At 39.7% G+C, this 274,680-nt stretch overlaps 7 protein-coding genes across 14 annotated transcripts in view; 4 read left to right on the top strand and 3 right to left on the bottom strand.

Moving 5' to 3' along the window:
- The first annotated feature begins 9,591 nt into the window (after positions 1-9,591).
- Positions 9,592-30,217, top strand: ARL6 (ADP ribosylation factor like GTPase 6). Of its 2 annotated transcripts, XM_065741880.1 has the most exons (9): positions 9,610-9,649; positions 10,692-10,723; positions 11,164-11,314; positions 15,315-15,376; positions 18,676-18,744; positions 21,012-21,106; positions 24,560-24,689; positions 25,868-25,923; positions 28,437-30,217. In XM_065741880.1, the coding sequence occupies exons 3-9, from the start codon at positions 11,192-11,194 to the stop codon at positions 28,460-28,462; spliced, it is 561 nt and encodes a 186-aa protein (XP_065597952.1). In that variant the 5' UTR covers positions 9,610-9,649; positions 10,692-10,723; positions 11,164-11,191; the 3' UTR covers positions 28,463-30,217. The 2 variants fall into 2 exon arrangements, with proteins under 2 accessions (XP_065597951.1, XP_065597952.1); XM_065741879.1 differs by lacking the exon at positions 10,692-10,723 and having other exon boundaries at positions 9,592-9,647.
- A 9,167-nt stretch (positions 30,218-39,384) lies between these two features.
- LOC136052855 (very large A-kinase anchor protein-like) lies at positions 39,385-80,359 on the top strand. The gene is made up of 5 exons (XM_065743282.1): positions 39,385-39,523; positions 53,197-53,275; positions 64,381-64,817; positions 78,287-80,213; positions 80,345-80,359. Exons 1-5 carry the CDS (start codon positions 39,399-39,401, stop codon positions 80,357-80,359), a joined length of 2,583 nt encoding a protein of 860 aa, XP_065599354.1. The 5' UTR covers positions 39,385-39,398.
- Positions 80,123-131,570, top strand: CRYBG3 (crystallin beta-gamma domain containing 3). The gene is made up of 19 exons (XM_065741881.1): positions 80,123-83,219; positions 83,965-84,012; positions 84,343-84,458; positions 85,530-85,677; positions 92,116-92,252; positions 93,377-93,491; positions 94,581-94,616; positions 95,702-95,835; positions 97,239-97,365; positions 101,939-102,081; positions 103,866-103,992; positions 104,970-105,002; positions 109,871-109,980; positions 110,484-110,610; positions 118,744-118,883; positions 126,244-126,367; positions 128,405-128,563; positions 128,937-129,096; positions 129,814-131,570. The coding sequence occupies exons 1-19, from the start codon at positions 80,367-80,369 to the stop codon at positions 129,900-129,902; spliced, it is 4,926 nt and encodes a 1,641-aa protein (XP_065597953.1). The 5' UTR covers positions 80,123-80,366; the 3' UTR covers positions 129,903-131,570.
- Positions 131,571-132,139: 569 nt separating this feature from the next.
- RIOX2 (ribosomal oxygenase 2) lies at positions 132,140-142,537 on the bottom strand. Of its 2 annotated transcripts, none has more exons than XM_065741914.1 (10): positions 142,506-142,537; positions 139,776-140,211; positions 138,229-138,348; positions 137,220-137,348; positions 136,466-136,569; positions 134,368-134,470; positions 133,664-133,829; positions 133,321-133,409; positions 132,899-133,012; positions 132,140-132,337 (listed from the first exon to the last, which is right to left on the bottom strand). In XM_065741914.1, exons 2-10 carry the CDS (start codon positions 140,205-140,207, stop codon positions 132,173-132,175), a joined length of 1,422 nt encoding a protein of 473 aa, XP_065597986.1. In that variant the 5' UTR covers positions 140,208-140,211; positions 142,506-142,537; the 3' UTR covers positions 132,140-132,172. The 2 variants fall into 2 exon arrangements, with proteins under 2 accessions (XP_065597986.1, XP_065597987.1); XM_065741915.1 differs by lacking the exon at positions 142,506-142,537 and adding an exon at positions 142,437-142,454.
- Positions 142,538-145,802: 3,265 nt separating this feature from the next.
- On the bottom strand, positions 145,803-172,826 carry GABRR3 (gamma-aminobutyric acid type A receptor subunit rho3). Its single transcript, XM_065744118.1, has 9 exons — positions 172,696-172,826; positions 166,597-166,709; positions 156,990-157,057; positions 155,565-155,788; positions 152,923-153,005; positions 152,008-152,148; positions 149,596-149,748; positions 147,133-147,329; positions 145,803-146,141 (listed from the first exon to the last, which is right to left on the bottom strand). The coding sequence occupies exons 1-9, from the start codon at positions 172,821-172,823 to the stop codon at positions 145,839-145,841; spliced, it is 1,410 nt and encodes a 469-aa protein (XP_065600190.1). The 5' UTR covers positions 172,824-172,826; the 3' UTR covers positions 145,803-145,838.
- Positions 172,827-201,722: 28,896 nt separating this feature from the next.
- On the bottom strand, positions 201,723-271,265 carry DCAF6 (DDB1 and CUL4 associated factor 6). 6 transcript variants are annotated; one of them, XM_065741889.1, is made up of 22 exons: positions 271,036-271,265; positions 255,265-255,326; positions 251,012-251,104; positions 248,160-248,345; positions 243,826-243,939; positions 242,632-242,767; positions 241,677-241,891; positions 239,126-239,219; positions 238,512-238,631; positions 238,031-238,276; positions 233,354-233,518; positions 228,122-228,181; positions 223,556-223,661; positions 222,871-223,013; positions 221,964-222,047; positions 221,483-221,807; positions 216,763-216,804; positions 210,751-210,889; positions 207,548-207,704; positions 206,467-206,555; positions 204,506-204,611; positions 201,723-202,164 (listed from the first exon to the last, which is right to left on the bottom strand). In XM_065741889.1, the coding sequence occupies exons 1-22, from the start codon at positions 271,127-271,129 to the stop codon at positions 202,100-202,102; spliced, it is 2,841 nt and encodes a 946-aa protein (XP_065597961.1). In that variant the 5' UTR covers positions 271,130-271,265; the 3' UTR covers positions 201,723-202,099. The 6 variants fall into 6 exon arrangements, with proteins under 6 accessions (XP_065597961.1, XP_065597963.1, XP_065597965.1 ...); XM_065741891.1 differs by having other exon boundaries at positions 222,898-223,013; XM_065741893.1 differs by lacking the exon at positions 233,354-233,518.
- A 469-nt stretch (positions 271,266-271,734) lies between these two features.
- The window catches only part of MPC2 (mitochondrial pyruvate carrier 2), a 6,518-nt gene continuing 3,572 nt past the window's right edge, over positions 271,735-274,680 (top strand). The window contains exon 1 of the mRNA XM_065741931.1: positions 271,735-271,946. Within this exon, the coding sequence (XP_065598003.1) occupies positions 271,841-271,946 (106 nt within the window). The 5' untranslated portion in view covers positions 271,735-271,840. The remainder of the gene's footprint in view (positions 271,947-274,680) is intronic.

Here is a 274,680-nt window from a genome sequence, read left to right as displayed (position 1 = left end):
ATATTTCATGGAAATTAATTTCCAAATGTATCACGCTACTGGAAATATATTTTCAAATAATATATAATAACAATATAAAAACATTTATTAATCAATCTATTTTTTATATGAATAAGAATTTGGGTAACCAGAATGAAAAGAAGAAGGGATTTAAGTGAGAATATTTATTAAAAACATTGTAAATCCAGAATTTTTGGGGGTTTATATGGTTTGCATTTTTGTTTTGGTGATGCAATATGATACTTTTATAATAGTTGTTCTGATCAAATTTACATTTACCCATTTTGGAAACATTTTATTTGCTCCTCTTATGTTTCCAAGTCTACTCTTCCGTTTTATTCAGCAGAAAGAAAAGCACTGTTATTATGGATGTTTATCTTTTTGTTCATTTAAAAACAAGAACAAACAATCGTGGTATTTTTCAAATGTGAGCTCAATTCTGTGCAGGTCACAAGTATATATGTGGAATTCAAGTATCTTTCTTTATTGCAGGAAATACTTTCTTCAGGTGAAAATTACTTTATTTAGATAACCTGCATATTGTAGTCTGCAGATACTGATTAAATTTAACAAATTTAAGTAAATCTAGAAAGCTGTTCTTGAAAATCTGGCCAACATTGGACAATGTTTCATGACTAAAAGTACTCACTGAAAGTTCATGAAATAAAGTCTGCATGATATACAGGCCCCCTAAATATTGATTAAAATGTGGACATAAGGAAATAGTTCCAAGCTAGTTATTTACAAGTAAGTGATATCCATCTGCAGGCTTTTCTTACAGACTTAGTAGTCATGCATCTAGAAGTCCATCTGTACTCTTATCACTACCTGTGTGTAAGTTAAGTCTTCAGAAGATAGTTCTAGTGAGGGCCTTTGTCTGATGGGCATGAAAACTGGGTTAGCATCTCTTGGTCAACAAGTGCACTACCAGGTTGTCCATCATGTGCCAACCACAGTGCTTCCTAAGTTGACTGACAAGCAGCTTAGATGTTCATGCAGCCAAGTGGGGCAGTCATCTATCTAACACAGAAAGTCAAGCCATCCCCAACCCATCAGTCATAGCCCTGAGACCTATTGGGGGGAAATCTTTCTCACTTAACTTTGGAGGTGTGCACTTGAGCTAGTGATCTGAGGTTCCATTTTAGTGAATGAGGAGAACTGGGTCCATGTAGTAATCACATAGTGACAAATGTCATCTGACAAATGTAATCATTAACTTTTGGGTGAGAGGAAATGTGCCAGACAAGCACTTGAAACAAAATGACTAGCTCAGATCCAGGCATCTGTTTTTAATTTTGTGCAGGGATTTTATCTAGTCATTGTGCTGAACTTTTGAAAAGAGAGGACCCCATTTGAAATGCTAGTGTTGAAATTAAATGATTAACAGCATAATGTCTGTCCAATAGAAGCTTAGGTGCATGCACTGCTTTAATATGTCTGTATTAGGCTTTCCTGCATTTGTGAATAGTACACTCAGCAAGTAATTCGAGTAACTTCATTGCTCTGGACAGAGCATTCAGTATCAGAAGATGGTTTATTCTGGCACTGGATTCAGACTGTAACATTTTGATTTTTGTAATTTAAGACTCACTATCCGTTTTCCATTTTTATAGATACGCTCAGCCTAATCCTGAGCTCCATGAAGTTCTTTTTCAATGCAGATTCATAGAGGGTCCAAACATGGGTCATAGGTAACATGCAGATGCCCTTTATTCAGATGCAGTAGAGATTTACTACATGGAGCAGCTGAGACTGTGGAGATGCCTAATAAGAGGGGTATGTAGCACAGCAATTTCCATGTTAGAATGACCCCTGGAACTATGTCAGCCACCAAAATAAAGCAGCATATAATGTAGTTTAACATGCAGTAAAGGCCAGTTACTGCATTTCAGGTAGCTCCATTGCAAATTGAAGCATGTTTCCAGTTATTTTAACTCAGCCAATGGAATAGTTCTGCGAGACTCATACTGGAAGCTGAGAATTTCTTTGTGAACAGACAATACCTCTAACTACCCCCTCACAGGCTCAATCTATCTTGGCATATGTACTGCACAGACTGGGAAGGAGGGCTTACTTCTAATACATCTTTTATAGTAACAAAAGATAGATTATTAATAAAAAGGCTTTGGTCTATTGCATCTTCTAGGAAAAGTATTTAAAAAATTGAGATACTTTATTTGTCATGGCATTTGTGCATAGTTGAAGAGTACTGTATTCTGTTAAACAGATTTCTTTTGGAATGCACTTGCTCATTAGCTGTAATTGATCTTTTGATGATGATCTTAAACTGGAAAGATAATTTTTTTTTTTCCTTTCTTGACAGTACTATTTTTTTTTCTTTTTAGAGCAAGAGAGAGATCTGTTAGGTTGGGCTAACACCAAGTACTACAGTGATCGTGAAATTGATTGAGTGAGAGACAAATGAATCAGTACTGAAAAAGGGAAAAAATATCTAAAAAGATTAGAATAAGGTGAAAAAAGAATACTGCCCATACTGTGCCAAGGAGCTCTAACAAAAAAAAAATAAAAATAAAAAATAAAAGAAGGCACAAAACAGTTCCATGTATTTAGAATCCACGAATACCTTCTGCCATCGTATACTGTACACTGCTCATCTATGAATGCTATGGTTGTACATAGATCCTCAGATTATGGACTAGGAGATGCTGAGTACATAACGGATATAAAAATATGTGGACATGTATATAAAGAATTGTAAATACAGTGTGTATCATAATGCCTGAAATTTTTCAAGCATACATAAATTAATTACCATGGCAATAGGGTTGATCTTCTCCACTGGCACATAAAATTTTAAGCTTCCCAAACTTCCTTGGCCTGTTGTCTGGAAATGGACAACAGCCTCTCTCTTCCTCCCTATACAGGCAGAAAAAAAAAGAAAGAAAGAAAGAAAAAAAAATTTTTTTTAGTTTGATGCAGTCCATGGTATAAAAAGTTTGGGTACCTCTGCTGAAGTCACCAAAGACAAACAGTTTATAAATGATTTTCTTCTAAATAGTCATTTACAGACTCTTTTGAAGTTAAAGTAGGGGAAAATTTCAAGAGAATGTGAGCAATGATATGCCAGTATATACTATAAAAAGATATGCTGAATTTTAGAAAGGAAAAACAAAAAAGATGAATGAAAGAAGGCTAAGAATGAGCAGGTTAAAATAAATTTCTATCTTTTATATGTGAAACAACACCAGTTCACATAGTGAAATCTATTTGTGTGCATGTTGCTTTGAATATCAGTATTTCTTTTATTTCACACAGGAGATTTCACAAGTACATCTCTGTTCCATGAAGGTTTAACATGTTATCTGTATTTTCATACCTGTCTAATTAAAATGAAATTAATAAGGCTTAGTCATGGCATTGATGATATGGAAAAAGATATTAATAAGATCAATCTCAAAATCATTTCAAGCTTTCACCGGCTCTGCTTTGTTCATGTCCCAAATTTTTTCAACTATGTCTAAGTATCTGAGTACTTGACTAGTTGGTAACTTTGCGTGTGTCCCAGAAATAATTACTTTACCATGTTCAGAAACACCAGAATGTGTTAACAGTTCAGTGTCTGTGTTGCTTAATTCAGGTAAAGAGGCTGGCTGGAAATTGAACTATTTACATGAGTAGAGTTAGGCACAAAATGCTTGCAAATCCAAGCTCTTGTAGCATATTTGTAAGGCAGAATGAAGTAACATAATTTTGTCCTTTTTAAATTTAGTTTTCATATAGTTTCCTTGAGAGACCACCATATTCATAGTTATTATTAGAAAATCTCCTGTTTTCTCCTACAAGTTGTGGGGAATATTCATTTCTAACATGCAAGTTAATTACAACTTTATGAATACTAATACTTTTATTATTTAATACTAATACAATACTTTATTGACAGCTCCATGAAGAACTGCTAAGCAAAATGTAGATAAGGAAAAACCCTGGGAATGATAACTTAAAATCTCAAAGAAATCTGTCTGTATTGTAAACTTTGTGATGCCTGGAGCCATGTTTGGAGAGTAACCTCTAGGGTCTGGAAAATGAAATTCATGCAAAATCTGCATGAGAATCCTATTATTTATTTATTTATGAGAAATTGCCCAGTGAATCAGTAGGAAAAATATTTCCATAGTATCAGCACAGCATAATGCTCTGAGGGTCCTCTAGAGCAGGGACAGAAAAAAAATCTACTTGGTTTTCCAGGATCCAACCTATGAACAAAAAATAATTAAAAAAAATAAAAAGGTACAGTTGACATAATTTAGATTAGAACAGCCAGTGGACACAATTTTATTTTCTAAACATATAACTGAAGGACTAATTTCTCTTCTTGTTGCATAATGGCATTTTTGAGAGGAACCTAAATAAACAGTAAAAAGGTGAGCTGTCTGCTGTGGCTTACACAGCAAATTTTCAATTTTCTCATGTTCAGACAGTGTTCTACTTGACATTAAGAAGCAAAAAAGGAAAAGCAAAGCAAGAATATATTTTAGCAAGCTGAATGCTTTGATTTGTATAGCTTACATCACCATCTCATTGAGCACTTTACAAGATTAGATGAAAAAGACAAAAAATGCAGCCAATGTTTCAAATCTATAGATTCTTTTAGTTAGTAAGTGCCAATTTCAGTTTTTGTCTTGGGATGGTTCTACTCTGAATTACCTACAATTTTCACATTCTCATGACGTATTTTAATAATTTCTTTGATTGAGTAATTCCAGTGACAATTACTTAACTGTGTGAGGAATTAGTTTCATTGTCAGCAGACACTGTTCTATTGAGGCATAAATGTTTGATACTGACTTCAGTGTCAGTAGGATGAAGCCCTATCTTATACAGTTTTAGGATTCAGCTCTCCTAATAAATTCTCTCCTGCTTTCTATTGCTGTCCCCGTTGATTTGTTGTTAGAGAATCAACATTCATTAGTATGTATGCTGTCTTGTCATTCATATGTATTACTAAAACTTTATGCAAGTTTTAATTTCTTTCTTGAGGGTTCCAGGTTAAGACTTGCTTGATCATCTGAGGCAAAATTACTTTAATCCGTAAGTAGCTATCAGTGGACTGAAATAAGGTTTTGAACCAAGGGTTTCCAAAGATTTGAATGTAATGGATGGCCTGCTTTAATAAGGGGAAAGAAAGTGCACTGATCATAAAAGACAATGCTGCTACCTCAGGAATGTGGCAAGAAAGAAAGATTATGGTTACCTTCAAAATGGCACAAGCAAGGTACAGAACACAGTTGCTTCACTGTTGTTGTATCTAGAATGAGTTACCTTCACTGAATTTGAAGTAAAGCAAACCTACTAATCTAATAGAATTACTACAGTATGTAATAAAAATAATTTACTTTCTTAGAAAATTTTCCAATGTCCTGGATTTAAATCCAGGATAAAACCACCTTTCCCATCAAACAAAGAATATAACCTTTATTTGTAGGATTTGTCTCTCTTATCTTCTTTAACACACAGCATTATACAATATGATCTCCCCTTCATAATAGCAGTTCTAGCTGTTTTCTTCTTTGAACAAACTCTGTTTCACACTCCTAGTGCAGTGCAGTATAAGGTCTGAGATTTGTCAATTATTTATTTGCACAGCAGCAAATAAAATAAATAATGCCCTCCTAGTGGCTCTGTTTACTGGACTCTTTCATTAATTCCGTATTTCAAGTAAACTATGCTACTCTAAAATACTCAACAAGTAAACAGAAACATTTTAAAACTCATGACCATGATTCTGTATCAGCCTCTCCCAAAGAAATAGTTAGGTTTGAATTGGCCATATATCATTTTTAATGTCATTTCTTCTGCAGCAATTTCTTCTTCTGATTTTTCTCTGTGAGGAAGAAAGCTATTTCAGATAAGAGTGGGAAAAGTTGTTTCCTGGTTAACTGGTGAAGGAATTGGACTCTATCAGTATTTCAGTATATGTTATTTGTACCTAGAGCCATGGGGTCAATGTCAAAATTCCCTCATGGTATCAGTTACATTACACACAGTGCTGCCATGAAAACCTGAAGAGTAACAAAAGAGGCTTGCTCTTGTCTGGTGCAGTACAACACCTATTGACTTCAGTAACAACAGCAGATACTCTGCACTCCTCAGGATTGCATCTTCAGTTTAACAAGGAAAAAAAGGCTAAAGAAGATCACATAAAACCATATTTACTGAAGGGCAATCATTTCTTTCTAGCAAATCAAATTTCATTAATTAAGTTGATGTCAATTGTTGCAATTTTCTCATCTGTTATTTATTTTGTTTGTTTGTTTGTTTGTTTGTTTTGCAGGAAAAAAAATTGTTTCCCTTCCAAAAATTAGCTTTTATTTTTTGTTGGGATATAATTTGGTCAGTATGTTTCCTCAGGATAGCTTCTATTTCTGTGTGTTGGTTTTAAACATATATGAATTAAAGAAGTTTTGATCTCTTCAGTGAAATTAGATTGTACACAATTAAATATGACTGCTCTTCATAGTCTGCTGTTCTAGCATAGCCATAAAATGTATCAATGTTTGTATATATATGAATATCTATTTGATGACAGACACATTATATATTTAGGCAGCCATGTCAAAACTTAAAAGGTTGATGGCTTCATAAGTATAATCATACTTGCAAACCATTTTACAGACAAACCATGGTCTCAGCCCAGACTTCATATCCTTATCAATGCTCTGGAAACCACCTTTTTCTTTAAAGACCCCAGATCACAGTTGTTTTTCAGCTGCTTTTTTTTCTTCTCACCAAGATATATTTGAATAACGATGACTACCTGTAATTGAATCTTCACCATCCATCTCACAGAAAAGCAACCTTGGCACTGTGCCTCTAAGTTATATCTTCATTGGTCTGAACCCATGTCACATTGCACACAGCAGGCAAGGTCTACTAATTCTGAGAGACTGAACATTCCATAGCTGGTACTGTAACTGCCCCACTGTTCAGAACAGCTTTTTTTCATGTAGTTTATCTCCCACCCTTGTTCCAAGATCACTTTTTCTTTCTGTCTTTTAACCAGTTTATAACAGCATTGCAGGAATAGCCATGAAATAAAAACCTTAATATACTGATTTTGCAGACCCAAGGGGAATTTACATTAGAAGTGATGTTATTATTTTCTGAAAAGTGGCGTTATCATTTTTTAATTCTATTCCTATGATAATACGATGTTCCATGTAAATTCTCATGTGCTGGCATGCCTACAAGTTAATAGTGTAATAGAATGCTCAGCTCTCAACATTAGAGTGTTTTTAAGGTGAACTGCATTACATATGCCATCTCTTTGCAGAAAGAATATGGGGTTTGGCAAAGCTACCTGCTGAGCAACATAATAAGATTTTTGTACAAAGTACAAGTTACTGATTATTATTGTATTTTATTTTTCTATGATTTCCTAAGAGGCATTATCAGGTCTTACAGATGGGGTAAGCCTGTTTATTAAGATATTTATTAGCAAATAAAAGTTACAGTACTGGTGGTTATTTTTGAGTTAATGGTGTTTGTTTTGCCTTAGGTTACTATATAATGATACACAGTGAAGCCTGTCATACATGATCATGCAAAAAAAAAAAAAAAAAAAAAAACAGCTGCTGAACACAGGGTGGTGTACTAATAAAGATGGACCAGCAATATGTTCTAATACTTGAGATGCTTCAGGGTGTTGTGTTTTTTTCTGCAGCAAAAGAATGCTTAATTATAGTGGCCTCTCCTGTGCTTGCCACTGAGCACTTACACTCTCATACACACTTTTTCAAAATGCATATACAGTTAATGATGTTAGGAAAAACTATACACCTTAAAAGCTCCAAACAACAGCACTCACCTCTTCTTAAGAAACACTATGTAGCTGAATTTTAAAAAGATTTTAATTTGCTATCAGGATTTTGCATTATTATATGTAAATAATACAAAGTAAGAGAGGGATTCTCAGAAAAGTAAAATCTCATAGAAAATAATCAGAATATAGCCTTTGAAATACAGCTCATTTCATAACACCATACATGTGTAATGAAAGACCCACAGTATCATATATTATATGATATGTATATTAACATGTATATTAACAAAAAATGAATCTCAGATGCCGAAAATACATTACATGTTGCATGTTTTACAGGGGAAGAATTTTCTTATTCAGGACTGTGAAGTTTAATGGAGAGTATGTAACAAAGAATGAATATTTCATTTTAGATCTGGCTCCAGAAATGCCTTTGCTATACTCACCTCTGTTGAATTTAGAGCTAGTTCTTAGATGCAGACTAATTTTGGTATAATACAAGTAGGAGATTAAACCCCCTTCTAACACACACTCACCCCCACAACCTGATTAGCCTTTGGAAAGTGCTTCGATTCAGAGGTTCAATGTGACATTTATTCTTGGTTTTCCTGGAGTGGCTCATGATGTCATCATTACAAGGAATCTCAACTTTCAATCAGAACCTTTCTGAGCTTGGGAAAATCACAATTGCTGTTTACCCCAGACCTTTAAAAATAATGAAAGCAACAATGAGAATTAGAAAGCCAAACAATAGACAAAATGTCAGCAGTATTTTTGATCTTTCAAGTCTGATGTGAAGCACGTAACAACTACAAAGATTTTTAAGCAGCTGATTTTTAAGGACTGTGCACATTGCTACAAAACAGCAGTTAGTACTGCTCTTGCTCCTCTCCCCAAGTTAGGATGGTAGTCTGGAAGCACAGGTGAAACCAGATTGCAGTTCATTGCAATGAGGGATGGAGCTCTGAGAAGGAAATATTGCTTCTTCAAACCAAGGAACAACACACTTTCTGGAAGCAGGACAAGAATCACGCTGTCTACTCTTTGCTCATTGCTTATGTTTAGAAGTAAAATACAAGCCCAAAGAGATGTTTTATACCTGGCACAGGGATAACAGATTGTAACAAGGGGATTTAAAGGGACCGAGGTGTTGGCTTGCACTGTACATCTGCAAAAGAGAAGGGTCAGTTCATGTGCTGGGCTCTTCCCAGCATCCATTTATTCCTGACCTTGTAGGGTCTCTGTAGGGCCTGCAGTGCAGAGTACTGAACCTGAACACTGGGTGAACACGAGCATTCTGTAAGTCCTATGAATTGTTTGAACAGAAGTGAAATAGTGGGGGAAACTCATGTGGTCCAGCATAAACTCGCGACTTTTTAACGACAGCCAGGATGGCCTCTTAGTGTCTAAAAGGGGGCTGTGAGAAGGAAGGGGACAAACTCTTTAGCATAGAATGTGATGATAGGACAAGGGAGAATGGTTTAATGCTCAAAGAGGTGAGATTTAGACTGAATATAAAGGAAAAGGTATTTTTCAGTAAGGGTGGTGAGGCACTGGAACAGGCTGCCCAGAGAGGTGGCGAGCACCCCCCCAACTACGGCACTTAAGCGCGGGCACGTGGCAAGAAAAAGTCTGCATTTTACTTTCAGTCCGCCCCCTTAAGCCCGTACACCCAGTTAGCACGAAAGCGCGGCCTAAAGCACCCTGAGGTGCGACGGGGCGGGGCTTCGCGTGGCGCTGAGGCGGCGCCGGGCGCGGGAGTTCCCCGGAAGCAGCGTTGGTTACCACGGCAACGGCGCAGGCGGCGGCGGCGGCGGCGGCGGCGGCGGCGGCGGAGGGGGTCGGACGATATTTCGCAGGCCGAGGTGTGTGTTGTGGTGGGGGTTTGGTGGTTGTGGCTGTTGTCGGGTCGGCTTTCTGCGAGGGGGTGTGGGCAGGGAGCTCAGTGCTGCTGGCTCGGGGCTGTCCTTGGGGGCGCAGCGGCTCGCATTCACTGCCTGTTGCTGGGCACGGGGGTGGGCCTAGCTGCGGCTTCTCAGTTCCAGGTGCTGGGCCGTTCCGGGCCCGGGCTGCTCTAGCTAGGAAGCTCCAGAGCTCGGCTGTGCCGTGCCGGGCTGTGCTGCTGTGGGTCGTGATGTGTAAGCGTTGCATTCTGTTCTGTACTCTTCAAGTTGTGGTTAGCTGGCAGAGCTTTGTACTTAAATGTTTCCTATTGGAAGTTTTGTGATTTTATTTTGCAGACCTCACCTCTAGGGTTTATAGATATTTCTCAAGATTACACTAGAAAGTAATGTCTTCTCAAGCAGAGGGTTGTCAAGTGAACTTGATAATAAACAGTAAGCTTTAATCTGCTTTCAATGCTTGTATGTATATTAGCATATGGAGTTGGGCATAGGGTAAGTGGAGTTAAAAGAGAACACATAATATTTTCTTTTCTTTGAGGGAACAGCTGTAACTAAATGTCAGACTTGTTTAATCTGTTGCACATGCAGCTGCTCTGGGTTACTGCCATACCAGCTTCCTTCGGTATTAATTAAATGCCTTGTTACTGAGTGTGTCATAGTTGTTTGATTTCAGCTAATAGGGGAAGTTGTTCTCAGAGGATTTGATTCAGGGTAGACGAGGGTTATCCTCTTAGCAGAGTGTGCAAGGCTGGGTGACCCGCAGGAGGTGTGATGGAAGCTCCTGGAGTGCAGCTGCCCACTGGCTTTGGTCAGTGTTGCTGCAGGAGCAGAGCTTTGGCTTCCAGGTGACACACAGGTGAATGTGGTGTTGTCTGGCTCGCTATGCTGAACCTGGTATAAGCAGGGTTTCTATTTGGGGCGCGTGGAATCTCAACTGATGTGCTAATATTGGCAAAGCCCATTACAATTAGAGTTTGAACTGAATTGACAGAGTGCTCTGCTTCCAGGCAACAAGTCACATAGCAGCACTGTGAAGAAGGTAAATGATTTACTTTGTTGTTTGAGTTGTGATGGCTGAGAGGCTGTGGATAGTTTGAAGTAAAATGTGCTTTACTCCCTTTCTGTGTGTTGAGTGGCAAGTAAGGAGGTGTCAGTGTGGTGCCATTACCGGGGTTGCTTGGAACCACGGCAGCATCTCTGCCCAGTAAACTGAGGACGGTGCCTTTACGTAGACACAACTATAAGCAGCCGATCTCGTTCGTGCCAGGGCTTCTTGGCTGTAATCAGCTTAGGCTCTCCATTTGCTTAGCGCAGTGAGGAAACCTGCTGCGACGGTGTCTGTGCAAAGTCTTATTCATGTTGTCCTTCAAAAAGTTTAAGGGCTTCTTATTATCCACATGCCCACCTGCTGTGCCAGTGCTGCTGTCTGTGTAGTCCTTTTCCAACAGCTAATCCCTCCTGGTATCTTCTGAACGGCAGGTGATCCGTCTGTGTTTGACCCAGGACTATGGGATTGTTTGACAAGCTAGCAGGGTGGCTTGGGCTGAAGAAAAAGGAGGTTCATGTTTTGTGCCTTGGTTTGGACAACAGTGGCAAAACAACCATCATCAACAAACTTAAGCCTTCAAATGTAAGTAGCCTATTTTGTTTACTGTTAATGTTTTACTGAGGAGTTGATGCCTATTTAAACTGTTGGGGTTTTTTTTGCATGCTGTTATGTTGAATGTAACTGTAAAAAAAATAGTAATAAAAGATGTGTTCTTTCATTTAGTATAATAAAACAAACATATCTTAAGAGTACCAAACTAAGTAAAACTAAGTGTAAGCAACCACATGCATATTATGAAAATGTTTGCCAAGAAACCAACATTATTAATGGTTAAAAACCCCTCTGTGAGAAAGGGTTTGTGATTACTGAGATCTGGAACACCTTTGTTAAGTTACTTAAATGTTAGAGAACTTCAGTTAGGGCTGATGTGCCGAATGTTGCAGATTAAAAAAGTCACTTAACAACTTGTATTAGCTTACATTTATCGTGCTTTATTGAAGTCTTCTTGAAAAATAATAAATATGACAGATAATGGAATAGTAAATAGTGGGAAGACGAACAGTAGCTGGAGACTTCAGCATTTCTGAGGCAGAGTAGCTTCCAAAACAGATAACATTTACGCTTGCAATTCATCCAGTGAAAATTTTTTGCTGGTCCAGTTAGTGTCTAGCACTCTGAGCAAAATTTAAAGGAGGCTTGCCTTGGTTTCAGTTATGTTTATGGAGGAGAAATAGAATAATATTGATGGGCATGTTCAGAGGAAGAGGTCTGTGTATCCTGGTTGCGTGAGTTTGGTATGTTGTGATTTTTTTATTTTATTTTATTTTATTTTGCTGTTTATCTCAGGACACAGCTTTTATTTATTAACTTCCATGGAAATTTTCTTGAAGAATACCATTGGGCCATGTTTAAAAATGTAACTTCATGAAGATTCTGCTCCTCTTCAGACTGTGAAACTGCTTACTGTATGTTGCCAATCATTTGAGGGAACTGCTACAATTTCAATCACGCAAATTGTATATAATTTTGAGACCTTCATTTTAGCAGGATTTTGTGTTGTGTTTTAAGCATTAAAGGTTTCCTAACCAGAGCTGAGGCTCACTTCAAGATTTATCACACCAATCAGTATAAGGGAAGGTTCTGAGAGAATTATTCAAGTAAACAGAACTTATTTCTTCTTTGCTTTACTGTAAGTCATGCATTGGGAATTTATTTCTGAATGTTTTCATCTCATGAGATGTTTTTAGGAGGGTGGCTTTGCATACAGCTTACAGAAGTCCTATATCACTGCTAGACAGGACAAATTCTTTAACATACAACAAATATCATTAGGTCAGACTTTATGAAATTGGTTTTAGGAAGTTCACATGACAGATGATTTTGAGCTCTGGTCTGGCAAGGTCTTCTTAAGCGCAGCTTGCTACCCTGCTGTGGGAGCAGTCTGTCAATTGTCTGGCAATTAGAACAACTGCCTGCCTGCAGTTCCTGTGGTAAATACATTTGAAATAGAAGAGGTGTTATTTCTTTAACAGATTTTTCTCTTGTAAGAACTGTGAACTAAATTGTTTCTAATGGTGAAATACCGCTGTCGTAATAAAGCTGTAGGTAGACGAATAAACTAAGCTGTTTCATTTGTATGTGAGGAGTCAACTGCTTTAATGGAGTTTTTAATAAGGGGCTTTAGGAGGTTTGTGAAGGGATTGTGTCACCTTTTCAGCTCTATAACTTAAGGATCTTTCTGTAATCTAAACGTGACCTTTCTTTCTGCTCAATATTACCGCTTTTTAAAGGAGCTATTCTGTTATGCCAACTCAGCTGATAAATTAACTTTGGTAGCTCAGCAGTGAGCCTGATTACTTGTCAGATCTATTGATAATGCTTTACATTTTCCCCATTTCCCTGTGGCAAGTGGTGATTTCTTTCCATGATCTGGTAGTTTGAGTAGAGCTACGACTGGGCAGTTGTGTTATGACTGCTGTGTTGTTGCCAGTGTCAGGCCAACCCCTCCAGCCTAGTGGTACATGTCGAGTACTGCTCATCTGACATTTTGATAGATATATAGTATACCCTCATTTATCAAAGAGACATGGGATATTGTGCAGACTTGTTTGTGTTAACCATGTGTCCCAGTGTACACAAGTATTTTGAGTTTTGACCTTGGTTGCAGTCTCTACACTATTATCATCCACTTAAGTTCATAAGTTCATAAGGTTGGAAAGGACCTATAAGATCATCTAGTCCAACCATCCTCCTATCACTATCTCTACCCAACTACTAAATTAAGTCCTTTAGCACCTCATCTAAACGCTTCTTGAACAGCGCTAGGGATGGTGCCTCAACCACCTCCCTAGGCAGGCCATTCCAGTGCCTGACCACTCTTTCAGAAAAGAAATGCTTCCTCAGGTCTAATCTAAATCTTCCCCGGCGCAACTTGTGGCCATTCCCTCTCGTCCTGTCATTACTTATCAGGGAGAAGAGGCCTACCCCCTCCTCACCACAACCCCCCTTCAGGAAGTGGTAGAGTGCAATAAGGTCTCCTCTGAGCCTCCTCTTCTCCAGACTGAACAATCCCAGCTCCCTCAGCCGCTCCTCATAAGACTTGTGCTCCAGACCCCTCACCAGTTTTGTTGCCCTTCTCTGAACACGCTCCAGGGCCTCAATGTCCTTCTTGTAGTGAGGGGCCCAAAACTGAACACAGTACTCGAGGTGCGGCCGTACCAGAGCTGAGTACAGGGGGATGATCACCTCCCTGCTCCTGCTGGCTACACTATTTCTAATACAGGCCAGGATGCTGTTGGCCTTCTTAGCCACCTGGGCACACTGCCGGCTCATGTTGAGCCGAGCATCAACCAACACCCCCAGGTCCTTTTCCTCTCTACATTCTTCAAGCCATTCTGCCCCAAGCCTATAGCATTGCATGGGGTTATTGTGGCCAAAGTGCAGGACCCGGCACTTGGTCTTATTGAACCTCATCCCATTGAGCTCAGCCCAGCTGTTGAGCCTATCCAAATCCCTCTGAAGGGCCTCCCTACCCTCAGGCAGTTTGACACATCCTCCCAGCTTTGTGTCATCTGCAAACTTACTGAGCATACACTCAATTCCCTCGTCTAGGTCATCAATAAAGATATTAAACAAGATGGGCCCCAAAACTGACCCTTGGGGGACACCACTCGTTACAGGACGCCAGCTGGACTTAACTCCATTAACCACTACCCTCTGGGCACGGCCCTCCAGCCAGTTCTCCACCCAGAGAAGAGTGAACCTGTCCACACCACGGGCTGCCAGTTTCCTTAGGAGAATACTGTGGGAGACCGTGTCAAAGGCCTTGCTGAAGTCCAGGTAGACTACATCAACAGCCTTTCCCTCATCTACCTGTCTGGTCACCCAGTCATAGAAGGAGATGAGGTTGGACAAGCACGACCTGCCCCTGGTGAACCCGTGCTGGCTGGGTCTGATCCCTTTATTGCCATGCACATGTCGTGTGATCTCCCTCAATATCATCTGTTCCATAACTTTCCCTGATACCGAGGTCAGGCTGACAGGCCTGTAGTTCCCCGGGTCTTCCTTACGGCCTTTCTTGAAGATGGGAGTCACATCGGCAAGCCTCCAATCTTGTGGGACCTCTCCAGATAACCAGGAATGCTGATAGATGGCAGAAAGTGGCTCGGCAATCACCTCTGCTAGCTCCCTCAGCACCCTTGGGTGGATCCCATCTGGCCCCATGGACTTGTGGCAGTTCAGATGGAGGAGAAGATCTCTGACCGTCTCTGCTTGAAAACATATAAACATATCTTTATTTCTTTCCACACATACACATACAGCCTAACGTAGAAAAGTGAGATCTCACTTTTAAGGCAGAAATGTGCTCCATCTGCAAGGCCTTTGTCCAGTTGCATCCACTGCTTTTTCAAGAAAATGCACAACCTTGAATATACAGTATCTGGATTTATAAAAAGCTTTTGGTTACCATTACATGTTTTGTATTGGGAAAAATAGATGTGTGATGTAATGTTGTTTCCAATAGAATTCAATATTTACATGCTTCTTAACCTGATTTTAAAATCTATGCTTTCCTTTCAAGGCTCAAACACAAGACATTGTTCCAACGATAGGATTCAGTATAGAGAAATTCAAGACATCCAGGTAATGGATCCTTTAATTTTCTCCCTTTTAACTGTAATAATTTATACACAGTGGTTGACTCGCATCACTCTTTCAATATGATATAGTTGAATATAATCAGTGGTGGCCTAATGAAATGCTGTGCAGTTTGCTATAATGCTGTACTGTCCAGAAGTCATAGTCACAGTTCAACATTGGCATTGGTAGAATATATTCTATGTTTTTTGCTTCTATAAAATAGTGTATATATGACAAAAGTTGTGAGCATTTGGTTTCTCTCAAGGGTTTGAGAATGGAACACTGTTTCAATCTCTAGGAGAGGCAGTTGCTTAGATGGTAACCTGCATTCCATTAAGTGCTCTCACTGAGGAGGCTCTGAAGAGCTTGCAGTCTAATCTCATTAAATGAGAAATGGTGGTCATGGCCTTAGCAGTGTAAAGATGGCTGGGGCAAAGATCAGGAAAGGAAGAGGTTATTGACTCAGTGAAGGCAAGCTATTAGAAAAGCTAGAATATATGGAAGTGATGTGGTGAGGCAAAGATATTTCAAGGAAGTAACGTTAGATATTATTTTATTATTCTGTAACCTTCACGGTATTTTTTTTTAATGGGTGCAGACAGTCTTCATTAACTGATATGTGGTATTGATGGGCTTTCTGTTTCTACAGGAGGCTCACAGCTGGGTTATTTCTCAGTAAAGCACATAAGACAGGCTTTGGGTTTGGCTGTGCGTGAGTTTAAATCCCTCTATATTGTTTTCCTTTAGTCTGGTCCTGTAATAGGAGAAATGATCTGTGATTATGCAATGTAGATCTTTATATATATATGTATATATACACACACTCTCTTGAATTTAGTGTTGTAATCGAGACATATTTTAGGAGTTGCTAAGAACTAAGGAAGTTAGTCTAGAACTTAATCATGTCAGAATACAGACTGGAAAGGATATTTTGGGATCTTATTTTTCTGGACCTCCTCATTTTGGTATTGCCATCACTTTGGGAACATATGGGACTTCCCAAACCATGGAAGCTTAATTTTGCTTTCAGTATTGCTTTTGTAGGCATTTCAGAAGTTTAATTATAGTGTTCTGTAAGTTGATTTTGAGTTTAGTATTCGGGTAAACTTTCCAGTTGGAAAAGCCTATCTTTTGTAGCTTGATCACCTGCAGTAACCTGGTATTAACCAGAATGTGATGTTTTTCTGAAGGTGGAGTGTTTCGGGTTTTTGTTGTTTTTATAAGGCTATTTTTGTCTACAGAATTCTTCTGATGCTATTGATCTCTGTGTACAGACAGAAGTTAAGATAGGTTGTGTAATTTAAGTCTTGACTTTTCTGAATTGGTTGGGTGAGTCCCTTGAGAGACAATCCTGAGGGACAAAGGGATCTGAGAAGGTTGGACGTTCCCCAAGAAGCAAATCTCAATGCTGCAGCAGCAGGCCATCCCTGTGTGCCATAAGATGAACTGGCAGGGGAGAAGACTGGTGTTGCTGTAAAGGGAGCCTTTGCCTTACCACCTTTGGAAGAAGGAGCAGACAACTTGAGATGAGAACTGGGATGTTGCTAGGATATGCAAAGAGAAAATTAAAAAAGCAGAAGTCCAGCTAGATCTTCTGTCCACTGTTGTGAAAGATAACAAAGTTTTTAAAAAATACATTAACAACAAAAAGAGGGAAAGGAGAATCTCCATCCTTATTCGATGTGGAGGAGAATGTTACCACCAAGATGAGGAAAAGGCTGAGAGTTCCTTCTTTGCTTTTGTATTTAACAGCCATTACAGTTATCTTCAAGGTACTCAGCCACCTGAGCTGGAATACAGGGATTGGGAGCAGAATAAACCTGTATCTTGAGGAAACACTCAGCAATCTGCTATTCCACCTAGACTGTCATGAGTACAGGAATCCACGTGAGAGTACTGAGGGAGCTGATGGAAGTGCTCACCAAGCCGTGTTCTGTTATTTGTCAGCAGCCCTGGTCAACTGGAGAGATCCCAGATGGCTGGAGACTTGCAAATGAGATCCCATCTGCAAAAAGTATTGGAAGTAGAATTTGGGGAACTACTGTCAGTCTGACCTGGGAAGGTCATGAAGCAGATCATTGTGTGTGATTATGCAGCATCTGAGGGACAACCAGGGGATCTGGCCTAGTCAGCATGGACTCAGTAGGTCCTGTCTGACCAACTTTATCTTCTGTAACCAACTTGGGAGGAAGGGATCTGGATCAGCTGGATTAATGCACTGAGACTGATTGTATGAGGTTCAATAAGACCAAGTGCCAGGTCCTGCACTTAGGCCACAGCAACCCCATGCACAGCTACAGGCTTGATGCAGAGTGGCTGGAAAGCTGTATGGCAGAAGAAGTGTAAGTTGACAGCTGGCTGAACATGAGCCAGCAATATAGCCAAGAATGCCAATGGCATCCTGGCTACTACAGAAATAGTATACTATACTCCTGGAGGAGTAGGGAAATGATTGTCTCTCTGTACTTAGTTCTGCTGAGCCACATCTCAAGTACTGTGTTCAGTTTTGGATACTTTACTACAGGAGAGATACTGAGGCCCTGGAGCATGTTCAGAGAAAGGCAACAAAGCTGATAAAGGGTCTAGACTACAAGTCTTACAAGGAGCAGCTGAGGGAACTGGGATTGTTCTGGAGAAGGGGAGGCTCTGGAGAGACCTTATCATTCTCTACAACTGCCTAAATGGAGGTTGTGGTGAGGTAGGGGTTGGCCTCTTCTCCCAGGTAGCAGCAATAGGACATAGGGTTGTGGCCTTAAGTTGTGCCAAGGGTGGTTCAGGTTGGATGGGTATTTGGAAAAGAATTATTTTCAGAATGAGTGGTGAGGTACTGGGACAGGCTGCCCAGGGAGGTGGTGGAGTGTGTTGAAGAACTGTGTACATGTAGCACTGAGAGACATAGTGGTGATGGACTGATGGTTGGACTGGATCATATTCATGGTTTCTTCCAACTTTAATGATACTCACAGTCTACGGATTTTATTTACTTAATGTTATAAGCAACATTCAGTAATAATGTGGTAAAAGGAAAGGCTGAATGGTAGCTTATTATGTATTCAGTGCAATTTTTCATAATTGATTTAGTTCTTTATGCAGGGAATAAACAAACGTTTTCTGTTGTGAAATATGGTAAGACCACATAGCTAAGTAGGGTAGATCGAGGACAGGTACGGTACCCAGGTTCGTTTTCAAATTTTTTGTGGATGGTTGGGATTTTAGTTGTTTTTTTTTTTTTTTTTGTCAGTGTAGCAGAGAAAATAGTTTGACTTTGTTCCTTGTGTCTGATTTTCTTCTTTCCATTTCAGTTTGTCTTTTACAGTATTTGATATGTCAGGCCAAGGCAGATACAGAAACCTCTGGGAACATTACTACAAGTAAGCCTATTATTTGTTTTAAAACCTTACTGTTCACATTAGCTGGCATGTAAATTATTTAGACAGAAGTCTAATTACATCTAGTGTTCAGAAATGATTCAGAAAAGACCTATCCCTTGTGTTTGACGGGAGGTTGTTGTCGACAAAAGCAATTCCTAAAAAAAAAAATATATTTTGTATGCTGTTAATAAATACACTCATGGGAACATCTTGTTACCTCAGAGGTTGGAGGAACGTGCTATAGCTGAGGTTGCTCTTCTGTAAAATTTCAATTTTGTAAGAAATCACCAAGGTCAATTAGTTGGTTTTTTTTTTTGCTTTTCTGTTCCTCTGTAGGTAAGAGACTTTAAGACTCAAACGTTGACTGATGGCTGAGGGGTTTTTTGGTGGTGATGACTGTGTTGTTTTTATTTTTTTGAGGAGCCTCAGAGAATGAGGTAGCACATGTAAACCAAGTATTCTTTCTTACTTCACCAAGTATTCTTAAATGATATTTAAGTAGAATGCTCACCAATACTTTATAACATTGTGTTATTCATGGACTATTAAACATTGAATGGTTTGGTTTGGAAAAGAACCTTAATCTTTTTGTTCGAACCCTCCTGCCATGGAGACCTACTGCTAGATCAGACTTCCCAAGAAAGCCTCATCCTTGAGCACCTCCAGGGATAGGGCATCCACAGCATCTCTGGGCAGCCTATTGCAGTCATTGACCACTCTCATAGAGAAGAATACCTTCATAGTATCTCATCTATATCTAGTTTAACTAGTGTTCTAGTTTAGAATGCCATCCCTCATCCTATCATTGCATACCTTTGAAAAGATTTTCTCATGATTTCTGTAGGCCTCCTTTAGCCACTGGCTGGCCACTGTAAGACCTCTCTTCAGAGCCATCTTTTCTTAGGTGGACGGTTCAAGATTCTCTTCATAGGAGAGGTGCTCTGGCCCTCTGACCGTCTCTGTGGGCTCATCTAGACCTGCTCTAATAGGTCCAGGTCTCATATGAGAGGCATCAGGGCTTGATGCAGTGCTCAGAGAATTGCCTCACTGGTAGAAGGCACTGTTGTCCTTTTTTTGGTTGTCGTTCCATTGTTCTGTAATATCTGCTGCTGACCTATATGAGATGAACATTATTAAATCACACATTGTCTTGTATTTTCTATTCCGGAGATTATAATAACATTTAAAAATTAATATTGAATGTTTAATTTCATGAAACGTAAAGTATTATTTGAGGATTAATGCTTCATCTCTTTCTTTTTTTTTAATGGAAAAAAGTAAGCCATTAAAAAACTTGTGGGCCATTATATTCATCCATTATATTCAGGTGCTTTATTAATTGTTGAAGTTCTTTTGTATCTCAGAAAATAATGAACATTTTCATGCAGTCATAGGCTAGACAAGTTATTTCTTTTTCAGTAAGCCTGAGACTGAGGTTTTTTGTTGCTGTGTGTTGATTTAAAAAAACAAAGATAGATGGGACAGGTGATTGAATACCTGTAATGGTCTCAGAAAAATGTTAAACAAGGGAGAAATAAGTATTGCACTAAAATAGAAATTAAAAGTACTTTTTGTGGGTCTGCTATAGCTACTTGCCTGAGTTGTTCAAACTTGAGTTTGCTTTCAAATAAGTCTCAGTAAATGAAATACAAAGTCACACAATATCAGTAAAATGTTGAAATCATGAATTGAATAGCATGCATTTATGTATGTTTTGTCTATAATGACATTGCCAGCAAGTTGTCATAATGATTTGAGGTTGCTGAAAACATTCACTTTTTAAAGGTAAAAAAGATCTTAATGCAGACTGTTGCAGAAGTTAAATCTGAATGTGCCTACTGTTACACAGCTGTGAACACACATTTTGTCTTTGGAGAATATTCAAATTTTTATTGTTTATTCTTTAAATAGACTTAATTTAGTGTAGGAAACAAAGGGTTTTTATGAAAAATCCTTCTTGAGCATAGCAGTAGTTTACATTTTTAGAGTTCAGTTTTCAACCTCAGTGGTGAAATCAGGATTTCCAAAGGGTCTGAACCCTGCACAAGTCATGCAGCTAACAATCTTATATCTCAAATGAATTTATGCAGGTTACCAAAAAGTTCAATTTCAGAAGTAGGACTGGATTCAGATGTTAATGGTAAATAACAACAGAAAAATAAGAGGAAAAAATGGGGTTTGTTTGCCTTTTCTGGTGTTTCTTCTGAAGCCTTAATAATAGTCTGAGAACCTGTAATTTGCCTCTTTGCTCTTTTTATGTTATGCAGAGAAGGCCAAGCCATTATTTTTGTCATTGATAGCAGTGACAAATTAAGAATGGTTGTGGCCAAAGAAGAACTTGACACTCTTCTGAATCATCCAGGTGAGGAGACTTTTTTTCCCCTTCTGTCTCCATATTTGTTGTATTGTTGTAGGAACAGCCCTTCTTATCTGACACATTCTGGGTATCTTACAAACATTTTAGATGTACATGAATACTAGAATGAGAACAGTAGTCTTGGGTAAGTTTTTTGGGTTTTTCTTTTTTGTATATTTATTGTGTTTTACAAACTGGTCGTACCTCAGTCGGATACATTGAGTTGGACTCATCTTTTGTTAATCAGTGTATAACAAAAATGATACTAGTTTGTAACAGAGCAGATCTTGACTTCTTGGAAGCTAGAGTGCTGCCTGAATGCAATAACCAACATACGCACCAAAAAAATTCTGATTTTTTTTTTTCTGTGAAGATGGTCAATTCCTTTAATATAACTTTCCTTTTTTAAAGCTCATCTTTTTTTTTTAATAATTTTTTTCTGATAATCCCCATTTCTGGCTATCACAAATACAATTTTACCAGTCAGTTTCAATTGCTTATAAAAGAATAACTTGGATGGAAGGAGATATGAGAGGATTTGTGATAAGGCACTTGGTTTTATGGAGTTGTTTGTTTATGTGAGTCTGCATTCTTCTAAGTTTTGAGATCAGTCAGTTCTTCTATTATTCCCTTTTCAATATATGGGCAAAATTATTGGAAACAGATTTATTTATTTCTAAGCAATATGCAATTTTGACTGACTTTCAGGATAGGAAGTAGTTGCTCTGAGTAGATAGAGTGTAAAACTACATACAGGAAATTTAGAAGTGAAATTGTACTGCATTTTCGTGTTTATTTACCTAGTAGAGCCTTAACTTGGGAAGTTACCTTGCTGGCAGTGAGAAAGGAGAAGCTGGCTTCTGTATTTCTAACCAAGGATAGTGATATGTGGTAGGACCAATTCTGTTGTTACGGTTTCATTTTCCATGCAGACTGCATCTCATACATGAATTCATCAGCAAAGATGTGTGAGATGATGACTGAGCTCTCTTTGCTTCACATCCAGCAGTGTGGGTTACTTCAAATGTATGCATGGAAATGTCAGCCTCGCAAAGTTCAAGGGGAGGGTAAAGGTGAACCAAGGGCTGAAGGTGGATTACCTGTGGATTAAGGAATTTTGTAACAAAGCAGGTATTAACCACATTTGTTAAAAGGTGATTCTGTAGATAAAATGGAAACCATGGAAAACTAAGGATAAAAGACAAAGACTGCTATAGTACGTTGTAGAAATATTAAGGCTGAGGATATACAAGCCTAGGTTGGGTGTTTTGTTAGCAAGTTTTGATCACTGATCTCATATGTCAGAACTGTTCAGTTTTTGATACACTTGATGTCTTCTAGTTTTGAAAGATTGTGGCTGTGGCTTCCTAGAATATTTCCTGGAACCAGGGGAAGTCAATTCTATATTTTTCCCTTGGAACAGCTTGTGTCAAGTGCAGTGGCAGTGTTCTTGTTTTATTGTTTTGAATTATAACAGGTCTTAAGAGAAGCAGAGCACGTAATCTTTGATAAAAGTGGGTTTTAACTGAATCAACGTACAACTGCTTCATTACAATAATAGTAGAATTTATGTTAGAAAGGACCTTTAAGATCACAGATGATCTCATCCCACCCCAGTGCCTCTAGACCAGGTTGCTTAAAGCCCCATCCATCCTGGCCTTGAATGCTTCCTGGGAAGGAGCACCACAGCCTCATTGGGCAACCTGCTCCAGTGTTTCTCTACCCACACAGTAAAGAATTTCTTCCTGGTATCTAGTATAAATCTACACCCTTCCAGTTTAAAGCCATTTGTTCTACTCTTCCTCTGCATACCTTACTTTTTGCTCTTTGCTTCTGCCTCTGCAAACCTTGGCTCAAATGTACGTGTTTATTTAAGATTTAAGTGGAAGCTGGTTAACAACTATATGTGGATTGAAGTCCCTGAATATTTTAGCAATCCTTTAGTATAACAGGAAGTTCCACCTCTTTTTGCCATCTTTTTTCTGAAGTGGTCAGGTGAAAGAGAGCATGTTACATGAAGCATTAATGGTGTTAGAAGTTGTACTAGCTGGGACTGTTTCATGGATCAGAACCGTCTTTTTTTTTTCAGTTGTAGAGTGTATTGTCCACTAACACATGACATCTTGTTTAATGGTCACTGTTATTATATTATTTTGTTTATCAAACTTGAGCATTTTGTAGAATCATAGTCTTTAGATTACCTCTTTAGATGGTGACTCTTAGGTCACTTGCCCTCCAGCACATGCTTCTAAAGTAAAACAAAATTTCTATATGTTTGATATTCTTTATATTATGTGCCCATCACACATCTGTGGTGTTTCTTAATGTGCTAGCTAGTAAGTATTTTTAACAAGAAAATGTTAGCTTTTCAGTAATAAACATCAAAAGTTGGAGGGGAAGTAGGAGGGGTGAATATAGCATAGTTGGAAATAATGTAATAAGGTAGGAAAAATATAAATATCTGTGGCTATTAGCACACACATATTTAGCAAACATCTAAGGGATGGGGTAGTTGTCTGCCACCTTCCTTAGCAGAGTCAGCTGACTTGTATTTAAGTCTCCAAAAAAATCCTTAGCTTATTTCCTGTGTGAAACATCCTTTTCTTATTCTAAGTAATATTGACATTCATCTTTTTTTTTTTAAGATCTTTTCCTATTAAGAATTGATTGACTCTAGATTTTTCTTTTATAATCTCTTCTTTTAATAATGTGAAAAATTTTTAGCTTGTAATTTTTGCTAGTATTTTTTTTTTCCTTTTTGTTCTCTTCAAACTGACAGATGTATACCTTGTTTCCTTGCAATGGCTTCTTTGCCTTTTGTGGTAATCAGAGAGGCTTATGTTTTTGCCAGCATGGGGATGCTAGAGATTGGCATTGTGTCAAGGTCATTGGTTTGCTCTGTGGTTCCTGTTGCTGACTGAGACAAGCTTCTGGAAGTGAAGTCTTTGTTCAAGTGAAAGTAGGACAAGAGATGTCCAGATGCACGCATCTTTTTCCTGTTTCATGGTGTTTTAAGAAAGCTGGGGATGCTCTCCAAGATGTTAAAGGATAATTCAGACTATTCATGTGCATCTGCTTTTGTGAGGATATGAATGACTGCAAGTCATTTTTAACATGTGTTTTACATTTTGAATCTTCATTGGGAAGAAGAGATGCGTAGCATTTGCAGGGAGCTATTTGAAGTCCTGCTGCTCTTCTTTACCAGCAATTTATACGTACAGCTTTATATAAGGTAGAGGGGAGGGGTGGGTGGAAGATCTCAAAGCTTCCCTGGAAGTTTGTGGGCATTCTTGAAGCATGCGTAAGAGGCCTCGTGACCCAGCAGCAGGCATCTTGGTAGGATGCAGTCTTCAAAGTGTTGCAGTTACAGGTGAGCAAAATACCTTCTTTTATAGTTTGCAGTTTATTACTTGCAAAGATAGCATTGCACATTATCACGGTAGTTCTCCTCATTCCTAGATATTAAGCACCGTCGGCTGCCTATTCTTTTCTTTGCTAACAAGATGGACCTCAGGGATGCAATATCATCTGTGAAAGTATCTCAGTTATTATCATTAGAAAACATCAAAGACAAGCCTTGGCATATCTGGTAAATTTTCTTTTTATTTCTTCCTTTTTATTGGTGTAAACATTTGTGATCCATATTCTAGCGCTCTCATGCCACTCACTATGTAATACAAACTAATTAAGCCAGATAAAATGCTGTGCTGCTGTATGTGGAAGGAGTAGAAGCATTATAATACTAGCTGTGAAATTTATTTTAAATGCACAGTGCTTCCATATAGACCATGACTTGAAAATTTTCACAAGAGATCTGTTACTCAAATAATGAAATGGAAAACTACACTGAGATCAAAGTTTTCCTATCAGAAGAGTAGCTGCAACTATTTTTGCTGGGAAGTGAAACTATATCTTTCCTTTTCTTCAGAATGTAAAGCTTTCCTATAAATAAAACAATTTCCTCTGTATTCAGAGGGGAAAAGAAAAAAAAACAACTCTTTCGTAAGTGCTTTACGGATGTTAGATTTTTGGTTTACTGAAGTTCTTTGATATTACGTATTAAAAGTGAAATAAATGCTGCTGAGAAATAAAATCTTCATTTATGCCCTTTACTATTAAATTTGATTTACCTGGGTATTATTTTGGGGTCTCAGCTTTACATTGATGAATTCTTAAGCTCCTTGAAAAATAATTTTATAGATAACCACAGTAACAGTGCTAGTTTGCTACTGTGCTAAATTTCATAAGCTGCAGAATGAGGAGCCTTACACAGTTGCACTCTTTCAGACCCTCCCTATTCTCACGGCAGTTCTAGGGTGTCTGTATGCATTATGTACTAGCTTCTGCCTGTATTCTGACAGTTTCACAATGAATAGAAACTGCATGGGAAAAGGAACAGAGCTACTTCATCAGTGTTATTGTAGACAGTAAATACGTCGTCTGTAGCACTGTTTGCAGAGGGTGTCGCTTATTTGCAGCAGATACAGTGTGGCTCTCACTTGTGCAGGTGCTCTTCTAGAGCCCCTCATGTTCTAGGAATGATTCCTCTGCCTGAAACTAGAGCAGTTTCTCAAAATAAAGTAGTTCATGTCTTAAAATGGTGTTCCCATTATTAGGAATGCACTCTAGAATGTATCATTTGAGAAGCAGTCTTCTCCAGGTAAAGTAAACTGTAGTTTATACTACTTCACAATACTGAAAACTGTAGTTTTAGTGATAAAGCTGATACTACTGCAGTATTTTCATTATTTCATTTGTTTCTTTCAGTGCCAGTGATGCTCTTAAGGGAGAGGGTTTACAGGAAGGTGTGGACTGGCTCCAAGGTAAACTATTGAATACATAATCACTGCTCTGTCTTCATTCTGTTCAACTCTGATTTTTTTTAAGTTTTTTCTTTATTTCCTTTGTTTTATTTCTGTCCACTTCTGCTGTCAGATCAAATCACACAGTGAGTATTGATGCTGTATCTCATACTCACCTTTCATTTATCCCCTTAATATACATGTAAAGATCATATCAGATCCTATGCCAAAAATATACTATGAAATGTTATGCATCCTCTTGCAAACAGAGCAGAACTATTTATTGCAGAAATAATGGTACATGGTGTTCTTCAACTCCAATTTGTGTAGCAGAAATTGAGTTCATACTTGAATTTATTCTTATTTTGCTGTACCAGTTTTCCATATCTCATTGTTATGTATTTGGAAATAGTGAATAAGCAGGTTAGAAAAGTAAATACATTGCTTTTGATCATTCAACTTCAATTTTTTAACCAGCTTACATTACAAGGATTCTAGTGTATGCAGACACTCATAACTACATAAAAAAGAGATCTGGCTTAGACAATGATTACATACACGCTCAATTGAGAACTTGGTGTGGTTGATGTATAATCTTTTGATGTATAATCTTTTGTTGCATTTTGGTAAGGATCTGGTCTCTTTCGTCCTCGTGTGCAGCTAAATGTATAGAATAGTGAAGTGTGGTATTGTTCTTATTTTAGTTTCCCCCCATACATTGGTTACGTTGTAAATGTATTAAGTAGTGTAGTATAGTCTGAGAAGAAAATGTGTGTGAGGTGTTTTGTCTGGCTAAGTGTTCTGTGCTGTGGTAGCCACTAGATGTCAGCGATGTACCAGATTCAGTGCCATTAATTTCCTTAAAAGATGCATCTAAATAATATCTATTTTTGTACCTGATTAACGTTGTCTCCACTTGTTCATGGATACTGTTGGAAATGTTTTCATTTTACTATATTTTTAAGGAATGAAAACATTTGATAATCTTTGCAGAGGAAGGGATAGTATCTGGAAAGTCTCTCCAAAGGGACTCGCTGCCTAGCAGAGGAAAAGTTAAGAATTTTGTAGTGGAGAAGCAGCATCTTACAATGGAACTTCCTTCACTGTTGATTTGTATCACAGAGGTTAGATTCCAAATCACATATTTGCTAATTGTAGGCAGTGTTCTCAATTTGTAGTCTCTTCCTGTTGTCTCCAGAATCTCTGTTACTGCTTGAGGGAAATTCTACATTTCAGTCCAAATTTAGAGCTGATGATTTTGTACATAGCATCAAGCTACTTAAATATTTTGCCATACATATTTAGACAAGCATTTGAGGTCCTTCTGAGTTGTATACGTAGATTTCTAAGCTCTGCACGCAGATGATTGTACTGTTGCTTATTTATAAAGCTCTTCGTAGCTATTCATTTCTTGTGGATAGCTAAACTTACTAATTTCCTGAGCTAAAGTTTTCATGCACAGATTTTACCTGAAAGAGTAACCACTAGCTCCCATCTCAGTCCTCCATAAAAGCGTAAGTGGGATTGCGTTTGAACTGGATTGATCCTAAGCGTGTGCGGTTTGGCAGTTGTACCTTCATTTGATGAAGAATTAATTTCAATTCCAAAAATCAGTTTCTAGTACAATTCTCCTGCCCATTCATAGAGCACTGCAGGGGGAAAACCGGAACGACTCAAAGTTATGTTGGTCCTTAAATCCTGTTTCTTTGGGGTGTCATAAACTTAAGTGGAGGAACAGACCTTGTACAGTTCTTTTTGTTAACATCAATGCTTTCCTCAGTTAGTTTTTCTAAACTCGTTTATAAGTCTTTTGCAGCTCTTCATAGGTTTGCTGATTTGGGAAGGGACAGATCTTGCCTGTTTTATCTCAGTAAATGCTGATGTTGCTTATTTTCATGTTTCATAATGGGGATTTTTATTGCAACACCATATCATCAGTAAGGTAGTAAAACTAGCCTGTCTCATGCTGGTCTAAACATAGCTCTCATTCCCTACTACTGCTTGTAATTAAACTGTGTTGACATTGACATTTTATAATGGGAATCCAATATATTTATGCTAACTAAGAAAACGTTTGAAGTAAATTTGGAAGTGGCAATCAGGCTCTCTGTATGGAGAAGCATGGTTACTGAGAGCAAGGATGTTTCCATGTGAATTATGCAAAAACAAACTTTGTTGTTCGGGGCTGTGGGGGATTTAGTTCTAGTTTAGTTACGTGGAAACAGAAATGTGTGCAGGGAATTGAAATGTGTGTTTCATAATTTTCAGACTTTGTTCTCATCCGAGTTCCTTTATGAGCTTGTAAATGATAAAATTTGGATTGTGAAAGATTATTCCTGTTTAATTAACTATATTTGGGGAAAGCTGCTTTGCTATGGAGGAATGTCAGTAGTGGTTCCCCCCCCATTTTAACAGCACAAAAAATATCTATTGATGCTCTGTAACTTGGGCGTACTGGGTTTATGTATTCAAAAAGTGAAATAGCACATTCAGCTTACTTGTAGTTAATACTGAATGTTTCTTTTTCTTAACAGATCAGATGCAAGCAATGAAGACATGAGAGATAAATAAAAGATGTATGGCATTCTCACGAACTTTGTTAGCTGACAAGTTCTTGGAAAGGAAGGAAGGCTTAAAGAAAATGGAACACTTCAGCTAAATATTCTGATGATTTCTTTCTTTTTAGTATCTCTTCCAGAAAAAGTAGATACAGATAATGTAGTATCTCAGGTATGTGCATCCATGAGTTGAATCATGTTACTGGGGAGCATATTTAAAACCAAAAATTTGTAAGTAATAAGCATCTGCATTCATTTGAATCTAAGGTGATAATTAGCCATGGGCAGTACCCCATTTTGGGGGAGACAACAACTTTTAAACAAATGGGAATATTTATATTTCTGTCGAAGAATAGTCAGTACTTTCTGAAATGAAACTGTATGAAATATCTGGAGTAGAGTACCTACAAACAGTAGGTATTTCTGGATTTTTTTAACTGTAAGTTTTGACACAGTTTAAGTAACCATCTGCAATAGTCTACTAGAGGAATATTTTGAGGTTTATATGGGTTCAAATGTTAAATGCAGCTGTTACAAATGACTGCAGATGTTTTAAGGATTTTTCTCATAATCAAATGTTACAAACATTTTTTTGTGCTATGTCATGGTTATATTTGCATTCCTATCAATAAAACTTCATATATACAACAAATCACGTTTTTGTTTTTTAAACAAGTAGGCTCATTGATCGCCTCTACACGATAGAGATGTTTGATTTTCAGTTAATCTCATGAAACTGCATCCATTTTGTAATGGAAAAAGGATTTTATAATGTAATAAAAGTTAACTCTTCTCTTTTTTTAATTGCATATAGTTCATAGTTTATCTTTCTAATAAGCTAGACTGCAGATTCAGGTGTTTATGGAGCATATGATTGAATTTTTTTTTTGGAAATACAGTTAAGGGGTACTAGTCTACTAGATCACTGAAACGCAATTTGTCTTGTGCATAAAAACTGTTTTACTTTCAAGAATGACTTTAATAAACTTTCTGACTTCAAAGATACACTCTAGTTAACAAATTAAGCCATTGCTAAGCACTTTATTTTTGTCATGCTACCTCTTCCCCTTTTAATGCCTCTTTCCATGTTTGATTAACAGGAAGATTTCCACTGGGAGTGATGAAGGTGATTCTTTGCTGTATTTTGCTCCCACTAGCTGATTCCTGTGGGAGATACAATATGTAGATTTTGCAAATTTTTTCCCCCATGTTAACGATTAAAGCACACCAAATGTTCAGTAAGCAATGTCTTTTATGGCTCAGTTAATAGAGGAATATTTGGAGCACAAGAGACTACATGAAATAGTAAAAGTTTTGTGTATTTTCAGCTTTATTAAACAGTTCTAAGTCACCTGCTTTGCTCAAGGGAACACTTTCTGTAAAAATCTTTCTTACAGGATGCTGTTTTTCTGACAGTTGTTTGTCATGAAAATATTTGTTCTTGAAGCCCATTTCTGTGCCACCTTTGGCCTTCTGTCAGCTCTACATCTAAAAATGTACACAATTAAATCCAAAAGAGGAAAAGCCATATAAAACTCTGAGAGATTTTATGAACTCTGAATTTTGTGGCGAATTACTTTTTATTTACTTTGCATTGGATATTATTATGGTAACAATACTTGATGGAAACATTTTTTCATAGTAAAAATATTTTGTAATGACTCTGGTTCACTTAGATGACTTATTTAAATGAGATATTTAATTCTATGTTGGCATTATTTTTTTCCCTACTAAAGCAAGATTTAAATTCTTAAATAAAACCTATCTGCACTTCTGCTTTTTTTGAATAAAAGTTTTTCTGTACATGGACTTTAATGGCTTGCTGATGACTTCTTGTTTATTTATGTTGGACCACACTAAGTACTGTGTTTTTCTTACTGATCGCCTTTATTTTCATGGGAAGCTGTTTGAACTTAATGCTTTGTTCTTTCACCTACAAATCTGAGGGAAGTTCCCCATTACCTTCTACTTTTTGCTTTCCGATGCAGTTAGTAAGCTCTTTGAAAACAGCAGTTATGTTGGTTGTAGTTATTACTGTTCCATTTTTTTTCTTCCTTTTGCACCTCAGTAGATCTTTGTGTTGGATGGAGATTTCTTTGAAGAAGTGAGAATGAGGATATTCGAGAGTTCCTTTTTCCTTTACTGATTCAGCCATCATGTGTCTCCAAGAGCATTTCTGGTCATTGCAGAAATAAAGCTGCTTTTTTTCCTGACATTACCGTACATGACAGGTTAAGTGCAAAGTTGAAAGGTAATAGAGTGACAGAAAGACTCTGAGACAGTTTGATCTTCTCAACCCACAGAGCATGATGTGCTGTTGCTTCTTTGCTCTGTTACATATTTATGAATTTTCTTAAAAGTATGCCTAATCACATATAAGATTATAGCATTTTTAATTGAAACACGAAGCAGTCACTTTTGCATGCAAAGTGCTGCCTTTTACATCTCTTTACAAGCAAGGGATAAACAGATAAATGTGTGGATCTGGATTCTTTCTAGCTTTGCCTCTGGTACTTGGGACACAAGTCCCTGGGAATGCTGTGTGTTTAAACGTGTAGGTACTTGCAGGTATGCTGAGATTCAGCATGGCCTGAAGACTCCTGAGTGATTTTTCTGCTAAACAAGTGGATTTCTAAGGCTAGGTTGTAAATGTAATGGATCCTTCTTTTATCCTTGCAAACTGTAATAATATGCACCTTGGTTTTTATGTACTAATGAGAAAGATAGTTTGCTATGAAAAATTGGACATAGCAGATCAGTGGCATCACTTTGTTGTCGGCAGGAAGGCATTCTGGTGTGATAATACAAGGAATGGTAATATTGTATTTCATTGCTTCTTTAAAGCATCTGTCCAAATATCATCTGCTTCTCTCACAAAGGAGGTCGTGGCTTGGAAGCTGTAACTATGAAATAACATTTTGTTAACAGTAAGTGTAATGCTGCTTCAAAATACTTGTCTTACAAAAAACACTCCTTAGTTGAAGTTGGGTCTGAAAAATAGAACTTCCAAGTGATTAGAAGTTACTCTCTTTACCTTTTGTCATCTATTTTAAATATTTCTTTCTTGCCTTATTTCTGTTGCACAGAGATCCTTACAAATCCTGCTTCTAAACTTTCTGTCCTTTAACTTTGTGGAAGTCAGAGGATCTGCCTTTTTTCTTCTTAAATGATTCAAGTACTATGCTAGTGACACTTTGGAGTTCTTTTCCTGTTTTTCTTTTGAGGAACAAAATGGATAATGAGAGAAGATCACAGGAGACTGTAATGGAAATGCAAGAGAGGGAACTACTGAGAAAAGACTTCAACTGTCCTCTTTTAGAAAGGTCAGGAAAAGTTTGCTCTGGAAGGTTACTTTGGTATGTCCTGATCTCTTATTATCACTGTACAGCCCATACTTGACTGCCTAAGTTGTTAAATGTGCAGTTCTATGCCAAAGCAATGTTATGGGTACTGTCAGATCAGAATTTGGGTTTTACAGTGCAGTCTTTTAAAAAGTAAAAGTGCCAAGTGCTTTTAAATAATATTTGAGTTCTGAGGCTCTGTAGCTCTTGTCACAGTAAGTTACATTGTGAAAGTGACTGTGTTGATGTGAACTAATGTACTAGTGTTCAGTCAATTGGATTGACGTTTAATTGGCCAGATATTTCTATCCACATGATGTTCTGCTTGTTCTCAGGAGTTCTGTTCCAGTGGATGTCAGGATCTCTCTACGAAAATCTGCTATGTTTATTTCTGCCACTTTCCTAATGATTGCATGAAACTCACTAGCACTACCCTTTTTCAAAATTGATCTTTTAAAATGGAAGACTGTTAACATCTTTTTTTAGCCATTAAGTGATCTTACATTTTATAAAACGCTTATCAAAAGATGAAGTTGTGTTGCAATCGTATTACTCAGATATCAACTCACAAGAGAGTGTAATTTCTCTATGATTCAGTGGACAGCTTTGAAAATCGTGTGAATTCATTTAGTAAAAGAAATGTACGCTTAGAAATTTCATATTAGGCAAACTTTTTAAAAAACATCTTTGGAGGTCAGCAATTAAATTGTAGATTTAGCAAGACGGTTTTTGGAACAACTGGAGTTCTCTGAAGGATTGTCTCACTGTTCTCATTAAAGGGAAGAAAAGGTAGTAAGTAAGAAAAGGATGGAGGAAACTTAAATGTGTGGAAGGAGCTTGTGTGGGCTGAAGTAGTCACGCTAATGCTAAAGAATATTAATGAAACCCAAGCCTCTTGAGGCTCAGTGAAGCAGCCATGTTAATTGAAGTGGATGCTTGGCAGCACAAGCTCTTTAGTAAAGAGCACAGCCCTATTACAAAACTGGTTTTGCAGACCAAGATAGTTGGTGCTGAGGACCTGATGTGCACAGTCTATTTGGTTTCTTCAAGCCTGGCTCTTTTCTGGCCCTCCAGACTGAGTGCCTCTGAGTTACTGGATCATATTAGATGGAGTTTCAGTTGTACAGTATAGTTTAATAAAAAAATTGTGTACTCCCAGCCTGCGTTGTGATGTAAACAAAAGCACTGTTATTGTGGAGAGTCGTCAGAGTATCTCTTGTGATATGAACTAAGGCACTAATATGAGTGCATCTATCTGGACTCAAAAGATAAAGGAAGGTTTTTAAAGCTGTTTAAAACATGGAGTTGAAATCACAGAATAGAGCTCAGCCAGAGGTCTCCAGAGGCCATGTTACCCCTGTAATAATTCTATTGAAATGTCTGAGAATAATACACAATGGCTGTGGTATGGTACAGTCAGAACTAGGAAATTTCCTTCCACTAATAAAGGATACAGCCACTGGATAAGTTAAGTGGTATATAATGCTTCCAGTTTAGAGGAAATGGCATAACATGACTTGTGAAAAATAGGCAGTTGTGAATAAAAAGAGTTATTAGTGGCTGTCAGGTGTTTTTAGTGTTCCTGGTGTTGTCTGAATTGTCATAACAGAGGTTGAACGATGTCACTAAGAAAAAAACCTTACAATGCTTTTGTTTCTTTCCAATTACTACTATGGAAGTAAATCTCTTTAAGTTACAATCTTATTCAAAAGCATTTATAAGCATAAGCCAAGCAGGAACAAAAAAAAAAAAAAAAGTCTAAATGTGGCTGTAAGAAGCAACAAGTGGATCCAATAAACCATTAAGTGCATACTGTTTTCATTGTTTGTTATTCATCATGTACTGTAACATAAATGGATTACATGAAAGCAGCTTGGTCCCAATCTGACATCGTTGTATATGACGTGATTCTGATGGACAGTTTTGTTTTTGGCTGAGTGGACCAAGGATGTATGTAGGGTTTATTCTCTAGGATAGTATTCCTGCTGGGAAAGATGATGCTTTTCCTTTGTAATACTTTTTATCTTCTTTTGTTAGGGGAATCATTTATGTTCTTAGAGTAGTTTTGTTTCGGAAGGCTAGTGTTACTCTGTTCTGATGTGCTTACAACCCATGTGTAATTCTGTTTCTGAGGTCTTCTGTTGATAATTAAGAGTGAGTAAATGCTCAAAACGTTTTTGGAAGCGGCTTCAAAGAAGGCTGAATAGATCTGAAAATTAATTCAATCCAGTGATTAGACAGAATTACTGCATATTGCAATTGACATTTGAGGTTTAGTATTTAAGTAATTGATAGCATTTAACAAAGAGGTAATAAAAACCTTTATTTTCAACAGTGGTTCTGTTCACTGAACAAAATTTAGAGGTATTCTTCTACGTCTAATAATTGAGGGAAACCCCTTTGGTTGTCTTATTCATACCTTATTGGGCTGAAGCTGCATGTAACATACAGAAAATAGCTCTAAAGAACATCAGATGAGAAGTCTGAGTTACAGGTTTATATTACCCACAGATTTCCTTATGATGATATTCACTTAGCTAAAAGCTTTTATTCTGCGACTTCAGTAACAGTTAGTGATTGGATAGGGCAGTTGTCTTTGCAGTACGTGACCTTGAATCATGCATAACTGGATCTGTACCTTTTTTGTAAATGGCAAAAAAATGCTGGGTTCTTTTCAAACCAATACTTGATGATCAAGACAAGAAAGGTCTTGCATTCTTTACTGAAATTTTAGAGTACTTTTACTCTAGGATGAAAAACTTGAATAAAAACTGTAAACCCCTATACTCTACGACTATTAGTATTGAGAAACCGTTAATGGAGTTGCTTCATATCTTGAGTATCTTCTTGAGAGGGATGAGTGAAAGAAAGGGAAAGCCTGTAATTATGGCACCAGACTTGAATCAAATTTGCTGAGACTTCTTAAATTGATGCTCAGCACAGGCAATTCCAAATAATTAAATAGCCACTGTTAAAGTATACAAGCTCTCTGGAAGAAAGTGTAACCAAATATTACTTATCATACTCCAAAAATCTATAACTACGTTTAAGCAGGTAACAGTTGAACTTCATTCCAACCTATATATATATTGTGGGCTTTCTGCAGACATTTACTTATTTTCTGCCTCAAAGATTCCTTTCTTGGGTAGGATTTGCACACTATAAAGGTCTGAAAGTGAAGCACCAGAATTCTGACAAAATTTTTGAAACCTTGGAAACTATTTTGCATGGAATCCTGTGAGGTATCTGTAATGCCTGTGGTCAGAACCAGAGTGCTTACCTATCTGTTGTGCTACTTAAGTAAGCCAACAACAAAGTTAGAATTGGTGATTTTAGAAGTGACAGTTTTCTTACATAATCTCAGCTTCTTCTGTCTTGCTGTTCTTATCTTTGTAATGAACATATTATTTTTCTTGGGTATGGGACAGAAACAGCAAACATAACCTTGTTACTTTTTTAATTCATCCTTAAATATGGCAGTAGAGATGTATACATTTCTAGTTAGTTAAAGTCCCCTTCCAGCCAGCAGGAGGAAACATGGGTCTTTAAGAAGTTCATTTCCCGAGTATGAGGACAAATGTGAAAGTTCTGTTGTACCGCTATTTAATCAGCTACCTGGCAGAGTCTGATTAAAGATCCCTTGAGTTCTTGCAGACCTGGACTTAATAACTTGGTTACATTATTTCTGTTTGCTATGTGTATTGTTTATTATGTGAAACTGTGTACTTTTCAGTGAAGGACTAGACTCTTCTTGTTTTGTTCTGTAATAAGATTGAACTATTTACTGTCAGTTTGGAAGCTTAAATAAAGCAGGGGGGGGAACGAAGTTGTTCTGTGAAGCTAGATAAACGGGATTCTGCAATATTTGCAGCCAAAGCATTTTATGATCCTGTTTCATTTGAATTTGTAGGGATTACTTGTTAGAAAGTGGTCTCGTTATAGTCTTCAAGAAGATTTTGCAGTGTGTTCTTCCAGGCACTAACAATTGTTCTTCTCTTTGAAGTATACAATGTGCTTGCTATGATGGTGGTTAAGGTTAAGTTTTTTGGCAGACATCTTAATTTTCGAAGCTTTTTGAGTAATGTTTTTAAAAGGCTTTGAGATAAAAAGTATTCTGCATTGTGAAAACTAGCAAGATAGATACGGGGATGGAATTGCTGCATCTCCAACAGTGTTTCTCTGTTAGTGGTTCAAGGAAGGCATGGGGTCCAGGAACTAATTTTTAGAAAGCTTTGAGACATGACTGAAAAAGGCAAATCTGCAAATTGAAAGATGTACTTTTAAATGTATATATGCAAATAGAGTAAGTATTTACAGTATTACTGATGTGATATTTGAAAGTGTGTAGATTTCTTCAGAAAGGTCTATATTCAAAAATCTAATAGGGAAAAGACACTCCAGGAAGAAAAGTGCTAAATGAAGCACAGTGTAGAACTTGCTGGTTATGTATCTCATAGATTTCCTTTATTTGCATGTAGAACACCTCTTTCTGAAAGCTCTCGTATTCTTTTGGGTACTGAATTATTTGTGCTGTTTTCTTTCCTTATATGCCATATGTTAGAATTTGGATGATATTATGTTACTGAAGCACTTTATTTCATCATCATTGTTCTTGTCAGGCTGATGGTGGACAGAGCGATAGCAATCCGTAACAGAAACCTTGTTAAGTGAAATGCAGTCACTGAGCTCCAGTTAGAGTAGGATTTTTCCACAGCGGTTAGCATCAGTAAGAGCACAAGTGGGTTTCATATATTTGTATTCACATAAGTGCAATTGATGTGAGGTTCTATCAGAAATATCTGGAAACCCTTCCAGACAAGCTGTGCTAATTAGATGAAAGTTCTCTGCTCTGTTAGAGAAAATGGCATTGGGTCTCTTCTACTATAAGATTCACAGAAACACAAGGTTTTTGAATCCTTTTTGCTTCATGTCCAGGCACAGTGAAAGATTACTCTAAAACAGCTTCTGTAAGTCTCGGTTAATTTTTGTTTTGATCCTTACTATTAATTTTTGTTTTAGTATTTCTGCTGCATAGTACATGTAAACTTCACAAATGATGGTGTGGAGAACAAATAGAAGAAGGTTTCTGAAAAGCTGGTTTAAGAATTTGAATTAGCATGCTAAACTTTGGCCCTAAGTGGCCCGGTGTGCCAGCATTCTCCAATATTATAAAGAATACAGTTATGGCTCTCATGGTATTAACCACTGTTAATACCACAAGCCATTTCCAGCTGTCTTCTGCAGACACCGAGGCCTTTCAGCAATGGCAGCAGCTGCCCATGTGTCGCTCTTTCAAACAATTTTCAGCAAATCAAATGGAGGAACAGCTTTACAACAAAAGGTTGTATCTAGATAGGCAATATATCCTATAAATTCTTGCTAACACGCTGCGTGTTACTATTTTTGTTCAGCATCTGGAGAACCAACATCCTCCGAAATTGCAAGGAAATATTATATGCTGTGACTCTACTCTTTGTTTTAATTAATTGTGTCATGCTACATATTAGCAGTCTTGCCATAATCCATTATAACCAGAAAGGAAAAAAGTACAGGAGCATTCATTACTGCAATTTGTGCAACGTAAATGTTTTGTAAGAACCTGGGAAACAAGGTTGCCTATTAATAAGAAAAATGTAGCCAAGCAGGACTAAAATGCATTAGATGCATATGAAAAAGAAAACTGTGTTGGCTATTTCTTATTGCAGCATTCCAACAATGCACAGTTTGCGAACATGTTGGGTTTTTGGTTCTTTTTGGTTTTGTTTGTTTTTTGTTTTTCATTAAATGTTGTGCTAAAATGTGCTCGCAGGGAAGTTGTGTGGCTTGGTGATGTTAAGACTGCATCTCTCCCCTAGTTTTCACTTCAGTTTATCAGACAGGTAGAGACAGACAGCCTCAGCTGGGCTGCTTCTTCTCTGTACTCATGTTTCAGGTGTGTTTTAGTGGTTCCCTGCCTAGCAATGCAGTCTTACCTGCATGTGACTGCTGTGGAGCAGAAGAGAGCAGTTCCCCTCTGCCAACACGGTGTGGGTGCAGCAAAGTGCTTTGGCCACCTCTGCATGCAAACCATGTGTCCTGCTGTACTTAACTACATCCTGAGGTGGTTATGAGGATCAATTAATGCTTACATTTTTTGAAGATACTGGTTGCTTTTTAAGTGCTAATTAACGTATTCAGCCTTACTACAGCTAGGGATTAGGTCTTAGTTGGGTAATATGTGGGGAAGGTGTGAAATGTCCGCAGTGAGGAAGAATTCCAAGTTAACAGAGGGTCACTGGGAGCTGAAGCCTCACTGCAGCCTGTTTGTGCAGTTCCATTTAATTGGTTTTAGTAAATTGCCACTCTTTTAGCTCTGTTTTGCAGCCTCAACTACTTTTGAATGTAAAGTGAGTATTTCCTCTCCAAGGTTCCATAGGGAGCCCGTACGTTTTTATGGTTGTGGCCCTGATTGCGGATTTCCTAAGACCGGGCAGCTGTGTGTAGGTAGTCTCAAAACGTGGTGGGTTTTTCTCTATAATGTTCTGTTATGAAACATTTCATAGGCTTGTACTGGCTTTGGAGCACCCTGGAGAAAATGGTTTGCTCCTTGTCTTGGACACTGATGCAGAAAGCATCAGTGCAAGAAAAGGCAGGAAGGCATAGGTTCATAGGTTCATAAGGTTGAAAGGACCTACAAGATCATCTAGTCCAACCATCCTCCTATCACTATCCTTACCCAACTACTAAATCAAATCCCTTAGCACCTCATCTAAACGCTTCTTGAACAGGCAGTCACAGAGACAAGTGGAGTTGTTCACTGGGTGAGGAGGGAAGTGTGGCTCCATATAAAGAATTCTAATGTCAAGGTTAGTTGGTTTTACAAATGATTTGCAGACAGTGAGTCGTTAAGGTTCACCACCTATCTGTAAAATGAGGCTAATATTTCTGTTTGTCCCTGGGTTGATCTAAGGGCAAGGTTGTCCCTATTAGTAGGAATAGTTTGTTGTTAACCTGAGGAAGGACACAGTCCTCTCAGGGGAAAGTCATCACAGAATCCTGGTTGGGAAAGATCCATGAGGCCAGCAAGTCCAGCCATTAAATGAAGATATCAGTAAATAAAAAATCCCGTATTAGAAAGAAATACCTTCAACGGGCACAGAAACACCCTTCCTCCCCGAGGGAGGTGGGCAGTAAGATGGCCGCAGTGCTGCACACCTTGATTTGATGCGAGTGTGGTGCCTGCGCGTTACGTGGCACCCCTGAGGCCGAGTGGAGCAGCTCACTGACTTAGCACACACAGACACGTGTTGGCGTATCGCAAAGTTGGCACAAGTGAAAGAAGCAAGCGGGCTGGAGCGAGGCGGCAGCGCGTGGAGCTCAAGGCTCTCTCCTTCCTCTCAGAGTTCACGCTCTCACACCAATCGCCGGCGGGGGCAGCAACCGGCGCGCGGCCACCTCGGCCCGGGCCGGGCTTGATGGGGGACCCCGCCCCTGGGTTGGGCCGGGCCGCCCCCGCCGGGGCGGAGGGAGGCGTGGGCCGCCGCTTGTCGCCGCTGCCGCGGGGACTCGGTGGCGGGCTGCTGCTGGCGGCGATTCGCGTCCCCTCCCCGGCCCGGCGATGTCCGGCGGGGGCAGCCGGAGGAGGGCCGGCCCCTCCTGGCCCAGCGCCTTCTCTCGCTTCTTCGCTAGGAGTCCCCCGCGCCAGGAGGCAGCTGCTCCGGGACGGCCGGCGGGCGCTCACAGGTAGGGTTCCCTCGGGGCGCAGCGCGGTCGGCTCCGCCGCCCGCTCGGCCCCGTCCCGACCGTGGGGCAGCGGGACATCGCGACGCCGGCGGGCTGGGAGGAGGTGAGGGCGGAAGGGAGAGGCGGCAGGGCCCGGCCGGGGGGGCACGCGGAATATGGGACCTGAGCTCCCTGTGGGGAGCCGGGGGATGGGGACTGCCGGCGCCACTCCTGGCTGCTCCGCTCGGTTGCGGAGGCTTTGGCTAAGGCGTATCGTTTTTAACGTAACGCTATTCCGTGCGAGTTCAGCTCAGCTCAGCGAGCTCGGTCGTGGCGCGGCGCAGTCGGCGCAGTCAGCGCAGCGCTGAGCCCTATCGGCACGGAGCCCTGCACTGGGGGCCGGGGGTCGGCCGGGGAGAGGGCTCGCTTGTTTCACGCAGCCCTCACAGCCCTCAGCGTTCTCCTGGGCTGCTCTAAATCAGATGGTAATGCGATATAAATATTACTGGGCTGTTTAGGGCTCAATGCAAAAGATGTGGTCTCTGGTAACCTGGTTGTTAATAATTTATTTTTTATTTTTTTTCCTCTTTAAGTACAGAGAGTACTAATGAGATGAAAAAGTTCTGAAACATTTCGTGCGTTTCTTCCTCTTCCTTCTTTTTCTTTTTTTTTTCTTTTCTTTTTTTTTTTTTTTTCTGCTGGCTGATTTCTACATGCCGGTAGGAAAGAACCGTACATAAAGTTTCCTTCTGCTTCTTATGGAGTCTAACATTGGTCTGAACGAACAAGGGTGTTTTTGAGGCGAGGAGGTGTCAGCCAGCGAGGCCTTATTTCCTCAGGTGTACAACTTACTCATTTTGCTTTTAGAGTGTTGGTTTTAATCATTTTGAGTCATTCTTGGTTCTGCACACTCTGGCGTCTACACAGGCAAATAAGTGAACTTTAAACAGGCATCGTGGTGGTTCCTTCTCACTGATCATGAAAGATTGCAGAGTGATTGATTTGTTACACCAACTACTGTACGCTGCCTTCTTAGACAGTCTTGTAAATGGGCCATGAAAGTTTTTAACTCTGAGGGTTTTTTTATTTCACCGCAACCACTCTGCATTCAACACACCAGCACTTTGCCAAGGATCCACCAGTCTTCAACAACCACATTTTTTATTCCCTGAAAAAAAACCAACAACAACAACAACAACAAAAAACAGGTGTGATGCTGCTGAATTAAGAGCACTTCTGTTGTCAAGCAGCACGGCATCGAGCCTGGCAGGGTAGTTGAGATGTGGCAGAAAGAAAAGGCTTGAAACTGGATTGAGACATGGAGAGACAGCAGCAGATATGGAGAGACAGTCACAGAATCCCTAGGTTAGAAAGGACCACTAAGATCACCCAGTCCAACCACCATGCCCACTAACCATGTCCCTCGGTGCCATATCCACAGACTGTGACTGTACCATCTCCCTGGGCAGACTGTGCCTAACCACTCTTTCAGAGAAGATGTTTTTCTTTATATCCTTCCTGAGTCTTACCTGGCACGACTTGAGGCCATTATGACCTCTGGTCATGGTTCCTCCTCATCAGCTGTGGCTGGAACTAAACAAAAAAGCCTAGTGTCAGCTGGGTGAGAGGAGCAGGGTGATGCTGGTTAGGTGGTTTGTGAGCGAGATATGCTATCTGTGGCGCATCCTCGTGGTAGACCTGCTGCACTTAACTCAGAGAAGGAGCCAGTTATCTTGATGTAAACCACAGTTTCATTTCCTGCCACCAAGAGCCCTGCCTTTCTCCAGCGGTCTGCACGAGATGTGTGAGGAGGCTCGGCCTCCTGGCCTTCTGCATGACCTCCCCACACAGCATCAGCTGCAGGGCGGTCACTGCCGCGATTTCTCAAAGCCAGCAAAATTCCTGCAGCTCAGAGGAGCCCAATTCGGTATGTTAAAGAGCTTTTTTGTTGCGCCAGGCTGCGGGCGGTGCACTCGCCTGGAATGCTGACGCTCTTGCCTTTGGTTTCCACTGACAGCCTTCTCCATAGATTAGCGTAATTGCATACATTAGCAGTGCCAGGCTGGAGTGAGCGGCCCAGGTTGGCTTGGTGTGTTGGGTGCGGAGGAACTGATTGCTGAACAGTGCCTGTGTGTTTGTTGTTCAGGTGTGGAGGGCAGGAGGTGGATGAGGAATGTGCCTCTTGAGGAGCCTTGTCAGAATGTATGCACTGCGGTGATTAATTTCCTGTTAAAACAATCGGGACGATACGTGTTGGAACTGGATCAAATCAGAAGTGTGTAGCATAAAACTTCTGTGTCAAGATACTGTACCTAAGTGTTGGATTTCAGAACAGCCAAGCTACCAAGGAAAGGGATCAAGAGATGAAGCAGTGGCCATGTATATCTGCAGTGTATCTGTACCGACCCCCAGAGAAGCACTTTTTTGTAAACGTTGCAAGCATGAGGAGATGAGCCCATCACATCTAAAAGTTGTTCTTCACCTGCTCCTTACCACTGGCCTGTGCAGGTTATTTTCCATCACCAAGTGTCACCAGGTGGCACAAGGTAGAGGACATCTGTTATGGACTCAGTCTGCTTATACGTATAACTTAAATAAATGTGAATTGTCCTTCACCTAGTGCTTCCCTCTGTCACACTATTTGCTATTCTCAGTAATATAAGATAGATATTTGTAACCACAATGTTTGTCTTTGGGCAGTCTACGTCCCAAGGGTGGGAAAATCCCGTTTGATTTTTGTAATTCTAATGGGAGTCTGATTTATTAGTTAGTTATAAGTACAGGTTTCTGTATACTACATGGATGAGGATACAGCTTTTACAGTACAAGGCAATTTCTTGCCTATTCTTTCAGGGCTGTGCTGCTTTTCTGCCTTGTCAATTGTCATGTTGTAAGTGGATGTGACCTCTTAGGTCACCTTAGAAACAATCTGGATGTGTGACGTTTCACCAGTTGCTTTAACCCAGAGCTACCACCAAAATCTTATGTATAGTTTATACTGTGTAGCAGATTCATTTCAGGTTTATCTTTTTCCCTTTAAGTGCCATTAGTTGGTCAAATAACTAGCAGCACAAGTAGGTCTTTGTTGGGCTTGTCCAGATACTTTTTTCTGCGTCACTGAAGTGTATCAGAAGCATCAAACAGGGAAGAACAACCTTTTATTTGGTTTCAGAGGGCCTTTTTCTCTCTATTTTTTAAATTGACATTATTGTTCCGTTCATCCATTAGTTTCTAACTAAGAGCTTTCAGAGGTGGAAGAACATTGTTTATACTGCCTAAGGAGAGATTAGAGTCCCTTTCTTCCTCTGGGCTTGCCAGTCATTGTTCCTGTTTATAAAGCACATGTATTTTTGTAGTGGTTAAAAAAAATAGAAGTAAAAAAGTATTTAGGAACTACCAGGAATCAGTTGAAAGGGGAGCAGTGCATTTCGAACTTACATGCTCAGTGAGGTTGTGAATGCCCCCTCCCTGGAGGCAGTCAAGGCCAGGCTGGATAGGGTTTTGAGCAACCTGGTCTAGTGGAAGGTGGCCCTGCCTATAGCAGGGGGTTGGAATTAGGTGACCTTAAGGGTTCCTTCCAACCCAAACGATTCTTTGATTCTGTTTCTTCTAAACTTGCTACCTCCTGGCTGGTTTTGATTCATATGCTGTTAGGATCTTAGAAGAAATACATTGTTTGCTGGAAAAATTCTGCTTTCTAATAAAGACACTTTTCCTTTTAAAAGGCAAAGTAAAATTTTATTATTATTGTTAGTAAATTTCAGTTCATTTGTGAGCGTGCAGTGGGGGTGATGGTTTGTGGAACCAGAAAGGGGAAGACTCCAGTCATTTAGGAGAACTTAGACTTATCAAAGCAAGGCACATTAGGAAACGTTTCTGTTCACTTGTTGTTTTGGTTGATCTTTTTTTTCCATTTCTTTTCATTTCTTTCATGTTTCTGTTGTGACAGATCATTGCGGGATCATTCAAAATTGTAGCAAAGACCCTGATTAAGCAGATTACCAAAGCGGTTGCCTACACTTAAGTATTCTGTGTGCTATAGTGGAGCTCTTCATTTGATTAAAATTAGGTGTAGATATTAATGTCTCACGGGAGCAAGACCAGGAGGAGAGAGCCCAAGCAGCTGGTCTTGTGGTTGTGAGACATTTCCTAGAGGAAATGTTCCTGGGGCAATAATAATAATAATAGCACTCCTAAGAAGAAACAAACCTACTTTTTACATGTTAACAGTGCTGTCTCCCTCCAATTATGTTTGTAATTATTGTCAAAATATGAATTTTTATGATTTTCAAAATATGAATCACTGGTTTTAAGGAAGGCTTATACAAGTGAAAGCTAATCCATCAGCAGGTGAACAGAAGACTTGCGGGTAGGGAAAAAAAAGCAAAACTCAGAAATATATTGCTGTATTTCTTATTATCAGAGACGAAAACCCAACTACTTCTGTTTTCTGAGGGTTTTTTGGACTGCGAGCAATTCAGCATGTGCTAGTGTATACTGTTATGCTTCCAGAAAGTAGCAGTGCTAACGCTGCTTATCCTGTAGGCTTTCCTGAGGATATTACTGTATCTGGTTTTTTTCCTACTATTTTAGTTTTCATTTCTAAAGTCATTTGTACAGATTTTAATGAACTTTACAATTTTATATAGTATCACTTTTAAAAGACTTTGTGCATTTTGCTGTTGACCCTGGTGTCCTTTGCTTGTTTTTCTTTTCCTGGTTGCTTTTTCTTAATGCCTTCTATTACAAATTTAATTAAACCCTGCTTGTCAAGAGGTCTTCCATTTTCTTGTCATTTGTGAACACCATTGCTGACTCTCAGCTGTTCAAACTGTGCCTTTTGAAAGCAGTTGTATATATAAGTATAATGGGCTACCTATTGTTTTTTAAGTCAATATTTTTAACTGTAAATAGTTTCTGAATCTGCTTCTGATATTATACCGTCTAATATGTTAGCCGCCAGAAACGTACTTATTTCACAAGCATGCTGAAAACTTGACTGAACCTCTGAGGCTACCAAATACAGGGCAGATTCTATATTAATGTTTGTTACTATGCTTGACAGATGCCAGAAGAAAAACCTTTGCGTAATCTGGTATAATCCCCCTGCCCACTGTTGAAGTAGACCCTACTCTGAAACATTTTTCTTTTTTTTCCTCTACCTTTTGTATGGCTATTGAATTCCCTCACATGTAAAACAGATTAAGTTATTCATCAAGGGCGCTGAGGGGCCGTCATTTTTCTTAGTTCCAGCCTTTAAAGTTGAAAGGGATTTGTTTGATGTCAAGAAATGGTTTTTACATTTTTAATATAAAGTTCTTTGTAGAATGTGTCATTCAGTACTTCCATAATGTCTTTATTTTTCATGATTTTTTATTTAGTTCGCATTTTGAAAGAGGATTAACAAAATCTCTTCATTTTGTGCTAACGCACTCTGTAGCTCACTTAGTATATGGGAAGCAGCAATACTAACAGAGGGCATGAAGCTGACCTAGCTTTACTATGAATCAGAGCAAAAGCAGTATGTAAACAAGCAGCATAAACAGGTCTGAGAGGAAAAATTGTTTCAGTTAAAACCTCCTAAATTGCTTAATGTTGTCTGTAATCAAACCAGTTTTCAAGTGGGATTGTTTAATTGAATGAATATGTTTTATGCTATTCCAATGCTTATATTAGTTGGTTGATTTTGGCACTTCTTTTGCCTGAGTTCCTCCTCCTTTTGCTTCCATTTTCTTCATCCTTTACCTTCCTGCGGCTCCTGCTCCTTTCCTCCCCACTTCCTTTATTTGTTTTAAATAGTTGCTTTGCTTTCCTTTCATGTTCTGATTTCAAACTCACTGGCTTGTTTTTAAAATTTCCATTTATCTTAATGGCTCCTCCCTGTGTGCGTGGCTTACATGTAAGCACAGAAGTAGGAGCCAGAAACTTCCCATTTAAATTTGTGTAAACACTCCCTCTCTCCTCAAGACAAGCCCTGGCAGCCTTGTCAGAAATTGCAGTAAGACTTTGCCACTACTGCTACCATTTGGTTTCTGTGACCAGTGTTAGCCTTGGGAACCTTGCTGAGAAGTTGGCTACAATTTATCTTTTTGAAGCTTGTCCAAAAGAGCAGTGTTCTGTTTCCTGGAGGTTGGGAGGAGACAGAAAATAGTCCTGTGGTTATTGCTGTTTTCTGTTAAAATACTAGCTTTTTATTTTATTTTATTTTTTCTGTTTAAGTGCTGATGTATTTTGACTGTCATTTGATGCAGAAGGCAGTTTTTATGAATCTTCATTGCTTTCTCCCCAGGCTGGAGATGCATCTTCTTGGCACTGGACTTTACAGTAATGTTCTCCTTTAAATTCATTTAACAGATGTTATTCAATATACACCCCAAAAGTTTGACTCTTAAAAATTTTATAAACACTGTTTGTAGATCAGGTTTGGACGGTTCTCAGGGCTTCACAGGACATGAATGGTTTCGCAGGTGTGATTTTAGGATCTGGAACAAGGTGTTGGCATTTCAGTTATGCTTTTATGTCTATTCTTTCTGGTAGGATTAAAGGAGAAGGATTGAAAAGTTGATATATCAAGTCTTCCAGGTGATCTGTGAAGTTAATAAATATGATGTTGATCCTAACATTGCTGGAGGATGGGAACTGTCAAACATGATTTTGTTGATGTGGTTGCTACTTTAGTTGATAAATGCTGAAGTAGTAACTTCAGACTCTTTAAGGCATCTGACCTGGTACTGATGCTGCAATTAAAATATTTACAAGTATAATGACAGCAGAACAAACTAAAGGATGTGAAGAACTGGATGTCGAGAATATCTCCATAAGCAATTTGAAAGAAGAGATTATTGTGACTTGGGAAGTTTGCAGATGACTAGAGTGTATTTTTATGGGAATTTCCATATAGATGACAATGCTGCAGAAGCAAATGAAATTGTCATGGTTGGCAGTCGCTGAACGGGAGCTGACAAAGCAAAATGATGTCTCAGAGAGAAAAAGCAATTCTCAGAAGTATAAATAATAAAGTATGTGTTTTCTGTGGCTGAACTTCAGTTACTAGTGTAGTAACTAGTTGAAATGTCCATGTTTTACTATGAAAAAGGTACTGACAAACTGGAAATGTCTCTGAAAAGAGCTCCAAAATGATTTGATGTCTGGAAAAGCTGCCTCACAGGATAAATTTGAGTAGCTCAATAGTATTTGATTTGTCTAAGAGTAGGTTTTGAAATGATAGGATTACGGATTGAGGCATGGCTTTGCCTCAAGGTACATAACTGCAAGGGAAATTAGAGTTAAGTGCTTCTCATCACGGCAGACCTGTGACTTGAGGATGGTAGATGTAGGTTGATCCCATAGAGGAGAGATGAAGCTTGACAAATTTGGACTGGCAGGCCTAAGTTTTAGTAGTGAGTTATTGAATTTAGTAGTAGTAAGCATGGAAAGGTCTTATTTACAAATACAGTAGGCTTTCCATTGTTCACTGTTCGTTTGTTTTAAATCAAAACTTAGTGTCTTTCAGGAAAATGTTATAGGCATAATTCAGGTCTGCATTAGTAAGGTTTTATGGTCTAGATTATTTGGGAGGCCAGCTTCAGTAATCGTAATGGTCTGCATGGCAAGCAAGGCAGCTGGTATATATATGAAAAATATTACTCAAAGGTCTGGATTTTTAGCTGTCTTCTTTATAATTACCACTTAGAATCAGGAAAAAAGAAGAAACAATGCTGGCTAACCTATGGCTTTTTGCAGGTGCATCATAAAAGTTTCGTAACTTCTACTGGTCTGTTCATGTGATTTGAGAATCCCTATAATGTGCTGGAACTTCATGATGATTTTGGTCCTGCACATCTCCATTTGATAGTATTACTTGACTCGCAGTCTTCTTTTCACTCGCATTCTTCAGGGAGGCTCCCTCACAGCTTTGTTTTAAGGTACTAGGTGATCACATTTTCCTTAGCAACCTCTGTGTTCTGTAGGGTCTGACACGTTCCTTCAGAAGGTTCCCACTAAATGTGTCACTATCTTGGCACTAAGTAAAACTGGAAAGAAATGATGACATCAAGACCAAATGCAGTGCAGCTTTGCAGAGAGAAGGGCTTGTTTTTTTTAGAAATAGACAAAAGGTGGAGGTCAAGAACCAGAGCCATGTCCCAGAATGCTGAAATAAAGAAAAAGGTAAAAATTATATTAGCCTATGTGATGACTGCGCTGGAGGGTGAGTTGTATCAACAATACCAAAACAAAGACATATCATCTTGAGGAAAACTTTATTTAAAAAAAAAAAAAATCTTGGAAGGATATATCACAGGCAGTACACTGAACATGGAGAAGTCAAGTTTAGTTAATTAGTATTGTGTCAGTAAGGCCAAATTTAGAGGCTTAGGGTTGCTTGGTATCCTACAGTGCCTTTCAGGTTAGGCATTCTCATACAATGCTAAGTTCTCTCATGAAACTGGTGATGTTTTTGTGTTGATCTGGAAAGGAAACCTGTTAAAAATGGGCAGTGTTAACTAAATGCAGTGTCGAGGAGGGTATGGCTGTGTGGGGAGTCATCTGTTCCTGGAAAGAGGCAAAATGGTAGTGCTGTCACCTCCCTGACAACATCTTTTTTACGTCTGGTCTTCATAAGAGGTAAATTCTGGACCTGCAGTGTTGGAAGTGACCTCTGTTTGTACAGTTGGAGTATTCCCTGATGGGAACAAGATGCAAGGCCAGCAACCATAAGTAGTGTCACGATGTTGCTCAATTTGAGCTTTAGCCAGCTGTCCCTGTTTCCTTAAGGGCCTGCTTGTTAACTGCCCCATTCTCAAACGGCTATCTGCAGCAGGTACTGTGTAAAAGGAAGGTAAAATGCTCCAGCAGTTAGCTTCAGTTTAATAAGCTTTGCTTCTGGTCAGTCTTACCACAGCGCACACGTTGTGCTTCATCGCACTTGCATACTGCCTGTAGCTTGCTTTTTATCTAACACAACATGTTCACAATCTGCTGTGTGCATAATATGGGTGAGGTTAGCTAATAGAGGAAGAGAGGGTGGGCTTTTAATTTGCAAGTTCCCAAGGATTGTTGTGAAGAACAAAGCTAGAGGAAGCAAACTCTTGGTGCTGCACAGAGGTGCTGTGAGGGCCTTTTGAACATGTAATTGTTTATAATTGTCTTGTTCTGTTTTTAGAGACAGCTGGAAAAGATCTCACAAACTACGCACTTAAATTTGCTCCCTTCAGCTCTTTCTTTTTTGATTCCTATCCCTCTTATGTATTAACTAAACTGGATTTGAATTCTTGTCTACTTTTCTGTGTTTTGTGTAAGCAACAGTAAGGGATATAAACTTTTTTTTCATCATAAAAGTCTGTGACCTTTCCTATGTAAGTGTTATGATTAAAAACTTGGATCAAAATCTGCTTCTGATTCAGACACCACCTGTCCTGGTATTACAGAAAGGTCAGAACAGATTTGCAGCAGCAGATGAACAAAAAGCATTAGAAAATCACACAAAGAGAAGTTTGTGCAGAACATACAGAATTGGATCTATTTTAACTTGTGTTAAATCTCAAATATTTAAAGAATAGGAGTGACACTGATCAGGACACGTTCTGGCAAGATAGGAGGGAAAAGCAGCAAGACAGTCAGAGGAAGATATCCCTCTGCCTTCATTGAAGATTAACCCATCTGTGTCACATGCACCAACAAATGATGAGAAAAGGCATGTCAGGCAGAAATAGCAGTAGGAGGGGGCAGTAGATCACTTGAGGAGTAGCCAAAAAGCTTAGTTTCTACTCTTAATTTTAATAGTATCTTTAACACTCTGGACAAATCATTTAATATTTATTTGTCTTCTTTTTATTATTTATAAAATGAAAGTGGTATCTTCCTAAATGTGTAAACAAGCAGTTGCAACCATCTGTGTGTGACAGCCTATAAGTAAGAAGTCCATGGAAGCACATAATGTAGGGTTAGAGTTTTTTTTTTTTCTTTGGTCCTGGGATCACACCCTGCTCATTCACATCCAGAGCAGACCCCAGACTTGTGGTGTGGTATGTGCAAGGAATCCAGGCAGACGTGAAGGCTATTGGAGCAGCATGTGTCAGCGGGGAGAGCAGTGTTCTGAGTTGGCCTTGCCACCTGTGAGAAAGTTGTGACCCTCCTGTTACTGCAAGATCCCTTTATAGGGAGGGCAGAGGGGCCCCTTGGGGGCCAGACAAGTTGCAAGTCATTTTGGTTATAAGAACTTCTAGGGTTAATTCTTGTCAACCTTAAATCTGAGATCTCTCTTGGTGTGCTGTTAGACTTGGGTTAGTAGAGTCCTATTTCTGGTACATAATAACAGTACTTTGAGAAGTGTAAGATTGTAGATTCACCTTCTTTGGTTGAGAAGTGGAAGTGCTGCAGTCCTCTCTGAGAGCTGGCTGGCTGAATTAGCAAAGTGTTGTGGGTAGCTAACCACAAGCCTAACTTCAGAGGTGCTGCAGGGGTAGTGTGCTCACTAGCTGGTGTGGCCAAGCACTCCAGAAAGGCACTTCCTCCGAAAAGGTTGAGGCAACCATGAAACCCTGTGGAGGTAAGCTGTTAACACAGATGCAAATCAAATGTGTGTGGGGTGAGCCTATAAATACAGTCTGTAGTTTTCAGTTATTAGCAAAGGCACAGCGATTCAGTGGTATAATACCACATAGTTAAGAAGTTAACATTTATAACAATTTTTAATATCAGAGATTGTCCTGTAAAAAAAATAATAATAAATCACCCTAGAATAGAGTTCTTGGAAGTATTGAATTTTGCCACTAATTATAGCTTTGCGTGAGTGTGCCAAAGAAGTTGGAAGAGTGGATCATTTTTTGCATAAATATTGTTTGTCTTATTTCCCAATAAATATTAAATGATGGCATTCACAATTACAGCTGTGTTGGCTGCATCTCTCACTTTAAACTCGTATGATTATCATGGGCCTATGTTGCAGTGTAAGAATATATATGGCATAATTACTCTAGCTTCACAGGGTGGGGGATTAGGCATGGAAATGTAGGATTTTATATGGTCCCATAAACTTCTCTGTAGAAGTAGTCTTGACTCTTATTCTTGACTCTTACATGGACGTGGCTAGTGGGCATGGTAGGGATGGGTCAGCAGTTGGACTAGGTGATACTAGAGGTCTTCTCCAACTTTAATGATACTGTGGAAACTGAGCCATAGCTAAGGGTGCAAGGTGTCCAGAAGTAGCCCTAGCAGTGAGGTGAGCTGCAGGAGCACATGCCTGCTGATTCCTGCCTGCTGTGCCATAGGACCAGTGACCAAGCTTCCAGATGAGGAAACTTCTGCTCCTTCCTCATGTTTGTCTAAGACCATGGTGCTGCAGAGAGCCCTGCTGAGTTGGGTAGGAAGGGGGTAGCTGAGGTTGAAGAAGGTGTGGAAACTTCTGAAGCTGGTTCTGCTAACAGAGTCAGCGTGTGAGGGAACTACACCCTAAAGCAAAAGATTCAGGAATGTAGAAACGCTAGAATATCAGCCACGAAGGGGTGTGGGAATTGCTTCCAAGTTTATGTTTGTTTAATTCTGGAGAGTAAAGTTTTGAAACTTTTTTTTTAATTACTAGTTGATTTTAAGATGCTTACCTGTTGAACTGTGTTTTTTTCAGTTTTGGTGTGTCCTCTGGAATTCATAGCAAGCTGTCTGAGCCTGGCTAGTGAGGAGAAGTTAATATGGAAATGTATTCCAAATACAAAACAAGAAGTAGGAAAGTGCTAAAAAGATTAGGGGGAAAAAAATCAGAACACGAAGAAAGAATATGAGCAAAGCAAAGTGGTAAAATAACTAGGTATAAATGATTCCTGTTGGTAATGCTTAACAGAAGTGAACTCTTTTTTTTTTTTTTTTTCCTGCAGAGCAGTTCTGTAGATAGTGATATTGTGAAGGAAAGAATGGCTGGTGGATATCAGACTTGTTCTGCTCGAAGTATAGAGAACTTCTGTACTGAGTCAATTGTATTGGCATCAGGAAAAGCTATGCAGATCCAAGGAGATTTTTTTAATTCTATTTTAAAGCTAGGAGGGAGAAAATAGGTTATGTATGTACTTTTGAACATTTTCCTAGCGTGCCAGGCTGCCCAGAAGTGTTGGAGACATCTCCTTCACAAAATACGTAAATAGTGCAATAAATTAATAGAAGAGAATAGTAATTTGTTCACTCTGCGTTACATAGAGGCAAATAAAGACAGGACTGTCTGTGTGCTGTCCCTGAAAAAGCATCTTAGTGCTTTGGTATGCATTATGAAAGATTACCCGAGGTGATCTGGAAGTACATGGTTCTAAAATGAAGAGGATCTACAGAAGACAGGAAAGAGCTTCTCAGTTTTGAAGCAGATCAGAAAGATCTTAACCCTAACAGCATGAGCATTCTGTTCTTATTTTGGTTCAGGGAAGCTTGACCCTGATCATCTGGTAGGGAAACCATCATATTCACAGTCTGAATTTTCTATTTTGTGTGCATGTCAGTGTATGTTTAGCTGCAGTGCCTAATGCACGACTGGAACAAACCCCTTCTTTTCAGAAGTCCTACTGAGACATGCTTACCTGCGGTTTTACAGTCAGTGGTAATGGGAGTACTTTTCTCCATCCAAATCATTTCTCCACATCCTGACAGAATTCAATGAAATGCAAATGTTTTTTTCTTTTGTTTAAATAGCTTTCTGCTTATCTCTTTGTACAAATAAAAACATAATGGCTTGTGCATTTATAAATAGCAAAGCTAATTTTCTAAAATTAACAGAGAAGGCTTTTTGAAGTGGTTATCCCTTCACTGCAAAACCAAACATTTCTCACGTGCTATATTGATATGATGATAGGCAGTGCAGGAAGTGATCTGTCATTAACATCCTCAAATGTTTTCCTTTATATGATTTTGCTTTGTACTTGCATGTAGCTTAAAGGTTTTTATTAAAATATTTTCTGCTGGGTTGTCCTTAAGGATGGTTTTAAGAATCAGGGAAAAACAAATGTTCCCCTCATTCCAGAGATGGGATTCTGAAGAACGTTTTGACCAAGGTAAACTGGCTATAAGGACATATGAGACTTTGGACTACTGACATTTATAATGGACAGCAAGTGTTGCCTTGGTAATTATAACTTGTCTGATGTCACCTTTCTAAAATTTCTTAATTTGCTTGCAAACCCCCCATTAGGTATGTTTGTTTTCAGTAAAATCTGGTGGCTGTGATTTGTGATGATTCCATCTGCCCTGAGCACACTCCATTTGACCGCAGTCTTTAGTGTAGGGACTGTGAACGCCTTCCAGCTGCACGGTAGTTGTTGCTATGCCAAGGAATGCTGCAGTAGGCAAGTCATCAATTATGCTTTTTTTTTTTTCCAGAAAAATATAACACATATACACAGAAAGTTTGGTTGTTTTTTCCTTTTTTTTTTTTTCTCTCTGTTGAAGAACGGCCTTAATTGCACTATCTGCCATTTCTGAATGCTTTGAGTTTTGAGTATGTCAGTATGATGTGAAATAGGTTCTTTGCTTTCATCTTAAGCTTTTTGGGGCATGGCTTTTTCGGTTGCAATATATGCAGAATATGGGCTGTGTTTTGGAAAACATGTTTTTTGTCCTTTTAAGTTAATGCTCTTTTGTGTTTAAATTGATTCTATTGGCTCTCAAGTACAATGGAATAATTCAAGTCCTCAGAGTTGCAAAATATCTTTGTTTTTCAGTTCTGAAAACAAAGGGAGTGAAGCCATAAATTTAAAGAGCAACCAAAAGGAAAGCACAACTCTTCCTGCACTTTTGAAGGTATGATTTTTATTTACTAATACTGAATTGAGCTAAGCCTGCCACATTCACTTATGGTTCTTTGCTGTGCTTTGAGGCTGGAGATATACTTGCACTGTGTAGTAGCACATAGTTGCCATATTCTGGGTTAGGATCTATTATGCTAGGGAATGCATGTGAAAAAAGAGAGGCTGTCCATGCTTCATATTACTGAGACAAAATTCATGTCTCATATGAAAGAAGTGGAAGTCTGCTGCCTATTCTACATGCAGTCAGCCAGTGAAGGAGGAAGTATTTTTATCAAATGATGGTTTCAGGCATTCCCCTGAAGTACCATTTCTGTATAATTTATGAATATCTAACCAGCAAGTGTTTTCTTGACGTTTCACTGGTTGCCATCCAGAGCGTTCTGAGATCGTTCTGCTGAAATACTTGCACATTGCCTATTCTTCACCACCGTTACTCATGTTAATCATGCTTGTCTTATCCTGTAAGCATTCTACTGCAAAAACAGATATGTTTCCATGGGATCAGATTTTTCTCCTGTGAGTCACATGACACAAAGTAGTAGCTGCCCATAAAGTTGTGTTTAGGGTTAGTCAAATTATATAGAAGAATGGGGCCTGGTGATGCAACCCTCCTCCAAACAGTTGCTGTAACATCATGCCCTGTGGAGCTGTTTTAGCAGTTCATTCACTCTAACCACTTCATGTGTTCTTGTTATTCCTATTTGTAGTGGTAGTGTAATACAGATCCTCTTGTGACAGTTTCCCCAGAAGGACCTTGACTAGTCCTCCAGACTCTTCTGTGGATGTAGTAGGCTTCTTAACAGAATGAATCTGAGGTTTTCATCCTGTATTGCCTTGACTAAGCACTCACAGTGTTTGGGGAAGTGGTCTTTTTCCAGTGTGCCTTGCAGTCACTGTATAATGGTATCTTTGGTATTTAGGGACTATTTGGCTGAGTTTTTCCAAAGGACGAGAGGCATCTTTTCTCTCTTTTTTTTTTTTTTTTGTCTTACCATTAAAACTTTTTATTTAATTATGTTGTCTTAGATTTATACTTGGCATCCTAAAGAGTTAGATTGTGTGTTTCATTGTCTTTTGAAATAGTGCCTGGCGGTTCAGAATTGTGTAAGCTTTAGAAGAAAGGTGCAGCTTTCTATTACTAGAATATGCTGGCTTTCAAATCTACTGAGTGCTTCCAGTCTTTCTATTTTTATTAAGTTGATTAGAAGATTCTGATACAGTTTTGTATACGTAGTAATGAGTGCTCTTAACTCTGTAATTTGAGCATTGCAATTACAACTACATAGTGAGAAGTGATTTAGAAGATGGCCCACTTCAACCCTTTTTTTAATGGAAAGAAGCCTTTTTATTTTTTTTTCTGCTGCTGTTCCCTCCAACCCACAGTTGTTTTTTTTTTTATAGTACCACACTGTTCAGTGCCCGACTTGCTCAAAATAATCTGTCTTGTAGAAAGATAACTAGAATGTAGCTGAACAGTTGAATAGAAATTGAGTTCTGTCTCATTTGAAAAGAATAATGCATGATATGGAAAAATGTTCCAGTTTTGTCCATTGAGACATCAAGGTAAGAGTATTTGAAGAAAGATCTCTTGTCGTTACCAAGTGTACTTTGTCAGGAATGTTTAAGTCTGTATATTTACATGGATTGGGCCTGGACAGGTTTCAGTGTCTCTGAACTGTCTTCCTTCTTACCCATTTCAGGTGGATAGTGACTACAAACTGATACCATATTGAGTCTGTCTTTTATATTTATTGGCCATCTCAGCAGAAGGCCAGAGTGAAATGACAAAGAAACTGCAAGTCTCTGTCTTAAGAAAGAAAGACAGACGTAAATCTTAACAGACCGGATGAGTGGAGCCAGAAAGCATCCTGAGCTGCCATAGCTCTTCAACTCTTCTGAAGGCTTTATGCACTCTTTTATTCCCTTTGTTGAAATCTTTAGCTGTGTGGGAGAAAAAGTTCATATCTTAGGAAAAATAGAAAATGTTATATTAATGTGCCAAGATGTTTTTATCAATCATCATTTGTTTGCTTTCTATAAAATTTCAAAATATATTTACTATGCTAGTTCATTGCCAGAATGTACACCATGGCCTGCTCCTGATTATTTACAGAATTTGTTTGGCTTCTGTTTCTTTGAATTTGAGCTGTAAACAGTATAAATGCTCCATTTGAGTGATGTCATTGTTGAACATATGGCTGTGTGGTTGTAAACAGTTAATGTACTTCATGTTGTCCTTTCTAATTATCTGCATTGCATAGTGTCCGGTATGTGCTAGTGTATCTTTAGCCTCACTTTTAGCACTACAGGGACTTAGTTTTCAAAGGGAATATTGCCATTATGTTTCTTGTAGAAGTCCATGAATGCATTTTTGCAGTTTTTGGCCGTATCTTTAAAGCAGAGATTTACAAATAGAACATAGGTCTACTAATTGAACTAATGCCACTACTGTAGTGAGCTGCAAGGCGTTGAATGTCCACTTAGTGTAGCTTTGAAGAAATCACATAGCACTCTTACTGGTCTTGCTTGTGCCACAGGTCTAACCTGGGCTTAAAGGTTTTTATTTTGGTATTTTTTTATTTTTATTTTTTTTATTATTTTGGTATTACTGTACTGTAGTTAACAGCATCAGTGATTGATGCTTGGGTTACTTTTGTGGCAGTGAGTGGTTTCGATCCTGGACTGGCCCTGCATGAGTTTCTCATCCAATTTAGGCTTTGCTTTGGCAGTGTAGGCAGGTGGACTTGCCTGACTATCATCCCCAGACGTCTTTCCTGTAACAGTGCCTGGAAGAAAAAGGAGAGAGTTCTTAAACAACTCAGCATAAGAACTGCCCTGTGAGCCTTGCAAAGCAGTTACTGAAGTTTTAGAAACGAGGTACAAATATGGTCTGCTAAACATATAATTTAGTCAAAGCTATCAAAATGCTGAAGTCTATTTTATAATTTAGCCCAGAGGCTAAAGCCTGGGTCATAATTGCCTCGATTAACTAGTAAAAGAGATTCTCAATCTTCATAGAAAACAGAGGCAGAAAGTACACTTCTACCCCAAGGTGAGAACTCTATCTGTCATGCCTGATACAAGTTTGTTTAACTTGTTCTCAAAGACCTCCAGGGATGGAGATCTCTAAGATCTTCACAACTTTGTCATCAGACAACTGTTCCACTGATTTCTCTAAACCTTATAATTAGAAAGTTTTTTCTTAACGTCAAATCTGAAGCTTCCTGACTACAAATTAAACCTTTTGCTAGTTGTCCTGTGGTAAGTACTCCTGCATACTGTGAACATTGAGAAGAGATTATTCTGAAACTCTTCTTTATCATATTAATTTCATTTCAGGCTAGAGATGTTCGTATTTAAATGGTAGATAAACTATTACAGTTTTATGTCAAGGACTCCAGTTATGTGAGAAGATGGAGACAGATTCTTCTTGGAGCTGCAACAAGCAAGAGGCAACAAATGCAGCTTGGATCATGGGGAGTTCCAGCTATCTATAAGCACATATTTTAATTTTCCCCTTTGCTATAAGAGTGGTCAAGAATTGACAGAGATTTCACAAAAAAGTTGTGGAATCTTTCACAACATTCACAATTAAAAACTTAGGAGTTCCTTGAACTTAGTGAATCCATGTAGCTGTTCTTACCAAATGTCCCTAATTCTGACTTTATCATTAATTTTAAGTTCCACATAAAGAAGTCAAAATTAAGCCAAGTGTCACAGTTTATCACATACTTTCCTTTAACATTATTCATATTGTCTTTATTTCATATGTTACATTATGTAAGTAATATCTTGCTGAATTGCCCTCATTTTAGACCCAGTAGAAAAAGAGAAATGATTCTTTGACTTTTGGGAACTATGAAAGCTGGAATATTACTGCCAACCATGAATTTTTAAAAAACTGAGAGCTAAATTGATAAAAAATTGATTTAATTGATAAAAAAAAAATGCAGCTGTTGCTGCCCACAGCAAGACATGAAAACCAAAACTACAGTGTTTTTTGGAGCTTGTATGATCAGGATTTCTTCTGTAAAGCCCAACAGCAAATCTTTTCCTCTTTGGCAACTGTTTAAACTTTCTTCAGAATGAAATGTTATAGTGCATAAATGTAATGTTGTTATCAACTGTATGTGTTTGGGAAGACATTTCAAGATCATATTATCTAGTGTCCTGGTGAGTTCCTTTGTCATACTGAAGATTTTTAAAAAAGATGATCCTGAAACATGCTTCCTTTTCTACTACTTTAGTTCTTCAAAAATTATAAGCAACTTTATTTCAGAATAGATGAAAATAGAGTGGGCTTAAACCTCACTGAGTGTACTGCCTACTTGTACATGTTGGGTTTTTTTTATTCTTTTTAACATTGAAAAGGTGAATTTGTTCTTTGTTTTTTTAATTTAGTTTTGAATATCAGGAAATTATCAAGTAAAAGAGAGTAAAAATCATTTTGTGATTGTGAGAGCATTTTAATTGAATGGCAATGAATGGAAGAGTCATGCTGGGAGAATGTAAGGAAAAGAAATAAGACCATTGAAATCCATTCAATCAATTGAAATCCAATCTGGCTCATTCTAGACTTAATAGTAAATAGATGCGTATATGTAATATAGAGAGAAATGAGTGCCAATTCTTACTCTCTAATCAGAGCTTTAAAGTAATTTCAGGATAAAATTCAGAGGGGAAAATTTATGAAGTAACTTCAAATTGTATGAACAGAGTTTCTTAAACTGTAACATACTCTTCCTCATTTTAGAGACTTTTCCCAAGTTAGAATTCCCCATGAAGGTGACCTAGCAGAAATCTTATTTAAAACTGATCCTTCTTTTTCTCTTTGTTTTTATTTGTGTTTACCACCTCGCTTTTTGTTCACTCATCAGGAAAGGTGTCCAAATATTTCCTCAGATTTTAAGCAAATGGCAGTTTCAGAGCATTTTTGTTTCATCTTTTCTTTCATTGTCTGACAAATGAAACGTGTTAAGATTCCCTTGGTGTTTGTAAAATTCAAATGGATAAACAAATTTTAGAAGTCCCAGTGCTGAACTTTCAACAAAGGCCACCATCTTTCCAAATGTTAAATAGTCATTGAATTTAAGTGGATGTATTTAAAAAAAAATGCAAAACTTACAGTTTAACTAAAAAGTCCTTCCTGTTGTTTAACTTTTACATCTAATCTAATTACTTTTTTAGTGTTTGCATAACTTGATTTTTTTTTTTCATGTCAAAAGAAGCAGAGAAAGGAGGAAGTGAAAGGAAAACGTCGCAGTATGAAAAAGACAAAAGGTTTAGAGGATCAAAGCATCATTTATTTGTGGAAATGCAGAACTCAGATTTAACTTAAAGCCACGGAACCTCCAGGGCTGTCTTTGTTATTCTTTGTTTGCCTTTTCCTGATTATTTAAAAGCTATTATTTAGTTAGGACTTACTGATTTAGTTCTTTACAGTGCTACATATCCCTTGCATCATGTCCAACTCCACTTTAATTACTTTTATAATGAAAACAAAAACAAACCAAACATTTTGTGTCAGAGTTGTTTCTAAGTCTTATTTCTCTTAGGAACTTTAGCAACAGAAGACTCTGTTCTGTTTATCATGTGTTTCACTGGCTGATAGTACATTTTCCTGATTTTTTTCTTAATATGATGACAACTTGTATAAATGAGTCTTGCTCTTAATCCCTTCCAATACATCCAGTCCTTTTTCCTCATGTTTGCAATAGGCAGTAGAGACAGTTGGCATGTATTGTGTCTGGAGGAGGCTCAGGGGAGAACTTAGCACTCTCCACAGCTGCCTGAAAGGAAGTTGTGGTGGTTTGGAGTCACCCTCTCTTCCAACCTTGGTGATTCTATGATTCCTTGTTGTTTGGGAGTGCCTAACTTCTTTGCCTCACGCTAGTTAGAAAAAAACAACACATGCCTATGTTTTATGGCTCAGTGTGTCCCAGTTATTGCAAATCAAGCGGAAGGTTATAGCAAAGATGCTGCATCCACCCTGAGAAGGGATGGGAAATCTGCTGAAGAACATGCAGCAGAGTCCTCGTGGGAACGTTCTAATCGATCAGTAATGTGAGCTATTTCCATGTGGCCATCGTAGCCATGCTGAAAGGTCAAAGCAAGGCCCAGGAACGTTGTTAATTTTCCAGGCTTTTTCATCTGACTTTTCAGTGAATTCACATTCTGTGAAGAGGAATTCTAGAGTAGTGCTGCAGCCATTTACGAGCACGCTGTTGGGGTTAAATGGCAGGGTTAAGATCCTTGAATGTGGATTCTGATGACCGTCTGACTTCTCTTGGAACAATGCTGTGGTCAGATGAGGTGGTTAGGGTGCAGAGGTGCATCTGGTGGTCTGCAAGGTATTCTCCTTTGGCAGCTTCCCCCACAGAAAAACAAACCACCAGGCAGTTGTCTTGAACTGCTCCTTCATGAGTGTTTGCTCATAGTGAGTGAAACCTGAAATGTCTTGCTATTGTTGCTGGGAGCTAAGCCTTTGTTCACGGAGATCTAGGTTTTAATGCTGTTAATGTTTTCATTTCATTCGCTTGTTAAGGCAATAAAAGAGATTGTATTCCTGGCAGACTGACACAAACCATGCCAAATGAGAACCTCTGGCAATTTGAACTTCTGCCACTCAGCTGCCAAGTGGAGGGCATCTACCAGGGCTGCTGGTTGCAGCATGCATTAGGGGCTGGGCAAGCCTGGCTGGCGGAGCAGTCTCCATCCAGATGCTGCTGGATTCTGCACACCATGGGAGCTGCTCTCAACATCAGCAAGCCCCATGCCTGCATGCAGTTCACTTTGAGGTGTATCTCTGTGCCACAGCCAGAAGTGGATTATAGTCTGGAAAATGTACCTCTCTACTGCTGAATAAATCAGCTCAGATAGTAATCAGACTTGAGGCACATATTGTGGGCTTGTATGTTAAGTCCAAACTGACAGCACTCTTCTACAGTGGTTGCTCAAGCAAAGTGAGACTGCACCATCTGACTGCACAGTTAATAGAGTTTTGGTTATCATTACAGCCTCTTCAGTCACCTGATTAAAGCTGCAGTCTTGTTTCCTGCTCTGCCAAGTTTCCACTCCATGCCAGCCCAGTTTTGTGTGAGGTCACAGGACCATAGGATAGTTCCTGTTAAAGGGACCCCAGGATGTCATCTGGTCCAGTCTACTGCCAGGTACCTCAGGGTTTGCCCGGTGAAAATTTGGAGTCAGGAGTTGCTAAAGCAGTAAAGGCTCACTAAAGCTTTATGAAGCATGTCACAAGCAGGAGAGTTCATGGAGAATGAGGAAGGGAAGGCAAGGAGCAGTCTGATGGTAGTCCATGTATGAAAGGTTTCTCCAGAAAGACTGCTATGATAGCAAACCTTAGGTCTTCCTTTGCATCAGTGTGGATCTCAAAGGAGATCTGACAATCAGGTTTCTACCCAAAAACTGTTGCTTGTGTGGTACACCTAAGAAACTGTTCAGGCTACTGTGGCACTGCAAAAGGATCTTGGTATTTTTTTGACCAATGAAACAAAGTGTAACTAGTAGCAAGGTCAGTGGTATCCTTCCAGTATCAGACTGCATAAGTTTAATTGCGACACAGATGCAGCTGATCTGTTGAGATGAACTAAAGGTACAGGCTGCTGAAAACTGGTGAGACATACTAGGGAAATAATTGTTCTGCTAATACACAACACCCTTTTTGCTTTTTCCTAAGCACTTGATGGTGGCTTCTGTCTAAGTGAGCTCAGAGAATGACATTGGAAATAATAAGTGAAAGTTATTGTGCTGTTGTCTTCTATGATCACTGTCGTACTGCTGCGTTACTCAGGTACTCGTAGCTGAAGCCTCATACTGTGTTATTGGCTTACTGGATTTACAGGTTGTCTCATTAATTTGAATATACCATTATCCTACAACACAAACTTTAAAATCTGAGATATGAACAGGCTTTTTTTGTATAAAACACCTAAAAGGTGTTCCAACTTTAAATTGAAATGTTGTGTGCAAATGATAAAACATCAATAGCTGATGCTCTCTTTTACAGCAAAGCAGAGCGGAGAGTAGAATATATGGAGAGTAGGATTGATTATATTGAAGAGAGCAAAGAAAGATTTGCATAGCTTCTATGTTGGGACTTAATATCCACATATATCATCAACTAACCGTAGTGTAAATGTTCTCCAGGGGTTTATTATGTGAGGTACTCCTCGTGGTTAAAAAGATATGGACCCTTTCATATTCAAACTTCCTGTTCTTTTGATTTAGCAGCAATTAAGTAAGGAAAGAAAGATTAAAGAGCAAGGAAGTCTAAATAAATTTCTGTTTCTGGAAACAGAGACTACAAAACAGCTTTTCATGCAGGATATGAATTATGCTGATACGTAAGAAGCAGTGTTTTGCAAGCATAATGTGTCGGAGCTGCTAGGGGGAAGATTTCAATAAGCAGAGATTTAGCCATGTTTGAAGTCTCAGTTCCTAGTAGTAAAGAAAACATTCCTGAATACAGATGTCTTAAAAGGAAAAAGAAAAGAAAAAAAATAGAAATAATACTGAATAGTTAAGAAATTTTAAATTTAATATTTTCTCTTATAGTCACTACATTTAGCTGTTTATTTCATAGATACTGTAGTAATCACAAAAAATGTTTATACCCTGTAACAGTTACATTGACAGAGGAAATAATAAGATTTGTATGCTCTTCCTGCACTGAGGTATTCTTTTAAGCCTGACAAATTTAGGTGAGTTGTGTTAATCACAGAACAAGAGACAAATAGCATTTCCCTCACTTAAAGTTAAATCAAAGGCTGGTATTGAACAATGCTGAAAAGTTGATTACAGTAGAATATTCACATATCATCAAATTTTGGAAATTAAACTTCTTGTTTCTGTTTTATATTGCTTTATATGAAGCACTTAGTTCCTGTGAGATAAAGTTAATTACTCATGAGATTAATTCCAGATTTGCATGCTAACTGGATAGTTTGTCTAGCACTAATGATACCAGCCAGCGCTATGGCACTCCTGTAAGCTGTGCTGTCTTCTATTTCATTCTAGGCATGGATCTAGATAAAGTTGACCTTGTAAGATTGAGTGCTTTTTCTTACAATAGTGACTGCATCTCTTTGTGATACATCTGCAGTTGATTTATGTGATATGTGAGGAAGGAGGTAGGGTTTGTCATGGATGGGATGAAAAAAAGTCTAAAGTTTGACTTGACTCACTGTAGAAGGTCTAACAGAAGTTTAATGTGGGTAAACATCTTACCTGTATTAATGAAATGCAGGTTGTATGGATTTCTCAAGGCACATTAATACCTTCCAATTTCTATGCTCATGTAAGCAATTCTATTTTCAGCACATAAATCTATTCATTTAATAAGCAATTACATTTTCTATGTGATGAAAAATGTGACAAAATATTCCTTGACAGTTAAAGATCACTGCCACTTAGCAACACTGATTTTGAGAAATGATGTTCCTCCAATCATGAACAAGGTGGTGTTCATTAAAACACTTTTTTCATCATTAACATGATTCAAGATGCACTATCAACAAATAAGCCTACTTGCTTATTTTTTGTTACTTAAAACATATTTTCAAATTGAAATAAGATTAGTAAGCTAATGAAAATAGTAGCTTTTGGATTGGATTGGATGGATAGGTGTCATCCAATTTGAAACAATTAGCCCTGTCCAGTGATATTATTGATGCAACTAAAACTTGCACAGGGCTTTTTTTCATATTTTCTTTTGCCAGTCCCATTGAGCAGGATAGAGTTCATCTAAGAAAAGCTGGGATAACTATTCTGTTTTAAGAAACTGGCTTGAAATTACAAGAGTAGTATTGTAAAAGTGATATACATGGCAGCAATGGCAAATAGCACACTCTGTGAAGGAATAGGATGGAAGAGATTGGAAGTGAGCTTCCCAGCAGCTCTTCCAGGAGGATAAATGAATGGTGGTTTAAAGGAGGTGCTGACTTCTGTTAGTATTGGTTATTTTCAATAGGCTATAAACAGCTGTTGTGGTCTCAGTGCAGGGAAGGAGTGAAGTGTAGGACTTTGACCATGTAGAAAAACGCTGTTTGAGCATGGTAGGCTATGGATCTTTGCATGATAGCACAAATAGATTTGGAAATGCAGTTGAGTGATTGCCTCTGGAGTTGAAAGAAAGCTTAGTGAGAACGTGTAGTGGGGGGTCACTAAGGATAGCAGATAGGATTAAGCTTTGGCACGAGTTCAATTTTCTACCCAAATTCTGTTCAAAATTCTTGTTTTTCTTTTAAAAGAGCAGGTTGCTAAACATTTATGACCTTTATGACATTTATGTTATGTTTGTATTTTGCTATTGTGTGCTTGTACGTATTTGCAAGATAAGTGTATATAGCTTTTTTCACTGTTTTGTGCTTTTTGAGTCTGCTTGTAAGTACTTAATGGTACACCTGAGTTGGAATATAACCTGAAGGAAGGAGAGTGAGTCTACTAGTTTACTGCAGTCCTCCTGGGTCCTGGGACCAGAGTGTGTCCAGACTGCAGGTGGGTAGCACCTGACTCCAATCACAGAGAAGAATTAAAAGTTTTGGGAACAGTAAGAAAATCAGTGGTCTGTCTGATAATACAGGAGTGTATAATGTGCCTTATGTGATCTGTTAAGAAAAAGCTGCTGAAAACTACTTACTTTTTTTTTTTTTCATTTTAACTTTTTTTTTTTGCCTAATCTCATAATTCCCTCATGGCAGGATATATATATAATATGTCAGTAAATAATACATGCACTAGTATTAACTAAGAAACTCTTCTCCTTACTTGTAATACAAAGGCATGATAACTCATTCTTCACTTGTTCCTCCGTTGTTTTTTTCTGCAAGTTGAAGTAATGGTTGTTCTCCATCTTTCCGACTGCGATCTACTTTTAAAGCAGCTGCTTTGTTGTTACTCTAGCCTATATAGCCTTTTTGGCTTTTTTATACATGGAGAGAAAAGATCCACAGGATTTTGGTTTAAAAATAAACTTTCAAATAACAGATTTATTTAGAAGCAAGTAAAAAATAAGAAATTCGGCAGTGCAGGGAAATGTCAAGAAACACTGCCTTTATCTGTCTCTTGTTTTTATTTTAGGTTTATCCAAATGAAGAAAAGAACCATTCCACAGAAGAACTTAGCAGGTTTGATATCCCAGAGGAGCTGAAAAAGGCTAATAGTCTTCCTAGTTTGACTCCTGGAAACAAAGCAGCAGATAAAGACAAGCAGCCCCGAGAAGGTTTTTTTCAGTTTCTTGGAAGCTTGTTTAATCTTGCAACAAAATCTTCTTTGGTAGACTCTAAACCATCAGCCTGCCAAGATGAACCTAACAGATGTGAAAAGGATTTACAGAACAGAAATACCCTTACAGAGGGCACACAACAACAGTATCCGAAAACTGAAAAGCCTGTCTGTTCTACACCTAGAATAAAAGAGGACTCTGTAAATAAGGATGACATGATCTTTAATAACATTGAGAAGGACAACTCACAGGATGAGCAAGGAGGACGGAAACGATCTGCAGATGTGAAAATGTAAGTTTTATTTTTTAATACTAAATTACAGAAAAGTGTATGTGTGCAGAGAACTATGGTGATTAGGTTTTATTGAGTGGAGGGCAGATGACTGACATTCCCAAGGATGATTGGAGTGTCCCTGGCTCAACTTTGTGCTAACCTCTTTTGTAAATAAATGGGGGGTAGTCAACTTCTACAAAATACAATTTAAAAAATGTTTTTCTAGAAGTCATCAGACTATGGCTGATAGAGACATTGTAGGTCATTCTAGATATGAGGACAGAAAAGATATGGCATTTAGAAATGCATTCAGAACTGTAGACTTATTTAAAAGAAAAACAATCATGTCTGTACTATGGACTAAATAAAGGTTAAAATGCTTGTCATTTTATATTTCACTACTTTAGTGCTTTCACTTCTGCAAGTAAGGTCTCAACATCTTTAAATTCTTATCTGGTTTATTTAACTTTTAATATTTGCTTGTTTATATTGTTTCCCTTTGTTCTTGGTATTTTTTTTCTTGTAATTAAAAGTTTATATAAAGATACCAATTAGCCTAAATGTGGAACATCTCAATAGTCCTTTAATATTTCCAAAGAAGATTTTCAAACAATTGATGCTAAGGGCACCAATGTGTATCTGGAAGTAGAAAAGCTAAAATACTGCCTATGCTCTGCCATGTATGTTACAAAATTGTCTGTCTCTGGTATAAACATACATAGTATTCCAGAAGTATTTGTATCTATTAAGTTGAATATTTGACTGTAAGTGTGACCCAGTTTCTTCTTGGTGTTCAGAATATGACCCTGCCTATCTGTAGTCAGTTTTTACTGCCAGGATATGTATTTCAAATTTTAAGCCAAAAGTAATGACTTGGGGTAATTCTGTACAAGTACTGCTGTGGTTGGTGAAGGGAAAGTAACTCAGATTTCAGAATTGGTGAATGCACTGATGCACTGAGCATAAACGCTTCCTTTTTGAACAAAAAAAAACCCACTTTTTTTTTGCAAGTTTTAAAGTTAATTTGAATTGCATTCAGTCTATTTATCTACAGCACATGAAGCATATCATCTCCAGACAGAAGATCAGAGATTCCCAAAGTAGCTGTGTAATAAATTTTGCTTTCACATTGGGGATACCTATATCTCTCTTTCCCTGTTATTCAATAGACAGATAATTTTGGGCATCTGTAATTCACCTTTGTATTATAAATGCGGTGGCTGATCAGGATATGAATAGGGGCCAAGTTGCCTCTTCAGGTGAACCTTAGACTGTATTTCCACCACCAAAATACAGTACTGTTTGTAATAATAACAATTGCATTCTGTTAAGTGCTCTTTGATTTGGTCTGATTGCTATAGTGAGCCAATTTTTATGATGGAGTCTTAATTTACTGGCATGCATCTGACTGACACTTTTTCCAAGATGCAAACTGTAGTCCATGACCACTTCACTGGTCTTTAGTTGTTATCTCGGGAGACTTAGATGGATAATGTTATTCAGTCTAGTTTCTGAACAAACTGTGTTTTTTCTTAAAGGGTGTTGAACAGGCTGGCATGCTTCACGAGCCTATCACTGCTGTTTGCTGTTTTGGTAGTATGCACTGAAAGATAAAGATGAAGTTACGTGCCATAATGCCAGGAGCTGTGCAGATGCACAAGTCACTACTTGCCTCAAAGAGAGCATAGTCAAAAAATGCAATAGGTATCAGTAGATCTTTCTTTTTGCTTCAATTCATCTAGTTCCTTCCATCTTATATCTCAGCATATTTTATACTGTATTTTCTTCAGTGTTCGCTCTTTCTCAACTTTCTCCATACCCTGTTGACCATATTCTTCAGTTTATGGTGGTGGCAATTTGTCCTTTATGCGGTTTTTACCTCACTCTTTTTGATGATGAAGTCAATCTGTTTGTACGCTATAGTCCTATCATTTATCTTCAGTCACTCCTATCTTTTCAGACAACTATGAATGCTGGAGTTTCAGCTAAAGACCAAAAATATGAGGAACTAAACATGGCAACCTCATCTTGCAAAGGAAGAGTAGATGAGAGGCAGCCATGTGCACCTCCAAAGAAATTAGTCTTTTTTTTTTTTTTTTCTCAGTCCCCTGGATGATGCTATAAGGAGCTGGTTCACATTCCTCCTTCCAGGTGGAAACTTCTGGCATATGCTGCCTTTTTCAGTATATGAAGCAGCTTTGTTTGACTTTCCAGTGATATTGATGCTTACAGGTCTGTGACTAGGATTAACGAGAGGGACAATGTGTTGAGGGCTTTGTTGTTTTTTTGTTTGTTTGTTTTTCTGTTCTGTTCATTTTATACCAGCGCATTTGAGTAGATGTTGAGCAGCAATGGTGCCAGGCAGTCTACACACATAGTTGAGAAGGTTGGGCAGTCTCTGTGTTCAGAGCAGTGAAGCTTTATACATAAGGCAGTAGTGAATGCTTACAGAGCTCAGGTGATATGAGTAATAGTTCACTGAAGTGACCTCCTTGTTTTGTGCAAGTATTTTTTGAGTTTGATTGCTTTAATGAAGTCAAAGTTGAAGCTGACATTTTCAATTGACCATATTTTAGCATGACCTATATTGCGAGATAATCCATGCAGATCAGTGTCGATTTTTATCTATGTGGTTTACCTATATTATCAAGCAAGAATATAAAAATGTCTATTACAGGTTTGAAGAGTGATTTGGTCTATATATAGAATGATATTTTTTTCCCAGAATCTGACTTTTAAATGTAGCTGTTGTAATATTGGACAAACATTAAAACACGTTTTCCTTTTAAAATTTTTCTCAGAAATACAGTTTACATTCTACCCTTTTTGGCTCAACACACTAAAAAGTTGGACAATCTCTGTGCAACTTCTGTGTGTGTTTTTCTCTGCCTGACTACACTGTGTGAACCATGTTTTGAAGCAGTTACTGAAGAGAAACTGATACAACAGTGTGAAAGCAGATGTTTATACTGTTCCTTTTAAACATTTGAATTAAGGATGCCTATTTTTTATTTTACGGAGATGATTACGTCAGTTTTATTCTCTTTTAGTTTATTAAAGTTTAAAGGATTTAGAGCAGGGTTGATTTTTTTTCCTTCTTTTGCTAAATATTAACTAGATGATTTTAATTTAGCATAGTTAAATTGTAAAAACAGTCTTGATTGATGACAGATGGCCTGATAGTTTTGTATAAGGTACTACAAACTAGCTAGCTCTGAATGCTAAAAACATGAACGGGGATGGGCAAAAAGATGTAGCATAAAGGAACAGAATGGTCTGTAGATATTATGAAGGAAAGTGGTGGTGTGAATGTGATCTTCTGCTATTCTCTTGATAATTATGTTCTAAAAGACAGATGAAATATGTTAGTGATCCATACATATTCAAAGGCACTGTTGATTCCATTTAGTGTTATATTAAAACCTAGTTTTTAGCATTTATTTTGGAGAAGAGTTGAAATGTAGGGCTTTACAAATATTTAAGGTGACTGCAAACATGTATTATTAATCTTGTAACTGTTTCCTTTGTCATGAGGAACATTCTAAATGAACTTGTTAATTCTAAACTACCGTTAAATATTAAATTAGAGGTTGTTATCTGTGGTTAGGGGGGAGGTTGCAATGATAAGTAAAAGAGGAACAGTTATTAGGTTGCATAATCTCCATGAGAGCTGTTCTGTGTTTTGTTTTTTTAATAAAAAAAAAGAACAAAGAAACTTTCAGAAATTAATAACTACCAAGTAGTCCCAGAGCATGCACGACTGAGATCCAGACAACCTGATTAACCTCATATCCTTAAAGCAATGTTTTGCAAAATACAAGGAAATGAGACTGCTCTGACGTTGTAGACTGAGGTTACTTCTGCCCTCAGTGGGAGGCCTGGCCTTTACTATAGAGACTCACATTTTCAGGCCTTGAGCCAAGGAGAGTGGAATTTGTGAGTTCGGTCTGTGGAGTGTGTGTTTGCAAGGGACAAAATGTGTAGGCCACATTATTTCTCCATCACCCTAGCTGACTGGCAGGTTCAGTGGTACCTGTACCATAAGGGCTTCTGGTCCTTTATCCAGATGTGACAGGTGGATAAGAAGCAGCATAGAGGACAAAACAGTGATAAACTGGACAAAGTCTCTAGGCAACAATTACTGTAGACAGTAATGTAATAGTTGCAATACTGAAGATGAATGATTAGAGTTGGGTTGGCTAAGTCTCCAGTTATTTCATCCATTAGTTTTCCAGTCTGCGATAGCTGATGATTTCACAGAATGAAAGAATTGTAGGGGTTGGAATGGACCTCTGGAGATCATCTAGTCCAACCTCCCTGCTAAAGCAGTTACCTATAGCAGGTCACACAGGAGGGCATCCAGGTGGGCCTTTAATATCTTCAGAGAAGGAGGTTCCACTGGTATGGAACTTACTGTGTTAGTTTCTTCCCGTTGCCTCTTGTTCTACTGCTGCTCACCACTAAAGAGTCTGTCCCAGATGACTTGACTCCCGCAGTTTAGATGTTTATAAACAGTGATGAGATCCCCTTCAGCATTCTTTTCTTCAGACTGAAGAGTCCCAGGTCTCTCAGCTTTTCCTCGTATGGGAGGTGTTCCAGGCTCTTAATCGTCTTTGTTATCCTCCACACTCTAGGAGATCCATGTCTTTTTTGAACTGAGTAGCCCAGAAGTGGACACAATACTCCAAATGTAGCCTCTTCAGCACAGAGTAGAGGGGATCACCTCCCTCAGCCTGCTGCCCGCACACTTTTTATGCACCCTGGGATACCGTAGGCCTTCTTGGCCACAAGGACACACTGCTGGCTCATGGCCAACCTATTGTCCACCAGGACACCCAGGTCCTCCTCTGCAGAGCTCCCCTCCAGCAGGTCAGGCCCTAACCTGTTCTGATGCATGTGATTATTTCTTCCCCCTTTCAAGACTCTGCACTTCCCCTTTTTAAACCTTGTCAGGCCCTTCTCTGCCCAGCTCTCCAGCCTGTCCAGGTCTTGCTGGATGGCAGCACAGCCTTCTGGTGTGTCAGCCACTTCTCCAAACTTTGTATCGTCAGCAAACTTGCTGAGGGTGCATTCTATCCCTTCTTCCAGGTCATTGATGAAGATGTTGAACAAAATCAGACCCAGCACCAACTCCTGGGGGAACACTGCTAATTACAGGCCTCCAACCGGACTCTGTGCCACTGATTACAACCCTCTGAGCTCTACCAGTCAGCCAGTTCCTTACTATTGAGTACTGAAGCAAACAACCAGGCTTGCTCTCTTCTGTAAAAAGTTGATGATGAAGGGGTGCTGCTGGTAAAACAGAGAAAATAACACTAATTTAGCTGTAAGTGAGAAATAAAAGGACAATGTATTGACTGCTACATGTGGAAAAATCTTAGTAGTCCTCAATGACTGAGTGCTAAGTATAAAAGTAGAAAGTTTGTCTTTAGTTTTAGGCTTTACGGTCCTTTCTAGTGAAATTAAAAAACAATGTGTAATTGATTAAATAAGATTTAAAAGTAAAACCAGTGAAACAGTGGGAATGTGCTTCACTTGGTTTCTCAGCACTGAAAGTCTCTATGAGAAAGATTGAAGTTTCATAATGTAAATAACAAATGCGAAACACGATTTTGCCCCATTGTCTTCCGCTGCCTTTAACTAGGAAGCAGTAATTTGGCTTCAGAATTGAGACTGTTTCCTTAAGACTCCTGAAAATGACCTGCTTGCTCTAACTACCTACCAGATTCTTAGGAGCACCAGTCATGATAATAGGCAGTATACCTTACAGGAAACTGAGAACATACTCTAACTATTTCCTTTTTCCCATGGGGAAGAAAAAGAAAAGGATTGTGTGAGTGATGACCCAGGTCTTTTCTGTTGGCTACTTGCCATTTTGCCTATCTTTTCATGCATTGTTTTAAATTTTTTTTGTAACATCTAGTGACAATAAGTGGATATTATCTATAGTGAAATGCTTAACAGTATTACCTGTGAAATTGCATGGCTTGTTTTGGAATTCAGCAAGAAGCTGTGTTGCATTGCTGAATGTGATTGATGAAAATCAAAATTGTTGAAAACTCTGAATATTTTTATTGTAAAATCCTGACCACTAGTTAAGATTATAATACTCAAATTTAAGAGTATTTAGGATACTAACTTCTCCCTTCTGTTATGATCCTTGCGGACATGGAAATGAGCTAAGAACTCTCCACCCACAATTGCAAGGATTTCCTAACTGTGAGTAGAAGATGAGAGGGGGTGATTTCAAAAGCAATGCTCAGAAGAGTCAACTTTTACACTTTGCACCCTGCCAAGAGCCAAGTTATTGTAATAGTTTAGCTACAGTATTGCAAGGTATTTTATCCAGAAGGGGAGGTAGTCTTGAGGAGAGACCAGTTTGAAACCAATTGCAGTTCTTTTAGGTTATACATTGTTTAATTTTGTGAGGATTGTTTTTTTTATTATTATTTTTAAAGTCCAGAAAAACAGCTGCTGCACATTAATTAATTAATTGCATAGTATGTCTCATTTTAATACTGTCAAAAAGACTATCCTTTCTTTTTTTTTTTCCTTTTTCCTCTGTTAGAAATGCAGATTGTAAAATCCTCCAGATAAATCTAGTTATTGTCTCTTTCAGAGCTTGTCATTTATCGCTGTATTAAAGTGAGAAGCAGTCTTGCAGTGATTCAGAAACATAGCCATCAATTTGTCTGATCGACTGTATATTGTGGTTTTGGTTCAGTGAGCAGTAGCAGCATTCATCTTTCTCCATAGTTGTCTTTGGCACAGAGTCAGGAGCAAATGAACAGAAGTTAAATCAATGGATTCCAAGCAATGGTCTCACCAAGTAACTCCCCTGGAATAACATAGAAGAATGGGAAAGCTAGTGCAGCATTTGCTGAAATCGAATCCATCTTGTGATCAGAGCCATGTCCTCCTTCTTTGTAATTGCCTTCTCAAGACTTGTTTTAAATACAGGACCTAAATGCCTTAAACCGCAAGTGTGTGCGCAGTGTAAAAGTACCTGTCCAATTTTGAAAGCACTTGTTGATTGACTGCTGCAAAAGGAAGAAAAAAATTAATATCTTAATTGCTTTATTAGAATATATCTACATTGTATGTACAGCTGCATACCTACATAGCCATGTAGTACCCACAAACTCAAATTTCAGTGAGAGATGAAGTCTCTGTGGTTGAACGCACAGCTTGTGACTGTGCTAGGGTTCAGCAACCTGTTCCAAGATTGGAGTAGGTTAGTGGCAGTACTTTGCTGCTGGAGAAATGCAGGCCCAGGACAGCCTGCTGGGTGAATACCTGCCCTGAGCTAGGATGTGTGTCAGAGGAAAGGTGGCTGCTGGTGCCGAAGCAGAGAGCTGTGCCTTTCTGAGGGGTGAAAGTTTCACAGTGTTAAGAGTAATTCATAAAAGATGCATGGTACAAAATTAAACTTAAACTTTCAACTTAAGTTGAAAAATAAATCATGACTTTTTTTTCCTTTTTTCTTTTTTTTTAACTGGATTATTCAACTGTGAAACACATTACACAATTAATAGGGACTGTTTCTTAGGAGTTTTACAGTACTGTTTTAAGTTTCAGGAGTTCTTTTTACCCGCAGTGTAATTTAGGCTGGCTTCCTGGCTCTTTACTTTTCAATAAGGGCTTTTTTTTCACATCTTCATTTTCACAGTTGTTGAGGTAAGTAGCATCAGAAGAACATTATTGCTGGGTTCCTTCTTTAAGTAGGCAGATGGACTGCAAGAATATAAAGTCCCCTTTAGTGGACTCTTCAAGAGTGAGTGCAGAGCCTGCCTGACAATCAGAGGCAGATTCTTGCATCATCTGCCATTGTAACATCTTCCTGTCTCATGTTAGCATCAATGTGTGTGAAAGGGAAGAATAATCTCTTTGTGTCAAGCATCCTGCAGACAAACTCCTGTTGCCTTAACACATACGCGAAGCAATGCTCTTGCATAAGAAGAAGCTAGGAGAACTAACTTTCTTTAACATCAGGAGATGGAGCCTGAGGGGGCACCTTTTTGCTGTCCTTAGCTGTCCTGTAGGAAGCCTTGGAGGAGATGGAGACACTCATCTCAGAAGCACACAGCACTGGAAGGAGACTCAACAGGAATTTGGGGTATTCTGATACTGGGAAATGTGTTTTCCAAGTGGGTGAGATCACGCGCCTTGATGTACGTGCATAGGATTCCTATCCTGAAGACATTCTCAGTGGGACCTCACCCTGATTTATTGCTCAGTGTAGGCATGGAATTAGGTGATCTCCCGTGGGTCTTTCTAGCCTCTCTTGCAGTTCTGAGCCTGGAGACTTCCTCATCCCAGCATCCTGCTCCCCAGAAAAAGCAGATCTTGAGCACTTGAATATCTGAGTTTGTGGCAGAGGGGAGAGAAGAGGAGATGGCTGAGCTGCATAAGGTGTGTTGGGTGTAAAGGTGGCACACAGGTGTACACACATGCATACTTCCCACAGTTAAGGAGCAGGAAGGTCTGCTGCTGACAGTTACTGGGGAAAGAGCAGTGAACCCAGATTCTTCATGTTGATCTTGGTCTTGCAGCTGCTGATGTTGGCTAAGCCTTGATTTGTTCTTTCTTACTTCAGGCTGCAGAGTATAGTTACTTTCCCAGATGTGGAAGGTAATCAAAATACAGTACCATGAAAAGCCAGGGAAAGGGAAAACATTCCTTCCAAGGTCACAGAGACATAATTTGTTTTTATTAAGATTGTCTTTGACTCTTAATTGTCCTTATGGAACATTAGCTTTGAAATTTCCTGCAAAATCAACTGTGTGCAAATCACTTTGTTCAAATCAAACTTTGGCCTTTTGGAATATACAAATGTGAAGTCTCAGGACACGAGATATTTCAAATTTCAGATTAAAATCATGAAGCTATAGCCTCCAGCTATAAGATTTTCTTTTATCTACTTTGTAAATGGCAACCTTTCAATTAGCTCACTGTGACTTTTTTTTTCCCATTTCTGAAGACATGACTGTAGACACTGACTAGCTGAATAAGTTGGAGTCAACCAGAAGGTTTTTCAGAATGTCTTTAAGATAATTAGTTCCAGACAGAAGACCTTAACACAACTGACTACTTTTTAAAAATCAAGTAAGCAGTAGAAAAAAACGAAGTGGAAAAAAATGATAATAGAGAATGGCATAATTGTACAATAATTAGGAAGGAGTAGATGGGAACTATAGGAGGTATACTGATGTAGAGCAGAGGTTTTCATCCCATAACCAGAAGACCTTTCTTGTGTGGGGGCTACTTCTGAGGGGGTCTATGAAAGGATGTTAGGGAAGACATGTGCGTTTAAGCTTTGAAAAGGTAGGAGACAGCTGAGCTGGAGAAGACATGTCTGGAAGAGTGAGGTATGGAGGGGAAAAAAGGCTGTGTGTCTTGGGAGAGAGACAAGTGTCGTGTGCTGCAGAAACAGGCCAGCCAGCAGTACACTTGCACTTGAACACTGCTGAGTCTGAGCTGGTGAGCCTAAAGCTCAGCTGTGGAGCTGGTTGCAAGGGTTTTCTAGCATGGATGTCCCAAAGTGCAAATAAATCTGTGGTGCCTTGGAGTCTGAGGTGCTGTATCCATATAGTGCTATATCATACTAGATGATCTTCCTGGCACTTTTTGAAAATAATCTAAGGATACCTGCTTTCTGTTGTATTATATGTACAAATAGGAGCAGTCACCAACTTGATGACTTGAAAAAAAATGGAAATAATTTAGTCTTTATGGATGCACTGAGATGAGGTATTCAGGGTAATCAGATTCCTCCTGCTTCCAGACTTCAAAACTAACAAGCTTGTTTTATAACTAATGCCACTTCTGGAGCAAGTTATACAAACTGTCTATCATACGAGAAGTGTTAGAAGATGTACCCCTCCCTTCCTTGACTTAGCCCCCACTGAACTTTTTGTTTCTCTTCCAGAATAGAAGAAATCCCTACAAGCACCTACTTGTGACAAATTTAGTGTAATTTATGTTGACATGTTCTCTTGTTGCTGTCAAACAGTCTTTTGCAAAATAGGCACTATAGGGAATTGAATAGTAGTTTCCTATACAGAAGAGAAAGAAGGAATCTCCCAGCATTTGAAATGTGTGACAGAATTACACATTAGGTTGTGTGTGCAATCAGGCTTTCATCGTTATCCTCGTATGAATTGGAAAAAGAAAAATTGCAAAGAGTTTTTAAGGTAAGTTCAGAAATGACATGCTCTTCTGACGATCAGAAATGAATTGTTACTTTAAATATCTGTGAAACAAGTCTCTAGTGACATTTTTAAAATATTTTGCATGACAGAGCCCGCTTCTTAATGTGCTTCTTAAGACTTAAAGCAAGGTTTAGAGTAAGCCATCTGAGTTGTAACTACCACAGAGGAGCATAGGTTTTCATTTTTTAAACGTCTTGTTGCATGTGAACATTTGGATTGCAAATGCTTCTACTTGCTCTAAAAATGAATGTGGTAGGAATAAAAGGTCCATTGACACTGAGAATCAAATCCATGGTCAAAGGTCAGAGATTCCAAAGCTGTATGTGCTGGATAGGTTAGTTCCTTTCTAAAAGAGCATGCACTGAAGAAACATTTGGAAGAGGCAAGTCTGCAGGAAAGCAGAGCTGTAAATTAGGAGATGCTGGAAGAAGCCATAAGGTAACCATAAGGTGAGGCTGCACAGGATGAAGTGGTGGTGTAACCACTGCTGGTCAGGATTGGGTTTGTGCATAAATCTCTATAGGGCATGTTGCTCTAAGTCTTGCTTAGATTTTTACTACAAATCAAGCAATCTGTGTGCAGAATTCCCTCAGAAGACAAAAGGAAACAAAGTTAGGATAAATGACAAAAGGCATGTGATAGGCAAGAAGGAAGTTCTGCATATATTGATTTTGCCTGATGGTTTGTAAAAAATGGTGGAAATCCTAGTTGGGTTCTGTAGTTCAAGACATTGTAAATGTAGTATCCTACCCCTCTATGCTGGGTTATCCATTTGTCCCTGTCTATCCATTTGTCTTGTCTAAAATTAAGCTGTTCATCTAGTTTCTGGATGCTTTCAGTCTAACAATTGCTGAGCTCATGGGTGATACTTGAAGGCAAGGTTGGATGTGGTAAACAGATATTTCCTAGGTTTGTGTCATAGTTATTACCACATGTTTACAGATAAATTCTGAATTTATCCCACTGTGTATTAGGCAAAAAAAAAAATCTGCAGGATAGAAGACATGCAGTAAAAGTTAACTATCATTGAGCAGTTTATTCAAAATAGTTTTTTGTTCGAGCTGTTTGAGTGTTCAGAACCTCACAATACCACTGATAAGCTTGCTTTAAAAACATTTTACAGTTTTCCCTTTCAGTAATTCATAGAATTTGTTTGTCTAATTGGTGCAAGCCTGCATTCTTTTTTGACAAAAAGAAATTTTGTCTGTTTTCAGGACTGTTGTGCACTTACTTATATATTTGAGATGAATCAAAGTATGCTAGAACTATGGTTGGATTTTGTTAAAAAGCTCACCAGTGATTATTGCAAACATTTTTGCTTCATTATGTAAAAACTAAAATGGGAGAGGATAGCCAGTACACTTAATTCTTTGTGGCATGATTAGTTCTTACAGGTTCTTCAGACTTGTTTTTATTATGGCTTCTGTTAAGTAAATAGGGTGTACTACAGAGCTCAGCAATTCCTTCCCCTGAGATTTTTAGGATATCTAGAGCTTTGGAAAATATTTGTCTAATATGTAAGATTTGGGTTTTTTTTTCTGTAAGGAAACCATAAAGACTTTATTTTTTTTCTCTACTGTCCTTTTTCCAACTGTTTATTTTTTTTCTTACAAACAGAAATATATGTGCTTCTTTTAAGAGGTGCTGAAAATAGCAACTTAATTGGTGTGCCTGATGTCTAGCAGCTGCCACTGTTGGAATCTGTGGAAACTAAACTAGTAGTATAGAAGATGAAATGCATCTGGCTTTGCAAATGCTTGGGAGATACGGTGTTTATATATGACTTTCCTGTAAACTCTATATTGAGATTCTACTGTGGCCTTCATCACAGTGTATTTAATCCTCAATAGAAATGTCATTTTCCAGTTCACACCACATCTAAGTTCCCATATTCAGGTATTTTTGGCATTAGCCTAAGCACACCTGGCACATAAAGCTTACATATAAATAAGCTTTTGTATCTTTGTATCTTTGCTTTAATGTTTATCCATAAAAACAATTCAGTTTACTTTTAGTTTACTTCTACTCTTCACATGTTCAAAAGCTACACAAAGAGGGATTTTACCTGTAAATCTAATAGTGCTAAGTTAAAATAAAATTAATGTAGAAATAAGTGCCTAAGGCTCTAAACTAAATTGGCTTATTGCAATTTTTTCATATTTGAAATCAAAATCTTAGCTAACTCTTTTATTCAAGAGACTCTTCTGAAGAGTGACAGTTTCCTAGGTAGGTTAGCTGCCACTTCCAGACAGAATGTAAGCAGACATAGGTTCAGACTGGATAAGTGTTGTAAAAATTTTGTTCTTAGTTTAGGTGGGAGCTAAAAGAAAATAGAATTTAAGTGCAGTTTGACTATCTGCTTTGTTCTATGGAGAAGAATTAATTTTCACATATCTCATCACTGCCCTATTTTTGCAAAAATTCTTCAAACAACAAACAAGGAGCAGAGAAGCATTAGGAAGGTGAGCATTTATGCTGGTTAATTTTAAGAAAGAAGAAAAATGTTCCTCAGATGGTTCTTCAGAAGCTTCTGAAGAAAATTGATAGCGACAGACTCTGAACTTATCCTTAGAATATCAGAGAGGGCAGTGAAAGATCAGGATCACATTTTTTCTGTGGTTATTCTTCTTGTCAGTTTTTGCGTTGGGGGGGGTTGGGTTTTGTTTGTTTGCTTTTTAAAAAGGAGGAGGGAAGAGTAGAGGTGGAGTTGTTTGGCTGCTGTTAAGCATAAAGCTGATCAATGGCTGGGTCTACCAATTTCTTGTCACATTTCTAGGCTTCTCATGTTGCTATTTCTTCTAGCATTTAGTTTTCATTCTTAACTGATCTGCTTTTACTCTCTGTGTTTATTACCCTGTGATAATAAGCAATCAGTATTTAAGTACTTAACTGTTTCAGTAGGGTTTAACATCTTCACAAAAGTATGCTTCTTTATGGCATTAGAAGTGTTGACTTACAGTGGCTTTTCTAAATAGTAAATCAATTATTCAGTAGAAAGCAGATGATGGAAATTGTTTATAGCAACATCTAGTTCTTCTTTATAGTTTAACTTGGCTTTTTACAACAAAAGATAGCGCATGTATCATATGTCACGGAAGTTCACATTTAGGAGAAGAAAAAGGAGGAAGGTAGCATTGTGTGCAGTCTACAGTTTGTGTTAGCCTTTGAAGGAGAATGGTAATGTACGTCATCTATAGTTTGTGTTAACCTTTGTTATTATCACAATATCTATTTACATGTTCTGTCTTATGCCAATAATAATGCTCATTGTTACAGGCAGATACAACGGAAACCACAAGCACCTGCAGTTACTTATGCAACATATCGAGGTTCTGCAAGGATTAGGCAGCTACTGAAGAGTCAATCAGAAATGACTGAAAAGGGAGAGGAAGGTACTGACAACAGAAATGCTTCAGTGGTCAAGGAAAATGGAGAAATTCAAACAGTTGTCTCTCCAAAATCAGAACACGTAACGAAAGAAAATGGAGAAGATGAGGGTAAAGATCATGAAGATGTCATAGTAAATTCTTCAACAGTAAAAATGGAACTGAAAAAGTCTGGTGAAGCTCAACATTATTTGGATAGTAATAAACATGAAATAACACCAAATGCCTCAGCTTCATCTACTGGATCACCCAGTGAAGTAGACTTAAAACATACACCAATTATAGAAGCAGACAAAGTTAAGAGGACATATTCACAAGAATCATTATTGTTATCTAGTAGAAACAGCAAGATCCCAACCAATTCCACTCATCAGATTGCAGATGCCCTTAAAATGAGTGCTGTGGACAGTTCATTTGGAAAAGAATATATACGGCTGGGAGAAGCAGAATGTTATTTTCTAATGGACAAAAAGGCCGCTTCTAATTGTGAAAAAGAAATTCAATGTAGTGATCACTCCTATCAGGAATCCACAGAAAAAATGCAGGATGGCTGTTTGCAGTCACCCAAATCAAATGACAAAATTAACGAAGAACTCCAGTTGAGCAAGGAAGAGTATTGCTGTAATGATCAAATAGATAAGCACTCACAGATAACATCAAATGTACAGATGCTTCATTCCAATACTATATTGCAGCAGCAAGCAGATGAGCACACGGGTTGTGCAAATAAAGATAGTGATCCAAGAAAAAGTGATGCACAGAAAATGGTGGCGGCTGCAGAAAGAGAGCAAAATCCACAGAACTTTCTTGCTAGAGTTCTTTTACCTGTTAATGAACAGACATGCACTTCGCTTAGCGTGGAGTCCAGGGGAGAAGAGTGCGTAGCCACAGGTAATCTGACTGCTTCAAAGTTAACTGTTGAAAATGATAAAGACACAGTCATGGACCAGGTGACTTGTAATGAGGAACTGAATGCGTTAAGGAAACCAATGCACGTACGAAATGAACATCAGTTAAACCATGTGAAAAACTCTAAGGATACTGCCACACCACAGCCCGGTTGTCTAGAAAAAATGAAGGTTATGTCTGAGGTTGCAGTGGAAAATTTTGCTCATGGATTGTGCACACATGGATGTGAAAATATGAAATCTAACTTAGATGAGCTGACAGCACCTCTTTCTGTTAGTTTTGAGTCTTCACTTGAAACAGATGACTGTTACTCAGCTTCTCTTCATCCTGATTACAAATCTGTAAATAAAAACATAGTGAAAAGAGAAGTTGGTTCAAAAGATAAGAGAGATGCTGTTTCTACTCCTGATCTTGAATGTGAAAAGAGCAAATCCTTGGAGCCTATAGATATGAGCCTGTCAGAAAATTCAATTCCTACCAGTGGTACTATTTCCCATAAAACCGCACAAGACATTCCTGAAAGAACATTAGTTACACTTGTGGAAGATAACATACCGAAACCTGCACCTTGCCCTTTAGTCAGCACTGAAAGGATAGATGATTCTACACTCGCTGCTTCTAAAATCAGTGAAGCTAGTATGAATGAGATGGCTCTTGCTCCTTTTGAATCTAAGAATTGTATTTCTGAACTTTCCTCTCACATTTCTAAATCACAAGAAAAAAATCAGGAGATTTCTCATTCTGCCCTGAAATGCAAAGGTAATCCTTTGACTGACCATTTCTCTGTCATCTCTGAAAAAGACATTGATGTAGACATCATTTCTGCATCTCCACCTAGTTGTGAAGATAGACATATTCATATTTCTTCCGAAGTTGAATACAATAATAAGCATGGGATATCATCCACAGTACTTTATTCTTCATCCTACAGCCAAGGAAAAGTGCCTTCCCCTGCCATTAATTCTGAAAATGATCAGGTTGCTAGATGGTCTGTTGCTTCCAGACAGGATGGCTATGTTTTTCTGACTGCTGAGTCTAGGGAAATAATCCATGAGGACAGAATGACCAAGACGCCACTTTGCTCGGAAGACCTGAGAGCTTCATGCCCACCAGTTTCTCTGGAACCTGAGTTCACCCCAGCTGTGCTCCACCCTTTTACTGCTGAAGTAGATGTGCAGGATTTTTGCACCCCCAGCCCCCCTTCACCTACTCAGGAATCCATAGAAGGCTCAAACCTTTCTATTTTTGCCTTGGAAACATCAGATATAGCACAAGAGAACTGTAGCTCCTCTGGCCACACGTTTGGTGTTGAGGCAGAAGAATTATCCTCTGCACAGCAGGCTGATGACGATGTCTTGGCAGAGACAGTGCCATCACCTGTTTGTCCTTTGAAAAGGGCATCCAATTCAGAGTGTACCAAGGTGTGCAAAAATGCTGAGCAACAGGTGAATCTTTGTGACCAGACTTCTGGCATCTCAGAAGCTCTTTCTGAAACAGATGATCAAACAGCTGCTGCAGCTGCAGGATCAAATGATCTCTATTCTGAGAAAATATGGAAGAATACTAACGGGGTGGGACAAGACTGCACTGACTTGCAAGATGCTGTTCTTTTGTTTAAGAAGGCTGAGGAAATAGTGGACTCAGTTTTACACTTGGCTGTAGAGGAGATAATAGCAAAACAAGCTGTTGGTGTTTGCCAAGTCTGTGGGAGAAAGGACGGTTTAATAAATACAGATATTCTAAATGATCAGAAAACTGTGCAGCTAGAAGCAGAAGAAATCCAGTCAACTGTGCATTCGTTAAAACATTTTAATGAGAGCAATAGAGAAGACTTATTTTCATTTGCAGGAAATGAAACGTATGATACAAATAATCAAGATAAAACAATACCATCTTACATCCCTGCTAAAATTGACCTACATAGTGTACTGGCATTAAAAGCAAGAGAAATAATTGATGAAGTTATTAACTCTGCCAAACAAAAACTGACATCCCATCAGTGGCAAGTCATGGAGAGTGAAAAGCATTCTGAAAAGATTGAGCATAAACCTGAGGTTGGAAACCCAGAGATTTTAAATCTGGATGGTAATTTATCTTCCAAAACACAGGAACTAATCGAAGAACCAACAGTGAATGCAGAAACTCAGAATATAAGTATAAACTGTGAAAAGGCAGTTTGCTCGGGTCCTCTGCTTTCAAATAGTATGGAAAACAGCGTAGATTGTCTCCAAAGAGATGACGAGATACCAAATAATGCATTTGCATGTCAAACAAATGGATTTCTATCTACTGGTAGTTTAGCGAGACTGGCATCAGCCCCATTGATACTAGGAAAAGAGGAACGTGATAAAAAGGTGTTTGAACATTTGGCTGCAGCAGAGACATGTAGTAAAGGGGGGCTATCAGCAACTAGTAGAAATTCTGATGTGTCTTTACATTTAGTAAATAGAGATGCAGCTGTTACTGAAGAAGTATTTCTGCCATTGCAGTTAAATGATTCATGCAATAATACAGATATGCCAGAGCGCGTTTTGCTGCCATCTGTAAATGTTAATTTGTCTTCTTTTATGCCTAATGAAGAAAGTATCAGCGCACAAAATGAATACAAAGTCAAAAGGAGTCTTCAGGGTTCTGTAGAAAGCATCGTAGAGGCTAATCTGGATGAACACAGCGGAAGAGAGGCAGCAGAAATGTTTTCCCATGTAAATGTGGCCTTAGTCTTAGAAGATTCAAAGGTAGTGGAGAGTAAAGAGGAACTAGCAGATGGAGCGAGTGAGCTGACACTTGAAAATGCTGAGTTAAATACGCCATTCACTGACTCTGAATTGCCTGTTACTGGAGAGCACAATGAAGGGAAAAACTACTTCAACTCAGTTTATGCCCAAAGTAAAGGGAATCTGAAAGAGGTACAGATGAAGGATTCAGACATGCAGAGAAATGATCAGCATGAAGAAAATGATCTGGACTGCAGCAGTGACATGAAGGAATCGACAGATCTTTTAGGCTTTTCTCCACTAATTGAGCAGTGGGAAAATGGTTCTTTTACAATTGTTTATGAAGGTGCCCTTCAAACAGAGAACAGATCTGTCTCTACTGATGATATACAAACTAGCTCACTTTCTTATTCTGGTCTACCTCTGGATAGTGTAGGTTATCTAATGTGTGAAAGAGCAAAGAATAATAATGAGCCCACCTGTTCTTATGGAAAGGATAACAAGTTGATTAAAGCCACAGAGGGCCATAGCTCGGAGTCATTTCTGAGTGTGGAGGCCAAACGCTGTAGGATATATCCTTTTTCTTTGTCTCCAATATATGAAGACGACAGCTCCCATGAAGACTTGCTGTCTGCAGACACATCGCCAGAAGGCCATCCTAATGGAATATCTAAAGATAACTCTGACCATGCTTCTGTGCTGTCCCTTCTCCAATCAGTTTCTGAGCGCCTACAGTTGTCTACTCAGTTTAGTAAAGAGGAAGATGAGGAAGGAATGGAAGATGAGGACAAGTCATCGTATGAAGGAAATGCACTTGATGTTGAGAGAGGAGAAGAATGTCTTTCCAGTCAGTGGACAAGAAATCTAACAACAACTGTTCCATTAAATGACCAAAATGCATATCAATTTCTTGAACAGTCACCTTTTCTTTCAAAGGAGCAACTTGACTCTAAGGAGCAAACAGAAGAGTTTCAAGATGAGACTTCTCTTGGGCAAACATACTGTAACCCTGTTTCACAGAAAGTTGATTCTGCTCTAAAGCAACCTCCCACAAGTGTATATTACCAGTATTTGAGATCTGCCAACAATTACTCCTTTGAGAAGGGAACAAGATTTGGAAGCATTCTCCAGGATATACTGCAGCCAAAGATTCGTTGGTCCCAAGATCATGCCATGCCAAAACTTGGAGAATTGCCAGTGGTAAGAAGTCAAGTCCCTTAACACTAATAACCAAAATGGTTAGCCCCATTACAAAATTTAGGTCTTGCCACATCTGTTTTCAGCCCTTCCCCTTCCTGGGTTAATTAGGGTATTTAAGATTGTAAATTAAAAAAAATAAATAATAAAAGTCTTCTGATAGAATAATTGAAAAAATATATTATTTTTTCATTCATGCATATCAAAGATAGATGAAAGCAGCTTCTAGTTGTAAGAGAGAAGATGTGAACATAAAATATAATGAAAAAGTATGCCTAATAGCAAGCCTGTGAAATAGGAAGCAAGCTTCACTGTGAGGACATCTCAATCTGAAAATCATGACAATGCCTTTTGTATGAACGTTGTTCTTTCCTTTCTTCCACTTAAGATTAGTAGAACAGTATTTTCCAAAAATATATGATTATCTGCTTATGGGATTATTTGATTATTTCATTGCAAAATCTTACATATGTAGCTTGGTTAATGAGTAATATAGCTGCTTCTGTTTGTTATCGTTCCTTTTCGAGTGTATTTAAAGCAATGCCTTACAATGTTTAAAAATTGAAGTCTACATAAACTAAATGTGCAACTGAAGAAGCAAGCATTCTGGTGTTGGGAATGCTTCATTTTGTGATGGGGTCTGATTTGGTTTTGCCGCTATTAAGACACACCATCATTCTGTGCTTTCTATGCCTTGTGATGTTGTCGTGGATATTTATAGTTGTTTTCCATGTCTTTTTAATTTCAGAATCTTGTTGACAGGGCAAGTCTTACATGCAATCCAAGACCAGGAAGGGTGAGTAGAATTTGAGTGAAACTGTTCAATGCAGTACACAGAACAATTTATTATACTAGATTTTTTTTTTTTAATGGAAAGTTTCTGACATTATTCTAGTTTTCTGTATTTTAATGTAACATCTGCTTTCATGTGCTAATAAGATTGTATGGTAAAGATACTGCCACTAATCTTACTATGTTTCCTTGTCTGCTATTGCTGTTTTATTTCTATAGAGTGTTTCATAATACAGTAGGCACAAAATGAATGGTTTTATTCCATACAAAAATTAACCATCTGTGCTGTTTTTTAAAATGGGCCTTCATTCATATGTGTTGTGTGTTGTTTCAGATTATTATTTATGATATTCATGGTGGCAAAAGTAAACAAGAAATTCATTCTGATGTGCTAGATACCACATCCTGGATCTTTCCCATTGGAGCATTACTTAGGATAATTAGAGGATGGTAAGAAATCCAGGTCATATTTAAACAGAATCTTTTCAAAAGATTGCATGTGTGTTTTTTCTTGTGTTTTTATTTCTTTATGACACACATCTGATCTGCAAGAATGTCTTTTTCTTTCTTTACAATTAGACTTGATACCAGTGAAATAAGCATAAAACAAGGCTTCACATGCTGCAGTACAAAAATACTGTTCCTCCTGGGAACTAACTTCAAACAGAAAGTTCCTAATAGAACCACAAGTAAGTTTAGACTTCTTGCTTCCAGTCCTAAGACAGTAAAGCAATAATCATCACTAAAAGCATGTGTATGCCAAAGAAAAGATTTTTTTTTTCAGTTCAATTTAATTATACAGTAGCTGTTGCAAAAGGACCATAAAACATGGAATCTCAACTGCTACTTGTAATGCTTGTAATGTAGCATGTAAAAGACTGTGGACACAGAAAGATATAGGGGTGCCTTAAGGGTAGATTTTGCAAGTGTTTTTCAATCCACTTGTAAAACTGTTGTTCAAAATGAAATAATAGTTTTTACCTTGGAAACCTAGGGGCATTAATGTATCAGTTGTTGCTTTGAAATTTATTTGGTGGTGCATAATGTGTATGTTTGATTCTTGGCCATAGCAATGTATATAACATTTAGACAGTTTTGAGACATTTGACTTTACATTTCTGTCATGTTCTAATGAAACGCTGAATGCCATTATTAGTGTGTGTGTGTGTTTTATGCCTTATGTAGTATTTGATCAGAACATCCTTTGATATGTCAACTAGTATGTTTGTTCTAGTAAAAGAAGGCTTTTTATTTACATAGTTATTGAATTATATTTTTATACATGTAATGTTTTAAGTTAATGTTAGTCTACCTTCTGGAGAAAAAGAACTGCATACTTTCAAACCACAGAAATAAAGTATTATGTATCATAAATAAATGTGACTACTGAAGGAGGATTTAAGAAAGGGATGATAATTTGTGTGTTTGAAACACCTCAGTAATAGGCTTTCCAGTAAGTGTGCTGTATAAGGACAATCTTAACAAGTAGCAACAACTCAGTTCATGATTTCACTATTACAGTTGGATTTTCTATGAGAAACCGAAGTTTCACGGTCAGAAATATGTACTAGAAGAAGGAGAGACTGTACTGGATCACCTTTGGGATCTTCCAGGTGTGAAACATCATCGAAGAAACCTCACAGTTGGTTCAATCAAACATGTAACAAAGGTATAGACGTCATTAACAATATAGTCACATACATAATACATTTCTGTTGTCAGCAGTGGTGTATTACTAACAATGGGCAATGTGTGTATTCTGTGTTACATATTTTATTCTTATCTGTTGTTAGTTTTAAGGTAAATCCCAGGGCTTTAGCTGCTGAGTGTTTACTCTGTGCTATTAGCTTTTGCACCAAATTACTTTTCTTCTTGAGTGTAATGAACAGGTATAGACTGTCTTTTTTTGCCGTTACCTTTATCTGACACAGTGACTTTTAGTTGTTTACCTGTTCAGTTAATCAAAGTTTAATAGAATCAGTTTATAGTTCCTTAACAATGTGCTTATTTTAAGTTTAAACTACCTACAGTGTTTGTATGGTTACTCTTTTGGAAGTTAGCAATTGGGATTTCCATCCTGTTTGTATAGCGTAGCCTTCAAAAATTACCTCACTGCCTCCACAGCTTTGTGATACATGTGGATATGTGGTACACCTAACTGCATCTAGCTGTATATGGCCAGAAGTTTAAAAGGCATTTTGTTTAAAAGGTGGGAATCAGATGTCTAATACAAAATGTAATGCAGCCATTATTATTCGGTGAACGAGGAATACATTTACCAGATCTTGTGATTTAAGAAGCATTAGTGCTCTTTTTGTTTAGCATAACATTCCATTTATTCACTGTGCAATGGTCCTTTATTGTGACTGAATTATCATTTGTATCACAATGTGAAAGCGTTTCAGAAAAAGTGGCATTTCTCTGTTCTCTGCTGGTATACAAGTAATTTCAAAATTGATGACCTTTTTGTCATCAGTACAGCAGCATAATGTCATAGTAACAACTAGAAGTACTTCTTCATTCTCTTGAGGACTTGAAATACACAAATTCTGAAGAAGCTGGCTGAGGGCATGAACAGTGAAGTTAATTTTTTTTTAGCTCAAGTAAATGTTAAATGCACTTGACCAATATGGGATGTTAATAATGATTGAAAATGTGGAAGATAGCTAAATAATTAAAGAAATCCAGTCATAATGTGGTCTGATGCGTAGGGAAGCTCGGTGTATTTTGGGTACCTAAGAAAGCGCTTGTGTAGGAGAGACACTGGTGTTAGTTCCATCTTGCTAGATAAAAATATCTGTAACAGTGCTAAGTGGGTTGAGTATTGTTCTTCTTCCAGTGTGTTTTTCATTTGTATGGAACACAGATGGAAAGTTTCCTTACAGTATCCTGTTTTAATAGTCAAAACTATTTCTTGTGTAACTTAAATGTCCAGTAGGTTGTTTGGGTACCTAGTGTTATACGCAACTACTCTGAGTGTAGAATTTACTGACCAACGTTTTACTTTCTAAACCTCAGTTTGCAAGTTGTCCTTTTTTGAGGTTACGTGTCAGCTACTGTGGAACTTGTTTTAGAAGGTAGTTGACCATTGTACAATTGTTTTTTTTCTTTGTTTTGTTTTGGGTGAAAAATATAGGCTTTGGCTTTCAATGACAGATAACTGTTTGTCTTTTGGGTGGCTCACATACTTAAGCAGGATCACATGTTTTACTGTAATTCTCTTCTTCATAGCTTGAGTAGTCCAATAGCTTTCCTTCTGCTAAGTTTGATCATACTAGCTGTGTGTCTAGGCTATCTGGCTTGCCTTCTGATTCTTCTGGTGGCTTTTTTATGGTAATTGCTGAGGGGCTGTTCAGATGCCTAAAGTTAGAAGATTTTAAAGCTGACTAGATGTATTTTTTTTTTTTAACTAGCAGAGATTATTGTGCTCAGAAACAATCAGATGCTAACTTTGTGCTCTGATTTGCCTTCAAGTCTCCAGAAACACAAAGATTCTGTTAACTTTGTGGTTAGCCTGTGGCTTGACTCACTGTGGATATGAATTAGGTAAATACACGTGTTAAATCTGAAACAACTTGCTGGGAGGGAAGGATGAAGATATCAAAGTAACATGCAACTAATGAAACAAAGCCCTTTTTGAAGTAATGAGGAGTTTGAATTCCACTAAGGCAAATAAGCATGGGGCTATGCAAGTGAAATCTACCTGCACACACCAGTTTGTTGTGGATCCTGCAGCATGATCCATTTAGCCAAATCAGTTATCTGGTCTACTGCAAACACATTGGTCTTGTGGAATGTGGGGACTCTTTTTGATCTGTTTCTGGAAGCCTGAGGAGGGTACAAACAATTGCTTTCCCAGAAAACAGATGCTGAGAAGAGGCATTCACGTTTCTGTTCTGAAATCATCCGCCAAACCTGTGTTCTACGTGGTGACAAGAGATCTTTAACAGCAGCTTATAACCTCTATCTGTAAGATGGTTAAGTAGGGTATAACTGGATTCCTTGTGGACTTACCTTAAGCAAAGCTCTTTGTAATGGAAATGCACACAGTATTATAATGAAGGCTGTGTTTTGTTTGCATGGTTTGCTGGAAGAAAAGAAGATATTCATTCAAGCAGGGACTACACTGTCAAATGCCACAACCCAGAAGTATTGGTGGTGGTGTAGGCATTAATTTCTTTAATATTCTGTTTTACCTCCAGCCATGATGAATTCTGAAGCTTGGTCTTGTGATTATGTGGGATAGCAAGAGAGATACAGATCAGGAGAACTGGAAGAAAGAATTTTGAATGGATAAAAAAGGGCTGGAGAACTGACAGAGTAAGGATTAAAAGAGAAAAAGAATGCTGCAGAAGCTGACACATCCTAAGGTCAAACCATGCATTAACAGTAAATGCTGTCTAGTCTGTATTAAAAAGCAACTGTGTGAGCACCAGAACTAATTAGGCCTGGTTTTCAATAGACTCTTCTCTCATCATAGTCTTTCCTCTTAGCTTGAAAAACTAGGCTTTAGTCATGCTTTGTCCTGGTGTTGACATAAAAGGCTACCCTCATTTAAGTAGGCTATTTTGTTTCTTTCAGTCACCAAAATGTACAACTTCCAGGAGACGACCTAACAATGCTAAAAGGTACTTAGCCCTGCTGGTGCTGTTAGTGTGGAAACCTAGATCCAGAAGAAGGGTAAACAGCCAAGGTCACTTGGAGGTGATCGAAGGTTCTAGATCCTTCACAGTGGAACTCTTGGATGGGGCTAGAAGAATGCCACCGATGTAGTAATATGTACTGCTAAGATCATGAGAGTACCTCGTAAGGCTCTTCAGAAGAAGCTTTAACCTTTCTCCTAAGAAGAATGTTACTGTTTTGGAAGTGCTCACTCTGCAAGCTGGCTCAAGTAGGCCCCCGCTTTGCAGACTGTGGAAGATTGTGTAGTTTTTGCTGATTCCTCATCATCTCTGTTTCTAGAAGACCGTAAGGGAAGCGTGGGTGCTCCAAAGTGACAGTGGAGGTAGGAGATTACTACAGAGTAAAGGAAGACAGTTGAGTGCCTGTAGGCTGTGACTTACCTAAGCATGTACTAGTTCTATATAATGACTGGTAGGACAGCTACCCAGAGGAGACTTAATCTGTTTGCAGAGCTTTTTCTTTTGTTTTTGCCTAATGTATCAGTAGGATAATAAATAAGGCAAAAGTTTTGACTGCTTGTGGAGTGGGTGGCAGGCTGGGTGCAAGGAAACTTTCCAGTTTGGGATCTGTCCTGCAGCATTGTGCTAGTAGTTTTGCATATAGATATTCTAAAATCTCGACGCCTCACAGATGAAAGAGGTTTGGACTGAGGGATTTAGTTCTCAACCTGAATGCTATTGTAACTTGTGTGGTTTTCATTTTGTTTTGAATGATGATGGCTTTATTAGAAAAGTTAAAGAAGCCTCTGAAAGTAATGATGCCTGTTAAATATGTTCAGGCAAATCTGAACATGCTAGAGTTAATATTTACCAAGCTGAAGTTTACATGTTTAAATTTTAGAAATTAGCGTTATTCTATTTGGTGTATATTTGCAAATACATAATGTTTGTTTATACAGCAAAACTAAATTCTGCCATTTTCATCTGCCTACGAATTAATGTGTGTAACCTTTAATGTATCTCACTATTTAAGTCCAAATGTGTATTTGTGATTTTTTTCATCTGCTTAGAAAATATAATGTACATTTTGCTGGAAGGGTGTTATTAACTTAAGAAGTAGATACTGCTTTTGATGAAGACTTCCAGTTTACTGCATTACAAAAGGTCTTTGTGAACTTCATTTAATAGACACAAAAATACCGTCATAGTGAGTACAGTTTATTTATGGCTGTCAAAACCTGGCTGAAGAGAGGTGGCAGTAAATGGGAGAGATCTTACTTTAAGTGTCCGTGCTTTGCCTAGGCTTTGTACAACTGCTCTATTTTTTACCTGTTGAAGTGGAACCTGTCTCATTAGCTTCAATCAGGAAAGAAAACTTGGAAAGAGAATACAGACTGGCTCTTCCAAACTTCAAATGGAAAAATTAAATACCTCTTACCAAATGAAAATCAAACATACTGTCTCCTAGTCTGTCTGAGCCCACAGGCAAAGATACTTCGTTATGATACTTGTCTAGTCTTGTATGGCAAAGAGTTTTGCATCATTTCTTGTGGAATTCTTGTTGGTGCAACTTCTGGTTGGCTTATCAATTTCTATTGTTGAATTCACAGATTTCAGCCATGTTATCTGACAGGTTTTATTAGAAAGCAAGCTTCAGGTATTTCTTACCTTTGATTTAATAAGATTCATATCAGTGTGAAAACTATAGTGAGATTGCTTTTTAAACTTGTCTTGCAATATACTTAGAACTGGAGAAATGATGTTAGTTCAGTACTTTTCTGTAAAGTAGCATTGCCACTAGAAAGTTCTTGTTTTTCTTAATCTTTTTGCTTTCACTCCTCTGTATATAAAATTTCTGGTATTGCAGGGGTTTGTTGTTGTTGTTGTTGTTTTCCTGAAAACAAATAGTATTAGTTACTTGCAAGGTGCAATACAGAGGTAGCACAATTGTGTAGGAAGAAGTTGCCAAAGCAGAATACAGTGATACTTCAGCTCTTGCAAGGAAAACAAAATAATAGAAATCCTATATTAGAATTGACACATGTTGCTGACAGTTAAATACCGCCTGAAAGAACTTTGACCAAGCAGATGTATTTTTGTAGCTGGGATATTACTACTTCATTTAGAAGTTCCACTCAAAACACGTGAAAAGGGAGAGCATGCAGGCACTGTCACGAGATGAGGGGCTGCAGCTTTTAAGGGCTTTAATGCCCTGATGCAGGGTTTCTCTGCACTCACTTGGTAATGTCACCAAATTTGCCTTTGGGGTATTGACGAAGCCACAGGCCACGTGGGATCATTGTCATGATATGACCCTGAGCCTATGATATGGCTTGTTCTTGAGCAAATCCAGTAACAAAACACTTCTGATGAGTGAAGCTTGTGTAGGCAGCATCCATATTCTCCAGCTTTTTCTCCAGTCCACTTTCAAGGGGAATCTTCATCCAGCTACATTTAGGATTTTCTGAATCTTTTTATGCTGTCCAAGACCTTTGGCCTAAAGCAAAATAATCCCATAGCTCAGAAGGAGAAGCATACTGTGAAGTTACCACTGAGAACTAAAGGTTTTCACTTATAACATTGCAAGCTCTGTAAGAATGTGAGCCACTTTCTACTGTTACAGAAAGACTATTCCGTAATGTGCTGCTGAAGCAAGACTTTATGGAAGATCCATACTGAATCATAATGTGCTTGATTGCTGAGACAGAAAATTATTCACAGTAAATTTTATATAAATGTTATGGAATTAATGTGGTTCATTTAAAAACCCTTCAAGTTCTAGAGCAGATCACATGTTCATATAGTTGATCTCCAGCACAAATATCAGTAGAAAATATTGACAAATTTAGCAGAGGCTGTTGCTTTGCAGTAACAGAAACACACTGAAGTGTCTGCTTTACAAATGCTTTCTAGTATTGTTCTTTCTTTGTCTAAAATGCTGTAGATTTTTAATATGACTGATGCTTGAATTCACACATCTTGAAACCATAGTCAGATGTATAACATAACCTAATTATCACCAGGCATGTATGTTGAAGAACAGGAATGAAGTAGTGGACATTTCCAAAATGTTGTAGTTATGGGTACATCATCATAAGTATCTAAATATGCTAGATATAATCACTGTCTTTAAAAAGATAATTAAAAAAATACTGTATCATATGTATGGTTTGTCAGTAAATATTGTCAGATCCTTTACTTGAATGGCATTGAAACTGAGCTTTCAGAAAGCAGTCTAGGCATAAATGCATAAATATTTCTTTACTGGAAGGTGTAAATATACTTCCTTCAGATTTTCTAAAAATCCCAATTTTCACTTAAAAAAGAAAGCAGCAAAACAAACCACCTTCTAGCATATAAAGCCTGGTTAAAAGGGTGAGAAAATAGGAAAAAAAGAAAGATTTACTTTTCCTTTTTCCACTTCCCCCTAACAGAGCAGATGTTCCAAGCATGAATAACCCTTAGCATTTGATTTGTTTCTGTAGGACTGCAGTGTTCCAGAGATCGAGTTCAGCCCAGGAGCCGGTACAGAGGGACTTCCTATCTGCATACAAAGTGCAGTTGCCAATTTAGAAGAACTGGATGTTGAAAAAAACCCATATATACGTGTCAAATCAGGAATGTGAGTACTAAACTTTTTTTAATGCAGTTTGCCAGCAAGTAGAGGTAAAAGTCAGTTATAGGAAAAATGTTTTAGGTTTTTGCTGTAAATCAGTTAACCTAACTGGGGATTTCCATCTCTTCTCTTCAGCATTGTACTACAAAGTGAGCTTCTAGCAGTGGAAGCAAATTTTCAAAGTATTTTTTCCTCTGGTTGCTGGCAGAAGTCCTCTTTAGTTCAGTCCTTGAGTGGCTTTATAAATAGAAGAAGCGGCTCAGCTGTAATTAGCTTTTCATTCATTGGAGAATAAATACTGTCTTGCTAGCCACCCACTCTGTTGTAACTGTAACATCATGGCTGAATACCAAAAGATGAATATTATGTCATGCAAGCATTCCTCAAGCTACAGCTGTATGCAGCTATGCCAGTCATGAGTGGTGTCCCCCAAGGGTCTGTCTTGGGACCGATTTTCTTCAACATCTTCATCAGTGATATAGATGACAAAACTGGGTGCACCCTTAGTAAGTTTGTGGGTGTCACTAAGCTGAGCAGTGCAGTTGATACACTGGAGGGAAGGGAAGTCATCCAGAGGGACCTGGACAGGCTGGAGAAGTGGAGCCATGTGAACCTAATGAGGTTCAACAAGGCCAAGTGTAAGGTGCTGCACTTGGGCCAGGGCAATCCCAGGTATTTATACAGACCAGGGGAAGAACTCCAGGAGAGCAGCCTTATGGAGAAGGACTTGGGTGCCCTGGTGTACAAGAAGCTGGACATGAAACAGCAGTGCATGCTTGAGGCCTGGAGGGCCAACTATATCCTGGGCTGCATTAAGAAAGGAGTGGCCAGCAGGGAGAGGGAGGTGATTGTCCCCTTCTACTCAGCTCTACTGATGTTTGAAGTCCTTTTCAACTCAGGTCATTCTATGATTTAACTATACCTCATTTCCTATGTGCTGACAGTTTTCTAAAACACACTGTCTACCTAAGTTCTTAAGTTCATAAGTTCATAAGGTTGGAAAGGACCTATAAGATCATCTAGTCCAACCATCCTCTAAGAGGTACAAAAATAAAAATAATTTTAAGAATATCATTGTATTTGTAATGTATCTGGTTAGATTAGTAAGTCCTTCATCATGATTGTTACAGATGGCTTGCTTATTCAGACTTAAATTACAAGGGAGAGATGAAGATTTTGGAAGAATGCAATGAACCATCTGAAATTCCTTCAGCAGATGTAAGATCTCTGCGTCCCTTAAAAATGGTGAGGACTTCACAACACTTTAATAAATCACGTGCTTGTCTTTTGCTGTTGTTGCTGCCTTGGTGATTTTAATCTGACATCCTTTCACATTTAACACACCTGTCATGTCATGGTGTGTCAGCAGTGTTGCAATAGCATAGTGGTCACTTGTTCTTATGCTTGCTGGGCTCCAACATCTGCTCCAGTAAGAGCACATCCTTAGAATGTCTTCCTGGGCAAGTGCTGCTGGAAAGTGGAGATCAAATAGAGTGGAACTGGAAAATTTGTAATTGTGTTGAAGCCAACACCAATTTGCTAATTAAAAAAAATCTTGTTTCTTTGTTTTTTAATAGTGCAGCTAGAGTCTTTTGGGGATGGAAGATATTTATGAGAGATTTACTTTTGACAAATACTCAGTAGTCTTCCCATGACTTCACATTATATAAAAATCTTGAGATGGGCAGCTAAATTAAATTTTGATAGAAAGTTTGGGGTTTAATTACAAAAAAACATGGAAGAATATAGCTTATCATTTCACTGTGCACTAGTCCAGAGAAAAGAGTTTAAAAACCACAAGTGAATACAACATAATGGCTTGGTAGGGAGGTATCTTGTTCCTTGGCAGAATACCATTCATGAACGTTGACAGAGACAGTATATTTGTTGAAGTTTCTCTTTTCCACAGACGTGAATATTTTAACCTGTAACTGTTTGTATTTCATTATTATGCTTAAGAAACTTATACCACACAATGTTATAAGTTGATTTTAAAATTGGATCAGTGCAAATTAGTTAAAAAACACACATTGTAAATATTGTTTTTATGTGCAAATAGACAACAAATTAATATTTAAAAATTGTTTGCACTTGTAGTGCACTTGTCAGTGCACTAATTTTTTTTAAATTTTTTTGGTCAGGTTTATAGTGTTCCTGGTCATCATGAATTACCAGAGTATTTAATCTAGTGTTTGATTTGGCTGACAGTGAATATGGAAAATATAACAACTAAGGCTTTATGCTCCTATAGTAACGTAAAACACATGACAAAACATAGCTTCAAATTTTGTATAAATACCATTTTCCATCTTATTTGTTTTGTTTTGTTTTTAGGGTGGATTAAAGGTCCAAATGCCTATGAATGTCAAGGTAAGCACTAAGGACATAGAACAAAATGTGAGCCTGGAAAAATAAAATTTCTAAGCTGTTTTTGTTGAATTTGTGATTTTTGACTGAGTCTTCAAAGTTTGTATTCTGATGAAGGGAAATTCACTAATACTGTCAAGTCTACTTTCTTATCTATGTTTTGTGAGATGTCCAAGTAGTCATAGTTTGTTTTTTACATGCTAGAAGAATAGGAAAATAGAAATAGAAAAATTGTAAAGCTTTTGTAATATAAAATGAATTTGCCTGATTGACACATTCATCGCTATAATGAAAGGAGATTGGGAGAGATTTTCCCATTTAATGTACCATGTATAAAAAAATAAATTATGGGGGGGTAGAGGGATTTAGGATCCTTCCTTCCTGTGTCTGAGTCCAATGCAGGAGTCGTGGGTCTGACCACAAATGTTCTGTGACTTGTGAATCACATAGCTAATCCACAATAATTGCTCTTTTTGCCTCCTTTCTCTATTTCTCCACAAGAATATTAATGCTTTAGGTAACTTTTAATTACAAGTATGTACAACATTTAAGTTTTTTTATTAAATATTAATAATAAATGTTTATGCTATTAATGACTGGTGAGTGTGGTTTGGCAGATGAGGAAACCAGAGAGTATGTTAACTGCAGTCATTCAAATCACCAGCAAAGTGCAGAGAAGGACCTCTCATATAGTTTTAAGGTGTTAGCTCAGTACATCTAGCCATGACAAGGCAGGATTCAGTGCAAGCTGGTTTGCAGTGCCCAGGCAAACTATAAAGGATAAATAACAATCATTTAACTGCAGTGTGCAATTACCTGTATGGAATCATGTGAATGAGTAGTCTTTTGTGGAAATGTCTGCAAATAGTCCTAGAAGCCCAACTAAATCCACATTGGGATCTCTTCAGCTTCCAGGGTGTTGAATAATCAGAAAAATTTAGGAATACATTGCTGAATTTTCTTAATAGTGGTAGCTTGTTGAAGGAGAAAAGAAACTGTATTCCATATACCATAGCAGTGCCCGTACCTAAACTACAAACTATTATACATGGTATACTCTAAGTGTTGTTTGAAATCATATTTTCTAGATAATAATATATGAGAAAACCCACTTTGGAGGATGGTCCAAAGAGTTTTCAGAAAATATTAGTTCTGTCCTGGCTCTGTTTGGTAATGAAGAGGATTTTCAGGAAATTGGATCAATACGTGTCATTGGTGGCGTGTAAGTGGCCTTTCTGTTCTTGTTTTGTTTTTGTTTTTACATATTAGAAAAAAAGAGAGAGTCTTTCTCTAATAGATTTAGATAACTAAATGTTAAGAAATGCCAACTAAACATGACTAGAATTCCTCTCACTGGTAAAATATTTTGAGAAGAAAGAAATATACATTTATCAGTTACCAACCTTGGATAAAACTACTTCTCAATATCTTACCTATCTAAGGAAATACAGGAAGATAAAATTGTTTGAGAGGTGTTTGAAGTCAGTGTTGACCAATTAGATGCCAGCAAACTGGGCCACCAAACTGCCTGCATAAAAGATGGTTGCTTCTGCCCAAGAGCTTAGCAATAAAATAGTTTCCATAAGCTTCAGTTTTAACTTAAGGGGGTTCAGTGTTAACACTTCAATGTAAAGATACAATATAATAATGTATATATAATACACAGGCTGTCATCTGCATCTCACAAGCGTTATGTTCGAAGTAAACATAATTGTGAATACACAAATAAACTATTCAAATAAATAAACTATATATTAGCTATCTGGGAAGCCTCAAATAATTAAGAATCATCCTTCTGTCTGTTGTGGTGACATTATTTTTAATACTGTGGTAACTTAAACAAATGAATTAATATTAACATTGATATTAACCAAATGGTGCTAAGATTTGAGCTATCCCTGCCTGCCAAATTTCAATGCCAACAGAATTTGTACAGCAGTTCTAAATACTTAAAAGGGCATTCTAATAAAATAAATGTTTGCGGGAAAGAAATAAGGAAGGGGAAGCACTTCTTTCAAACTTTCAAAAATGGTGTGAGAATGCGTTATTTTAATCAAAACTTGTTTTTGTCAGAATACTTCTGAGGTTTTTTTTGTCATAGTACTAAAATGCATTCTGTAGGCAACATATTGTATATATTCAACTGACTTGTCTATTCATACATTAGGGCAGAAAGTAATGAAAGTGTATGAAATCTTCCTCTACTGAAATCCCTAAATTTTAAAAGCGGTGTAGTATCTCCTCATTTATGAAAGCATGGAAAGGATTTGTAGATGGGTTTTATCACTATCAGCTCGTAATTTTAGGGTTTTTTGGCAGCTAGGCACATTTACCTCTATAGCACTGAATATTGATACTGGGGCTATGGCTGATTGAGGGGAGATACATCTAGAAACATTACAAAAACTGTTGTTGGAGAAGCAATCACATGGCAGAATTTGATCTACAAAGAGCACTTCTTGGGTGTTGTGATTTTCAGCGTCTTGCTTTTTTCAGTAGCTGAGGCTATGATATTAATCGCAGTGTTCTTAGTATGTTCTTATCCTCTTGTATTTGTTATGGAAAATCATGTATGGAATTGTTTTGCTTTTAGTTATTTCTCATTCTTTTGTGTGATTGCTTTAGATGGGTTGCCTATGACAAAGAGCGCTACAAAGGCCGTCAGTACTTGCTGGAGGAGGGAGACTATGAGGACACACACACCTGGGGAGGAGCTGACAGTGTTCTCCTGTCGTTCCGGTTCCTTCAGGCTGTAAGTACTTTCATGAATTTCACACAAATAATATGCAGCTCTATACATAAAGACAAAGGTTGTTTTTCATTTTATAGTGCTTGTTTGCTGTCATTCTTCTCCTAGTTGGTGAAATTTAGACTGTATACATTGTAAAGCTGAAGCAAGTTCTGAATAGCCCTTTTAAAGTTCAAAGAATGGGTCACATGGAATTCTTTGTCCCACTGCAAGATTATTCCAAGCATCTCGCTTCTTCACTTCAAGCTGTTGAAATCTCTGGGATGCTTTTCTTAAAAGTTTAACATCGTTAAGTGTACTGTGTGGTTGTTTATTAATATAAAGAAAATGAGGATGTTTAACCCAGCAGCTGTTGAAAGCCTTAAAAAGTGTTACCTTCTGTCTCTGTAATTTCTGTGCCAGAAAATTCTAGCAATATAAATAATCACGGTGAAAAGATCTCATCTATGAAAATACATTGTGTGGGCCAGTGATAAAATACTGAAAACTATTGGTCTGTGAGAGCTCTTGCTCTTTGAATGCAGTTGCATAGAGCATCTCCTTTTGGGAATTAGGTTGTTCACTGTGAGATTATCGAGTCTTTCTGATGTGATGTTATATTCCTGAACCATGAGTTATATGAAGATTGAAGACATGTATTTAGAGCAATGTCATCGTCTCAACATCCATTATTCTTTGGCAGCAGGAGTGGGGGGGCGGAGTTAATGGGAGCCAGAAAAAGCTGTGCTTAAATTCACAATGTACAGGTTTAATTTTTATGAAATTCAGTTAATGCAAAGAATTCAATGAATTGTTATTCTCTGAATGATTTCTTTTCAGATTTGGCAAGAATTCTAGCTTTTTTGAATGGGTGTAATCCTACTCAGTTACTGGCTAATTTTAGTTTTTTTTCTTACTTTTCAAGCTATGTATAGGATACTTGAGAAACTTAAATTAATATTTTTAAATCTTCTGTCTTGCAAATGACATATGTACCGATTTAAAATTGTGCAGATGTTTAGCAGGGACGACCTTCTATGTTTATGCATGTATATGCAACTGCACTTGCCAGTCATAGTTTTAACAAGAGGAACTGCCAGATTCTGCAGCTACTGCAGGAGGACCCTGGATCACTGGGTGTGGGTTTGGGTACCACAACGTGAGAAGGGCATAAAACTATTATCCAAAGGGGATCCAAAGGGGATCCAAAGAGGGCTACAGAGGTGTTCAGTGATCTGGAGAGCAAGGCATTAAGGAGCAGCTGAGGTCTCCTGGTTGGCTCAGCGCAGAGCAGAGCTGAGGGGAGGCCTGATGGCGGCTGCAGCTCTCCCAGGGAGCGGAGGGGCAGCGCTGAGCTGTGCTCTGTGTGACAGCCACAGGGCCCGAGGGAACGGCATGGAGCTGTGTCAGGGGAGGGGCGGCTGGGGGTGAGGGACAGTGCTGCACCACAGGGCGGTGGGCACGGAGCAGGCTGCCCAGGGCAGTGGGCACGGCCCCAAGTGCTGGAGTTCAGGGAGCGCTTGGACACTGCTCTCAGACATAGGGTTTAAATTTGGGTGGTCATTTGTGGTCCCAGGAGTTGGACTCCATGATCATTGTAGGTTCCTTCCAACTCAGGATTTTCAGTGATTCTGTGATTTTAATTTGGTTCAGGCCTACAACAAGCAAGATGCTCAAGTCTTCAGCATTTTAAAAACATGTATCATTCTTATTCATCTATCAGCATACATTATTCAAATTGACATGTAAATGTATATCAATATATACTTACACTTCTGCTGTTAATACTTTTCCTCATATTGTAGCATAACATCAAGAAAGAAGCTAGTTTGTGACTGGAATCAATGAAATGAGTGATGGCAGTGGTGTTTTGTTCAGCTTGACCAACAGACTGCCATGCTCTGATGCACAATACGTAGATCAGTATTAAGTCATGCCATATTGCTCCCTTTGTGACTTAGTATGTAATTTAAGGTCAGGAGCTTAGCATTTTAATGCCAAACTCTTTATTTTCAAGAGAACTCTGGCAAAAATACAAAACCAGTTTCTGTGCATCAGGCTCCTTGCCTGACTGGGGACTGACCCCTGCTCCTCACAGGTACTCACTGGTGCTATCTCTAGCTGGATTGGTCCCTGCATTTTCACTCAGACATGTCACCAGATGACCTTGATGTTGTTGGCTTTAAAGCCAGCCCAGGCCTGAAAACAATTTAGCCAGGTTTGCATGACACAATCCCAAGCTAATGAGCCCTGTTTACCTGAGTCTGCTCCAGGCACAGTCCAGTCAACATCTGTGAGAAGGAAGCATGGTGCAGGAGCTCGTAAATGGCTCTGCAGAGCTGGACTAAGTGCAGTATGCCTCATTAGCCTGTGTCAGTGCTGACTGGCAAAGCTCTTCAGGTGTTTCTCTGCCATGATGCTCACCCTGGTGGGTTCCCTGAGAGCTTATTAGCACCAGGAAAATCCAAGCCATGTTTCTGCATGCATAACAGCTATTGCAGTGTAGCTGAAGCATGATTTTTATCTCCTGACAAATCAGAAGGTTTTCTTCATCACTCAGAATACAGAGATTGTGAATGTTACCTTTCCCCATTCACTGTTAAAGATGCACATGCACATAGATATGCTGCAAGATGTCTATCTGAAATATTTCTGCTGCAATCTATTACAAACTCTCTCATGTAGGGATTCTGGGAGTGTTTTGAAAGAAAAGAAGAAAGGTCATGTAAAGTTTTATTTTCCAGCATGCTGCCAGCTCTGTTACCAGCAGCCACATTGGACTCAGTGAAGTCAAATGCAGGACAAGTTCCTGAGGGAGGGCAGCGTGTATATGTGTGTATATTGATGTGGGGAGATCGGATGTGTTTGCTATTTTCTGTAGACTCAAATGAGAGAATCTATGAAGCTGAAGTTTACTCGTGTTTGTCATGATCAGGGAAGGACCAATTTCTAAGTCTGTTATAGTGCAGCAGGGTACACTGCTTTCAAAACTTTCCCACTGATGTTTTCAGATTAAAAATTATTGGACTTGTCTTCAAAGTTCATTTTTAAGCATTTCATATTGCTTATTATATAAGAAACTGCAGTGAAAACTCTGTAAGGAAAAAGTCATGACTGTATTTAAAACATGCTTCCAATGAAAATTGTGGATGTATTTTCATATTTTGAATGTAAAGAAATTAAGTGCAGATTTAATCTAAACAGCTTTTCAGGAACTCGTAAAATTCTTGCTTTAGGGCTGTTTAGTTAGCTGTTATTCATTGTCACTAAAACTACACTAATATTTTTTCCTTTCTCTATGTAGTAGTCTGAAACTGCCATTGATGATTTTACCAAACATTGTACTTGAATTTCAAGTATGTACTTGAAGTAGTTGGTACTTCTTAAATAAGTGGAAGAAGTAGATTGTCAGTATAGTAGGAAGGCCAGTTTTACTACAGAATTTGCTACATCGTTTTTTAATATCCTGTAAACAATGCAGAGAGCTTGACATACATTAAATGTTTGTTCTAAAATTGGTTTTGATTATGACTGAATCCTGTATACAAGCATGGTCTCCTTTAAAGAGCCTCTTTGGTCTGGCTGTGTGCTTGGTCTGGCCTTAATAATTAAGTGCTTTTCTTTATTCTTGTAAGTCTAGTTTTCTCAGGGCAGCCTTCAGTTTAGTAATCTCAGGACTGTAGCTTAATTGCTACATTAGCAAGTAGTTTGTGTAATAATTCCTGTGTGATGTCCTCATATATTTGTGAATCTGTTGACTGATACATTTGCTTAACAGTTGCAAAATGTTCTAATTTGTGACATATTACAGCACTGCAGAATGTTTCAGAAACACAAAAATTGAATTGAGTTCATGATTTTGATAACAGTTTAAAGAAAGTGAACGGTATGTTGTTTTCCATGTTTCCAAACAGTGGCTGATCTGTGTACTTAAAATTGCTAAGTATTTAAAAAGTTGGATATTTGAAACTCAATTTTAAGTAATTAAAGCTGTCCAAGTTATTTGGTTAAGCAAAGCAATGTCACACAGCTATGTAAGACAGAATGTAACAGTGCAGCAGGAGATTTGTTTTATTGCTATAGTGTGTTCAGTCATACAGTACACATCTCCAAAATCTACAAACCCTTTTAGCAGAAAAAAGTGATCTACTGTTGCTTTTACTCTCCATGATTATTGCCTTGTCTCTGGGAAGGAAAAGGGTAGGAAAACTTGAGGTAAAGTCTGTAGTCACACTAATGCTTGGAGTAGTTATTTGTGAAGCTGTTGGAAAACAAATGCTCAGACCCACACCATTCTCTTTCGCAAGCAGGCAACTTTGCACTCTGTGTTCTCATAAAGAATAGGGTGGTACTCAGGGACAGCAAGTTCTTCCTCCCTAAAGGGGAGACAACAGAGGAACATATAAGATCGACAGGCTTCCAGATAGACTCTTCAATGCCAAAGTCTCCCTTAAAGATCTTTTCACAAAGGCCAAAGCCTTTTCATTGTTTTATAAAGGACTATCCTTCAGTGTGCAGCTCTTAGCCAAACTGTTTTATGCTGTGAAGTAGCTTTAGCTGTGGCATCGTATGGTCTAACTCATATGCTGCCTCTTAGGATTTTATAGAGTCATCAGTGACACTTTTTCAGTCCAATGATGAAGATGAGAAAACACTGGATCTTGTCAATGAAGATATTCCTGATTTGGAACAGACTGGATTTGGCCCGGAAATAGGATCGATTGTTGTGAAAAGTGGAGTGTAAGTCTACTGAAATATATGACTGGAAGTATTATGTACTTTTATACCCAGCTGTTTTCAAGTAATATTTGGACAGAACATACTTTACATGGTACAAGTGGTAAATGGTTGGAGGAGAACAATATTTATTTCTGTTTCCTCACTAAATGAAAAAATATCTTAACGTTTTCTCTATATCTCATGCCTACACCTTGATTTGGATCTGGTTGCTCTAGTTACTACAGAAAGCTTGTGAAATCACATAGACCGTAGATTTTCATAATACAAGTACGTCGATAATAATGCAGAGTGTTGTGGTACAGAAGAGATATTTTAAGTATGTTAAGAACTGGAATACCTTTTGGGGACAAATGGAGCCTGTATAGAAAGGATGTGCTGTGCCTTAATCATAATGAAATCAGACCATGGACACTGAAAATTGAAGCCTTCTTTGGAGAATGATTTAAACTAAAAGCTAGAGGCTAAACCAAGAACTGTTGAAGAGTAGTGGCCCAAACAGATGAAATCCACAGGATAGATTTCATTAATGTCTATGGATGTCTAATGACTATGAAGTCCAGGAGGAAAGAAAACAGTACAACTACAATAAATAAGGAAGGTAAATAAGTTGGCAGGCATATGCAATTTTAAGTGATGAAGCAAGGACAGAAATTACAAGTGCTTCTACTCCAATGCCAGAAGCATAAAAACTAGTACAGAAGGAACTGGAATACTTGACATTAGTTGGCAACTCTGATACAGCAGACCACAGACATTGGGATGAAGGATAAGCTGAGCAGTGTTGCAGGGCTACCAACTACTGGCCAGTATGCATACCTCATGGTTGGAAACAGCCCATTGTGTACACATCTAATAAATTGCCAACATAAGTTCATCTCCAAAAAATGAATAAAAGGAGCTTCCCGAGACTTATACATTAATGGATCTGGCTTCTGTCCACAGTAAAATGGCAAAATCTGCAAGATCATGAAATGCATAGTTAATCACAGTCTGAAGGGAAGTGACTTCTGTGACTTCTGTGAAGGGAATTGCTGCCTCAATAAACCTCTGGTATTCTGTGAGAAAGTTGATATGCACATGAATAAAGACAATCCTATAAAAATAATAATGATAAGAGCCTTTGATAGAATGATGCATAGTTTATTGAGGAAATAAGGTTCCATGGAGTTGGAAGAAAAGTTCTGTTAGGAACTGAGTGCTGGCTCACATGTAGGAAGCAAAGTGAAGAGTCTTAAGAATGGAGAAGAGTCATCAGTTTCTCAGGAGTTGATAAATCTGCTTTTGTTCGATCATGTCATCGGTGATTTTATTCAGGAAGACTTAGTAATCTTGGAGGAGGAAGCAAACAGTACTCTTCAAATCTACACTAATTTCTTCAGGGCAATTAAAAGCCATGTTAATGATGAGAAGTGCCAGTTGGACCTCATAAAATAGAGCAGCCAGAAAGATGGCAGGTATAAAATGTGTATAGTAATACACACAGGGGAAAGTAATCTAAGAAATAATTAAATGGTGCTGAACACACCAGATGCTAAATGTACTATGAAGGGAGATGTCCTCTAGTATCCCTAACAGCTCTAAAAGAACAGTCCTTGATTCTAGGGGACTAAGAAAATATAAGTGTGTGATGCTTAAGCAACTCAAATCCAATTTGACATTTCACTCTCAGATAGACTTGTCAAGAAAAAATCCAAAGAAAATAGTTCTATTGAACTTGCTGGTATTTTCATCAAGTTATACATGAAAATGTGATGTTTTCCATTTATTTTTCTGCTATTCTCCAGGTGGGTTGCATATCAGCAGAAACATTTCTGTGGAGAACAGTATGTATTGGAGAAAGGAAAATACAAGTGTTTCTTTGACTGGGGAGGATCCAGTAAAATCATTATGTCAATTCGACCAATTAAGTTGGTGAGTTACTAGAAATTTCTAAGGACAAAACTTAGAAGAAAGCAGATCTTTGGAGTTCAGAGTCTACAATAGTTTTATAATGTGAAGTTTTATAACCATTTAGTCTGCTTTCTTGGAAACAAGTTAAAGATTCTTGTGGATGACATACCATAAGTCTGTACAAGACAGAGACTGAACCTCGTTTTTCTGAAATAGGTTCTTTGGATCTTTCTTAATGTTAATGAGAAAGTTGCCAGGGAAACTTATTAAGAACTTCCCTTATGTTAGGCTGCGTTCGTGGAACAAAAACCTGGCCTGGAAAGATTTATTTTGCCTAACTGATAAATTCTCAAGCATTTGTATAACTGTTTTCTGGCTCATAGTATGTAAGAGAGCTCTGTGGGCTTTTTTTATACTTCCATACTATAGTATTTATATGGCATATAGTGAATAATAACAGAAAATGGTTTTAATCCATTTTTAAATATAACTAGGCCAAATAGATTATCATCCTAATGGAAAGCAAAGCAAATTTTCAGTTATAAGTATATACTAAATGATATTACTACACTGAAAACTGAATAAGAAGCCTAGTTTTGAAGAGTATATTTTGACAAAAGTGTCCCAATATTGTTCTGAATTTTGTTTTTGTTCTTTTTTTTTTTTTTGAGAAATACATTTAAATCCAGATAGATTTACATTGACTCTAATTCGAGTTACATGAACTGATTAATTAGTTACACAAACTAAATAATGATGCAGTATCTCACTGGAGAAAAGGACTGAACAATGAGGTGTCTAGTAATGAGCTTATAGGCATCTGATGGCAGGGAATGGGAAAAGAGAACTGTGCCAAGAACATGGGAACTGTGTGCATCTCTGCTCTTGAATTTGTAGTTTACAAATTACAAATTTCAGGGTCTTGACATGCCTTATTGGAAACTAATTATAATTCATCTTGTTTGTTCATATGCCTGTATATATATTTATTCTTGCAGGAACCGCTTGGAACGAATGAGCCTCCACATTTGGTATGTTGATGTTATATAACTATCTCTAGTACTAAACTACATTTAATAATTAAACACAGGTAATGCTGAATTTCTTGCTTCGTTACTTCAGATGTATATCTCAGTATTATCATCTCTGTACATTAAAGAATAGCTTCCGGAAGCTGATAAATGTGTAAGGGCTATGTTTGCCAATGTTCTGCTCTTTGTTTTATTCCAGTTCATAGTTTGTAGTATTCTGACCCTAAAATGCAAGCAGTACAATAGACTTGGGTGACTTTGGATCTTTGTAGCCAGCTATTCTTTTTTTTTCTTTTCTGAAAACTTGATATCAAATATATTTGTCCTTCTCCTTGTTACATGTGTTCTTTCCGTTGTTTTGCATTGTCAGGTTCGTAGCTAGGTTGCCATATGTGTGAGGTGAAAAATAACAATATATAAACTGCAGAAAATTGAACTGCACACTTCAAACTAGTAGGTCTGATGAGATTGAAGTTGGGATTTCCTGATTATAACAAATCCAAGATGTATCTCTTCTGTGAGGCATTGAAACAATTTCTCTGAAAGCTACATCTACCTTGCTGATAATTGACTTCAGTTTTAAGGAGAAGTAAGTTTGAGGATTTGCACTTCTGATCCTTATCTTAATTTCATTAGCATACCTTTGGTGGTATCTTACTGATCAAAAAGCTGCTCACAATATTTGTGCTTATCACCAGGCATGGTCTCTGTCTCCCACAACGTTCTGTCCCAACAGGGCTCTCCTCATTTCTGGCATTTGTGGTTTCATTTATCCTTTTCTGTCCTGGAGTGAGCTGCTAGCATGGGTGATTATCTAAGTGGTTATATTGATTTCTCTATTGTGCTTTTAATTAAGCAAATTTCGAAAACTGTGTTTTGGGAAATATGGCATTTTCCAAAAGAAAATGTAGAGCTTAATGGCTGTTTCAGAAAACTTAAGTATTTTGTCATCTGGACATAATTTTGTTTTCCTTGAACGGGTATCATAGCCATAAGTGCGTGGGAAATGTATACATTTTATTGCTTAGCAGGTTGACCACACCCTTCATTTTAACTATGTTCTGTAGTTCAACAGTTTTATGATTACCCCAGCACTACCAGAAATATTTCTTGTCTGAAGATGTAATTGGTGTGTTATTTTAGCCTTAAACATTGATTTCCTGCCAGACCTACTCATATGGCAGCTTGTGGCCAAAGACTTGCAAGGTTGTTCACACTAAGGCCTGGTAAATGATACCAAGTAAAATAACTGGCTCAATGAATCTAGTGGGATCCAGACAGCTGAACATAATTTCTTCTCCATCTTCAGCTCTTCTACTTCTTGAGCATTTCCCTTCCAAAAAAATTGTTTTCAGTGCTTCAGTCCAGTTTTCCAGACCTTTAAGATCAGTGCAAACCTTTGAAATTTCAATAAATTTTGTTTACTGTCTTTTTAATTTTTCAGTAATACATATATAAAACAAGCAAACAAAAAAGTGTGGATGATGTAGAATGCTCCAAAAGTAATGCCTTCTATTTATTTTCTACAACAGATACAAAGAGTACAATAACACTGTTTGATTCAGCAAATTCTCAGCTACAAAACACTGTTTTTCAACATAGTCACCACCATTAGCTGTGAATTTTTACCAGCAATTCACAAGAGTCTACATGCCTCACTCAAAGAAATCTGCATGGCTTTCTGGAACATTGCCACCACCTCACTGTGCTCACATCCGTTCTTTGGTCTCTATAAACATTCAGTAAGCATCCACAAATATCAAGGGCTGAGAACTGGCTGACTGGCAGAGCTCAGAAGGCCATGATTGGAGGCACAGAGTCCAGTTGGAGGCCTGTACTGAGTGTTGTTCCTCAGGTGTTGGTGCTGGGTCTGGTCCTGTTCAACATCTTCATCAGTGATACTGATGAGAGGATAGAGTCCATCCCCAGCAAGTTTGCTGATGATATGAAGCTGGGAGGAATGGCTGACACGCCGGAAGGCTGTGCTGCCATTCAGCAAGACCTGGACAGGGTGGAGAGTTGAGCAGAAAGGAACCAGATGAGGTTTAACAAGAGCAAGTGTAGTCTTGCACCTAGGGAGAAATAACTGCGTGCACTGGTACAGGCTGGGGGATGAGCTGCTGGAGAGGAGCTCTGAGGAGAGGGACCTGGGTGTCCTGGTGGATAACAGGTTGGACGTGAGCCAGCAGTGTGCCCTCGTGGCCAAGAAGGCCAATGGGATCCTGGGGTGCATTAAAAAGAACGTGACCAGCAGGTCAAGGGAGGTGATCCTCCCCCTCTGCTCTGCCCTGGTGAGGCCTCATCTGGAGTACTGTGTCCAGTTCTGGGCTCCCTGGTACAAAAAAGGCAGGGACCTCCTCAGAAGAGTCCAGCAGAGGGCCACAAAGATGATAAAGGACATAGAACACCACTTAAGAGAAAAGGCTGAGAGATCTGAGACTCAGAAGGGATCTGATCCACAGCTATAAATACTTAAGGAGCACGAGGCAAAGGGACAAGGCAGGACTCTTCTCAGCAGTGTGTGGTGCTAGGATGAGGGGAAATGGTTGCAAACTGAAGCTTAGAAGTTCTGCACAAATATGTGTAAGAACTTCTCCACAGTGCAGTGACGGAGCAGTGGCACAGCTGCACAGAGAGGTGGTGGAGTCTCCTTCTCTGGAGACGTTCCAGACCCGCCTGGATGCCTACCTGTGCAGCCTGGGCTAGGGAGCTGCTTTGGCAGGGGGGTTAGACTCAATGATATCTGGAGGTCCCTTCCAACCCCTACAATTCACAATCTGTGAAATTACTGATCTATATGAGATTGTTTGGCCTGTTGTGTTCTCTAATAGCACTCATAGTTTTGTTTTCAAAAAATACTATCCTGACTTCTGACAGTCCTGGTTCTTACAGGATTCCATCCTAAAATTAAAGAAGAATGTCACTTGTATTGCTGCAGCCCTTTTGAAAGGGAGATATTTTCAGTTAGTTTTTGTAGGGAAATATTTAATCACTTAGGTTGACTAAAGGATAGCATTCAGATAAATATGAACATTTTCCCATTCAAGGTAAAGAAATGTTTCCATATATGCAGCAGTCTCGTAGTTTGGAAAATGCATGGTGCATGAGTTGGCAAATCCTTAAGTATTCTCTTCTATAAGCCGTACACCAGTTATTTTGAATGATTGTGTCAGTTATCCCACCCTTAATAAGTGCAGACCTGAGCTAAGGGAGCTGTGTTCACTGTCCAGGAGCGTGTCTTTTTCCACTTTTTTAGTTGCTCTTCAGAAAAACAACTGAATTTTCTTTAATCTTTCAGTTACTCCCCTGATCTTCTGCTTCTGCCAGAATCACTAATAAACAAAGTGCATGTGATGCAAGAATGGCTGAATTTGACACTTCTAAGAAATTATTCATTTTATTTATTAAAAGAAAACTTTGTTTTGCTCAGCAAGAACAAAGCCTTCTTCATTAGCAGTTGACTTGCGCAGAGAAATTAGGGAGCAGAGATAACTGCCATGATAACTTGGTTGTATTTTCAACATTCTGCCTGTTGACTTTTTAGGAAGTGAAACCTGATAAAGCATTATTAGCTACAGTTTAAGACTAATAACGGATACACAATTTTTTCATTGAGGAATTGATACTTCATCCTAGCTTTAGTGTGGTTAAGAGCATCATTCACTATTAGACATATTTCCTATTTATGGAAAAACTACTTACACTTTATCCTTCATATTGTAGCTGATCTGTTTTCTCAAAGGCCAGGTTAAGCTTTTCTTGTTCTTTCCAGCAGGAAATGTATTCATTTCTTTTCAAAACGCAATCTGAATTTTTCCATAAAAGCATTTGCTAATGCTTATGTTTGGCCTGTTCTCTGTACTGGCAAGACCAATTGATTTCTTTTTTTTGGCAGGAAGCTGGGCTGATTTGGGGCATAATGGGGGAAGTTGTGCTTGCAACAGCTGTAGTGTTTTTCTTCCATTACAGAATATGAGCTGTTCTCTTGTTAAAGTTTGCATTCTTTTCCAGCCTCTCTTTCAGGTTTTAAAGGGAAAATCACCTCCATTATACCATACCAGCATAAGAACACAGAATTTTTAGTGACTTCACTATAAGTAATGGGCTGTATCATACTACTGAGTGCTTTTTGTGTGTGTGGGTTTGGGTTTTTTTTCTCTTTTTAACTGCAGTATTTTCAACCTTATTGCTTTTCAGAGTGAACTGAGCACATCTTACTGGTGGAGTATAGTTCAGTGTATCTTGAAGTTCTTCACCATGACATGCAATGCCATCTTAGCTGAACTTTTCATGAAGTTAGTACGGCCATGGTACACATACCAAATTGCACCGGGTTGCCCCCAGAAATTCTCCTGCTGGTTCTTGAACAAGAACTACATGCAATTGCTCGGGGAACAGAACCTTTCAAGGCATTTTGCTAACAGTAACCTACAGTAACCTTGTATCTTTTGACAATTGCCTTCTCCTCCAGTTTTGAAACCTGGATTACTGAGTTAGCCACAGTTCAGGGGTATTTCACATGGAAGATAACATCCTTCAGTCCTACTCCTCTCTGTTCTCTGGGTCTTCTCCTGCTGCATTTGATCTTACGCTTGTTACCACTACATTAACATGACTGCAACTCAGATATTAACATAAACTTCCTGAACAGGATCCAGAGATGATAAAACACACAATCTAGCTAAAAAAAAAAAAAAAAGAAAGCAGCTATGGAGATATGAAAGACTCCTTAACTGAGAATTCATTCTTTTTACTGTGTTTTGCAAATTGAATGGATATGTCTCTTAGACCACTATGTCTTCTAACGTTAATGGCAATGAGTTTATTTCCCTTCTAGTCATTGGCTTTGTTTTGTTTTGTTCTTGTAGCTCAAAGCTTTCAGTAACACACATTTCCAAGGAGCATGCCTTGATTTCACAGCAGAAGTTTCTGATTTCACATCATTCATACCATGTTCTTTTAAGGTTCTGCGGGGTTGGTAAGTGTTGTTTTACATGCCACCATTTTAAGTAATATTTTTTTTCCTAATGCTACTAAATTTCAGATCATCAGCAGTGCATAACACACTGATCATATTCCATCACATCTTAGACTCCTTGTCTTGCAATGTAGCTCAGAAAATGCTGTCCTGCTGTTGATCAGGATAGCATGCCTTTTGTTTTCCCTGTGAGAAGGAAAGCTCACTGTGACTTTTTTTACTTCCCATTAGAATTTATTCTAGATTTTAAGAGTTCTATGCAGGAGAGGTGTCTGCCTTCCATTAGTGTCTGTTGATTCCAAGGCTGAGATTTCTGTACCATGTGATTTGATTTTTATATTTTGTTGCTTTGTCACATAGCCGTTAAAGTCACTTTAGTTTTACGAAAACAAGGACAGATTTTTTTTATCCCTCACTTCCTTAGCAAATACTAAGTCTTGAAAAACATTACTATTAATAAGCATCTTGAGCTGCTAATCTTTTTTGCTATTTTGTTCTTGCAGTTGGCTCCTTTATTACCAAGGGGAAATCGATGACAATCATTGTGTGCTGGAAGAAGGCCTCTACATTGATCTCCCTTCCTGTGGCTGCCCAACTGCTGCAATCAAATCCCTGAAGCCTATTGAATACGTAAGGACTTCACTGAAAAAAATAATGCTTTGAAACTCTTTTATTAGTCAGGTGTCTCAAGCAAGCACTTGCATTAAACAAACTTCAACCTGGGGAAAAGAGTAAAGTTTGTTTCCTTGGATTATGAGATTTGGAGGTTTGGAACAAGTCAGGCTGTGTGTACACACTCAAGTAAGCATACTTTGTGCTTGTGTGTTCCTGGCTGAAGATTACTCTTTTCCACAGGAGTTGCATTGTTTGATGTTTCTCGGACTGCCCTTTATGGTACAGCTCAGCAGCTTAGAACACAGCAAGATAGTGCTTTTTGTGTATTGCTTTTTGTTGTTCTGTCTAAGCATATGGGGTTTCTTATATTAGGCCTACAGCCAAGACTCAGTCTTGAAGTACTTGCTGTGATGCTGTTTAATTTACTGTTTTGCAGAAATACTAAAAAGATTTTTGCCTTATAATGGCATCTCAAATTCTGAGTCAATGAATAAAGTGGCATAATATGCTTCATGTGGCATGTGGGCTGTGTATGACACATCAGATAATTCAATCCAAAGCTCGTTTCTGGTCAACCTATTTCTTAGTGACCCCTGAGACAGGGGACAAGTAATTATTACACATGAACAGTCTTTATATGACTTTCATGTTGGTTGTAGTACCCAAGCATGGATCTTAAAGTCAGATGACCTGTTGTAAGGTGAGATTCAGGGTCTTCTAGGGCCACAACATTGTATGGGAATGTGTTTTATTACCCAGTACAAGGCAAATACAGTTTTTCTGGATCTTGCTGTAATCTGGCACATGGAACATAGGCCTCTGGAGTCTCATCATGTCTGTGCCTTTGTCCCATATTTATGTATGAACCTGTGCAAAAGCATGAACTGTCCATAATGCTGTCAGTAAAAGAGAAGGACGTGTTTGCTCTGCCCACTCCCTTCTAGCACTGACCAACTTCTCCAAAAGTCTTCCTACTTCCCTGTTCACAGAAGACAAATTCAACCCATGTTGCACATGTCCTTCACTGTAACACAGACTAGACTGTAAAGATTACTCAATTCACTCTTTTCTTCAAATTCCTTTTTTTTCCCATTTGTGAACAGGTTTTAAAAGAGCACCAGATGCTATCCATGGGTTGGGAAGGATCTGCAGCTCAAGGCTGAGAGTTGGTCCTTTTGCTAGGGTCCACAGATCTAGCTGCATTGAATTCAGTAGCATTATCTTTTCACTGAGAGCCTAGTTTTCACGTTAAAGATCTTCCTTTCACTTTAGGCTTTTGTGTTCTGCTCTGCTAAATCAGAATGAAGTTTTAATGTAAAATGATAGGTCTCAGCCAAACTCCCCAATCTGGCATAGTAAATAAGCTATTGGCAGCCCTTGATTACCAAGGGCCAAGCCCTGGGAGAAGTGTGTTTGGCAAGCTGCGTGTGGAAAGCTTACACACATCTTCCTGTGCTTTCTATGTGACTTGCACCTCTGGTTCAGTTCCTTTCTTGCAAATAGGAGATCTTGTATTCCTCTAAGTGCTGGCATTTAATACTGTAAAATGCTGTTGAACCACACCTGCTTTCCAAATAGAAGTGTACTCACTGACCCCTAACACAGTGTGTGTTAATGGTGCAGGACAGTGTTCAGAGGCATTGTTTAGCACAGATGCGATGTTAAGCACGCAGCAGCAAGCTTGGTCAGTGGTCAGAAACAGCCACAGTTCATTCTGTGCATTGTCTGCCATGCACTATTGTTGGAACAGAGCCCTTTTTATTAAAAGGTATTTCTGTAAGCTCATTCAAGATAGCAGCAAATGTATTCCAAAGTGGAATTGTTGTGTAGCATTATTGAATTCTGCTGAGACACTGGGAAATGCATCCATTGTTCATGTTTAAATACCCAGCCCACTTTCAGTCCTAGAGTGTGTATCTATGATTCTTTGAACTTGATAGCTCATGCATACAGGAGAGAGTGTGGAACCATGACATCAAGCACCGAGTGTGCATTGCGTCCTGCTCTCCTTTAAGGAGTCTGTATGAACCAGGCAGTAATTTCTGCAATTCTTTGGCTGATTATAATTATTTTTTTAAATAGAGTATCCAATTCCTTGAAGAAAAGGAAAGGATCTGAGAAAAAGGTTGTTCTCAGAATAATGTAGTTTTGATGCAAGCGGAATATTTGCAGGTATAGCAAGCAGTTCAAAATGAAGTGTATATATATATATTCTTAGAAAAGTTTTGTGGTTTTATTTTGAAAAGGCCAGAAATGTGGCTTAAGAGCTGAATTGCATGTCAAATTGGAAAATGTCATTCTAAATCACTGAGTTGGTCCAATTAAAATTAAAAAGCAAAACAAAAAAAGCCAACCCTGTTTAAGCAACCCAGAATGGGTTTGGATAGGAAAACAAGCTCGGACTGCTGATAGTCAGTGTTTCAGATTGGCTGACTTTTAGCTCTTGGGGAGATGTCTTATGGGTAAGTTACGCAGAAGGAAGAAAACATCTCTGTAGCACAATAATAAGAAAATAATATCATTTGTTCTCAATATCCTGGGAAGGAAAACAGTATTGTGGTACCCATGTATTAGTCTAGATTGTAAGGTAGATAATGATATGTTACATAGACTCTTCTCTTCTGAAAAAGGCTGCTTCTCAAAGTCCAAAGAGCCTTTTTAATTTACTATTTTCTAAGAGGGGGGAAAATGCTGGAAAATGTATCTTTTAGTAACTCATTTTCTTAAGTGAACAGGCAGTTACTTTGAAAACCCACTTAGATTGGTAGGATACGTGTCTATCTCTCATTGTCTCCCTTCACCTAAACATCTGTTTAAATCTCTTGTTAAAGAGATGCTCACTGATGAAATTTGCTGAAATTCTTGTTGATATCCACTGTGCAGGTAGGTAAGAAAATAACACAGGTTAAGAGTTGCTTCATCTGCAGCAGAGATGCAGATTTTCATGCTGGTGCCAACAAGGACTGGCCTGTTGTGCTGCCATGAATTCAGGACAAGGAAAGCTGGCATTTATAGGAGTACAGTTGCTTTCTGGGGCCATTGTTTGTTTCTCAAAGAGTTTTGGGGATGGAGACCCTTGCATGATGTTCTCAGGATTTGATTTAGTAGTTGGGTAGGGATAGTGGTAGGAGGATGGTTGGACTAGATGATCTTGTAGGTCCTTTCCAACCTTATGAACGTATGAGGCTCACCTTTAGTGGCAGACACGTTATTTTGTTAAAATCCCCATAAAACCTGAGGTGCTATTACAAGGATAATGGTATCCAAGATTGTTGCAGTGAGCAATTACTTTTCCTTTTAAAACATTAACTATATCCTTAAAATGAAACCTGTCTTGTAATTTGTCAAAATTCTGAATTTATTTGCTAAAAACAGAAACGAGATCTGGGTTGTAGGCCAGATCAGTACAGTGCTTTTTCTTACTTCTTTTCTTCTGAGCTTCCTTACTCTTCCTCTGATTAACAGTGATATATCCTGTATTTCTATATTGCTTATCTTTAAGTTAAATACAGGTGTTAACTAATCTTCCCAGCATTCCTGTGAAGTAAATAATCAAATCAGATACAAAAAGTAATGAGTGTTTCCCAGGGCCAGGCCATGAGTCATCTGGTGCAGCTGGGGCTGGACCGTGGGTGTTGCTGTCTTCCAGAGCAGCCCTGTTTCCCTCAGCCAGGCATCCTTCCCACACTGAAGGGAGAAGCCAGCAGAGCACGGCTTCAGCAAAAACAGTTGTAAATAATAAGCAAGTCAAGACTAAAAAGTAGGGATTTTTCCAAGGGTGCTGTAATACGGCTATTGAAGCTTCTCTCCAGTAGGACTCTGGCAAAGGCTGTTTGCATAGCAGCAGGTCAGCAGGGACCACGGGTTTGCAGCCTTGCTTTTTTTGTGACCCAGTGGATTTCTTTGGCTTATCGGGTTTTTCTCATTCGAGTTTGCAAAGACTAAGTTTACCAAAAAAGACACATGAAAAATACATTGTGTTGGTAAATCTTTTTCAGTGGGATGATTAGTAACAATTTTGATAAAAATCATAATGAAAATTATTTATCCTTATTATAAGGAAACTTGTGCAAATTCCCATGTGCACTTGGGCTTCAGTCGTTGCACTTTTGGTTGCCTTCTTTGTATCTATTCCCCCCGTACAAAAAAGACTGGGACCTTCTCAAAAGAGTCCAGCAGAGGGCCACAATGTCGAGAAAGGGTGTGGAACACCTCCATTCTGAGGAAAGGCTGAAAGACCTGGGTCTCTAAAATTGTGAGAGATTGTGGAGTCTCCTTCTCTGGAGATGTTCAAGACCCGCCTGGACGCCTACCTGTGCAACCTGGGCTAGGGAGCTGCCTTGGCAGGGGGGTTGGACTCGATGATCTCTGGAGGGTCCCTTCCAACCCCTACAATTCTGTGATTCTGTGATCTCTACACTATTTTGTCTCCTTGAATCAGGCACCTAAGCCTTACAGTGCAAAGAAAAGGCTTTTGGAAGGAAGCTCGCATTGCATTGATCTGTAATGCTTCCAGCTTGCTTTGCATTTTTTGTGAACTGAAAATGTACACAATTCTGTTCTGAACTGTGAAAAGTTTGTGGTGCACAGCTTTTCTCCACTAAGTGAAGGTGGAAGTTGAAGAGGAAATGCTGAGCCAAACCAGCCTGAGCTGCACTAGGGTTGATCTCCCTGGCTTAACTTTTCAGCCTCACACTGTGAGGGGAGAAGAAAGTTTTCTCATTTTCCAGCCTTACATCATGGGATATATTAACCATAGTCTGCCACACCTGTTAAGAATATCCTTGTACTTAACAGTTCACAGGCAGGCTTGTATTTTGAAAACACCACATAAATACAACCTTTCTTAATCACTGGCCTCTTAAATGTATTAAATCTTTCCATGCTTCTACCTTAGGACTGACATTGGCATTAAAAACAGCAGAAACAAAACCTTCAAAGTTTATTGGTGTTGGTTTAAGCAAGGCAGTTAGTTCCTTAATACACAAGATCAGATAAAATGACTTCTTTAGTGCACTGTCATTCTTGCAGTTGGCAACCCTTCACCAGAGGATGACATTTCAGATATTTTCCTTGAAAAAACTCTGGAAGGAAGCTAATGTAACCTAGACATGGGAATTACTCGCCAATTGCAGGCTGATGTAGATGCCTTTATCTTATCTTTCAAAATTTGAGACCGGGATCCACTTAATAATACCATAAGCTGAGCTTGTCTGGTTGTTTCTTCTTGTGTCTTGTTTTCTCCATCTGCCCTTCCTCTAGCCCTCAGAGAGCCTCATTCTTCTCTTGTCCATCAGGATTTGGCCTTAGTGAAGTAAGCTGGTCCTGACAGTCTCACACTCACTTATCACTGATGGCTCTTCAGCTCAAAACTGAGCTAAAATGCACCTCAGGATCCTTCAAAGAAGGGGAATAAGCAAAATGTCTCTGAGAGAACTGTAGTAGCACAGCCTCAAAACCTTGATTTTTCACTGTTGATGGTTTCCATGGAGCTATGAAAACAAAGTCAGAGAGAAAAGCCAGGCCAAGTCACCACTGCCAGCTGATGGTGTAAAGCAGTAATATATTAAGTGAGTAATCAAAGCATTGCTCTATATATGGTTATGGAAACACGAGAGCTTCAGTGTTTGAGACAGCAACATGTTTTCTGTTTCTGTACTTCATGTCTATGCCAAGATTGGTCCTAGATCAAGTCCTAGCTCTCACTGGACAGAGTGGCATCAATCCTTGTGACCTGTGAGTCTTAGATGCAGTGTCATCTGCGTGCCTGCAGACTGGGATTCTGAAAAACCTGATGACTTTCATGTGACAAAGTTCAGATAATCTCAGCCACGTGCAGTCATTTTAGTGGACTCCACCCACTTGCTGTTCAGATGCTTCATTTATAACTGGATAATGCTTGATCACGTGACTGTTCTGTCCAGCACAGCATCCCTGTCATTAATATATTGGATACTGCAAAAGCAAGATGCATGTAGGCTTTGGTAGCAGTGTCTAGCAACAGGGATGCCTTCTGCCACACTTGTGATAACTCTCCCTTTTGGACTAATTCTACACGTGGCTTTTGGTCTCTGCTCAGGTGAAAGCCAGTGCTAAGGGAGTAGGCATTCTGCAGACTGGAGTGTGGTGGCACTACCTTGCTCAGCAAAGCAACCTGCAAAGTAGCTACCTGCACTAGATTGCAAAGTAAGCCTTAAAACGCCTCATCCACCTGAAGGCAGATGAGAAGAACAGGCATTCCAAAATAAAGACAGTGATGGATTTAGATCTCTTTCTGCTTTGTATGTAGCATTCATTTTGTAGGATTGTAACTTTAAAAGAAAAATCTTGCCAGGTGAATGATAGCAAAGCCTTCTTTAAAATTATCCATCCAGCGCCCTGTCCATGGAGGGTAGTGTGACTCACATTGCCTCTGAAGTGATCACTGGAGGAAAGCGAGTTCTCTGAGGTAGGATTTGAACAACCACCTACATACCAAGTGCACTGAGTCAGTGGCAGTAAGTTCCTAAGTGCTGAATCATAGCCAAGATCTTCAGAGATACTTGACTCAAATGCACGTGCCTCTTCAAACATGAAAGTTATGCTCTCTTAATTATAAACTATAATTAATATTTTTTTTTCATTCATTCCACCTGAGGTCATACCTTTGCTACGGAAGAAATTCTGTTTTTTGCAGTGAGCTGGCTATCACAGGGTGATGTCTCTAAAGAACAAGGCTGCTGATTGAAGCAGTCAGACCTACCACTTCTTCCTTTATCAAATGCATCAGGATATAAATTGCAAAAAAGTGCTTACGATTGCAAGTTTAAAATGCTGAAAAGAATGTTTGAGTGTTCCTTGTACTAAGAAACTCAGCTAAACATGAGCCAGCAGTGTCACTGCTGGTATCCATGAAGGCCAGTGGTGTCCTGGCTTATATCAGAAATATTGTTGCCAGCAGCAGCAGGGGAAGTGATAGTCCCTCTGTACTCAGCACTGGTGAGGCTGTACCTCGAGTACCATGTTCAGTTTTGCACCCCTCACTACAAGGAAGACACTGAGGTCCTGGGGCATGTCCAGAGGAGGGCAATGAAGCTGGTGAGGTGTATGGAGCACAGGCATTATGAGAAGTGGCTGAGGGAGCTGAGATTGTTCAGTCTAGAGAAAAGGAGGCTCAGGGGAGACCTTATTGATCTCTATAACTGCCTGAGGGGAGGTTGTGGTGAGGTGAGAGTTGGCCTCTTTGCCCTTGTAAGTGGTGATAGAATGAGAGGGAGCGGCCCCATACTGTGCTAGGGGAGGTTCATGTTGGGTATTTGGAAAAATTTCTTCTCCAAGAACGTGGTCATGGACTGGAACAGGCCAACCAGGGAGGTTGTGGAGTCACTGTCTGTGGAGGTGATCAGGAAACGTTTGGATGTTGTGTTGAGGGATGTGGTTTAGTGGGAATGTATTGAAGGTGGATGGTTGGACTGGATGATCTTGGTGATTCTATGATCTCTCTGCTGTAGAGAAAGGCATAAGTGAAAAATGTTGCAATTCTACATGAGATTGATGTCTCTACTAATAATGTTAATTTTTTCAGTGTTGTCAGAAGAAAATTAAGAACGTCTGTAGAAACATGGGAAACTTTTCAGTTCTGTTGTTTTTAACATTTTTCAGTTTGTGGATCTGTAATATTTTGCCAGTGAACAAGCCACCAAATAGCTAATGGCAGTCTGCACACGATAGCCCTGTGATTGACCTCGTTGCTTTAGAAACAATCTGTACATCACCCTGAAAGCTGCTGTAACCTGTTCCAGCAGTAAATAAACAGGATTTTTGAAAAGCAACCAAAGGCCTGATGATACTGACCAGATCACAGAGAGATTTTTCAAATGGAAACAAAGGCCTCTGTGTCTCTAAGTGGCTCATTCTCTGGCTTGTGTCAGTGGGGAATATACATTGATGACAAAGCCACTGATAAATCCAGTGTATTTCAGGCATGTATGCTTTGTTGGGAGATGGCACTTTTTCTTTCTTTGCTTCTACGTTTGCTGGGCGAGCATGATTTAATTCCAAGGCAAGTGGAAATGAAACTGAAGTGGTAAAATGTGTGCATCATGCTTAGCAACTGAAGTTAGACTGCTCTGAATAAAACATTACTTTTTTTCCCCCCCACCTCCCCAGGTTTTTGCTGAGCCCTCCCTCAGTCTGTTCACACTGGAATGCTGCAAGGGCAGAGAACTGCACTTCAGCGAACCCGTCAACTCCATTTTGAATGAGGACCTTCATTTTTACACTCAGTCTGTATGGGTGAGAAGTGGACTGTAAGTATGGAAGAAATGTCCTTGTTGTTTTGGGGAGCCAGTGCTAAGCACGTGCTTTCTAACAGCTGCCTTTTTTAATAGGATGTATTCTAGATTCTAACTTTTGAGACATTTCCAAATCCTAAAATGTTGTTGAATGCTAGATTCACCTTGCGTACCAAGATTCATAGGTTCATAAGGTTGGAAAGGACCTACAAGATCATCTAGTCCAACCATCCTCCTACCACTATCCCTACCCAACTACTAAATCAAATCCCTTAGCACCTCATCTAAACGCTTCTTGAACAGCGCTAGGGATGGTGCCTCAACCACCTCCCTAGGCAGGCCATTCCAGTGCCTGACCACTCTTTCAGAGAAAAAATGTTTCAGGTCTAATCTAAATCTTCCCTGGAGCAACTTGTGGCCATTCCCTCTCGTCCTGTCATTATTTATCAGGGAGAAGAGGCCCATCCCCTCCTCACCACAACCCCCCTTCAGGAAGTGGTAGAGTGCAATAAGGTCTCCTCTGAGCCTCCTCTTCTCCAGACTGAACAATCCCAGCTCCCTCAGCCGCTCCTCATAAGACTTGTGCTCCAGGCCCCTCACCAGTTTTGTTGCCCTTCTCTGAACACGCTCCAGGGCCTCAATGTCCTTCTTGTAGTGAGGGGCCCAAAACTGAACACAGTACTCGAGGTGCGGCCGTACCAGAGCTGAGTACAGGGGGATGATCACCTCCCTGCTCCTGCTGGCTACACTATTTCTAACACAGGCCAGGATGCCGTTGGCCTTCTTGGCCACCTGGGCACACTGCTGGCTCATGTTAAGCCGAGCATCAGCCAACACCCCCAGGTCCTTTTCCTCTCCACATTCTTCAAGCCATTCTGCCCCAAGCCTATAGCATTGCATGGGGTTATTGTGGCCAAAGTGCAGGACCCGGCACTTGGTCTTATTGAACCTCATCCCATTGAGCTCAGCCCAGCTGTTCAGCCTATCCAGATCCCTCTGAAGGGCCTCCCTGCCCTCAGGCAGTTTGACACATCCTCCCAACTTGGTGTCATCTGCAAACTTACTGAGGGTACACTCAATTCCCTCATCTAGGTCATCAATAAAGATATTAAACAAGATGGGCCCCAAAACTGACCCTTGGGGGACACCACTCATAACAGGACGCCAGCTGGACTTAACTCCATTAACCACTACCCTCTGGGCACGGCCCTCCGGCCAGTTCTCCACCCAGAGAAAAGTGAACCTGTCCACACCACGGGCCGCCAGTTTCCTTAGGAGAATACTGTGGGAGACCGTGTCAAAGGCCTTGCTGAAGTCCAGGTAGACTACATCAACAGCCTTTCCCTCATCTACCTGTCTGGTCACCCAGTCATAGAAGGAGATGAGGTTGGACAAGCACGACCTGCCCTTTGTGAACCCGTACTGGCTGGGTCTGATCCCTTTATTGCCATGCACGTGTTGTGTGATCTCCCTCAAGATCATCTGCTCCATAACTTTCCCTGATACCGAGGTCAGGCTGACAGGCCTGTAGTTCCCCAGGTCTTCCTTACGGCCTTTCTTGTAGATGGGAGTCACATCGGCAAGCCTCCAATCTTGTGGGACCTCTCCAGATAACCAGGAATTCTGATAGATGGCAGAAAGTGGCTCGGCAGTCACCTCTGCTATCTCCCTCAGCACCCTTGGGTGGATCCCATCTGGCCCCATGGACTTGTGGCAGTTCAGATGGAGGAGAAGATCTCTGACCGTCTCTGCTTGGATCACAGGGGGTGCATTATGCGCCCCGTCCCGGACTTCCAGGTCAGGGCAAGTACCCTGTGGGCAACTGTTCTGTCTATTAAAGACAGATGTGAAGAAGGCATTGAGAACCTCAGCCTTTTCCTTATCATCTGTGGTTACATTCCCTGCCTCGTCGAGTAAAGGAGAGAAATTTTCCTTAGTTTTTCTCTTGCTGTTAATATATTTGTAAAAAGGTTTCCTGTTCTCCTTTACAGCAGTAGCCAATCTAAGTTCAAGCTGGGCTTTAGCATTTCTAATTTTCTGCCTGCAAATCTGCAAATCTTGGCCAGTTCTCTGTAGTCACCCCAAGTAGCCTGACCCATCTTCCAGAGGATATAGACTCTCTTTTTCTCTCGGAGTCTCAACAAAAGTTCCCGGTTCATCCACACTGGTCTTTTTCTCCTCCGGCTCGACTTACAAGACTCCGGGACAGCCTGCTTCTGTGCCTTTAAGATTTCCATCTTGAGGAGCATCCAGGCTTCCTGGACCCCTTTACCCCTCAGGAGCAAGTCCTAAGGGACCCTTGCAACAAGCGTCCTGAACAGGTCAAAGTCTGCCCTCCGGAAGTCCAAGGTATCAGTTTTGCTAGTCACCCTCTTGACGTCACCAAGAAATAGCAAACTCCACCATTTCATGGTCACTCTGGCCAAGACAATCTCCAGCCTTCACATCTCCTACTAGTCCTTCCCTGTTACTGAAGAGTAGGTCTAGCAAGGCATCTCCCCTGGTAGGCTCTTGCACCAGCTGTGTCAGGAAGCAATCATCCACACATTCTAGAAATCTCATGGACTGCTTCCTCTGTGCAGTATTATATTTCCAGCATATGTCAGGGAAGTTGAAGTCCCCCATGAAAACGAGTGCTGGCCATCGTGCAACATCTGCAACTTGTTTATAGAACACCTCATCTATTTCTTCATCCTGACTAGGTGGTCTATGACAGACCCCCACTACGATGTCACTCCTAAAGACTATCCCCCTGATCCTTATCCATAGGGACTCTACTTTATCATTTCCAACCTCAAGCTCTTCAACATCAAAACACTCTTTGATATAGAGAGCTATGCCACCACCCTTTCTTCCCTGTCTATCCCTTCTGAAGAGCTTGTAGCCATCAATCCCAGTATTCCAGTCATGGGAGAGGTCCCACCATGTTTCAGTAATAGCCACAAGGTCACAGTTAGCCTGCCTCACAATGGCTTCAAGCTCTTCTTGTTTATTGTCCATGCTGCGTGCATTGGTATAGATGCACTTCAGCTGAGATATCTGCCTCGCCCCTTTCTCCAGCACAGCCTCCTTAGGCTCTTTACTGGTGAGCCCTGTTTTATCCCCTTCCCCCGCCACAGCTAGTTTAAAGCTCGCTCAATGAGTCCAGCTAGCTCCTGTGCTAGGATTCGTTTCCCCCTTTGAGATAGGTGCATCCCATCAACAGATAACAGGCCAGGAGCCGAGTAAACTGCCCCGTGGTCAAAAAACCCAAAGCGTCTATCTCTACACCAACCTCTCAGCCAGTTATTCATCACCTGTGTTTTCCTAGCCCATTCTGTGTCCTTCACCGCCCCAGAAGGTATGGAAGCAAACACCACTTGTGCTCCCACCCCTTGAACTAATCGCCCTAATCCCCTGAAATCTCTTTTCATAGTTCGCAGACTTCTCTGAGATATTTCATTGCAGTCTGCCTGAACTACGAGTAATGGGTAGTAGTCGGTGGGGCGTATCAAATCCGGGAGTCTTCTTGCTATGTCCCTGATCCGAGCCCCAGGGAGACAGCACACTTCCCTGCGGTTTGGGTCTGGTCTGCAAATGGGGCCCTCAGTTCCCTTTAGAAGGGAGCCACCCACTACGATCACCTTCCTTTCTTTCTTAGTAGCAGCAGTCTCAATGCACGGAGGTGACTGCCTTGCCATTGGTGACCTCCTGCGGGAATCTTCCTGCACTTCCCCCCTTATCACCTCTTCAACTTCCAATGCTGCAAATCTATTGCTTAGGGGTATCTGGGGACACTGGGGAGGCAGAGGGGGAGATTGCCCACGATACCGAGCAGGGTACCAAGCAGGGACCCTCTGCCAGCCCTCCCTGTCCCTCAGATATCCCCCTTCTGCCCTACGGGGACAGGTCAGGGAGTCCACCAGAAACTGTGGGGGATCTCCCCGGTGCCTTTCTCTCTGGCGCTCTAGGGAGCTACTCCACCAGTCAATCTCCCGCTCACAGTCCCTGATGGCCCTCAGTCTCTCAACCTCCTCTTTCAGTTCAACCACCATGCTAAGCAGATCTTCCACCTGCTCACACCTTGCACAGGAGAACTGCTTAGCACCCTCATCCAGCAGTAGCAGGCTCTGGCACTCCTTGCAACCAGAGACCTGTGTAGCCACACTTCTAGGCAGACCTTCTGTCTGGGTCGCCACAGCCTTTTTAAGGCAAGCCCTCTGTCTTGTAGAGACCATGGCACAAAAAAGAATAAAAACAAATAAATGAAAAATTGAAAGTAAATACATAAATAAATAATAGTTTACAATCCATATCTATATATATTATTATAATAACTTATAAATAAATAATAATAATAATTAATATATATATATTAAAAAACCACAAACAAACAAACAGTGGGTAGTGACACTTCGCTGCCCTCCCTGAGCCCTGTTCAGCTGAGGGGTGAGAGCGAGGGCGCTGAAACCCTGGCAACGCCTGTGCCTCGTTAACGCCTCGTTAACCTCTCGCGAGAACAGCCTATGGGACTGCCCGCTCTCACTCGGTTCCCGACAGACTGGAACCTCCCGAAAACCTGTCCTGTACCTCAGTCAGCCACTGCAGCTCCGGCTGTGCCGATTTCAAAGCAGTTGATCACGAGGACTCCAGAATGAGCAAGAGCTCTGGGCAGAGGATGTATTTTGGCCCTGACCACACACATTTACAAGTGGTAGAGCCTGTTGCTCAAGCCAGGAGCCAAAAGTAAATCAGTAAATTCCTGACTCACAGGTAGAGTGAACTCGATCTGCCTTTGTTAACGGGCTGTAAAATACCAGCTGCAAACTGCAGTGATTGAATGTGAGCCACTGCAGTGGCTCAGCAGAGCTTGGCATGCTGTTCTGCTGCCACAGAGAGCAGCTCAGGGCGGATGGGACAGCTGGAGCAGTAATTTGCTTCTGCTGTTAGTTTAACCCCCCTGTGACTGGGAATAAACACTCGGACTGTTCTGTGAAAACCATCTTAAATCTGCAGAAGTGACCTTCCAATCCCTTTCCCATCTCTCCTCCTTTCACCTTCTGGAGGAGCTCCCAAGTGCTCTGTCTCAGCCAAGTTTCGGGGCTGCACAACAGGAACAGAGAACTTGCTGGGTCTTGTAACTGGGGCTGACTGGAAAGTGCTGGCCTTCAAATATGATGCACATTTCCTCCTTTAACCCTTTTCCCACCTCTCATGGTATTCACGTACACAAGGCTGTAATTTTCTTGAGTGGTCTTAACCGGATATAAAAAAAAACAGTGCCGAGTTTGAACTAATTGGGCAGCAAACTAATGTGGATTGTTTACTGCTGATGTACACCTCTGCTGTAATTTTTATGATGAATTTTTCAAATGCATCAAGTCTGGTGCCACCTAAAGTCAAAACCTTTTTACAGATATCTGTGATAACACTGCATGCATGCTCCTCTGATACTTAGAGATTGGTACAGAGCCCGAGCCTTATCCTGCACATGCTCCCAGAGTGATCATCTGCTGCTGCTTTAGAATCATACCATCACTAAGGTTGGAAAAGGCCTTTAACATCACCTAGTCCAACCCCCAGCCCATCCTCACCTCACCCAGTATCCATGTCCATCAGTGCCACATCCACACAGTTCTAGAAGGATGGTGACTCCACCCCCTCCCTGGGCAGCCTGTGCCAGTGCCTCACTGCTCTTTCTGAGAAGAAATGTTTCCTAATATCCAACCTGAACCTCCCTGGCACAATGTGGAGCCGTTCCCTCTTGTGCTATCACTGTTAGGCAGGAGAAGAGGTTGACTCCCACCTCGCTACGAGATGACTTGAGGCACCCCAAATGATGGTGGCTGCAGTTTGAGGCTGAAAACAATATGCACGTTCCTGGATGATGGTTTAGAGGAGGAAAGGATGTCACTGAGAGTAACACATGACTTATTCCAGTTGGGAAGTTCTTCTGTGGAGGTACAATCTATAGTGCATCCTACTGAGGAGTGGCTTTGTCCATGGAGCTTGTTGTTAAGGAAGGGTGATGGCTTTGGGACTGCCCAGTAGAAAAGCACAAGAAACTATGTGCAATGTTTTAGTCCTTTTCCCATCTTCCTTCTCATTTCTGAGGATTGCAGCAGGATGAGCTGGTTCCATCTCTGTACAGAGTTGGGGCTGAATAAATACTTGCCTGGCTGGATTTCTCTGAGCTCCTTGTGGTGCTCCCCAGGAAGCAGAACTCCACAGCCTGTCCTTATCCTTCACAACAGATAGGTAGTGACTAGACTTCCAGGTGTGATGGGATTGCAGGAAGTCTATGGGATGTCCTAGAACACTAATTTACCTCACCTCTAAGTTCAGGAAGGCGGATGTAGAGGCGTTTGGAGCTCTTTACCCCAAAGCCTGCTGTCAGCCTTAGACAAGTGACTTAAGTAAAATTTATGTACGCTCTGAATACCCTTTATTTGAGAAAACAGTGGTATAGCCTCGCTGAGGGACAGGTTGCTGTTGGACCGTTTCAGCTCCATTGGAGTTCCTTCCAAGCAAGGCTGGCTGGCTGCTCCCCCAAACATTACGAGGGGGGAAAGTGCACTGCAGGTGCTGTAAGCACTGCTTGTGGATATTTTCTCACTGACTTGAAACAAAGTGTGCAGCCATCCATCCCTCCCGTTCTTGGCAGCTGACTTTGTACAACAGGTATCTGGGGAAACGGCTGTTTGCTTTGTGCTTAGATGAGTTAATGAGTCAAACATTTAGGTTCGCTGTCTGCACAATGTCCTATTGATTGAAACAAAGCTGATCTGTGATCTGGAGGCTGCCTTTGTAAGCAGCAACAAGGCAACTACTGAGCCAGATGTCTAGATAACAAGAGATTTGTATTTGCTGGTCCTTGAACTCTTCTAAAGGTTTCAGCCATGCTCAGGTACTTTCACTGCAGTAAAGTCTGTTACAGCAGTTTATGGGGTTTGAAGTAAATATTTGTTATTTTTGTATTGCAGGTAAGTGGAATAGCTTTAGCTGTTATAAAAAGCACCAGACAAAAAACTGTCATTATATCTACTACCATGCAAAGCTGCAAGTACCACTGTCAGCCTGTGGCTTCCTAATTTCCTAACGCGTGCCCACTGCAGTCAGTATTATTCCTGTCTGGGTTCATGCAGAGATGCTCAAATTTGGAGGAAAAGCTTGGGGGAACTTCTGAGTTTGAGCTTGGAAAACACAGCTTAATTTAGACAAAACAATCAAACCACTAAAATGGATGCCATTCTGGAACACAGTAATACAGCTTTGATGGTGTCCCTGCCGTGGGGAGGTCTGGGGGCTTTCAAGAGCACAGTCCTGAACGTAAGCCTGCAGTTCAGTTTTGCTGTAGTTAACGTGTAGTCTTCCGTGTTCTGCTTTCTGTACTCAGGTGGATTGCATATGAAGGATGCAATTTTTTAGGAAAGCAAATTCTGTTGGAGCCCAGTGAGATTCCCAACTGGAATGAACACAGTGGCTGGAAAGTAATCGGCTCCCTTCGACCAGTGAAGCAGGTACTTCATGAGTCTGAGAGAACAATTTGTTTTAGTCTGGGGTTAGTGTAAACTAACCTAGTATAATGCTGCACATCGTACTCCTTAAATCAGGCCAGATGATGACAGCCAGAAGGACATACTGAGGTTACTGAAGCAGAAAATTCTTCCACTGGCAGTTACTGAGATCTATATTAGGCTCCCAAAGGGAAATAATTCCTTGCTACTCGGAGCCAAGCATTAGCATGTTCTCTAGATGCTCTATTTTTACATGTTTGCCATATAGAAATGAGAAAAGCAATTGTATATTGACTTGTTTTGCAATGAACATAAATGGAAGCAAGGACAAGTTTTTCTGTGCTACAGCCCGGACTTCCAAAAGAAGCAAAGTTTACGCTGCCCCACCGAGTTTTCTCTCCCTACCTCACCCAGGTGACATGTCAATGTCACATTCTGCCCCTCTGCCTTTCCAGGGTGCATCAGGTAACACAGGTGAGCTCCACCTTGTGTGAACCCAGCCACACACGTGTGGGAGGGCAGCATCCTGGGAAAGGGGAGGAGGGCTGGGAGACTGAGAGGGAATGTGAGCAGTAACTCCATCGGAAGAGTTTCCATTAGTTCTGCAGCCCACAGAACAGCTTGTCTACACTTAGTGACAAATGCTGCTTTGCTTTTAAGTAATAGACTCAAATGGAAACGTGTTGCAGCAAACAACATGATCCTCTTTAGCATTAGTTTTGCATTGTATGTTTTCCCACAGGAAGAGGAAGGGGATTTTTTTAAAATGATTTATTAGTCGAGGAAGCTGACAATTCCCTGGAGTTCTGTGGCAGAGATAGCCACCAAAGGATCCCACTCTGGCTCTCATTTTTGCAGATAATGATGCAAATAATTTGTGCTGATGTTAGAATTCTCTCTTCAGCCATGAATATGAAGAGCTTTTGTGTTGGGTAGCATCCCTTTTTATATTGTGAATAATGTTCTAAGTTGTACCTTGTGTATTTTGCTGGGGATTTGGGCATTCGGGGATTGTTTATATTTTAAATCCTGCAGCCCAAATGCTTCCCTGAGTTTGTGCAGTCAGCTCACTGTGCCTAACACTTCATATGGGCATATGGTTTTTTTTTTGAGACCGGAGTAATTCTACAAACCTGCAGCACTTTATATTTCCTCCTCCCTTCTGTGTCAAGTCTGCTGGTGCAATAGGTAGTGCAGGAAAAATCTGAGCACTTGAAACTCACGTGCCTCAAGATGAGACACAACAGTTTTACTCAGTGACTTTGTAAGGTCTCATCCCTGTAAAGAACAGATCTGCCATGTACTTATTAATGCACGTTTGGACATGAATGCTTAGTAGGAGAGTCTTTACTGTCTCTTAACATGTTTTTTTTTTTTTTAATTATGGAAAAAAAAGGAGGTTGAAAACTCCCAGAAGGAAAGCTATGCTCAAATTGGTACCTGGAGGGAGCTGCCCTTCATAGCTCACTTAGCCTTATTTACTCCAAAATCAGTGAATAATGGAGGAAAAACTCAAAGCCTGTAGTAGCCCTACAGAGCAGCCTTACTTTTTGAATAAGCTGGGTAAGCAGTGATGCCAGCTGACTACCATTTTCTGTGTACATTCAAGAGCAACGGTGAAAGTTCTGTGCCATATATTCCAGATAATGGTGTTGAACTTGCTGGATATGCGATTCAGCAAGTTCTGTATTCAGAAAATAAAAAGCTTGTGGATTGCAGCCCATTTACTGGCCTTGGAGAGAAAGAAATGCAAACTGAAGCCATCTGCATATCACAGGGATTAGTTCTGTAGAGATAAATAGATGAAAGTATACCCTCTCTGCCACTGCTGCTTACAGCTGTCTGTATGTGAGAAACATTGAGTTCTGTCTCACGTGCACATTCCCTTCAACTGAAAAAGAAATAAAATTAGTATTTAACATCATCCTCTGGAACTGGGAAGGCAACGCATAGTTTAGAAAAGCGATGTAAGATGGAAGCTTTCTCCCTTCAGCCTTTGCAGTCTGTGTGATATGACTCTCCTCCTTCACCCCATTGCAGCCAGCAGTGTACCTCCGCATCAGGAACCGAGCCCAAGGCAAATACCTGACAGTAGCTGGAAGCCTGGCTGATGTAAGAGCGACATCAGTGTGCGTGTCTCCATATACCAGCAAGGATACCCAGATCTGGCACTACTGCCGTGGGCTCTTCAAATCCAAGGTGAGTTTCCAGATGCTGGAGTGTGTTACTTCACCTGGATCCCCTCATGAACACAAGGCACAGTGTATGTTTCCCTATTAATGCCAGGATCACTTTTGGCCTTTCTTGTGCAGGCTGTAAGTGATTTGGTACTGATGCTGCCCTTGATGGCCTGTTTTCAATATTAAAAGAAAAAAAGATAACCTAAGAAATACTAAAGGTAACAAAGAAGGCCTTCTGTGACAAGCTGAATAATCTGCTCGGAGCTTAACTGTGACAGTCCTTACTGCAGTACTCAGTGCCTGAAACAGTGCCTGAAACAGAAACAAGTCAGACACAAAAGCGAGGCTTTGTGGTGGCCGCATCTCACCTCTCTTGTCCTCTCGCTGCCCAGGTTAACGACGCGTGTCTGGATGTCATTGGTGGCAGAGATGTGCCAGGGGCCAAAGTCGCGCTCTGGGTGGAACATGGGAAAGAGAGGCAGAAGTGGAGGCTCAATGAGGATGGAACCATCAGTTCGTACCTCAGTGAGCAGCTGGTGCTCGATATTAAAGGTATTTAAAAACGAAGCAGAACAAAAGAAAGCAAAACTGCTCTCGTGTCCTACATGCAATATTCCTGCTCCTTTGTACTTAAGTACTGAATCCTGTCTCTCTCGCTATTTTACATTCAACTGCTTGGCAGTGGGACAAGAAACAGTCCAGGGGGAGCATTACTCTCTGATCCCAGAGGTTTATTCAGTAGTGCTGACAGCAAGAAATGGTGTTCTAGAAAATAAAATAGCGAGGGGAAAGCACTCAGCAAAAGAAATTCTCCTCTCGTCTTCAGGTTTGTCCCAGTCCTGCTGACCAACTATGGCAGAACCACCCATGAAGAGCAATCCCAAACGATGGCAGTTCCTACAGTATCAGAAAGCTGTGCTGCCTGGCTTACTGCACGAGCTGATGTTAAAGCGAGGGCGGGGGGGAACTATTTGGTTGCTCTTTAGAACACCAATTTCTTTCAGTGACTTTTTTGTTTATGGCATGATGAAAAGGCACTGCTACTTCTGTGAACAGAGTTCGACCAGGGGCTCCGCTTCTGAGAGCTCCTCGGGGCTTCAGCTGGAAAGTGAGTCTGAAAGAGACAAACAGCAGAAGTGCAAACACTCCCCTGTCCCTCACAGAACTCCTCTCTCAGCTCATCTCCCTGCTTAGCCACACTTACTCTGTTGAGATTCACAGCGTCCACTTTTAAACTGTTTGCCTTCATGAGTTTGTTTTATTTTTAAGGAGGAAATTACTATGACAAGAATCATGTCATTATGAATGAGCCGGAAGAGGACAAACGGTCACAAAAATGGGACATCGAAATACTGTGAGTAAAACCCACCACTGAGATGGGCCTGGAGGGAAAAAAAAAAAAAACCTACTACTGAAGTCACACACCACTGGAACCTTATGCAGTAAATCCTGTCTTCCTTCACTTGAAGCACCAGCTCCTAAACCAACTGCATTTGGTGCAGACCTGGAGGATACAAAGTTGAGCTCACATCTCTCCAGAGGGACTGAACTGTGAGCTGATTCTTTGAGGCCACTCCTAGGGAAGTTACTGTTATTCTTCATCTGAAGTATTAAAGTGAATGCAGAAGGTGAGACAGAAGCTTTGCAGGATATGAACTGCAAGAGATAATATGGGAAAGGCTCTTTAGAAATACTGGTATTTATTTCCTTTCTCTCAAAAAAAGCTCATTCTTCAGCGAGTGCACTAATGAGCTTGAAAGAGGTTGAGGTGGACTTCTGTGGACCAAGAGAAACAGCTGAGGCTTGAAGTGATCCTGAATCTCATACCATACCTCTTGCTAAAGTGCAATTTATTTTGTTCAAAAGACAAATTTGAACTGGAATTCCCAGCCCAGTACATGAAAAGGGGCAATAAAGGCAGCCTGAGTGTTACCTCCCTAGTGTTACAGGTAGGTCTCGGTCTTATTTGTTTCAGCAATACCAAATTTCTGAGTTTAGGAACTCCAGCAGAGCTGTGGGCTGTTTCCATCCCATGAAATTTTGAGTTACCCCTGAAGATAATTTTTAACACATAAGCATAGGTGCATCTATCCAGAGCATAAGCTATCCTGGGTCAGGTTAGGTGTCTAAAAGATTTACTGAATTTAGAGCAGTAACGATTTTGCTCTAGCTGTATTCTATTGTCATGTATATAGACTAATTTAATACAATGTGATTTGGTCTTAAATCCATGTCTTCCTTCCGAAGGTAACTCATCAGGTGCTAGCAGCTAGCATTCCACCCTGTTCAATGTCAGGAACAGCATAACTGCATGTTAAGGTCACTCGTGCTCATCAGTGTGTCCCTCTTAGCCCAAAGGATGAGGAGTTAGACTAGTGATAGCCAGCCCAACGTGCTGGCAGTTTCCTCAAAGGCAGCAAGATGCAGCCATGGAAGCAGCCCTCACTTGAGGTACGTAGAGCACTTCTTAACTGCACTGCAGCTGGTGCAGGCTTGAAAAAGAACATGTTCCTCATGCAAGACTGACATACAGGAGGAACTGCAGGCAGCTGCAGGGCTGCTGACACCTGAAGTGGTGGTCCTTAGCTCACTGTTATCTTCATTTGATTTGTGTCACTAAATGAACCTGCTTCTTTGAATAGATAATAATTCCCTTATTTGTTTATCAGGGTATGTGTTTCTGTTTAAGAAGTGTAGCTAAGGAATTAGTTTCCAAAAGCTTTAAGTGTTCCTGTGCACTTAAACAGGATTGGACCTTAAAAAGAAACACATCATGCTCTTTGCCACAGAAATAAAATAAGGATGTCTATTTTTGTATGAAATATGAGTTCTATAGCATACTATTTAAAAATTAAAAAAAAAATCATGTACTTACACTTACTATTTTGCATTCTAAAGTTATCATAAATCTGCTGTTCCAGATCTCCAGCTGTATGTATATATTTCTGCAACTAAAGCACTTGTATGGCTTTTTTTTTTAATGTAAATCAGAATAGCAAGCATTCTCCACCTGCCTCACTTTCCATTTGCAATGTCAAAGCCTGCTTGGAAAGTTCTGCTCTTTTGGGCCAAGAGCACCTAAATCATTGGGGTGGGGTCCCAGGGCTTCATAACTAAGTCAGGCCTTTGTACTTCACAGATCTTCCATGTAAAATGCCAAGCATGTATATTTTAATTGTATAAAAAAAACTTTTTAGAAGGACTCTTTTGCTTGTTGCTTTCTTCTTGTTAGCAGATAAAAGTACATTCCTGCAAAACACCTGTTTTCAAATGGCCATAAGTACATACATTATTCAGTAAGACACCACACTGCTGTGTTGGTTTCCACGTAAAATGTAGATTGAGAAGCATCAGAATATCTGTGCTCCTCCCATCAGAAGCCACTCAAGTGAGATGCGAAGCTCCTTTTCCTAGGAGTAATGCTGACCCAGCACTTCGAGGTACTGAGCATTTGGGAGCAGCTCACCTGTTGCCAAGACACACGTTTACCCACAGCACTTGGAAAGAAAACTGAGCAGCAGACAGCAGCAAAGTACATTTATATTGCAACACACTGGATGTGAAAAAATAAAATCAATTGAACAAAGCTTTCTCCAGAGATTCCGTGAGGAGCTAAGTCGCAAAAGCATTAAAAAACTTCGATGAGACATTCGGTCCACAGTGCCAAGGCCAGGTTTTCCTTCTCTTCAGCTGAGGCCAGCTTGAGCTCTGTCACACAGACAGTGCTGCCGCTCCAGATCTGCTTCAGCGCATCCAGGTACGACAAAGGGAAGCGCAGCCCATGAGGAGTTTGCTGAGAAAGGGGGAAGAAAAAGCCACTTCAGCCACGTGCAGCACGTTTGTTCTAACACACAGGAGGGAATATATAATTCACACTCTCGCCTATCCCTACCCTTAGAATCTTGAAGCAGGTATCTTACCGTGGCTGGAGACAGCAGTGGCAGGATGCACATGTTGTGCAAGGTGCTCACATAAGACCTCAGCTACGAGTTTTCTCTACAGGTCCAGCAAAATACACTTCAAAAATTAAATAACTACTAGGCAGAACTCCTTGCTGTAACTGCTGAGACAGAATAGCTGCTGTGTATCCCAGGGGATACTGAATGTATCCAGACCAAACTGGGATATACACGCTGACCAGCAGAAGGTACAGCAGCCCCTCCTGCTACATGTATGCCACTGTATCCAGTACCCTTCATATAGGATGTACTAAAGGACACAGAAGTAAGAGACACTTCAGGATATGCCAAGAGCTCTGATGACCTAAGGCGTAATTCAAGGCACACATAAGAACTGTGCAGCAAAATGTAACAGGGCAGCGTAGCTTTTGTGTGTAAGCAAGTCAGGAACAAACCTGTGCTGCACCTTCGTCGCTAGCAGTATCATCATCTTCTGTCCCCATCATGTGAGTTTCTCTCTTGTTCTTTAAGGAATGATAGACATACACCATCTCCTTGCGAACGTCATCCTAAGAGACAGCAGGAAGGAAACAGTTCCACTGTAGTTATCTAACCTTAGATAAAAAGCATGCACCTGCTGTGCAGAACATGGAGTACATTTAGCTCTGTAGTCTCCAGCAGAAGGCCAGAACGTGCCATATCACTGCTTCACAACAGCCTCATCACCCCCTTCCAAATCCTAACAGGATGTGAGATCCCACCAAGCTGCACCTGCACGGCCCTTGGAGCCAGAGCAGTACAACAGGGCAGGAGTTCTCTCACCCTGCAACATCCCATGGCCTGGAGCACAGAAGGGTGGCACAGGGCTTATACTTACAGAATTGTCTTGATCTGGCTCCACCGTAATTACAGCATGATCCCTGAACTGCAGTCTGATTTTGCTATCTAATTTTGGCAGTTTTCCACCTGAAAAAAAAATTCTCCATTAGAAAGGAAGGGAACCGTATCAGTGGTGCCAAGTGATCCTTGTGCACCCTTGCTGTGCTGGCTTTTCTCTTGTGCCTACATTTATTGTTACGTTCCACCATCCGTCTCAAACGCAAAGCTGACACTGGACTGCAATCTCTGCCTGCCTTAAAACACCAAAATCATTGAGGGCAGACAGCAACAGCTCCGCCATCCCATCAGCAACGGGAGCAGGTTTAAAACTCAAAACTCACCCGGAGTTAAAGAGTCAGAATCACATCCCAGGCAAGGTGGCAGTCGGTTCACAATGAAATCCTTCCTCATGTCGGATGCTCTCAGTTCTCCGGCGTTCTCCAGACGGTCCGCAAGCATTCTCAGAATGCTGCTCAGTTTTTTTGTTGAGTCAGCTATATCCACCTGCTGAATATGCACACACAGTTCCCTCACTTGAATTCAAGCTAAACAAAGACTGTCCTAAGAAGATGCAGTAATGAAGTAATGATCTGGAAAGATAAAAGGGGGCCACCCAAAGGGCAACAGTATTTTCTCCCAAAACAACAAACGCACATCAAAGCTGCTTTGCTCGCTGTGGGGCTGCCCACAGTGCTAAAGGGCCTGCAAGGGCACTTGAAAGACTTGTTCCTTCTTCACACTGATCAGCAGCACAACCAGACTATAAAAAGGACACACGGCAATTTACAGCTCCACCAGCTTGCCAAAAGTTAGACCTGATGGAAACTACGCCCATCTGACAGCTCTAAAACAAAACTCACTCCTTGGAGAAGGAAGTGAGCCACGGAAGGCCACGATCATACAGGAGAAAGGCACCACAAAAAGCAGGCAATGCTTCAGCTGGACCAAGCCTCCCAACGGTCACCCTGAAGTCTCTGGAAGGAGTGGTGTTGCTCAGAGCACATGAGCTGCACGCACTGCTCTTCCCTCACACTCGCAGACTCACCATCAGCAGTTTCCTGGGGATGCTCGTCCGCAGGGCCACATCTTCTTTTGCAGTACTGAACACAAGGCCAGGAATTACATCCAGCAAGAAGTCTCCCCAGGAGCTGCAGGAAGAAAGTAATTACTAAAACGGCTGCTTTGAAGTAAAACAGGCATACTTTCTCCTTATGTGTATTGGGTACCACTGAACATGTTCTGAAGCACTTACATTGTTGCAAGAAACATATCCAGGGTTATCAGCTTCTTAGATCCCCATTCTAAGGCTGAATGCATTCCAAAAATTTGGCTTTTGCTCTCTGTTTCTGTTCCTCAGCTGCAATAAAGCAGAGGAATGGAGAGAGGATTCCCACCAGCATCTTATTCCTGTAGCCTGAGTCAATCTCATTAGGATCAGTTGTGCGCCCTTACAAAAATGCTATCCCATCCACCTGTGGCTTCTCCCTACCTCACATCAAAGGAACATCTTTTACTTCTTACTGCTTCCCTCCTCTTCCCCCAAAATTCCCACATCAACAACTAAAAAACTTCAAGTTTCCATTACTGTGACAAATAGCCCTGCTTGTAGCAAACACCACCACGCTTGTCTTCCTTCCTCAAGCAGGGGCGTGGCCTGGACAAACCTTGTCCCAGTGCACAGCACAGTCCCTTTGGGCTGAGCACCTGATATCCCTCAAGATGCCATTTCATCAGCACTGGAAGTACTGAGGAACTGCCCATACCCCACACAAGCCTGTCCCCAGCAACCCTATTATAAGGAACTTGTCTGTCCAACACTGCTTGACACACACCTCTGTATCAATCACACCAGACAAAACCTGTTTTGCACATCCAGGAGCACTCCTGCACACCAATACGTAACACAGCAAACCCACTTTCTTCCATCAGCACACCAAAGCACACTTCTGGTGTCACTCTTCTGTCTGCTCAGTTTGCTGCATCAGGGATGAGAAAAGCACCACAACAACACAGGAAGGTGGTGTCACAAAAAAGGACAGGAGGTGGATCAGGGTGTGTCTGCGAGGCAACTAGCAGCCCCTCAGCTGGGGAGTGCCCTCAGACACAAAGCAGCTCAGTGCTAACATTGCCACCTAGAGAATAAATGAAGTGAAACACTGCAGCAGCCATCAGCTTACAGGAAGTGTCTTCTTTTGGTTTCTCAGCAGAAGAGTGTAAATTAATCACCAGAACCCACTTTGATGATGACTCACAGCCCTGAGCTGCTTCACCTTAAACTCTAACGTGGAGAACTGCCCACACCACTGACATCCCCGACATCATCCGATTCCTAACTCAGGCCAGTAGCTCCAAACCCAGCGTGCAAGAGCAGCTGACTGGGTTGCAGCAGCATTTCCCCCTGTGATGGAAAGGTTTCAGTGAGCACAAGCAATAGATGCATGTCAAAGGAAATCTGACTTGGATGCATGGGTAGATGAAAAACACAGATGAGCAGAAAACACAAGCAAAGAAAGAATCTGCAACAAGTCCATTGGAACAGGCGTGGGTGACTATGAAACATGGGAGAGGAGATGAAAGGAGCAACCCATGACTCTTTGGATTATGAAATGAATGGCAGCTTCAGCCACCACTGAGAGCTTTTTAAACGTTGACAGTGAGCTTCCTGTTGCAGTATTACCTTCCACATTACAGTGTGCCGATAGCAAACAATAGTGCAGCCCATACACCACTGAGCTTGCTGAATTAAAAGTCTGAAGTGGCCTTGTTTGCAAAGAAGCCTTTTCCTCCTCTGTTTTGCCCAACTCCCACGACTGAAATTACAGCCACCTGAATGCTGGCTTACATTCTGTCACCAACAGCAGGGCACATAGGTAACAGTGGGGCACCTGCACGTGTTCCATTCCACAGTGCTTCTGTAAGGAAACGCCGTGCCCTATCCCTGCATTACCCCACAGACAAACAAAAGATACAAGGGCTAAATGGCACAAACTCAGAAAAGAGCTCAGCACAGTTCATTCCAAGGTTTGAACAGTAAGATATCCCTACTTGGAAACGTGGGCTTCGGGTCTGTACTATTCACACACATTGCCTGGAAGATGGAAGCCATTTCCAGAAAAGCAACACAAATAGTAAGGAGGAATTACTTGTTTTGGTAGGTACTGATGGTCACGTGTGTAGAATAAGATATCCCAGGAGGTGTGTCAGCTTGGTGGATCGTCCCTCTTGGGAAGTACAGTAAGTCACCTGGCTGCAAGAAAATGAAGAACTGATATATTTAGGGCACACGGTCAAATTTTACTACACTGCTGTCAAAACAGAAAATGCTCTGTGAGCACACAGACTGACAACATGGTCTGGTTTTGTTTCTTGGATCACAAAACAGGGAGATCCTCATTCAGTAACACAGAATGCTCTATGCCAGAAAGTCTGACACTCTGAACTTCCCAATTTACTATTGGCATTTACTGCATGTAATATATCCACCAGAGCAGTGACAGAGCTTTGGCAAAGTGTACTAGTGCACAAATGGACCAGCCTGACTGATCACAGACAGCACGCAGCAGCACAAACCATTTCACAACCATGCTTCAAACCAATGGCTTTGCTACATGGAGCTCTACAAATGTGTACCCGGTGCCCCAGCTCCTAACTTAAGAAGTATTAGAGACTTTCCAGGAAGAATTGCGCCCGTTGTCTAAATCCTAAAGCCTTTGAGAACAGGTAAATTAGACGACTATCACATTCTCATGCCCAGAGTGTTTTGCACACCAATCCTTCCCCTCAGTTTCACAACAGGAAGAATTCAGAACACTGTCTTTTAGAAAAGAATCATTTTAAACAGAACTACTTTTCTCACCACTACAGTCCAGCCCAGTTAAAGCAATTCAATCACAACACCTTTAAGATGAATTCATGCGTGGGACTGCCAATCCTGTCTTCCGATTCCACGCTGTATTCCCGAGCTAAGGGCACTGTTGGTTTGTAGAGCCGCCAGTGCTTCTCGCCTTCCAGCTGGAGGATGAACACCTGCAAAGGACCACAGATCCAAGTGCACAGTGAAGTTTTGCTTCCCCGCACGCATTCAACTCATCACAATTGTTAAGTCGTCTTCTTCCTTGGGACGTCTGGGCAACCATGTCAGGAATCAGAGACAGAAGGCGATCACAAAGACTTCTCTGACAGCAGGGGAGACAAAAATCACCTGCCCTGCTTTCAGCTACCCTACAGCACAGGGAGCAGGATTCCTCTTCTGAGGAACCCACAGACATCTACAATGCAGAAATTTGCATCTGATTTTTTGAGGCCTCACTTAAGAGGCAACGGGAAGAAAAGTTGGGAGGTAAGATGTGCTTTATCCCACCTAAGGTAGGCACTTGGAAATCCCCATTTCTCCCCAGCGACTGCAAAGAGTGTTAGATAACTGACTCAGAAGTAGCATCTACCACACAGATATTCAGAACATCACCTGGTAGAGCTCTTATTACCAGTCACTGAAACCCAGAGCACCCAAAACACCTTGGGGTGCTGTGAGCTACGGGGGCTGACAATGTATGTCAGAATCTACAGGTTCTACAGCAGCTAAAGAAAAATGAAATTTAAGTATTTATCATGAAAAAAAAATGGTACCACAGCCCAACTTCAAGAATGGCTTTTTTAATGCACTGGTTATTTGAATGGTGTTTTTAGAAGCAAAGTTCATGTGATGCTGCCATTAGACACCTCAGTACCCACTGAATAAAATTACACAAGGGGGAAGAAAAAAAAAAACCATAAAGAATTGTAACATCTCAGCAGAAAAACGTTTTTCTATAAGAAATCACTGTCTGAGATAGGGGAAGAAGAACAACCCAATGACAGGTAGCCCTGCCACCAGCAAAACCCCACAGACAGCGTCGTGCTGCCCTACCTCAACATCATCATAGTGAGGGGGCAGGCCCTGGGACCCCTGTGGAGTAATGTAGACATTTGACCCAACCAGAGACCCAAAGTAGCACTCCAGCTTCTCTTGAATCTTCCACAGCTCCTCCTGCAAAAATGAAAAAAGAATGGTGTTACTGCTGGAGAGCTCAGCCAGCCTGGCTGCTGCCCAGCCCACAGCCACCCTGGCTGCTCAGGGGCTCCTCTAGGGAAGAAACAACTGGGACACTGAGGCTGGGAAGGGATGGACAGGGCTAGGCACAGAGGACAATAAGCCAACCACCAGCCCATGAACAATAAAACATCTTAATACGAGAAACACATGAATGACTTGCATCATACTAGCTACTATCAAAGAGCCCACACAATGATTAGAAACCTTTTTGCAGCAGCTCCAGTTGCAACACTTCACAGGTACACAATCGAGGAGATTAAGCACCCCTGCCATGTTTTCTTATATGCCTCAGATACATTGCAGCATGCCTATCAGGTTATTCACATGTGGAATATGCCACAGATTTAGAGATGTTCAAAGTGTGGTATCTTTCAATCTATTAGAACTACTTTGCTCCTCCACAACTGGAGACGTACATTAAAATTTAACAGATGCCTGTCAAGAGATGCTTCTATAAACCTTCAAACCACAAAGCCAGTGAGGTACATCATAACAGATGCTGAGGAGTGCTGATAAGACTGCACCTTCCCCTCATCACCCACTCATCTGTGCTTACACAGGCAGCAGTTACAAACACCACCACAAGAAACTCTAATAGCTAGAACCACAGAAGAAGCTTTAATTCATCTGCTAGCTTTAGCTAGGCAGAATCAAGGTGCCAAAATGGCAGGCCTTACAAGAATTAAGAGCTGCACATTCCTGTCCTCACAGAACACTTCCTCATTAAATTGCAGGCACCAGGAGACAGAAAAGAGCTACTTCACTCCATGCATAAGCACCTGAGTCCTTGACACAACTGCACAGACACTACTGTCTCATTCTGAATGCTTCTGATTGGAGAAGCATCAAAAAGAACAAGAAAGAGAGGACAATCACCAAAATGGGGTACAAACCCACAATGCAACTTGAAGCCAGTTCACTGGAAAGAACTGCAGTGTCCTGCAAATATTACACTATTTTACTCCTTACCCTCCATTAAACTGGCGTAAACACTCTATTTGCACATTAGAACAACAGTACAGAGATTTAAGCAGACACTGACAAATGATATCAACATTAAGCATTCAGATCTGCCTAAATATTCATGTGACAAAGCAAATCCTTAAAAAGGAATACTTAATTTTATAGCAACAACTCAATTCTTTTTCTTGCTGCAGAGCACTGAAACAAGATGGGCTGTGCAAAGTTAGAAACCATGTTTTAATTAATACAGCTCACATATGGGCTTCAGCAGGCCACCGATGTCAGCTCTTTCACCTGGACCTTCTGGGGGCAGATATGAAGCTCTGTCCAGTGTGCCTCAAGCAAAATACGTATTACAAAACGTGTTAGTTTTACTTAAAGCCATGAAATGAGCCCACCTTAAACCTCTGAGGCTGATGGAACTGTATGGTTGCCTTTTTCTGGTCAAAGTCCTTCTTCAGCTGCACATAATTCACTTTCCCTTCTTTATTTAAAACCTTCTTCTTTCCATTCACGCATCTGCAGATGTTTATATCACGCCCATAGTACAGCCCCTGGCTGCACAGCTCCTTCAGATCGGACAGCTGGAAGAGGGACTGGTAGTAAGCAGCTAGTGTGGGATCGTTCCTTGAAACAAGCAGGGGCTTTTCTTCCCAGTACTCCTTGAAAAACACCTCTGGTTTGATGGGAGAGATCAGGCTTGCAAAGAGGCCGTCTGGGCTCTCAAAATCCATGACTGATGGCGAACAAGCTGCTTCCACCTTTGCTCTTTTGGACTGCACCTGCATTTCTCTCCCCCCCTCAGTATGCTTCACACCTTTCTTGGGCATGGTCCTGTTCAAGAGGAGAGAGAGACAACAGTCAGCTAGCACCATAACCCCAAGTGGCAGAAAACACCCCCAGCAGACCTCCAACCTGCACTCAGTTGCTCTGCGAAGGGCTCTACTGGGCGCTGTTGCTCAGAGAATGCCAAACCCACACCTGAATCTATTCTAGAAACACATACAAAGAATCCAAATAGCCACAAGAGAGACCTTTCTAAATGCAGAAACCCACCCAGAGAACCCATTGCTCTTCTCCATCAATAGCTCCATTTTCCTTTAATAGCTCAGATGTAAAAGGTTTAATAACATGCAAAGGGGATGGAGAGGGGGAATAAAAATAAGCTTGTGCCCTACTGCTGTACAGTTATCAGAGTGCAGCTCCAGCACTACATACAGAGCAGCTGAGGGAACACCTGTGCTGTTAGCACAGCACACACTTGGAGCACAACCAGTAGTAATATCAAGGAGAGGGGCATAGGAACAGCAGGGACAAATGAAAGAGCTGATTGCTGGGAAGGGAGAAAGCTCCAAAGAATGGGAAAAGCCAAAAGCAGCTGCCTTGTGCAAGGAGCACCTGCTTGAGACCCACATCTCAGCCCCCGAACAGTACCCATACTGCATTTGGCACGGCCAGGTCTGGCAAAGCTAAGTCTTACAGAAGAGAGGGAATGCTTTTAGACCTCTCTGTTGATGCTGTGTAATCACAGCAAAACATACAGTGATAAGGCTCTGCTTCCATCTCTGCAAAGCTGTCAAACTGTGTGGTTTATGCAGAGTACCAAGAGAGCTTTTTAATCGAAACAGACAGTTAAAAGTTGGAAGTCAGTTACTTTGTTTTTCCAGGTAGGTAATCTGCTTGTATATCTGCTATCATTAGGTAAGAATGATACAAAAAAAGGCTGCCTACTAGCATGCTGGGCCTGGCTAACTGCAGCCAGTGCTGGGCTTGTCTCAGCACGTCTGTGAAACAACATGGGCACTCACAGCTGCTAATGCTTTCATGCTGAAGCAGAAATTATGGCTTTGCTCTCAAAAGTAAACGTGCTCTCATGCTTTCATTTACACAGACCTCTTATCGTAGAAGCGTAGAAGTTGGAAAAGAACACTAAGATCACCCAGTGCAGCCACCAGCCCATCCCCACCGTGCACGATGACCACATCCCTCAGAGCCAAATCCATATGGTTCTCAAGCACTTCCAGGGATGGTGACTCCATGTCCCTGGGCAGCCTGTTACCACAACCCTCACCTAAATCTATCCCCAACCCTAACCCTAACCCTACTCCTATTCCTAAACCTTTCCTTCACCCAAAACCAAACAGAAGGCCTACCCCTTCTCTCACTCTGACACTCAAACCAAACCTACAGCTAAATCTCACCCTAAATCTAATTCTAACCCTTACACTTGCCCTAGCCCTAACCCTTTTCCAAAACAGAGCCCTAAACCCAACCCTAACCTAAACCTTATCCTAACCATTACCCTAACTCCAACTCTACCCTAACCCTAACTCTGACCCTAACACCAACCCCAAGTTTAAACCCAACCCTAAGCCTAACCCAAAGCATCAGATTACCACAACCCTCACCTAACTCTAACCCAAAACCTATCCCTAATACTAACCCTAAATCCCTATCCAAACACCAACTCTATTCCAATTCCTAAAACCAGTGCTAACCCAAAACCAAACCCAAGACCTATCCCTTCTCACACCCTAACAACAAACCCTTAAACAAAACCTACACCTAAACCTAACCCTAAATCTAATCCTAACCCTTACCCTAGCACCTAATCAAGGCCTAACATTGCTCTGACTCTAAAACTCAAATTAACCCTACCCTAACCCTAACCTGAGTGCTAAACCTTACCTTACCCCTAACCCTTACCCTAAACCTAAACCCTACCCTATTCCTAACTCTAGCCCTTAACTCACCACTCTTTTAGAGATTTTATTCCTAATATCCAACCTGAACCTCCCCTGGCACAGCTGGAGGCCACTCCTTGAGGCCACTCCTTGTCCTGCTGCTGTTACCTGGGATTACAGGCCGAGCCCCACCTCGCACAGCCTCCTTTCAGGCAGCTGTAGAGAGCGACAAGGTCTCCCCTGAGCCTCCTCTTCTCCAGACTGCACAGCCCAGCCGCTCCCCGCAAGGCCTGTGCCCACAGCTGCAGGGCCTCTCCCTGTGCACCGTGCTGACCCACGCCGCTGCTCGGCGCGGTGCCGCAGCCCCGCACCCACACAGCGCTCAGTAGCAGCGCGCTCCCCCCGCCGCCGCGCCACGCCGCGCCCCCCGCACGCTCGGCTCACCCGGCACGGCGCTCAGCACGAGGGGGCGGGGCGGGGCCGGAGGAGGCGTTCAGCGGCAGCCGCAAAATGGCGGCGGTGCGCCTGAAGGAAGTGGGAGGTTAAAGCTCTTCCCGGGCGCAGGGGGTGCTCCGCAGCTGCTCTGCTGGTGCTTCCCGTGGGATGGAGGGCCTGTGCTGTGTGGCGAGCTCTTGTTCTCGTGCGCTGAAAGCGTACTGTGTAGAAGGCGAATTTCGGAAACTTCAGAAGAGAAGGTATCTCATGCTTCTACTTCTGACTTACTGGTTCGACGTGACGGGCACTCGGCGTTCAGAACTCTGTGAGATATATCACACTGTGGACTTCTTGGTGCAAACACCAATATTTGGGACATTTGAAGGCATACGGTGTTGTAGCTTTCTGAATAACGTCATCAGCATAGAATTACTCCTTCCACAAAAGGGGTAAAGCTTTGAAGAGTGAAGTCCTTCTCCAGCCTTAGAGGTTTGCAGCTCCGTCACCTACATTAATGCTTCCAGGATGTTTTCTTAATACAGATGGCTGTAGCAGCAGAGGCTAAAAGCAGGGAGGCCACATCCTGCACTTCAGCTGCTGGCAAGGAGATATTACACACTGATATTTCTCTTCTCCAAAAATCCACAGAGTACCACCAGCGTAACTGCTTGAAGAGCACTAGGGTGTACACATAAATCCATATTTACCTAACGTCTGTGACATTTTAGCCTTAGTAAATGCTGTGGGAAGTAGAACTCCTACATTTGGCCGACTGCAGAAACAGCCACAAATAACAGGGGTGGGGAATGCTTTTTAAGGACCTCTGTGCTGATTTGTCTAGAAAATCTGACCAGAAGTATTTAATGTCATCCCCTTATGGAAGCAAAACAAATTTCAAAAGAAGGTCATGTGGATTTTAGTCAGATAATGCTCCGAAGGCCCTCTAAGCAAAATAATAATAATAGTGTTAATAACATAATGTATTTAAATACATATTACAGTTACTTTTACAAGAAAGGGTCTGTGAAGTATATTTGATCCTGGTATCATCCCTGTGAGTACACTGAGATGATAAAGATCATAATCTTTGCTGAAAAATGTTTGCAGTGACGTCATTGTACGTTCACAGTCACAAAATAAACATTGGTTTCTTCTGTCAAAAAAAAAAAAGCTATTTTCTGTAAGTAAAAGTAAAAGTAACTGTAGGCATGAAACCTTTCTCCTATGTGCTTCCACGTGTGGGACAGTTTGGTGGGCAGTCTATGCTTGTCTTGGGCAGGCCAGACTGGAGAGCTCCTGCTGCTGCAGATCCTACAGGTAATTTAGAAGAGGGGGTTATTTTGGGTCAACAATCATTTTGGGTATTTTTTTCCTGTTGAAGGCCGAGGATTCACTTTTGGCTACAGAATAAATACTTCCTCTGAGGCTGAGAAAAAAATGATGTGAAAACAATGCCGTTACGTTAGCTCATGCTACAAGCTTAGGACACACATCTGGAGCGAGTAGATGGGATCTTCTCAGGAAATATGGAGCATCTGTGCAGGATGCATCCATAACAGCAGTAAAGTAACGAGGATTTCATGGTAATATTTTAATATATTTATATTACACATCTGCTCAGCTTGAGGGCTGCTGTGCCATTGCTGTTGCCAAAGCCCCATGTGCCCGTTGTCTTTACGTTCCCAGCGTTGTCATGCCTGGTACGGTTCTCCTTTCCGTGACAGGATTTCCTGGAAGAGTATCAAAGCCGCCTTAGCTCTGATCGTTTGTTTGGCAGGGACTTGGCTGCCAGAGTACCTACTCATTCCATCAGATCTCAGTCAGCTGGGATGCAATATGTCGCTAGCTTTTCCAGCTCTGCAACTGGGAGCTTGACAAATTCAGCTTTTTGAAACAGTAAGATACACTGCAGTGCAACAGAATTAGAGCAGGAAAATCAAATAACCCAGAGTGTGGTTCAGACTTCCAAATTTATTCCCATTTCCTAATAGTCTTAACCAAGCAGTGACCTTTTGACATTTTTTGCCACCACAAGTTATTATCTCGAACCAACGCTGTTAAATTTAAACCCACTTCATTAAATGTCAGGTAAAAGAAGGAAATCTAAATGAAAATCGCTTCTTATTTTGAAAAGTCACAGAAAGTATTCTCAATTCTTTCCAGAGCTGTGAACACTTTTGTTGTGTTCCTGAACATCCTTATTTCAACTTTCTTAGCCAGAAGTGCATCCTTACACAGTAAGGGCATTTCCATGCAGTATTCATCTGGGATTCATCTGGGCTCAGTTTTGGCACAGCTGATTCTTTTTATTTCCTGTGTACCTCCAGTCTCAGTGTAGTAACCTGACCTCTGATGGAGACCAGTGTCGCTTCTCCTCACTGTAACTTTCAATCTCAGAAGCCAAGGGTGGGGCAAAATCCCAAGTTTTGTCAGAAGAAACAGATTCTGCTGAAGATATGGTTGTTTTGTTTTCTTGATAAAGCACTCTAAAATACCTTCCTCAAAGCTGGGTTTCTGAAACGAGCAGTTAGGCAGAAAGCAGGTGATTAGGGTAGGTCCACATGTGGCACGGGTGTGCAGGTGTCACGTGAAGGGCACAACTTATGTAGGGGATGCTGTATATTCATGGGGAGGTGGCTGTAAAATCCCAATGCATTGGTTTGGGCCGTTGTTCCTGTGCTATTTTGGGGACTGGTGATTTCTCCAAAATAGAGGTCCTTCTCAGTAGTCCAGTGGAAAGCCAGGGATGGCTGTCAGAAGAAGGTTTTTCTTGAAGCACTGGTTATGTACAGTGTACAAAGCCCCATCAGCTTTACTTCCTGCTTTCTGCTGGTCTCTAACCCACTGGTAAGTCACAGTCGCTTTCCCCATTTCCTTACCATCAAAGAGCAAAGACTCCTGAGGTGTGTACAGGTTGTCTAGCAAAACAGAAATGCAGTAAGTGAAACTGGGATAGGGGCAATTTGAAGGTGACTGGTGCTGACTCCAAAACAACTGGATAACAGGTGGAGAACAGAAAGGCTGATTAAAGAGCAATGGTAAGAGCGTAGATGAATGCTAGATTAACACATTAGTCAGGAGCTGCTATCTGTTTAGGTGTGTGATGAAGGGCTCCCTTAGTGAGCAAGCCAGTAGCACGCACTTTGGATTGACCCAGTGAAGCATGGAACAGTCCAGCTGAAAAACTAGACCATGAGAGTTTTTCATCAGCAGTTCTGCTGTTAACCAAACCAGCCTTGGTTTGACAAAGAAGCCAGTTTCAGAAGCTTTTAACCCCTTCCTCTACTGCCGTTGTGTTATCCTCATACACAGGATAAAATCTAGCTTTATAATCATTTCTGTTCATATGTACAAACCCCAGTAAAAAAAGTTGAACACAATATACACACTGGGAAATATAATCCTGGAATACGTGTCAATGACGTGATTGTTCTGTAGAATAATCCTGCCCACGTTTCCTTTAAAAGATCTCTTCCTCTTGATGCGGGCTGTGCCCACGTTGGACACACTGATTGCTCGTGCTCGAGTTTCGTTCTCTTCACAGCGGTCGGGGAAAGCAGGCAGGTCCATCTCAACATCAGGCTCATGGTAGCAGCCATCAAAAGCCATTGCTTGCACTGCATCAATGTTATACATTCCTGAGGCCTGGCAACAACAGAAAAAATAGTTATTCTGAATCTAGCAGGAGCTGTTTTAGTAAATGATAAATAAATAAAACAGAAAATAAACGTTTCTCTCCAGTGCTGTTCTTCATATTGCAGTCATAGAGAGAACATAGCTACCTCACAGAGTGCACTTACCTCAGATACTACTACCTGTGGGGCCTGACCCCTTGTACAGCACGTAAGCAAATAAAGGCATGTGTGGCACAAAACACACTTGTCTGAGTGCCTGTTGCCAGCTGACTTGCACATGCCCTTGCTTATGAAATAGAAAAATCAAACTGTGACTCATCTGTAGGTCTGTGGGAAATTACTTCAAACATTTTTTTTTTTAATGGGATTATGAAATCGTGTGAGCAACATATGCATCTTTTGTGTGTTCTTCCACTTGTGATATTCCAGTGAGTGGTTTCACATGTGGGGATATTCTTGAAGGAAAATTTTTAACAAGTGCTTCATAGAAAGCGAATGTTTAACTTGTAAACATCTCTGCTTCAGGCATGCTTTTTTAAAAAGGACCTAATTATTCATCTGGTCTCAAGACAAAAAAAAAAAACAAACCATCATTAAACCCATCTGTCTAACTGAAAAAGAGGGAACAGAAGAAAGATAAATAAACTCTGCTTTACAGCAAACAGGAGGAAACATCACACGAGTATAGTCTGGGATTTTAGGGGGAGGAAAAAGCTGAAATTGTCTTGGTCAATAGGTGATTGAGAAACAAAATGAAAGATACTTTCCTCTGAGTGATGAAAAATGATAATAATCAGAAGTTGTGCTCCCTAATCTCTGATACAAAAAAAAGAAGGGAGAGTAACTTTGGAGCTTCTCAAGATCAGAGAGGACAGTACTTTTCTTCCCTTCAGCCAAGAGTGTGTAACAGAGGGGAGTCACAGATAATCACATCTTTGTATCAGGATTACTCTGTGACTTCTGAGATGCTTTTAAAGGCAACAAAATGCAGATGATTGTACCTTGCCCCTTTTTTTGAGTTGCTTTCTCTCTTCAATTGTGGTGAGATAGTTCACTGCTGCATATTCGATGACAGACAGGAAGACAAAAAGGAAGCTGATCCATAAATACACATCCACGGCCTTTATGTAAGACACTTGAGGCATTGAGGCACTTACTCCTGTGATGATGGTTGACATTGTCAGCACCGTAGTTATTCCTGACAAAGAAGAAGGGGAGGTTATCTTAACAGCTGGTTCTGTTTATCTCATCACCAATGGCTTGGACAGCACAGCTCTGTGAAGGCGGGTGATTGGAACTGCCTTTAATTTCATAGCACGGGGTCTGAAATGTAGAGTAAACCCTGTAAGCCACCTATCAAAAACAACAGTCATATCAACTGAAACTGAAATAGTCATATCTGCCTCCACCGAGTGTGAACAGTCAGAGCTTCAGCACATCATGTTTGAGCATTGAGGACACAATGCTGGGGATTCAGCAGTGCAAGGAATGCTTTCTGTGATAGCCTTTCTATGATTCCTATGGAGCAGTGAAGGCAAGTTTGTGGTCTTGTTTCCTACAGCCAATATCTCTGCTATACACATCCTCGTCCTGGAGCTTTACTAATGAGTCACCAATTTCCCTCCCGAGCACTTTTATAATTGTACTTCTTGGCAACATATGTCAATTTGTATGTCTCTGTCATAATTTTTTGCTTCTAAAAACACTGTAACATAAAAATGCTATATCCACTGAAACTACAAAATGTTTGTTGACTTCATTATGTCTAGGACTTCAACCTCATCTTTCCAGAATTTCTACTCTGATGTGAACCTGTTAATCTCACTTTGCTGTATTCTGTCTTGGAGAAAATAATAGTAATAATTAAAAATAATAATAAAAATCCAAGCCAGGCCTTATTTTTAATAGACTGAAAGTGAAGACATCTCAGTAACATCTGTGAGTTTGCAGTGGCAAAAAGAATGGTCTTTCATCTGGGTCTCAGTACAGCCTCTCTCCAACTTTACGCTAGTTCAAGTCCCCCAGAATATGCAAAAGTTTTCCCTTTCTCTCTCTGCAAGTTCCTTATGTTGAAGGTTGGAGTTTGAGATATACTTTATAGGAGAAAATCTGTTTATTAAGAATATGTGTACTTTAGGCTAGAGAGCTAAGCTTTATAAACGTCGCTGATAACATTGCCTATAAATTATGTATGTTTATGCTAATGGAATGTGTGTTATTTATTAAACTTCTGATGCATAACCTGTTATGTATAAATTATATATGAATAAATTAATGAACGTGATCAGCAAAAACATTTTGACAACATTACAAATGACTTCCTGAGAATTAAAACTTACTTTTAAACGTGAAGTTAAATTTCTTACAAATAAATTGGTAAATGCATTAGCAAAACTAGGTATCATAAATTGGCTTTCGATTAATATGTTCATATATCATATATTAATAGTTTTAGACTCTGCTAATAGAAAGGCTGATTAATATACCTATCAATAAACATTAAGGGCTGCCCGAGTACGTGATAGTTTGTTTCTTAAACAAAGGTTCTCAATGTTTTCACTTCTCCAGGAAATACAACAACCATCAACTTTTGGAACCAGTGTCAGTGAGAAGGAAGAACAGCAGTACATCATTAATTCTTACAATGACAGTTTTAGAACTCAGATGTATAATGGATTTGTTAGGTATCTCAGTATATTTCCATAGGATCTTCACAGAGATGCTAATCTTTGTAAAACATTTACCTATTCCAAGGCCATTAGTGTTAGATGCATAACAAAAGGTAGTCTCGAAGTGATGTCAGTTGTCATCACCGAGAAAACAACAGTGTTATTAAAGAACCTTACTTTAATCAATCTTTTTATCCCAAGCTGTGGTGGACTGAATTAAAACCATGAGCGCAGAAAGGTGCCCAACTTACTCTTGGCCTTCCACAGCAGCCTGCATGCCCTGCAGAGTTAAGGTATCAAAGCAAACATATTCCAAGTCCCTGACCAAGAAACGTTTTGCTAACTAGGACAAGTCAGGAAAATGATTCCAGGTTGGAAGGAAGATATCAACTGCTTCTAGAAAGAAAGCTGAACTACAATGCTCTTAGGTGGATGTTGTTGTGCCTGTGAAATGTCTCTCATGAGCCACGAATTTAGAGATGGATCTGAGTACCTGGGGATAGTGGGAAAAAATGTCTTTGAAAAATAAAAAATGAATGAAGTAAAATTCTACCTTCAGAAATCTGCAGAATCATCATTCTTTCCTTCTGTGGTGTGTTAGCTGCTAGTACATCAAAGCCAGTCTGAAGAAACATCCAATTTCCAAACACAGAGGTTGAGTAAAGGAGTTTGTATAAAATTATTCAGGCAATTATCTGACATTTTTGTCTTGTGTAAACAAGAAGCTAAGGTAACTTCAAAATCTCTCCCCTAACCATTCTCTACTTCCCAAAAGAATATATGGTAAAGGTTTACCTAGTGATACCCTGGCAGGAACGGCTCTTCTGTCAATCCAAAAAGAAACCCAAGACAGCATCACCATCAGCATGGCTGGGAAATAGGATTGTAGCACAAAAAAGAAAATATGTCTCCGGAGTGCAAAGTTTATGAAAAGTCGATTGTACCAGCCTATTGAAAAAAGGGAGAGGAAAAGGTTGGGGGAGAAAACGAAAACTGTGTTATTTGTGACCTCTGTTTACCAGCCCTGCCTGGGCATCCACATCAGTATTAGTAAATACCTAAGAAATATCGCTGCCACCCTGCCTTTATATAGTGCTTTTCAAACTGTCCATCCATATGTCATTAGAATACAGCTACCTTGGCAATGAAGCATCGTTTCTCCACTATAAATATGTACCACACGTTTGCCTTGTTCAGATGTTTGCCTGCCCAGTGCTGACTTTAAAGGAAAGGGTGCCATCTAGCGACTATTGAGACAGGCGCTGTGCAGCAAAGCGTACGTGCGGGGGAAAATCATACGCAATGAGGTGAAAAAGTAACGTGGCTGGCTGCACAGCATCTGCCTTTCCTATACAACTGCAGACGGAAATGAGCCTGTATTGGAACTGTCATGCCATCACAAGGAGTCACTTCATAAAGGAGTATCTTAGTAATTACTCAAGTTAATATTAAACATGCCCCATATTCTTCCAGGAGTTCACTTTTAAAAATGATCGTCTCATAAATGGTTTGACACTTGCTCCTTTGGAAGTCAGGGAGCTCCAAGAAGCTAAATGCTACACGTGTGTGGTTCACTGAGATTCACAGGAAAGATGACACACAACCTGAAGTGCAGAAAGATGCTCTGTGAGCGGCATTTTTGTCCATTTTTTTGTCCAAGAATCTTCAGGAGGAGATGGCCGCCATTAGAGTTATGCTGATAGTCCTCTGCTATTCCTCACTTCTGCTGGGGAGGAGGTTTTGCATGTAAACACTTTCTTTCAACAAGAAGCAAAAGAAAAGGAGAAAGTGGAATCTCCTGACTGACCACCAGAACTCAAACCCAAAGAAAAGTGTATGCCTACAAATGCCAATGTTCTAGCTAATAGATTCAGTATGTGCATTTATCCCCTTGTTCCTCCCAGTGGTCACCTGTGACTTTAAGTCTTTTCTTCCATCTTTACCCTGCTGATTTAGCTTATCTCCAAAACATCTGCAATTAAGTGTTACTTTTTACAAAGTGGGAGGTGCTGTGAAGGTCCTGAAAAACTACAGGGGTGGTATGAGGTTGCACTGTTGTGTGTGAGGCCATCTTTGCTTGCATAAGTACTTTTTGATGAGAATAGCTGGGTTCCCAGAAGGCAGTTTGGACACAGTGATAGCAGCTTTCTTCTTGCAACAAGGACAAATTTGACATGGCTTTCAGCAAGTTACAAATGCAATAGCTAGGTATCACCAGTTCTCACATGACATCGGCTCTTGAAAGCTGGAGCTCTTCTTAACTGATATACAAGCAAGAGATAAGGATGAAGAAGCTGATCAAGCTGTGAATTTCTCATTGCTTAGGCTGCAGAGTAATTTTAATGGGAATTTCTGCATTAAATATCAGCCATTGAATCCTCATTGCAAACTTGAATCCTTAATCTTTCTAAAAGGCAAAAAGAAGCTATCCTGTAGTTAAGATATACTAGATAAGTCTATTTTCTGCCTTCTTGCATGTCTTAAAGTGTTTTTTTTTTCCATGTGTTGTGCATTTAACATCTTATATGGAATAATTTCCATTTCATTAAATCTAAATTATAAAGTACAATAACCCCTCTGAAATGAATCATCTCAGACTAGGAAATACAGTAGCAAGCAGGACATTTTATCTGGTTAAGGAAAGTGCGTTTAGACTACTTACGCAGAGAAATATTTCAAGGTTTGCAATTGCATGTAGAAATACAAAGAAAATAAAAACTACTTTGCATGAAATTGAAATCACAATAAACTCCTACAGCCTTGTGCAGTCTGCTAGAAAGTGTAGTTCAAGATCGATAATGAGGAATAAAATACTGTTTGGGCCAGATACCTGTGTGTAAACAATGTAGCCGTGTCATAAAAGGATTTTTTTTCTGCAACATTAAGCAAGCCATGAGTTTGACCTCAGTAGGTTATAAACACTCTCGTGTAGAATTTTTAAAGTCAGCAGATTCTTAACAACAATTTACCGATGAAGAAAATGAGATTTTAGACAATTAAATACATTGGAGTTCCCTTCTTGAGCAAGGGTTCTGCAGGTAATGTGAAGATAATCCAGGGCTTAGGCTAACAGACAAAGGTGATTGACAGCCCTCATTTTAACAGATCTCTCAGCAGTAAGACACATTTACTAGCACTGAATTTGAAGGAGAAAGACAGTATGGCTGTGTGCCCTTCTTCTTTTCTAATGGCAGGGTCATACTATACCCGTACTGCTGTAAAACGCAAGTCCACTGGAAGCACTGAATTCTTCGATGAAAAACTGGGAGAGGGAGATGTGCTCGTCTGTGCTCAGGGACTCGTTGCCATGTTTCCAGTATAACATCAGATCATCTTCATTGTATGCATCTGTGCAAAGGGAAAAACTAAATCACCTGTGCTGGAATAAAGCTTCTGTTTTCTTTTCTTAGCAATGGGAGACCACTCGAACAAAATGAGAAAATCACAAGGAAACATTTTTAATATCCATTTGCCAGCTAGCTGACATGGTAAAAATTGCAAAAACCATATTGCACCTTGTTGCAGGTGAAGTCCTGTGCCATGCCAGCAGCTCATGTGACAGAGAAGGAACACAGGTGTGACTGGGGTCCCAGGGCACAGGGATGCAGCTCAGGAGCCGCCATACTGCTGGAGCAGTCTGCCTGAGCACTGCCAACCTGTTCCCAGCCAGCATCTCAGCTCCCAGAACAAATAAGAATAAATACTGAGATATCAAAATGCTCTGCAGGACACAATTACCTTTCTTTGTCCAGTTCTACAGCTTACCACAAACCACTGAGTCAGGGGTGAGAAAACATACATTTCACAGTAACACAAGAGATCATTTTCATTTTTTCATGAGGTCAAATACTGACATCCTATTTTACTTTTTACTTTTATTTTTTCTCTCTAACAAAGCATGATTTTTGATAAAGAAAATATTTTGGATTGCAGCTTTGGCACATCAACCCAGTCAAAACAAAGCAGAGTGCACAACTAGTTTTTCATCTTGGTTGAGTTATGGAAATATCCAAAACTGGATCCAAAGCTGTTTGATATGTACAGGTTGAAGGATTCTGGTCACACACAGGTGGTAAATGTATTATCAACAACATGCGAGGAGCAGGCACGAATTAAACTTACAGCTTTCCAGTTCTAATGAACAGTTCTGGGTATCCAGAGGAAACCTACTGAAATCCATGAAACACATAGCAGAAACTGTTATTCTGCAGAAAGGAAAAGAAAGGCAAACAGTAAATGAAAAATGTCACACTTTCTCTGGACTGTGCAGTCATCTGATTGAGATCCCCAAGCAACCCGCTGGTTAGAATCCTGATGACTGCCTTTTCCTGCTCCTGTTAAGACATTCCAAAATTCCTTTGAGATAGTGATAGAAAACTAAGAGAGAGAGAGCATATATTTTTAAACACAAATACTTTTTCTAATCAAGTGCATTGCCCCCATTTATAAATTCTTCACTGGTCTGATCCTTCATTAACCTTTTATACATTTTGCTTCAAAGGGTTACACCTATCAAGATTTACAAAGGGAGTTCACATTTCTTAACTGATTATCTCATAGATTTTAGTAGATAATTTTACAGATCTGAGCAGATGTTATTCCAAGTGCTATTTTCCCAGATAGATAGTACACTTATAATATCTAATAATATCTAATTGCACAAAAGATAAGCTGCAATTTCTGAAAGCCTACTCTCTTCTTCAATACCATAAAAATGTTTTATACTCTAAAAAAGTTAGGTAAACCTAGACAAAAACATTAATTTCCCATTCTACTTGCTTTTTCACAGATATTTAGAAGATAAATGTCCCTTAGCATATCACCAACTAACACAATAAATAAACAAATAAAAAGGCTTAGAGCAGCAATTTAAATGCAGTAAATATTGACAAATTTTCCTTTCTTGTCCCAGCTTGCATGTCATTTGATATTTTATTTTGATATTTCGGTTTTCCCCCAATTGAACCGGTTGAATTTACATAAGTGGTGTTGGGTACATCGGGTATATGAGTGATCTTTGAATATCTGTGATCAGTAATCACACTGCAGCTACATTTTTACAAATATCAGAATTTGCTGGGTCGAAATGAGGTGTTGAAATGTGATAGGTCTTTAAAACGATGCGTAAGACTTCCAGATGCAGATGTTATTTCTGTCTTTTAAGTCTTGACTACAGGTTTACAGGAACAGGAATAAAATGTGGATTGGAAAAAAAAAAAGAGAGAGAGAGACTATTTTAGTACCAAATTTGTTTTTTTGTTGTTGTTGTTCAATTTTTCTTCAATAAAATACTGGGTGCCAAGCACTGAAGAAAAACTGTGGAATATGCAGATATCTTGAACGTAAGAATTTGGAATATAATCTACCCACTGCTTGTAAATCTGTCAATACAAAAAGAGGGTTTTAATGAGCATCCAATTCTTTAGGAACGTATGCATTAACACCACTCAGACCACAAATGCTCTATGTGACCTTAATCATTTCAAAACCTTGGTTCACCCCATTCCTCTGAGTTTGGTAATAACTGATGGAGAATGGGAGAAGGAGGACAGGATCTGCCCTTGATACTTTTGCCCAGGAAGAAATCTGCAGGTTTGTCAGGAACTCTGGGGATTTGCTCTTTACTGGAACAGGAGTCACCCAGCACCTACTAGCAGTTAATGCAGGGCTAAGGCAAGGTAGGGAAAAGAGCTGGGAGAACTAGGGAAACAGGTAAAAGTAGTGCATCAGCTTGCAAATGGGATGGAGGATGGAGGGCAGGGGCTCCCATCACTGTCATAATACTAAGAGCCACTGCTGTAAGCTGAGGTCTGTTTCCTCTAATTGCTCTCTTCCACGGAGGACAGAAGTGATGGTAACAATAAAATGCGTAGTTCACTTCATGGTTTCTTGCTGCCCGATGTGATTATTGAACATAAAGGCCTTACACTATTTTAAAGTGTTGTACAGCAATTGTTAGGGTTTCTGTATGCCTTATGAGGGGGTAGATAAATTCATTCACTCGTTGGAACAATTATTACACAGCCAAAAATTCAAATGCTTGCATAACTCTTCCAACTATCCAGAGTAGATGAAATATCACCTCTGAGCACAGGGCTAATTAGTAATAAACTAGAGAGAAGTGATTTCTGCAATGCACAGGCCCCAGAGATTCTACCTAGGGGAAAATACTTTCATTAAAACTATTTCTGCCATACCATCCTCATCTGCTTATAATGTGTAGGTAGAAGGGAAGAACATTTAATGGTCTTGCTGTTCCAGTTCTGGAACTGCTGTGATCTGCTCTCTGTGCCCATCATCAGCCCTGATCTATATTAGCGTTTTGTTCACAGGTATCCCAGAGTGAAAATAGCTGAGATTAGTTTTAAAAGACTCAGGGAAAAAAAAAATAATTGTCCTTTGCTAATAATTTGGGGTTTTACTGCACTCAGCAGTAAAACTACTGCAGTATTGCTAAAACCACAGGCAATGAATTAACATTTGACAAACATCAGTGGTATTTACAACAGATGAAAAAACTGCCATCATCCTGTGACAGGGAACAATGTTAATAAGATATTTTCTTTAAAAGTTACCATTGCTAAATTGATTTTCCCACTGGTACACAGAGGATTTTTAGTTATCAACAGTACTCAGTATCTAACACCAATGGATTAATGCCAATCGGAATCCTAACTGCAAGGATTTCAAGTTGTTTCTCACTCTACATGATCCGATCCACAATTGTAGCTGTGTATTTTCTTATAGAAGAGGATTGTTCTTACCGTAGACTGAAGAGCACGTTGCCATCAGGGTACACTCGGAGCATGACATTTTCCACAGTTGTATCGTGGATGAAAGATCTTTTGGAGTGTACAAAAAACACATCGGGCACCCAGATCTTTTTTATCAGTCTTCCATCAAAAGTCATACTTTTGTTTTTGGTACTACGAAATGAAAGTCTCTCATCCTTCCAGTAATGTCTGAGATATAAAGTCATTGTGAAGTCCTTTGTTTAATTAAAAATAAAAGAAGACAGCACATGTTTTATTCGCATACAATAAAAAACAGATAAAGGTTAAAAACTTTTAAAAGATAAAATTTTAAAAGGATCAGTTTCTGCTATGAACATCATGTGGAAGATCCTCAGTGAGAGCAATTAGATGCCACTCAGCAAGATTAAATATAGACTGGAGCTACCTCTGAGATGCCTGCTGTCTGCCTTGTTGCTGGTGTCTGAGTCTGGGGTTCATGCTTCATATATACTCAGATAAAACAGATTTCAGCGGTCTGCTGGATTGGACCATTGGTGAAAGGAAAAAGAAACTTTAAAATCAACCTAATGTGGACTGGGAGGTTTTCCTGTGGAAGTGTTCACAAGTTATTCTCAGAATGGACTACAGCTCCTTTACAGTTCCTTTATAGATCCTCTAGTCAACTTGTAAAATCCATTAATCTGTACATTTTGTACAGAGATTAGATTAGGTTTTTAGATTACTGTATTTTTTATGAATTAAATGAATCACGTAAAAACATCACAGTGAATTTCATGAGAATAAATCAATTTCACAAGAACTACAACTGTTAAAATATGAAATAATCTTACTTAGAGAAATAACATGGCTGGAAATACTCTCATGGAAAAAGATGGGAAAGCAGCTGGAAATCCAGTCTGAGCTTCTGCACAATCTGACCGCTCTGTGCTCACCTATCTAGCTTTTCCATTTTTAGACAGGCATCACTCACCTTGATAGAAGAATTACTTCTGAAAATAGTACTGGAAAGATAATTTGGCCTCCTCCTGTAATGTGATTTTATACCTGTGCGAAACCCACTGATTTGGGTGGGATTGTAGAGGATGCAGGCGTTCACAAAGAACCCGTAGCAGTTTCAACATTGATAATTAGATCTACACTCAGCATGAGAAGACACTGTAAATGAGATACTGGGCACCAAGTTAAGGTGCCCAGCTATTCTGGGACTAAGCAACTCGGCACTAATGTTTGGGTGGCACTGTTAGTGATAATTATGGAGAAGGAACAAATATCTTGCATTCCTCTGCTTTGTGTCCTTATCTACTTCCATGCTTCATGGCAAGACTGTGCGCTTCTAAGAGTTCACTGTCTTTAAATGTTTTGTTCTGTATCACCCATCTGGACACTTCTGGGAACCTGAGTTTTGGCTGAAATTCTTTATTCTAACCAACTTACCATGTCAACTTCAGATATGCTGTCAATGCTTTCTACCTGCACATCAATGCCCACGGGTATTGGTGACCCTTCAATGCAACAGAATGAAAGAGTGATGAGGAACATATGACCATATTTTTAATGGGAAGACTGTGTATTAGCAACATTCAGAGTAGACCCCATACCATCATTGCTATGGTCTGTCTGCCACAGTATGCCAAATGAGAAACTTCTTGGCAACACAGTAAAACCCAACATTAAGTAGTTGCAGAAATAAGTGCATAAGAAATAAGCGATTTCTTTGCAGCTAGACTAGTTACTGACACTGCAATTTAAATAGCAGTGAAAGTTGCCTTGCAATGCCAAAGCTAATGAACTGCTTGGAGTGCCGTAGGGAAAAGCTGAGTAAACATACCACCTACATCAAAGACCGCAAAGCTTACTTGTCAGTCCCAGCTCTTATTCCCACACTTAAAAACAAAATGCCTATTATGCTTCCTAATTACCTTTATTAACTTAATTATTTAATGTTTAGCATAGGTATTTGTGAAAAGGGACTACTACTTGCTCACTGCCTCATAAGGGAAAAGATGTGTGTGCACTAAGCATGTGCCAGGATGGAGCATTGTGTATGCAATGTATTAGTGAGTACATAATTTATCTTCAAGTACACACGCTGAACTGCACTCAGGGACTTTTTTTTTATATACCACATTTCTGTTTTGTGCTGCTGAACAAGGCTGTGGATTTATAACATGATGCAGCCCGAATGAGTGTATTATAAAACTACATTTGCATTTTTGCAATAAAGAGATTAAAACCTATTAAAATTACAGCGAAATATATTTCTTCCAGTCTCTTCAGCACGCAATGTCTATAATTAAAGGCCTAGTTATTACCTGTGTAATCTTCAGCAAGCAAGTCATTCCACTTAAGGAACTGACTAAGCACTTCCTTACAGAAGAGGGGGAGGACAGAAATTTGTGCACATATGTGTATACACACACAATGAAGAATATTCTGCATTTTGGAATGGATGTCATAATAAACTATTGTACTTGAAATTCCAATTACATTTGCAAAAAAAAGATTTAAAACATTTTCAAAGTAAACATTTAAATACTGTAATACAAAACATTAGTACAAAGAAGTCTGAGCAAGCAAGATATAGCAGTAGATTCTTTAACCTGTCTTTCTCTTTTTCTTGTGTTTTCTTTAGAGTAAAGCCAAAGTAGTCCAGAAATATCATTCTCCTGATAACCAGCCACGATACTGTGTCTCTTTTTGGAATTATCCTTAAAATAGCATCCCTCGAGGATTACACAGCTGCCTCCAGTTCTTAACAGTGGAGATCTTGAACTATTTTGGAGGTATTTTAAAATCTGGCTCTGTAATCTCTTGATTTGTCTTGTATATTTTAATGGAGGGTTTGACCCTGCATAGAAAAGATGAGGATGTATGTGGAAAAACAAGGTAAATCGTGACCAGAGTTAGCAGAAAACACAGAAGCATGTCTCTGCAATGACAAGAGCTGTGCTGCCTGGCTGAGAAATCATCTTTGCTTCTGAAAGGAATGTGTGGCTCAGTCCATCTGCCAGAGGCTCAAAGATCAAAACAGAATTCAGTTGACTGGTGTATTAGTAAAACTCTAGATTGTACCTGGGGAAAACTCTTGCTTTTGAAGAGCAGAGACAGCAGGAGACATATTTCTGAGAGGCTGATGTGCAAGAGTATTGACATATATATCAAATCACTCTTGTTCATGCAAACTGATAAAATTGTTTATGCTTCTCCTAAGCCAGGTTCAGCCACATATCTTCTTTATTTTACCCACACAATCCCAACCATGCCACGTATATCGTTTACTTCTGCTAAATACTGACTTGTATCAAGTACTGGTACAAAAATGCTGGACTGTAGCCTGCACTGTCATCCTCTCATTATCCCACTGAAATCTAAATATGTTGCAAGCTGAAGACAGGTTTAGCCTAAGTGGGAGCTATAGTGGGATTTATATGTGATGCAAACATCATACACAGGTGGCATCCACACATCTTTTAAATGCAAACACAGCAGAAAGATGAAACAGTGTCTATCAAGCTCCTCATCTGCATGGTGCAGAAGGAGAAGCCCACGCTGCAGAGCTGATACCTGAGCTAGCTGTAGGGAAGGGTGGCTCAGGGAGCAAGCTAGCTGTTGCAGCACAGTGCTCCAGCCTAGGAGCATGGTCATCACTAAGGCTGACAACAGCAATGAAACATGGCCTCATTGCTATTTAGAGTCCATGCAGTTTAACCGGTACTTTCTGGATTTCTAATTGGTATGAGATAATTTGGGCCTTAGAAATGCCTGCTGATTGCCAGAGCTTGGAGGAGACCTCAAATAGGCAGAAGAACTGCATTTTATCTAAGCTTATTCACTAAGAAACTTGAACATTTTTATACTGCGTCTCCAAACTTACCTTGGAACTGTGGCAGAGGCAAATGGTAGGATGTACTGGAAGTGCTCATATCTGAGTGCACATTTGACCTTAACTGGTATTACTGAAACTTTGGGAGTGATCTGCGTGAGTGGGATGTTAAAACATGTGGGTTAAGTCCAATTGATATATGAGCTTAAAGTTATGTGGACAAAAGGGTAGGAGAGGGAAACTACTCTCCATGTAAACAAAGGCTTTTACCAGTTTTACGAGTTAAGAACAAGCAAACTGTTTCCCACCAAGATTCTTCAAACATACAGAGAATTATGCACAAATTGTATCATAAGATGACTGGCTTTCTAGGTAAACATACACCATGCATTGCCAGGAATGTTTTTGTCTTTTTTTTTTTTTCTGAGTGACAGCTCTTGAAAGAGTAATGATGGCAGTCCTAACAATTTCTTGGGCTGTGCAAAAAATACAGACTATTTCCTGCCACCAACAAGCACTATTCAAATGTGGGCATAATTTCAAGTAATAACTCATGTCATCTGGGCAGATAAAAAGGAATTGGTCACAGAACTAGCAGCTAAAGTACATCATTACTTTGATTACATGCATGCAAGCTGAAGTGCTAGTTATGCAAATATATGCATTCTTTATTTCATTCTTTGAATGGACAGCTTGCACTCTGTTGGGAACTGTTAAAAACCACATCAGTGTGGACAGTGAAGAGCATAACAGATAAAAATCTAAGGCCAGGAGAAATACAAAGGATGTTTCTAAAGTTAACTACAGAAAAACCGAACTTTTGCAATGAAATCTGTTCTTTCTGTGGGAGAACTGTCAAACATACTCCCCAGAAAGAGATTCCTGTTCCTTTCCTGTGGAAATGCCAAAGAGCATGCTCATACTGCTTAAGAAGAAAACACTGTTCAGGTCAGCATTCACCACAGACAATTATAAAACCACAATGACAGATCATAGCAGCTGTGAATATTTTCATCCCGTTCTGATTCTCCTTTGGCAACAAATTTAAGTGGATGATAAACACACGAAGCACTACATGGATATGCAGTCCTGGTCACTTCAGTGACCTGAAACATTTTTGTATTTCTGCCACTAACACTACCACTCTGGTAAGAAACATTTTGGCCCTGCACTTGTCCAGGCCTTCTGAACTTCGTAGTTTTTCTTGGAACATGTTAAAAACCAACTCCGCCAGAAACAGTAATAATGAGATGTTGGGAACACGTTACTGAGAAGTGGTAATTTTCTATCCTGTGGGTTTGTTCTATCAAGTTTGGATGTATTCAAGAAAAAAAGCATTTCAATAAACATCTGAAAACAGCCAGAAAGAGTCATTTTTCTACTTCTATGTCTGCACTACAGCTTTCTCCTTAATATGCTGAGAATTTCAATCTCTGGCTGACCATCAGGCAATGACATCAAATTCACTTTGAAAAAAAAAAAGAGAAAAGCTGTGTTTTTTATTTCCCAGCTTGACAAGACTGAGGATGGCAGAGGGGATTTTGTTATTAAATTGAGCAGCTACAGTTGCTGCTGGAGCGTTGCTGCAAATCATTATTTTAGAGGGATTAGTGATTTTCACAATGGAGGTTCCACAGATTTTCAAGATAATTACTCCTAAGCAGAAAAATAGAATTGTTTTCAGATGGATTTATCCCAATACAAGCCAACTCCAGTCTATTTAAGAAGTTTAACACAGCAAAAAGAATTTTATAGTAGATAGCAAGACAGGCAAGTTCTATTAATACTCCTTTTAAAAGGGATATTACGTTTAAAAAAAAGAGATACTATTTTAGCATTTTAGGAGCAATTTCTACAGTGTAACAATGTGCTTAATGAATTCTATATCTATATATTTTTGTATCAGATAAGCCTTTGAACACATAGTTCAAAGGATTGCACCTGCAATTCCCTAAGACAAATGTTGAATTTAGAAAAAAATCAGTCACTGATATTTCAAAGTTGTCTTGGCAACAGCGTGTGCTGGAAAAAAGTTAGGTCTACAGAAACCTCCCAGTAAAAGAGAGAGAAACCAAGGAAGGATTAAGGTCTGCACAAATGCTTTTTTTCTAAAAAAGGCTTATGGGCATATAGAAAAAGAAAACCAGGGTCAGAAGTGAAAAAAGCCACATGGGGTTGGGGGTGAGCATGTATCGTCCTTCCTCTGGCAAAGAGCAAAACAGCAGCATTACTGGCAATGATATTTTCTTCTTACTACTCATTTATTTATTTCTTATTTACCTGAAAAATGAAGGGGGACTGGTATTAGATGTAGCCAACTCCTGGAACAGAAGACTTATCACTGTACAAAAAAATGTATCTAGGAGAAGGTGCCTATCAGAGATTTTGCAAACTTCTAAAACATTTCTCTCCTGTTTTGGATCCAAGCTATTACTTCCAGTAACATATGGAAGAAAGACATTCCACTTATATCAGAATCACTCTCCTCCACCAGGGTGAGAAGTTCCTGACCTTTCAAGGAGTGAGGAGTTAACAGAACCTCCGATCCTCTGAAAACTTGGAATAAAGACTATGTCTAATTGCTGACTGAGATCCAGTTTGTGGTAAGGGATGAGGAAATGGTTTCAAACTAAAAGAGGGGAGATTCAGATTGGATATAAAAAATAAATAAATAAAAATAAAAATAAAATAAAATAAAATGTTTTTGTGTTAAGAGAAGTGAAGCACTGGAGCAGGACGCTCAGAGAGGTGGTGGATTCCCCATCTTGGGAGGCATTTAAGGTTAGGCTGACCAAACTCTAAGCAACCTGACCTAGCTGCAGATGTCCTTGTTCACTGCAGGGGAGTTGAACTAAATGACCTTTAAAAGGTCCTTCCAATTTAAACAATTCCACAATTCTATGCAATTTCTCTAGAAAGGCTGCTACATCTTGACCAGATACATTCTACTAAATTCTTTTTCAGCATTTCTAATACATGTTAATATTATTATTCCCTTTACTGGTTGACATAGCAGAGATAACCAATTCTAAAATTTCTTCAGCTAACCCATTAGTTAAGTCTAACTCTATTAGCATAGATCCTGACAGGTCATTAAGACAAAAGAAAAGAAAAATGAAGTTGTTATACTTCACACACACATAGAGAATTTACTCGTACATAATAACAATTATCATGTGGTTCTACAATCTTTAGATTGCAAAATAGTTCAGAGAGCATATGAGAGGATGTTACAGTTAGCAAAATCAAGGCACAGATGAATAAAAGAGTAACAATTTTTTAAATGGCAATGGAAAATTGTAGCATGTGTAAATAGAACAGAGGTAACCAAGAACTCAAAATCACTTCTGACAGTACATTAAATTAAGAAATTTAAGAAAACAATATGATATGGAAAAATAGATGTGCATATGTAGAAAAGAACATCATTTTTAAAAGGATCTCTAAGTGTGGCTCAGTAAAATACTTCCCTCAATATATATAGTTTTGACTGTCAAGGCAGCATGCATGATGGCCCTCAGATATGAGCTACTAAAAGTCTCAGTTCAGCATCAGATATTGACATGTGCTTACCCATTAACACTGAGTTTAAAAGGAGATTATCATTCTAAGAAGTGCTGGAAACATAATTTAATGTCTTGCTTGTTCTCCAGTCCACAGTTGAACTATCTTCTCACAGAGTATCAGGCTACTGAGAAGTCATTTGAAGTACTTTATGCCATAGTCATACAAATACATACAGATGTCATGAAAAGATCAGACTTTTGAGACTACTGTTGGTCATTTATTTCCTTTGGTAGGACCTATGTAAGCAGACCACAAATGGCAGCCATTACCATACCATTGCAGGACCCCTAACATATGCTTTTGGGAACAGCAAGGGCTAAAAATAATTCCTACAGCCTTCAACAACGTTGTCAGAAGAACTGTTTGAGTAAGACAAGCATTGAAGCTTCCAGCCCAGTATCTGGAGAAATTGCTCAAACCATCACTGTGTTGGCCCACAGAAAAATTTTAACATTCTGCAGACTCATTGGTCTGTAGGGCTGTCTGTTTGGGTATGCTTAGGTGATCTACTGGAGACTTCCAAACAAAAGAAGACAATGACAAAACAAACAATGAGACAAGAAACCAGAAGCCTGGCTTAGGGAGTAAAGTGCATTGTAGCAACAAAAAATGTTTGGGTTTTGTTTCATTATATATTAGGTTGTACTGAATTATGGGTTTACTTCATTCAGCTGCACTGTATAATAAAGAGCATATATAGGAGAATTTCTATAGCAAAAATGTACAGACAACTTCCTGATTTTGCTTTGTGTCAGACTTAGATCTGAAATCTGTTAATAAATGGACAATGTTGAGACTAAATTTTACATAAAATTAGCAGTTAAAGAGTCAACTTCTGATAGTGCATATGGAACATCATTGCCATCAACAGAACAGTGCCAAATTGCACTCATAAATAACAGCAGAGTTGTGTCCATTTGGTCAAAAAAGAACCATCTCTAAAGATGAACAACCTATTATCAGAGAAAAAAATCAGCCATGTGAGCAAGGTCACGACTATTTCCAGTAATGCTACAGCCAACAGTATTGGTGTCCAAAAGCTCTATATTCATTTGCCCCAACCCTTTTCCAGTGTAGATATTTGCTCAGTTTAAAAATACAATTCAGCATATGCTCTGCTTTTCCATAATTATAAACTCAAAAAACTCTGGGTCCTGTTATCTGCTTCATTCACTTTACATTTGCAGGGCTAAATGAAATTAAGCAGGTCAGATTTAGATTTAAGAGTTTATTGAACTGAGGAATCTCTAGGTTAAAAACAGTGTAAATTTTCCAGCTGCTTCTTCCTCTAAACTGATGCAAAAGATAAATCATCTTTTCAGGGAAAGAGGCACCGTAGAAATTAACAAAATTTATCATTCCAGCTCCATGACATTCCCAGGAAATTCCAATGAGACACAGAGAAGGGAAAAAAAAATCTGACTCTTTTAAATTTAAAGAATAATTTTAAAATGCTTCTTTTTCACGCAGCTATTTTGACCTGTTTTGTTATTGTTTTAGTTTCTCATGTCAGTATTGTGAATTCATGCATTGTGCTGAGCTGAATAAATCATGCACTGTGGCTCGTGTCAGATCCAAGCCCTTGAGGAATCACAGTACTGAGACGCTTTTACATTTGATAAAAACAAACCCAAAATCTCGTCTGCTTTAAATACATAAATCCATAGCATTGCAAGTCTTCATGCAGTTCACAGCCATGTTGTGGCTGTGATTGTAGTGTGAAGAAAAGTAAGCAAAGTCCTCTCTCCTGTCTGTGCCAGTCCCAGGGTATTGCTGTACTGAACGCACTGCGAGAGCTGGTGGTGTCAGTGCCCGCCTTGTGAGAAGGGCAAGTGTGATTTTTAGTCAGTGCCTGCGAGGCGGTGGGATCTCCAATTTCACCTTCTTTCCCTTCTGCTGCACACTTATTCTACAGTGTTTGTCAGAGAAACTCATACTCTGCTGTCAGGCAGTAAGTCTAGGTATGTTATCCTGATTTATGTTTCAGCTGGTTTTGTCCTATGACAAGGTCACAGCTGTGTGCTAATTGTTGTGCCTCATCAACCTGTCTCTTCTAGAAACCAAGCCATTCTTTACTACTGTAACATCACTGAAATCAACCTTAAGATGGGAAAAATTGAGTATAAATTCAGGATCAACATTCATTTCACTGAGACCTTTTACTGTCTGCTGTAAAAATATTAACAGATTCACATTTTATTCTTAAAGAGATTGACTTGTAAGCATACCATTTATTAAGAGAATTCTGAAAACACAGAAGTGTGTGAACACTTGGCTGTGACTTTTCCAAGTACCACCTATGCCACTACAGCATGTGAATGACAGAAGAGTAAAGCAAAGAGTAAAGCTGGTACACTGTTCTGCTGAAAGCTATTTCTGAAAGACAGGAGTGCAGCTGAAATTGTACCCACGGCAATGTGATTATTAGGAGGTCTGTGCAATGAAGTCAGTGGAAAAAAAACACAGCTGGCTTCAAAAGGAATTGAATGGGCTCTATGATTAGTCATCTGAAAATAAAAGGACAGGGGGAAAAAGCCTGGTACAGATTCGCTGGGTACAAAAAATCCTCACTGACTGCAGAAAATTAGAATTGCTAGATAACAGGCTATATTCTGAAAGCTACTTTTATGGACATCAGAAGTATTCCTTTCTGGGATGATCCAGCAATAAAGTACATCCCAAATTGTCTTTCTTCTGAGATGAAACTCTCAAAAATTCAAATACCTTGTGTGACAAGGCAGGTAGTAAAAGGAAAATATCTGAAATGAAGGATGCTAGGCTAGACAGGAATTAGGCAAGAGGTAACTCTAACATTGGCTGCCAAGATACAGAAATTACATGACTACTGTTAGAAGACAGGGATGATTTTAGTTCCCTGATGAGCCAAAATTCGTAGAGTAACGTTGAATTCTTTTACATTCAACCAACACATCCAGAAAGGCTTTTCTTACTCCACATTTCATTCTCCTGGCATGCTTGCCGGGATCCAGATCCCTACAGCTGGTGTCAACAATAACTCCACAGGCTTCAGCTGGCCTCCCAGATTTGTGCCTGTTTACACAGTTGGTTATTGCTCTTCGTATATTTTATTCTGGCTTCATAAACCAAAGCTGTTTGGTTTGATTCCATGAATCATGAACACTGAGCTGCTGACACAAAGGTTCAGGTATAGCTTAATAATAGGGCAGCTTTCTCATTTTACCTCCCATGAAGGAGAATCAGGGAAGGAGTCAAGGAGAGTCAAAATCCAAATCCCATTCAATACTCACGTTATCCACATGTGATTTAGTTAAATGAAGGAATAATCATCATAGAGCCCAAAAACACAGAAACTGCATGGTAATAAACTGAAGGACTGCTATTAAATGTCGTGCAGAGCAAAAATTTAGGAATTCATGTTACATTTCAATCTCTCAAAACAAATATGATGACTAACTAATTTGCTAATTGCTACTAGACTATGCAGTTTCCAGGGATACCTTAATCACTGTCGAAGAGTAGTATTGTAATGATATTATCCTGTTACTTAGTTTTGAGAAGACAATTTGAATGTTTTCTCTTATTGATACACTAAACAAAAAATATTAAGAAATTTACAGATAGAGAATGAACTATTAACAAGTGCAGCACTGGTACCTGCTACTTGCTTACCTCCAAATCCAGGTCTCAGTGCAAAGTCATGGTCCTCTATGCGAAGAAGCTGCTCAGATTTAAGTGGCCGGACTTTGGTGCTGTCAAGTTTCCTCATTTTAATATCTCGTTTGCTACATTTAAAAAAAATATTTAAAAGATTTTATTTTTTTACTGCTCAACAGAAGGCTCATTTAATGAAGCAGAGATTCAAGAACCCTTGTCAGTTAAATTTGGAGTGATAAGGGAAGTTACTGCACTAATGAAGTTGGGAAGATCCATATTGTGAAAGGTGGGAAAGTCAGATATGAGGGCACCCAGGTTTGTGAGGAACACCTATTACAACATTTAGTACATACAAGAAGTTCCCTCAGAGACTGAACCTACCACTATGCAAGAGATGATAGCCAACTGAGAAAAATGGTACTGTCCACATTACCACTTTCAACAAAGACTTGGAAACAGCACTGTATATCCATGGTTTTAAACCACTTCATATTATCTATATTACAAAGACAATAGTATTTTTATTATAAATAGGGGGTTTTGTTTGGTTTTTTTCGTTTGTTTTTTCCCCCTGAGAACTCAAATGAGTCAATAAGTCTGCATTTCTTCCTAGGCAGTGCTGCTAACTCTTTTCCCTTCACAGAACGTATACCACATTCAAGATTCCATGCAGAAGTTCACTATCTGAGAAAGGAATTGATGTGTTACATCTGCATTTAAAATTACCTTCCTGTGCAGCCTTTCTGTCTGTTTTTCTTGTACACAGAAAGTAAGTCAGGGATGTCCAGTATGCACTCATATCCCTAAGTATTTGGGTTAAAACACAGACAAGGTCTGCAGGCAGTCTTGGCAGCTCAGAGACATAGCCTTTAGAAATAATCCATTACACTATTTACTTTGGCTATAAGGAAAATGCTATGATGCTTCCTTCAGTTTCCACTCCTTTTTGTGTGATCTGCTCTAAGTGGCTGGCTCCAAGTAGTAACAAAACCAGCCAAATCTTAGCTGGAGCACTTGTGCTTAGTTTAGGCATTCCTTTCATGAAAGATGTAGGAAGATCTCAAGGAACTGTTGCTGCTTAACTTGGAGGAAGAAGACAGAGAATGCACCACAGCCTTCAGAATACATAACGAGCTTTTACAGGGCCTGTCTTCCATGTCCTCTCACAGGTAGGATGGGCAGTGGCAACAAGGGAGATCTGTGTTACCCCCTGGTGAAAACAGATTGCTGGGGGAAGTTTTGGGCTATATATCAGACAGATAGCTGTAGGAATGAATTAAACACAGCTGCTTTGCCACAGGCAAGGAGATCTCCCTAGAGATCATTTCTTTCATGCCTTTTGTGATTCACTGAGACTTTGCAGCCAGTGACTCTAATTGTTACTTTAGACTGGATGATTGAAATTTGTTCTATATTTGTAGTCAAACAGTGAATAGGATGAGATACAGAATACCTTAAGACAAGGTATATCTGCAGCTACTTTGGCTTTTTTTTCCTCCTCCCTCCACTCCCAGCCCCTTTTTTAAAAATGAAAGACAAGAAATTACTTAGAAAAATGCTACATTACACCATATCACTGGCTGCTAGGCTATTGGGCTTGACCAAATTAATCTACCTGTGTGTTTTTGAATGCCTGTAGCAGGGCAATCATCCATCAGGTACATCGAAGAAAGACTTTAGTTTTCTCATTATTAAAATCACAGGGATGCTAAAATGAAACCTCATGCTTCAGAGAATTAAAGCTGCCACAAGCAAGCCTGCCTGTGTCAGAGCAGAATAGGCAGTAGATATGAACACCTGCAGTGCTCTGTAATGGGCACGTGGGGAAATTCTGCTGCTTGGGAGTTGGTGTAAGAGGAAATGATGAACTGTATTCAGAATGCCACAGCACAGCTAATTCAGATTGGAAGCATTAGGTTATTTGTCATTAGATGTGCCAAGGAAGACACCTGTTTGAGGTTCTCATGATTTCACTGGAAGAACCAGGCTAAAGCTAAAGTACATCTATTACAACTTCTTACTGGAAATAAGTATGTGACTGAGGAAAAATTTCCCCAGTCATCTCAAAAATACCCAGATCAGGAGATTTTTCTTAATAAGTCACTGAAAATAGATGCTATAGGATTTTGATGCTTCTTCCATTTTCTTGCTTGAGGAAAGCTAAACAGAAATGCTGCATAAATGCACCTTTTACTTGAATAGCATCTTCAAGCTGATGTGCTGTATACCAATTGTGAAGTAAGTATTTCTACATGCTCTCAGAAGTGGTTATTCAAGCTAGGAAAGATCCTGCAGGGGTCAGAATAGTATTTCCACTACAAATGCATAGCATCTTTTCTTCAGTACCTTCCTTGGGCAGAAAATACTTTTTAATTGTAAAGGTAAAAAAAAAAACCCAACACTTACATGCAGTTGTACATGCTCTTGACATTAATGGATGCTGGTACCACTGCACGTGTAAAGGTATCAGCATTTCTAAAAGTTCCATTAACAACACAAAATATTTTTTGAAAAACACTCATGCTTCACTTTTTTCTCCTGCTTGCCTGCCTCTCCCACCCAAGGCTAAGAACTATTCTCCAGCAGATACTCTTTTAATATCAGCATCTGGACTCCAGATGTTACTCCTTGGCTAAGAGCTAGTGTATTACATTCTCCTCACTGCAGCCCTAAAGTTGTTTAACTGATGACTCAAAGGGAATTGCATGCACGCATTTGTTTACTCCCAAGAAATCCCAGACCCATATCTTGCTACTGATTGGTACCACAGCATTGTGAAATCATCAGCACATATTTTCACGAGTGCTCCTTCCCATTGAGCCAACTCCATTAAACAGCAGAAGAGAAAAATTTAACTTATGTAGGTCTCAGAAGAGCTTGTAAAGGTCACTCAAGACCACAGTGGTGTGCCAGTTGCCAGTGGAACACTTTGCTCACCAAAAGCACACCAAAGACATAGTTTATATTTCAGTGGCCTATTTGGTATGCAGCTTTGGCTAGAGCACCATAATCTACAAGTGTAAATGTAGTAGCTGATTTTCCATCCTTGTTGTGCAGCAGATGTCAGGCTGCATTGTTTGAGAGGAAAAGCCCACATGCACTTAAGAACATCTCCCTTTACCTGTCTGGGGGAGTTGTAACAAGTGGATATCTGATGGGTGGGTTGATGTTGGCATAGACCTGGGCAATGGAAAAAAAATGGGCTTGTCAGCCCCAGTGAAGCACATGCTCAAGAAACTACTGCTTTCAATTATAACAGCTCTAACTTTCACAGTTGTCTTTCAGGCAACATTTATGTTACATAAATGAAATTGTAGCCTATTATTAAATTCCAGCTGAGGACATAAAGACCATTTGAAGTGTTTCAGATCACACAGGCTTTCTGTTACATTAATTTAGTATCCAAGATACCATTGTTCCTTTGTGGAGAAAAAGTTATCACACTCAAAATAAAACTAGGGAAGTTTATGAAAAGAGTACTCTGAAGGACTCTTTTGTGAAAAGAAGACCATGAAGGGCCCTAGATATAATGGTCAGAAATTCTTACAGTGATATGTTCTTGAGGCACTCCAGCTACTACCAAATCAAAGGTAACAAAAGGTAGAACTACACAAACTCTCCTGGAAATAAGTTCTGGAGTTACGTAGCAATGTAGCCTCAGAAACTTGTTATACATTTGTCAAATTTTAAAACTCAGATAAATGTAGGCATCAAAATTGTAGTTTCTCTCTCTCTCCCTCTCTGCATTTCCAAGTGTTCAGTGACACCAGCAACGTGTACGGTCAAAAAGCCTAATATTTGGACAGTCAAATGTTTTGTTCTTTGCTTTAGGAAATGGACCATGAGAATAATCTCTTTCTCATGTACTTTTGGTTAATGCTTTAAAATCTTCTTTACAAGAGAATGCAGACAAATAGCTTTGGAGGGAGAATTGGGTTACTCTATTAAACCAGTGGAACTTGTGGGTTAAGTAACATTTTCACATGGGATTCTTTCTAAAAGGCCACCCATTTAACCAAGGCCATCTGTCATCTGTGTCCCTAATAACTCCGGTGCTGGCTGAAATGTTTTTCCCCAGAAAGAAAAAGAGGCCGGTGGAAAGTCAGACGCTGTTGCAACGTACTGGAAGATAATGCTGTCTTTAGGACAGAATCAGAGGAAGAATCAAACAAAAGGAAATTAAATGTGCTTGGATCCATTCCACCAACAAGCTGATTTGCAGCTGTTAGGCTTTGGGATCTTCTGGGGCTCAGATTCCACAGCCTTCTTCCCAATTCCAAATTTTAAATCACAAGGGCCTAGCAAATGGTACAGAAGGCCAAACCTTTGCCTGCTGTGAAGAAAACTGATACCCCAGTCAGCATTATCTGAGAACGCGTGCTGGCATTCCTCCTTGCTTCTATTATGTTAACATCCTTTTTTCTCTCGTCTCACAGGACCATCCTGTGAATCCACTTATAGGCACTAGTAAAGGTCTGTGAAGATGGAGGGGATACTGCACCTGTGTTGTTCCTGTTCCTGATCTGTTGTCTTGTGGCAAGAGGTCAGCAGCATCCAGCAGGATGCCACAGTTGCTGTCTCCTCCCACAAGGCTTCTCTTCTGCTTCCTAAATTAGCATGCCAGCAATGAAGCAACTCTTAGCTACTGCAGAACAGGATACATGCAAACAACAGTAGCATATGTTTCCCTTTTACTGCTGACAAAAATGTAACAGCAAGCTTAAAACAGAACTTACCCCCCTATGGTAACACTAAGATATTTTACTGTTTCAATTTGATTCTTAACTGCTTCCTGAAACTAATGAAGACCCAGATTAGACTTCATTTTGATTCAAGGTCTAGTTCTATTTATTTTGTTTTATTGCAGCAAACAATCATGCACTCACATTCCCTCTAAAACTAGTAGTGTTTGAAACAGTCTGCCAGAATGCGTTCTGTTCCTGAGCACCAGGCTTCAACCAAACTTGAACCTATGACCTTGAGAAAATCCAGAATCCAGGAATACTGAGCTATATAGCATTTGCAGGTACTTCCATTGTATTACTGGTACACGTTCTCTTGCCCTGCATTGCTTAACCATGATTTTAACAAGATATGTAAGGACTCAGAGATACATCACTGCTGGATTATCACATACATAGAGATACAGTAAGCAGCTGTATGCCTGTTACAAAGCACGCAAATTTAAAAATAGCTTACTCACACTAGAGTCCAGTTATGTCACTTTTCCTCAGTAGGTGATTATTATGAACAAACTACCAGCTCCCCTGACTGTATTAATAGGGGGTCAAGGACATGAAAAAGTACTACAGTTGTATTCCTCCTTCCTACAATGGACTTCTTATTACAATGTCTCCAACATCCCTACAAAGACAGACTCTGCTTGGATCACTACTGGCAGCCAGTGGTCTGTTCACATGAAGTGAGATTAACTGGGAAACACATCCAGAAGCCCCACATCTAAAATGTGAAATTTTGTTTGTGAGAAAAAGCACAAACGCTCTGCATAGAAACTTAAATGTAGAAAGCTTTGTATTACTATTTCTTTTAAACCACTTCCTTGATTGGATAAACTAAGAATGGATACCATTTCCAATGTCTAAAAGCACTGGCATATTCCAAAAAGGGAGTACACTGTGTCATCAGTGAAAATAAAGTATAACTCACCTCATTTAGTACTAAAAGAATGTCTTTATTATCGTGATAGTTTAGTTGCTCTGCTGTTGAGTTAATGGCAGTCATTTTATAATGTCAACATTGAACTTTGGAATGCATTTCTACTTCTTGTAATGGGAGTGAAAGAGCTTAAATACTCAGTGTATCATAACAGTCTTCTGATAGCACACAATTTCAAAGAGCTGTGTGTGGGCATGTGCACAATCACATGAAATATCTATAGGAAACCACAATATGAAATGTCTGGTTATGTAAAACCTCTGCTAATGAATAGTTTAACATTCCTCTTTTGGGAACACCATATCCATGCACTACATGTAGTATAAATTCAAAAACTGGCAAAACAGGGCAATAAACAAACTAGATCCATTGAAAGACTGCAGACAGACAGCATAAAGTTTATCAGACCAACAGAGACAGAGAGAACATGTTGCTTACCTGTTATGCTTTCTTAAGAAAGAGAATTGTTGCTGATGGTGAAGATGGTGATGCTGGCTTTGAGAGCTGTGTAGCACTGCTGTCGGCCACAGGCAGGTGAAGAACAGAAGCTTAATGACCAGGACCATCTCTTCCAAAGATAAATGCACCTGATCAGCCAATCCACCTTGCTGACTTTTTATTTTTAGTGTTTTTACTGTTTAGAAACAGCATATCATACAAAGGAATCACGTGAAGCGAGGCATCACTGAAGAAAGAAGACAGTGGCATCCCAGTTCTGATGTCCTCCCCGAGTTCCCCTTATATTTTGGCAAAACATAAAAATTCCTTGAGCTCTACATCCCTGCAGCATCTGCTGTCAAATCAGAAGCACCTTACTTTTAGAAATGTAGTAGATACAGCAGTTTGCTTTGCCAGGCTGCAGTCTGTTCCATTGCTTCCACTCCTTCAGCACAGGCGCATATTTGAGTTCTCCATCACCCGCTCAGTAACCTCTTCAACATAGCCTGTGCAGGCAAAGTGATGTCAAACATTTAATCCCCCTTAAATCCCACACAAAACCATACAAAAATCTGCTTTAATGACAAAGGTCTCTAAATTAATCTTTCTTTCTATATGTGTGCGTATCTGCTCAAAATAATTTTCTGTAAAGATCAAGCTCGTTCATTAACTGGCTACACTGCATTGTCTTCCCAACCATTAGCATCATTTCTGATTCTGTGATCGTAGTATAAAGTATTTTATCTGTACGTACAGAATGGATAATGTCATGAAAAAAAGCCCAACCTACATGTGAAGTCTCATTTCAATACTCCTGATTAACATTGGGAAATACCGACAATCTTTTTTTTTCTTTCCCTAAGCTCTGCAGCTATCTATTTAATTTATCCCAAAATCATAAAGTGCGTGCATGCCTAAGTATCCCTACACCACCCCTAATGTTATCTTTATTTCATTTAGCCTGTCCTACCTGTTCAGTGGCAAATTGAATGGCAAAATATTTTATTAATAAAATATTGCAGAGGCATTAATTTCAGAGTGCCTGTTTCTCCTATTAAAGGTGATAAGACCTCTTGTGGACTTAAAGCTGCGCAGTAACCAACGCATCTTCATAGCTGACACAGTCAACATATCCTTTTAAGAGCAAGTTCAGTAATTACCAAAACTGTCAGCATATGTTCATTGTTCTTTACCTAGAAAGCGAGAGTGATGAGGCTGAAAGTGAAGGAGGTAGAAATCCCTAACCCTCATCTAAAAGAAGTAGAATTCAGGTCTCCTCGCAGCAGGCTTCAGACAAACAAACGGAAATAAAATCCCACCCACTACTCTACCTGCTGAGACTGTTAACATCAAAGAATAACAGGATAATTATCTTGTGATGTAGGCATCTGCCTCCTTAAAAGTCCCCTGAGATTCTCAACTAAATCTGTTTGGCTCAAGAAATAACTATCAGATGCAAATTATTTCCAGGAGGAGATTACCAAAGAGCAGCAAATTCCTGCTGAATTTTCCACTTGAAGAGCTATCTTCCTATGACTAGAAAGAAAAAGGAAGAAAATATTCCTTCCCAATCAGTATAAAAATTTAACAGTGTTAGATTAGATTAAAGGCTTCCAACCCTATTACACCTCTCACTCTACATTGCTCACGTTGCAATCTTTTCTCATCCAGCAATCCCATAGAAGATTATTTGTAGCCTGGCTTGGGGATAGCCAGTGTTTCAAACAGCTCTGAGTGTATCTCTAGGGTGGAGTTTCTGGAGAAGGTAAACATATGCCAAAATATATAAGACCTTTAACAGGCTCTATTCATTTGTACACTTGTCTAGGGGAAAAAGGAAAATTAAATAATAACTCCAATTAGTTATTCATTCCAGGTAGAGAAAATACTTGTTTCCAGCCAATCTGGTTAAGATGTCTAGTCTCATCCAGCCTACATACATCTAAGTATTAGATTATCTGATTAAATCACATGAGAAAAAACATCCACAAGCCTTTGATTCCTTGTCTTTCCCTGCCCAAGCACAGGCATTACAGTAGCAACTACAGTAGCAAACCAGACAAAAAACTAACTACACTATGGCACGTTCAGATATCTGCACACTCATCAGTTTTAACTCTTTGCCAACCGTTTTCCTCAACTACAAAGTGCTAACAGTGTGTATATGCTTTATTCCCTGGAAGTAATAATCATCCACACTGTTTTCAGAGACTGTGGGGAAAGTCATAATGTGGAGCTTAACATCACCTTTATCTGAAACTGATAGCTACTATCCTCACTGAGCATGACAGGGGAAGGAGAAAAAATGTTTCATCCTCCATGGAGGATTTCCAAGACATATGTATTTCCAGAAATTAATTCTGTCTAGCTCCCACACACATGAAGTCTTCAGGAGGGGCTCCTGCAAAGTGAAAGGATGAACGCCTCCTTCTGTTAAAGGATGTGTAATATCAGTAAGAGCAACTAGATGTCACCCACAGCAACAGGATTTTTTCATACTAGAGCTGTCTGCCTTCCCTCTGGGCAAGAAAGCATTACACAGAGCAGGTTATGATATCATTACAAATTACCATTAAGAAAGCAAGTTAATCTCTTAAGCATTTATCAGCAATCAATTGTAAAAGGATCCTTATTTGCAGTAGAGTTAAGACAATAGACTTCGCTTGTTTTGGACAAGTTCTTAATAGCTCCTTGTGTTTAAAACACAGTTAGAACATTGTCTCCTTGCTACTGTTGAAATATTTCTTTAAAATTATCCCTCCTCCATAGCACGTGAAATGCCTGCAATATTTATCTCTTGAGGACAAATCCACTTCATGATAACAGTCTTGAGCTCATTGGAACAGCCAAGCAAAAGAAATGAAGCACACTACCACACATCAAAAAATGATATGTCTCCTTTTAATAAGCAAAATTATACGCAGTTTCAGTTAATTTCAGTCTGGAACTAGAGACCACTCTCCTCTGCAGAACACAAAGCAGAGCAAATCGACAACAGCTATTAACAAAATGTGAACAGAAAAAACACCAGGGAGGTAGAGACATTTCAGAGGCCTGTATTTTTTAGGGAATCTGAGTGCATCTGAATTCCATGCTAAATAATAGGAATTGAAACAACATAGCACGTCAGCACTAAAATCCTGCAAATGTGCTGCACAAGACATAGAAGAAATACAATGCAGAACCTGGAATGTAGTTTTGATTCAGCTAAGAGAATTAAATACAAGGACAATGTATTCTTAGCAGTTTTCTGAAACGTGCAGGTTTCTAACATGCATTTAAAAAGCAGAAGGGATGAAGGATATCACAAATAACCAGCAAATCACATAAATCAGGTTAACTTGCTTGTGTTGTCAGAGCGAGGGTTTGAATGCAATACTTCAGTGCAAGAATAAGCAGTGTACTGTTTTTCTATGGTAACAGGACCAGTGCATAGTGCTTACCATTTATGCTGTGGTCCCTTACAGAAATATGAGTTGGAATTAAGGACATTACTTATATCAATATAGATGATGCCCTAGTTTGTGAGAATAAGGTGCCCATTCTCAATTCTTAACCAGATGAAGCATGAGAACAGTAGAGCCTGAGAATTACAAATCCATCTTACAGCCAAGTATGGATGAAGCACTTAATTTAACATTTGCAGTAACATGCAGCTTTTATGATCCTATTCTTTATGAACTCTTCTGGTAGGGTGGCAAGTGCACATTCACAACTATCATCACAGAGAGCATTCCTGGCATCAGGCATAGCCTACGGTGAAATAAACCCATCTGTAAATGCACTGTCACCAGAAAGAGTCTACAACACATATGTCACCCGAATCCAGATTGAGCCCAAGGGTCTGGTCTTGGTTCTGACACCCTGTGAAGTCTGGCTCATCTTACAGCTACTTTGGGATGTTAAACATACTGCCTTAAGCATGTTTATGCAAGAACTTTCTGTTCTGGTGACTCCTCTAGCCACAGACTTGGAGCCACTACTCCAGCTCCTTAAGTGTTACCATTAATAGCAGAACTAAATCTCAAATCTGCAATTTAAACTCTAGAATTGCAATCGGAAACTCAGAAGCCATTGAGAGGAATACAAAAGATTTGGCTTACAGTTGGCTTCATTGGCATCTGAGTGGCCAACACATCTTAAAATAAGTAAGTACTCTGAGAAATGCATGCAAGCTCGTGTACGTGCAGGAGATACTGGTGAAAGATAAAATCCTCTAAATTAAGTGTAACTTGAGCACTCTGCTTTTTCTTCTCATGAGTGAACACTCAGCAGCCATGGCTCATCAAGAGAAAGTGCAGTTCATTAAAAAGTAAAGGACAGCTAAACAATTGCCTAAATTTCTCTGATTCTTTGCATTCTCATTTTTCAGTTTCTAAATAGAGAATTCTCACTTTTGCCATTCTGCCCTCAACAGACCAATCAATTAATTTAATCTTTAAATCTCTTTACTTAGCTTTTACAGCAGCAATTCTGAAAGTAAAATTACCAGTTTTACTGCCTCTTGCTAACAAACAACATGCATCTCAAAGGAGAAAAAAGAAGACACATTTAGTGTCTACAAACTGGTCTAGTGTCTTTAGTACTACAAACTCTTTTGATTTCTGCAGTCAAAACAGCGACAGATTTATTCATCGATTAAAAGTCAGACCAAAAGCTTCGGAAGGCATCAGGCACAACACAGGCTGTTTTCTAGCCTTTTCTTCCCCGCTGACAACTCCCAGACAAACGCGTTTCAAAACGGGCGGCCAAATTTTAACTCTCCAAATTCAGGCTCACCTAAGGCTACCTCAGGCTGCCGGCGCCATGACGCGCAGCACCGACATGGCGGCTGCGCGGGAACTGCTGCTCCCGGCGGCCGCGAGGTGGCAGCGCCGCCCGCGCGCACCCTCTCCATCTCCAATGGCCGCCAGCGCCCCGTCCGCTCGCAGGCTGTGGGGCGGCTGTGGCCGGGGCTTCTTCCTGCCCTCACGCAGCCCGTCTCGGGCGGCTGGCGGTCTCCTGCACACGGCTCACACAAATGAAAGCTCCGCGTGAGCAGGTGGGCTTTAGTCAGAGCGGTGGGAAAGTGAGAACAGCAGGAAGAGGTGAAGAAATTACGGGATCACTGAACCAAAGTGGTTGGAGGGACCTCTGGAGATCATCCAGTCCAACCCCCTGCTTAAGCAGTTCTCTGCAGCAGGTCTCACAGAAAAGCATGCAGGTGGGTCTTGAGTATCTGCAGAGAAAGATACTGCACTGCCTGTTTGTACAGCCTGCTCCAGGGCTCTGTCACTTATGGTAAAAAATTCTTCCTCATGTTTGTATGGAACCTCCAGTGCTCCGGTCTGTGCCCATTGTCCTGTGGCTTGTCAATGCATGCCACCAAAGTGAACCTGCCCCCATCCACTTGACTCCCACCCTTGGGTTATTAATAAACAGTGAGGAGATGCCCTCTCAGCCTTCTCCAGACTGAAGAGTCCCCAGTTTCTCAGCCTTTCCTCATACAGGAGATTCTCTTGGCCCTTTTACTAAATTCATTATTTAAAAGAAAAAAAAAAAAAAGTAGATATCTCCATGAACAAAACCCAGAAAACTAGATTCATTTTGTATTAGGAATATACTACATAATTACCTCATGTAGATTATTTCCGGTAGTGATAAGACACAGAAGGGGCCTGCTCAGAAGTTATACCCTTCTTCCAGAAATCCATGTCTTCCTCCACTACAGCCTGGAGCAGGGAGCTCCACAGCAGAGCTGCCTGGTGTGAGGATAAACACCTCTTTATATCTGATTTGAACCTGCCATTAGCCCCACTTTTACTGACATTCTTTGTTGTTTTCTCTGCATTGTTTTCTGTTTTGTTTTCCTTGTGATTGCTCATGCTGGAGATCCTGTGATTTACATGGCACAGACAGGGATATAGGCTCCAGTACAGAATCTGGTTTGAGCTATTGCGCCCTATTGTATAACTCAACACAGATAGTGTCCTCTACTGTCATACATCCCCTGCCAGGTGACATCAGGTGGCATGCCATCAGCACTGACTGCTGTGACCTGATGCAAGTGGCATGAGTAACACATTTTAAGAAGGGGAAAATGCTCCGTACATCTCACATTCTTAATTTTAATCTGATCCCTTTAGCAGAAGGCATTCTTACAGCCTCAGCAAATAGCCTTCATTTGTCACTAGTTTTACCAGGAGCGTCAAAACAAATTGTGGAAATAAACACCACGGATTAGCTGATGTGAAAATAATATGGGGAACAGTGTCATAGGCATTTTGCTCCCAGACTTCAAAAGTTGTCAAGCACAAAAATTCAGGATGACTTGAAGGCAGTTGATTTTAAAATAGCAGACGTGAGCTACTGTTTGCATGCCTTTGTTTTGTTAGTCTTGAGTGGTCACATTTAAAAGCTTTTCCAGTTACAAGAAACATAGTTTTGTTTTACAGGGAACATGGTTCTGCCAAATATTACATTACAGTGTGTTCTACATCCACATTCAGGAAAATGCCATAGGGAGGAATGTGATAAACTTGCTAGATATAGCTCTGGGAGTCAGTCCATGATGTGCAGACTTGGAAATAGGAAGAGAAGAACAGACTATGCTTGGGAAATGCAGAGATAGTTCAGCACCCCGTGATGGCAGAAGTACAGTTAATACTGTGTGGAAGGGGTAATGTATGTGCTGACTCGTATGTGGTTAATTTTTAGTGGCAATGAATTTATGCCTCTTTCTGAATAAACACTGAGTTGATTAAAACCTGTAGCAAAGCATTGGATTTCACAGGCTCAGGAATAGAGCGTGCAAGATTTGCAGAATTTTCTCCAGTATTTCTTAAGTAGTTTTGTTGTGTTTTTTTTTTTTTCCCTTTCTGTAGCAAAGGAGCTTCACTCATCACATGGAGAGCAACGTGCAGCTGCTATCAATGCACATAATTGTGTGACTCTCCCCCAAAGAGCATGACCCTCCCAAAGCAGGAGACATCACTCAGTCGCAGCACACAAACTCAGAATACACCCAGGCTTCAAATGTTGCAGCCTCCATCAACACACTGCAGCTCTCAGCCCCACAAACCTTTCACAAATACACCACACCTGTGTGATCTGATGATGTACAGAACATATGGATTTCTCCCACCAATTGTGATACTGAGGGATGATCTTAATTACTATTTTTTTTAGATCACCCCAAAAATCCATGTGACAGCATCTGCTGTTGTACCACGAGTCTCTTCCCACTGAATGAGAGGTAAAGAGCTCAGGGCTGTGAAAGTATGTTTTGTGGAATGCTGTGGAAAAATAAACTGATTCTGAGTGCTTTACTGAAAATCTATTTCTCTCCTTTCTGCTTTTCACAAGGCTTCTTTTACCTCTTCCTTTTTCAGGCTGCATATCAAGGAGCTCAGCAATAGCAGAAAAAACACAGTGTGAAAGATGTGGAGTCCAGCATATCGTGATTCAGTACCACAGAGAGACAATTATTAAATCCTCTGCTTTCTGCTGCCTGCAGCATTTTCAGCGTTTTGTAAGTAAAGCTATTTGAAAAGCTCTTTTCTGTACTACAGCGTTAAGGGAACAAAAATACTCTGTATTTTTCATTGTATTTATAGTTGAAAGCATCAAATAAATATCCACTGCTCGTTGTGGAGTTTCCACCCCTTCCATGTCGACACCCTGATCATGCAAGATCTTAATTCCAACCTGTATGAAACCCATATAAAAATATACATAAATATTAATATAACTGCTCCTGCAAGAGCAAGGTAGACAGATCTATCACTAATGTTGAATACTTTTCCTTGTTAAACAGTAGGTAAGTAATGCTCTGATAGCACACCGTATCTACAGGAGGAAAATGTGGGATTTAGAAAGACTGTACCTAGTCATTCAGAATCATCCTGAAAGTGCTAAACAAACTGAAGTAAAAAGCAATCATGAGGCTTAACGCCCATTGGCAACAATTCACATTTCTGTTTACACTTCAAAAATCCTCCTTGCCTTAAATTTTCTCATAGGGATACGTATTTCCATGTGTTTTTATAAAAACATTAATCTTTTCTTGCTCAGAGCACAGCTAGTCAGCTAAAGGCCATAAATCTCAACAAATGTACTAGTACACATTCCCAAATATACATAAAAAAATAAGCAAGTGTTATTATTTGCATTGTCATCACTGAAAATAATGCGTTTTTGTTACACTGGAATATTCTTCTAAAATCTCACACAAAACAAAGGGGTGAATCCCACCTTAATGCCAACAATTTGAATTCAAATGGAAAGAAATAGGTCAGGATGCAGCAATAGTCACAGTGAAGTAAAAGCTTGTGAATCGTCTCATTGAGCGTCAACATATATATAAATATAACTGAAGATAGAGTAATTATTCATGTCAAAATCTCAGAGGAAAAAGAAGGACTCATCAAAAATCCATTTTACCATTTTTAGTGAGGAAAAGACTTTAAAATACTTGAAAAGAATTGCAGGCTTTGGCCACCGGCTTTCCTTTCACTGTGAATGTAATATTCCACTTTCCATTTTAAAAGCTCAGTTGACAGAACAGCACACGACAAGATAAAGACAAATGCAAACACATCTCATCTAAACAGCTGCCTGCATATAGGCCCAGTATGATTAAACATGGCAAGCCTAACCCAGTCCTCCCTTTTTTCTTTTGTATTTAATAGCAAATTTTAGAGATAAAATGCAGCAGCACTCAGCATTTATTGGATTAGAAGACAGAATTTTCCTCAGGTCCTCACAACCCCTTGAATTGATTTCTTTTTCTTAATGAAAATAACTTTTTTTATAAAAGACAAACTTTTTATAAAAGACAAAAAAAAAACAGAAGATGATATTCAAGGAGCAGCAGATAAAGATCCTAAGGACAGATACAAAAAACTGATGGTCTCAGTTCAAAAACACAGGTAGTATAAGGCAGAATCTTTAAATCACAGCACAACTTTTCACCATCATTTGCAGCCGCAGGAAATTAAAGAGCTAAAATTGAACTGGACAGGCAGAGCTAAGCATAGTGCTGCCTGCAGCATGTTATTTCCTCTATGTTGTTGTGCATGGGCCTAAATAGCTTGCAGTCCACTCATTTGTAGATCTGGCAGCTTACAGACTGGCAGCCTGAAGGCATTTTGATACTGCAGACCCTGAAACACGGAGCTTCGTGAGCTGTCAGCAAAGGTAGTTACCAGGAGCAATCTGACAGCTCCAGTAGAGACATCTGCACAGGCAAAGAAGTAGAAATTAGCTGCCATCAAGCTCCTTACCACTGTGGCTGGGCTGTCACCATGTCCTTGCTGCTGAAACTCCTCGGCTATGGGATGAAACACCACACAGAAGTTGTTGGCCAGTCAGTTTGAGAAGGGGAAACCATTTCCCTGATCTTGCTTCATGTCTTAAGTTCACAGTTAAGATCAACACACATCATGGCTATTTATTTGCCTCCATCCAGTACCTAGACAGAAATTAGTTACATTCCTACTTCTGTCTCATTTGGTACCTTCAGCAATGTTAAAAGAGTTGAACTGAAAGACACTCTTATATTTGTTCAAATACAGAAAATGCTGTATTTCTCGAAAAGGAGAAAACTTTGGAGTCTGAATTGGGTTGAAGCAGCAACTGTTCTCAGAAGTGTTTGGAAAGAAGGTGTTTCACCATGAAAAGATTTGTCAGAATAAATATCCATCAAAACACGAGCTGTTTTTCTTATGTTACTTAGCTCAAATGAAGTGGTGCAGTTCCTCCACTTGTGAAGTATGGTCAGGAACAATGTCTCCCAAAAGCCCGAATTCCTCTGATGTTTCCGTGATGGAAGAGTTGATGTTTCATTAGAGATTTTTCCTAAACTGAGTCTTGCCTGAAGCCGAAAAACTATTTCTTCCCCAACTCTGTGAGATTTCTTGCAGTTAAGAAAACAGCATACTGTGATTTGGGCGGTCTAGTTCAAAACCTGCTGGAGCTTTTCAGATCTCAGGATCACAAGAGCACTCTGAAACAGCACTTAAATTTCCAATGCAAGGCCTTGGGGTCAAATGTTTTATAAAGAAGTGGAAGTTGGGGGAAAACATAAGGATATTTATACTTTCTCTGTAGGAATCACACTGATTTTAAGTGAATTAGAAAATTATTTTATTTTATTTTAATTTGAAACAGAGTGGGATGAAATAGAAGAGATTGAGGTCAGGTGGAAGGGACCTACAAAGATAAGTTCAACTGCTTGACCATGTCAGGGCTAACCAAAACTTAAAGTGTGTTATTAAAGGTGCTATAGAAATGCCTCTTGAATGCTGACAGGCATGAGGCATCAAACATCTCACTAGGAAGCCTGTTCCAGTGTTTGACTGTTTGTACAACAAAGAAATCTTTCACAATGTCCAGCCTGAAACTCATTGGCACAGCTTTGTTTTGTGATTGCTACCAGGGAAAAGAGACCAGCAGCTTCCTCTCCACTTTCACTCCTTAGGAAGCCGTAGAGAGCAATGAAGTCACCTCTGAGCCTCCTTTCTCCAGTCTAAACAAGCCCAAGCATCCTCGGCCTCTTTTCGCAGGACATGCCTTCCAGCCCTTTTTACCTGCTCTGTAGCCCTCCTCTGCTCACTTTCAAGGAGCTTAATATCTTTTTTACATTGTAGAGCCCAGATCGATACCCAGTACTCAAGTCAGTGTTGCATCAACACTAAATATAGCAGTAGAGTCACCTCTTTTGACTGGCTGGTTATGCATTGTTTAATGCACCCTGAAGTGCAATTTGCCATTTGGCTTCCAGGGCATACTACTGTTAGTCAGGACCCCCGGATCCCTTTCTGTTGAGCTGCTCTCCCACTACTCATCTCCCACTCTATTCCTGTATCTGACACTTCCCATCCCAGCAGCAGAACCTTGCATTTTCCTTCACTAAACTTCACACCATCTATGATTGTCCCAAACTCCACTCTATCTGGGTCCCTCTCATGCCTCCAGAGAAGCAACAGCACCTCCCACCGGCAAACTTGCTAAGGATGTACTCCACTCCTTCATCCAGATCATCAATAAAAATATGAAACAAGACTGGCCCTAGAACTGAAGGACATTATTGAAGGCCTTAGTAAAATCGAGGCAGTGGGTCATCATGTTATAGAAGGACATCAGATTATTAAGGCAGGACTTTTCCCTCATGAACCCCTGTTGACTTTGCCAGATAATTGCTTTGTTTTTCACATTCCAATACCACTCAGAATAATCTCCAACATATACAAGTTACACTTTTTGGTAAGACAGGCTGATCTTACCTAGTGTTCTTGCAGATATGAGTTCTTCTCTTATCTATGTTGAAACTCATCACTTCGCATGCTATTTAGAATTGAAAAAGTGGAGGTGTTCTATGTTTCCAGAAAGGAGCATTGCACAGTACAGAAGCTCCATAATTCTGTGGTCACTTGCCAGAAATGAAACATTTGCATTATGCAAGTGTTTTGAGATGAGAAAGGCATGAAAAACCTGTATTTGGGAGGAAAAAATATTGACATTGTTGCCATCTCAACAGATGAAAGGTTCAGAGTATGTGGTGTCTTGGCTTCTACCAAGAAACTTGAGAGAATATAACATAATAAACTTGAAAACATGAGATCCAATAGGTGTATCAATTTCCTAATGAAGAAAGAGACAACACAGAGCATCCACTGCAGATGGACTATAGGAAACAGATGCAGGATGTGGAACTGGGCCTTGAAGGAGTTCAGGGTCTGAATCAGAAAGATTGAATAAGACAGCTGAAATAGCTATATGGTGCTCTTGCCTTATTTTTGACTGCATTATTGTTTAACCTGTTTTTTTTTTTAATGCATTTATTGTTTTCTAATGTTGACATGATGGTTTCTCTGATCAAAACTATCAAGTCGATACATAGGGATGCACAGTGCTGAAGAATCAGCAGACTCAAGTGGGCATGACAAGAGAGTCATCTGAAGGCAGTCACTTCTGGCATGGTTGACCTGGGAGTTGATAGAACACAGCCCCCCCAAAATACTAGTAGAAAGATGTCATTTTTAAAATGCCATCTTTCTTTGAATAACTCTTTATTCAGTGTTACTCACAAACCGGAGGAAGAAGATGCTCATCATAATAAGCTGTTGAAAAGGGGTCATGTTAATTTCTTCTGACACTTTCACATTTAACATGCATGGAGTATCAGATCTTAATTTACCATCAATACTCTACAAGAGATGGCATTGGTTTATGGAGGTGAAAAGATGCAGTGATAAAAAGCCAACCTATCCACTAATTTGAAGGATCACTTGGAGTAGCAGTCACAAAAGATGCTCATTCCAGCCTCTAGCTTCTGGGTGTTGTTTTGTTTTTTTTCCCCTACACTCCAAGCTGGTATTTTCTCTGTGTCCTGTAGCTCCCAGTTTAGATGACCTTGAACATTTTCTGTATTTTTAAGAAAACCAACGTAAAAATAAACTAACTTTTTATCATGTGAGATAAAAACAGATGAAAGAAGAGAAGCCCTAAATCCAAGTGGAATGTTATTTTAGTGCTGAATATTGCCTGGCCAGTTGGGGCTGCCCAAAGCCGCTTGCTCTATCTGCATCACCTCCTCTTCAGAAGCACTCTCTAGCACAATCCTGTGTTAAGACTTGCCAGAATAAAGGTGCCATGCCCCAGATTGCTTGAATCTCAGCACAGTTCTCTCTCCTAGCACCACTGAACAAAAACATTATTTGTACAAAAAAATTAAAAAAAAAGACCATAACTGACCCAGCAAGGGGGTCAGAAAAATCTGGGCATTTGGTAAAAGTCACATAACAAGGGTGACAGGCATCTGGATGACTGCATCTGGACAGCAGGCAGTCAGAAGTGACTAGACAGTATAGCAGCATGGTAGGGTCACCAGCTCAAATGCAAGACACAACACAGTGGAGAAACTGTACACATCTGCTTTGATTCCTGCAATAGTTAAGACTGTGTCTAGAAGAGATAGAGGTTTTAAGAGAAGAACAAACACCATAAGCAAGTAGCTGGAACTGGCAGCTGTTTCACAAAGATCACCTTTGAGAACATTTGAATCCCCCAGCTTTAAATAAATGTATTTCCTTTTTTCCCTTTTCCCTACCATGGATCGAGCAGCCCTGTCAGCTCCACTGTGAGCGAGCGTAGGGGGCTATTGCTCATTCCTGCCATATGTTTCTGTCAGATGTTTATGTGCATGAGTGACAAATCGTTGTGAGCTTTTGAAAAGCTATGGGAGATATTGCTGTTCCGCACTCCTACCTCACTCCTGCAGTCAGCCTGTGCTGCAGTCAAGATAAGGAGAAGGAGCATGACAGAAAGATCAGAAAGGTGTAAGCTGTGAAACAGCACCCATAAAATGCTAAGGGGAATGCTCTGGGAATAAAGAGACCCCTCAGTAATTACAACGTAATTACTGTAAAGATTTGTAGAATTCCACCGAATAATGTATTTCCTTTTGGAACATTTTTGTATCTTTGGTACCTGCTCTGATAAATGCTTTCTCCGGTGAGGGATGCTTAATTCCTGAAACTAATGTTGGTAGCCACTAATCAGAGGATGGTCTACATACCAGCATAGGCAGGAAAAAGAAGACAGAATACTTTTCTTTTCAGAGCAGAATTTCTACAAACCTCTCCACACATTTCTGCTTTTTGACACAAAGAGCAGAGGCTTGAGTATCTCACTGGAGTATGGGATGGTAGAGAGAAGACATATCCCCCTGACAATCTGGCCATGATGTCTTCCATACGTTACAGTTTTGCTAGTTAAAATTGAAACCCAGTAAAACAGATCTTTCCTAGCATTTTTTTTTATTTGGTAGATGTTTCTCCCAGCTTTCAGGGCTTTTCATTTTTCTACAAATGATGTCAGTTGTGCTAAGAGCTTGATCTTTGCGTCACCTCAAGATACAGTGACTCATTTTGCACTCTCTTTAGTCTGTCCCTTCATTTCCTTTGCTTTTCACGTCCTAGTGTTCTCTCAGTTATTTTCAATTGCTTTGTCTTCTTGGAAAAATTGCCCTTCCTCCCACTCTACCTTTCTGACTTTCAGTGAATTAGCTGGTGCCTCCATGACAACAGCGCTGATCATCTCAGGCTGTCTCCATAGGTCTCGTGGGACCCTGTCTTCTCTGACATCACTCTTCCTGGTTTTCTTCAAGTACACTTCACCTGTGACTCTCTCCTTGCTGAGTTAAAGGAGACATTTCTATGGCTGCTTTACTTGATTGTTTTGTCACATTTCTTTCCCTGGCTGTCAATGATTGCTCTCTTTTTATCCTGCCTGCTTTACTGACTTCAACTTGATGGATCTCGGTTTTTAACATTTTTATTTCTTTCTGCCAGCCACATCAGCATTTTCACCTGTCTTATACTTGTTACGTTTTCTCAGTGAAGCCCTCTCACCATGTAGCCTCACCTCTATATTGCTAACTGACAAATTCATCTCTCTAGCCCTTCTCCATAGCCCTGGATAGCTTTGCAATCTCCAGCTATTTGTTAAACATCTTCTCATCTCATATTTCTCCTACAGAACTGGATTGAAAGATTCAGTGTTTGCATCCTCTTTGTTGCCTGCTCATTGCAGACAATTCCACTGCCCACAATGTGCCATAACCTCCATTATTCCTACCCTTTTATTTCCCTGTTTACGTTCTAATTTGCCCCACTGGGAACTTAAAGGCACTGTTTTTCAAAGCAAAGCAAACTCCATTCTCCAGGTGTGATGGCTAAAATTGAAGAGATAATTCAGGTTTTATACTGCTTTCCCTTAGTTAAGATGCTCAGCTTAGTCAGGCAACAGATTACAGAGTCACACAGAGTCACAGAACTGTGTGGTTTGGAAGGGACCTCTAGAGATCGTCGAGTCCAACCCCAGCTATTACATAGCTGGATGTCTTAGCTTATGGCTGTTTAGACTTTTTTTCTAAATAAGCCAGTCAAGAAAGATTGTTTCTCATTTTTTCTAATATCATTTAAAAGCATTAACTATTCCACAGAGGAAGAGCATATCTGGCTGCAAAACCTGCAGTAAGGATAGAAAAGTAGCCATTTATAGCATTCTGCCCTTCAGCCAAACAAGCATTCTGAATAGGCTTTAATTATTTATTATAATTATTATTATCTAGGTACTCTTATCTAGTATGAGGTAGAAAAAATGAAGGCAATCAGACTGCCAGTATACCTGCTAATTAGATTTACCTTCATCCATTATCAGCCTATGATTGAGCTATAGTCTGAAATCATTTGGTGTGAGAGGGCTGTAAGATACTGTTAACTGCCTTGCCCAAGCTGAACACTGTTTGAACCATAGAGATACATTTGCCCATTGACCTTTCAGAATGAGGTACTTGACAGCAGAAATTCAGTATCAGTGTCTAGTCAGTAGCTCAGATGAAAAATGAGGTATGCCTTGCTGGAGAACAATATCTGCACTGTCCAAATGTAGTCTGGAGATCAATCAGATTTTCTTAGCCCGGAGAAAGTAGGTTTAAGTTCTCAAAATGAAGACTGGAGAAGTCTTTTCGCTTAGGAAGTTTGAAAAGCTAGTTAGAAAAGGTACTGTGACTAACAAGGTTCTGTTCCCCACTCCCTACCAAAAAATACATCCTCTAATCACACAGAAGTTAAAAAAATAATTAAATAAAATAAAACCTTATATATTGAAAAGTAGTGAATCATTTTGCTAGTGATTTTTGTAGGCGACAGGTTGAGCTTTTATTTTTGCTGGGGCATCTCTGTGATTCAGGACAGCTGCACTATAACACTATACAGCTGTCAATCCTCCTTCCAGGGAGAGAACTGCAGTCTCATTTTTGCTCCTGGAGAGGGTATTACAGTTCTAAGAGTTCTTTGATAACAGTGAGAAACACCTGCTGAGTAAGAGAGAAAAGCCTGTACAGACAGGATAACTCAAAGAAACCAGAGATATCTCTGCCTAGTGGAGAAGCAGCCATGAGCAGGTCTGTGCTGATGCTCTGATGTGTGTCAGGTACCAGCGCACGCTTTGTTCTGAAAGGGTAGCAACTTGATAAAAAATCTGTTTGGTAACAGCTTGGCAATATTCTGCTTGCTCTGCACACACTGTAATTTTCACCCATAGGCACCCTGAAAATTCCTTGCCGTTAACTGAAGCTATTGGCTTCTTAATACCCTAAATAGCTCCTCTGCATCACATTTGAACAGCTACCCTAGCATTCCAAACCCATGGATATAATAATATTCCTGCACAACTCCTCAGAATAGGAAATCTAGAATATATATATTCATACATACATACATATATGTGTATTATAAATATGATATATATACATATAAACATATACATAGAATTATAGAAATATAAATTATACTCTTTATTTCTCTAGTGATAACAGTCTTGCAATGAACAGGATCTTCTGGAACTTCTGAATGTGATAAAAATAGGAGAGAAAACCTAACTGCATATACAACACTCCAGTTCAGTAATGCTCCACTGCTATCTGCTATAGAGATATTATAGTTTAAGGACAGATTTTAATCAAGTTATCATTATTTCTCTAGAGTTTATTGAGACTCTAGTTGCAGTAGTCCATGTATGAACATGTTTGTCGTTGTAAGGCTAAGTCCCCAGCATAGCTTTTGCGATGTGTAAGAGGAGATTGGATAATATGGCCCTAGATTTAAAAAGGTGGCTCTAATTTCGACTAAAAATACACTGGCATTCCTTCTCACTTATTCTTAACCACACAGCTTCCATCTCCCGAATTCACAACCCCTGTGCACTCCTTTCTCCTTTGCCTAGGCTCCTAGTCACCAGTGCTCCTAAAAGAGACACAAACTTGTGTCCTGGACCTGAAATGTTTCCCAGCCCTTCTCTAGCTCCCACTTTGAAGCCCCATCTTTCTTCCCGCTCTGAGTGATTCACGTTTTAAAACAAACAAAACTGTTCCAGCACTCATTTGATTTCTTCTTGCTTAGGCAAAGACAGGGAAGATTTGTGTGCTTGAAGGCCATCTTATACAAAGTGTATTAGTAGGTAAGATGTTAGGTTGAAATGTTCTAAGATCACAAAAAAGGCAGTTTTATTCCATTTGCACTAAAATCCACCATTGTTTTGCATTTCTTCTCGTTTAACCAAGACAGGCTCCAGATTCTTTCTGAGCAATGTTTAATTGTATTAAAAATAAAAGGACTTTATAATGAATCGCATATGTAATGAAGTAAATGTTGCTTTTATGAAATTAATCAGACAGCATTGCTTTTATCTAAATTTAATCTGGATGGAGAGTTTTCAGTTTCACTATCTTAACAGCTCAGTATTATACAGAATTTACTGTGTTTTACAGATGTTATAGCTTACGGCAATATTTTTCGTATTTTTTGTAGTTCTTAAGCTTTTTCTAGAATTTATTGAGTTTCAAGTTTGCAGCAGTCCATGAAAAGCAAGGGAGTAAGGTGTGGTCTGCCTAGGTCTGGAGGCTCCAGGTCTGGAGCCTATGGGTCACTTTGAAAAGCTCACCACACATTTACTTTCCACAGCCATCGCATAGCATTGCACAGGCAACCTCAACATTGCCCAGTTGGCTACACCCAGCAGTCCCTTACAAGTGAGCAGTTTTCATCAATTCATGTGTAACTAGGCTCCTTCTTTCCATGCCTCAGAAACAAGACATCACAATGCAAGAATACTATCAACTGAAGTCTACATGAAAAATTCCCCCTTATCCCAGAGTATCCACTTACCTACAAACAAAAGACTGATTATGCCAAAACACTGCAATGGTTGGTGCAGGGTTCTCCATTTTATGGCTGTCCTATCCTCCTAAGGCTGTGCAACAAGACAACTATGCAGTAAATGCATCATAGGTGTAAGTGAAGTGTTGATCTCCAGTTATTCTGTGCTGCAAATAAGAATGAAAACAGTATTTGGCAATTTATAGAAGGGTAATATTTAATAATAGTCCATGTTTTTCTCATCTTGCCATAATCCAGCATCTTCCACAGCAAAGAGGAGGTATAAATTTGAATCCTGGCTGAAGCTGGGAAAGATGGGACTGACTGGTGTGGGACTCTAAGGACTCAGCTGTGAAAACTGATGGAAGAGATATCATCCTTGTGTACTACACAGATGTTCGGGCATCAAGGCTAAACTGTAAACCCACAGAGATGATCATTCCAAGTTTAATGCAAAACCAGGAATGTACCATGGATTGCACTCACAAAACACACTTATTTTCAGAAAAGTAAATATCAAGTGCCAAAAAACCCCAGAGACATTTGGTGCCAAACTGCAGTCCAGTAGCACATTTTCCCAAACCACAAGGATCCTGCTGCAGGGAGCACCTCAACTCCCCCAACCCCCCCTAGTGGAGTAACACCTTATCCAGCTGACAAGCATTCATAGCCCATATCAGCTTTTAGTCTGTCACTCCCATGCCATTCTTCTGGTTGCCGTTGATGGTCTGTTTCCAAAAAGATTGGCTATTTCTGAGCCACATCACAGCAGTGCCTCAGCAGCAGAAGCCTTCAACAGTAGTGGAGGCTGTGGTGCTGAGCTTAGTTTCTCTTTTTCTCCTCTGACCGCAGGATAGAAGGCTCCATTTTGTCCAAAACAGGCTGGGAAAGCCTTATGTCAAAACTCAGACCCAAAGGGCTGTAGTTGACCAAGAATTATAAATGAGGGAGAGCAGAAATATAGGTTAACATAATTCACACATGACTTCTTCAACTGTTCTTTCTTTTTTGATGTGTTGTCTCATACACCATGAAAATGATAATTTCATCATGACTTGGTGTTAGTAAAATAAAACAAATAACAAAACAAATATAAAGGGCAAGGTGGCTGTGTTCTCCTTGAAATGTCTGCATATCCCACATCTGTTAAAGAAGCTGAGGATCAATTCTTTCTTTTACACACGCACAAAAAAAGTCACTTTGGATGTTTCTTTTGGAAAAGCAAACATCAGCTGGAAGTGCTGGCTTACTGCATTCATTAAAAAAAAATCTAAGTGTTGTTCCCTTCTCAGTAATGGATTGTAGTAATTTTAACTGGATGTTTTCTTTCTAACTTGGAATTAGTTTCTGCTATTACACAACCAACTTGTAGTTGGCTATTGATTCATTCAAAGCCCTACAGTATTTTTCCAAACTTCTAATAAGAAAACATCTTTTTTTCACCAGCGTGTCTTGAAGAACATAATTTGGAATTGTAAATGTTCTCCAAGCCCAAACCCACTTTACCATGGGTCATGAGTTCCTCCTAACTTCAGTCATCTGGAGAACAACAGGGCATGTAAGACTCCAGTAAACAGTACTTATTAGTAGTTAGAACGATCCAGACAAGTGACACTACTGAAAGTTCAGTATTTTGGACCAGCACTTACACAAATGTTACACTAAAGTGTCCCTGCGAATTATAAAGTCCAATGGGATTTTTTAGTAATGAGAAGGCTTTCCTGGAAAACAAAACAAAACATTAGCCATACTGAAAGAGCTCAATGTTAACTCTGGGGGCTCATTTTGATGAAAGTGAAGATGAAGTGACAAGCTGTCTCAGAGTCATTGAACGGGATTAGAAAACCTTATTCGTACGCTGCTGATTTTGGTGTTAGCATTCTGGCCCGGTGTGATCTGGAACCTTTTCTTCACTGGCCAGCCCTGAGCACAGACTGTTTCCGTTCTACATCTTATTTGCAGTATTTGTAGAACTGTTAACTTGTGAGCACGTTTTCTGATATCTAAAGTCAAGTGCTGCAGGCACTTAAGAGCCTCATGAGAGCATCCTGTATAATACAGATATGCATACATAATGTTTCTGCATAAACCAGGCATATAGACTTCCTCTCACTTCCTCTGCTGTGAAGCTGGTGTTCATTTGTGTAATTCAGTGTACAGTTATTAACTTATTTTTAATGTGTACATTACTTCTTCTGTCATTTTAACCAGCTTTTTGCTTGCACATTACAGTTTGTATCAGTTGAAGTCCTCTGCGTTTGAGACATCATTTTAAGAATACAATTATCATTTTCTGCTGCCGTCTCTGCCACTTTGAGTCGTAAAATTAAATTCACCTTTAAAGCCAGGAGATTATTTATGAAACACTAAACAAGAAGTCCTCCCTCCCCCCCCAGAATTGACTCAGAGAAGAACAAAAGGAGTAATCATGGGTGATAATTGCATTGTCTCATTCCATTTTCTTCTGAAATCTTATTATAGCTGTCCCCAGAAAATATGCATTATACAGTCCTAGTAATGAAATAGTAATTCTAAAAGCTATTTGTCTATAAAAATATAGAGTTGATCCTTTAGTCCTTGGAAACAGGAGGTAATTGCATTGGCGTGCCATTTCGTAGAGACCATCACTAGAATATTAAATCTAGGATCAGAGTACTGACTTTTATATCTTATAATGTGTTGGAAGAATAGAAACACAACAAAAAATTGCAGTGAGAGTATTCCAGCAAAGAGATGACTTCTCATTCTTTGAGGTTCTGTTTCTGACAGAAAAATGCATGCAAGATCCAATGGCTAAAAAACTGCTTCAAAATTCCAGCGACTGAGGCAAAAGGGTCAGACAGAGTGATCGTCCTGGTGCCTTCAAGCTTTGTAATCTACTGATTAGATACACAGGAAAACAATAGGATATTTTCAAGGATGGATCAGACACATATCATCCAAAGTACAACTTTGGATCCGCTTTGGTACAACAGAGATGTCCAACAGCTAAGACTTCGGAATTGATACAACTCTCATGAGAGGTATCACATGAATATCTACAACACACATTAGCAGCGTAGATATTGAACAGAGAAATAATGTTTAGTAGACCAGTAAAAATACACAAGCATGCCCTACACTCACTAATTTTTTAACAGAAAGAGGCAACCATGCTCATCTCATGAACAAGAGAGAAAACAACCCAGACTTTTGTTATTCTATATATACAAAAAGACATAATTCCTAATTACTACTCTTCTCAAATGAAATAATAAATTGATACATGTCTTTAGACTTAAATTTAACTCTGCTTACTGCTACAGTAAGAAGGGGTTCCATTAATTAATTATGTAGGAAAATGCTTTCTAGGAATTTATCTTACTGAACACAGAGTGCTGTATATATGCAAGCCCTTCTATGTAAAATGGAAATTACAGAAAATCTTTTTTGTTTTCTTGGGGATGGGAGAAATAAACCAGCTCAAATCCCAGTGATGTAGTGAAGTGCTACAGAACCATAGCAGTGTTTCAGTTCTTGTCAGAGAGTGAATAGTACAGAAACAGTGAGAGACAGTGGGGATAGTGGGGATATAGGCAAGTGACTTTTTAACTCAGGAGAGTAGCATGTCTTCTAGCAGTCTCAAGAAGTGAGTAACAGTCTTACATAAATTACAAAAAAAAACAAACCAACCATAATTGTAGGTTCTGATCCAAATTTATTCTAAGTGTCAGCATCAGATTCTGTACCTTTAAAAGCTGGGAGTTTAGCAAAAATGTCAAGCTGCATAATTTCCCACTGGCTAGAAAAATACTGCTGATGATTTCTCAAGTGGAACTGAGCAAAAATCCTTATCACATTCAAGCAGCAACTGTTTTTCTTTCTGTGTTCTGTAATAAGAAATCAGGTATGTTTTTTGCTTTTCCTAATATGCCAAACTGTAATGTGACACTGGGAAATCCTGGTTCCTTATTTCTATTGCAGACTTCTAAGAGCTGCCCAAGCCACAGATCTTGGTTGCAGGCTTCAATGGTAATCTATAAAAAGATCTAGATTTCAATTACTATAAGCTCAATGCACATTAATTCATCTACGACTTCAGCTACACAGAATTCCAGGACTCATCCTTCAAGCGAGGTTGTTGAGAAACAAAACTAAAATGTTTCTCCTGGATTTTTCAGGTTGTATCACGCACCAAGATGAAACAAAGCCCAGAATGAACAGACACGGGGTAAAAGTATCCCTCGCAGCTCGATGCTGTGGTCTTTGCTTCTGTCCATCCATCAGCTGGTAACAGCTCTAGAGATAAAATGGAGAGGGACGTGTGTCAGATTTGAACATCACGGGGTTTCCAAATTGAAGTGTGTAGAGTGAGGCAGAAAGCCAAAGTGAGGTCTTTGTAGAGTATTTACAACAGTCATCCTTTCATCCAAAAGAAAGCCTGAAAAACAGTTAAGCAAATAGGAAACCCTTACTCAGCCTTGCATGGTTTGGAGCAGGAATTTTTAGAATCCTAGAATCATTAGGGCTGGAAAAGACCACTAATGTCACCCAGTCCAATCACTGATGCATCCCCACCATGCCCACTAACCGTGTCCCTCAGTGCCACATCCACACAGTTCTCAAGCACCTCCAGGGATGATGACTCCACCAACAGGAATTCTGCTTTGAAGACCTTCAAGCACAATGATACTGAAGTTGTAAATAAATGGTATTGAGAACAGAAGGATCAGAAATAAACAGAGGCTCAAAAATAGCTCCAAAGCGGGCCTTATCAGAGGCTTTGGGCTTATCTCCATAAGCACACGCTGTCATTTTGGCAGCTGGCACATCCACCAAGCATTACTCTTAGGTTTGCAATCTTAATAACGCGGTGGTATGGTTGAGCTACACTTGCATGTAGCAGATCTGGGCAATTTAGCTCACCTGAAATCAGGAGGTGAAAAAGCAGCGCAGATTTTGTTGGCACAACCCCTCTCTGGGAAAACACCAAAATTATTGGAGAAGTGAATTTCTAATTGCCTCAGGGCTTGTGCTCAACCTCTGAAACTAGGATGACTCTTGAAGTCAGGACCAAAACTCCTTAGGAATTTTCTTGGTACAACTGAATTCAACCAAAAGGATGAAAGGTGCACAGGTTCCAAAGCAGCAAGAAAATGGGGTCCAAGTTTAGCCCACGCTATTTTTTTTTTTTTGCAAGAGAAAAGCTAAACTTCTCCCCAGCTCAATCCCTGCTGCTCAGAACCTCCCAGTGCTGCATGGGCAAATACAAGAACTGACAGCTATTTGCAGCAGAATATGAGAGAACAACGCACAGTGGTGATAGGGAGAGATATTGTGCCCGCCCAGCACCCCAAATGAGATGAGATCAGGCAGAAGTGCCCAGGCACTACTTACAGCAGGACAGCATAGAATGCATTGTTCATTAACTAGTAAGTTTATAGGAAGAGCATTTGCAGCTGGTAAATAAACGTGATTCAAAAGAAAGCAAACAACAGAAAACAGCACAATAAAAAGCAGTAACAGCCTCTAATGTAGCGACCACTCATGTGCCCGTGAGGCCGCCTGTTTTGGTTTCTGTTTTCCTGGCTGGTGCCCCGAGGCAGAGAGCTGCCCGCCCTCCCAGCTGTGCGCTGCTGGCTGACTGACTGTGCTGGCTGTCTCCCTTAAGAGAAGTGCTCCCATTAAAACGTGGTCTTGGGTTGCGCTGGAACGAGATGTTGCTTTTTTTTTTTTTTTTTTAAATCCTAATTTGCTGCGCAAACAGAATATTCTAATGAGATTTCTTTTCGGGAACACTTCCGTAATGAAATACGTTGCCTGTGCTCTGGAGTGTGTCAGTGACACTGACGACACGGGTTTGGAAAGCAGCTGCCTGATACCCGGTGCCCGTGGCTCAGGATGTGCCTGAGGCTGCCAGAGAGCGGGGCTTCTGATCAGCCTCAGTGAACACACCTGGGAACAAATTAATGTCTCAGTCTAAATTCTGCTTCTGACCATATCTTCATGCCAACTTGGCTACCCAGGTTTCTGGATCTACATCCCCATGAATCTCTGGGAGCACCTGCAGCTGGAGGCATCCAGCCTCCCCCTGCCCAAAAATCAGCCCAGAAGCTGCATTTTCCTTCAGCACACTACATATCACCAGTTGCCATGGCAACCCCCCACAGACGGTCAGATGCTGATCCCAGTGCTACTCTGCTACCTGATGCTGGCTGAACAGTCCACGTGGAGGAGAACCCTCACAGCTTTTGGGGTCAGAGGTGAACAAAGAGCCCCATCCAACCCCACCTACAACAGCCTACCACTCACACAGCTACTACACCCTCATCAGTCCCTAGCAATTCAACTCTGTTATACCAGCTGTACTGAGACCGAGCCCTGTGAGCACTCAGTTTTGTTATCATGTAGATCACCTGGGTCCGAGGGCATGGGCCTGGCGTTGTTCACAGAGACCCACAACCCCAGCTGTTCTGCACCCAAAGAAAGCCCAGAGGGGAGGGCTCTGGCTGCCCACTTTTTGGGCTCAGAGTTGCTGACAGGGAACTGCACTAGAAGGGAAGAAACTGTGAAAAGAGGACAGAGAGAAGTCATTCCTCAGATGAAATGATCACGCTCATTCATTTCTGCATCTTCCACTCAGCTCTTCTGTGTGAGGGTCTGTCACAGCCAAATTGAGAGCCTGCAGGCAGCAATCAAACCCATTCAACGCAGCGACGTGAAATTCTCGTGACGTGAATGAAGAAGTTGAGCTTTGGAGCAAGCAGATGGATTTTCAGTGTGGTGTGGGCAGGGGCACAGCAGTCATTGCTGGGGACAGTCACATAGCAGCAGCCACGGGTGTGGGGCTCCTGCCAGTTGATGGAGGCCCCACTGCAGCTCTGGGCGCTCTCTGCACTGGGATAGAGAAGCAGCTTCTGTACTGGGGGTCCGTGCTCTCCAGTGAGCTCCTTGCTTGACCCTTACATGCAGTAACAGCAAGCACACAACATGGTTCATTTTTTAATAGGGGAACTTACTTGAGCATGTTATTTTGGAGCGTGTTATATTTTGAGCCCTGGAGCCTGTAAAGCTGCTGTCGAGCAAGCTTCCATTCAAGCCAAGTAAGAGGTTTTGTCACAGTGCCAAACATATACAGGTCGAGCTAAAAGGTCAGATCCACTTAAAGACTTACAAAAACCTTCCTTGCTTTTTATAATCTCAGGTAGAATAACAGCAAATTACTTTAAAGCACCATACTTCTGCTGCAGATGCGGATTCAATGTAATTCATGGAGATGGATAACAGACTCGGATGCTTTTTTTTTTTTAAAGTGCTGAAGCAGCACCTCCTGCCCTCAGAGCTAGTGGCTGACAATTGCAATGACATTAATTCATTCAGCAGTAATTTAAATGAGAGCATGAACCCATCTTGCACATACTACTGAATGACCATTGCACTCTGATGAATAGAAATCTATTCCAGCAGCTCCTCATCCCTGGAGGCGTCAAGGCCAGGGTGGATGGGCCCTGGGCAGCCTGAGCTGGTGGGGGGCAGCCCTGCCCACGGCGAGGAGCAGATGTGCAAAGGGGATATAGGAGAGAGGGGGAGAACAGACTACTGAGGTAGTGGTGAATCCTCCTCAGGGATGTGTGCATCTCCATAAACGAATGAGAACTGGAGAACAGAAAGGCCCATTAAAATTTAATATGCTAATTGTAGGAGATGAAGCAGCTCCATTCAATTAAATGCAAACAGACAGGTACTTACTGGAATACATGGATTCACAGTGGCTGGTCATGAAAGCACAGTGGAACTGGAGTTCACATGGTACCACCCAGCTGTCCCATATCAGTGAGACAGCAATGCACAGAGATAATGGTGCACTCACACTGGGCTCAGAGGGGACATCAGCTATTGCATGAGACAGGAAAGTGAGAGCAGGGAGATAAATGCACCTGAAACATACATGGGAGGCTTGCTTGTATTTGTTGTATTTGTATTTGTTGGCACAGTAGCAATGTCCTGGAAATGGCTGGAGCACAGTGCTGTGTGGTGCTGCTGAAAACGTATGGCTGTGGCACTTAGAGCTCTCCCACTGTCTGTTCCTTCCTCCCTCTGTGCTCTCCCTATTTCACCACTCACCAGCAGGAAACATAGAGCAGCTAAGTGTGCCAGACTGCACAGGGTTAAGGGCAGGAGATGCTGGAAATAGGATCTGACCATTGAGCCGTGATACTGTTTGACAGATGCAGTTCTCTTGAGTTTTGTTTTCCAATTAGTAACAAGCCCATGAATGAGCTTTAGTTCGAGGGTTTTTGCTGAACTAGGAAGTGCCTAACAGAGGAGCCATCAGCCCCAACTTGGGCCGTGATTCTGCCAGTCCCATGGGTTTGTGTGCCGCTCTTCTCCCACAAAAAAAAGGGTGATAAGGTGTTGAGTAATGGGCCAAAGAGCTGTGTTTGGGAGTGGCACACACCTGCGGTTTGAATCCATTTCACAGGTGAAAGCGTTGGGACAGCTTATAATTCACAAAAATAGTTTAAAATTGATTTAGCCCCATGTTTCAGAGGCAGTATCAATCTCTACTGAGGTGGGCAGAGCTACCACGCACCTGCCCTCTGTGCTATTGCCTCTGTGTCTTTCAAAGCAACAAGGCTCTGGCCCAGGAGGAATAAGGGCTGTGACCCAAGCCATGCTGGCTGGCAGTTCAGTTTCCTATGGATCTGCCGGGTCTGGCCCACACAACCACGACGCACAGAGGGAGGGTTCCCAGGGACTGTGCATGGGCTTTGCAGCAGGCCTCAGTCCCACAGACAGACCCTGGCTCCATGGTATCTTCCCACAGAAAAACGTCTGCAGATATCACCACTCAGCTTTCCAGGCCTGTGTGTCCGAGCATACCTCACGCACGTGTACCTCCAATAACATCCATTTTAAACACTCCTTTCCAGATTTTTTTCCTTCAGAATCATCCTCCAGAATTTTCTCAAAGAGCGTAAGACAGAGAGTATCCTACCTTAAAGCTTTTTTGAAGATACATTTATCTACTGCATAAAGATTTTATGATACAGGTAATGCAGGACAGCATCTTCACTGAACCCCACCCTGTCTCCATGGAGGAAGTGACACAAAGATGCAGAGCTTCAGCACAGCACTGTGCAAACAGGCTCAGCCTCTGACATTTAAACCAGAGAATGTGCCTAAGAATGTTCCTAGGACAGCAGAATGGGTGAGGAGCAACCAATGATCTTCGATTCACACAGCAGGAATGCAAAATGTGCCCTGAACTCTCCCTAGCTCTCCCATTTGTCACATTTGGGCTGTTGGCACAGTTATTACAAACAAAATGTTTTGGAGACTTATCTTTCAGCCCCCAGTCAAATCAACTGCTCGCTTGACGCACTTTGCAACATTGGTCTTTTCCTCACCCTGGATTTACTGGAAGGGAGAGCGGTGGTCTCGAGCGCGGTGTCTCCGTGGCAGGAAGCAGAGGCGCCGCACACAACGAACGCTCGTACAACCGCAGCAGCTCGAGGTGAGCACTAGGGGGAGCCCCGGGCCAGAGCTGCGCGGGTTCGGATCGTGGGTTGGAGGGTTAGTTTCGTGCTTGCTTGCTTTCTTTGATTCCGAGTATATCTGAATGAGGTTTTCATTTATTTTTCCTTTGTTGCTACAGACTCTAGATTTACCACCGGCTCCACCAACAGTTCCTATTTACTGCACAGTTCTGGGAATTGAGACAGAACCAATTGCCAAAAGGCCTTCCAACCAAAGACTGACACGACAGGTACAGTAGTTTTAGAACTGCTTGAAAGGCATCACTGAAGTTTAACAAAAATCTTCCAAATATTTATCTTCTGCCCGTGTTGAAGCTCAAGAGATAGTCTGCTCTATACACAGTGAACTAATTCAATAATTGGCGGATTAGCAGATAGGCCTCACATACCTTCTTCAAAGCTTCATCTACTGAAGACCTAACAGACACATCAAATACTCAGCTACTTATGTTTCCAGTACAGAAGTGCTCTGGATGCCTCACAGAAGCACAGCTCTGTTCCTCTTATTGCTAGGTCAGAGCAGAAAAGCCTAATAGACACATCAGGTCTACCACATATATTTACTACACAGTTCTTCAAACTTATTGAAAGGAGTACTAAGAATTCAAGGGAAATTAGAGTTACTTTCACTGCATAGCTTAAAGAACTTACCTTCACTTCTCTCACCGTGCCTTGCTTGCAGCAGATACATTCTTGAAATCTTAGCAGATTCCATCCATCCTTCAGGTAGGAAATTTCCCCACTTTCCACAGCTATGCAGTGATCCAAAATATCCAGTTCTCTCAACACCCTCTGCCTCCAAAAGCTTTTCTCCCCTACAATTATTTCCTCTTTCCTAAATTCACTTTGTTGGATTGCTTTTGAAGCCTTTATCCGTTACCCTTGCTTACTAATCTCCTGTGTTCGCCTGCCCAGTTTTGATTCTCAAACATTTAATCCTTTTAAAAAGTAAAAGTGCCTATCCATCTCCTCACTCTTTTTTTCCTTCTCCGTTCTCCCTTCGCCCTTTTACTGCCACTTGGGTTCCATATAATTCCTGCTTCCCCTCCATCTCTTCAAAGCCTTAGGTTTCTCATCTTCCTGTATTTCTGTGATTCACATCCCTCCTCCCAGCCTTTTTAGCATGCCTGTGTTGTAACAGGAATCAGGTCTCGGGGTGTGGAGCCTCCCACTCAGGTACCCTCATCCATCTGATTTACAGTTCCTGACATTTTCTCATTTGCGATGGAGCCTTTTGGCATCTGCATCCTTGGCAACAACAGCCATTGGGCAAAGCTGCTCTGTTCCACATTCTTTTGTCTTCCTTCACTTCCTCTTTTCCACTGCCATCCAACAGCATATGGAGGATGGGTACAGCCTGTTACCCTCAGACTGAACTGCCTTCCTTCCCAAATAACTATTCCCAGGAAGTAACGCCCAGGAATTTTCTAATTCACATCCCTCTCTGTTCTAAATCTGGTGGAAATTAAGGTATATCTGCTGCTGCTGCAGCAAAGAATCGGCACTCACAGATCTATCAGTGAAACAGAATTAGTTCACCAGCACTACAGATTCAAGTGTGAAGCATACAAAGTGGCACTACAGTATGACTGACAGACAATGCTGTACAAGCACGCGTGGGTTTCAGCCATGGAAACGCAAGAACCAGGAGACACGGCGTCTCAAAGTCACCTGTGTTCACTGCAGGAAATAACTGCATTTGTCACCTCACAACCACTGCAGGAAAGAATGCCAACGAAAGCAGCAATGGAGATACACGTACAAGGTGATAAATCAATGGCTGCACAAAGAGAAAACAGGAAACTACTTAAAACAACCAAATCTTTTAATTAGAAAGCAACAAACATGCAAACAGCAGGTATAGAAATTTGTTTGAACCAACGTTTTTACTAGAATGAAAGTTACTTTAAAACATTGATCCAAGCTCCCACATTTGCAGGTTAAGGAAAATATTGCACTTTGCATCTCCTAGCACCCCTCATACATGGCAAAACATTTTAAAAACATTTTTGCTTATTTTACTTGCGCACTCTCTCAAAGTCATGCACACAGTCATTCAAAAACAGAAGGTTAGGTTATCCAAAAGCAATATCTTAGAATTGCACTAAAGCTCTGTAAGGAAAAATATAATTAATGTCTTGTACAAATTCCATTAACATCTAGGTGCTTGCACACAACTGCCGGTTATTCTTCATCTTCATTTTCATTCTCCTGACCAGACCCTTCTGATCTGTCACCTTCCAGTCGGTCTGTAAGGCACAGAGAAGATTCAGTCAAGAGAACTTCTCACATTTTGGGGTACTGGTAACGTAGTATCTCTCTGGGCGATTATACAGCACAGAGTGGCAGTGCATTATACAGCAATAGAACCATGAAAGAAGCTGAAAAGGGACTGACAGCGGGGACTGGGCAGAGAACACTGTAATGAGAAACAACAGTGACAGCAAAAAGTGAATTCTGTGTACAAAAGGAGGAACCTTGTGGGTGCTGACTGGCTGTCCGCACAGAAAGGATGAATGAAAGCATTACATTAAAAAAGGGATATTGAGGATATTGTTGTGAGGAGCTAAGACTACAAGAGTTACAAACACAAATTTGTATACTCCAGAAAACTGCACAATTGCCACTCGTCACTGAATATGTAAAAAAAATACACACATTACTTTTTGATGTAAATGTTTAGAGACTGGCATATACAGAAACATGGCATAGGAACAAGATTGGCTCAAGATGTTATCACCTAAAGAATGTGCACGGTCAGGTTAAGAAAAACTCCACTCAACAACAACACATAAAAATAAATGAAATTGTAAAACAAAACAAACTAACAAAAATAAAAACCCCAAAGCAAAAACATTTACAACAGAGGTAAAGCACACCACTGGCCTGGATACAGTGGCTTTCCTCCTGTTCTCCTGGCTGTCTGCTTCACATAGATAAGTAGGAGGTGAAAGAGGACCAGCAATTACTTCCAGGCAGAGCATCCCTCCTGCTTCATTAATACAAGGCTGCTACTCTGCTCAGCCAGTGCTGGACCTCATCTTCATTTTCAATATCTAATGCATCTGCCACTTCATCTACAGTTCCACTACATTTCTACCCCATGTGTCATACCAGTCTCCCAAAACCTCCCATCCCTGCTTCCTTCCCAGTACCACAGAATCATAACGGTTAGAAAAGACCTTTAAGATCTAATCCAACTATCCACCCACCACCAATATTGCCCACTGAATCATGGCCCTAAGTATTACATCTTCCCTTTCCTTAAATGCTTCCAGGGCTGGTGACTGTACCACCCCCCTGGGCAGCCTGTTCCAAAACCTCATCACTCTTTCTGAGAATAAATTCTTCCTAACCTCCAACCTGAGCCTCCCCTGGAGCAACTTGAGAACATTACTTCTCATCCTATTGCTGTTACCTGAGAGAAGAGGCCAACCCCCACCTCACCACAACCTCTGTTCAGGCACTTGTAGAGAGTAATAAGGTCTCCCCTGAGCCTTCTTTTCTCCAGACTGAACGATCCCAGCTCCCTCAGCCCCTCCCCATAAGACTTGTGCTCCACACCCTTCACATCTTTGTCATCCTTTTCTGGTCACACTACACTGAAGGCAGTACTTGAAGTGTGGTCTCACTGGTGTCAAGTAAAGGGACGATCACCTCCCTGCTCCTGCTGGCAGCACTATTTCTGATACAAGCCAGGATGCCACTGACTGGCGTTCTTAGCCACCTGGCCACACTGCTGGCTCACATTCAGCTGAGCATTGACCACCACTCTCAGATCTTTTTCCTCTGCATAGCTTTCCAGCCACTCTGCCCCAAGCCCATAGTGTTTCATGGAGCTGTTATGGCCGAAGTGCAGGACCCAGCACTTAGTCTTCTTGAACTTCATCCCATTGGCCAAGATGATCTGTTCCAGAAGCCCAGGTCAGGCTGACAGGCCTGTAGTTCCCAGGATCCTCCTTACAATCCTTCTTATAGTTGTGCATCACATTAGGAAGCCTCTAGCCCTCTGGGATTTTTCCAGTTGACCAGGAACACTGACAGATGTTGGAAAGATGCCTGGCAATCTTAGCTGTCAGCTCCCTCAGCAACCCCAGGTGGATGCCATCTGATTTCATGGGCTTGTGGCAATTCAGGTAGAGTACAAGGTCCCTAACTGCTGCTTTCCATCCCAGACTTTCAAGTCAGGAGGCTGAGTAACCTGAGGATAACTGGTCTGACTATTAAAGATGAATATAAAGAAGGCATTAAGAACCTCAGCTTTTTCCTTATCCTCTGTGGTCACATAACCCAGTACTCCAGGGTGGACAGTATGGTAACATTTAAAATATATTTTGCTGTTTTCTTGCTCTTTAAGGTTAAACAAAGAAAGAAAGAAACAAACAAAAAAACAGCATCAAAACGTTGTGAGTCTCACACTACCACAGAAGCAATTCCATAGCACTTCTGTTAAGAGACCAATGAAGAATCCTGGAACCTCTTTGTGGATCCCAAATGTAGGCAGACACAACTGAAGATCTTGATGGTTCCCCAGCCCATCTGCTATTTCATAGATCAACGTGGTGGTTAAGTCCTAAAGAAGTCTCTCACCTGCTCTTATGTGATTCAAAGACGCCAACATTCGTAACATAAAAGATGCTGGAACAGTAATAGTGTTTCTGGTTTCTTCCAGCATTAACTCATTACGTGTTATAACCTAGAAGCAGTGAAGGGAAAAAAAAACCAGAAATAAATACAAACAAAATTGTATCAATATTAGTTCAATGATACAAAGTTTCTACACATTTGCTGTACCCAAAATTGCATTAAGTGAGAATTATTTAAATAATTACGAACAAATACAGTTATACCAATTGTATGTGGTAAGAACAGCAAGACAGTGGACTCTGCCTGCAGATATCCATTAGCCTATCAAAAGAGAAATCTAGTAAGATCATCACTCTGTTGCTGATGCCCATGGTAGATACTGAGACAGGCAGCTAAGAAACTTTCAGAAATGAGATCTTGAACAAAATAGGGAGTACTGATGAAAGTGCTGTTACAGATGGCAGCTATTGCAGACAATAAAGTTCTAGCACCAGCACTGGCCAAGAATGCGGGAAGAAAAAGAGATGAGGTTACCCTGAACTCCTACCTTCATGCTGCTTGAAACTTCTGGAGAAAATCCAAGGAACACATGCAGTTATTCTATTCCAGTTCAGGAACATTCTTCAGCTCCGTAATTCTTTCTGAACAGAGCTACAGCTACCTAGTTACTTGAAATAGCCATCTCCTACTCTCTTAGTTTCAAGGAAGAAAAGCTCCACTAACCTGCACTTCTACTTCTTCTGCCTCTTCTCTTACTCAAAGTAGTTCCTTTCCACCCCTAGTGCTCTGCCACTAAATTCTAATTCAGTACCTTCACCCATCTCTCAGAACACGTTTTTCAGTATGCCAAAGCATACAGATTTCTCTGTGGGAAGAAGTTCTGACCATTCCTCAGTCCTTCCTTGCAGATCAGCTGCTGTAGGGCAGGTAAATAATGGATTTTTCTTTTTTTCCCCAAGGCTCCTTCTTAAGCCTGTCCCTCTTCTGAGGAAAACGTTCTTGCAAATGTCAGCAGTGACCTCTTCCCAGACAAGCCACAGACCCTCTTCTCTTCTGCCCTCATCTGCTTTCCAGGTATTCTGTACAGCTGACCACCACTCCCCAAGAAAACAAACTGAGAAGACAGTACTGTCATTTATTTTCCTCTCCCAAGAGTATCAATGCACTAATTACTTTTAGCCCATGTTTACATTTAGCAATAGGTACTTACAAACCCTGAAGGCTCCCAAATGCTTCATCATTTAAACTATCACACAATCAACACTTAAGTCTCTCATCATCCGGCGCTAATTTGCTAAAATAATGCCAAAGGTTCAAAACACACACACAAATGGTTGCCCGTTTCTAAAGGGGCTGTGGCTAAGGATTGCTGTGCTGCTGTGCTGTTTTTTTCAGTTTTGGTTTTAAATAGATACGGCATTAATGGAGGGAAATAAAAACAAATACTGGCTAGTATAACTTTTCTGTCCAAAAGATTGTGCTAAAAAACCCCCCAACGTTTTCCTAAGTCACGCTATTCCATAAAGTTCCTGATTTTCAATCTACTTTAACTCCTTCTAATGCCACAGAATATTAGATTGGATTGATTTTTCCACTCCTTGTTCTGTATATCACTGTGCTTCCTGCAATTAGTTTGTTGACAGACAACCAGTGCCTTCATTTCTAATTTCTGTCAGTTCTCCTGCTCTCTATCAGGCTTCTAATATTTTTTCCAGCTTTTCTTATACATGATTCATTATCATATTTTCTTATTCTATCGTGTACTTTCTAGGAAGGTTAATGAAATACGAAGAGATTCTGTGTGCTGATATGAAAGTTAGCTGCCCTAAAGAATACCTTGTGATTTGTACTAAATTTTTTAAACATTAGATAATTCTGCTAATTCAATATCTGTAATTTGCAGCAAAGACTTCTGTAGAATTGGAAGATGCAACATAACTGCGAAATGGAGGGAATGTTCTTACCTCATCTGCAAGTTTTCTGTTAAAAATCCTGGATTCTTCCAGTGGTGACCAGATCTTTATATCATAGTCAATTCCTGAAGAGGCCAGAACTGCAAGTAAGTAATAGTAATTATAAATGAAATATGTCAATAGACGGAAGCAAGATAACACCAAATCTAACAGTACATTTGAAAGTTTCAGTGTCCTTCATGTAAATGCCTTCGACATTCAAATACACAAAAGCAATGGGTACTCTTAGGAATACTTCTAAAATACGCAAAGCAACATTCTAATACATCTTCCAGATGACTCTACAACAACTCAATGAGAACAGACCTTCCACAGAAAGATCTCAGTAACTGGAAACGTGTACAGGATGAACAATCCTGTAATTCAGTAGCAGTCACCAGAAAAAAATGCAAGCTCTTTTGCTACTATGTTAACTTTAAGTATTTATAGTTGACTATTTTTCTACAGCTATGTAGGCTATGAAAAAAAGAAACAGCACAACTGCTTTCTTTGGCTGTGTCTGAAGATGTGGAATGGTTCAGATTTGTCATCCACGTGTCAGACAACTTCTGATTCCTTCTGCTACTTTGGTTCATCTTTTCTATAAATATTCCCCCCTAAACACACACTGACAGAATTCCTCTGAACGTTATCTGTTCTTCTAATTTCACAATGCCATTGAGTTTGAACACATTTCACTCAATTACCAAATGGAGTGAGTAGAGCCCGGATTCAAGTGTCACGTCCTGGAGTGCTGTCAACATTTCAGTGACCCCTATATTTCACTTGTTAGTGTTGTGGAAAACAATGCATTTGGAGAGGGAACAAGAGATGGAGATTCTTTTTCCTCCATCTCAGCTTTCTATATATACTATGTTATTAATGTTTTCATTCCAGTAAGTTATTGAATGAGGCCAAAGTCATTAGCCCAAGACCAAAGTGAAAGCAGTATTAGCTAACTTATATTTGGAAAAATGAAAAAGAATCTAATGAAAATCTGTTATTACAACATGGTATTACACAAAGAATTAGAGTTTTGAGAAACTTAATACAGACAATCTGAATACATAGCCTGCAAAAGTGACCATCTTACTTGGGTCAAATGGATGAGGCTGAAGACAGTTTACCACATGATTATCAGCTTCCAGCAGCATGAGATGTTCAGCAGTATGGCGATCCCATATAAAAATATGGCCACAGTCTGAACCACTCATGACAAAGTTAGATCCCCAAAAATTGGCTTCCTTTATCTGTAATAAAAAACAAAAACAATTACTTTTGTAAGACCAGCTTTAGAAACACATCAAAGAATGTAATCCCATTTCTACAGTAACACCACATCCGGATTTAGAGCTCTAATGGAGAAAGAGTGCCTAAGAGAAAAACAATAACAATAACAATAATAATAATAATAACAACTAGAAGGTTAAAGATCTCCAGAGCAAACCAACTGCCAACTAAGAAAGGACAGGAGTCAGGACAGACCCAGCAGTTTGGAAATGGTATTACACTGTAGATGAAAGTCTACGGAGAATGACAGCAGATTTGTTATTTTGCAGAGTGATGGGACAGGTGCATGAACCACTTCTAGGGAAGTAAGTCTACTTAAGCAGATGAAAGTAGAAGTATCTCTCCCTGCAAGTGGAACTAGTAATACCATGGTGTCACCTTTTTTTTTTTAAACACAGGGATGAGGCATTCTGTTCCATATAGTTGCTCCTATAGCTGTTTTGCTAGGGTATGCAGACAGCTTTGTGAAATGTGACAAGTCAGAGGATAAATGTGAACCACCTCCTCCTCTTTGTCCCCATCCCTTCCCTGAGAACATAGTGCTCAGGGAAGTTATATATAGTTAGAGGATTATAAAATAACGTATCATCTAATAATTGCTTATACATACCAGTTATATTTATTTTACATTGATTCCTGTAACTATTTCTGTTAGACTAATATTACTTCTGATTTTACACAAAGTAGGATGCCATAGCAACCACTGTTAAACTATTTGAAGAACAGGTTAAGTGGCGTTAACTTTCTCACTCTCCATCTTCCATGTCATCCACAGAATAAGAGCTTAGATGGGATGGCAGAGGGAGAAGGGATGTTTCTTTAAGAATGGTTAAAGTTCAGTCACAATGCATGAGCTGAAAGCTCCACTATAATTTGATATTTGGACTGCAATTTTAAAATGTTAAGCATTCCCAAAAGATTACATTTTAAACAGTTCTCAATTTTAAAGCGTATTATTATTTTCAAATTGACATGAACAGAATTTCCCACAGAGAAGCTTTCCAAATTCACACAGATGATGTCCAACGCTTCGAGTATAGCATGAAATTTCTTCATTTTCTTAATTTTTAGTATTTTAAGAGTATCTCATACAAAAGAGAGAGAAACATGAGTATGAAAGAGGGCAAAAGATCATCTACACAGAATCCTGTTATGGACTTGTTTTCCAGGTAACACATCACTATAAAGCTCTCAAGCAGGCAGTGCCTTCGTCCTTTCTTTTTGCATAGCTTTTTCAGAAAAACACACTGGAGGAAAGGACAGACACACAGTCTTGTGCCTTGCCCCAGCTCTGCTGATTTTAAAAATGCCATGATAAAGAACCATACTAGTAAGCTGAACCGTTACCAATGTTAAAAATATGCACTGTATTTCCAGCATAAGTATATCCAGTATCAAATTTCAGGCTTGGGATCTTGCTAGGTATTTGTCTATAGGGTGTGTTCCTATGGTACAGTCAGTGCAGTAATGTCGTCTTTTGTAATGTCTTCTTTTTAGCTAAAAATAAGGCAAGAAAATGGCATTTCTGGAATCTGTAGTTTAGGACTCACATCCAATATTTTCACCTTTTTGCATTTTTTGTCTTATAGGTCTCATCTTATTATTTTTGTGTTACATACAAGTGCATCCAAAACATCCATAATAATAAATAACCTTATTTTATTCTCAGTCCTTCCTGCTTTCTCTATATTCTCTTTGGCATCTGTTTATTTTACATTCCTAATTGTCAAATGACTTCACTTTAGCATCGCACAAAGCAATGGATTTCAAATTCACCATTAAAAATCTTCTGTGTTTGTAAACTTCTGCTGCATGAACATAAACTGTCTGCTTCTTAGTTACCTACAGATGCCCTACTGAAGAAAGGAATTTCTTTAAAGTTAACTTTTCAAATGGGAATCTGGGACTTGGGGTGAGTGTAATGAAAGAAAGAATGGCAAATATATGAAAGGAGATGACTAGGACAGGAGGGAAAATTAGTAAGAAAGAGACCAGAGAATCAGAGAACTGCAGGTACATGGTGAAAGACAAATTTTGAAGAGATAGAAGTAGAGTTTGGGCACAAAAGATCATTCTTTCCCTGAACAGGTAGAAAGAAACAAGAAATCCCCCTACCAACTCAAGGCTGCTGCTATTGTTATTTTCAAATATTTTGCTTTCTGACGAATATAGGAATTATACAAAATATGATCATTACAATTTCTTGTAAGATTGCCAAATTAAACTTATAAAAGTAAGAAAGTGCCCAAATTAATCGATTTGCATGCCTGGCCTTAGTTCATTCCTCTTACATATGTGTGTATCAAAACAACAAATGTTCACATAGTTGACAAGACTATTTTATCCCTGGGTACTTCAAGTGTACAGGAAACAGAGGACGTGTATAGAAAGCGTGTTCTCTTAATGGACTCCTTCACAAATTTGAAATGGACATCAGCTTTCTTCTTGTTGGATGGAGGGCATCCATCAGAAAAAAAAAGTAATTCAAAATGATGCTTGCGTTCCTTGTCAGAAGTGCTCAGGTCAAACAGAAGCTAAAACACCAAACCAAGTTCTGCAGAAGCTAAGTAACATGAAATAATCTGCACAACAACACATACACAGATGGAGACTAAATTAAGACCACTTAGGCAAGCTTAGTCTTAATGTCTCTGAACTAAGTGCTTGATGGTATGACTTTTAAACTAATGCATTTTTGAGTAATTAAAATTATTTTGTGAAATACAGCGCAAGATACTGTCATTAATCAAATTTATTCTAGGCTTTATTGTTTTATGCTTACTGAAATATGCATTTACTGAAGCATTTTCCCACCGGCGTAATCAAGGCCTTTCATTTAAACTCTAGAAAACTGCTCTTGGAAGAAGAGGAACTACTCCTCATATGATCTTCAGAACGAGACACATACTACTTCTACAAAACATCACCTAGTACTGAGAATCTAACGTTCAATAATTCACTCCGTTCCAAAACCTACGGCTCCAAAAGCAAACAAAGCATTTGTACCATTGTTCGGGAGTTCCGATGACCTTTATAAACCATCTTGATTAAAGGACGTCTAATGTTCAAAGTCTCCAGCTCTTCCATTTCTTTTCTTTCTTTCCTCCTTCTAAAGAGCTCCTGAATGCGGGCAACAGCAGATCGTCTACAAATAGCACACAAAGAGAACAGTACTGAAAGACTGTTTCCAAACATCAAAGTGCACCATCAAAACAGGGCTGTAAGATGGTAATTACACACTCAAACACACTCTCCATAAGTTTGGTATGAACATTAACACTATTCCAAATGTAAAACTGCAGACTTTCAAAGGTTTCCATCCTGGCTTAGAGCAAGAGCAGCATGCAAGACGGTGGGCTGTCAAATGATGCAACATTTTATTGCCTCTCTGAAGTACAAACACCAGGTGTTGGCAAATTTCATGTGCTATTTTATTAAGTGCTAGAGATATACTCCAAACGCAAAGAGGTAGCAAAACCCTAAAGTGGAAAATCTATGCTAATACAGACATTCAAAAATGCAGAAAGCTCTTAAGGATCTAGTATGCCTTCCAGTGTGATTTGTTTGTGGGCTTTTGTGTTTGTTTGTTTGTTTTCCACTCAAAATTCATGAAATAAGTATCTTTTTCTTTGCAATTTCCTTATGACAAGGCTCAAGGCTTCAACGTCTTCTAAAAATGGTTCTACTAAGGACAGAAATAATTTGAAATAACTGACAGTAAAAACTACCTCTATGTTAGCCACGGACCTACAGCAGAAGTCCTCCTAGGATAACACAGAAAATTAGCTAAACGACATACTCTGCTTTGTGCCTAATTAGGTCTAGGAAACTACTTTTTGATTAAGATGTGAAAAGGCCCCGGAGCAATGTTTCTCCTCTTCAGCCCTAAGTTTGTAGATTCCTATAATTCCAGTTATAACCAAACTCATCGCCTGCACCTAGCTCTTCTTTCATTCTTTGTTGTCAGGATTAAAATTAGCTTTGAGGCTCTGAACACTGTCCAAAGGAGAACATCATCCTCCTAGGAGAAGCAGCTACAGATTTTAGCAGAAAGCAAAGAATCAAACTATACCAGAAATACACAGGATCCTGAAAACTAAACTGATACAGATACACATGTAACCTCAGTATGCTGCTATGCAAAAGCTAGTAGCCTGAATCAGGCTGCGAGATATATGGTGGTGCTTTAACTGCTGATTCTGGACTCTTGCAACAGGAGTCTTTCCCAGAAAATACCTCCAGAAAACTACTGTCTCATAATTCTCTCTACCAATGGTCTGCACACTTTTTTTTTTTTTTTTTTTGTCATAAGAGGAAGCTGGACAATAAAATTAAGATAAATTGTTATCCTACAGGTAGACAAAGATGAAAATGGATATATAGTATATACATGCATTTATATAAAACTGTCAAACTAAGACAAGTCTTCCAACGAAGATACTTCCTGAACTTTCAAGGGATATATAAATATATATATTAATAGAAATTAGGAGAGATTTGTAAGTATTAGTCAACAGATCCATTCAACAGTGGGTTAATACATCTACCTGGAAATTTGTCTGGAAAACAATTCCATAAAGTGGACTGCTTCTGTTTCCTTTGTGAGAGTTTTCTACCTCCTCCAATTTCATATCTGGGCAATTCTCTAGTTCCACCTTCATACACTACACTAAATAACTTGCTGCAATAACAATTTATTCTATGTGATGGAAAAGACAAGTGGCGTGTGAAAAACTACATAAAATGCTTGCAGAAACCTTAAACCATTATTCACAGACATTTAACTTTGTACCTGTGTTTAAAATGAAACTGTTTCTGAGAGAAATTAAAGGAAACAGCTATTGTTAGCAACCACATCAACGATCACAAGGCTTCATAAATAGCACACAGCTACTCATCACACTAAGACCCTTTTTGATTTCAAGACCGTGCCTACTAGCCTAGTAGTTCCTCAATTTATGTTTTTTGTCTTAGCCATGTTTCCATCTAAATTCTCCTAATGCAGACAGTTACAGAAAATGTCAAGGCTATTCAGAATCATGCGTTTTTTAAAAGCAGAAACAAAAGCCATTCTTGATTAAAAAAACAAGTGTCTTTCATTTAAGTTCAGTTCTGAGCTTAAAATAATCATGCGTGGTCTTTAAAAGACACAAACAGACTGATACTTAGTTATCTTATGAAGTCAATGACTCCTTTCAGCACAGAGACCACAGCCAAGCACATATGGCTGTAACTGTGAGACAGTTATCATGCATTCCAGTAATGTGCTGCTACAAGCAGGAGCTCAGCAGGGGCAAGTCTTCACTACAGATAAATATGAGCACAATCTACTGCTATTTCAGTACAAAGTACATTACAGGAAAAAGGTTTCACTCTGAGAGGTATTTCCACTCCGTAACTAAAGATTTTCTGTACATTTCTAAGCCACACTAACAAACACCAATTAAGAAAACATATAAAAACATATAAATTAAAAACCCAAGAACAAATATTTGTGATAAGCAATCCCTGTCCACTGCAACATAAAGTTAGGCTGTAGCCTAATGATATGGAGCATCAGGAGGTGGAGAAAGGCGCCGTGCAAATTTTCTCTCCTCTGAGGTTTGTCTAAGCCTGACTGTGAGCTGCTGCTTCTCCTTCTAACTGCACACTCTTCCAAGCACAGATCACCAGATGTTGTGTCAGCACTCTTCAGGCAGCTCTATCAATTGATAAAACCAAGCTATTTATTCATATTCAGGCATCAAATAATGAAGATGCATGAAAAACGTTGGATACAAAATATTATTAACTGTTATTAATTTTACGGCACAGAAAACATGATGTCTTGTAATGCTGATAAAACCAATCCTTGTTTTGTTAGTCACTCTGAAAGTAATGCCTCCTATTTATTTCCATGGAAACTACATCAACTACAAAGAGCAAAATAACACTATTTGATAGAGCAAATTCTCAGCTACAAAACACTACTTCTCATCAGAGTTACCACCATCAGCTGCACATATTCACCAGCAGTGAACATAAGTGTTGTTAGGAGAATGTTGTCCACACAGTCCATCTTTCATTGGACCAAACAGACAAGACAGAAGATGCCAAACCTGGACTATACACTGGACATAGCAGGACATTCCAGCTGAGACTGACAATGTGTTCCATAGTCCCTAAACTGGTATGAGGCCTGGCATTTTTGTGTTGCAAGAAAAAGGCTGCCCTCTTCTTTGGCCCAGATTCCACAAGTATGGATCTTCAGCTTAGTAGTATCACAACATAGCGGTCAGCGGATAGTTTACCCAGGTTCCAGGAAATCCAGAAGAATCAGCCCTTCCCTATCCCAAAAAATGTGTATCACTTTACCTCCTGAGGGCTAAATCTTGAGTTTTTTCTCCACACATCACCACTCCACGGACTGCTGTTTTGACTCCGGCATTTAGCAAAGTCAACACATCTCATTACTGGTAATGATGCAACCCTGGAAACTGTCACCTTTAGCCTCAGATTGGTTCAATCAAAGGCACATTTAAATTTAGTCCTACATGAATTGAATATGGATTCACAAGTGTAATCATTATATTCTTTCAATTACATAGCCAGAAAATTGGAAAACATGCAAACTTATAAGCTAAGAAATTTTTTAAAAGAAAAGCTTCTGTCACACAGGACATTGTCTGAATGTTTAGGAATTCTGACATCTGGTAAGGAATTTGTAAATATACATATGTAATCTGCACAGCTAAATAACTAGACTGTTACTAAAGCACATTATTTCTCTTAAAAGTAAACCATCATTTCTCTTGGAAATACATATTCTGAGAACTGCAGACATTAGTTCCTGGTCCATATTACTCAAGATTTCCTGGCCTTCTAACCCTGCAGCATGTTTTAAAACAACTATGCATACCTGTTAAAATTACTTTGAAAGTCACTCTTCTGTGTTTCTCAGGAAGAAGGAAATCCTAACATTACAATTAACCATGAGCTAAATCTGCAAACAATCTACAGGAATTCTTCTACAAACACTCTTCTAGCAGAGGCCCAGGTGCAGTGGCTGACTCAAAATTAACCTGGTGTCCTCAATAACTGTCTTCTTTCCAAAACAATTATTGCAAACCAACCGCCCCAAATTTCAGCTGTACCAACTGGTTATGGAGCTCGGGTGTACATCCTTTGCTTCTGCATTCCTCTTGTCTCAGTTCTGAGTACTCAACTAAAACAGCATAGAACCCTCCAGCACTAAGGATCTTCACCTTTTAAGGCTATCAGATTCACTAAAAACACACGGACAAATATTGTCTGGTTTTGCTATCAGGGACACTGCTTCCTTCTTTTCTGCTGTTTGAAGTCTGTTATTCTTGTTGCTGCCATCTTCTCATTTGAACTACTTTTCCTACCCAAAACAAATGCAGGGCACCTATGGCTTATCACCACTACCTCTGAAGTGGATTCTCTGACGTCTTACGGTCCAGTTCTTCATTGACCATGTAGGCAAATCCATCTGCCCACTACCGTGTTCTTGCCCAGGAATTCCTACCACGTCTCTTAACAAATAAGCTGTCATCAGCAAAGTCAAATCCAGCTCAGGAAGGTGACTAACTATCAAACTACTTTAAAACAGATCCTGCTCCGGAGTATCAATGTTTCTGATTTTAATTATCGAATACCCATGGTCCTATGGAAGCCTCTGATGCTAGGAAAGAGACTTACTACTGCTGTCCAATTTCAAGCATTAAGAAGGTTCATAAACATGAGCAGAACTGTCAAGCTAACAGCCCACTGACATTCTAAAGGCAAAAATTTATTGTACTGCTGATTATATAAAACAAAACGTTTACCCCAAATGCTTTCCTAAGTCATTTCCTCACCCTCTAACGCAGCCAATATTTCAACTCTCCTCAGATGCAAACCTTTCTAAACTTTCATTTTACAGAAATTCTGATATTCTACAAAAGAACAACAAATTGAAATCAGAGAAAAGTATACTGAAAAAAAATCTACACTGAATAAATCCTTCCTTTTTATATGAAATTTATAGCAAACAAAAATGAGTCTTCTCCTGGGCATTACTGAAGAGCTAGAGAGCTCCACAGTAAATACATTTAATACAGAAAGAGTACCTAGTTTGAAATGTAGGTACAATACAGCAAAAACAACACAGACTCCTGAACCCTAATGAATACTGTTGTGATAAATTTATGTATTTCAATTGCAGCTAAGTTTGAAATACACAACAGTGGAATATGTGTCTGTGGTATTTTCCTCTAAGCTTTTAACATATAGGAATCAGGTTAAGTTTTCTATGAAACAACATCCTATGTCTTTTCCTTTCTAGCCACACAAAGATAGTACATTAATTTTCATCATTAGCACTATTTTTCCCCATGTTCTCTCTATTTCCCTAGGCTTTAGCATTAAATCATAGATCATTTCTCCCTCTTATGGCACATGGCCAAACACAGTTGCCCAAATCTTATGTGTTCTTGTAACTAATTCGCTCAAGTATCTCAGTGAGGAACATGAGATCAAGTGACTTTTTCATTTAACCTCATTATATTTAGCACTTTTTTGTTTTGTTTTTAGAAATAGCACTTTTCTTTTTGACAAATATGTATTATGAAGTATACCTTTGATAATTACATCTTGTTCAGGGATAAAAAAAAAAAAAAAGATGTAAATTCTTATATTTTTTTTCCGAACTGGCTGTTCTCTAGTGCCAGATAAAGCAGATGCAAAGTTAACAGGTTCCTCAGCATCCTAATAAAAAAAGGTATTTGTTTCTCACAAACATAACATTTTCCAAATTCCATTAATTTCTACAGCACACAATAAAAATGTTAATAAGTTGTTAAATGTATACGCTGCCACTTCTTTACCATTTCCATGCAAATACATGCAGCTAAATATAACTCATAGCATTTAAAGTATAGCAATTCTTAAAATGCCAGTTAGATGCAAAAAACAAGAACCTGATAAATCCATTATACAGAAATAATAAGAGGGGGGAGGAAAAAAAAAATCAATTACCTCATTATTCTATCACCTATCGCTGTTCCTCTGATATTATATCTAGTAAAGGGAACAACAACTGAAGTCATTCAAAAATGCTGGATATCATGTTTTTAAAAGGTTAGCATCCATTACAAAATGTGTTCTACTTCCTCCAACTAAGGAGGTCTGTGCTCCTCAATGTGTTAGTATATGAGACCATTTCAATTTCAGCAAAAATAATATTCAGATTACATATTAGTACACAAAGTAGATCCTATAAAATTCAGTTATTTTCATAGATAATAGCAGAAATGGAAGCTGCTGCATTATCATTTCAGTTTTACATTTGCGTGTTTCAAATTTTGATCTACTAGTTTAAAATCTTCCAAGCTTCACCCCTGCTCATAGATCAACTTCTGTAAAAGTCTAGATGAAAGCAATGAAGTCATTTAAGAAGGGAAACAGCCTTAAGAGTTGTATTGTCTTCTTAGTGAAAACCAAGCTCAGTCAGTTAAGAACTGCATTCTCTGTACATAAGGTTTATACATCTTTCCTGGATTTCTCACTCTGCCTCACACAGATCACAAAGTACACTGTTCAGGTGAGCCGTGTTATCTCTCTCTGCTCCAACTAGATTTGCTAAACTAAGTTTTAATGAAGATATGCTATAGGCCTAGTTTAAGACTTCAAAACCTGCTTATCTTCTTATATTTGTTAAGACAAAGAATCATTTATTGTGGCTTTTCTTTCTTTTTTTTTTAACTGAAAAACAATGGGCAGTTCCTTATACGTTAAAAAGAATGTGCACTGACTAGCCTGTAGTCAATCCAAAGTATAACAACCTTCTTTGAGTCACTGATCTTCACTACCCCTATAACGATATTGAGAGGTTGCAGAAATGCTAGGGAAATAGAAGTCACAATCTCAATTATTATTTTCAGTGAATACCCTTCTATGTCAACACTACTCCAACCTGATTCCTACTCAGAATTCAGCTGACTTAACCAATTTATCAACCCACAAAGGACTGTCGTATTTCTACACATTTTGCTGCTAACATTTTAAGTCTTTTCCAAAATACTCATGTAGGTACAGATGTGTTTTTCTATTTGTCACAGTCTTTCCTGGCAGTTCAATTTCAGGTTGGCTAGAGACAAATTACCCTCATTGCATTTTGAGACATTTAAGCAACTACAGAAAGAGTTTATGTCCCTTGTATCAATTCTCACATAGCGTAAATGAGATAAAAAGATACAGTTCATTGTCTGAACACATTAGAAGTTGGAATCAAACAGTGGAAGTTCTGAAAACATTAATTTGCAAAACTGATAAAAAAATCTGTTTATAAATCTGAAATCTACATCCACCTTGCTAAAAATTGCCTGAAACCTGAGAAGTCGAAGCAACAGGAAGTTCTCCATTTCTTTTACTTCAAGTAGTAGTGTCAAAAGGGTATCAAAAGGATACTTTCCTCATGAGGAAGATTAAGTTCATGATTTCAGAGTACAGGCTCAGAAGGCGACCATTCCTTTCTCAGTGGAGAAAGTTTTACTTCACAGTGGAAAGCTAGGACAGTTTATTTTATTACACTTCCCCATCTGTGGGGTTTCTCTTCTACATTAAAAACCCTAGTTATTAGGTATGGGGGAAATAATGAAGATTTAAAAAAAACCAACAAAAAAAACCCTAACATTTACTCCAGACAAAAACTCCTAATCTTATATATTGGAAAAGGCTTAGTAGTTGAACAGGTTTTTTTTAGCATTGTTTCAGAATTTTCTGTCCCAGAGAATAAATTCTTTTTTGCCTCTGCATAAATTAGGTTCACAAAAGTTATGTTATTGCAGGACAACCCTATAACCTTCTCTGGAAAGGAAAAAACAAACAAAAACCCAATACCTCCTACATATTCTCTGGATGCATTACTTCTGTATTAAGACATTAATTATGTCATAGGGATGACACATGGGAAACTCAATAATTAAGTAAATCTGAGACGATGAGATTTAGTGAAGGAATTGTTAGGTAACACGATTTACTAAGTGAGAAGAGAGAATGTAAGCCTACAGGAAGCATACTGGTGGAGTTACTCACCAGCCTTGAAGGCTGGTATGTTTATCGTATCTGTTTAATGTACCGTTAATGATCTTTTGAGCAAAAGGTAGGAATGTACTCACGCTAGGCATTTAGAACATGAAATTGGTTAATTTTAAGAATATAGGACTGCATAGACCTTGAGAACAGTCATATACTTCCAAGCTTCCTTCTGGCAAAAGATGGGAACATTATCCTGCTGGAAATGATGAAGTAGGAAAGATTTCAGTAATCTGAAGACAAAAAGCCACCACTATGAGGCAGCCATAGGCAAAAAAGAGGAAGGATGTAACTACATCCCACTGATACCACAAAGAATCTTCTCTAGAAAAAGAGTAATAGTCATACCAATATTCTTAGCAACATCCCAACAAGCACAGTAATTCTGGCCTACCAGATTCAAGAAAGAGGTGCAACTAGGAAGAGCACAGATGGGAACCAGTACAATGCTGGAAGAATACTGGAAGATTTTACTGCTAAGAGTGCAGAAAATCTTAGTACTCTCTAGTCTAGCAAAACAAAAGCCAACAACAGTCAGGATGAGCATCACTTAAATGATGTTCATCGTGGTCATCCATGCACTGGACATGGAAGAGCAGTTATTGCAAAGCACTGTGTTAGCACAAAACAAAAAGACTAATTATAGTCAACTTATACCCATTAGGAATAACAATGGGTATATTAGGAATGCTTTGAAGCAACTTCCCACTTGTTAAGGTGTCAGGGGGATTTTCTGTAAGGGATATGCAAGTTTATGACAGGGATAATACACTACAACATCTGTTGCAGTAGTAGAGAGGACTTCCAGTTCCCTTCACTCATTTTCACGAGAGATATAAATACTAAGAGGTCTTACAGCTAGCCTTTAAGACCACCAGCACCTAATCTCTCTCTCTCAAGATATCCAAATTTTTTTTCATTACTCATAGCTTGTCTCACTTTTCTTCAGTATCTCAAGAGGGCATTTAGAAACTCCTGAAAACAGCATAATAGGAAGGGAACAAAGTAAATAACTGAGTCGTTAGAAATTAAACTTGAAAACTTCCCTGTTTACATGTATACAGGAGTAGAATAAGATGAGGCAGTTGGTTTAAGCTTGAATAATGAAAGCCTGGAGGCAATTCTAAACTAGTTGCTTTTGTCAGTTTTTATATGGAGGAAGAATAAGGGAGCAAGGGGCTGCATAAAGGATTTTAATTGCATCATTAATTTAGTTGAATGTTTTTTCATATATGATAAGATTTCAACTGCTACAGAAGAAATTTCACTGCACAGACAAGAGGAGAAAAAACAGTGCCAGATGGAGAGCGACTTCATTAAGATGTCCACAGCTATAGGACACTCTGAAGTATCACTCTCTTTACATTACTACAAGAACTCTTAAGTAATAGAGATAATACAAGGTGCACAAAGAGAAGCTAAGAATCCTAACAAAACCAGCAATGAGATTAAAATTGCAGAGTTTTTGACAGTTTGCTCTTCATCCACTACATTATAATGAGCATTGCCATTGCAGTAGCAACGATTTCAGCCACAATATATTTATCTGTGATTCAAGTTTACGTAGTACTGTGTGAAAAACGAACAGTAAGAAACAATCTGTACATGATGACTTTTTCATTAAAAATATCATTTACTGAATTGATGGTGCTTTGTAATGAGCAACCACTGACCACGTAAAGTGGCTTGACTGTTTTTTCTTAAACTACAAATTATTCAGAACCTTTTGTATACTCAGTTATTAAATTCCTTCAGATTATTTAATGAATATAAATTGTAACGTTTCCCATAAAGAATTTGTATTATGAGCACAAGGAATTAATAGCAAGATAATATTGCCTTTGAAGAAGACAGGAGTAAAGCTAAGGCACCTGACAATATGTTATGTATTACCTAAAATAAATTAAAAGATATGCTCTTTACTCTAAGGATGTTGCTTAAATAATTAATGTAACTTTTAAAAGCCCAACAACTGAAATTAGTGAAGAGAGGTATTAAAAAAACCAGGGACTAAACTTACCAAATGATCAAACAATGTATAGGTGTTTTCATTTTACAAGAAAAAAATATACAGAACTTATTAAATGATGACAACCTTCAGCTAGCCATTCTTTTTTTACTATTATACATAGATAACTGAGAGGAAAAAAAGGTTTACAGTTTCTCCTTCAGAGAATAAAAAAAGAATGATTGATCCTATCTGTCTCAATGTATGAACAACAAAAAAATATAATATTGATGGAAAAAAACATGAATAGTTCTTGTTTTGTCATAGAAAAAACATCCAAAGTACAGCTGAAAAAGAGAATTTAAACCTCTGTGCCCTAAATGCAATTATATGAACTTTCTGATTATTCTCATAATTACTGTAAGTCATAATTACCAAAAGTGAAGAGCAAATGTTTAGCCTTGGGGTATTCAGCAGGCACAAAAGAACCAAAAGCACAGACAGGTATTAGGTGTGTGGGAGCTTGCCTGGCTAGGAGGGAAAATGTAGCTATACATATCTTATGTATAGGCAAATTAGGCTCAGCTCATCAGGCTGGTCTAGCCATCAAAATCAACTTTTAAAATTAAAGATAAAAAGCATTGGCTTCTAGTACCTCCACTAAAAGAAAAACACATGTTGCCAAGCAATAACAGAGACACGTATTCCTCTAACCTGTGTCCTGGTCCTCCTCGATACCTTGCTCCTGGGATCAGAACGGGATCGTCATCACTGTCATCAGTTTCTTGGAGAGCTGAGGTTCTGGTAGAACAATCTTCTGGAGTTGCAAGCCCTGAGGATTCTGGGTGTGGCTGAGGTTCATCGTTTGCACTAAGCAAGTTGGCAGTGGATTCAGCACTTTGCTGACTTGGAATTTCTTGATTTGCACTTTTTTCACAGGAAGCTTCTTCCTCTTCATTTCTGGAGGCAGCCTCAACACTGGGGTCATTTTCTTCTGTTTGGATTCCGGGATGCTCAGTGACAGGTTTATCTGAAACAGCTAATGGAAAATATTGGTGAAATGATTACAAGTCTGTTTTAGAAGGCATTATAAATAGCCATGAAAATTAAATTATGCATATTAAGTTCATATTGGAAAGTTAGTTTTTTTTAACTCTCTACATCCTCATATAACCATATTAATACATATACATACTTGCTTCTGTTGTCTCTACAGTTTCATCTGTAGCTTTCAACTCCTCAGCACTTCTGTCTTCCTTGTGAGATTCATCAGGAACTCCTGAATTAAACAACTTGATATTAAATTGCATGATTTCACTTAGATGCGTATCTGCCAGTCCTAGTAGATAGTACCAGCAGTCCTAGACCAAACCTATCAAAACAACGCCCTGCAAGTTCTGTATCTCACTTTACTGTGATCTTCATTGCATCAAGTCAGTGCATTAAAAAAAAATCACTTCTTTACAGTTGCTCAGGTCAATACTTAAACAAAGAAGAAAGTATTATTTCTTATCCCTTAATACACTTGTATCCCACGCAATCAGAATATAACTAAAAATAGCAATACTCTTCAAACAGATGATCATTTACTGAAAACCATTATTTCTGAAGAGATAAATTAAGTTATCCCTCTACTGAAACCCGTATCTGGAACCCGTAATTTGACTTGACTGCCCTTTTGGCAATGAAATGAGCAAGTCTGCCTCACATAAAAGAAAGACAGAATTAAATAAAAGAACATTACATAACAAAATACATCTAAAAGTTGAAAGGAGGGCTGCAAAATACCTAGCATTCATTACAACTACAAACAGCAGCTCTGCTATTTTCAGTACAAATTAGGGCAAAAATATGTTTCTAAGGAGGAAGAACAAGAGTATCAGAATTAAAGACAGGAAAAGCTCATTTTAATTGCATCTCTCTCAGGTCAGTACATTCCTCCTTCATTAAAACAAACAAACAAACAGAAACCACCAAACCCCAAAACAACAAAAGCACCGTGCTCTATCATGGCTATATTCTGCCTTCATATGCGCGTGTATGAGACTCCCGTTGTATTCGGTGGTAGTCATAGACATATGAGAGCAGAAATTTTACCTTACCATTACAGAAGTAATGCTGAATCTTACTTGTTTCTTCATCTTCAGGTCCTGACTCTTCTGGGGTTTTTGTTTTTAAGGAGTCTTCTTGGCCTTCATTTTTGCAGTGACTTCCACTCCCTCTAGAGCTTGAATTTGTGCTGCTCCTGGCAATGTAACATGTAAAAAGCAAACAAGCAAAAAGCCCACAGAACTTAGAAACAATATAAATTGGTAAGAAAATCAATGCAGCGAAGCATAGAAATACTGAATTAATTGTTTTGCAACTTAGGAACTGTGCCCACAGAAAGACTAACTCGCTAAATAATCTATGAGAAGTTTGGTAGAACCAAGAATTAAAACTTGAGTGCTAACTCCCAGACTACCTTCCCATCAGTGTACTACCTTGCTTTAGTTTAGAGTAGCAAATGCAAATATGATGCTTGGTGCTGATGACATTAGCTAGGTTCCCAACTATGCTACCATTAAAAAGATTAACAGGAAAATATCACACGCTCTCACATAAATTCCATGTTAAAGTATGTCTGTCTTCCATTTTGAATGTGCTAACAACTCCAGCCATTTTCAAATTGGATACATACTTAATGGAAAATATACCCATATCTTATGTAAAAATATTTGCAATTATGCTAAACCAGTGTTAGTGAAGTGCATCAACAGGAAGTCAAAAGCACGATTAAATTCTTACCACTCATCAGTGAAGTCCAGTTTTATTGTGCTCGTAGTTGTTCCTTCTGTACTGTAGTGCAAACTTAAAACTGGTTCACTTGTTCCTGATCGTGGCTTATCACTTTCTGTAAACATGGAAGTGATAAAGTTTGGATGAGCATCAGTGATATACACAAAGATTATTTCTGAAGAATCATGTAATTATCTTTAAAAAGGTCACATTGTTAAGACATAACATTTAAGATTTGCTATAGCTCAAGCAAACAGTTAAAAAGTTTCAGAGTAAACACACCAAATTCATACTTTGCAATGCTTTAAAAATGGCTTAAAGTAAGTCGTATTTACAAGAGCAAACAAAGATGCTGCCCTTCAACATGCAGATAAATAAAACTGCCAGCTATACGTACACACAATATGATCCTTTAAGAGCAGATCTTTTTCCTATCAATTATCTTAGTAAGAAGAACATGAAGTACTTCAGATGTTGTGCTCAGTTCTGTTAAGTCTCATGTAAACACATAAAGATGAGACCACAGTCAGCAGTGTAGCTGAACTGCTTTCCTTCTCCTTTACTCTTATTTCTACCTAGAATCCACTCACCTACAAATATCCTTAGACCTGTCATAAATGGTCAAGTAATTGAAGTAACTGCCAAAAAATCACTGTAAGTTCAAGTAACCCTTTCATATTATAATAACTTTAAGCAGAAGGGGAGCCATTGCAAAACTAAATATTTGTGTCATGCAAAAGCAACAGATGTGAAACTGAAAACCACTGGAATCCTGGCAAACTCCTGTTGAACACACAATTTTAAGGACTGTTCAGTGGGCACCTTCAAAACAGAACTGCTCAATAACATCCATCCACACAACACAATCTCCCTGAGAGAAATTCATGGCGACTCACTATCTGCATGTGTGGCCCAATTGCCATTAATGCTTAAGTCAACTAGGGGCAACACTAAGAAGTTAATGGAAAGTAGCACCTGACTGAGCCTCACTACGTACGTGCCAGAATTCACATGGTGGAGTTTGCTTAGTACTAGGCACCACACAAATGACCAGCCATGTAGCCTATGCAGTCTTGCTTTGTACAAATGCTGTTTGGACAAAAGCATGAGAAATTTTCTTTGGTTTATAGAGTACAGAAATTTGAGCAAAAGGACATTTGCTGTATTGGCAACAAACCAGTACCTATAATGAAGTAAAAACTTCACGTAATCTTTGGGTAAATATAAATTAAAACCTAACATTCATTACAAGGATTCGAATTTCCCATGCCAGAACAAAAATGGCTACAATATTGCCACAGGATATTTATGATAAAAATGCAATGAAGTTGTACGAACTATGAAACAGCACGTAAGAATTTAACTGAGCCACCAGCACTTGGCTGCGAACTGTTGACAAGACAGAAACCCACTACAGTATCAGAACAGAAATCCGTGCTCTGAAGAACTTTAAATATGTGTTTCTACATTTTCTGATGAAAAGCTGAGAAAATAGTGTTAAAAACCTACATGAAAGAGCATTAATCAGTTACAAACATGACTCTAATCATAGATGAGGAGCATCAAAATACAAACTCTTCTCTAAAACAAAGCTTCTGGTTACACTCTTATTAGAGTAAAGCAAGGATCACACTGTATCTTATAGTGCATGCTTGGGTACTTTGAAAGAAAAAGAACAAAAAATGATGCATCTTTGATAATTAAAGAGGTGTTTGTTGTTGCAGTTGTATTTCTCTTCTTGCAGTCTCTCAGCAAGTATCTCCTGGTGTAAAAATCTGCTCAACATTTGGGAACTCCTTCCTATGAATGTCCAAATACTGATCATTTCAGCATGCTGCTGAAGTTATCACGAGTTGGCCACTAAAAGAATAAGAGGTGACATAGAGAATTCTTCATCTTCTTTGTCATAGGTACAGATGAGACCTCATTAAAAGAGGAAGCCAGGTGGAAAGACAATTTAACGCCTTGAGTGGTCCAAGGCAGCAATCAAACTACTGCAATACTGTAACCTGATGCCGCTATGCAACATTCACTTCTGCACAGAACAAGTTAATGTTTCTGATCAAAGCAACAGAACATCACAAAGCTACAGTGAATGTAAATGTGTTTGGATTGCGTTGTAAACTCAAATCTATCATCATAAGAGCGCTTTCATGTCCTAAAACCTCAACATCAAGAAACTAAAGCAGGATGCTGAAAGCCTGTCTTCTGATTGCGCTTACTGTGGAAGCAACACTTGTATTTATTCATACTAAAAAAATAGGAAGAACTGCCATAAGCATATCCAAAGAGGGCACTAACTAACTGAGGACTCTGCCAGTTTAACAAACCAACTTTTTCTGAGCCAGCTCACATATCTGTAGTGTGGCACTGAACAATCAGGCACGGACATCACCACAGCAGTGATGCTCCAGAAATGAACACACTAACTTGTGAATATCTAGAAATACCAGTACTCAATATGGCTGCTGTGTACAAAGGAAGAAGCAGTAAGATGGTATGGGATGCATGCATCCATTTACACTTCAGAGTTACCAAGCCAGTGCCCTGGCATCAGGATCTCTCACTAATCATAACAATTCAGACAGTACCTTAAAGACAAATGACTGTCTTTTATACTAAAAGAAATCTTACAGATATCCTCTACTATTAAAATCACAGTCAAACAAAACATTCAGTGTTGATTACTACAAGCCATTTGGAAGCTATATTGTAAAGTATGGAAGGATTTGCAGCTTCTAGAATGTCATAAAAATGGCACTGTGAGTATATGTTTATATAGGTATAACTATCAAAAGGTCTTTAAACCCAGGAAATGTCTTAAAACAAAACTGTCAACAGCACAGACTGGTCCAACAGTAAGCCAGCTAATTCAGCATCAAATTAAGAGAACAAAAAGGAGTAAGAACAACAAAGCATTTCTGTACAAGAACTGATACAACTTCTGCCATTAGCTACTTATACATTACCGAGATTTCTGTTCAAGCATCAAGTAAGACTAAAGGAGTTTTAACTTCAAGATTCTCCTCTGGGTCTCAGCAAATTACTTCTGGTTTATATTAGGATCAGGTAGGTTTCCTAACAAATTACTTCCTTGTCCGAATTCTTAGGTTCTGTATGTGAGGCAGCATTTTGAGTTTCTTCAGGTGATCCTTCTCACCACAAAACACTGCCTTAAAACATCCAAGATTACTGCAGTTAGTCAGTTAACAACAGTAATATACAAACTAGCTCTCATGCTAGACAAGAAATTTGGGAACTGATTTCTGGCATGAAAACTTCCGCTTCTATTTTTGTTGTTACATGGGTTTAATTTACAACTTTGTTGAATAAACTATTTTATCAACTTCCCAAAATTTTTCTGCTGTAAGAATTTCATAAGAATAAGCACACAGACGTGTTAATTCTGGCTGATTCTACTGCCATAAAACAAGGCTCTATTCTGAGTTCATAAAACAGGGCATAATTTGGTCGCTAACAACAAGCAAGTCTTACAGCCACGCCTGAAGAGTGAAGTGGTAGCCTATTAAACCATGAATAATTAGAAAATGCACATAGTAAGATTTAAGGCTATTTCATCACAAAATGTAGTTCCACAACACATGTTTATTGTATCAATAGATCAAGCACAGCTCGATTTCTTTCCCCAGCATTCTGGCATCCTAGCATAAACCATAACTCAACAACTGCCAAAGAGTGTCTTTCAGAAATGGAACATCAAAATAGCAGTCTAGCTTTTGATGTGAAACATGAAACAGCCAGCTCTTTTTTGTCATTTAAGCTACTTAAGCTCTACTGAGGCCTTGATATGGAAGTAAGCATAATGCAGAGCATATGGAAATCTATTTTTAAATTACCCTCCATCATTAATTAATTATTCAGGCATAAATATTCACTGCATGTGATATTGATTCAGCTAGAACAGGGTCACCTGTGGCCAAGTTCACTGCTCACAATTTGAAGACTGATAAACAATGGGTGTAGAGAAAGCTCAGAAGCACTCTTTCTATCACTAGAATCTGAGGCATCTACAAAGAATCTTGGTACTTGCTTAGTAGAAGGAGTAGAGGACAAAAGATTACAGAGGTAAGATGCACTTAAATGCAATAGGTGCTCGAGTTACTCAAATTGTGCAAGTACAACAAAGCTGCATGTATCTTTTGCATAAAATAAACTGCTTTCGAGTTACATGATTGCAAGTTATTTCAAGTTGACAGCTGCATTCAGATTCAAGAACAACCATCCAGAAAAAAGCAGAAACTGTTTAAAGAATTAAATTTCACATTAAAAACAAAAAAACATACCAAATTTCTGTAGAGTACATAAGACGTTTACTGTACCTACACTGAACACGTTATGAATTGAGCATAGGATGGCTTTCAGAAACAATTAACCTTACTCTGATCCTGGTATTGAGAATCAAATAATTAACAAGTTTCCAGCAGATCTGCTTACAGAATTCTACTTTATGCAGATGAACAGCATTTTAAACTGTTTATCATCACGAAAGGCAATTTTAAAAAGGAAGCATTGCAATCAGCTATGGCTGGGTATAGCGCATTTCCTGTCACGCACCCTGTTGCTCATCAAGTGACATGGATCCAAGCTGTTTGTTAACCACAGAAGAAGGAGAATCTGAAACAAAAATGAGATTTCAACTTAAAACATAAGCAGCAGAGAACTGCACAGCAATGTCACGATCACACGTTAGTTTAAAACAAAAAAATAAAAAGCAGCAATACAAGGAAGCTTTGGGGTTGTTTTATGAGCAGCCAGCCATATTGCATTTTCTAGGCATGAAAGAAGCAAAGCCACTTGTTTCAAATCATTACGTGTTTCTTTAGGTAGTCACTGAACAGCCTGAAGCTTCCTGACATTGATATTCAAAATGCCTGCCCATTACCAAGGATTTTGCCTAGTTCTTCATTTCTAAAACGTTTCCAAGAACATTGAAGAGTTATGACTTGTAAAGCCCTTGCTGAAACTATCAAATAACATTAGTACTTCAAACTATGTGCAACACATAAATTCCAGAGTATTTATACATAAAATATTTCAACATGAAATACGCATGGCATACCAGTACCTTCAATATTTGTACCTATGAATGTAAACTGTAAAAGAGGATTTATGGATGTGGCAGCATACAGATTGTTTGTACATAAAAGCACCCAAACAGATCCCACTCAGGAGACAGTTCAATTGTCCTGCATTCTTAGATGCTAGAAACATCCGCGACATCTGATGACTGAAAACATCTTCATGAGTTTGTGACACAGTACCACACCAGTCAGCCTTACAGAAACTCTTATCTAATCACAGAAAGAAAAAAAACACACAGCAGTAGATGACAAGTTCTACATCTTCTCTGAAGCCCATTTCCTTTACAGGCTCTGAAAACCAGATCTTACTTCCATATTGCTGCAAGATGCACGGATGTACATAAATCAGTGCAGCACTTCAAACACAATATTGGCTGGGCTACCGTATGTTGGTTCCACTTGTTAATGTTCTGTTACAAACGAATTCACGCTAAGCTAAATGGATTTAATATCCTGTATTAGAAACTGAGTTAGTCTGCAAGACCCACAGCGTGCTAAAAGAACTTCAGCATGAATTTCAATCCAATATGGGAAAGCGATCAAGTAAGAGATCTCCTCTCGCAGGTGATTCACTCTGAGGTTTGCACTAGATTAGCAGCATGACTTGTTTTGTAGAACAGCTATAAAACCTGCTAAACTGACAAAGCTGATTGAATGATGCATCCTCAGAATGACACTTCATTCACAACAACTGGTGCAAGAACCACCAGTTCCTTCTTTACACTGATACCTAGCACTGTGTGGAAAGGGAGAAGGAATGAAGACAACTAGGGGAAATCTAATGCAAGCTCAGTGTGCTTTGGAGGTTGGCTTGTGTCGGTAATCGGGCTTGGACACACTGACTGGGGCATGGAATATAATTCTTAATTTGTCTTTGCCTCTGTTCAACATGCTTATGCCTTGCACTGAAGGTACCAAAGCCAGACCACTGAATTTGTCCTCTAGATTTAGATGAGACTTAGCTCTTAAGCATGAGATCTGTAACATTAATATATTTCACTTTCCCAAACTGAAGTGTACTTTAAATATAATTTCTAATTTAGAAGATAAGTGTTTATGGTGGAGTATTTTCAGAATTGTAACCCAATTTTTAAAATGCAAACATGAGGAAAAAAGCTGCCGTAAAGATACACCATGTCATAAGATGAACAGCTGACTCAGCACATGAAATGGTGTGCATCTCTCGAGGGCAGGCTGGCTTTGGGCATATACATAGCTATGAGCCCTCAGCTGGGATTAACTCCTACCCAAGTCCTAAAGGCAAGGGATTTCTTCTCTTATCAAACTAAGAAGACTAAATCACAGAAGACAGTGATTCTTAGACAAGCTCTGTCTTTGCAGTCTGATTGTTTCTACATGCTTATACACCCTATGATCTTTTTAAGGGGCATACCATGAAAAAGCCAATCTCATCAGCTCTTTAATTCAGGCCTAGATGAACAGAAGAAATACCATTAAACGCACTTTAATTATTAGCGTAAGAAATAACACAGGTTGCTCCAGAAGTAACGTCTCCTGTTCATCTCCATGGAAACTAGAACAGATATGAAGAGCACAATAATACCATTTGATAGATAAAATTTCAGCTACGAAGCACTACTTTTCAACAGTCACCTCTGCTAGATATTTATTTTTGCCAATAATGAACAACAGCCTGCATGCTGCACTTGTACAAACCTGCACCACAGAAGGTGACCCGGTGTTTAAGAAGACCTCCAGCTATTAAAAAGTAAGTAAACAGCAGCATGTTTTACCACTCATCCCATTCAATCAGTCAGTAAAAACAAAAAAAAATTCTAGATAATAGTCTCTGCTAATATAGATTTACATCTCCCATATTCCACTGTTTTGATAACTTCTTACAGCTCTATGAATGCATTTTACTTGGAATATGATCTTTGAGAAATGTAAGCGAAATAGAGGAAGCATTCTACATAATCCAATTAACACAGTTAAGAGTTCAATATGTAGCAATTCCCAACTCCCTAATTTACTTTTTTTCCTTCCTCCCTCAGGTCTCTCCAAGCCACAGATCACCAGGCCCCCTTGAAGTTGCACTGCAGTCTAGAACTTTACAACTCAGGCAGGGAAATCAACAGCACCAGCCTAGAGAAGTTCAGGTAAATGCCTTTTTTTTTTTTTAATATATGGCTTGGTTCTGTAAAAATACTGAAAGCATACTTCTGTAATTTCTGATAAAGCTTTTGAAAGAAAAGCATTACCAAAACTGGGCCATATAGTTAAAAAACAAAAATCCAACTCTTACCTGAGCCTTCACAGGCTGGGTCTACATCCCAGTGCACTTCACCACTGGTTGTAATGTCACCAGTACATTCTAAACTGGAACACCGCTTAAAGGGGGAACTGAAGATTCATAAATATAGGGAACCTCAAACAGAAAATAATCTTCTATTTTTAAGATGCTGAAGGATCTTCCTATAATTTGGACAATAAATCCTCTTTATAGCATGAACATCAGCACCAGTGAGGGAGTTGGGCTTGAAGCAGTGAGACCTGTCTTTGGAGTCCCAAACATGGTAAGTAAAGTGTACATTAATTCAAGAAGATAAACACTTGGTTTAATTATTACAAGTAACTCCTCTGTGCAATGATTAAGCTCTCTGCTACATATTTTGGACTTCAAACAGACATTTCTATATCTAAAAACAAAACCTCAAAGAATAAAAATGCAGTTTTTAATCACTCAGGTTACATAAGATATAAGGGCTACAGGAGTAGGACAGCTACAGGAGTCTCTGATGCACACTGACCTATAACACCAATTCCTTTTTCTTTCAAAATCAGATGGTTCATATTCTTTAACTTCTCATAATGTATTTTATTTGCTTCAAAGTTCTCAGAACGAGAGGTGAAGATCTCTTTGAAGCCTTGCTTCAGTTTATAAGCTGTCACTGATTCACAGTGATGCATACACAGCACATCCGCTCTGGGTGGGGCAGCAGTAACAACAAGTTATAAAGGTTTAATTTCTTTATAGTTTGCACATAGCCCAGTTATACTTGGCTAAATACTATGTACAATCTAAATGTTAAGAAGTACCACATAAACATAAGCCAAGACTAGTCCTTACTGGTGAAAGCATTTAAGAATTCACCACAGTTCCCTCTCAGAGCAGCCACCAAAAAGAAAATCTCTCTCTGTTCAGTATAAAAGACTTGAAGACAAAACAGGCCTGATGTACAAAGCACATTCTGCTTCTTCAGCTCTGCCAAGTTTACACAGTATTTCACGTGATGAATCCACTGAAACAAAGTTTTTTTGCCATCTGAGGGTGACGTGCTTTCCCAAGGTCAGATCAGCCATTACTTAGTTAATTCCCTTTTGCATCCACCAGCATATAAAGCTTCTAGCCACACTTCTCTAAACATGAGGGTTAATTACTACAGATAAAGCTTACAAATCTTCATGAGCATTACAGAACCTCAGGCTAGGAGGAGATGGGATAATTACCAGACAATCCAATAGCATGAGCACGTTTCTTTTTAAAACCAGTAAGAACTTTCAGCTCATGCCATCTTCTACTGATAATCCTACGTGACTCAACTATTTTTCTCCCCCTGTGGCTACAGCTATGATAACTGAGCTTCTGTAATTGCAAAGACAAGAACTGAGAATGAAATACAGGGCAGAAGAAAATGTTAGTGCTACACTGACTTCAAAAACACCCAAGTGGATACACCCAAGTAGGGATTGAGAACTTGCAGCTCCAGGCCAAACAAAGCCTATGATTTCATTTCAGACAGTGGCAGACAAAGTTGGGGATTTTCCATTTTATTTATTTATTTATAAAACCTACAACCTGAATGTGCCTGAAAACCGAACATCTGCCACAGAACAGAGCATCAAGAGCAACTTTGCAGGAAAAGAAAAGGAAAAGAGATGGGACAGTGCTAGAAAAGAAACACTGCTGGACACGTGGCCTTTATATTTACTTCAGCACAAAGTAAGCTCATTGCTCACACAGCATGCAGCCCATTCATCTCCACACAATGCCATGGCAAAGTCTGCTTCAAGTTGATATGCCTTAGGGTTTAACTCTGTATTCATACATTTGCATGCGTGACTCTACCCTAACTTAGAACTTCCTCAGAAACATTTCTTTTTATTATAAATATCTGCAAAGCTTTCTTACATTTATTTTTAATCTCAGTTAAGACGACAAAGATGATGGTGAAAGCAGCGTCACTGTATTAAAAAAAAGCAAGCACATCTGGAGACTTTGGCTTGCTAGAAGTAATTGCACTACGTTTACTGTAAAAACAGAACATTTAGGAGAGCTGTTTTCTGTTTTACTGTATCGTTCCCTTGATTAAGAACATATGCTAAACCAAAGCCATCTTACTACCTGATACAATTAATAGCAATTCAATAACAAGGGTGGAAGTGGATTGCTCTATCCAGGACACAGTGATTTCTCTAACGAACATTGCAAATACTTGATAACGTGCACCTAGGAAACCTTCTCCACATAGTGGTGTTGCACTATGCAATCCAAACATGTTAAATAAATGAATCTGTCATTACTCCTCCTTCCCTAACCATGTGATGATAAACACCACCACATGCAAGGTAAGAAAAGCAGCAAATGCATTGTCTTGTTCTGGAAGTGAAGCGGTCTCAGCAAACAATAGTAGCACAGACTATAACTACGTTAGCTGCTTAAGAAACCTTGACAAATGACAACCTGATGTCTGAGGGTCCTGTGAGGAGCCCTTAGAGGATGACTGATCAGAGGAGGACTGTGGTGCAGAACCCTCAGCTAGCTCTCGCTGTCTCTGTTGTTCTGCCTTCTTAAGCCTCAGCCGCTGTAGACCCCTACGGATTATAGCTAACTCGGGTCCCATTAACTCTGACAAATGGAAGGAGAAAAAAAAAAGTACGTAAAAAAGAAGCATCAAACATACAATATACAGAAACAGGGGCGGAGCACGGGGCTGACTGAGGAGAGAAGCAATAGATATTATGTGTAACTAAAGGGATAAGAACTTTACAAATCAATCGACTGGCATCCAGACATTACAAAATTAAGTATTTAAATTGCTTTTGTCATCTTCAATGCTCAATTCACCGGACCTAGAAGTTCACAGTTCATGTCATACATTCCCCTCCCCATCTACAACACATAAAACAGTTGTCAAAGAATTACTACAGAAGAACAGACCCTGACCGATTCAAAACAAGGGAAATTACAGAGGTATTCAACACATCAGAACTTTTATGGCATACAGGTAAATTTTCAAGATCAATGTCATGGCTTTCTGCTGTCAAAGATACACAAAATATTTTAATACCGTTTTAGTCAAAACAAACCTGCAAAAAAAAGAAAAGTGTGGATCATTGAGAGATGTGACTGAACAGCATCTAACGAAAAAACAGGTTCTGTCATGCACTCCACGTTTATCACACATTCACAATCGCTGAGGATTCAAAGTTTGTAAACATTGTTAATTGGTCCTACAGAGAAAGCAATTTATTGGATCATAAACATTTTTTAGCATCATTCTCTTAAGTCTACTCTCGCAGATCTTTCTTTTTTGAGATTTCATTGTTTTCATCATGATGTCTTTACTCATTTGTAAGTTACAGCATTTTGGTGCATACCGTGTCACTATCTCACTTAACAGTATTTTTTTGAAAACTACTATAAAATCAAGCGTACTAACTCATTTTTCTTCTTTATATGCTCTTTACAGATTTCCTCCACTTAAACAAGCACTGCATAACAAGCACTTCTCTTTATACTACACAGACTGAGTCTTTATTAGCAATAGCTGAAAGCACAACACTGATCTGCTTACTACTCTCACCTGTAAATACAGTAGCATTAAGAAGCTAATTCAGACTCACACATTCACATCAAAGTCTACAACTAGTTCTGCTATAAACTGTTATCCTAGATCTATCCCAAAAGGATTTTTATCAAAGACACCCTGCAGTACTTTGTAGACATGAGGAAATCTGCAATGGAAAAAAAAATGCAACATGACATCTTAATAGCTATGGAGAATTACACTGGTACACTACCTTTCATTAATGCAAAAGCTTCAAAAATATTTTGTAACCCTTACTCACTCAGTGAAACAAGCAAATCTTAAATTTTGTTTCATCATAAGAAATAAACCCAAAGTTCTATTCCAGTTATTCAGCACATTAGTGGCAGGAACTAATTAATAACTACAAGTCTAATTAATAACTACAAGCTAGAACTCCTGGAAAGTGCATCTTACCAGTCTAGGCTGATAGGGTATAACAAGAAGAGAAAAGATGCAGTTCAGAGGAATATGGTATTAAGGAGACTTTCTAGGAATATTTTTCATGTGCAGGGAACATTTATGAAAATTAAATGTCCTAGAAAGTGCTTTTAAGGAAGTATCAAGAGTGCCTAAAGCTGCAGTTTTCAATACTTGCTGCTGATTTACCTCCACTCGCTCCAGAGACAGTTTCAATTTAAGACATAACATGAATTCAAACTCAAAATGTAAAGACATAACCACTATGTGGAATATATTTAATTATAACACCTTTTAAGACACTGCAGAATCTCTAAGCAAATGTTTATATTGCCAGCAAGTGGAGTAAGAAAAGCTGGAAAAAAAAAACCCAACACCAAAAAATAAGTTATTGTCCCTCTCCCATTCAAAATTTAAAGACAAAGCCACTTTGTGTCACCAGTACATTATCCCTGTTTCTGTAGTGACAAACATGAATGTTTCCAGCAATTACCCCATCTCATTATAGTAAAATATTCTTCAGATGAACTGAAAGGGCAGGTTACTGAGATGTGTCTCACAGATCTTGTTGACTGTTTGTACCTTATTCAAACATTTCAGTTGTATTCCTCTTTAATATACATTCTCACAGATAGTTATCCCAACAAAACCAAGCACTGAACTATTTTTACATCAACTCCATTTCAAATTAGTATTTTTTTTCCCCAAAACATTAAGAGATGGAGAAGTGCACATCTCAAAGCTGAAATGCTCGACTCATGGTATGTTTTCTGGTGCACCATACCAACAATGTACTTGAATTATAGTATATATATTTACATATATATATATATACATACACATATACATATACACACATACACACACACACTATATATATATATATATATATATATATATATATATATATATATATATATATATATATATATATATATATATATATATATATATATATATATAAGCTATTACAATTTCATGTGTAGGCTTACTAGCATAATCTGCATTCAGTATAGAAATCCGTAGAAACGAGTTATGAGAAGCTGCTTATAAGCCTGTTTCATAGCATCCTCTAATTCTAATAAGTCACTACCCTAGAATATATTCTTTACCTGCTAACACTTTTGCATTAACATCCAAGCTTCAATCTGCCACAACTTTAAGCACAGCAATCCTGAAAGCCTCTCATTTCTCTTCTGCCATTTTTCAAGCAGCTTCCTCAGTCATCCAACTTTTACAACGCATCTCCACCTGAACTTCCTACTCGACCCTACTATATTAAAACTATTTTGCCTAACATCACTTCACCCTGTTACCCCAAAAAAGCAGCAGGTTTTATTCACATCTAAATGCAGCTGCCCCAAACTGAGGAATTCTGTTCTTGATACAATGCGCAGAGCCTTCATATTGATAAACTAGAGGCTGTGAGTAAATAAACTACTGTGACAGAGCACCATCATAGGTTACTGTAATTAGATAAACACTGCAAAAAGAAAATTTACATTCAAACCCTCTCATTCTTAACTCCATTGCTACTGCTCTGTCATGATCTCTGCTCAGGGGCTCTGAATTTGGCCCCCCAAAGATTTCTTTTGCAACTTAACTGTTTTTAGAAACGGTTTCAAACTAGTTTCTTATTAGGTATGCTGAGTTAAAACTACTCCTGCTAACTATTTGATGAACTAACTAAAATCTGCATTTGGTGACAAGAATATCAGACATGGGAGTTTTCTGAAGCAGCAGCCATAGCCCACTGATGCTTGTTTAGGCGTAATGAAAGCACCCATCAAACATCACAGAGTAAGCTAGAAAGTATCCATTGTCAGCCAACAGAACAAAACCACCACAACTACCACTACCCCTTCAAATCTGAGTACAGAGTCCAATCTAACAGTGGGAAAGAGGAAATGCTCTTAAAGAGCAGCACTGATTAATATCAACTTCAGCTTCATGCTAGCATCATAAACTTTTACTTAGAAATTCAGACAGGTTCAGAGACAAAGAGGAAAGCACTCGTTAAAGGTGTTTAAATTCTTAAAAAGCTGAGATAGAAAACGTGTAATTCCAGAAGTGTTGTTTACTGCATTATCGTTATGCAAAACACAAAATTTACCAGTGGGGACTGAAAGCTTCTGCTACTGATCAAATTTTCCAGCATTCACTCACAGGAATAGTATCTAGATTACACGTATTGACATGTCCCTATCCTCACAGCTTTTTTCTTTAAGTAAGGTATTAGAATAATTGCAAGGTTCAAACTGCTCAAACTTAATCAATTCCAATGTATGTCTTTAGGTTCTCTATCTTTCAGATACCAAATACTTTGTCATTTCTCAGCTGTGCCAGAGATTTTGGTAGCAGCAGCCAGAGTACGCTGAATGCCAAACTTTTTTTTCCCTAGTAAATTCCCACTTCTTTATTCCACTTTTAAAAATAAAAACAAATTCTTGAGCAACTCTAAGGGCTGTGGCACCTACTCCTGCATGCAAAAAAAAAAAAAAAGCAGGTCAAAGAAAAAGGTGCTCCTTTACTTCTGCCCAAAGAAATTTCTGACTCTGTGAAATATATTTTCTTCCTTCATCACAATAAAGATATGACTATTTAAAACAGACGAGTTCCAAGATACATGATCTTAAAAATCAATATGTACTATGATTTATTAAATGACAATGAAATCTTATGCAAAGTAAACCCTAGTTAGATACTTTTAAGAAGCAAACAATAGTACTGCTGACTGACATGTCTACTTCTTCCAAATAAAAACAGGTACAGATTCTGCTGCTTACTGCACTGACACTGCTACAGCCAAACCACAGTTGAAGAAGGCATGACATTACTTACATTCCATGATGAGAACAGTACATTCGGTGGAGGGGGTGGGGAGAAAAAAAGCAGTATTTTCTTATTTTCATTTTAAATCACACTAATGCTTATTCTTTTTTCACATTTCCTTCTTCAGGCAAATATATACAGTTGATGCTTTTACTCTTTACTTAAACTGAATGCTTACCAGTCACTTGGTAACTACAAAATAGATGTCTTATTAAGTATGTGCAGATATAAATTGACTACCCCAAATATCCTAAAATAAAACTGCATATTGAATTGTGACAAGATGGATTTCTTCTCACCAGACTGATGGAGCACAGGTTGAGATGAGGCCCCCAAAGAAGGCCTTTGTTCATTATCAGGAGAGGACAATAATGAAGTTGAAGGGGGACTTCCCGTTGAAGATGATGTTGAAGGAGCCTGGGCTGACATAGTAGAAGACGAAGACGATGGAAGTTGTTCAGAACCATCTACTTCCATTGCAGTTTCTGATTCTGTAGTAGGTGGCACGTTATTAGCAGCAGACGCATCTGTCCGATTAGTCCCACCTTTGATGAAAAAAATAAAAAAAGCAAAAGAAACAAAGGCTCAAAGGTAAACTTACTCTGTTTCTATACAACCCTTTTCATGACTATTATTCATAGCATCCACATGTGCTTAGTTCTTTAACGTGCACTACAATTTTTTAGTTTAGACCTCAGAAAGACTGATAATCAAAGCCTTCATTTCCAGTACAAGCATATTCTCTATTGTAATTACTGTTCTTGAAAAGAAGGAAGTCACCTCGGGACCGTGATCTTCCTCGTCCTCGATTACTTTGCGCAACTTCACTAGCTTCTTCAAACCATCTTGACAGCATGTCTGACATCCTCTGCATTAGAGAGACATTAGGACTCTGTTCACCTGTAAAAACAGTAATGCTTAACGTTTTACAAAAGCGTTCACTTCCCCCCCCAATTACTTCTTCACTTAACAAAAAATTTTTAGACTTTGTATCAAGTTTCAGGATTGCGACGTCACTAAAGCAGCAACACCTTTGCGCACATTCTCTTCAGTGTAATCCAAAGTATCATTTTCTCTTTTTATTTCACATTTTATTACACATGAAACAATTTTTTTTTCCAAGGGAGAAGATTCCATCTGTCAAGGGCTGAAATGGAGTGCTTGAATCTTTAATTATGTTTTGCACTCTGTTAAGTGCTTTTAATCTTTTTATTTTCTTGAATATACTGACATCTCCCAACAGAAAACCATTCCATTGGATGGACCATTCCACACATAGTGATGAAACAGCTACTGCAGGCTCCTTAGCCTCTCTGGCAAGATGCAAAATTTTTGTAATCAAATATCATAGGAAATTGTATCAACTGAGTACCCCACAGCAGCAAACAGATTACCATCTCTCTCCCGTTCACTCTCAGGTCTTGCTCTTGGGCCAGTATCCGACCAATCCCCTCGTAGCCGCAAACGTTTAACTGGAGGCTGCCGTAACTAGAAGGAAAAAATAAAGATGACAGCTATTATAGTTATTTATATTGAACAGTACAAAATTTCAAGTTTACTAATAAATGCTGTATCCCCATTTTGTTAAGATACAAAAACTTGTCACAAAAAACAACCTGTAGCAGCCACATGATCTTATCAGCTACGAATAAGAACAACTGTATCAAAAAGTGACAAAAGTTTTAGCTATACAGAATGTCATCAGTTGGAATCAATGCCTCTTACAACTATTACAGCTTCTATTTTACTCAGTGTTAACTTTTAACTGGATTAACTGAAGCATTCCATACCGAACAATAAACTTGGCCTGAATTCCACAGAAACGTTTACTACTTCATGTTAGTAAATACACATCAACTACAGACCCTATAACATCCTGATGAAATGTAGATTTGGATTTAAGCAAAGGGAAAAAAACAACATTCAGACACTGTCAAATAAATGTTAGGAGCAAACTTTAAGCTACCCTGTGATTTTTAGTTCTTTTAATTAAAGTGTTTTTTGTTGTTTTTTTTTTTTGTGGTACAAGAAAATAATTATACAGTTAGTGGTACTTATAACTAGTTAGCTAGTGATAACCTGAAAAGAAACAACTAGAGATCTGTAACTTCAAAAAGGCAGTTCAGATTATTTATGGTTGTTTCCAGTGAACAGTTATGTTGTCAATTTGAGATTAAATGCAAAACCCCTGAAAGTAAATGAAAGTGCTAACAGTTGGGAGCCAGGAGATTTGGGAATAAAGCTTTACACTCTTCCTACTCTGTAGAACTTAAAGCAAGACTGAAATAAAAATACCATTTAAGTGAAATTACCTAACAAAATGAAATTACAGAACATACTCCATGCATACAGAATACCTAGGATCTGCTATTAATAAGTAGTCACAATTTTCCCTCTCTGTATAAAAGCAGGCAATCAATTCTCCACTGCATTACTTTACATTAGATTGCAATTACATAGGAAAAAAGAGAAAGATGAGAAACCATTTATTCGTGCCATCATCTTTCTGAGTTCCTCTCTGCTTTCCTCTGTCTCAATCAGGTAACAGTTTAACTCAGCTGAACACAGGTAAGTCAAATTGTCTGCTCCACATTATTTTCAAATTCTGCAAGGCCACTCAGCAGGTTGCAAAAATGAAAACATTCAGAAGGCCAGCACAAAAGACAAGACTTTAAGCAAAAGCTCGCTGTAGCCAGAACTGCAATTTGCTTACAGTTGTCTGAAACTGTGTATGTCTACAATTATTACAAATTTAGAACATCAGACACCAATTCCATTGTCCACAGCTTCTATGAGTTCACAACATACTGAAAAGTAGGCAACAAATAACTAAAAACGGTACCCCCACATACTAGGAGGCAATACCAGGCATTTTGTGTCAAAGTAGCAGACTTCATACATTAGATATGGAGTATGCAAATCTTGTCGCATGATTTAACAATCACATCTCAATCTACTAGGTGAAACATCTTTTCTCATCTAATTTTTCAAATCCCAGAAAATATCTTGAATTTTATACAACTCTATAAAAGTCTGTTGTTTTATATAATTGAATTATACGGGTACAACAATAATCGAGAACAAAATCCTTGTCCATGGGTATTAAATCAAAGAGCTCTGTGTCAAAGAGCATATAACATAACCCTTCTTCCAGTAACTGCCAGCATTTAAACTTCTCTATGAGCTAGGAACAGCAGTTTCCTTCAAAATTTTTCCAGTTTCCTGCATTACTGGAATTCACAGGTACAGTAATCATGGTGAAAATGCTAAATTATCACCAAAATAAAGGTAAGAAATGATCAGTGGTTCTCACTTCAACACAGCTACTCCAAATTCTCATCAGCCCTGAGAAGGGGCAATCATTTTTCTATGAAAGCAATACACTCCAAAGTTTTAGGTGCAAAAAAAAAAAAAAAATCGCCAGTCAGAATCCACATGGTAAATTTCTCTGAATGTGTCTCCCATCATGTATGTCCAGATTTAGTTACAGAAAGATTACAGCTAACTATGAATCTCTGTGGCACTGGCTTATTTCTAAAAAAAAGTCAAACTGGGAGATATAACATTTCTAAAAAAAAGTCAAACTGGGACGATTTTCCTTCATCACATTCACAAGACTATTTTATGACAGGTCAGGGTATCAAGTTCCATTAATATCAGCCCATGCTAGACTTCCAGTATAAGGGAAGCAAAGTATTTGCCTGCCTCTGGCAAAACCAAGACCTGCTTCTTCCTCAAGTTTTCTAATCAAAATATACGAGACCAAAAAAACTCCAAAAATCAAAAAATCCCATACCCTCAACACCAACACCGTAGATGTTCTAAAACAGTTTTAAGAAGAATCAAATGATGGCTCAGCATTCATTTCAAGTGAAATACAACTGATCGGATTGCCCTAGGGGTGGGGAAGGCAAAACATGAAAGCAGGCCATCTTAACCACTTGCCTCTTCTCGTCTCTCCTCAGAGGAAGGAACTTTAAGTTCTCGTGCTGTATCATCCTTGGGATCAAACAGGTATATGTAATCTGAAGAGTAGCTAACAAGGATCTCTTGACCATCTTCACTATAACATAGAGACGTTACTCTGCAAGACTTGTTATTGAGATGAGGAGGAACAAAACGTGCCACCATTCCAACAGTGCCCCTACCAGCATAATTCCCTGTGTGAGAATGAGAAAGAATACATTCACTATTACAAGCAACCTGCAGCTTTTGTGTTAAATTGGTTCTGAATAGTGACACTTCAGATCTTACAGTGAGTTCAAGCAAAAGTAAAAAACACTGATATGAACAGTATAGAAAAGATGAAAACGTATAGGCATACTTCTTTGTCACATATCGACTACATGATGGTGTGTGGATACTATCAGTCAAGTTTAGTATAGGAGGAAATTTTGGAACCTAATAGCATTATTGTGCAAAAGTACTTATGTATCACCACACAAATGTGAAAGGAAGGCATTCTATAGAACTCAGAAGATTTAAGGACATCTCCTCTTTACTTTCTAAACAATCTAAAAAAAATACCAATCTTTCCTTCTTTAAGGCATAATACTGTCACTTTGAGACCGCTGAACAACACAATACATTGGGTTTATGTGACAACTGACCTCCTCACTAATACAGTCCTCAATTCTAGTATTACAAACTTGTAAGCAGACAGGTGTGACATAGAGTTCATAAGATCCCTTCCAGTAAGGAGCTTCTTTATTTGAAGACTTCTATATTAGCAAGTATTAAAGTGAAATGACTCCATTATTGAGAAGCACATTTCTCAGAGAAGAAAGCTCCATTTCATTCAGTAATACGCATCAGGCATTCACCATTTGTTTTGAAAGAAAGAACCTGAAATTGGAATTGCACATAGGTTGAGAAGCTTACTATAAAGCACAGTTCCCACCTGTTGCTCTTGTACCAAGCATTCGCCGATCATATATTCTCACTGAGCTATCAGAACAACCCACAGCAAGATAGTACGGGATGGGTGGACAGATAGCAACAGAAGTGGCAGCACGACGGCAATTAATTAAAATATCCTGGAACAAAAGAAAACAAATCCACCACTCACACAAAAGTTTTGAGCATCTGAAGTATAACTTCATTCTTTATGACACAGACCCATTTGTTAAGAAGTAATTAAGAAATTCAGGTCTGGCCTTGCGAAGACAGGCTGCAAATATGCCGAACAGAAAATCCTCTGCAGAGAAGGAAAGCTATCACAGAAATAGATATGTAACAAGATTAAATGAAAAAGAAAACAAACAAAACAAAACAAACTAACAAAGGACAAACCACAGCAACAAACATTTGAGAAAAGATAAGAATAATAAATGCAGATGCATAAACTAGCTTGTACATTGTATTTTCTTATGCAAACACAGGTAACTGCATTTAGTTGGAAGAGTACCAAATATACAAAAACATAATTAGAATGAATTTCATCTACAGGCAGATAATTGGATAGATTTTAATATGACAAGAGGCCAAAGAAATTCCAAAAACTCGGACACGTGCACAAAGCACAACAGAATTATCAAGAGCAGTAATTTGGTGTCAGTTTTTTTCTTCAGTTCAATACTGTTTGTAAATTCCAAACAGTGGAAACAACTAGTACCTTACCTTCTGGGGAGTAATACCAGTGACTTAATTTGATCTAGGATAAAGTCATTATGAAATCTTTTCTCATGGAGGGACAAAAGATGGCCAAAAACACAAAGACACAGCTGATTTTCAACAATAACTTTTTGCCTCCAACTGTGCACTCTACAGTAACTAACGTACACTAAATCAATAGATTCAGTTTCAAGGTAGAAACCTTTCTACAGCATCTGAATCATCACACCAAAGAAGCTCCTAAAAAGATATTGAGATTTAGAAAAAGGGGAAAAAAAAAAAGAAAAAATGAAAAAAAGAAAAAAAGAAAAAAAGGAATTCTCAAACTTTTTTTTAATGTTTCTTGGGAAACATGTTGTCACCTCCACCAACGACCCTGAAATCTATTATTTCTAAAAGCCTTACCAGAATTCAAATCCTATGTTTGTATGATGTACAGCTCTACATTTAGGTCATCTTTATTAAAAGATTTCACTCTTACATCTTTACAATCTTCCTTTGTGCAACTTGTTTTGATTCGAGTATCAAACCATCGTACAGTGCCATCTTCACCACAAGAGAGGAAAGTATAGGGATCATTTGGTACTGTCATAATCTGCCCAGTGGAGAAAAAAAAAGAAAAAAACGAAAAAAACATTTATAATTCAGGTAACACAATTCATTTAAAAATAAAAGCATCAACATTATGAGCAACAGTAAAGACTGAAGCAGTAATGACTCTCATTGAGCCTTCTACCAAGGCAAAGAAGAAAACTGAATAAATACTGATGTTTCCTCATTTTCAATAAAAAGTCTGAACTACAAAAATTAAAATAAACTGTGTGGTATAGAACAAGCTGAAAAAAAACTTAGAAGTCACTATTATTTCTATTAGTTGGTAATTACCATATATCAAATTGCTACAATAATTCAATGGAAGCTCAGTTTATTTTCTGAGAAGTAACAGAAGGCAGTAAAAAACAAAATCCTCCAAGTTTGAATGACATGAGCCTGCTAAGAGCTTTTATTCCTACCACATCATTCATTTGTACTCAAAACAGTCCCCTGAAGAAACTTAAGCCTTAAAAGGCTGCTACTAACCTACTATCACTTTATTTTTCTACTTTATAAGAGAGCACTGTACTGCACCATTATACTGATCTCAGACCAACTCAAACTAGGAAAGATTCAGATGGCATCTTATGTGTGGCTTCATTCAGAAAGCCCTCCTTAAGGCAGAATAAAAACATATTGTTAATGCTGAATTTCACAGGTTGGCAAACACACAGAGCAAAAGACTGATTCTTTAACACTTACTATGTAATGACTTTTATTTCCAAACTCTCAATGAAAGTAAATTCAACAATTCTTTGAGTAACACCATATGGGAACTGTTGAATCACAGCCTGAACCTGTTTGATTGATCACCTGAGGCGAGCACTGAGTCAGCTGCAGGAGCACAGGTGAAGGCAATGCACCTGTGTGACCGGAAGGGGGGGGAGTCTGGCTCCACCTCTCCCAGACCCCATTTAAGGGCTGACCACCACCGGGGAAGGATCACTTGTTGGAGATCCCTTCTGTGTGGAATCCTAGGCAAGCCTTGACTGTCAGTGACAGATGACCCTTTCCTTATTTACTGGTCATCTTTATACTATCTGGATAAGCTATACAAAAATATGCCATCCACCTTCATTATTTTGTGTGGGTACTATTATAAAATAGAATTTGGCTGAATAAAAATAAACTCACAATAGTATTGTATAAACAAATTCTCCAGAAACATGTTTCAAGAACTCCACCCTTTGTACCAACTTACTCTGTTCTCTCCAGATTTAAAAATATTATCCAATTATCTCACGGTACATAATGATCTAAACAAATTTCTACACTACTCTTTTTCAGTGTTTTTATGTTGTCTGAAACAGTCACAAATTTCATCCTTAAAATGCAGTATAAATCCAAAATGCATTCCAATTCAGAATTAGTACCTCCAGGCCCAATGACATTAGCTTTTGTTATCTAGAGAATCCAGTGAGTCCAAGTTCTATATTTAATACAACGGTGCGGTTATATACAGACAGACAGCAATATCACAAAATTTTAAATGAATTTCCCACTCCAGAAATCTCTCAGAGATTAAGCTGTATTACACCAGAAGTTGAGGCTGCATCTCAGTTATTTGCTTCAAAAGAACTGATGTTCACTCCATTTTACTTCCACGTATCAAGGCTCAAACAAAAAAGGTCTGCTATGCCCAAACAGGCATTTAATGTTCAAATATCAAACAGATTTATGACGGTAGCAGAATTTAAAGCCTACACAAAAAATATCTTTTCCTGAAAAACTTATATAAACCTACGTATCAAAAGACTTTTTGAAGATAGTTATCAACTTTTTGATACATAAAACCTCAGTACAAAACAGGCTATGAAAATTCATTTCTTAAAAAGGAATTTTTAAACCAACATTGTATTTAAGTCAATGTTGTATTAGAAGCTGGGAGGCAGCTTCCATTATTTATATTTTAGAAGAACAAAAATAGTATTGGATCTCATCACTCAAAACAACAGTAATGCCCTCTTTTTAAAATTATTTGATGAATAAAAATAATTCCCAATACTACTATTTTGCCTGTCCAATACAGCAGTCAAATGAACGTCTCCCTTCAACTAACCATTTTGAGTTGTATTCCATACAACTCATTATTATTCAAATATAGGATTTTGTGGTAAATAGTAAATCTTTCATTTTGATTTGCTGGTCTGTTGAGCAGTCCTTATTTCTTCTAAACTGTTTTCAAATCTTTTTTTTTGTCTCATTTGTTTTCAATTTTTTTCTTATTAATATTTGCCTTTGCCATTAGTCCAGTAGTTGGAAATACAAATACCATTGCTACGGATGAAAAACAACACCTTGCAAGAGTTGATCGGCATCTCACAGTAAAAAGTTTAAGCGCTGTACTCCAGCCTCTGTTGACCCTCACTGACCCACAAGGTCAACTGGCAACTGCTTTCACTTAACTTTTCCAGTTATCATTTGTTGGCAGCAACACCTCTTGTCAGTCACTTCATGTAATCAACCAAATTTTTGGTCAACCCAAGCTCAAGTAAATCTAAACTCAGGATTGCAACTGTGACTTCTAGTAACTGTATTGTTATCAAAACTTCTATTTACAGTACTCATAAGAGCTGACTCCAAGACCCTAAACTTCAGGCACACAAGCTTTTACCTTTAATGATAGACAATATCTTCATGCTCCCTTAGCCCAGTGTCCATAATCATTCTCCTGCTTTTTTTGTTGTTGTTCTTGTTGTTTTGTTTTGTTTTTTTAAATATAAAACTCACAGCTAGCGACCCAGGAAACAGAAACCAGTTGAGTTTCTACTACCTGCTCCTTAAGTCTGTGGCCAGCCATCAAGGAGGTACTTATTTCTCCAGGAGGTCAGAATGCTGACCTCACAGACCCCATCCTCAACTGAGGACATCTCATCTATAAGAAACAGCATCGCTGCATCCAGATGTTCCTACTTAAAAGGCAGGGTTTAAGTGAGGTACAGAGAATGTCCAATCAAGTTGCAGAATCCTCAGACTAACACACGGGCTGCTATATATAGTAAGCTCCAGTGGCAACTGAGGCAGTTTAAGCTTCTGGCTGAGGGCCACAGGACTGCTGCTTTTCAAAGGGAACAGTAGTTTCTCAGTAAAAGCAATCTCAAAACTAAAAGCAGGAAATGCAAGTCTGGGAGGGAGCCAGAGTCACATTTGGCAAAACTGAAAATGAGTACATACGACTACAGCCTTGAGTTAAACGCAGGCAAAAACAACCATACAGCAGAATACAACAGACAAGCGAACCACAATCCCATAAATGTCTACACAGTCAAGAACGCCAGGTTCGCTCGACTGACTGACCTAAATGGATACCAGCACACAAAATGTCTTTGGCAAAACTTCTAACTGAACGCGTGTAATATCAGCTGTAAGGATACTTATGCAACGTGATCGAAAATGAACTCTTGCACACCTCAAATTCAGTCAGTCTTAACAGATTTTTAATCACTTTGATCAGTTTAAATGCCAAGAAAAACATTTAGAAATGTGCTATGAAATCTCAGCTAAATAATTACAAAAGCAACAGATTTGAGGTGTTGTTTTTTGAATGTCATACTTCTAATCTAAGAGGAAAATAGTATTGTTTCTCCTATTTTTAAAATAGGAGAAAATACAAAGTAACAGATTTTGCAGTCATTACAATTTGCCTATTTGTAGAAACAAGGCTAACTTCCAAGAGAGGACTGAAACACTGGATAGAAATTTACACATAATCAGTTAACTATAACACAAAACAGAGAAATCACCTAGAACTTTAAACATATTTTTCAGATTAAATTATTCACAAATGGTTAAGTAAGAATTTCTTAGGATTTAAATTGTGAAAAAGCACTAAACCATTGAAAATATTTTTATTCCTCCACCACCCCACCCCCCCGCTAAAATAAATAAATAAATAAAATCAAGAGGAAAAGCATGGCCACCATCTCCTCTTCTGTCAATTTAGAAAGAAATTCACAGCACAGTTTTGCTGCAGATTATTATTATAATGAAGCTTTATTCAGTTACTTTATTTTCAAAGAAAGTGGTCTTAATGATGTTCATTTTTTGGAAAAATCTTCCGTTCATTTCTCTTCTTAAGCCTACTCTGTAAAGAAAAACAATCAGAAATTGCAGAAGGAAGATTCATTAATTCTCACTTTCGTCATCTAGTTAATAACTTGCACAGTAACACAAGAAAATACATATTCTATCTTAAAATGATCATATACTTCTGTGTGTTACCTCGTAGGTGGTTCCATAGTGGCACGTATACTGGCATTGTCTGTTGGTCTCTGCATCCTGTTCAACATGAGTATAAAAGATGACCCCGTCACCGGAACAAGATACAATCTGTTTGTCATTGGTGCATGGCAGGAATTTTGCACTAAAAATATTGGCTCGGTGTCCTGAGCGAATGGTTGTTAAAACCTACAAAAAGAAAAAAGAAAGCTGGTATCAGGTTAATATTTTCAAAGCAAATAAAGAATGGGAAAATAATACAGACTCTGGTACTATAAAAGATTACTCATGTACAAGCTGCCAGTGATGCACAGCTTAATTCTAACAGGTGCAAGAAGCTGCCTTTACACCACATTTCTTCTATGATCTAATAGGTTCCATGTTGACTTATGTATTGCCTAGAGTAGTCTGCAAAATGGCAGTTAGGAAATGCAACTGATGCCTTTTGTTTTTAAAATGCTAGATACAAATCACATCAGGTTTCTCAAAGGAAACCATTAGTCTGGGATGGTAATACAGCCAGCCTGCATGCAAGTGAGAGATTTCAACGATACGGAACACCGTAGGTCAAGAAGAAAGCAGCTTTCTAATCCAAGCCAGTTTTACAGACTTTAAAAACATGATGCTACCCGTACAAGAAACACACTTTAAAGGAAGTGACGTTTATTTTTTATAAACTTTTTAATATTTTTTTTTAAATAAGGATATTTTGAAGCCAATCAAATAAAAGTTTGAGAACATGATTACAGGGCAGTAAACTAGTTTAGGAGTTGAATTCAGTCTCAACAAATGTCTTTCATTTACAGTACAGCCAAGAAGCATATAATTTATTTTACCACTACAACTGCTTTTAAACACTTTGTGATGACTCTTTTTATTTACTAACATACTTTTGATTAGTCTATTAAAACTGAAAAAAAATCCTCCATATGCGTTCCTGTGTACTGATGAATGTTCTACATTTCAGTTCTTTTTCCTGCCTGTAAACTAAATATGTTTTCACCAGTATCGATGGGAAAACAATACATACCAAGTTGTTTACAGTATTAAAATGTCTTCAAAATTTCCACTCATTTACCTTAATCAAGTAAAACATTATGCAAACTAAGCTGCTCTGACAGCAGTAACTGATTTTACTGTAAAAAAAAAGTATTTTACAACATTTCACATCTTTCAAACAGTTTACACAAAAAAGTTATTCAGAACCTAATACTGGAAGAAGAAAAAATATTAAAAAAAAAATCAGAAGACAACACATTCATCTTATTTCAGTAGATCTGTCAATTAATTTAGACTTATTCAGATTTTCAAATCTTCAAAACTCAGATTTCCAAAGGAAACAAAAAACTCATTTCAAAAGAATAACTCAGAGCAAGAAGTCCACAAGGTACAGTTAAAAAACTATAATCTGACAAACATGCCTTTGATTTTAGCTATTGTTACTATGAATCACTGAATGCCTTGGGGTGGAAGGGACCATAAAGATCACCCAATTTCAACCCCTTGCTGTGGGCAGGGCTGCCCCCACCAGCTCAAGCTGCCCAGGGTCCATCCAACCTGGCATTGAGTGCCTTCAGGGATGAGGCACCCACAGCTTCTCCAGGCAGCTGTGCCAGGGCCTCACCGCCCTCAGAGTAAAAGGTTTCCTTCTAACAGCTAAACTAAATCACCTTCCTTTCAGTTTAAACAAATTTCCCCTTGTCCTGTCAGGTCATGTAAAAAGTTGGTCTCCTTCCTGCTTATAGAATATGAAAACAGAATACGAAAGAAATGATCCACAAAAGGAATTATTCTCAGCCATCTCAAAACAGAACTAAGTGCTGATTCTTTGTTTAAGGCTTACAGTTACTATTGGAAATCACAGTGGTACATTTCTCCTCAGATACACTAACAACACAAACATAATCTATTCAAAGTCAACAAACATTTTCTGAAAATTTCTCCTTCTGAGGCACACAGTAACAGTGTTTCCATTTGAGGACACAAAACACAAACTGGAATTATGTATACTGTGCCTCAATGAACTCCTATTTAAACTCCCTTCCACCATACAAACCACACATTTTGGTTCTCCTTCCACATTTCATTTTTCAGTACCTCTTCTAGGTTTAGGTGTCAACCTCTAAGAGAGTATGGAAGAGTGGACTTTGAACATTGCTGCATAGGATCACCAGAACTGAAGGGCACAGCTCAGAGTATCTGTATAGGAAAACTGACAGCAGATGCTCAAAGACTAAATTATGGAACAATGCTACATGATGGACACTAACTGATATTGCTGGAAGTCACATGACTGGATCTGAACCTGTATAAGTGCAGAAGTGGAAAAACCAAGCTTTTTACAACTCTTACCTTCATAGAACTGCTTCCATCTCAGTACACATTTCTCTCCATCCACCACACACACACACACACACACACAAGACAATGCCACTTCAAATGATAATCAATTTTTTTAGTACACACTGACACTTCATTTCAACGTTACATTACACAAAAAGACAACTCAGTAGACTGTGCACAACAGAAGCTAGTACAATATTTTAAAGCTAAAATGAAGACAATGTATCTGACTATAAAATTTCACAATTGCTGAATGCTATTGCTAATTCTGACACTAATCCGTTGTGAGACTATGTTCCTTCTGTGCCAGACCACTTACCGTAACATGGGATAATGCCTCTGTTACAAGGGATTAGAATACTAAGGTTTTAAAGCGCTGTGAAGTTTTATTCCCGTTTATAGAACATTACAAAGGCTTGATTTTAACTCTGTCAGATAATAATTAGTTACTCTTGGAAAACAACAACTTAAATCTCATTTGAAAAATATTAAGCATTCAGAAACAAACCTACCTTTCTGCTGTAAGGATTGGTAATAACCAGATTGGTGTCATCAGAACCAGATAAAATATATTCTCCTGTATCGTTCCAGCAAATTGTATTCACCTGCATGAATTAATTAACAATTAGATTTGCGTTAGATTTTTCAGACAATTAAATCATCAACACACTATACTTACCCAACACTACAAAAAAGGAGTTAACAAGTGAACCTGAAATCAACTACCACACACAAAAAAAAATTACTTTCAAAATAAATTGATAAGGGAATCCTTTCCACAATACTGTGTTCAATATTGTGTTTATGACATCAAACTGTAAACTCAAAATCCAGAGCAGGCAGGTTTTTTCTTCCAGCAGTAGCTCATGCACAAGCCTCAAAGACTGTATGCATGGCCATTATTATTTCAAACTGTCTCTAAAATAGCTTTAGCTGTCAAACTGCAGCCAACAACATTTTCCAACGGCTATTTTCTGCGGGCACAATAACTGCCATGATTCGATATGAGTGGACTTCATCATCAGTCAAAACCTCATTTTTTAAGCATTCTTTTCTTATGTTCTCTTTTGATTCAAATGTTTCATTCTTACTGTGAGCCTGAAAGACAAAAATCTTTTTGTTTAAAATAAGAGTACCCATTTTAGTTACTATTTTAAGCATAAGCTTAGTGGGAGTCCTTCTTCAGGCAAAGTTGCAAAACGAGAATTAGCTGCTTGCATGCATGGATCACACGGGAAGTGGATTAGTTACCAGAACTTTACATATTTGCTGAGGATCCTTAAATTAACTAGAAGCACTCAAAAAAACATTAGGAAATGAACAGAAATGCTAACGTCAGTCTGTCAGTGTATAAATCCATCTATGGCAAATCTCCACCTTCCATACTGCAGTTCTGGTTCATATTCCACCCCCATATTCCCCATTTCTATTAATACCCATTTGAAATGCAAAACTATGAAGAAGAATGGCAAGGGTAATTGTGAGTACCTACACCTTTTTATTGCAAATTTGTGCTAGCACAGGGGAAAGAGGATAGAAGTTCATGAAATCACAGTCTTGCAATCACAGCATGGCAAAAGTAAGAAATATTTTTCCATAGTTCTTTATAATACAGGAAATGGAGGGCATTCAATGAAATCATCTCACAACACGCCCAAAACAAAGGGTGATTCTCCTACTGCATTTTATTAAACTGGAATTCACTGTCGTGGAATGCCCTACACACCCTGAGTGGAAAAGAATATTTGCCAAAGAAAAATGATCAAAAACAAAGATGCAAATTTCACCTCCATTTGTCCTTTAAAGTCTGACGTGTTCTTCCTACTATATGTTGGTCATGTTTTTGCTTTCCTCCAAAACTAGTACTGGCCTCCATCACAGCCAAGTTAGCAGGCTTGACTGAGCAGTGGTGTGATGTAGCTTGGCTACTCCTACAGCCCTGGCTGCCAGTCACCAAGAACTGCAAGTTCAATTATCCCTTGATTCCATTAAACACAGAAGTAAACTGCCTGATTAGTACAGTACTTAAAATACACAGTCAACTACAGCATAGTATTACAGTTAGTACCAACACTAGAACGTTAGTTTTCATCTGTATTTCCTTTCAGGCAGCCAAATACCATGACTGCCCCAAAGAAATCTAAATGCTAACACAAGGGTACATGAGCAAAACAGTGAAAACCACAAGAAGCTATAAAAAGTAGAGATGGGGGAAAAAGAAATAACAGTGATGCAAGAAAGGGCTTGCGCAAAAATTTAACCGACGGCATAGAAAGGATGTTCAAAAAGCCTGAGAGAAAAAAAGCAAACATAGTATAGGAAGAAACAAATGGGAGAGACAATTCTATGAATAGCAGCGTCACAAACTTACACAATACACTTATCATTTTCCTTCTAATTTCTGATCTCCTTCAGGTTTAAGCAGTTTCAGCATACCCTATCCAAGCCAAATTTGACTCAGAAAAGCTGTGAAGTGAGAAGACCGCCTACTGTATGCTAGAGGTCTACAACTAAACAGGTTTTTAATTCCGTACTGAATCACCTTCCCAACATTACTGATAAAAGAATAAAAAGCAAGCACTTCAGAGGAATGAGCTTGACCTTTATTTTTATTTCCCCAGAAAACAATTATTTTATTTAAGTGATCAGTTAATACACTACACTCCTCAGTGCTCACTAGATTCCACTGACCAACACTGAATTACCCCGATAAATACACATACGCTCAACCAAAAACAGATGGCCAATGACAGCAGATAAAGAAAAATCCTCATGTTCCATTCCAAGGTAGAGCACACACTCTTAAAATACATTGTCAAATGAGGACTACCTAGAAAACTGGTTCACGCTGCAAAACTGTTTAGAATAGTTATACATCTATTACATTCATAGCCACTCAATGCCCAGCTGAAAGCACAAGGTAACAGTTACTACACAAAGGGTTTGAAATTTTTCATGTTAGGGCAAAATAAGACAGGTATCAGACTGAAGTGACTAAAAACGACCATAAGATGAATAAGAATATATAAATAGCTTTTTTTCTATTAGGCATTCCACATTTCATTATCTGTGTAAAATTTTATTTGCTTTTCAACTAGCCTTGAAAGGAAATAGTGTGCACATTTAATTTGTCACTCAAATAGTTAAAAGTAAATTTACCATCTACTAGAATCATATAAACATAGAATCATCCAGGTTGAAAAAGACCTCAAAGATCATCAAGTCCAACCACCAACCTGACCTACTGAGTTTCACTGCTAAATTACATTCCTCAGTGTCGTCCACACACCACCTCTGTGATTTCCTCCAAGAGAATACAGGAGGCAGCCAAGCCTTGAGGCTGAAATACCTAAATTTTCACTCACTGTTCTGTAATGTACCAGCAAAATTAACTCTTTTGTAAACATAGTATGTTAACAATGAATAAAGAAATAGAAAAAAAAAGAAAAATGTCTTAGGAGACACATCAGAAAGATCTCCCAAGCACAAAAGGGAGTGAAAAGGCACTACTTGTCACATATGGAGGAAGAATTAGGAACTACATGTTCTAACAGTTTTCTAATCATACTACTCACAATAATTTAAGCGTAACTTTGAGGACTATGTCTGAGTATTACACATACAGGCCCATCTTCCAACAAGATCTCTCTCTTGTGTAATATATAAATCAAATGGTGGGTAGGAAGCTAAGCTTTTATCCTCCATTAGAAAAGCAAATTTGTGCTTTAATCATGTTGTTCATCTTGTTTACTAACTCATTTTGCTCTACATAGAATATACAAGTAAAAAACTTATTCTCCAGAAGAATACAAATGCCTGTAACAAAACAACAAAACCAGAAACACTCTTAGTAAGATGTCTATGACATTCCTCACATTTGACACGTATGCTAATTGAGTAGTTATAGTAGGAGGGGGTGGGAGGGAAGAGATTAATATAATTTACCACTGATGGTATAAGCATTTTGAAGAGTAAGGACATTGCAAACCTTCCTTTATTTCTGCGTTTACAAAAATAATACAGAAAAAAAAAATCTTGCAACAGCTATACTTTCTTCATTCAGAGGACAGAGCTAAGAGAATTTATTCACTACTCCAGTAATTCTGTGCAGAGGCAAGTAAACCCATCCTGTATTTTAACTTGTTTCCTGATGCTGGTGAATTGGTGTTATGTTAAAGCATGAAGCCATTCAATGTTAAAACGAATCTCTTTGTTCAGTGCATAGTCCAAGTATTAAAAAGAATATGCCTTGTAACATTTGCAGCACTTCCAAAAATTAATCATTTAAATAAGCAATATTTCAAGCTTTTCAGAAGAGGCTTATTTTGGTCTTTGTTGATGCTTCAAATAAGCATGCAGCACTTAATCATTTGTTTTTTAAGTGTGAAAAATACATCACTTAAAATGCTAATACTGCTTTATGTCAAAAAAGCATATAAAATAGCACAAAATGATTCCACTCCGAGATTGGTTCTAACTGAAAAGACAAGCATGTGTTTTCCTGGCACATGAGTTTAACTCATTAAAGTGCAGGGCATGGTACTGAAGGAGAGAAGTGGGGATTCTGTTCTTTTTCGAAGATGAACGGTTGAATGTTTAAAAAAAAAAACTAGAGAATTCAGACGTAGATCTCAACAAGAAGAGGTTTCCAGCTCAGATTTAACACATGGTATTTGCATTTTTAATGACATGTACTATTACTGTGGCAACACAATCACAATTTAACAACATTTAACAAACCAAAAAAAAAGAAAAAGACACTTACACATCCATCATGCACATTCAAGGTTGCTTCAAGTTTTAATCTTTGGATAAACTCTCTTCTCCCTGTGAAGAAAAATACTAGTTACAACACCCTTTTAGAACAGTAACATGAAGAACTAATTAAAATCCTACTAATGGACACTAGCAGGTATAAACCTAAACAACAAAGAAACAGAATATAATGCCAGTCTTGAAACAGTTCATATGGTTTTCATTTCACAAATGCTAAGCATTACATTTGCTAACTCTTCCACCACTTTTAAGAACGCAGAAATGGTGACATGCACAGTTCACAGGTTGATGGCTGCCCTGAAACTAATTGCTGCAGCATCAAGAATAATCCTGTGGGTTTTTTTTGTCAACTTTGCTGAAGACAGCAAGTATGTCACAGTTTCAGAACTATGACATTTTGTATAAGGTATACGAAAGAGAACGTGTTTAGGTCTCCAGTAAAATATCATCTCATAATTTCAGCAAAAAAAATGGAAGACCTTAGAAGTATTATCTACATCTCTACATTTGCTCTTAAGCTAGAGAAAACCCAACTTCAGTTTTGTTATTAACGTTGCATTTTGAAAAGCAAAAGTGAAGTCCAGTATCATTGCATTGGATAAGTACATGAAGGACTAAAAAAAGAAAAGGAAGTTTTGGAAAGGTGACATAAAATGTAGAGATGAAGGAGAGCAAAAAAAAACCCCACACAAATCTATGAATGTATATTGGCTACAAGGTCCCATGAACTTGATGCACTTATTCCCTGCATGTTAGCTGCAACCCAACTGTACTTTATAACAATACTATAAAGGAACAGTAAAAAAGACATCTTGAAAGCAACTTCACCACTTCCAGAAGTCCTTAAATGAAAATTGGAGGTATTTGGTTAGACTGCCTTTGCATCATGAAGACAGGTTAAAATGAATGTAAATAATTCCTGGAAAGTACTTAAAAAGGCAAATATTGACAAGCCTGATCTTTCTACTTAAATCCTAAAAGCCTGTAGACTTTAAGACTATTATATTTTCTATTGTCCATAACTCTCAGAACAAAACCATAGGTAAGATATTAGGTGCTACTGTTTCTGAATACCACAGCTACCGCATTCACTCTGAATTTGTTTTCCCTTGAGGAAACTAAGGAGACATAGAGAGAAAAACTGCAACAGAAGAGAACCCTCCCCACATTCCAGAGCTCTACACTTCATGGTTTTTTTTTGGTTCATATCAAATGGGAGGCCGCATCTGGGCACCCAGCCTCGTTGTCTCTGGCATTCCAGTACAAATCCAGAACCATAGTTTCTTCTTTGTGTCTTTACTTATCCCATACCCTCTCCCGAACCAAAAAAAGTCCACCTGGTGTCTGCCACGCTGCTATAGGCCAGACACCTGACAGAGAAGCAGACACAGAACATCAGTGCCACGAGTCCTCAAAGACTCTTCAAGCACTACAGGCTCCAAGCAGGCACAACTGCACCTCAGTAAACGTTCATCCAGCCACCCCTCCATATAAAGACACGCTTTGGAAGCCAGACTTCCACTAATACAGCTCAAGTACCACAGCAGACTGAGGAATATTCTTTTACAAAGCATTGTTTTCTTTTCTTTAAGAGGATGTATGACTGGGTGAGATCATTATACAGCAATTGTTTCTAAGCACATCTAAAGCAGCTCTAAAAAAAACAAATTAAAAACATACTACCTTACTAATTAAGTGGTGTAGTATTCAGCGTTAATCTTTATAGCCTTGTTTGATTGCACTAGCTGTGCACAGAGCAAGAATCCAAAGAACAGCATAAGTTGGGAATCACATGGTAGAGTTAAACTTCTTTCCAATACCCTCTCTACACTGCTAGTGGGCTGCTTTCTACCCATAAATCCAGCAGATTTCAGAGACTGCACAGAGACTAAAGACAAGTGAGAGATGTTGTAGAAATGTCAAAATGTTTTGCCTCCAAAAACCTTTCTTTGTTCAAGGGCTGCTCCAAAACTGATGCCTCAACTTCATTATGTCAACCCACAATATTAGAAGGTGGATGTTGGTGGCACAGCAATAGAGGCAGAACCTTCCCACCAACATCACATTATGTGTTGTTACCATGACAGATGTCAGCAGAGGGGCAGTCTGACAGGATGGAGTCTGACATGAAAGCACACATGAAGCAGATATAACAAATTCCTACACGCAGAAAAAATGGCACCCACTGACATTCATCAATACTTGACAAACGTTTCTGGAGACTAAACAGTGGATGTGGGCCCAGTGATGCAGTATATGGTGCATTTTAGCAGTGGGAACAGAGATGTCTTGAATCATAAAGGCGTTTGCTGTCTTAATTTCTGCACAATCCACTGCCCAGGCAGACAGCAAACAGCACTAGTCACCTTTACCCTTTGCCATCCTCTCCTGTTCAGACATGCTCCCGAACACATTATCCCTCCTGTCTAGACCAGTAACTGGATGACAAGCAGGAGTCTTTACTTCCTAAGCAACCTGTGGTAATTGGTGAAGTAAAATAAGCTAGAAGCAATCCATTCAGTTTTATTCTTATCATTCAAAACTGGAGTCAGCAGAATGTGTTTTCTCCACCCAGAAATAAAAACAGAACTACCTGAACATTTGGATCTGAAGAAAATACTGTTTCTGCATTCACTGATTTTAAAAGCTGGCTTAACAGTCCACAGAAATCTTTGTTCCTCATATTGCAGCAAGGACTTCCATACGTTCACAGGTTTGGTGAAAAAGCTCAGCAGTAAATAGATACTATAATTTTCCGTTATTTAAGTCACCTGAATATTTTTTGTAACTTTCTTATTTTTATCACATTAAATCATTAAAAACAATACAATTTATCTTGCTAACAAGTAGGCTACACTGCTATTTCATTCTTAAGATTCTTTATCACAACTCTTACCACTAGACTTCCCAAAAGCCACATTTCTTCTTTTCAGGGACTCTACTTTTCTGGATGACAAGCATCTTGACAAATCCTTAATTCTCATTCATCTACTGCAAAGGCTACCTGTTCTCTCTGTCCTCCAGCTCACTTATATCTCCCTTCAGCTAAGAACACAGGGGGGATGCAGTCTTTGGACAAACACTCAGAATAATTCTTTGGCCTCAAGACCTCTGCTGACTTTTTTTTCTGCTAACAGTGTGAACAGGCTCTGTAAAAGCCAAAAACAGTTTTGGTGTTTTTTTTTTTGCTTAAATACATGCCACCAGAGAATGAATGATTTAATTCTGAGGGGACACCTTAATACATAATTACTTTTCTTCAAGCAAGGTCTGTTTATGAGAAGATCAAGTGACCAAGCTGTCATGCCACAGATCAGCTCATTGGACATATGTGAGGTTTGTTTTGAAACTCTTGAGGTCAAACTATCTACAAGAAACAAAAAAGCGAACAAGCACTTTGAAAGTTCAGATGGCAGTGGTGACCTCCCTGTGAAGCATTTATGTATCTGCAATCTGGAGAGCTATCAAGCCAGCACTCTACCCACCCATTTTCATAGAATCATAGAACATTATCAGCTGGAAAGAACCCACAAGAATCATCAAGTCCAACTCTTGCCTCCACACAATACCACACAAATGCAAACAGACCCTGGGCAGGGGCAGCTTGGGGCCATGCCTTTTGCCCTGGGCAGCCTGCTCCGTGCCCACCGCCCTGTGGTGCAGCACTGTCCCTCACCCCCAGCCGCCCCTCCCCTGACACAGCTCCATGCCCTTCCCTCGGGCCCTGTCGCTGTCACACAGAGCAGAGCTCAGCGCTGCCCCTCCGCTCCTCTCCTAAGGGGCTGCAGTCACCATGAGGCCCCTCAGCTCCTCTGCTCTGCACTGAATCAACCAGGGCCCCCCTTCCTGGACAACCAAAGTAAACAGCTCCTCACATACTGTGCCCTCATACCCTTACCTGTCTCTGTAGCCCTCCCCTGGAGGGTCTCCAATAGTATCTTACGTCGTGGCACCCAAATCTGCACCCAGTGCTTGAGGTGAGGTCACGCAGCAGAGTAGAGTGGGACAACTGCTTCCTTCTCCCAGCAGTGCAGCACCTGATGCACCCCAGGGTACAGTTGTCTCTTCTGACAAGCAGGGCGCACTACCAGCTCACATTCCACCCAGAACACCCAAGTCCCTTTTTACAGGGCTGCTGCTCCCAACTCCTTGCATCCCAGTCTGCCCAAAGGGCCAGGGCTGCCCCCATCCCAGGTGCAGAATGTAGCACTTGCTCTTCTGCACACAGATGAGAACCACCCACAGATTTGTCCAGATCTTCGTGCAAGGCCTCTCAACCCTCAAGGGAGTCAACGCTCCTCAGAGCTTAGCATCACCCACAAATTTACTTAATACAACTGCCAGATCTTTACTGGAATAATTAATACAACAGCCAGATCTTTATTGGAATAAAGAGTGAAAACTTTAAAGATAAACGACCTTAAAATGGAGCCCCACAGAATTCCATTGGTGACAAGTAGGGCAACCCTCTGACCATAGCCTCCCCTTGTCCAACACAGCCAAGATTTGGTTGCCCTGGACATTCTTAGGGTCACATCACGATGGCCTTATGATATCACGAGCCACCTCTCTGCCAGCTGCGATAAACATGGCAATCCTGATAACAGAACACCAGTTGTGATGCAAGGCAGCCAGGGGCCACAACACCAGCCAGCCAAGGCAGGATAGCAGAGGCCACAGTGCCAGTCAGCCAGCAAAGACAGACCTGCTTTGGAAGGCCAAAATTAAAAAACAAATAAAATGCTTTCCTGCACTACTTACAGTTTTGTGTATTATCTGCAGTGCCAAGGAGTTAATTCTGCAACACAGGTATACACTGCACTGAGCAGAACATGGTTACATGAAAATGCCCATTTTTATTTAGTTTCATTTTTCAACATGCTTCCAAAAAAGAAAAAGCCTCTTGTAGAACACAGACAAATTTAGCTTAAGGAGGGCCTCATCCGGGCACTGGACAGAGCACTCTGGGGCTCTGAATGGACTCCTCCAGAAAGGAAAGCAGCCAGTCACACCCATGTGATATAAAGGTATCTTCAGAGGTCAGAGAGCTTCAGCACTTCAGTCCACATGAACGTCTCCAACCCTACCTCTTGGCATTACACAAAGGAAAAGGAAAACAAAGAAAAGAAGTATGATAGGTTATCCTTTATTTCACTTAAATAAAAGCAGGAATATCCTGAATTACTGAAAATCAACAAGTTTGATCTTACAAATCAACACCACACACTTCTGAAACCACTGGGGATACTGCCACTCGCAGTACAATGATCAATGCTGTTTTCAGGTTTTGTCCATCCACCCATTCTCAAAGACTTCACACTGCTTGAAGACTCAAGGTACAGTGACAGACTCAGTACAGTGATCAAGATTTATATTTTAAATATTTTTTATTAAACTACACTACAGGGCCATTCCCAAGGCCACATTTCATGTATGCACGAAGCATTGCTCTGATGCACTCATCACACGAACTGCAATATGGGAAAGCAGTCAAAAGAGAATGCATAGATGCTTACTTGTACATTATCACTTCAATATGTTACCCTGCACACAGCGTCCAGCCAACGATGCCTTGCCAACACACCTCTCCAGAGAGCCACCTAACGATGGTACTTCAGAACAGATGACAGCACAAAAGCTCAAGTACGTAAGACCTTTGTATTCACTCCAGATTCTTCCATTGAAAAAGTAGAGATCATTTCTTGAAGAAGGTCTAGACTTTAAAGTGCGTTTGTGCTATACAGAAATATAAGCAAATTTTGATCCAAAGCTGCACCATCACGGTATGTGAAACTGAAAGGTAACCTTTCTGAAAAACACTAAGATCCTGTTTGGCAAATGCATGCTCAATTAAGTCAAGCTGGCTCTTCTCAAGGCCAAGTCCCTCGGTGCTTGCTTGCTGTGACATTTGAAATGCCCTAGTTTAAAACTGAAACGGAGAAGGGCCTGCTCCCAGAACACAGTGTCTCACTTTAAGTGCATTTCAGAATCTCTCATGGACCTCTGGCATAGAGTTTACATGTTTGTGAAGCTGCTTCGTGAGAAGATGACTAGTCCAGTTAGTCTGTAAATGGGTTATTTGGCTGGGCCGTGTCAAACTGAGAAGATATAGGGAGCTCCAAAAGTAATGTCTCCTATTTATTTCCATGGAAATTACTACAAGGAGGCACAATAACACTATTTGACACAGCAAATTCTCATCTATAAAACACCATTTCTCAACACGGCCATCACCATCAGCTGTGTATTTTCACCAGCACCTCCATACTGTGCCTGTAAAAATCCATACCAGCAGAGGGGACTGAGCTTGCTGAATGTCACTGGGTGCCATTTTTTCCACATGGAGGAGTTCAGTGACACCCCTTTGATCCATAGGCACTCCCACATCAGACATCATTCTGTCAGCCCGCCCCTCTGCTGCCACCGGTCACAACGTAACAAAACAGACTGAAATATTGGCTGAATGGTTCAGCCTCTACCCCATACCACCAGCATCCACCTCTGATGTCATGGGTCAACACAGTAACACTGGAGGCATTACTTCTGGAGTACTCCTCACATCTTTTGGTCTGTTTTTCCTTAACAAATAAATCTGAACATACCGTACAGCAAACAGAAGTCTCCATAATACAGTTACCAGGGGTACAGAAAATAAGCAGTGCATTACATTTTGTCAAGAAATACTCAAGTCCTTGAACACACAAATTGAAATCTCGATAAACACGTAACAGCTGCTCAGACTTAGAGCTTCTCCGTTCTATAGGTGCTGAATTTGTGACACAGGAAACCAAAGCAATTTATCAAATGAGAGAGTGAATCAGCAGTAGTGCCAGAAACCAAATCTGTTAGCTCGACCCTCCAGTCCTTTGTTCAACGTACTGTTAGATTCCCTAACAGTTCAGTACAAATGCCCCCCAAAACAGTAACACTGGCCTTTACCAATGTTTAAAAGACTACCTTTCAAAATGCTATAGATAACTGCTTCTTTATGATTTAAGGTCAGAACAGATAACCCAAATTATTCTCTACTATTTATAACTCATCAAGATTAAAGGTCTGGACACTGTACAGAAACACAAAATATTTTCATTTCTGTGAAGAGACCTACTTGTCATTTTAATCTCCAGGAGCTTTGTTACTAAACACTCAGCACCAGATGACCTACTGTTAATCAAGCTTGCACTTAAATCCTAAGACAACTCAGAACAAGCTTTGTGTATTTAGAAGCACAGAACTTTCACATGTTAAGGCAGCAACTACAGAAGGTATGACACTATGCCCAGCATTACAGCCCAGCAGGCCTCCTGGTGAGTATACTGACAGAAAACTCAGTCTCACAAGAAAACCAAAACAAGGTCTGCTGAAATTAAAAATAAATAAATACAAAGTTGGTCCTGTGATGTTACATATACCAGGATAATTAGCAACAGTCCTGGAAAAGACCGTTTTCTTCTACCAAAGCTGCAAGAGTAAATTACTGCAGGTAGTGACACAGATTTGTATGCATTAGCAAAAGTGTCTGCCATTAACTTCCAAATATATTTCAGATTCCAACTGCATCCACTCTTGAATAAAAGTTTCCATCAGGCCCCATCACTCACAAGACCACAAGCATTGTCACTTCAAAGTGAATACTCATGGATAACTTGTTCAATTGTTGTTTGATGTCTACCACATTTTATGCATGGAACGTATGTAATGCATAAAAATCAACTGCATTAACATCAATTTTTAAGGTGTTCACATAGCATATGCGTGCTGTGAATCCCAACTATCTATCCCAAAGACAGCACTTTATCTGCATATTCTAAATAACAACTTGTGAGAGACCAACCATGCCACAGTGGCAAGTACTAAGTGGATTTCATTGACAAGTACACCACATTCTGACAGCTATCCTGTCCCCACTCTGGCTGCCCACAGGAAAGTCCTCTGTGTAGTTCTCGCCACAGATTACAGTTGAGCAGAAGATAAATCCATGTGTTTTTGTGACAGGAGAAAGGAAAATGCACTTCTTATGACACCCAAGTCTAATTAGGGGCTTCAAACTTGATCAATAGCAGAGGATGTCTATGAAGCAGAAACAGGGATATGACTGCCCCAGTGCAGAAGTGATGACTGCTGGCAGCAGAACTGCAACCTTCTGTCACCTCCACACATTCAGACAGACGACTACCATAGCATGGAAAATGGATGCACAGAGAAAGCACACTGCCAGAAACCACACTTCCCTCCCAGTGCCCAGCAGTGGCTGCTCCTTCTTCCCACCAGCCAGCAAAACTCACCACGCAATTATTCCCTGGCTGTTTTTGGACAAAGGTGCTGGGGTAAAAAAAAACAAAAAAACCCAAAACAATAAAAAACAGTCTACTATTTAAAGTTGTCTAAGCTAACTCAATCCACATTTTTAAATAGATTAGAAAGCGATTAGACAGAAGCTTACCAGCATATCTAAGGAGACGTCCCTTCTGGCAAAAATAAAAAAATAAAAAAGCCTTCTGCCTTTCCTGCAAAGGTATCTCAGTAACACTGGGAATTTGGACAGAGTGGAACTGAACTGAAGCTTTTACCATTCCACACACTTACCTCGTTTAAAACACTGTTTAATCCTAGGCAGTATGGGAATTATAAGCCATCTGCTTTGGAGCAAGAAGTGAAGGAGTGACACACAGCGTAACAGATACAGATAAGTATCCCTGTGAGATTACATGTGTAAACACTTGGAAATTGCCCAGGATTAGAGTTTAAAAATAGGTGACGTCAAAAGCTGAAGCAGAAATCTGAGTCTTACTAGTAGATGACTATCAAGCAACACTGGTGACATAAACTGAATTATAAGTGGGCATTAAAAATTAAGGGAAGAAAAAAAATCAAGTCTTACTTTTAAAAGATGTTTGGTGCATTAGATTGCACACTTTCATTCTTTTTCACTCAAGAGCATTTTCAGGGCATAAGCAATAAAAGCAAATGGAACCTCATTTTTCTTCCTTTCTTAGGAAAGGTAGATAATGGCAACTCGCTACAGAAATAGCCACAAACCAATACAACCTAAATAAAGAAGGTTTTGCATGATAGCTTCCCTATATTGGGCAAGTTTCAGTAGTTGAACAGAGCTAGACAAATATCACCACTGCCTCATATCACGTTCAGTTCACAGGGAAAAGAAGGATGAACCTCATCTTCCCCAGGACACCTGCTAAATAGAAAGCAGCAGCATCTACGTGTTCAAGTCTTCCAAGAAAAGCTTGCACTCCATTCAAGAAATACATTAAAATTCAGTGGTGGTTATCTGATTCTGTTTCACTGTATTTATATTCAGTATTTATTGAACCAAGCTACACTAAAGCATTTGTGACATATCTGAATCAGTAACTCATTGAACCTCAAAGACGGACAAGAAAAAGCTGAGACTTCCACTTCATTAGTGAAAACTCCAGCTTACTTTGAAGGCTGGCATACTTTATAACAGACTGATCTTCTTCCTCATTGCCAGGATGAGACTAGTTTCAAGTATCAACAAGTTCTTGATACATGATCAGCTATATCCCACTGGGCTATTTCAGGGACACTTAAATCAAAGAAGACCAGGAACCACAAGCAAAGTCACAACAACTCATCATATTGCAGTGCAACATTTTAGTAGCGACTACACACTTAGGCTCAAAGGTCTGACCTCATGCAATTAATGGAAACAACCCAACCAAAGGAAGACTACAGAGAAGGAAAAGGAAAAAAAAATAGAAAAAGGATAGCTAGAGAGATCTCCTACATCACTGCTCCATCCTGAAACATGTGTCTGCTCCAAAAGTACTGCCTCCTCTGTTATACTGTTGGCCACAACATCAGAGATGGATGTTGGTGGGATGGCAGTAGAGGCTGAACCTTCTCACCAGCATTCTGTAACACGTTGTCTGTGTGTAACAGATGGCAGCAGAGAGGTAGTCTGACACGACGGCGTCTGACATGGAAGCGCATACAGAGCAAAGAGGTGTCACTGAATTCATCCATGTGGAAAAGATACCACCCACTGCCATGCATTGACACTTACTGAGCACTGATGGAGACCAATCAGCAGATGTGAGTACAGTGACGCACCGTGTGGCATGTTTTACCAACATGAGAGACGAGCCACATTCTGGGCAGCCATGCGCAGCTGTCACACCACAGAATGAAGAGTATCTCGATCAGCTCATCTGTGCAAACTAATGACTGTTGAAAAACAGCCATTTGTAGCTAAGCACATGCTCTATCAAACAGTATTGCTGTGCCTTTTGTATCTACTGTAGTTCCCATGGAAATATGCAGGAGGCATTACTTTCAGAGGAACCTACGTACAAATCCAGTACACAATTTGTTTTTGCAGAAAGAGACAGCTTTCATGTATCCTAGACTCATTATCACAAGATCAAGGTGCAACAGAACGATGAAGCTGTCTGAAATACTCTGTATCAAGAAACAGGCAGTCATTTACAAAGCAAAAACATTTATTCTGTACAGAAAGTCATTAAAAGCACGCTGTATGAATTTCTAATGAAAGTACTGCCATCGAAAAATGAAAGGTACATAAAGTGCACACGAAGCTATAGACTCCAGCTGTCCTCATGGGAAGATTAAGACTCCAAATTATATGAAACAAGCAATATTTGAATCCTAAGACTGAATGTAATTCAAACAGTCTAATCAAATACACAAAGCATTGGGACTACAGCACACCATGACATATACTTACGTATTAAACTATATATATACATATATAATTACATGTTCCTGGCAACCATGAACATGTGTGATTAACGCTCAGTGCACAGTTATTACAGATAATACAATCCCTTAAAAAAGTTCACTGGCATAGCTTAGCTTGTATCAAGCAAAGGTGACAAAACTGTAGATAACTTAATAAGACTCTTGTATTTCCAAAGCACAGAAAATCAGTTTTTCCACAAATTAATAGATATAAGCTGAAGCTGCATTCCTATCAATCTCACTCTCCTATTTCAGAACAGAGTGATCAAAGCACCAAGTAATCCTATATTCCAAGTATCAATTTTCTGTTTAACAGAAAACAAACTGAAGTGACTGCCAACACTGCAATTTCTGCTTTGAGAAGCAGGATGGGACAAAAATAAGGAGACAGAAACAGTAATACAAAACTTAACAATTAAATCACAGGAGTATACAAGGAAGAGGTAACGGAGGTCAAGCCAATGGCATCATTATCTATGAGCAAAGATCACTGAGACAGCAGCAGGACAAGGTAGTGAATTTACAGCCATGTGGCACTGTGCTGTGGACTACTTTCAGGCTTTCAGGTGCAACCAGTTTCTGTGTCTCTATTTGCATAGTTCAATTAATCTACAGATGGAATAACGTAGAATAACTTCACCAATGTAGAAAGCCAGCACATGAAACCCTCTTAATTTAGGTTACACTGGTTATAGCTATTTCTGTAGTGAGTGCCCCTTATGTACCAAATAACAGCTAATCAGCTTTCCATCATGTATTGCCTTGCCCAGACGATTCTGCTACACTCTGTTTTTTGATATGCACATGCACTGTGCCTTTCTGTTATCTGGTAACAGCGTCAGTGAGACAGTAACATAGAATTTGCTCCAGACATATTCTCTTCATTAAAATCCTCCAAAGCCAATTTGTTGTCAACATGTCTTGATAACACTGCTCTTCCAATTGCCCACCCGTATTTTTTTAGAGGACAAGACTCCCTAAGCATGGCGTTCTTACTGACAGAAAAACAAACCAACAAAACATAACGAGTTTAAGGCGGTACCAATCACTCTACTCTCCAGCATTTTAATAATTAAAAAGCCAGCATTCTTTTCCTGCGGTGTTCTGGTATGCCTTCCTCTGTATAACCACTGAAAATCCAATGGCCAGTCCAAATTTCCTGCCAGAGGTATAACAGACTGGGCGTATTAAAGGTATTTGGGTTTGTTCCAAAGATGTATTTTCCTCTCTTTCATTCATTATCCTGAAAATTTCAATTCCGACTGTGGCAGTTTCTATTACTCAGAAAACATCGCTGACAAAACAAATTTGGGGAGCTCAGTTGTCTTGTCTGAAGCCCTCAGTCAGTCTCACATCACAAAGCACAGAGCTGGCTTCCTGGGCACAGAACAAAGCGCAGTGGAAGATGAGACCAGCAAGTTTAGCCATTTACATTAAAAAAGCAATCAAACAGGTGAAATTATAGAGCTCCTTTTTCAGGCAACAGTTAACTTGCCAGATTTACAGAATGAAAAACAGCATAAAACACCTCTCCCAATTATTGTTTTTTTAGCTGTGACAAATACAGTCCCTTTAATTTATGCTGGAGAAGAAAATTAATGCAAGAGGTTTAAGACATGAAATGTAACAGCACACCTGAAAATACCAAAACATCAAAAGTATAATACAAAGAATTAAAAGAATTAAAGAAGAAGGGCCCATGAAATACCCTGTGACTATCTCCAAGTCTGCAGCAGCATCAGCTACAAAGCTCCTACCTTGAAAGCCGTTTGACTTTAAAGCAATGCCCAATCCTACCCACCTGCAGTAAGCCACTACTGGTTGTACAAACTGCCAGTGTTACCAACTGTAAAACAGCCCACAATAAAACTGCTGGGGTTAGCCACCTTGCTCTTCAGCACTACCTACAAGCAGACCTGCTTCCACTCTGAGATGAGTTTCAGCTTTGCCACGCACACCCTGGTTCAGAGGGGGAGCTAACGACGCCTGATTAGAAAACCGGAGAGGTTGCTGAACTATTTGCATGATATGTTTCCAGTCCTTCCTGTAGCAAAAGCTGCTGAAGGTTAACAAAATTTGACCACAATTAACCTCACTATTGGTTTGCTTACAGTTAATTTGCAGATCTCAAACCTTTCCTAATTCTTACAAAACAGCATTTTCACTAGTGTTATAAACCACACACCTTGACAAAAATATACCCTAGCATATGAGAGCTTTCTTTGAATAGGTGAAGTTCAGCAGGCAGCACCACAGCACTATCATCTCTAACAAATCTCAAAAGCTCTAAAAATTCATACTACAAAAGAAGGTGGTAGAAAACCTGATGCCAGCAAGAGTATCAGAGGCCAGGGAGAATTTACTTATCCAGAAACTCGCTCTCACTGTCTCAAGCACAATTCCTGACATTCATTCTGAGCAAAACCTTGCAATCGATCCCTCCCTGCAAACTACTTTAGACTAATAAAGTTCCTGCAGATAACCCACTCTGACAGTTAAAAATAAAATAATTAATTAAAAAGAAGTCTTCGGTCCTCTTCATGGCCACATGGAGCCTCAGCAGCACGACCCTCACAGAAAGCAAATAAAGCTGTCACATTAAATACTTCAGAGGAATTATGGATCCACTTCCTTCTTACAAGGACAGCAGGCTGTTACTGCTCCAGACACATAATTACACGCTATAGTTAACCTACATGTAGGCTCTCATTTTGGTAACACCCAACACTTCAGCTGCTATCAGAACTGATTCAGGACTACTTAGGAAAGTAGAACGTCTCTGAATTTGTTCCCCTAAATTCATTTGCCAGTTTCAAAGCAGAACTTAAGTAGGATACTACTGCTTACAAACACTGTTTTTCAATGTACGAGCCCTGCGATGCTTCCAACAACAAAGGAGTGTGAAGCTCAGTTTCCACCAGGACCCAGCAGTAGGATTCCTCCCATCAGCATCAGACTAAGATGAAGGCCAAAGTGCACCAGAGCACAGAGTGCTTCTGCCAGCCTCCTGGAGCAGCCTGGCTTTCTCTGGACACTTCAGATGCAAGCACTGTTTGAAATGGAGACTAATTAGCCTACAAATGCTGAAGAAAACGTAGCTACCACAGATATACTGATTTTCCCTCTAGCACCACAGAGAGAATTCCTAATGGATGATGATGTCCAGAGGGCACATCCCAGGCACAAACATATTTGCCTACTTCCACTGGACTAGACTTTGCAACTTTGTCCCAAAATGACCACGTTTCAGGGCAGCTATTGGAAAATCTTGCAAAATCAGGCAGTTTTGTAAGGATATAAATTCTCAGAGTGAGCCATCTGCATGGGGAGGCACAATATGATGTGCAGATCCCTCTTGGAGCAGCTGTTTTTGAGAGCTGAAAGGGGCTATAAATAGAGTGCCACTTGATTGCCATTTCACATGAAACCAAAACGCAGAGTAAATAAGAAACAGTTTGTTCTTAGATATATCCCTCCAACACACAGGCACCTAAGTACTCCCTGTATTTTATTTGGTAGCATAATGATACTATCCTAGCCAATGGTTCTCTGTACAGTTATCATTGGTAAACACAATGTGTCTTCCAGTGCATTATTAACTGCGTTGTTAGGTTTTTGCTGTGAGACCTTTCTTCTGCTTTGCTGTCTGAAAAAAGTGGCCAGCAGCAAAAAATACATAGAGCCTACTTTATTTTGTATAACCGTTTTGACAAATTTACCAAAAAAGAGAAGGAAAAAAAATAATAAAAGCATGGATGATACATCTGTTTCACAGGATTCCTGCTAAGCCAAACCAAGACGGCTGCCTTGCCTTTGTTTAACTCTCAGGCTGCTTCAGCAGCCTGATAGATACAAGCTTCACTCCCAGGACAGATGTGCTTGGGGAGGACCAACAAGAACCATCACCCACCTGACTTCAACACAGCCTCCATCCACACAGCAACAATTCTATGTACAGCTGCTGATGTATGGAAAGGAGAACACGCCAGAACTGCACATGAAAAGCACAACATGCCTGCCATGGGTTAAACCCAGACATAAGCAGACCCCCCCGACAAGCAGTACCACCAGTGGGTGCATTAAAGCAGTAAATACCATTTTGAGTACAAATGTGTTGGTTCTACAAGACAAGCTCACCACACGCTAACAGCAGAACGTGTACATTCCTTAAAAAGTGTAAGGAATGAACACTTGTGACCAACAGTGACGATCTTAGCACGAATCCAGCAGGGTGCCAGTCCCAGGGAACATGTCCTAACGCTACAATGCTACGGGAGACATGCAGGTTCAGTCAACAACCCTAACATTAAGATCTTACTCCAGACACTAGAGTGATACCGTTTGTAATTGGAATTGCACAGGAGCAGCGCTCTGCATAGATCGTCATAAACTCAGGAATGGGAACGGCATGGAGCTGTGTCAGGGGAGGGGCAGCTGGGGGTTAGGGACAGGGTCTGCACCACAGGGCGGTGGGCACGGAGCAGGCTGCCAGGGCAGAGGGCACGGCCAAAGTGACAGAGTTTAAGGAACATGGACACCGCTGTCAGATATGGGGTCTAGATTCGGGGTGGGGCGAGGAGTTGGATTCAGTGATCCTGGTGGGTCCAACCCGGGATGCCGTGCTCCAGCAGCACCCGGAAGACGCGGCGAGCAGCGCACGGCTGTTCTCGGGAGCGGGAATCGCTGCACCCCGGGGCACGGAGCCGGGGCTTCGCTGCCAACGAGCCCACCAAAGCGACAGCTCCGCGACGGCTCGCGTTAACAGCAGCCACGCATCCAGCCCCGTGCCCAGAGGGGGTGGGGGGAGGGGGTTCCGAGGCACGCACGCACCCTCCGCCATTACCACAGAACACCGCCGGCGCCGTTCCCTCACGTGGGCGGCGAACGCGGCCGCCCCACCGCCCTCCGACAGCGGACACGGGCGGCCGTGAGGGGCGGCCCCGAGCAACAGTTTGCCCTCCCCCCACCCTCGCGGCGGGAGGGGCAACTCTGCGGCCGGGCCCCGCCGCGCCCTTACCCAGGTAGTGCCGCCGTAGCAGGCCGGGCTCCTCCAGCCCCAGGCTCCGCTTCCTCACGTCCCACAGCAGGTGGGGGCAGCGGCCCCGGGACATGGCCCCGCGCGGGGCCGGGCGCTCCGCTGCTGCCGGCCGCGCCGCGAGATCACCATGGAAACCGGCGCCGGCCCGCGCCGCGGCACCGACCGAGAGAGAGCGGCGGACACAGCGAGCGAGAAACAGCGGCGGCGGGGCCGGCGGAGGCTCCGCGCCCCGCCCCCATGGCGCCTCGCCCCCATGGCGCCCCGCCTTCCCGAGCGGGTGGGGAGGGGGGAGAGGTGTGAGGGGCGGTGCTCCGGTACGCACCGCCTCTCGCGAGAGTTGGAAGCCCCGCCTCGTCGCTGGGGCGGTGAAGCCACAAGGTGGCCATCTTAGGTCCGGGCGCGCGGTCGCGGGCGAGAGTTTAGCGCGCCGGCCATCTTGATTGGGGGCGTAAAGCCGCCTCCGCGGCCATCTTTGAGCCGGGCACCGGACGGCGCTCGCGCCCTGCCCAAAGAAGGCCGGCCGCGTTCTGCTCAGAGCGCCGGCTCCGTTCGCCGCGCGAGGCGGCCCCAGACAATCGCGGCTCTCAGAGCCCTCGCCCCCGCCCCGCCCCCTGCCCAAGCCACCAATGAGAGCTCGGGATTCCAACGCTCCGCCCCCCGGCGTGAGTGCTGCGAGGGCGGGGCGTGGCGGAAGGACGGCGGGTCGCAGCGGGTCGGAGCCGCGGCGGTGTGACCGAGCGGCACGCTGACAGCCGGTCACCCGGGGCCTTCTCACTGCGCCGACATGGCGGCCGCCGTCACGGGGCTGCGCGCTTCCTACCACCGTCTGCTCGACCGCATCGAGCTGATGCTGCCGCCGCGGTTCCGGCCTTTCTACAACCACCCGGCCGGTAACGGCAGGGAGCGGGGTGGGGGGACGCGGGGACGAGCCGCTGGGGCGAGTTCCACTCGGCGAGGGGTCGGTGCTGCCTGGCGGGGGATGGGGGGTGCCCTCAGCCGGCCCGGAGCGTGTCACCGGGGCGGCCGCGTCGCTGATGTTTGCCGTGCAAACAGGCCGCGCGGGGCGGCCGCGGAACGCGAGATAAAGCCGCGGCGTCCCATAGGACGCTGCCTGGTTCCCGTGCGCCGCATCCTTGACTCTTCACCCAGCTGGGATGTGTGCTGCCACAGTGGACTTTGGTGCTCGGGACGTCGCTCCGTCCCATAGCGGTGCCCTCCTGGAATTCGTGCCGTGGCTTCTCGCCGAGAAAGCTGCCGCTGTCCAAAGCTAATCCATTGGAGCGATGTAAACACGGTGCCCGTACCGTGTATGTAGGTATACGTCACAGCTGTAAGCCACGTACCGGTGGCACTGGTGAAAAAAGCCACAAAACAAACAGGGATCAAAGCCTCTGCTGCTCAGAAGCCTGAGCAATAGATGTTGCTTTGACTGTGCCGAAGTAGGTTAGAAACGAAAGGCTGACGTCGTATCTCCTGGAGATAACCACATTGCTAGTCTCATTTGGGAATTACACCAAGTGCCGCTATCGTGAAATTAGAAATCGCTTGCAGCAAGAGAACAAACAATGCTTGCTTCTTTCCTGGCACAAAGAAAGCTTCCAGGAAAATACCAGCTCTGAAGAGCTGTTTGTTTGGCTGGCACCGCACAGCACAGCTGCTGGAGGACAGCGAAGGGCTTGGGGCATGGCATGTCAACTGCTGTAGTGCAGGGACCATGGCTCTTCTCACCACACAGGCTTGGGCCAGGCTCATACTCTGCCTCCTTTGTCCTCCTGGGTTCCCTTGGCTTGACTAAACTCAGCTCCCCAGGACAAACACTTCATACACTTAATACAAAGTAAACTTCTATTTACGCATGCAGTGTTCATAATAGACTCTGGTAACATCCTGGTTTTGAGGTGCTGCTGTACAATTTGACCTTGAGAAATTCTGAGTGTCAGGATCTAGGAAGAGCCTACCCTGGTTGGGGAGTCCCCCTCACTGGAACATCTCTGGGGTCAGCATTCCACTTGCAGGATTTAACAGCCCTCTCTTATAACCAACTTGTCTTCACACCTTGTCCTCAGCTGTTTCTTATGTTCATAGTCACTAGTTTTAAATTACCAAGTTATCTATTAATGCTAATAAAAACTAATGTCTTGACAATTTTGCTACTTGCTTAGGGAATGTCAGATTGATAATTTATACCCTCTCCACCCCCCAGTTCTCTACAACTCCAAATCTGAACTTGTGCTTCGATAGAAAGTGAGTGATAGTAATTACATCTTATCTTGTAAGATGGATTTCTAAAGAGCTGCATTTGCAGAAATACTGAAGAGCTGCCTAAGAAATTTGCATCATGGGGAAAAAGAGAAGTCATAGGGAGAAACATTGTGTTCTTAAGGTGAAAAGCAATCTGCTTAGAAGTTACTGGCTGCCATCTGAAACTTGATCACTGTCACAGGCAGTGTGGCTCTTAGGGCTTTATGCAAACCTGCCAAGCTAGTTTTTGTTGCATTCTGTGTTGCAGTCATGCCTTTTATAGGGCTTAGCTGACTTTAAGGTGACGGAACAACTGATATTTGTAACAGTAAGTCTTATTCCTCATGCTGTAAGTTGCTTTACATGTGCTTGCTTACTGGTGGCTAGTTGTTCCAAGTCTTGGCTTTAAACACAAGGGCGCCTAAAACGGGATGTATAAATGGTTACTGTAACGTTGCATTGTTAGTTACATATTAGCCCACATAAAAAGCAAGCAACCAATGTCCTAGTGTTTGTTGTTTATATTCTAAAACTTTGACTCATAATATGTAACATATTATAGCTGAAAGTTGGCTTCATCTCACATGTTGTCTGCCTAGCAGTGCCTTAAACTTGATGTGTTTTGATAAAATCAGACCCAGTGCCCTGACTGTACCCCAGTGGATATTTTGGATCGTGGTCTCTCCTTAAAGACTTGGAGCAGTATTCCTAGATTAATGATGTCTGGCACAGCTGACACTCTGCACATTGCAGGTGTAGCGTTACAGTACTTTGTTTTAACCAACCAACTGCTATTTCTGCACCACTGTAGGATAAACATAATCATGAGAGATGTTTTTCCAGACTGATTTTTATCCTTTCTATATCCTTGTAATCCTCATTTGACTATTGGCAGAATATTGAGGTGGGAAGTTAAAGACCTGCTCATTCAGAGGTCCATGAGGATATGGTGCTACTTGTTGGCAATTTGTTCTCTCTCTTTAACCATCTGATGCTGCTGTGTAGGATGTCTTTTGTAGCCAGAAGAGATGGGTTGTGATTTGGAAAGGGTCTGACTTATTACAGTGCCAATAAAAAAATAGTTCATGGTTTTAGTTTGCAAGATTCAGTTGACAAAGATTTCAAACTCTTGTTCTGTTAGTTTGGTAATAGTGTAAGTTTTAATCTTCATACAGAAACTGTTTTCATTCTTCCCATTCTGATCCTAGTCTTTTCATAATAAATGTGTCTTGCAGTACTTGAAAGTAGAAATACAAATCTTTCTTCCTCATCTGTTGCAAAAATGGGTGGGCTGATTGTGCAAATGCAAGCTGATGCACAGAGTTAATGAAATGTAAGTATTAGGTGGTAAAGCACTACGCATGCACAATTACACAATATCAT

This window comes from Cyrtonyx montezumae, unplaced genomic scaffold (assembly GCF_038088225.1).
Source record: "Cyrtonyx montezumae isolate F1298 unplaced genomic scaffold, pur_monq_1.0 scaffold_3, whole genome shotgun sequence".
Taxonomy (NCBI): domain Eukaryota; kingdom Metazoa; phylum Chordata; class Aves; order Galliformes; family Odontophoridae; genus Cyrtonyx; species Cyrtonyx montezumae.
Note: the sequence above shows the minus strand (reverse complement) of the source record. Positions and strands in the feature narration are given on the sequence as shown.

Excerpts from the sequence above, each read along its gene's own strand:
- CRYBG3 (XM_065741881.1), top strand. The coding sequence starts at position 80,367 with ATGACCAAGACGCCACTTTGCTCGGAAGACCTGAGAGCTTCATGCCCA. Across the intron at positions 94,617-95,701 it reads AAATGCCTATGAATGTCAAG|ATAATAATATATGAGAAAAC; the intron begins GTAAGCACTAAG and ends CATATTTTCTAG. Across the intron at positions 103,993-104,969 it reads CAATTCGACCAATTAAGTTG|GAACCGCTTGGAACGAATGA; the intron begins GTGAGTTACTAG and ends TTATTCTTGCAG.
- DCAF6 (XM_065741889.1), bottom strand. The coding sequence starts at position 271,129 with ATGTCCCGGGGCCGCTGCCCCCACCTGCTGTGGGACGTGAGGAAGCGG. Across the intron at positions 238,632-239,125 it reads GAGTGAACGGGAGAGAGATG|GTGAACAGAGTCCTAATGTC; the intron begins GTAATCTGTTTG and ends CTGTTTTTACAG. Across the intron at positions 206,556-207,547 it reads GCCTCATCCATTTGACCCAA|TTCTGGCCTCTTCAGGAATT; the intron begins GTAAGATGGTCA and ends ACTTACTTGCAG.
- ARL6 (XM_065741879.1), top strand. The coding sequence starts at position 11,192 with ATGGGATTGTTTGACAAGCTAGCAGGGTGGCTTGGGCTGAAGAAAAAG. Across the intron at positions 18,745-21,011 it reads CTCTGGGAACATTACTACAA|AGAAGGCCAAGCCATTATTT; the intron begins GTAAGCCTATTA and ends TATGTTATGCAG. Across the intron at positions 21,107-24,559 it reads CACTCTTCTGAATCATCCAG|ATATTAAGCACCGTCGGCTG; the intron begins GTGAGGAGACTT and ends CCTCATTCCTAG.
- LOC136052855 (XM_065743282.1), top strand. The coding sequence starts at position 39,399 with ATGTCCGGCGGGGGCAGCCGGAGGAGGGCCGGCCCCTCCTGGCCCAGC. Across the intron at positions 39,524-53,196 it reads CGGCCGGCGGGCGCTCACAG|TTCTGAAAACAAAGGGAGTG; the intron begins GTAGGGTTCCCT and ends TTTGTTTTTCAG. Across the intron at positions 64,818-78,286 it reads CGATCTGCAGATGTGAAAAT|GCAGATACAACGGAAACCAC; the intron begins GTAAGTTTTATT and ends TCATTGTTACAG.
- GABRR3 (XM_065744118.1), bottom strand. The coding sequence starts at position 172,823 with ATGGTCCTGGTCATTAAGCTTCTGTTCTTCACCTGCCTGTGGCCGACA. Across the intron at positions 166,710-172,695 it reads TTCTTAAGAAAGCATAACAG|CAAACGAGATATTAAAATGA; the intron begins GTAAGCAACATG and ends TTTTAAATGTAG. Across the intron at positions 152,149-152,922 it reads TTCATTAGAACTGGAAAGCT|ATGCATACAATGAAGATGAT; the intron begins GTAAGTTTAATT and ends CCCTTTGCACAG.
- RIOX2 (XM_065741914.1), bottom strand. The coding sequence starts at position 140,207 with ATGCCCAAGAAAGGTGTGAAGCATACTGAGGGGGGGAGAGAAATGCAG. Across the intron at positions 137,349-138,228 it reads CTCACTATGATGATGTTGAG|GTGTTCATCCTCCAGCTGGA; the intron begins GTAGGGCAGCAC and ends GGTCCTTTGCAG. Across the intron at positions 134,471-136,465 it reads ATCAGTACCTACCAAAACAA|CTCCTGGGGAGACTTCTTGC; the intron begins GTAATTCCTCCT and ends TTCTTCCTGCAG.